At 47.4% G+C, this 288,358-nt stretch overlaps 4 protein-coding genes across 29 annotated transcripts in view; 2 read left to right on the plus strand and 2 right to left on the minus strand.

Moving 5' to 3' along the window:
* Positions 1–14,525: 14,525 nt before the first annotated feature.
* On the plus strand, positions 14,526–120,615 carry firrm (fignl1 interacting regulator of recombination and mitosis). Of its 3 annotated transcripts, none has more exons than XM_072511176.1 (24): positions 14,526–14,994; positions 16,307–16,347; positions 18,411–18,499; positions 19,278–19,382; positions 22,433–22,573; positions 25,242–25,407; positions 29,737–29,821; positions 30,132–30,288; positions 33,295–33,384; positions 50,743–50,807; positions 53,192–53,340; positions 54,962–55,091; positions 56,874–57,060; positions 58,528–58,610; positions 59,418–59,469; positions 60,049–60,138; positions 71,330–71,515; positions 98,689–98,811; positions 101,079–101,174; positions 115,165–115,278; positions 117,394–117,498; positions 118,117–118,197; positions 118,955–119,077; positions 119,474–120,615. In XM_072511176.1, the coding sequence occupies exons 1-24, from the start codon at positions 14,906–14,908 to the stop codon at positions 119,651–119,653; spliced, it is 2,727 nt and encodes a 908-aa protein (XP_072367277.1). In that variant the 5' UTR covers positions 14,526–14,905; the 3' UTR covers positions 119,654–120,615. The 3 variants fall into 3 exon arrangements, with proteins under 3 accessions (XP_072367277.1, XP_072367278.1, XP_072367280.1); XM_072511177.1 differs by having other exon boundaries at positions 30,150–30,288; XM_072511179.1 differs by lacking the exon at positions 115,165–115,278.
* A 1,547-nt stretch (positions 120,616–122,162) lies between these two features.
* scyl3 (SCY1-like, kinase-like 3) lies at positions 122,163–193,895 on the minus strand. Of its 3 annotated transcripts, none has more exons than XM_072511181.1 (13): positions 193,692–193,895; positions 189,469–189,654; positions 164,422–164,535; positions 164,225–164,281; positions 155,936–156,038; positions 153,014–153,125; positions 151,774–151,851; positions 149,903–150,042; positions 142,099–142,286; positions 133,655–133,823; positions 127,464–127,640; positions 125,743–126,500; positions 122,163–123,522 (listed from the first exon to the last, which is right to left on the minus strand). In XM_072511181.1, exons 1-13 carry the CDS (start codon positions 193,854–193,856, stop codon positions 123,469–123,471), a joined length of 2,301 nt encoding a protein of 766 aa, XP_072367282.1. In that variant the 5' UTR covers positions 193,857–193,895; the 3' UTR covers positions 122,163–123,468. The 3 variants fall into 3 exon arrangements, with proteins under 3 accessions (XP_072367282.1, XP_072367281.1, XP_072367283.1); XM_072511180.1 differs by having other exon boundaries at positions 151,774–151,854; XM_072511182.1 differs by having other exon boundaries at positions 151,774–151,854; positions 164,422–164,488; positions 193,692–193,850.
* Positions 193,896–196,022: 2,127 nt separating this feature from the next.
* LOC140426424 (5'-AMP-activated protein kinase subunit beta-2-like) lies at positions 196,023–280,955 on the plus strand. 4 transcript variants are annotated; one of them, XR_011948201.1, is made up of 9 exons: positions 211,579–211,721; positions 214,522–214,765; positions 230,076–230,242; positions 236,417–236,510; positions 238,322–238,436; positions 250,845–250,926; positions 263,005–263,138; positions 274,902–274,970; positions 278,621–280,955. XR_011948201.1 is itself a non-coding variant. In XM_072511185.1 (8 exons), the coding sequence occupies exons 2-8, from the start codon at positions 214,598–214,600 to the stop codon at positions 278,696–278,698; spliced, it is 825 nt and encodes a 274-aa protein (XP_072367286.1). In that variant the 5' UTR covers positions 196,023–196,042; positions 214,522–214,597; the 3' UTR covers positions 278,699–280,955. The 4 variants fall into 4 exon arrangements, 3 of the variants coding, with proteins under 3 accessions (XP_072367286.1, XP_072367284.1, XP_072367285.1); XM_072511185.1 differs by lacking the exons at positions 211,579–211,721; positions 250,845–250,926 and adding an exon at positions 196,023–196,042; XM_072511183.1 differs by lacking the exon at positions 250,845–250,926.
* Positions 280,956–282,177: 1,222 nt separating this feature from the next.
* pde4dip (phosphodiesterase 4D interacting protein) overlaps positions 282,178–288,358 on the minus strand; it is an 888,328-nt gene continuing 882,147 nt past the window's right edge. For 14 of the 19 annotated variants that reach the window (XM_072511203.1, XM_072511204.1, XM_072511190.1 and 11 more), the window contains 2 exons: positions 287,223–287,265; positions 282,178–284,065 (listed from right to left, as the gene is read on the minus strand). In XM_072511203.1, the coding sequence (XP_072367304.1) occupies positions 283,932–284,065; positions 287,223–287,265 (177 nt within the window). In that variant the 3' untranslated portion in view covers positions 282,178–283,931. The remainder of the gene's footprint in view (positions 284,066–287,222; positions 287,266–288,358) is intronic. The other 5 variants (XM_072511192.1, XM_072511191.1, XM_072511189.1 and 2 more) reach the window with 5 other exon arrangements.

Below are 288,358 nucleotides of genomic sequence, written 5' to 3' on the forward strand. Positions count from 1 at the left end.
CGGCTGGCTCCGCCCACGGAGAACTGTATAAATATGCATGACCTCGCAGGATTCCTGAGAAAATCAAGTTCGCTTTATGGGGGTCAGTAGAGGAGTTCATCCGGAGGTGGAAACCATTCATTGATTTATTCAAGGAGGATTGAGGGGTCATGGGGGGGGGGGGGGGGTAATAAGGGGGTAAAAATTGGGAAGGTAGGATATGTTGGGCCGTTGGTATCAGGAGAGGTTGGGGATATATGGTTGTTTGATTAGGTTCATGTGTTGTTCTTCTGATATTTGGTGTATAGATGTAAAAAGTCTTGAATAAAAGTATTTTTTAAAATTAGGAGGGTTTTGAATGTGGTTATGACCCCCTCAGGGAGCAGGTGCCTGAAGTGATTATATCGATTGATGTGGAGAAAGCCTTTGACTGGGTAGAGTAGTGGTACTTGTTTGATGTCCTTGGGAGGTTTGGGTTTGGGGCAAAGTTCGTGGCCTGGGTACAGCGACTGTACATGACCCCTACGGCGAGTGTGAGAATGAACGAGAAAAATTTGGGGCATTTTGGGCTGCATAGGGGGACAAGGCAGGATGCCCATTGCCACCAGTGTTGTTCGCGTTGGTGACTGAGCCCTTGGCGATTGCACTCCGAACTTCAAATGAGTGGCAGAGGATTATGAGGGGGGTGTAGAGAGCACAGGGTGTGCGGTGATGGTTTATTGTTGTATGTGATGAATCCACTAGAAAGTATGAGGAGAATTATGGACTAACTGGAGAAGTTTGGGGCCTTTCCTGGGTATAAATTTAATGTCGGGAAAAGTGAGATCTTCCCGTTTAATGCAAATTTGGGGGCCCTGCCGTTTAATGTGGCTAGGGTTAGATTCCGGTATTTAGGGATTCAGGTGGCACATGACTGGGCCGTCATGCATAAGCCGAACTTGACGGGTCTGATAGAGGGGTTAGGAGGATTTCAAAAGATGAGGCATCTCACAGTGGCAGGGAGGGTACAGGTAGTAAAGAGGAATGTGTTGCCAAGGTTCTTGTTTATTTTTCAACCCCCCCCCCAATTTTCCTTCCCCAGGCATTTGTTTGAAGGGTGGACAAACTGATTTCGGAGGGTTAGTAGGGCCCTATTGCAAAGAAGGAGGTGGGAGGAGGGGCTGGTGCACCCTAAACTGCTACATTATTGGGGGTGAATGCCATGAAGATGAGATGATGGTGGGGGGAAGGGAGGTCGGACTGAATCCTGTTGGAGACTGAATCCTGTTGGAATAGGAGTCCGGTTGGAGGAGAAGACTTGTAGGGGACGGGTTTGAGAGCTCTGGTGATGGCCCCGTTGTCAGCAGCCCAGTGATGGAATCTTCATTAAGAAGAGACACTTTAGGGCGGCAAGGTGGTGCAGTGGTTAGCACTGCTGCCTCACAACGCTGAAGACCCGGGTTCAATCCCGGGCCTGGGTCATTGTCCATGTGGAAATTGCGCATTCTCCCCGTGTCTGCATGGTCTCATCCCCACAACCCAAAGATGTGCAGGGCAGGTGAATTGGCCATGCTAAATTGCCTCTTAATTGGAAAAAAAAGAATTGGGCACTCCACATTTTTTTTTTTTAAAAAGAGACCTTTAAATTAGGACATATGTCGGTATTAACCCCATTATGTGGAAACCATGGGCGGAATTCCCCCCCCCCCACACCGGGTGGGAGAATCGCTGGGGCGCCGCGCGTATCCCGCCACGCCGCCCACACGCGATTCTCCCACCCCCCCCAAACCGGCGCGGCGAGAATCACGGCTGGCGCTGGGAGAATCGCCGCTCGCAATGGATGAGCGGCCATTCTCCGGCCCGGATGGGCCGAGCGGCCTGCCCAATACGACGGGTTCCCGCCGGCACCATCCACACCTGGTCGCTACCGGCGGGAACGCTGGGGGGGGGGGGGGCGGCCTGTGGGGGTGGGGAGGGGGGTTCCTGCACCTGGAGGGGGGGCTCAAATGAGGTCTGGCCCGCGATCGGTGCCCATCGATCGGCGGGCCAGCCTCGCTGAAGGAGGACCTCCTTTCCTCCGCCGCCCCGCAAGATCCATCCGACATCTTCCTGCGGGGCGGCCTTGCGGAGAACGGCAACCGCGACGCCGCTCCTAGCCCCCCGGGGGCGGGAGAATAGGGGGCCGGGATCGGGTTCCGACGCCGGTTTGCACGAATTGCGCCCCATACGTTTGCACCGGGGGGTGGATGGGGTGTACAGGAGATGGCGGGAGGAAAGGATAGAGTGGGTCAGGGACCTGTTTCCTGAGGGCAAGTTTGTAGGGTTGGAGGTAGTGCAAGAGGTTTGAGTTGCCGAGGCGGAATGAGTTTTGATATTGGCAGGTGAGGGGTTTTGCACGGAAGGATCTGCCCTCGTTTCCTCAGCTGCCAGACTATATGCTATTGGAGAAGTTGTTGGTTCAGATGAGTGGGGGGAAGGGAGGATGGGTGGTTCAGAGAGAAGGGGTCGACCCTAGTGGAAGGGATCAAGCGGAGCTGGGAGGAGAAGTTGGGGGTCGGAATGAGGTGGTGAATTTGGAGCAAGATAATGCATTAAATCAACTCAACCTCCTCCTGTGCAAGGATAAGCCTTATACAGTTTAAGGCAGTACATAGGGTTCATATGACTTGGGCTTGGATGAGTGGGATCATCCTAGGAGTAGAGGTGTGGGAGGGGCCCTGTGAACCATGTTAACATGTTCTGGGGGTGTGAAAATTTGGGTAGCTTCTGGGAGGAGGTGTTTGAGAGTCTGTTGGGGATTGTGGGGGTGAGGATGATGCTGGACCCTATGACTGCGAGGTTTGCGGTGTGGGAGGGACCAGGACTGCAGGAGGGGAAGCGAGCCAACGTGGTGGCCTTCACCTCCCTGATTGCCCAGCGACAGATACTATTGAGTTGGAGGTCAGCTGCGCCTCGGGGGATCACGGCATGATTGGGGGATCTCTATGAATTTCTTAGGCAGGGGAAGATGAAGTTTGCCCTTAGTTAGTCAGAGAAGGAGTTTTAAGTGCGTTGGAGGCCGTTTCTATCCATGTTTGAGGAATTGTTAATTGTGCAGGGGAGGGCGTGGGTGTTGGGGATTAAAATGGGGGAAAATTCAACAAACTTTGTTTGTACTTTGTTTATTTTGTACTTTAGTTTATTTTGTGCTACGTTGACGTGTTTGGAATATTTTTTTTTAAAATTAATATGGAAGGATAACAATACAGGAATGCATCCATAATCAGCCTATGCCAGTTGTGGATAGAAAGATATTTGTCACTAATCCAGGAGCATAGGATATTCTTACGAGTGACAACGGTCAGGAGATTATATCACCTTTTTTCATTAGATTCCGTGATTCTCCCATCAGCGAGACCCAGGAGCAGAAATACAGGATTAGACTCTAAGACTCTATCAAAAATCCTCTCCAGTTCTCTGATCAGACCTGACCAATAGGATTGAATCTTGACATAGGCCCATTGACAATGTATATAATTGCCCTCGACTGCAAGTACTCTAGGCACACTGGGATAAAGCAGGATCAAACCTGTGTCTAAGGCACATGTGGAGTTTGCACATTCTCCCCGTGTCTGCATGGGTCTAACCCCCACGATCCAAAATATTTGCAGGTAGGTGGACTAGCCATGCAAAATTGCCCCTTAATTGGAAAAATAAATTGTGTACTCTAAATTTTTTTTAAACCTGTGTCGAAGACTAGGTGTCATGTGACAGCAGTCTAGTATCTTGAATTGGATCTCCTTCATCTTATTGCAGGCTGAAATTTTACCAGCCATAGTCCCACATATACCACATGCCTCTTCATCAATCTTTTTTAAAAAAAAAAGTATTTTTTATTCTCCTTTTTCATATTTTCTCCCAAATTTACACCCACCAACAACACCTGACAATAATCAGCAACAAATATGTCAGTCCCCATATCAATAACAACGATCCCATCCTCCCACCAAACCCCAAACATTAATCCGCATGTTTACATAAACAAATGACAAAAAGGAATCAGGGATCACCCATAGTCACCCTTAATACACACAGCCCCCCTAGTCCAATCCCCAACCCTCCCACCCATCCCCCCCAACTAATGTTCGATGTTACCCAGTTCTTGAAAGTGCATAATGAATAATGCCCATGAATTGTAGAACCCTCCATCCTTCCCCTCAGTTCAAACTTAACCTTCTCAAGAGTCAAGAATTCCAACAGGTCCCCCCGCCACGCCAGGGCACAGGTGGAGAGGCTGCTCTCCATCCCAACAGGATTCCCCTTCGGGCGATCAACGATTCGAAGGCTACGATATCTGCCTCCGCACCTGGTTCCAACCCTGGCTGGTCCGACACCCCGAATATGGCCTCCCGGGGACCCGGGTCCAGTTTCACATGCACCACCTTGGAAATTACCCTAAAAACCTCCTTCCAGTAATCCTCTAGCTTTGGACAGGACCAAAACATATGAACGTGATTAGCAAACCCCCCCCCCCCCCCCCCCCCCCCGGGCAATGCTCACACACATCTTCTACTCCTTCAAAGAATCGGCTCATCTTCGCCCTCGCGAGGTGTGCTCTGTATACCACCTTCATCTGTATCAGCCCCAACCTCGCGCACGAGGTGGAGGCATTTACTCTCCGGAGCACCTTGTGATAAACCACGGTGTTCTGATATTAGAGGTTGTACGGTAGAACCTGCACTACAGGTTCGCCTGTGGCCCCTGCATGCTAGCTCCGCCCAGGAGGCGGGGTATGCGTGTCCTCCAGCTCGCAGCCATTTCGCCAGCTGCTGTGGGAGGCCACACATTTGATACTAATAAAGCCTCAGTTTGGATTCAACTTCGTCTCCAGTCAAATTGATCATGCCTCAATTTATTAGTATCAGATTCAGAAAATGGACCTCCGTATTAAACCAGATCGCCTGCAGCTGGACCCACACTCAAGTGACGCCTGAAAGGACTTCCAGCACTGGCTAGCTTGTTTTGAAGCGGATATCATCGCGGCGCCGACCCCTGTTCCAGAGGCTCAGAAGATCCAGATCTTATACTCCAGGCTCAGCTCCAAAGTGTTCCCGCTGATCCAGGATGCGCCAAACTACGCCGAAGCCATGACTCAACTCAAGGACAATTACGAGCAGAAGACAAACACGCTCTTCGCCAGGCACGCGCTCGCAACTCGTGCTCAACTACCTGGTGAGTCCATCGAAGACTTCTGGAGGGCCCTGATCCCACTGGTTTGGGACTGTGACTGCCAGGACGTTACAGCTAAGGAGCACTCAGATCTCCTTATGCGGGACGCTTTTGTGACTGGGATGGGTCCGATATTATCCGGCAGCGGCTCCTAGAAGGGGCCACACGCGCTCTCTATGACGGTCGCCCTGCGTGATGTCCAGTCCTACTCCCCCAGTCGTGGGGCCCACTCCTCCTACGCTTAATGGGCCCCACAGGCAGCCGCCCCAGCAGGGGCGCTACCCACCCAATACGCCTGAGCTACGCACCTGCCAGCAAACCCCGGGGGCCCCGATGCTACTTTTGCGGCCAGCAAAAACACCTCCGCCAACGCTGCCCGGCCCGCGCTGCCCTTTTGTGGTAGTATGTATTGGGGGTCATGTGGGACTGGAAGCCCTAATGTCTTTGGCTGACAGATCCCGGGTCCTGGTTGGCCGTTGACCTCAAGCTCCGCCCCGAAGGCGGAGTATAAGAAGCCGGTGTCTTCCCCCGCAGGCCAGTTTACTATTGAGCTGCTGGGGAACAGACACGCTTAATAAAGCCTCATCGACTTCACTATATTCGTCTCATGGAGTCTTTGTGCGCTACACCTTTCTAAGGCCTGCGGGAAGAAGGGCCACTTCGCTGCGGTGTGCCAGGCCCACTCAGCGGCCACGGTCGCCCCCACCCTCCCCAGTCACGGGCAATGGGCGCTACCATCCTCCCCAGGCCATGTGCGACCAGTGGGCGCCGCCACCTTCTCCGTCACACAACACGTGTGTTTTGTGGATGCCGCCATCTTGCTCCACCCCCGCAACGTGCGTTCCATGGGCGCCGCCATTTTTTACATAGAATTTACAGTGCAGAAGGAGGCCATTCAGCCCATCGAGTCTGCACCGGCTCTTGGAAAGAGCACCTTACCCAAGTCCACACCTCCACCCTATCCCCGTAACCCAGTAACCCCACCAAGCACTAAAGGCAATTTTAGACACTAAGGGCAATTTAGCTTGGCCAATCCACCTAACCTGCACATCTTTGGACTGTGGGAGGAAACCGGAGCACCCGGAGGAAACCCACGCAGAGACGGGGAGAACGTGCAGACTCCGCACAGACAGTGACCCAGCGGGGAATCGAACCTGGGGCCCTGGAGCTGTGAAGCAATTGTGCTAACCACCATGCTACCGTGCTGCCCTTACGTATTGGGTGGGTAGCGCGCCTGCTGGGGCGGCTGCCTGTGGGGCCCATTAAGCGTAGGAGGAGTGGGCCCCACGACTGGGGGAGTAGGACCGGACATCGCGCAGGGCGACCGTAATTTTGTAATCCCCAGGATCTCCGGGCGCCTCCATCTTGTCTACCCCTCAGCACATGGACACCAACGGCGTTCCAGGATCTGAACTCAACGGCCACCCCATTACCCGACGATCAACCAAGGCTCGTTCCATATCACTCGACCAGTCTCGACCACATAACCTGACCTACACATCCACCAGCGTGAAAATCGACGGCCATGTGACCTCCTGCCTACTGGACTCCGGGAGCACCGAGAGCTTTTACACCCGAATACGGTAAGGCGCTGCTCCCTTAAGGTCCACCCTGCCAATCAAAAAATCTCCCTGGCCTCTGGATCCCATCGCGTAGCGATCCGGGGGTACTGTACGGTCAAGCGCACGGTCCAGGGTGTAGAGTTCCATGGCTTCCGCCACTACATTCTCCCTAATCTCTGCCAATCCCTCTTTGCCAATCTAACTCCAGATTGCAAACCCGTCGCCACTAGGAGCAGACGGTACAGCACCCAGGATAAGGCCTTCATCAGGTCCGAGGTCCAGCGATTGCTTCGGGAAGGCATCATCGAGGCCAGCAACAGCCCCAGGAGAGCTCAAGTGGTAGTGATTAAATCTGAGGAGAAAAACCGAATGGTCGTGGACTACAGCCAGACCATCAACAGGTACACACAGCTCAACGCGTACCTCCTCCCACGCATATCTGATATGGTTAACCAGATTGCACAGTACCAGGTCTTCTCAATGGTGGACCTGAAGTCCGCCTACCACCAGCTCCCCATCCGTAAATCGGACCGGCCATACACCGCCTTCGAGGCAGACGGCCGTCTATATCACTTCCTTAGGGTCCCTTTCGGTGTCACTAACGGGGTCTCGGTCTTCCAAGGGGAGATGGACCGAATGGTCGACCAGTGCGGTTTGCGGGTCACGTTTCCGTACCTAGAAAATGTCAACATCTGCGGCCATGATCAGGAGGACCACGACGCCAACTTTGCTAAATTTCTCCGCACCGCCACTCTCCTCAACCTCACGTATAACAAGGAGAAGTGTGTGTTCCGCACAAACCGCTTAGTCATCCTCGGCTAAGAACGGAGTTCTGGGGCCCGATCCCGACCGCATGCGCCCGCTCATGGAGCTCCCCTTCCCCACTGCCCCAAGGCCCTCAAACGTTGCCTGGGGTTCTTTTCATATTACGCGCAGTGGGTCCCAAACTATGCGGTCAAGGCCCACCCACTCATACAGTCCACTCACTTCCCCCTGACGGCCGAGGCCCAACAGGCCTTCGCCCGGATCAGAGCTGATATTGCCAAAGCTGGGATGCACACTGTAGATGAAACACTGCCCTTCCAAGTAGAAAGCGATGCATCGGACGTCGCCCTTGCCGCCACCCTCAATCAGGCAGGCCCGTGGCATTCTTTTCCCGCACTCTCCATTCGGCACTTGTCCGTCGAAAAAGAGGCCTAGGCTATCGTTGAGGCTGTGCGGCATTGGAGGCATTACCTGGCTGGCAGGCGATTCACTCTCCTCACTGACCAACAGTCGGTAGCCTTCATGTTTAACAACACACAGTGGGGCAAGATCAAAAATGATAAAATCTTGCAGTGGAGAATCGAGCCCTCCACCTATAATTACGAGATTAAGTATCGCCCTGGCAAACTCAACCAGCCCCCAGACGCCCTATCCCGAGGTACATGTGCCAGCGCACAGGTAGACCAACTCCGGACCCTGCACGATAGCCTTCGTCACCCAGGGGTCACATGGTTGTACCATTTCATTAAGGCACAAAATTTGCCCTACTCCGTCGAGGAAGTAAGGACAATCACCAGGGACGTGCGGAGTGCAAGCTGCACTTTTACCGTCCGGACCGCGCGCGCCTGGTGAAGGCCTCCCGCCCCTTTGAATGCCTCAGCGTGGATTTCAAAGGCCCCCTCCCCTCCACCGATCAACACACATATTTCCTCAGTGTGATCGATGAATACTCCCAGTTCCCCTTCGCCATCCCTTGCCCTGACATGACGTCTGCCACTGTCATTAAAGCCCTTAATTCCATCTTCACACTGATCGGCTTCCCCGCCTACATCCACAGTGACAGGGGATCCCCATTCATGAGTGATGAGCTACGTCAGTTCCTTCCTACAGCAGAACGACAAGCTACAACCCCCGGGGAAACGGACAGGTAGAAAGGGAGAATGGGACGGTATGGAGCGCCGTACAGCTGGCCCTACGGTCCAGAAAACTCCCGGCCTCCCTCTGGCAAGAGGTCCTCCCTGATGCACTACATTCCATTCGCTCATTACTCTGCACTGCCACTAACAGTACACCGCATGAACGTCTTTTTTCCTTCCCCAGGAAGTCCACATCCGGGGTATCGCTCCCGACTTGGCTTACAGCTCCGGGAACCGTGCTTCTCCGTAAACATGTGCGGCTCCACAAGGCGGACCCGTTGCTCCACGCAAACCCACAGTACGCCTACGTGGCATTCCCCGATGGCCGCCAGGCTACCGTCTCCCTCAGAGACCTAGCACCAGCAGGTTCCACCCCCACACCACCCCCGTCACCCCCCTCCCCTGTCGCTCCCATCACCCCCCCCCCCCCCCCCCAGGACCGTCCGTCCTCCCCCTGCCCACGCCCGTCGATGAAGAGGATTTTGGCACGCTCGCGGAGTCAACTTCGACCACGTCTGCGCCAACATCGCCGTCACCACTTTGTCGATCTCAAAAGACCATCAAGGCACCGGACCGGTTGAACCTCTGACCGGCCCGCCGGATGCCAAGAGACATCATTTTTTTTGCTGCTCTGTAAATATTAAAATTTCTGATTGTATATAGTTATCCACCACCCCCGCCAGACTCAATTCTTAACAGGGGGTGAATGTGGTAAATCACTGTGGTCTGATATTAGAGGTTGTACGGTAGAACCTGCACTACAGGTTCGCCTGTGGCCCCTGCATGCTAGCTCTGCCCAGGAGGCGGGGTATAAATATGTGTGTCCTCCAGCTCGCAGCCATTTCGCCAGCTGCTGTGGGAGGCCACACATCTGATACTAATAAAGCCTCAGTTTGGATTCAACTTCGTCTGCAGTCAAATTGATCGTACCTCACACCAGAACCCCTCCTCCATAACCTCTCCCAATTCTTCCTCCCACTTTGCTTTGATCCCTTCCAGTGGTGCTTTCTCCTCTTCCAAAATTGCTCCGTAAACCGCTTACACTACCCCCTTCTCCAGTCCCCCTGTCGTCAGCACCTCCTCCAGCAATGTGGAGGCCGGCTCCACCGGGAAGCTCTGTATCTTCTTTCTGGCAAAATCTTGAACCTGCATGTATCTAAACACTTCCCCCCCGCTCCAGCCTATACTTCGTTTCCAGCTCCTTCAGTCCTGCAAACCGACCCCGAAGAAACAAATCTTAATCCCCTTCTCCTCCCATTTCCGAAAATTTCCATCCAACCTCCCTGGCTCAAATCTGTGGTTCCCCTGAATCGCCATTTCCCTCGACCCTGCTCCCAACCTGAAGTGCTGACGAAACTGCCTCCAAATTCTCAATGCAGATATTATTACCGGACTCCCCGAGTATTTCCCGGGAGCAGCGCTGCTGCTAGTGCTTTCAGTCCCGATCCCCTACACAAACTCTCTTCCATTCTGACCCACTGGGAATCAACCCCTCTGACAAGCTCCGCACCTTCTCCACATTCGCCGCCCAGTAGTAATACATCAGGTTCGGAAGAGCCAAACCCCCTGCCTGCCTTCCCCTCTGTAGGAGCACCTTTCTCACTCTGGCCACCTTCCCGCCCCATATTAACAACATAATCCTTCCCTCAAACTTTCTGAAAAAAGCCTTTGGCAGGAAAATCGGTAGGCATTGAAAAATAAACAGAAATCACGGCAACACGTTCTTTTTAACCGCCTGCACCCGACCCACCAATGACATAGGGAGACCATCCTACCTTGCCAGATCGGCTTTCACTCTCCCCACCAAACTAGAAATGTTGTACCTGCGAAGCCCCCCCCCCCCCCACTCCTAGGCAACCTGCACCCCCAGATACCTAAAGTGAGTCCCTGCCCTACGGAATGGCAGCCCCCCCCACCCCTGCCCCCACCCCCGGCCGTGACACCACAAAATACTCACTCTTGTCTAGATTCAGCTTGTACCCCGAGAAGACCCAAATACTCGAAGCAGCTCCAATATTCCCCCTATCGACACACTCGGTTCCGACACGTATAACAGCAAGTCGTCGGCATATAAGGACACCCTATGCTCTATCCCCCCCTGCACTATTCCTTTCCATGCTCCTGAACTTAATGCGATGGCCAATGGCTCAATCGCAAGTGCAAATTGCAGGGGGGACATAGGACATCCCTGCCTCGTCCCACGGTGGAGAGAAAAGTATCTCGAGCTAATGTTATTTGTGCGGACACTCGCCCTCGGCTCCTTATATAGTAGCTTTACCCAGTTCACAAATCTTGGTCCAATCCCAAACCACTCCAGAACTGCCATCAAGTACCCCCATTCTACCCGGTCAAATGCCTTCTCAGCGTCCAATGCCACAACGACCTGTTTCCTTCCCTTCCGCCGGTGCCATAACGACGTTCAATACCCTCCTAATGTTCGAATAGAGCTGCCTCCCTCTCACAAACCCCGTCTGATGCTCACCTTTCACCTTCGGGAGGCACTCCTCCAGCCTACCCGCCAGTACCTTCGCCAATACTTTTGCGTCCACATTCAGAAGTGATATGGGCCTATACGACCCACACTCCGTCGGATCCTTATCTTTTTTTAGCAACAATGAAATCGATGCCTGCCCCAAAGTTTGTCGCAACACCCCCTTCCCTATCACCTCTTCAAACATCCCCACCATCAGGGGCGCCAGCTTATCCTTGAAATTTTTATAATATTCCACCGGAAACCCATCTGGCTCTGTCACCTTCCCCGACTGCATCCTCCCAATCGCATCCTTTATCTCCTGCTCCACTATTGCTCCTTCTAATGTAGCCCTGTCTCCCTCCCCTAACCTCGGGTACTCCAACCCATCTAGAAATTCCTGCATCTCACGGTCTCCCCCAGGTGGCTCTGACCTGTACAACCTCTCATAAAACTCCTCAAAAACCTTGTTAATCAGATCCGGAGCCACCAACAACTTCCCTGCCCTGTCCCTCACCTGAAGAATTTGCCTTGCCACTGCTTCCCTCCGCCTCTTCATCAATCTAGCTAAGCCTGTCTAGGGGGTTAAGCCGGGCCCTCTGACTTTCCCTCTTTGCAGTGTCAGCTTGGGAATTCTCGGGTTCTTGCCCCCCCACACAAACGCCATGATTAGCCTGTCTATGTTTTGGAAAAAGGCCTTGGGGGTGAAGTTCTGTATGGATCTAAACAGGAAGAGGAACCTTGGCAGTACGTTCATCTTGATCGTCTGCACTCTTCCCGCCAGGGAGAGTGAGAGTGAGCCCCACCGCTGAAGGGCTTTCCTTACTTCCTCCACCAGGCTGGTCAGGTTCCACTTGTGGATCTGTGTCCAGTCTCTGGCTATTTGGATCCCCAGGTAACGGAATCTGTTCTGGGCCGTTTAAAACGGGAGCCCCTTCAGCTCTGTCCCTCCCCCTTTTGGGTTCACTGGGAATGTCTCGCTTTTGCCCAGGTTCCAAACTCTTTCAGTATTTGCAGTATTGCCTTCAGTCCCTCCTGTGGCTTTGAGACATAGAGGAGCAGGTCATCTGCATAGAGTGAGACTCTGTGCTCTCTGTCTCCTCTCCGGATTCCCTTCCAGCTTTTTGCACCCCGCAGGGCTGTAGCCAGGGGTTCGATCGCTAGCGCAAACAAGAGTGGGGACAGGGGGCAGGTGCCAACAGGTGATTAAGGCGGCAAATGGAGTTGTGTCCTTCATTGCTAGAGGGTTGGAGTTTAAGACTAGGAAGGTTATGCTGCAATTGTATAAGGTGTTAGTGAGGCCACACCTGGAGTATTGTGTTCAGTTTTGGTCTCCTTACCTGAGAAAGGACGTACTGGCGCTGGAGGGTGTGCAGAGGAGATTCACTAGGTTAATCCCAGAGCTGAAGGGGTTGGATTACGAGGAGAGGACGAGTAGACTGGGACTGTACTTGTTGGAATTTAGAAGGATGCGGGGGGGGGGGGGGGGGGGGGGGATCTTTTGGAAACATATAAAATTATGAAGGGAATAGATAGATAGATGCGGGCAGGTTGTTTCCACTGGCGGGTGAAAGCAGAACTAGGGGGCATAGCCTCAAAGTAAGGGGAAGTAGATTTAGGACTGAGTTTAGGAGGAACCTTTTCACCCAAAGGGTTGTGAATCTATGGAATTCCCAGTGAAGAAGGTGAGGCTCCTTCATTAAGTGTTAATAAGATAAAGATAGATAGTTTTTTGAAGAATAAAGGGATTAAGGGTTATGGTGTTCGGGCCGGAAAGTGGAGCTGAGTCCACAAAAGATCAGCCATGATCTCATTGAATGGCAGAGCAGGCTCGAGGGGCCAGATGGCCTACTCCTGCTCCTAGTTCTTATGTTATTTTAATTAAGGTGATCCTCTAAAGCATGAAATCGGGAGAGCAAACCATCAAGCAAGATCCCATCTAATAGCCGCAATCAACTGGGGGACATTGGCCCCATATGACTTTCTAAAGAAAGGAATAATTGAAACTCCTGATATTTAAATCTCATGCGGCACCATCTAAAGGGAAAATTAGCAAGGGGAGGAGGTTTACCCCTAAACTCCCCCCCCCCCCCCCCATCATAGTCTCAAACTTAGTAAAGTTAATCTTGTGACCAGAAAAGGCACTAAAACTACCCGCCACTCCAACAATAGCAGGAATTCAAAACACCAGGATTCAAAACAAAAAGCAGCATGTCATCCTCATAAAGCATGATCTTTTGTTACTTCATCCCAAATTCCAACCCCAATATCAAAGGGTCCGATCTAACAGATTCCGCCAGTGGCTCAATGACCAGTGCAAAGAAAAAGGACAGAGGGCACCCCTGCCTAGCCACTCTCTGAAGATCAAAGTTAGACGACCTTGAATTGAGTCCACTTTATATTATCCTCCCCCAACCCAAAGCCTCACAACGTATACACCAGATAATTCCACTCAACTCAGTCAAAAGATTTCTCTGCATCTAAGGCAATCACCAGCCCATCCAGTGCACTCCCCTGAAAAACCTGTATCACATTCAGCAGCCGTCTAATATTCATAGATTTCATAATATTTACAGTGCAGAAGGAGGCCATTTGGCCCATCGAGTCTGCACCGGCTCTTGGAAAGAGCACCCTACCGGGGCCCACACCTCCACCCTATCCCCATAACCCCTTAACCCAGTAACCACACCTAACACTAAGCGCAATTTTGGACACTAAGGACAATTTAACATGGCCAATCCACCTAACCTGCACATCTTTGGACTGTGGGAGGAAACCGGAGCACCCGGAGGAAACCCACGCAGACACGGGGAGGACGTGCAGACTCCGCACAGTGACCCAAGCCAGGAATCGAACCTGGGACCCTGGAGCTGTGAAGCAATTGTGCTATCCACTATGTTACCGTGCTGCCCAAATTATTACTCGAAAACCTTCCCCGAATAAACAGTCTGGTCTTCCAGCACGATTGTCACAAGGATGCCCTCCAAACCTTTTGGCCAGACCTCAGGCAACAATTTCAAATCGACATTCAGAAGAGGTATTGGCCTGTAGGAGGCACACACCTGGGAACACATAATGTTAACTGTTCTCAGAGCTGCAGAGTGCAAATGCAGTTTGAAGTAGTGTAGTGGGGTGAAAAGTCAGATGCCCAATCCAATGTTCATCATCTGTCTCAACGCAGTCCAGCGCTGAGTGCCTTTTTTAACAAAAATGTGAGCACGAGCTTTGCACATGCGCAATACAGAAGCATCCGTGGGCCGGCAGTCGGCGCACATGCGCAGTACTGAAGCGGCCGTGGGCCGGCTGTTGCACATGCGCAGTCCCGAAAAGGCCGTGGACCGGCAGTACACGCACATGCGCGGTACAGAAGCGACCGTGGGTCGGCAGTCCGGGCACATGCGCAGTAGGATCCGCTGGCGGCCGGCCGGCGGGAGGGAAGCCACTAGAGATATTGTCCCGCGCGGGATTGGGGAAACTGAGTCTATATCATTCGGCACAATACTGTACCTACATATTAACACCAACAGGCACAAGGCTGCTCTGAAATATTAGAATGAAAATAAAGTCGGGGCTGTGTTGGATTTGATTGCAGGTTTACTGGTTTCTATAGCAGCGACTGGCGCTGATGATAACCCCGCGGTGTCAGCCCCAGGAACAGGCCTCCCTCCATGTGGATTCCCAACTGTTACTGAAATGTCAGATAGTTGCAGACTTTATTTCTGACTTCTCCCGCCGAAGAGTACGTAGTATACCGCCTGCCTTTTCTTTAACCTGGAGTACCTTCAAAGTGACATAAACTTTTTAAGATGTCCCAGAATTGTTTATTGGAAGAGGTCTGCCAGTGGAATGAGGAGATGTGCAAGAGGAAGATGGGGCATGTTTTCCCTGAACTTATCATATCCTTTAACTGTTTTATTTGAGGTTGTGTTCCATTGATTTGTTATTGCCAATAATAAGTAGAAAGTTAGTAGCAAACATTCTGGCAAAGTTGACAAGTGAGTATCCGTGATCAGTTAAAAATGAGGTAATACACATTTAATAAATATGTGATAAGTAATAAATTATGGGATACAATTTATAAGTTATGGAAATCTTGACCAGGGCCATCTTTGGGCATGTCAAAGGAAATTCAACTGCAGATATAATGTGAAAGCAGCCAAAGTCTTGAGTTGGAATACAATCTGACAGTAGAGCAAAGAGGATTTATGTGCATTATGGAATCAGTTTGACACTTGAAGACTATTTGTCATTGATAACCACTGATTTCAGACATGGAGTTATAATGCAGTCTGTGTCTTGCTTTAAGTTGAAAGAAGGAAACACTTGCATTTATATACTGTAGTGCTTTTCACAACTACCAGATGTTTTGCAGTCAATGAAATACTTTGGAAGTAAAGATATTTGTAGCAAACCTGGTCATTAATGTGTGTCAGGGGTTAATTTTGCTCTCTGGGATTATCCTCTTAATTTGATCTTTAAATAGTATTGCAGTTAAGCTCTGTTTGATGGCAAGACCAAGGGGTGTGTCTTTAATTAGAGTAATAACAGTGGCAAAGAATCAATATGCATAAGTGCCCTTTTTAAGGGGATGCAACTAAAGAGTAATTTAATTGGGTCTAATTAAACTAATGAAAATTTCAACTACAATCAGCACCCTAAGCGGCGTTCACCGGTTGTAAAAAGCTCTGGTTACCAATGGAGTTGTTATTCTTCCTCGCCACGGCCACCTGGGTACAACAAGACTGTGGCAGAGGGGCAGGCAGCCAGAGCAATCAAGCCCATGGGTCACACTCATCTTCGACTTGTGAAGGGGCATTTGATACACCCTGAAGCGGTGTTTTGATCCAATGTAACTTAGATTTCACAATTAGTTCTTTGAAACTTGTGAAGTGTGTGACGTTGCCCCATCATGGCTCTTCTTTATTGAATGGCTGAAATGGATATTTAAGAGTTGTGCAATGGGAAGGGGTGGTGGAGAACAATGGTGGCAGGTACAAAAGGGCCACAATCTGATCAACCATGATCTGATTGAATGGTGAGCCAGGTTTGATGGGCCGAATCACCTACTCTGTTTCTATTACATGTGATCTTACATGTAACTAGTATCTATTTTGTTGCCAGATCCCAGCTATTGGTAATTTTACATATTTCATCTAAGTAATTACTCAGTGATGTTTTATTAGTGATATTCTCTTTAACAACAGTTACTGTATATATCAATGTAGTGAAAGGAGTAGTGAACAATTACGTAAGTACTAACTGTACATGCTAGCAGTCTGTTATCTTTCTGTGGAGCACAATTATTAATTACGTAGACAGAACCAAGAGCTGAAATAATGCCTATACATTACTTTCCATTTAAATGCTTAACAGCTATATTGTAGGGGACATTGTAGGGAAGACAGCTTTCAATGCAAATGTTCTCTCCCTTCATTTATCTTAATGTTAATTTACTTCACAATTCCCTGGGACTGATCTATTCTAGTTGTGAAATTTCAACCGATTTTAGAAGAACATGAGATAGGAGCAGGTGTAAGCCATATGGTGCTTCAAACCACTTTCTCCATTCAATGTATTCATGGATGATCTTGAGCTTCAACTCCACTTTACTGTTCAGATTCCTTGAAGAGGCTTTATGAATAAGCTGTTGTATAACAGTTCTGTAAAGGTGGATTTGCTCTTTGATTACAGACTGAGGGGTTCAGAGACTGGAAAATTAGTAGCAGTTGGCTACCGCAGTCTATGAATCTGCTATAGAATTATCCAGCATCTGGCACGTACGTTCCAGCTGACAAAATCATGCTGATCCATAATTAATAATCAATAAGCATGAGGACCCCTAATGAGACTAGTCACTGATGGAGACTAGAGTCACGGGTGATGGGCACAAATAAGCATAACCTATTTTTTGTGTGTATAAATAATATATAGTTTAACATGGACTTTGTTCATAAGCATCTGGTAGTTCTACACAGACTTAGGTTTCTATTTATATTGTTATTGGAAATAATTAGAACATCGACACATTTTACAGGAGTAAGCAAAATGAGTAGATGGTTTCCCATACTCTTACACCTCTCATATCTCTAGAGATCCTTTCTCTCTCCCACTGCTGATCTCATATCTCAAATCTTGCACAGTCTAATTACATCTCCTCCAGAAGATATACTAGCATAATTGTCACTGTCGATCAGTTGTTCCAGCCTGCTCCTGTCCCATCAAACTGACTTTAGAATTTCCTCTGACCCTCACCAAATCTCTTCAGCACAGGGCTAAATCGCTGGCTTTGAAATCAGACCAAGGCAGGCCAGAAGCACGGTTCAATTCCTGTACCAGCCTCCCCGAACAGGCGCCAGAATGTGGCGACTAGGGGCTTTTCACAGTAACTTCATTTGAATCCTACTTGTGACAACAAGCAATTTTCATTTCAATGTACTCTGACAATTTATCTGTCCCCATTTTCCTCCTTTTCATTCTGGACATCCCCCCCCGCCCGCCTGCCGCCTGCTTTACGTAGTCCAATTCTGATTCTTCCCGTTCTCCGCTTTTTTTTCAATCTTTGTTAATAGGATTTCACAGATATTTATTACAAGTGTGCATTATCATAACTGTCTGGATAATCTGGATAATACTTCCCACCCAGCTTTCTGTAAAGCCTTCATCGCCATCTGCATCATATCTGTTCTGATTAGCCTACTTTCATAAGAAACAGAGGCAGGAGTGAACCATATGGCCCCATAAGGCTGCTCCACCATTAGATAGAATCATGGCTGATTTACCTCAACTTCACTTGCCCAGATCAAAAATCAATTCTGACTCGACCTTAAATATACTTAACAATGTACAACCCTTGGGGCGGCACTATGGCGCAGTGGTTAGCACTGCTGCTTCCCGGCGCTGAGGACCTGGGTTCAACCCCGGCCCCAAGTCACTGTCCGTGTGGAGGTTACACATTCTCCCCGTGTCTGTGGTTCTCACCCCCACAACCCAAAGATGTGCAGGGTAGTTGGATTGGCCACGCTAAATTACCCCTTAATAGGAAAAATTATTTTAAAAAATCAATGTACAACCCTCTAGCGTAGATGATTCCAAATCTTCACAACCCTGGGAATGAAGAAATGTTTCCTCATCTCAGTCTGAAATGATTGACCCCTTATCCAGACACTGCCTCGTGATTTAGATTCCCCAGCTAAGGAAAACAACGCCTCGGTGCCATTCTGTTCAGAATCCTGTATATTTCAATGACATCATATCTCATTCTTCTTAATACCATAGAGTATTGACCTGATACCTCTTAATTTATTTTTCAAGGTGTGTTGAAGATTCTCACAGACAAGTTTCTGCCTCACATCAGCTTTGCTGAGAAAGAACAGACCTTTTTCTCTCAAACATTACCCAGGGTATGTGAATTTTCCATTTTGATTACATGTTTATTAATTGTAACTACTTTTAAAAACAATTCCAATAAACATGTCATCAGTTTTGTTTTATTCTGGTAATTTTCTTCACTGGTGGTGTTCACTCATTGCTCAAGTACAGCTCCATAGGGACCAAACAGCCATCAATTCATGCGTATTGATAGAATGTTCCTTCATTGGTCCTCATCTAACTTTTGCATTTTTCGTGGGGTCCACTGGCTGGTAACCTGTGGAGTGATCCCTGGTTGTTTTCTCCCCTCCCTGCATAAGGGTAGTGAGACCCCTTCACCACCATCCAGGCTGAAGTGAACTGGCTTAATATAGTCCAGGGATCAAGCCATGGCCTTTTCTTTACACTGTGCCCAAACTATTCATTGTACAACTACTGAAGATCTTAGATCCTAATATTTTACTTTCCTTTGTTACATGGTGTGTTATGTTGAAATGGCAGCAGGGCAAACTCCAGACATGTGTAATATTGTATCTGGCATCTTATTCACTGCTATATTATCTGAGTTCAACTGGCATATGAAGTTTGCTCCAGATGCAAAATAAGCCGTAAGAGTTAAAACAATTAAACAATGCTAAGCAACTGCTTTATATTTCACAAGTCAAGATATTCTTGACAAATTCAAGCTGTTAACCGTATTTATTTTTTGATCCATATTTGAAGTTATTTCCCCTCATTCTTTCGCTTCAGTAAACATAAAATCATTTCCCAGCCGAAGGATCATATTCATGATGGTTTTCTTCCTACTAGGTAATAACTTTGTTTGATGAGCTTGCAGATAAGTTATCCCAGCAGGCAGGAGGGTTGTCCAGTCAGAACACTGAACTGCAGGCAGCGCTGAGAAACACTATACAGGTAGGGTCTTTTTGAGTTCAAATGATTATTATTAGTCTTCATTTTGTATTTGAAAGTTTCTGTAAGTGACACTGGTGATGTGAGGCACTGAAGGATTGATTGAGTTTAAATACAGGCAACGACAGAGCCGTTGGTTTAGCTTATCTTCCTTGTAAAATAATATATTTGATTGTCAGGAGTAAACTTAAGTACAATAAAAGCTTATTAAACAATAGTCAGTGTGGATTCAGATTGACCGATTTAATTACCTCGTTTGAAGAAGTAACAACTTAAGTGGACTATGGTAACTATAATGTTGTGTACCTGTTCATTAAGAAAAAGCAATAGACCTGAGGCTTGGGAGCAGTTTAAAATTCAGCAAAGGCAGACCAAGGGATTGATTAAGAAGGGGAAAATACAATTTGAATGTAAACCACCGGGGAACATAAAAACTGACTGTAAATTTTTCTCTAGTTATGTAAAGAGAAAAAGATTAATAAAAACTAATGTAGGCTAAGATTAATAAAAACTAATGTTACAGTCAGAAACGGTGAAATTCATAACAGGAAACAAAGAAATGGCTGAGGAACTAAATTTGTACTTTGCTTCTGTCTTCACAAAGGAAGACATGAATAATACTGGAAGTTCTAAGAAGCACAAGTTTTAGTGAGGAGCTGAAGGAAATTAGTATTAGTAAAGAAATGGTTTTGGGGAAGTTAATGGGGTTGATGGCAGATAAATCTTCAGGGCCTGATAATCTTCAACCCAGAGTACTTAAGGAAGTGGCCATAGAAATAGTAGCTCCATTGGTGGTCATTTTCCAAAGTTCTTTGGATTTTGTAATGGTTCCTACAGATTGGAGGGCAGGGAATGTAACCTCGCTATTCAAAAAGGGAGGTACAGAGAAAACAGGGAATTATAGACCATTGAGCCTGACGTGGGTTGTAGGGAAGTTGCTGGAGTCAATTACCAAGGATTTGATAGCACAGCATTTGGAAAGCAGTGGTGTAATCAGACAAAGGGAGCATGGATTTACAAAAGGAAGATAGTGCTTGATAAATCTACTAGAAGCTTTGAAGATCTAACTATTAGAGTTGACCAGGGAGAACCAGTTGATGTGGTTTATTTAGACTTTCAGAAGGCTTTCGACAAAGTCTCACATAGCAGATTAATATGTAAAATTAAAGCGCATAGGATTACGGGTGTGTCTTGAGATAGATAGAAAGCTGGTTAGCAGACAGGAAGCAAAAAGTTGGAATAAATGGGTCTTTTCGTGATTGACAGGCAGTGACTAGTGGGGTACCGCAGGAATCTGTGCTAGGATCCCAACTGTTCACATTATATATTAATGATTTGGACAAGGGAACTAAATGTATTATCTCCAAATTTGCAGATGATAGAAAGTTGGGTTAGAGGATGAGCTGTGAGGTGGATGCAGAGATGCTTCACGGGATTTGGACAGGCTGAGTGAGTGGCATATGCATGGCAGATGCAGTATAATATGAATAAATGTGAGTTTATCTGTTATAGTAGCAAAAATAGGAATGCAGATTATTATTTGAATGGGTGTAAATTGAGAGAGGTGGATACTCAGCGAGACCTTGGTGTCCTCGTGCATCAGTCACTGACAGTAAGCGTGCAGGTACAGCAGGCAATGTTGGCCTTCATAGCGAGAGGATTTGAGTATCGGAATAGAGATGTTTTACTGCAATTGTATAGGGCTTTGGTGAGGCCACACCTGGTGTATTGTGTGCAGTTTTGGTGTCCTTATCTGAGGAAGAAAGTTCTTGCTATGGAGGGTGTGGAGTGAAGATTTACCAGGCTGATTCTTGGGATGGCGGGACTGTCATATGAGGAGAGACTAAATCAGTTAGGATTATATTCATTGGAGTTTAGAAGAGTGAGAAGGGATCTCTTGGAAACTTACAAAATTCTAACAGGATTCAACAGGGTAGATTCAGAAAGAATGTTCCCAATGGTTGGGGTGTCCCGAACTAGGGGTTATAGTTTGAGGATAAGTGGTAAACTTTTTAGGACTGAGGTGAGGAGAAATTTCTTCACCCGGAGAATGGTGAATGGAATTCGTTACTACAGAAAGTAGTTGAGGCCAAAATGTGTAATTTCAAGAAGGAATTAGACCTAGCTCTTGGGGCTAAAGGGAATATGGAGGGGGAGACAGGATCAGGGTATTGAACTTGATGATCAGCCATGATCATAATGAATGGCGGAGCAGGCTCGAAGGGCCAATGGCCTCTTCCTGCTTTTATTTTCTATGTTTCTAAAAGGCATTTGAAAAAGTTTCACACTAAATGCTATTGGTTAAACTCAAACTGTGGGGATTCTGGGTAAACCGTTAGAATGGAAAAAAATGGCTAGGGAATGGAAATATGTACTTGTTATGCCAGAGTGTGTGGAAATATTGAATGGTGTGCCCCATGGCTCGACGCTGGTACTATTACTGTTTCTAATTTATATAAATTATTTTGAATGAGAAACCCATGCAAGACAGTCACATTTGAAGATTATATCAAACTAGGAAAGGCAGTGAAATTGCAAGAGGCAGCTCACAGTACAGAATGAATTGGACAAAATATATAAAAGTATAATGGCAGATAAAATTGAATGGAGACAAATGTAGAGGATAAAAACACTTACAGTACCACATGTACTCCATGAATGCCTCTGAAATAGCTACGGTTCAAGTTGAAAGAGACCAGAGCTGACTTATATTTGAAACCTAACGTGCCCAAAAATCAGTGTAATGAGGAATCTGGAATGGAACCTTCAATGCCAAGGCTTGTTGCAATATTATTTTTATAAACTTTATTTTAATATAATTGCCCCCTGTAAAATGGTTTGAAATATTAAGATGAGATTAAGCGCAGTCTGGTATTATAAAATTGGATGGCTTATTTTTATTAATTCTATTAGGACTGCAATGACTGAGAGAAACTGCTTGAAATTAAATGCAGTTTGTCTTTAGTACTTGCAAAATAGTTTTCTGGACAAGGTTTGTGAACCACTTATATCTGTGAATTGCTAATATAATTTCTGTTGTTTTCTATATGCAGTCTCAGGTTCAGCTTTTGGAAGTTCTGGTGAACATTGTACATCATGTGTGCACACTTGAGGAGACTCTGACCTTGGCAAGCATCCATTCACTATCCTTGGCTGCCTTTCATGTCCTGAAGAATACCTTTAGTCACTGCAAGGTGAAATACACAAAATGTACTGCAGAAATGTTTAAATTTCTGTTCGGATCATTCACCATTCCCTATTTATGAGGGTGATATTTGGTGCTCTTGAACTGGCATTAGAAATATCATCCATTCTGAGCTGATTTTGGTCCCTTTTGCGCGGGGTGGGGGGGGGGGGGGGGGGGGAAGAGGGGGAGGGCATAGTGAACTAAATTATGTTTGTTTTACAAAAAGCAAAATATTGCAGCTGCTGAAATGTTCAAGTAAATACAGAAAATGTGAGAAAAGCTCAGCAATCTCCATTAAGACTGGCTAAAGAATTAACTTGCATTTATATACAGTAAAGTCACCATGGTCCCAGATAACCATAGGCTGCTTTCCCCTTTGAGGGGGAGAGCTGACTGGTGGTGATAGGAACATGAGAATTAGGAGCAGTAGTATGCAATTCAGCCCTTCGAGCCGGCTCCACCATTCAATCAGATCATGGCTGATCTCTTCCTGGTCTCAAATCCACCTCCCTACTTATTCCCCATGTCCTTTAACCCATTTTTAAAATCAGAAATATATCTATCTCATTCTTAAAACCATATAATGATTCTGACTCCACCGCACTATGGGGCAGAGAGTTCCATAAATTCTGTGAGAAGTAGTTCCTCTTTATCTCGGTTTTAAATCTACCGCCTCTCAACCTATATCTGTGACCTCTCGTTCTAGATTTAACCTGAGGATCACCACACCTCAGGCGAGAAGCAAGGTTGAGAAGGCGGACCTTCGTGAATAACCATTTATATAATTATGTCAAGACCACTGGATCTCCCAAAGCACTCCATAGACAAAAATTTGAAGTTTTGTCCCATTTGTGATAGAGGGAACTACATCAGTCAGTTTTCACGTAACTGGGACCCATAAACAGCCTTGAGATGAATGAGCAGATAATCTGTTTCTGTGATGATTGTTGAGTAAGCATTGGCCTGGACATGGGGAGAACTTGCCTACACAAACAAATTAACATATAAATTAGGAGCAGGAGTAGGCCATTCAGCCCCATGAGTCCACTCTGCCATTTGATAAGACCGTAACTGATCTAATCGTGGCCTCAACTCCACATTACTGTCTACTCCTTTTGATTCCTTTGTCAATCAAAAATCTATCCAACTCAGCCTTAGTAAAATTCTTGAACCAGACTTCATTCTTTCTCTCTATTGCGCTCTCCGCTTTTATTCATGTAGTGCTATGGGATTTTTATATCCATGTGAGAAAGCAGGTGGGGCCATAAATTAACCTTTCACCTGAAAGATGACACTTCTTGCTGCAACCTTCCTTCAGTACTGCTCTCAGGTATCAATCGAGAATACTTGAAATGAAATGAAATGAAATTTGAAATGAAAATCGCTTATTGTCACAAGTAGGCTTCAAATGAAGTTACTGTGAAAAGCCCCTAGTCGCCACATTCCGGCGCCTGTTCGGGGAGGCTGTTACTTGCTCAAGTGTCTGGAATTTCAATATTCAAAATTGTACCACTGAACCAAAGATGATGCTGACTACTAAACAAAGTATCAAAGGTTTTAGTTGTTTTCTAGGACTGCTACTTCCATTTTCTACATGTTCAATCTCTCCCCAGAATACCCATGCCTGAGCCCTGAACCTGGGTATTTTGCTCCTTTATTTCCTTTCCTCTATGTCCTCTTGGAGCGCTCTTTTTTCACATTACCCACCCGCATAATTATTTCTCAGGCTAGAATCAAAGGGAAGCTATAACTATAGAATAGTTCTGTAAGAGCTGGCATTTGGTCTTATTCTAATATTTTTTATTCCTATTGCTGTTCAGCGTAGTTTACTTAGCCTAGCAAACATCACATTTTAATTAAAACTAAAGATGTTATTCAATGGAGAAGATGGGGATCTTGCCTAGCAGCTGGAGAGCTGTAAAGAACTCTGCATTCTTATTTTGGAGAAGGTTCACTGAATTTAAGTGCCAATTCGGCAATTAACAGGGCAGGGAATGGATTTTCCTGGGACCCCAGAAGCGGAAGTCCAGCAGTATCTGCCAACTAATCAGCAGCTCTTCATTGTTTGGCAGCAGGAGGAAGATGCTGCTGCCTGTACCACATGCTCAAGAGGTCCAGGTTTGCCGATAGACCCAAGCACAGGTGCATGATTTTTGGAGGGGGATTGTGAGGTGGGTATTTCGGGGGAGCAATGCCGGCAGCAAGGATGGGACTGACTCTTAGCAGGTTCCCTTTTCCTGGTGCCAGGTCCCTTGATTAGGCACTCAGTGCATTTGAATGAGAGACTAGTAGAAACACACAAGCAATCCCGTCAGGGTTTACTGATCAGGCTTATCCCACCCACCACTGGGCAGTAGCAGGATGAGGCCATTAAGTGGGCATTCACTTAAGGGTTCAATTCTGGGTGGGTAGGCTGTCGACTGACTTTCCTGCCATGGACTTAATTGGGACAGAGGCCCCACCTTCTCACCCAATTAAATGCCTCCATTGCCACCAAACTTGCCATTGAGGAGGGCAATAAATCCCATCTTGAGTTTCCACTTTGGGCCAAGTACTCAAGTGTAAAACAAATTCTGAAACATTTGGGGTGAATTCAAGGCCATTATATTAATAGTGTCTTGTTTTGTGAATGTATTGGCCTTTTGCTGACAGCTCTTCTTTTAACCTATATTTAGGACAGCGAGACTTTGTACAGTGGCCACTTGCATTTGGTTGCGGATCTGTTACAATCTTTATTTAAGGAAGCATATTCCCTTCAAAAGAGCTTCATGGAACTCCTGGATCGGATAGTTCTGGAATCGGCCAATGCTACTGGTGATGATATTGCATGTATGGTGATAGGTGTGTTTGGAATATTCAATTTTTGAATTTTGTTTGTTATTTCTGGAAGTTGCTGTACTGTTGATACATGTTTATATTAATTAGAATTTCTGTTTGTGGTTTCAATAATATTTAAATACTTTAAATGCCCATAATGTTTAAAATTCTTTCTTGGCTTTTGGTGACCCCTCAATTTGCAAATTAGAGGTTTTTATTTCTAATAAAACATTTATTTCACAGCAATTGAGATCGCAGTAGACCTGAATGACAATGGGCCGGATTTTATTGTGAAAATGATGGCGAAGATAACCATCATTGGATATGTGTCCAATCCATTTCAATGTGATTGAGTCTCTTGCGTTGTTAATCACATGTCACTTTAGCAAGTGAGCAAAAATCAACTTTTTAATGGAATACACCAATGGTGACCGAGCCCTTTCATTCTGCTTCCTGCTGTGTTATTGAGTCTGAGGATGAAATTACCTCCTACTTCAATCAGAAGCTACAAAATGAATTTATTCCATTTTGTTATGAAGGCTTTGTGTATCCAGCCCATTTATAATGAACTGGATGTTAATATTATCAAATAGTGCATTTTCTTCTAAAGTGTAGTTTTCTGTGATTTTTACCTAAAACTCTTTGCTGAAATGCAGTTTAGTCACTGCAGTCAGGACCCAATGAGTGATCGTACATTTCAAAATATCATAGTCACAGAATGGTTACACAGAAGGAGGCCACTGTGTTTATACCAACCATTCGAAAGAACAACTCAGTTATTCCCAAATGCCTGCCCTTTTCCCATAAGCCTGCAATTATTTTCTCTTCAGGTGCTCATCAAATTTTCTTTTGAAATCTCCAATTCTATCTGCCTCCTCCACACTTCAGGTAATGCATTTATTGCATAAAAACCTTTTCCCTCATGTCGCCATTGATTCTTTTGTCATTCACCTTAAATTGATGTAGCCTGGTTCTTGACTTTTCTATCTACTTGATTTTGAGCTCCTATTTCAAATCTCCTCTTAATCTTCTATTTAAGGAGATCAGTGCCAACTTCTTCAACCTATCCATGTAACTGAATCCCTCATACCAGAATCCAGCCTGAAAAAGGTTTCTAGCACCCTCTCTACTGTCTTCACATCACATCTTTCCTGAAGTGTGGTGCTCAGAATTGAACACAATACTCCAGTTGAGGCTGAACTAGTGTTTTGTAAAGGTTTATCATAACCTCTTTGCTTTTGTACTTTATGCTTCTATTTAGAAAGCCCAGGATCTCATATATATGCCTTTTTAACTACTTTATCAATCTGCCTTTCCACCTCAACAACGAGTGCACATATACACCCCTCTCCTCTTCCTTTGTTCCTGCTATCTCCTTTAGAATTGTGCTCTTTTATTTCAAATTGCCTCTATTTATTCTTCCTCTAAAAATGCATCACTTCACAGTTTACTGCATTAATTTTGTCAGATTTTTTTGCAATGCTGCTTTTGAGAAATTGCCTTCATATGTGTCTGTTAAGATGATAGCAGTGCTTCTTGGATATTGACATTACTGACATAAATGTTTCCCATCGAATAATGTGAGCTCGGGATATTTTCAGTTGTACAGGGGAATGAGGCAGGGGTGCCACATGTCCCCCCCTCTGTCTGAGTTGGCAATTGAGCCATTGTCCATTACCCTAATGGGTGGAGAGGAATAGTAAGGGGGGTGGGGTGGTTGAACACAGGGTGTCCTTGTACACTGCTGATTTGCTTTTATATGTAACGGATCTGGGGCGGGATTCTCCACTCCCACGCCGGAGTGGCCGCGCCGTCGTGAACGCCGTCGAGGTTCACAACGGCGTGGAACGGCCCCGGTCCCGACCGATTCAGGCCCTGACAATGGGCCAGTATTGGGGCCGCGTCATCTACACGCGCCAGGCCTTGTCGCCTGCGCAAAAGCGGCACCGCATAGATGACGCGGCCGGCGCCGCATAACGGACGCCATCCGCGCATGCGCAGGTTGGCCGGCGCCAACCCGCGCATGCGTGGTTGCCGTCCTCTCTAAGTCCGCCCCGCAAGAAGATGGGGGACGGATCTTGCGGGGCCGCGGAAAGAAGGAGCTCCTCCTTCAGAGAGGACGGCCCAACGATCGGTGGGCACCGATCGCGGGCCACCCTACATTGCAGGTGAAGCCCGGTGTAGGATCCCCCCTTGCCCCCCCCACAGGCCGCCCCCCCCAGCGTTCACGCACTGCCCACGACTGCAGCGACCTGGTGTGGACGGCGCCGGGGGGAACCCGCCGTTTTGGCCTAGCCGCTCAGCCCATCCGGGCCTCAGAATAGCGGGGGTGCCAGAGAATCGCCATTTTCGGTGTCTCCGGCGATTCTCCAGCCTGCGGCCCACGAAACTCGACCGGGCCGATCCCGCCGCTTGGGAGAGGGCGTCGGACCGGCGTCCCCGGAAATTTTGGCGGCCCAGGCGATTCTCCCAACCGGCGTGGGAGTGGAGAATCGCGCCAATTATTTCCACAATGGGTGATATTATGGCACTCCTTAAGCGATTGGGGGCTTTTTCGGGGTATAAATTGAATTGGGAAAAAAGTGAGTGTTTCCCGGTAACTCAGTCGGGGAGGAGGGTCAATCTGGGGGTGTTGCCATTTTGTCTTACGGGTTCCCATTTTAGATATTTAGGGGTGCAGTGGCCCGCGATTGAGCCTGGCTTCGGAAACTGAATTTTACGAGCCTGGTGAACAGGCTGAAAGCAGACTTGCAGAGGTGTGGCAGCTTCCCTGTGTCCTTGGCTGGCAGAATACAGTCAGTAAAAATTAATGTCCTGTCGCATTTTCAGATTTTATTTTAATGTTTGTTGGTTTGTTTTACCTAACCAAAATCCTTTTTTGATGGAGTGGAGAGATTAATTTTGACGTTCGTTTGGGCGGGAGAAATAGCCAGGATTAGGAAGATTGTGCTTCAGACGGATCATCAGGCAGAGGGCTTGGCGCTGCCAAGTCTGATATATTACTATTGGGTGGCAAATGCTGAGAAGATGCTAGGTTGGTGTGGAGATCTGGAGCCTTTATGGGTGTGGGTGGAGTTGGGCTCGTGCAGCCGGTGGGGGCTAAGAGCGTTGGTTAGGGTGACGGCTTCTCTCCCTTTTTCTCCTTGGAAGTACTCAGGGAATCCAGTGGTGGCTTCCACGAAAGATATGGAGACAATTTCGGCAGTACCTCAAATTGGGGGCGGTAAGTTGGTGCCGGTTTGTGCAAATCATATGTTTGAGCCGGCGAGGTTGGGCGCTAGGTTTAGGGAATGGGGGGACAACGGGGTTGTTGTGATGAAGTATTTGTTTGTGGGGGCTGATTTGTGAGCTTTGAGGAGTTGGCGGAGGAATTTGGACTTTCATGGACTGATATATTTAGATATTTACAGGTGTGTGACTTCACGAAGAAGATCCTTCCGGCATTCTCGGTGGTGCCCCCTTCCTTGCTGTTGGAGAGTGTATTGTCACTGGCGGGGATGGAGGAGGGGAGTACCTTGGGGGTTTATGGGAGGCTTATAGCGGAGGAGTCAGTATCCTTGAAGGGGGTTAAGGCCAAGAGTGAGGAGGAGTTGAGGTCCGAGCTGGAGGAGGGGTGTGGTGTGAGACTCTGCGTAGAGTGAACGCAACGTCATCATGTGCGAGGTTAGGGCAGATACAGTTGAAGGTAGTGCATAGGGCCCATTTGACCAAATCTAGGATGAGCAGGCTATTTACGGGGGTGGAGGATTAGTGTGAGCGGTGTGGGAGGGGCCCGGCTAACCATGTACACATGTTCTGGTTGTGTCCTAAGCCGGTAGGGTTCTGGGTCTCCTTTGGCACCATGTCGGCGATCCTACAAATTGAGCCTTGACCTCTCGGGGCCATATTCGGAACTGCTGGAGCTGCAGACTGGGCTGATGTTCCAGCCTTCGCCTTGCTGATTGCTCAAAGGCAGGTGCTGGTGAATTGGAGGTCAGCTTCTCCAACCAGCGCCTTGGTATGGCTGGGGGATCTTATGGAATTTCTGTGTCTCGAGAAAGTTAAGTACTCCGTGAGGGACACAGTTGAACGGTACAATCGAAGCTGGCAGCTGTTTATTTTGTACTTTAAAGAGCTGGTCACTGTTAACTGTTGGGGGTGGTGTTGGGTGTTGGTAGGATTTTTATTTGGCTCACTGGGGGTTGCGGGGGGCAGATTTTGTGGTGGGGGATGGGAGTGTGTTATTACCTGTTACTATTTATGTTATGTATAAAGTTGAATAAAAATATTTTTAAAAAAAATATTTCTCATCTTTGGTGACATTTTGGCAATTTCTATATACTTGCATATTTCTAATTATCTCCCATTTTCCAGTGGTTCACAATGTTTTGAAGATTTGTCCAGTCATTTCCAAAATGGATCATGCCTTACATGCTAACACATGGAAGTTCCTTATTAAGTAAGTACAGACTACATTGGTAAAATATTTTCTTTGTCTTCTAAATTCCTAGTTCTCCAGAAGACTAGCACCATTTTACAATGACAATTTTTGTACTACCCAATTCTAAATGTACTTCTTCCTGAAGCAGATATTATTGGCAAACTATAATACTTGTCCATTAAATGTTGGCCATTTCTGACTATTGATGATGAGGGGAAAGGTGTGCAATTAACTACAGCGAATGTGATAAGAGTGTAGCTAAAATTGAGTTTCTTTTTCACTCGGTTAGCCAGAGAAAAATAAGCAGTTATGATGTTTTGTGTAACAGCTTGACATTCTGTTCCAGAATAAGTGTGAAGCATCGAAAATTAATCGAGACAAAGCTGCCACATAATGAACTTGTAGCTGGTCTTTGTGAGGTGATTCTCTATTCTTTCAACTCATGCCTGCAGTTAGCTGAACAAGTGAACCAACCTGCAGGAATGGTAATAATTAATTATTGTTTAAAAAAAAAAAAAAAAATGTTTATTCAAAGTTTTTCCAACAAAAATTTTCAACCAATTAACAGAAAAGAAAAAGAGAACAGAACAGAACATAAACATATCAATCAAACATAATACAGAACTTATACAATGGGTTTCTCCCGCACATATTAACCCTCCCATATGCTTTTTTTCCAAGTACCCATAGGAAAAACCCCTCCCCGCCCGCCCAAATAACCCCCCCGCCCCCCCGAAAGAGACCCACCCTCCCCTCCCTGGGTTGCTGCTGCTGCTGACCGACCTCATTCTAACGCTCCGCGAGATAGTCTAGGAACGGTTGCCACCGCCTGAAGAACCCCTGCGCAGACCCTCTCAAGGCAAACTTTATCCTCTCCAGCTTAATGAACCCTGCCATGTCATTTATCCAGGCTTCCACACTGGGGGGCTTCACGTCCTTCCACCTGAGCAAGATCCTCCGACGGGCTACCAGGGACGCAAAGGCCAGAATACCGACCTTTCACGCCTCCTGCACTCCCGGCTCGTCCGCCATCCAAATAATGCCAGCCCCCAACTTGGCTTGACCTGGACTTTCACCACCTTGGACATAGTCTTCGCGAAACCCCTCCAGAACCCATCCAGTGCCGGGCACGACCAGAACATGTGGGCGTGATTCGCTGGGCTTCCCGAGCACCTCCCGCAACTGTCCTCCATCCCAAAGAACCTACTCAGCCTCGCCCCTGTAATATGCGCTCTGTGAATAACCTTAAACTGTATCAGGCTGAGCCTGGCACATGAGGAAGAGGAATTAACCCTACTCAGGGCAACAGCCCACAGACCCTCTTCAATCTCCTCCCCCAACTCCTCCTCCCACTTACCCTTCAGCTCCTCTACCGAAGCCTCCTCCTCTTCTTTCATCTCCTGATATATCGCCGAAACCTTGCCTTCTCCGACCCATACACCCGAAATCGCCCTGTCCTGAATCCCCTGTGCCGGGAGCAGCGGGAATTCACCTGCCGCCTCACAAACGCCCTCACTTGCATATATCTGAACGCATTCCCCGGGGGTAACCCAAACTTCTCCTCCAGCGCCCCTAGGCTCGCAAACGTCCTGTCTATAAACAGGTCCCCCATCCTTCTGATCCCTGCCCGATGCCAGCTCCGAAACCCCCCATCCATCCTTCCTGGGACGAACCGATGGTTCTCCCGGATCGGGGACCACACCGAGGCTCCCATCTCACCCCTATGTCGTCTCCACTGCCCCCAGATCTTTAGCGTTGCCGCCACCACCGGACTCGTGGTGTTTAATTATTGGTTTTAAATTGACAACTTGTTTAATGTATGACATTTAGTAGACAGTGAAACTTTAGCACAACAGCACAGTCATTGTCAGCTGCAAGAGTATTTCTTGGTTATCCTTTTCGAAGTACGACAACTCAGCATCTACTTAATGCAGGTAGGATTGAGGGGTAAGGATATGGAGATATAAAGAGTTTATCAGTTGCTGTCTGAGCTGCCAGGTACAAAAACTTTTATGCCACCCGATAGCCCTGTCTGGCAAAACATAAAATAAGTTAATGATACTTCCACTGAAAAAATGGACAACCAATCACTTTCAGAGCAAGTTTTCCAAATGTCCCTGAACAACTGTACCACTGCTGGCAAATATAAACGGCTGAAATTGGTGGTGGTGGCAATCTGTATCATTTTTATGATCGAGGGCAGATTGAACACTGCTCTGCAGCCCAGGAATACAACTTTTACATATACGGATAATGCACAGACACGATACTCAGGCTTGTTGGAAAAACAAGTAGTAATGCAAAATGGAAGTGTGGCAAATGAGAGATGCATACAGACTAAAAGAAAAGATATCTATCCTAGAACTGATCCAGTCACACTGATTTGTTATATTCTGATGAATGGCATAGCAGAACAAGGAAGTCATTGGAAATTTTATTTTGGAGCGAAAGTGATACTTCTGCCTCCGACACCAGCCAGCCAATCAATATCAGGGAAATTGTCCTTAAAAATCTGGGGTTTGAATAACAATTCTATTTTAGTCATTTCCTCCCCACTACCTGCCTGTACAACTAGGCTGTGCTTAAAATATAATTGAAGACACTGTCTTATGTTAGGATAACAAAAAGCCTGTAATAAGTCACTTGTATGTGTGCTTAACTGCTTAAACATTGAGTGACCGCAGACTATTTGACTGTCAGGACAGCATTATATCAAAGTTAATCTTGCCTGTACAAGCACAATTGGCAACAGGTAGGGCGGCACGGTGGCACAGTGGTTAGCACGGCTGCCTCACGGCGCCGAGGACCTGGGTTTGATCCCGGCCCCGGGTCACTGTCCGTGTGGAGTTTGCACATTCTCCCTGTGCTTGCGTGGGTCTCAACCCCACAACCCAAAGATATGCAGGATAGGTGGATTGGTCACACTGAATTGTCCCTTAATTGGAAAAAGAAAGAATTGGGTACTCTAAATTATTTTTAAAAAACAATTTCCGACAGGCGTTGTCAGGTATTGATAAGCAGCAGGAACTATTTCTCTTTTCTCCCATCCCTCACATGATTTCTTGCTTTTCAACCAGTTAAGCTAAGATTTGTTAGAGAATGTTACTACTTTTACCCCTGATGCTATCCAAAAATCTGAAAAATACTTTTTACACATGTCAGCAGGTTCTCTTGTACCTCCCAAGTTGTAGCAATTTATTTCCTTGTGTTCTGCTTGCACCCTTTATCCTTATTATTTGTTATGTTGATCCATTGTGCTGTATCTTATTACTAACACATTCCCCATGTATCTAAACAGGAGATTTGAAATCCCTGGACATTTTAGACGTGCTGTTGAGATAAACTATGCTGTTTTTGTAAACTGTTTTAACCTGAGCCAATATACTCAAATCCTGACCTTTTGTAAGAGTTTGCTTTTCCACATGAGCTTTCATAGGTCAATGTAAAAATATTGAGGTTTATATTTTACTAAGCATCTGCACTTCATCCAGGGGAATGCAAACACTACAGATTGCAAACTCTTCCAGAAGACCATGAAGCTGTGCCGTTTTTTTGTCAACACACTGGTGCATTATGTAAAGGTAATACAAGTTGTTCTCAGGTGCTTATTTTTAAAATTGTGTTAGGGCAAAGAGGGTGGCCAAGAGCAGTGTGGGTACCTTGAAAACTGATAATTGCAATATTGTATATGAACAAAAGGGAATGGTGGCCATGTTGAATAATTACTTTGCCAGTATTTATATTAGGGGCACAGAATAGTATACCAGGCATCCCAAGGAAACCAGTATTGAATTCGGCACTGGAACTCAGTAAATTAATATAAGCAAATTAACTAATGAAGGACACTGTGATACTGAAGAGTGATAAATCTCCAGGACCAGATGGTTTCCATCTCAGGGTTTTAACAGAAGTAGCTGAGAACATTGCAGATTCACAAACTATAGTGTTCCAAAGAACACTCGATTCAGCAACTGTTCCCTTAGATTTGAAAATTGTGCACCTCCGCTGTTTACGAAAGTTGAGAGGGTGAAACCAGAGAATTATAGACCAGTTAACCGAGCATCTGTTGTCAAATAATTACTAGAATCTATAATTAAGGATAGAGCAACACATTGAAGATTTTCAGCTGATCAGAAAGAGCCAGCATGGATTTGTAATGACAAATCTGATTCAGTTTTTTTGATGACATGATTAAAGCAGTGGACAGAGGATTGTCTATCGATGTTAATTATATAGATTTCCAGAGGCATTTTATGAAGTCCCTCATGTGCATTGTTAACTAAAGTTGAAACTCATAGGATTGAAGGCAGACTATTGACCTGGTTTGGGAAATAAGCTAAGCCGCAGGAGACAGAGTACGGATATTGGGCAGATACTCTAATTGTAGTAACTGCCGGTGTCCCTCAACTATTCACTTAATTTATTAACAAAGCCACATATCCAAGCTTGATTAAACAAAGATAGGTGGCATTGTAAACAATGTAGATGGAAGCATAAAAATTACAAGAGATGGTGATAGATTAAGTGAGTGGCCAGAATTATGGCAAATAGATTTCTGTGTAGGCAAATGTGACTTACAAAGGACAGAACAGATATCTTCCGAGTGGTAGAAGAAATGCAGTTCCAAAGAGATTTGGGTGTCCATATACATAGATTATTAAAATATCATGAACAATGGGTGGCATGGTTAACACTGCTGCCTATGGCGCTGAGGACCCGGGTTTGATCCCGGACCCGGGTCACTGTATGTGTGGAGTTTGCACATTCTCCCCGTGTTTGCGTGGGCTTCACCCTCACAACCCAAAGATGTGCAGGGTAGGGGAATTGGCCACGCTAAATTGCCCCTTAATTGGAAAAAATGAATTGGTACTCTAAATTTTTTTATTTTTTTTTAAAGTTGGACAAGGATAAAAGCTAGTCACGGATTAAGATTCCAGATTGGAAAGGGCAGATATTAGGGTCTAAAAGTTGAAGCACAGCAGGTTGATTGAAATTGCAATTTGGTGGATAAAACAGTGGATGAGAAATGGGAGACTTTCAAAGGAGAGATGAATAGGTATGTACCCATGTGAAATAAATATGGGGTATCCAAAGCTAGAGTACCCTGGATGACTAAGGATATTGATGATAAAATAAGGAAGACAAAAGAGGCATGACGCATGCTGGAATCATAATAGCAATAGAAATCAAGAAGAGTATCTCAAATGCAGGAAAGAGGCTAAGGCTGGAATAAGGAAGGCTAAGAGGGAACATGAGGAAAGGGTGGCAGGCTGTGCTAAAACAAATTGCAAAATGTTCTTCAAACATTTTAATGATTAAAGATTAGTGAAGGAAATAGAGTGGGGTCCATAAGGGACAAGCAGAGTAAACTGCTCACTGAAGCGGAGGATATGGCAGTGGTGCTAAATGAGTACTTTGCTTCTGCCTTTATCAAATTAGAAGATGGTGACAATGGCCCAGTTGAAAAAGTGAGTGTTGAGCAACTAAGCCATATTGTGATAGATAAAAATGAGGTGCTAAAAAGGCCGGCAGCACTCCAGGTAGAGAAGTTGCCAGGCTCAGATGGGATGCATCCTAGATTGCTGAAGGAGGTAAGGGAGCATATTGCAGAGCCGTTGACAACATTTTCCAAGCCTTTCTGAACACATGTTTAGTCCCAGGGGATGGGAGGATTGCAAATTTGATGCCGTCGTTTAAGAAAGGGGCAAAGGATAACTCAGGAAACTACAGACCAGTCAGCTTGACATGTTTGGTGGGAAAACTGATGGAGGCCATGGGCGCGATTCTCCCAAAAGGAAACAAAGTCTCCTAGCGAACGCGTTTAGCCACGTGCTTCCCGGCGGTCGCAGTGCTGAGAAATACATGGCTATTCAACGCAACTCGTGCACAGCCAAGGCCACACATGGCCCCATTTTGTACAGTGGGGAGCTCTGCTCACCAGAACTCCCCATTGCAGTGCGAGATCGGGACACCATTTTCTCTGAGGCCCCCAAAATGATCCCCGATCTCCCCCAGACCGAACACAGTATAGGAGGGTCCCTGCCCCCCTGCACCCCACCGCCCCCGCACCCCACCGCCCCCACAACACTCCGCTGGGCAACTTCGGCCCGATCTCGGGCTTGCAAGAAATGCCAGCTTGGCACCCTGGCAGTGCCATCCTGGCAGTACACCTGTCAGCTGGCAGTGCCAGGCTGGCGCCAGGTGGCACTGCCAAGGTGCCCAGATGGCACCAGCAGTGACAGGGTACCACCCTACCCAAAGGGCATGCAGCTGGGGGCCTCTGATACCCTTGGAGACCCCCACGAGTGCCATTCCATCAGCTCCCCGTTTGTAAGGACCAGTGCTGAACGGCGCTTACCCGAGGTCTCTGATGCGAAGGGGTTGATCCCCAAAGCGTCAGGTACCTCGGGAATCTGCACATTAGAGTGAGGCTTACTGCCTTGCTCTAATGTGCAGATTTGCTAAAAAGTGATCCCGTGCATTGTGATAGTGCCGGGATTGTTGCATATTTGGATTTTCAGAAAGCATTTGATACGGTGCAATATGGCAGGTTGGTTAGCAAATTAAAAATGTTTGGGATTGATGGCTCCTTGGCAGCATGGATTAGAAGTTTGCTAAGAGATAGGAAACAGAGTAGGTAAGAAAAAGTGAGTAGCTATGGATGGGCATTTCTCAGACAGGAGACGAGTTGAAAGTAGTGTTTCCCAGGGCTCAGTGTTGGGTCCCTTGTTTTTTCTGATTTATATAAATGATTTAGAAGTGGATGTTGATGACAAAATCTCTAAATTTACAAATGATAGTGAGCTAGGGAAATAATGAATTGTGAGGATGACAGTAAGCGACTTCAGAGGGACAGTGACATGTTAGTCAAATGTGCAGACGAAGATGACTTCTGGTTGCGGCTATGCCTGGGTAAGTCGCACGTTCGGCAGCTCCCGCCAAGAACGGACTTTTGGGCCCTTTTGAGGTGCCCCAGCGGCACTTGGACGACGATTCCCGGTGTGGGAAGGCAGCAGTAAGCTTCCCCCAACATTGTATGGAGTGGACCAGGAGTGGAGCGATTTAAAAAAAAGTAGTTTGGGAGCAGAGAGGAGAGCGGGTGCGGAAAAGTAAGATGGCGGCGGGTGGAGACCAGGCAGTGTGGGCGCAATGGTCGCGGGACCAGCAGGAGTTCCTGAAAAGCTGCTTTGTGGAGCTGAAAGCAGAAATGCTGACCCCAATGAAGGGGTCAATAGAAAAGCTGGTGGAGACCCAGAAGGCCCAAGGGGCGGCAATTCGAGAGGTGCAGCAGAAAGCCTCTGAAAACGAGGTCGAGATTCTGGGCCTGGCGGTGAAAGTGGAGGCGCACGAGGCGCTGCACAAGAAGTGGCAGGAAAAGTTTGAAGACCTGGAGAATAGGTCGAGGAGGAAGAATCTCCGGATTCTGGGTCTCCCTGAAGGGGTGGAGGGGTCCGACATGGGGGGCATATGTAGCCACAATGCTGAATACGTTAATGGGCGCAGGAGCCTTCCTGCGGCACTTGGAGCTGGATGGGGCTCACAGAGTCCTGGCAAGGAGGCCTAAAGCCAATGAGCCGCCAAGGGCTGTAGTGGTGAGGTTTCACCGCTTTACGGACAGAGAGTGCGTCCTGAGATGGGCGAAGAAGGAACAGAGCAGCAGGTGGGAGAATACGAAGATCCGTATTTATCAAGACTGGAGTACAGAGCTGGCTTAGAAGAGGGCTGGATTCAACCGGGCCAAGGCGGTGCTCCACTGAAAGGGGGTGAAGTTCGGGCTGTTGCAGCCACCGCGACTGTGGGTCACTTTTCAAGATTGCCACCGTTATTTTGATACGCTGGATGAGGCGTGGACCTTTATACAAAATGAGAAGCTGGGCTCAAACTAAGGGTTTGATGTGGGATTGGGTTTGTTTTTTCGTTGTTGTGTGGGAAAGCTGGGGACTGGGAAGGGGTGAGTGGATGTGATATGTGGGTTTTGTAGGTTGGTGGGCATCGGTACTGTTTTGGGGGGGGGGCTGGAGGGGTGCTCACATCGGTCTCAAGGGGGGGATGGGATGGGGATTACACACGGGGGGCCGTTGGCATAGGCGGGAGTGGCCGGGGTCAGCAGGAATCAGCTGACTTACGGGAGTGCAATGTGGGGAGCAAGGGGGCTAGACAGTGGTCGAGCTGGGTGTGTGGGGGGGGGGGTTGCTGCTGTACTGACCGAAGGGGAGCTGGAGGTAAAAGGGAGAGTCGGGGCGGGGGTTCTGGTGAATGTGTATGCCCCGAATTGGGACGATGCAGGGTTTATGAAGCGCATGTTGAGTCGGATCCCGGATCTGGAAGCAGGGAGCTTGATAATGCGGGGGGGGGGGACTTTAATATGGTATTGGACCCAGCATTGGACCGATCCAGGTCAAGGACGGGTAAGAGGCCAGCTGCGGCCAAGGTGCTAAGGGGTTTTATGGACCAGATGGGGGGAGTGGATCCGTGGAGGTTTGCCAGGCCGGGGGCCAGAGAGTTCTCTTTTTTCTTTGTGATGAGTTGGGCACTGATCCCAAGAGTGGAGGGATATAGCAATTTCGGACCACGTCCCTCACTGGGTGGAGTTGGGGTTGGGGGAGGAGAGGGACCAGCGCCCGGATGTGGGACTGTTGGCGGATGAGGAGGTTTGTGGGCGGGTCCGGGAGTACATTCTGAGATACATAGAGGCCAATGATAATGGGAAGGTGCAGGTGGGTGTGGTTTGTGAGGCTCTGAAAGCGGTGGTTTGGGGAGAGCTAATTTCAATTAGGGCTCACAGGGAGAAGAGAGAGAGGATGGAGAGGGAGAGGTTGGTGGGGGAGATAGTAAGCGTGGACAGGAGCTATGCAGAGGCCCCCGAAAAGGGGCTGCTGAGGGAGCGACGGAACCTCCAAACGGAATTTGAATTATTGACCACGGGGAAGGCAGAGGCTCCATGGAGGAAAATGCAGGAGGCAGTGTATGAGTATGGAGAGAAGGCGAGTCGGATGCTGGCGCATCAGCTACGTAAGAGGGAGGCGGCGAGGGAGATTGGAGGAATCAGGGATAGGGGGGGAATACGATGTGGCGTGCGGTTAAAATAAATGAGGTATTTAGGGATTTCTATGGGGACCTGTACAAGTCAGACCCCCCGGAGGGGGGAGAGGGGATGCGGCGGTTCTTAGATCAACTGAGGTTCCTGAGGGTGGAGGAAGGGCAGATGGCTGGCCTGGGGGCCCTGATGGGACTGGAGGAGCTGGTTAAGGGATTGGGACAAGGCCCCAGAACCGGATGGGTTCCCGGTTGAATTTTATAGGAAGTATAGGAACAAACCATTACAAGGGGACATAAATTCAAGGTGAATGGTGGAAGATATAGGGGGGATGTCAGAGGTAGGTTCTTTACCCAGAGAGTAGTGGGGGCATGGAATGCACTGTCTGTGGAAGTAGTTGAGTCGGAAACATTAGGGATCTTCAAGCAGCTATTGGATAGGTACATGGATTACGGTAAAATGATATAGTGCAGATTTATTTATTCTTAAGGGCAGCACGGTAGCATTGTGGATAGCACAATTGCTTCACAGCCCCAGGGTCCCAGGTTCGATTCCGGCTTGGGTCACTGTCTGTGTGGAGTCTGCACATCCTCCCCTTGTCTGCGTGGGTTTCCTCCGGGTGCTCCAGTTTCCTCCCACAGTCCAAAGATGTGCAGGTTAGGTGGATAAATTGCCCTTAGTGTCCAAAATTGCCCTTAGTGTTGGGTGGAGGTGTTGACTATGGTAGGGTTCTCTTTCCAAGAGCCGGTGCAGACTCAATGGGCCGAATGGCCTCCTTCTGCACTGTAAATTCAATGATAATCTATGATTAACCTAGGACAAAGGTTCGGCACAACATCGTGGGCCGAAGGGCCTGTTCTGTGCTGTATTTTTCTATGTTCTATGTATGTGGATCTGTTGGGCCCGTTGCTGGTGAGAACCTTCAATGAGGCGAGGGAGGAAGGGACTCTGCCCCCGACAATGTCTCGGGCGCTGATCTCGCTGATTCGCAAGCAGGATAAGGACCCACTGCAGTGCGGTTCGTATAGGCCGATCTTGCTCCTTAACTTAGATGCCAAGTTGCTGGCGAAGGTCCTCGCTACGAGGATTGTGTCCCGGTGATGATACATGAGGACCAGGCGGGGTTCGTGAAGGGCAGGCAGTTAAATGCGAATGTGTGGAGGCTCCTGAACGTGATTATGATGCCCTCGGTGGGAGGGGAAGCGGAGGTGGTGGCGGCTATGGACGCGGAGAAGGCCTTTGATCGGGTGGAGTGGGAGTACCTATGGGAAGTGCTTAGCAGGTTTGGGTTCGGGGAAGGGTTCATAGGGTGGGTCAGGTTGTTATACAGGGCCCCGGTGGTGAACGTGCCTACGAACCGGCGGAGATCGGAATATTTCAGATTGTACCCTGTCCCCTGTCCCCTTTGCTGTTCGCGCTGGCAATTGAGCTGCTGGCCATGGCATTAAGGGAGTCTAGGAACTGGAGGGAGTTGGTCCATGGAGGGGAGGAACACCGGGTGTCGTTGTATGCTAATGACTTGTTATATATTGCAGATCCAGTGGAGGGGATGGCGGAGGTCATGCGGATCCTTAGGGAGTTTGGTGACTTCTCGGGCTACAAGCTCAACGTGGGGAAGAGTGAGCTCTTTGTAGTGCATGCGGGGGGCTAGGAAAGGGGGCTAGAGGAGCTGCCGTTGAAGAGGCCGGAGCTTTCGATACCTGGGTATCCAGGTAGCTAGGAGCTGGGGGGCCCTGCATAAGCTTAATTTGACAAGGTTGGTGGACCAGATGGGGGAAGACTTTAGGAGATGGGATGTGTTGCCACTTCCCCTGGCTGGTAGGGTGCAGTCGTTCAAGATGACGGTCCTCCCGAGGTTCTTGTTCGTGTTCCAGTGCCTGCCCATCCTAATCCCCAAAGCTTTTTTCAAGCGAGTAAGCAGGAGAATTATGGGGTTTGTATGGGCGAGCAAGACCCTGAGGATGAAGAGGGTGTTTCTGGAGCGCAGTCGGGACAGGGGCGGGCTGGCGCTGCCGAATCTGTGGTTATTATTGGGCAGCTAATGTGGTGATGATCTGTAAATGGGTAATGGAGGGAGAGGGGGCGGCATGGAAGAGGCTAGAGGCGGCATCTTGTGTGGGAACTAGCTTGGGGGCGCTGGTAACGGCACCGTTGCCGCTACCGCCGACATGGTACACCATGAGCCCGGTGGTGGCAGCGACATTGAAGATCTGGGGGCAGTGGAGGCACCATCGGGGTGAGGTGGGGCCTCAATTTGGTCCCCGATACGGGATAATCATAGGTTTGTGCTGGGCAGGTTGGATGGGGGGTTCCTAAGTTGGCATCGGGCAGGAATTAAAAGGATGGGGGACCTGTTTATAGATGGGACTTTTGCTAGCCTGGGGGCGCTGGAGGAGAAATTTGGGTTGCCTCCCGGAAACGCTTTTAGATATATGCAAGTGAGGGCGTTTGTGAGACGGCAGGTGAGGGAATTTCCGCTACATCCAGCACAAAGGATTCTGGACAGGGTGATTTCGGGTGTATGGGTTGGAGAAGGCAAGGTCTCGCCGATTTATCAGGAGCTGCAGGAAGCGGAGGAGGCCTCAGTGGAGAAGTTGAAGGGCAAGTGGGAGGAGGAGCTCGGGGAGGAGCTGGATGATGGTCTGTGGGCTGGTGCCCTGGGCAGGATCAATTCCTCCTCCTCATGCGCCAGGCTCAGTCTAATACAGTTCAAAGTAGTACATAGGGCGCATATGACGGGCGAGGATGAGTAGGTTTTTTGGGGTGGAGGACAGATGTGCGAGATGTTCAGGGAGCCCAGCGAATCACGCTCATATGTTCTGGACGTGCCCGGCGCTGGAGGAGTTTTGCGAGGGCTATGTCCAAAGTTGTGAACACCCGGGTCAAGCCGAGCTGGGGGATAGCACTATTTGGGGTATCGGACGAGCCGGGAGTGCAGGAGCCGAAAGAGGCCGGAGATCTGGCCTTTGCGTCCCTGGTAGCCCGGCGGAGGATCCTACTAATGTGGAGAGATGCAAAGCCCCCGAGCGTGGAAGCTTGGATCAATGACATGGCAGGGTTCATTAAGTTGGAGAGGATAAAGTTTGCCTTGCGAGGGTCTGTGCAGGGGTTCTCCAGGCGGTGGCAACCGTTCCTAGACTTTCTCGCGGAAAGCTAGGTGGAGGTCGAAACAGCAGCAACCCAGGGCTGGGGGGGGGGTTTGATTTATGTTTTTGTTAAAAGGGGGCGTTTTCCCCACTTTTGTATTTATTGGTTAAATGGGGTTAAATGTATCCTTGTTTGATTTCCTTTGTACAATTTTGTTTTTCTTTCTTTCTTTCTGGAGTGTTTGGTTAAAAATTGTTGAAAATTTTGAATAAACATATTTTTAAAAAAACCTCTGCAGACGAACTTCAATGTAGTGAAATGTGAAGTAATGTATTTTGGTAGAGGAAACATGGGGAGACAATATAGGCTCAATGGTACAACTTTGAGGGGAGTACAGGAGCAGAGGGACCTCTGGGTTCGTGCATAATTCTCTGAAGGTGGCCAGGCACGTTTTAACAGTTGTTAAGAATGCTTATAGGGACCTTTTAAGTCTAGAAATAGAGGCATAGCGTATAAAAGCAAAGAAGTGATACTACACCTCTACAAATCATTGGTCAGACCACATTTGGAGTATTGTGTTCAGTGCTGGGCACCTTACGTAAGGAAGGATGTTAAAGCCCTGGAGAGAGTGCAGCGATTTACTAGAATGATACCAGGAATGAGGAATTTTGAATACAAGGAAAGATGGGGAAAAATGGGCTTGTTTTCCTTGGAGCAGAGAAGATTAAGAGGCGATCTTATTGAGGTCAAAATTCTGAACAATTTTGACAGGGTAAAGAAGGATACTCTGTTTCCACTAGTTAGTATGTCAGTGACTAGGGATCACAATTTCAAGACGATCAGCAAGGGAGCTAGGAGTTAGATGATGAGAAACTTCTTTACTCAGAGAGTTGTTGGGATTTGGAATGCGCTGCCTGGGAGAGTGGTGGAGGCGGATTCCATCGGAGGCTTGAAAAGAAAGCTGAGGGCTACAGGGCTGGAGAATGGGACTAGCTCGGTAGATCTTTTGGGAGCTGGTGCAGACACTATGGGGCGAATGGCCTCCTTCTGTGCTGTAAATAATTGTTTTAAAAATCAGGCCTCCATTGGCTCATTGAAAGAACTAAAAATAGTAAAAGAACTGGGGTGCAAGCAAGGGAGTTTCAAAGGTTTTAAAGTACTCAAACAGTACTGGCAGAATTCCCCCCCCCCCCTCCCCCATGCCGGTGGGAGAATCGCCGGGGCGGTGCGTGTGTCCCGCCACGCCGCCCCGACACCCGCACGCGATTCTCTCTCTCTCTCCCCCCCCCAAACCGGCGCGGCGAGAATCATGGCTGGCCGCTCGGAGACCCGGATGGGCCGAGCGGCCTGCCCAACAGGACGGGTTCCCGCTGGCACCATCCACACCTGGTCGCTGCCAGCGGGAACAGCGCGGGAACATGGGGAGGGGGGGGGTCCTGCACCTGGGGGGGCCTCAAATGGGGTCTGGCCCGCGATCGGTGCCCACCGATCGGCGGGCCGGCCTCTCTGAAGGAGGACCTCCTTTCCTCCGCCGCCCCGCAAGATCCATCCAACATCTTGTGGGGTGGGCTCGGGGAGGACGGCAACCACGCATGCGCGGGTTGGCGCCGGCCAACCCGCGCATGCATGGGTGACGTCATTTACGCGTCGCCGGCCGCATCATTTACGCGGCGCCGCTTTTATGCGGCGCCAAGGCCCGGCGTGCGTAAATGACGCAACGCCGCTCCTAGCCCCCCGGGGGCGGGAGAATAGGGGTCTGAGGGCAGGCTCCGACGCCGGAGTGAAACACTCCGGTTTTCACACTGGCGTCGGCACTTAGACTCCCGATGGGAGAATTGCGCCCTACATTCCTGTTTGAAGTCTTCATTAGTGATTTAATTTTTAGTCCATTGGAAACCTTTGAAAGCATCACACTTGATGCAAGCACATTGTGAAATTGAATATACCAAAGGCAATAAATAGAAAAGTTGGAGAAGGATCATAATTCATAGTGCTTCAGATTCACCCCAGACAGACACCCCATTAATGAACGGCGCAGTTAAGACAATAATTTATGCTATAGTTATATAAATCCCTGGTTAGACCGCACCTAAAATAATGCAAGTCGTTTTGAACATATCACGTTGGAGGTAATGCAGCAGAATGATAATTGGGCTCGAAGGGTTAAAGTATTAGGAGAGTTTACACAAATGATGGCTGTATTCCCTGGAATTTAAAAGGTTTAGATGGTGATTTGATCAAGGAAGTGATTGGATAGATAGAGAGAAGCTATTTCCTCTAGTTGGGGAGTTTAGGACTGGGAAACGTAGACTAAAGATTACAGCCAGACCTTTCAGGTGGGAACTTTGGAAATACTATTATATGCAAAGGGTGGCAGAAGTTCAGAACCATCTTTTAAAAAAATATATATATATTTTATTGAAGTTTTTCGATCAAACAAAAATTTCCCATTTTACAACTTTGTAATAATATATACATTGATCGTTTTTTAAATAAATAATATGCTAACTAACGGCAACTGCCAACAACAAAATAAGAAACAACAGAAATAATAACTAAAATAGTAACTTTGTGAAATCAAATATAAATCACTAATATATAAACACACACATAAAACCCCTGAAGACCCAAATGAGCCCTCCCCCCTGGGCTGCTGCTGCTGCTACCTTTCCTATTTCCCCTTATCGCTCTGCGAGATAGTCGAGGAACGGTTGCCACCGCCCGGTGAACCCCTGAGCCGAACCTCTAAATGCATACTTTATCCGTTCCAGTTTTATAAACCCTGCCATGTCGTTGATCCAGGCCTCCACACCCGGGGGCTTAGCTCCTTTCCACATAAGTAGAATCCTTCGCCGGGCTACTAGGGACGCAAAGGCCAACACATCGGCCTCTCTCGCCTCCTGCACTCCCGGCTCATCTGCAACCCCAAATATAGCCAACCCCCAGCTTGGTTTGACCCGGACCCCCACCACCTTCGAGATCACTTTTGCCACACCCACCCGGAACCCATGCAATACCGGACATGACCAAAACATGTGGGTGTGGTTCGCCGGGCTTCCTGCACATCTCCCGCACCTATCTTCCACTCCAAAAAACCTACTCAGCCTTGCTCCCGTCATATGCGCCCTGTGTAGAACCTTGAATTGTATCAGGCTGAGCCTGGCACACGAGGACGAAGAGTTTACCCTACTTAGGGCATCTGCCCACAGCCCCTCCTCAATCTCTTCCCCCAGCTCCTCCTCCCATTTTCCCTTCAGCTCCTCTACCATCGTCTCCCCCTCGTCTCTCATTTCCCAATATATATCTTGACACCCTACCATCACCCACCCATGCCCCCGAAATCACCCTGTCCTGGATCTCTTGCGCCGGGAGCTGCGGAAATTCCCTCACCTGTTGCCTCACAAATGCCCTCACTTGCATATAGCGAAATGCATTCCCAGGTGGCAACCCATATTTTTCTGTCAGTGCTCCCAGACTCGCAAACGTCCCGTCTAAGAACAAGACCTGCAATTTCGCAATTCCTGCTCGCTGCAAAGATTTAAATCCCCCATCTATCCTTCCCGGGACAAACCTATGGTTGTTCCTTATCGGGGACCACACTGAGGCACCCGTCACTCCCTTATGTCGTCTCCACTGCCCCCAAATTTTCAGAGTTGCCACCACCACTGGGTTTGTGGTGTATTTTTTCGGGGAGAACGGTAACGGCGCCGTCGCCAGTGCTTTTAAGCTAGTTCCCCGACAGGACGCCATCTCCAGTCTTTTCCACGCCGCTCCTTCCCCTTCCCTCATCCACTTACATATCATTGACACGTTGGCGGCCCAATATTAATCACTTAGACTCGGCAGTGCCAGTCCCCCTCTGTCCCTACTGCGCTGCAGGAACCCCCTCTTTACTCTTGGGGTCTTTCCAGCCCACACAAAGCTCATAATACTCTTGTCCACCTTCTTAAAAAAGGCCTTTGTAATCAGTACAGGGAGGCACTGGAACACAAAAAGAAACCTCGGAAGGACCACCATTTTAACTGCCTGCACCCTGCCCGCCAATGTCAGGGGCGCCATGTCCCACCTCCTAAAGTCCTCTTCCATCTGCTCTACCAGTCGTGCCAAGTTAAGCTTATGCAAGGTTCCCCAGTTCCTGGCCACCTGGATCCCTAAATACCGGAAATCTTTTCTTACCCTCCTCAACGGTAAATCGTTGATTCCCCTGCCCTGTTCCCCGGGGTGCATCACAAACAGTTCACTCTTCCCCATATTCAATTTATATCCTGAAAATTCTCCAAACTCCCTGAGTGTCTGTATTATCTCAGGCATCCCCTCCACTGGATCCGCAACATACAACAACAAATCATCCGCGTATAATGACACCCGATGCTCTTCTCCTCCTCTAAGTACCCCCCTCCACTTCCTAGAGCCCCTCAGCGCTATGGCCAATGGCTCAATTGCCAACGCAAACAGTAACGGGGACAGGGGACATCCCTGTCTTGTACCCCTATATAGTCGGAAGTGGTCAGATCGTTGCCTATTTGTAATCACACTTGCCACCGGGGCCCTGTACAGGAGCTGAACCCATCTAATGAACCCCTCTCCAAATCCAAATCTCCTCAGTACTTCCCACAGGTAGTCCCACTCCACTCTATCAAATGCTTTCTCTGCATCCATCGCCACCACTATCTCCGCCTCCCCCTCCGGTGGGGGCATCATCATCACCCCCAACAGCCTCCATATGTTAGCATTCAATTGCCTCCCTTTAACAAACCCCGTTTGATCATCATGCACCACCCCAGGGACACAGTCCTCTATCCTCGTCGCCATCACCTTGGCTAAAAGCTTGGCATCTACGTTCAAGAGGGAAATAGGCCTGTATGACCCGCACTGCAGCGGGTCTTTGTCTCTTTTCAGGAGCGATATCGCCGCCTCCAACATCGTCCGGGGTAGTGTCCCCCTTTCTCTAGCCTCATTAAAGGTTCTCGTCAGAAGTGGGGCCAGCAGGTCCACGTATTTCCTATAGAACTCCACCGGGAACCCATCCGGTCCCGGGGCCTTCCCTGCCTGCATGTTCCCAATTCCTTTTACCACCTCCTCCACCTCAATCTGCGCTCCCAGTCCTGTCATCTCCTGTTCCTCAACCTTCAGGAACTCCAGCTGGTCTAGGAAACGCATCATTCCCTCTTTCCCTTCCGGGGGTTGAGCCTTATATAGCCTCTCGTAAAATACCTTAAACACCCCGTTCACCCTCTCCGCTCCCCGTTCCATCTTTCCCTCCGCGTCTCTAACCCCTCCGATCTCTCTCGCCGCCCCCCTCTTCCTAAGTTGTTGGGCCAGCAGCCGGCTCGCCTTCTCTCCATATTCATACTGCACTCCCTGTGCCTTCCTCCATTGTGCCTCCGCCTTACCCGTGGTCAACAAGTCAAAGTCCGTGTGCAATCTCCGTCTTTCCCTGTATAGCCCTTCATCTGGAGCCTCCACATATTGCCTATCCACCCTCAAAATCTCCCCCAACAATCTCTCCCTTTCTTTACCCTCTTGTTTCCCCTTATGGGCCCCTATGGAGATCAGCTCCCCTCTAAACACCGCCTTCAGTGCCTCCCAGACCACTCCCACCTGGACCTCTCCGTCATCATTGATCTCTAGGTACCTTTCAATACATCCCCTCACCCCTACACATACCCCCTCGTCCGCCAACAGTCCCACATCTAATCTCCAGAGTGGGCGCTGCTCCTTTTCCACTCCTACTTCCAAATTTACCCAATGTGGGGCATGATCTGAAATGGCTACAGCCGAATACTCCGTTCCTGCCACCTTCGGGATCAGCGCCCTTCCCAGGACAAAGAAGTCTATCCGGGAGTACACTTTGTGGACATGGGAGAAGAAGGAAAACTCTTTACTCCTTGGTCTAGTAAATCTCCAGGGATCCACTCCTCCCATCTGCTCCATAAAGCCCTTAAGCACCTTGGCTGCTGCCGGCCTCCTCCCGGTCCTAGATCTGGACCGGTCTAGCCCTGGGTCCAGCACCGTGTTGAAGTCCCCCCCCCCCCATTACCAACTTTCCCATCTCCAGGTCCGGGATGCGCCCCAACATACGCTTCATAAAGTTCGCATCATCCCAGTTCGGGGCATATACGTTCACCAACACCACCGCCTCACCTTGCAATCTGCCACTCACCATCACGTATCTACCCCCACTGTCCACCACTGTGGTCTTCGCCTCAAACAATACCCGTTTCCCCACCAGTATTGCCACCCCTCTATTTTTCGCATCCAAGCCCGAGTGGAATACCTGTCCCACCCATCCTTTTCTTAATCTGACCTGATCCGCCAGTTTCAGGTGCGTCTCCTGAAGCATGACCACATCTGCCTTTAGCTTCTTTAGGTGTGCAAATACCCTTGCCCTCTTAATCGGCCCATTCAGCCCTCTCACGTTCCACGTGATCAACCGGGTTGGGAGGCTCTTTACCCGCCCCCTCCACCCCCCTCCCCCCCCCCTCGTCGACTAGCCATCCCCTTTTTTAGACCAGCTCCTCACCCGGTTCCCACACACCCGCTTATCCCCTGGACGGTGCCCTCCCGTCCCGGCCATCCCATCCCGTAACAGCTCCCTTTAGCAGCAGCAACCCAGTTAACCCCCCCCCGGCTAGATCCCTCTCTAGCTTAGTTGCTCCCCCCCATATTGCTTCCGGAAGTCAGCAAACTCTGGCTGACCTCGGCTTCCCCCGTTTATCCTTAGCCTCCCATTATGTGAGGCCCCCTCCTTCCTGCGCCCCCTTTTCCCGCCACAATTTCCATAGAGCGGGAACAAAGCCCGCGCTTCCCTCTCATGCCCCGCCCCTGATGGCGCAGCTCCCTCTCTCCTTCCCCCTCCCCTTCCCCACCGGCGCCCACATTTCTTCGTGTGTCCCCCCCCCCTTCGAGGGGAAAGAAAATTTTCCCCCATCTGATTCACAGTCCCTTGTCACCACCTCGCTACTTCATTTCAAACACTCTTTCTCAAATCTAGTCCAACTTCTCTTCAATAAATGTCCACGCCTCCTCTGCCGTCTCGAAGTAGTGGTGTTTACCCTGGTGTGTAACCCACAGTCTTGCCGGCTGCAACATTCCGAATTTCACTTTCCTCTTGTGGAGCACCGCCTTGGCCCGATTAAAACTCGCCCTCCTTCTCGCCACCTCCGCACTCCAATCCTGATACATGCGGATCACCGCGTTCTCCCACCTGCTGCTCCGTGTCTTTTTCGCCCATCTCAGGACCATCTCCCTGTCCTTGTAGCGGTGGAACCTCACCACTATTGCTCGAGGTATTTCTCCTGCCTTTGGTCTTCTCACGAGGACTCGGTACGCTCCCTCCACTTCCAGGGGGCCCGTCAGGGCCTCAGCTCCCATTAAGGTATGGAGCATCGTGCTCACATACGCCCCAACGTCCGCTCCCTCTGCCCCTTCGGGAAGACCCAAGATTCTTAAGTTCTTCCTCCTCGAGCTATTTTCCAGGGCTTCCAGTTTCTCCATACACCTCTTATGCAGTGCCTTGTGCGTCTCCGTCTTCACCACCAAGCCCTGTATCTCGTCCTCGTTTTCGGCAGCTTTTGCCTTCACTCCACGGAGCTCCATCTCTTGGGTCTTCTGCGCCTCTTTTAACCCCTCAATCGCCTGCAGCATCGGCGCCAGAACCTCCTTCTTGAGCTCCTCCACACATCGTCGGAGGAACTCCTGCTGTTCCAGGCCCCATACCAACTGGCCGCCCTCCGCCGCCATCTTGCTTCTCACTTCCCTTCTTTGCCGCTGCTCCAGAGGATCCTCCACAATCTGGCCACTATTATCTCTTCTATCCATTCACATCCGGGGGGACTCCCTTCTATGTCGCCTCACAGTGGGTTTAGCCTTCGGAAATTGCCGTTGTGGCTCCCGATAAGAGCCCAAAAGTCCGTTAAAACAGGAGTTGCCGAAACGTGCGACTTAACTGGTCATCGCTGCACCCGGAAGGCGTTCGGAACCATCTTGATGCTAAGTTAGTCATTCATTTTAAATTTGAGATTGGTAGATATTTGTTCAAGCAAAGGTGTTGAGGAGTATGGGGAAAAAGTTGGTATATGAAATTATTTTGTGGATGAGCTATGATCTCATTGAAACTCTACAGACCTGAGTGGCTAAATGTCTTACATCCTGTTCTTATGTGCTGTAAAATCTTGTACATATATTCCCCAATGTGTGCCACTCTTTTCAAGGTTGTCATTTTAGTAAAAGTCTCAATGCACACTCTTATTGTTTACTTAAAGGATTATAATGTTCAGTTTGACTCTTGCATTTAATCATCTCGGGTATACTTTTATTTTAACATTATTTGAAAGTGAGAGATTGGATTTGTTACTTTGTACTGATTAGTCAGTCCTACTGCATTAAATGACACAAAATATAATTTCTACTTGTTACATTAAATAATTAGAGGCAAAATACTGCTGTTGCACCACTGTGTGGTTTAACACTTTCTGGCAATGACATGCACCTTTGTTGGCAAGTTAGTATGATAATGGAAGTGGTAGCTTTTATCTTTTTGAGAAATTATGCTGGAATGCACCAATGTCTGTATAAGGAAACTGTAAATTTAGAAACATAATGTTTGCCTTTCACTGCCATTTTCAGCAGGGAAAAAAATAATCTTGAGCTGTAATAATAAGTTACTGAATAGCAGAGAATGATGAAGTTAGTTGTGCAGTTAAAATGTTTTCTGATCGTTTTCATTAAAACCAGATGTAACTCATTTTAATTTCTAACCTGATTATAGCATCGATCTTCTAAATTCTGATATGTTTTGCACTCCCAATTTTAGGAATTCATTGATTTCCTTTCAAAGTCTTGTCACATCCTGCATCACCTTTACCTTCAAATGTACAGGTACGGCTACACATCAGCAGTTCTGTGTCTGATCATTAACCTGTAGAGGAACTTAGAAAAATATCAGTGAAGTATAATCTGACTTTGTCTGAAGGTCACAGTTTTGGAACCTCGTGGGTCATCTTCCAGTTTTCATTCAATAAAAGAATGGGTTGGTTTGGTTCTTTTTCCTCTGTTTTCTCCCTTTTCCTGAAGTTATTCTTGCTGGAAAATGGTTTGATGAATGCTGATAGCGCATGAGTAAACCTAGGGAGAGAGAATCAAAAGGCTATTTGCCAAAGAAGGACATCCCATTGAGTCTGAATCTGTTCTCTCTTTTAAAAAAAAATATTTATTAAAGTTTTTTAACACAATTTTTCACCCTTACAAACAATAACAAAATAACAAGAAATCGCACGAAGCAAGATATATACATGGTAAAATGATATGATACATAGCTTTGTACACTGGCTCTCTCCCGCACGTGTCAGTTTCCCCAATCCTTCATGTTATATCTTGCTCATCCACCCTCCCAGGCAAGCCCCCATTCCCCCCCCCCCCCCCCCCTCCCAGGACGTCCCGTCCCCCCTAGGTTGCTGCTGCTGCTGACCGCCCTTCCTCTAACGCTCCGCGAGATAGTCTAGGAATGGTTGCCACCGCCTGTAGAACTCCTGCGCAGACCCTCTCAAGGCAAACTTAATCCTCTCCAGCTTTATGAACCCAGCCATGTCGTTTATCCAGGCCTCCACGCTGGGGGGCTTCGCCTCCTTCCACATTAGCAAGATCCTTCGCCGGGCTACTAGGGACGCAAAGGCCAGAATGCCGGCCTCTTTCGCCTCCTATACTCCCGGCTCGACCACTACTCCAAATATTGCTAGCCCCCAGCTTGGCTTGACCCGGACTTTCACCGCCTGAGATATTGCTCCCGCCACTCCTCTTCAGAACCCCTCCAGTGCCGGGCATGACCAAAACATATTGACATGGTTCGCTGGGCTCCCTGAGCACCTTCCGCATCTGTCCTCTACCCCAAAGAACCTACTCAGCCTCGCCCCCGTCAAGTGCGCTCTGTGAACCACCTTAAATTGTATCAGGCTGAGCCTGGCACACGAGGAGGAGGAGTTAACCCTACCCAGGGCATCAGCCCACAGACCTTCCTCAATCTCCTCCCCCAGCTCCTCCCATTTACCCTTCAGCTCCTATACCAGCACTTCCCCCTCTTCTTTCATCTCCTGGTATATTGCCGACACCTTGCCCTCCCCGACCCATACACCCGAGATCACCCTGTCTTGAATTTCCTGTGCGGGAGCAACGGGAATTCCTTCACCTGTCGCCTCGCAAATGCCCTCACCTGCATATACCTAAAAGCATTTCCCGGGGGTATCTCAAACTTCTCCTCCAGTGCCCCTAGGCTCGGAAATGTCCCGTCAATGAACAGGTCCCCCATTCTTCTAATCCCCGCCCGATGCCAGCTCTGAAACCTCCCGTCCATCCTCCCCGGGACAAACCGGTGGTTACCCCTGATCGGGGACCACACTGAGGCTCCCATTGCACCCCTGTGCCGTCTCCACTGGCCCCAGATCCTTAGCGTTGCCGCCACCACCTGGCTTGTGGTATACTTTGACGGCGAGAGCGGCAGCGGTGCCGTCACCAACGCCCCCAGGCTCGTTCCTTTACAGGACGCCATCTCCACCCTCTTCCATGCCGCCCCCTCTCCCTCCATCACTCGCCTGCGGATCATTGCCACATTTGCTGCCCAGTAGTAGCTCCCTAGGTTTGGCAGCGCCAACCCTCCTCAGTCCCTACTGCATTCCAGAAACCCTCTCCTTACCCTCGGGGTCCTATTGAATCTGTTCTCTCTTGACGCACACATTTTCCAGGCTCTCTTATTAATTTAAATTGCATTGTCCTGCAGTATTTGACTTATAAAGATTTTTACCATCTCCTGTTATTCTGTTCATTTCTGTGATTCGCCTTACTGCAAGTTGCTGACATTGCCTCGGCAATTGAGAGATTACGCCATGTAGATATGTTTTTCTTGAGCGAGGAAAGGACAGTTGTGGGCAAGTCAACTGAAACATCTCTTGTGCACATTTATTAGTCTGTTTAATTGCATTGAAAGTGACCTGGGAGTGAACAGGTACTGCAAATGCTGAAAATCTGACAAAGAAACAGAAAATGTTGGAAATATTCAGCAGGCTAGACAGCATTTTTGGGGAGAGAAACAGAGTTAATGTTTCAAGTTGATAACCTTTCATCAGTTTTGCATTAACTTGCTTGCAGCCAGGTGCAACAAGAATGCAAGAAAATTACTTTTTTTAAAAAGGGGGCAAAAGTATAAATTTGATATGTGATAATTTTTTGACATATTGGAAAACACTAACTTTCCATTTTAATTCTTTGTGCAGTAAAATAGCTCCTAGTTTGTATGCACCAATTTTGTCTGATGGACCCTGTGATCAAATTGCTTCCGTTGTCCCAGTTGCTCTGGATGCTCTTGTTTCACAGCTACTGTTCTTCAGGCCCTTTGTGGAGATGGTGCTACAAGATAACCAGGGTGAGTTCATGGAATGTGGTCGAATATTGATTTAATCTCCTTTATAATAATTAATCTAGGTGAGGTTAAATTCTTTTTTTTAAAAATGTTTTTATTGGCATTTTCAATTTTTCATAGTGAAACATTTGTGTCCGATATTTACAATTTATACAATTTCTTATGTACATACATCTTTCTTGATATATCTTCTTCCTCCCTGTCCCCTCCTTGGTATCTCCACTTTTTTGCCGTGTGTGTGTGTGTGTGTGTGTGTGTGTGTGTGTGTGTGTGTGTGTGTGTGTGTGTGTGTGTGTGTGTGTGTGTGTGTGTGTGTGTGTGTGTGTGTGTGTGTGTGTGTGTGTGTGTGTGTGTGTGTGTGTGTGTGTCGCTTCCTGCCTTCTCTTCTCTCTCCCCCCCCCCCCCCCCCCTCCATGCTTCTCCCTGTGGTTCCCCTGAGTTTCCTCCTCATTTCCTCAGCCCTTCCCCTTTGACTTGATGGAACAGTTTTCAGCTAAGGTTGCCCTATAATAGCATTAATAAATATTAGACTTGCACAATTAATCATTTTGAGATCATAAAATGTCTGAAAAAGTAACTCGCATTAATGCTGTATATTTGGTATAAGATCATAAATATGCTTGCAATACACTACAAATAAAATCCTCAATCACAATCATACGAGCAAGCAGATAATAATCTTTACTTGTGTCACAAGTAGGCTTACATTAACAATGCAATGGGGTTACTGTGACTATTCTGGGAATCATTGGCTTTTCCAGCCAGCTGTAATTCTCTGCGTCAGAAAAAGCCATAATTGCGAAGGCAATGTAGTAAATATAGCCATATCTATGTGCAGTGTTATTCACAGTCGTTCGGCTAGAACTTGGTCCATTAGATCTAAAAATAAATAAGTTGCCTTCAAACACCGCGATTTTAATGAATTCGGGGAGAGAAATTAATTTGCATGGTACTGCTTTATGGGGCACTACATAGCCTTCCGCCAGTTCCCTGGGGACAGGAAGTGCTGAGGCTACCACCTGAATAGCCTATGTGTCTTTCTTCATTAATGTGAAGAAAGAACACCAAGCACGTAACAGCACGTGTGCTGCCTACCCTGAGGGAAACAACAGTCTGCAGCACTGTGCAAACTAATTTCTCCATACATTTTTGAAAGTAATCATGATAATGAGTAGTTAGACGTTTTAATTCAGTTAATCCAAACTTTCTTTGTAGCATTCCATAAATTAGAACTGAAAAGGGGAAAATATTGACGTTGATAAATAGTTCAGTTTCTTCCGAAATGTCCTTTTTGAAATGATTTTGGGGATTGAGTGCTTAGCTTCAACAATATGGAATAAGATAGAAACAATCTTCATTTCGATCCTCTACTAAGAAGCAGGTAGTCAAATTCCTAGATTATTGTGCAATCAATAGTGCGAATTAATCAAATGCCATTTAATAATAGTAACCTGATTACAAACAGCAGCAATTTTAGTTATGCAATTATACTTGTTGATTTAAGCTTTGGTATAACAGATTCCTAATGAATTTTTAGTGTCACATATAATAATTAAATGTTTGATTCAGCCAACTGATTTTGTTTATGGAATTTTGCTAAATGTCTGTTTCCATTCATGTTAAGATTTCAGTTTAGAGCTGACCTTTCCACAATGTTTGCTGCTGATGAATGTCATGGGCAAGCTTCCATCACAGTCCTGGGAGGTTCAAAGTCTTTGGTGTTCTGGCAGCCAGTTTTCAGAGGAAAGGCCAAGGTGAGGGCAATTACTGCATGAATAAAATCAAACAGGACCACGTTTAGCTGTTCAGTTACACTAGAAAATACAGATGATCTCTTATTAAAGCTCAGACAGACTCAGGCCTTTGTATAACATTTTATTAATATATATATAAAGATTCTCCCTGCACTCCACACATGTTCATTAATAAGTTAAACTTCAACTCAGTGGATAAGTGCACGATGTGGTATGGTACTGAGCTATGCATGTATTTGATCTACCACCCAAATCTGCTCTGCTTGCCAACAGTTTAATACAGACTCCAATATTACCACATGTCGCTGAATGAAATACATGTTTTTCAGAAATGTTTTTATTCTCCTCATTTTCAACATTTTCATCAAATAAACAGCAAAAGAAAAAACAAACAAAAACAAATACAATAGCAATCCCCCAAACAAAAACTGCACCCTGCTCACTGTACAGACCAAAACATTCACCCATACATTCCAGGTAAAAAACAAAAATTAATAGTAAATCAGTAAACAGTGTAATGAAAGACAACAATAACCCCAACCACCCTGCCCAATGTTCGATGGCAACCAATTCTCCAAAGTGCATATTAAACAGTCCCCATGAATTGTAGAACCTTTCCTTCATCCCCCTCAACTTAAATTTCACCTTCTCAAATGTCAAAAATTAAAGTAGATACCCCCCCCCCCAGCCAAGCCGAGGCGCAGGGCGGAGAAACACCTCCATCCTAACAGGACCCGCCTCCGGGTAATCAGTGAGGCGAAGGCTAAAACACCCGCCCCCGCACCTGCCTGCAGCCCGGACCAGCCCGACACCCCGAAAATGGCTTCTAGGGGCCCTGGTTCCAAGTTCACGTGCAATACTCCTGAGATGATACTGAAAACCTCCCTCCAATACTTCTCCAGCTTCGGACAGGACCAAAACAAATGAAATACATGTTAACTGTAAACCCAGCCTCTTGTTGTATTACCTGATAACTTGATCTGAATTTAGGATTTAGGAGTCTAGGTTCAAGGAAGGCCACTGGCACTTTGTATCCATGGCTGATTTAAAATTAAACTGAGGACCATATAGTCATTAATGTTTTGATGTTTTTTAATGGCTGGATTGATGCAATGTATGAATATTGCATAAGATGTTTTATTATGCACTTTTTAAATCATTTAAACTAACCTTGCCTGATGTACTGTGGATATTTTAAAAAGAATGTTGAAGAATTCCATTCTTTGTAGAAAATGCAATTACTAACTCCTTAAGATACAGAAATAAGCACTGACATCAGGGGAATGGAGCAGTACACAGATAAAAATATACAGAGCACAATATCCTTTCTTTACGCCTGATTTTGCAGATTTCACAATTTTAAGAGACTTTCACAGAGTAGCAGAAAGAAAATCAGTAAACAAATCTAGACTTTTAGATTTAGAAACTGCTTTGATGGTGCCCAACACTGGTGCAAGTGCTGTTGGCTGCATGTTTATGGGTCTCACCTACGACTTGCAAAGTTTTCTGCTAGGAGGACCCTGTTTTTAGTTTCTTGGAATCTGCTACAGAATAGCAGACATTGTTGAGCATTTCATCTCCCTGTCTTGGTTTCCGAGCAAGAAATGACACCCTTGCATGACAATAGTGGGAATAGCAAAGGATTACAAATTTTCTCCGCAAGAAGAAATAATTAGCACCTAATCGTTTTTATTTTTGGTTGTCCTAAAGTTATGTTTGTTCAATTTTCTTAGTGAGGGAAAAGAGCTTGCACCTAATCTTTATATTTTTGCTTGTCCTCAGGTTACCTTTGTTCAATGTACTATTTCATAACTTCCAGCGTTGCTATGCAGAGCTTTCTTTGCCAGTCCAATTGCCAGGAGTGATGAGTAAGGGACAGGCTCAGCAAAACATCAGTTTTTATGAATATGTATGTACCCAACTGTGCTCTTTTATCACATCCCTTCCAGCTTCTCTTTTTCCAGCGTTGGTAAGTGTGAACTTTGACTTAAAGTAAACATTCCATTCTTTGAGATCTTTAAAAAATATTTTTTCCCCTTGTGTTCCCTGAGATTACACAAAGAATAGTTCTCAAAATTATCCACAAAATGAAGATGATCATGCATGCTTTATTACTGCATTTCCACTAGATGCTCCTAGCGTTACAATTCGCAAAGCATGCCAGAGACTTTTGGTTCCCTAGATCTTGGTCCATTCATCGGAACAAACACTGTCTCAGGAACTACTTTATCAAATCTGATTCAGATTTTCATCACTTCAGTTCACTCAGCCCCTCAATTTTCTATACTCAGGGGAATATAAGCCAAGTTCAGTTAACCTTCTGAAGCTACCAAGATGCCAACATAGTTAACTGTGTTTTAAATATCAGTATATCCAATTCTTACCACATCTTGGACACATTGAATGTCAAAACTTAACCAATGCAAGAGTTTGGATCTTCTAATCGGCTTTAACCAGCTGGAAAATACTGGCCAGGAGCCCGAGGGATTTACTGGATGCAGTGAAAATACTAGAATGAGGGCATGGTGGTTAGTACACCTGCCCCACTGCGCCAGAGAACTGGGTTCGATCTTGGCCTTGGGTGATCACCTGTGTGAGAATTTGGCATTCTGTCCGGTTTGCATGGGTTTCCTCCCACAGTCCAAAAATGTGCATAAAGGGCAGCGTGGTGGCGCAGTAGTTAGCACAGCTGCCTCACAGCACCAAGGTCCCAGGTTCGATCCCGGCTCTAGGTCACTGTCCGTGTGGAGTTTGCACATTCTCCCCGTGTTTGTGTGGGTTTCAACCCCACAACCCAAAGATGTGCAGGCTAGGTGGATTGGCCACTCTAAATTGCCCCTAAATTGGAAAAAATGAATTGGGTACGCTAAGTTTATAAAAAGAAAATGTGCATAGGTGGATTGGCCACGCTTAATTGCCCCTTAGTGTCCAAAAGGTTAGGTGGGGTTGCGGGTTGGAGCGGGGGACCTGGCCTGGTAGGGTGCCCTTTCAGAGGGTCAGTGCATACCTGATAGGCCGAGTGGCCTCTGCACTGTAGGGATTCTTTGATTCATAGTGTTTAATATGCACTTCAGTATTCACTGATGTAAGTTGTTTTTAGTTGCAATCTCTTAAGGCTAGCTGACAGATTTTCAGATAATTTATGAATCTGCGGAGTTTGTATTAACAATTTAAAATAGTTTTCCTTCTTGCTCTTCACCTCTGCAAAAGCTGTTGTCAAAATGGTAAACTTATAACTGTAAAACAGCATACAAATCGGGCTGCATATTCAAGCCACTACAAACCAAAAGTATATTGACTTATTTTGAAGAATTGAGAACAGTTTAAAAATTGAAAATTTATTGTATTTTCAGCTAAATGTTTCAGTACAACATAATCATTAAATATTCTACTTACATTTGTGATTGTGATTACAAATATGTGCGATTTATTACAGGAATTCACCTTATTGGATGCTGTACTCAGTCCTCACATGTTAACTGCACTACTAGCTACAGATACATGGTGTTTCCTTGCTCGGTAGGTTATGAGTAGCTAAAGGAATTTTTATTTAATTTAGAATATCCAATTTCTTTTTCCAATTGAGGGGCAATTTAGTGTGGCCAATTCACCTATCCTGCACACCTTTTTGGTTGTGGGGGTGAGATTCACGCAAACGGGAGGAGAATGTGCAAACACCACACGAACAGTCACCCAGGGCCAAGATCGAACCCGGGTCCTCGGTGCCGTGAGGCAGCAGTGCTAACCACTGTGCCACCCCTCACAAGCAAAATGAAATATAATCAAGCTTGTAATCTGCACTGATCCTAAATTAACTTATTTCTGATAATGGTCAAAAAAATGGATCATAGAATCCCTACATAGAATCATAGAGTCCCTAAAGTGCAGGAGGCAGCCCTTCAGTCCATCGGGTCTGCACTGATCCACTCTGCCCTATACACGCAACCTAACCTGCACATCCCTGGACACGAAGGGGCAATTTATCATGGCCATTCCACCTAATTTGCACATCTTTGGACTGTGGGTAGAAACCGGAGCATCCGGAGGAAACCCACGCAGACATTGGGAAAATATCCAAACTCCACACAGACATTCACCCCAGGCCGGAATTGAACCCTGGTCTCTGGAACTGTGAGGTGGCAGTGATAACCATTGTGCTACCATGCCGCCCCTGGATGGTAAGCAAACGGCCTTAGATTTGAATCCTTGGACCGTAAGTAAATTGTAAATGGTGTTGCGCAACTCTTTTGGGGAACTAAAATTGTTTGTTGAAAGCTTAAATGCATCCTATTCTCTGTTTGTTTCATCATGTGTATTAATTTGCAGTTATGGAAGTGCGGAACTTTGTGCTCATCATATCTCTCTCATTGCTCAGCTGGTAAGCAACTTAAATTGATAATGTATACAGAAGTGATTGGCACCTGTGGGACACCAGAATCCTCTACCAACTACCCTGAAAACTACCTTTAACTCCAAATTGGTATTCCCCTTCTGAGTTTAATCAAGTTTGTTGCTCACCCCCTAATTTCATACCACTTGATCTTTAGTGATCTCACATGCCAAAGATTTTCCTAAAGTTCATGTGCCATACATGCACTGCATTTCGCCCACCTACTGAGATTTGTCATCACAATTGTCCCCTTTTAAATTTATGCTGATTACTTGTCACTATTTTCTTTTTATCTAGTTATATGTTGATCCTATTCTTTGATTGAAGACTCTTCAATTTTTTACTTCCATAGATAATGAACTTTTCTTTCTCTTTATCTAGTGCATGGTTATGGATTAATTCTGTATTCTGGCAGATTTATATCATGGACCCAAACCCATAAAGAGAGTGCTTGTGATTGTGTCATGATGTGTATTGTAAATAGGAAATAAATGACCACTTTAGGAGAACGTTTTTCAAATGTAGTGCATTTTTTGATTTACTGATGTATTGTGTTTCCATTTTCAGGTAAAATCTTGTTGTGGAGAGTGTTACCAGCTATCCCATTTATCCTTACTGCTCCGACGTATGCTTTTTCTCATGTCAGCAGACCATCAGGTTAGTCTCTAAGAGGACAGGGCTGAAAATTATGTGGACTAACCTGCCAAATTCAGATAACTCACCAGTTCCAGAATTTTGGCAATTATAGGGATTGTGGGTAAACCATGCTATCTTGCAAAGGACTTGGCAGAGTTTGACTGTGGAACTTTAAATATTGAGGATAATACTATCTCTGAACCTGACCACTTAAAATCTTTGAAGTAATTCATAGTTTCAGTACTGCATTTGTGGCATTAATTAAGCTGAATAGTTTACTCAGTTTATTAGTGGCATCTTGTGGCTGGAATAGATATTGCACTAGTATAAAGAAACTGGGAATCTGAAATTATGTTACAGGCTGAAAATCTTGCATTGGAGAAGGGGGTAAATCAGTAATTACAAGTTTAGCACTTTCTGAGATTCTTCTTTGGAAGCACTCTGGGCGGGATTCTCTGATCCTGAGGCTAAGTGTTGATGCCGTCGTAAACGCCGTTGCGTTTTACGACGGCGTCAACAGGCCCCCAGGAGCAGCGATCCTGAGCCCTACCCCGGGATGCCCCCCCGGGGTCGGATCCCCCTCCCTCCCCTCCCACCAGACCACCCCTCGCAGGATGGACGGCGAGGTACTCCGGGTAAGACCACATGTGAACAGCGCCGGTGGGACTCGGGCTTTCTTGGCGGCCACTCGGCCCATCCCGGGCGGAGAATCGCCTGTGGGGAGGTGCGTAGAGAGGCCCCGACCAGCGCCGTGCTGACCGCGCTGGTGCGAATGGCACCGATGCTTCGGTCACCGGAGAATCGGCAGACCGGCGTCGTCACGTGAATCGCGCCCGGCCCGGTGATTTTCCGACCCTCTATCTCCATAAATTGTGTTCTGCTTCAGGGCAGAGTGAAGAGCTGCACAGTTTCTGGGTGGCCGCTACATGTGGCAGAGTTGCCACAGAACGGTGTCATCTGCCAAAACATGTTGAAAGTTCTGTTCCTCCATCTGCACTATTTCAAAATTATAATTTGTAAGGAGCTGCTCATTTAGGTGGAGGTACTTTGTTAAGGAGAACTGCTGGCTGAAATTATTTGTGGGGCCTTTTTCATGTATCTTGGGGTTCATTGCAGGTTTAATAAAATAATGTCCACTGTTCTGCTCAGAAGCTCTTCTACATTCTGTCTTGCCCATGGAAATCATAGTAGTGAATCATTGATGTTGTATCTGAAAGCAGCACATTGTTATTCTTAATGGGAATTCCATTTTGATTTGGTGCAGAGGAGGTTCACCAGGATGTTGCCTGGTATGGAGGGTGCTAGCTATGAAGAAAGGTTGAGTAGATTAGGATTGTTTTCGTTGGAAAGACGGAGGTTGAGGGGGGACCTGATTGCGGTCAACAAAATTATGAGAGTTATGGACAGGGTGGATAGCAACTAGCTTTTACCAAGAGTGGGGGTGTCAATTACAAGGGGTCACGATTTCAAGGTGAGAGGGGGAAAGTTTAAGGGAGATGTGCGTGGAAAGTTTTTTACGCAGAGGGTGGTGGGTGCCTGGAACGCTTTGCCAGCCGAGGTGGTAGAGGTGGGCACGATAGCATCATTTAAGATGCATCAAGACAGATATATGAATGGGCGGGGAACAGAGGGAAGTAGATCCTTAGAAAATAGGCGACAGGTTTAGATAAAGGATCTCGATAGGCGCAGGCTGGGAGGGCCGAAGGGCCTGTTCATGTGCTGTAATTTTCTTTGTTCTTGTTCTACAGGGGGCCAGCATGGCACTGGAGCGACTCATGCGGCTCCATCTGCCGAGACCGGAGTCAAACAGGCGCCGCGGGTCTGCGATTGCGCGCTGAGACCGGCGTGAATTCACGCATGCGCACTAGCTTCCTTCTCCGCGCCGGCCCTGACACAACATGGCAGAGTGCTACAGGGGCCGGCGCGGAGTAAAAGAGGCCCCCACCAGGAGAGGCCAGCCCACCGATCGGTAGACCCCGATCGTGGGCCAGGCCATGGTGGGGAGACCCCCAACCCCCCCCACCCTCCCGGGGGGGGGGGGGCGGGAGGGAACCCCCTCTCCACCCACTAGACCGCCCCTCGCAGGATGGACGCTGAGGTCCTGCCGGGTAAGACCACATGTGAACGGCGCCGGTGGGACTCCGGCTTTCTTGGCGGCCACTCGGCCTATCCTGGGCAGAGAATCGCTGGGGGCGGGGGGGGGGGGGGCGCGTAGGTGCTGACCGTGCTGGCGCGAATGGCACCGATGCTCCGGTCACCGGAGAATCGGCAGACCGCCGTCATCGCGTGAATCGCGCCCGGCCCGGTGATTTTCCAACCCTCTATCTCCATAAATTGTGTTCTTCAGGGCAGAGTGAAGAGCTGCACAGTTTCTGGGTGGCCGCTACATGTGGCAGAGTTGCCACAGAATGGTGTCATCTGCCAAAACATGTTGAAAGGTCTGATTCTCCATCTGCACTATTTCAAAATTATAATTTGTAAGGAGCTGCTCATTTAGGTGGAGGTACTTTGTTTTTTTAAAAAAATAATTTTTATTAAAGGTTTTCATAAAATATCAATAACAAAATGAAAAAGAAACCCAACAGGGTTAAGTACAAAACACAGTCCAGAAAAACAACCCTCCATACCCCCCCCCCCCCCCCCCCCCGTACAGAAATAATAAAAGAACCCTTGTACCGACCCTCTCAAGGCGAATTTCACCCTCTCCAACTTAATAAACCCCGCCATATCGTTGATCCAGGATTCCACGCTTGGGGGCCTCGCATCCTTCCATTGAAGAAGAATCCTTCGCCGGGCTACCAGGGACGCAAAGGCCAGAATTCCGGCCTCTTTAGCCTCCTGCACTCCCGGCTCCTCTGCCACCCCAAATATTGTGAGCCCCCAGCCCGGCTTGACCCTGGATCCTACCACCCTCGACACTGTCCTCGCTACGTCCGTCCTCGCTACGCCCTTCTAGAATTCCTCCAGCGCTGGGCATGCCCAGAACATATGGGTGTGGTTTGCTGGGCTTCCTGAGCACCTAACACACCTGTCCTCACCCCCAAAAAACCGACTCATCCTTGTCCCGGTCATGTGTGCCCTGTGCAGCACCTTAAACTGTATGAGGCTGAGCCTCACGCACGATGAGGAAGAGTTCACCCTCCCCAGGGCATCTGCCCACGTCCCTTCCTCAATTTCCTCTCCCAACTCCTCCTCCCACCGCCCAGTCCATCACACGAACCTGCCTCCCATCCATTGACTCCATCTACACCTCCCGCTGCCTGGGGAAAGCGGGCAGTATAATCAAGGATCCCTCCCACCCGGCTTACTCACTCTTCCAACTTCTTCCATCGGGCAGGAGATACAGAAGTCTGAGAACACGCATGAACAGACTCAAAAACAGCTTCTTCCCCACTGTCACCAGCCTCCTAAATGACCCTCTTATGGACTGACTTCATTAACACTACACCCTGTATGCTTCATCCGATGCCAGTGCTTATGTAGTTATATTGTATATGTTGTGTTGCCCTATTATGTATTTTCTTTTATTCCCTTTTCTTCTCATGTACTTAATGATCTGTTGAGCTGCTCGCAGAAAAATACTTTTCACTGTACCTCGGTACACGTGGCAATAAACAAATCCAATCCAATCCAATCCTTTTACCTCCACCACCGAGGCCTCCTCCTCCTCCTGCCTCACCTGGTAAGTTTCCGAGATCTTCCCCACTCCCACCCACCCCCCCGAGAGCACCCTGTCCTGTACTGTGTGTGGCCGTAGCCGCGGGAATTCCACCACCTGCCGTCTGGCAAATGTCCTTACCTGTAAGTACCTGAAGGTGTTCCCCGGGGGGGGGGGCCCGTTATTCTCCTCCAGTTCACCCAGGCTCGCGAACTTCCCATCCACAAACAGGTCCCCCAACTTTCGTATCCCTGCCCTGTGCCACCCCGAAAACCCTCCACATGTTCTTCCTGGGGCGAACCGGTGGTTCCCCTGTAATGGGGTCCCCGCCGAGGCCCCAACTTCCCCCCTGTGCCGCCTCCACAATCCCCAAATTTTGAGGGCAGCCACCACCACCGGGCTCGTGGTATACCTCCTTGTAGGGAGCGGCAGCAGTGCCGTTGCCAGCGCCCCCAGACTCGTACCCACACAAGACGCCGTCTCCAGCCTCTTCCATGCAGCCCCTTCCCCCTCCATCACCCACTTACGCACCATTGTCGCATTGGCGGTCCAGTAGTATCCACAGAGGTTGGGCAACGGCAGTCCCACCCTGTCTCTACTCCGCACCAGGAACACCCTTCTCACCCTCGGAGTCCCTCGCGCCCACACAAACCCCATTATACTCCAGTTAACCCGCCTGAAAAAAGCCTTCGGGATAAACACGGGGAGGCACTGGAACAGGAACAAAAACCTTGGGAGCACCGTCATTTTAATTGACTGCACCCTACCCGCCAGGGACAGCGGCAACGCGTCCCACCTCTTGAACTCCTCCTCCATTTGCTCCACCAGCCTTGTAAAATTAAGCCTATGCAGGGCCCCCCAGCTCCTGGCCACATGGACTCCCAGATACCTGAAACTCCTCTCCGCTTTTTTTAGTGGGAGCTCGCCAATCCCCCTCTCCTGGTCCCCTCGATGAACTACGAACAGCTCACTCTTCCCCATGTTGAGCTTGTACCCCGAAAACTCCCCAAATTCTGTAAGAATCCTCATTACCTCCGGTATTCCTCCCACCGGGTCCGCCACATACAGCAGCAGGTCGTCCGCATAAAGTGACACCCTATGCTCCTCCCCACCATGCACCAACCCCCTCCAGTTCCTTGACTCCCTCAGTGCCATAGCCAGGGGCTCAATCGCCAGTGCGAAGAGCAGGAGGGATAAGGGACACCCCTGTCTCGTCCCTCGGTGCAACCTAAAGTACTCGGACCTCCTCCTGTTTGTGGCCACACTCGCCATCGGGACCTCATACAACAGCCTAACCCACCTGACAAACCCCTCCCCAAACCTGAACCTCTTCAGCACCTGCCACAGGTACCCCCACTCTACCCTATCGAAGGCTTTCTCAGCGTCCATCGCCACCACTATCTCCGCCTCCCCCTCCTTCGCCGGAATCATGATAACGTTCAAAAGCCTCCGCACATTTGCGTTCAACTGCCTCCCCTTCACAAACCCCGTCTGGTCTTCATGGATGATCTGCGGCACACAATCCTCAATCTTCGTGGCTAAGACCTTCGCCAGCACCTTGGCATCTACATTTAGCAAGGAAATCGGTCTGTAAGACCCACACTGCAGGGGATCCTTGTCCAGCTTCAGGATCAAGGAGATCAGTGCCCGGGACATCGTCGGGGGCAAAGCCCCCCCCTCCCTTGCCTCATTGAAGGTCCTAACTAACAGCCCAACAGGTCCATATATTTTTTATAGAATTCGACCGGGAAACCGTCCAGCCCCGGTGCCTTCCCCGCCTGCATGCTTCCTATCCCTTTGATCAGCTCCTCCAGCCCAATCGGGGCCCCCAATCCCGCCAACAGTCCCTCTTCCACCTTTGGAAATCTCAATTGGTCCAGGAAGCGGCCCATCCCTCCCTCCCCGTGGGGGCTCGGATCGGTACAATTTCTCGTAGAAGTACCTGAAGACCCCATTGATGCCAGCTCCACTCCGCACCACACTCCCTCCCCTGTCCTTAACCCCATGATCTCCCTAGCTGCGTCCCGCTTCCGATGCTGATGCGCCAGCATCCAGCTTGCCTTTTCCCCATACTCGTAAATCGCCCCCTGGGCCTTCCTCCACTGCACCTCCGCCTTCCTGGTGGTCACCAGGTCGAATTCGGCCTGGAGGCTACGCCTCTTCCTCAACAATCCTTCCTCGGGCTCCTCCGCATACCTCCTGTCTACCCTCACCATCTCCCCCACCAGCCTCTCCCTCTCCCCCCGCTCCCTCCGCTCCTTGTGGGCCCTAATGGAGATCAGCTCTCCCCTCACCACCGCCTTCAGTACCTCCCTTACCATCCCCACTCGGACCCCCCCATTATCGTTGGCCTCCAGGTACCTCTCTATACTTCCTCGGACCCGCACGCTCACCTCTTCGTCCGCCAACAGCCCCACCTCCAAGCGCCACAGCGGGCACTGGTCCCTCTCCTCCCCCATCTCCAAGTCCACCCAATGCGGGGCGTGGTCCAAAATGGCTATTGCCGAATACTCAGTATCCTCTACTCTCGCTATCAACGCCCTACTCAAGATGAAAAAGTCGATTCGGGAATAAGCCTTATGGACATGTGAGAAGAATGAAAATTCCCTAGCCCCCGGCCTTGCAAATCGCCAAGGGTCCACCCCTCCCACCTGGTCCATAAACGCCCTCAGCACTCTAGCCGCCGCCGGCTTCCTACCCGTCCTAGACCTAGAGCGATCCAGTGCTGGATCCAGCACCGTGTTAAAGTCTCCCCTCATTATCAGGCCCCCCACTTCCAAGTCTGGGATCCGACCCAACATACGCCGCATAAAACCCGTATCGTCCCAGTTCGGGGCATACACATTGACCAGTTCCAGCCTCTCTCCCTGCAACTTACCATTATGTACCTGCCGCCATTATCTGCCACAATGCTCGACGCCTCAAATGACACCTTTCCCACCAAGATCGCCACCCCTCGATTTTTGGCATCCAGCCCCGAGTGAAACACCTGACCTACCCACCCTTTCCTCAATCTTACCTGGTCTGCCACCTTCAGGTGTGTCCTGAAGCATAACCACATCCGCCTTGAGCCCCTTCAGCTGCGCGAACACGCGGGCCCGCTTAACCGGCCCATTCAGTCCCCTTACATTCCAGGTTATCAGCCGGATCAAGGGGCTACCCTCCCCCGCCGACTGGCCATGACCCCTCCTCGGCCAGCCACGCGCCCGCACCCCACACCCGGCCCGTTCCCCACAGCGGCATACCCCCATCTCGACCCCCCCCCCCCACCCACTCGCTCCAGCTCCTCTTTGACCATAGCAGCAGCAACTCGATTCCCCCCCCCCCCCCCCCCCCCCCCCCCCACTCGCTCCAGCTCCTCCGTGACCATAGCAGCAGCAACCCGATCCCCCGATCCCCCCCCAAGCTCGGACCCATCCTAGATGATTTACTCCCCCCATTGCACTTCCGCAAGTCAGCTCACTTCTGCTGACCCCGGCCACTCCTGCCTCCCCTTCGACTCCTCCCATTGTGTGGCACTCCCTCCTCTCCCATCCCCGTCCATAGGCTCTCCCCCTTCAGTTTTAAGCAACCCTCGCTTCCCCGACCCCTCCAGTCTTCAGCGTGGGAAAAAGCCCGCGCTTTCCACCTACCAGGCCCCGCCACCTCTGACGCAGCTCCTTTTACAGGCCCGGTCCCCTCACCCCTGACTCGGGTCTCCCCCTCCCCCGCGGAGCCCATCCCACCTCCAAGAGCCTCCCCGACCAACCCAACCAAAACAGTGCCCAACCCGCCCCAGCCACCCTCACCGCCCCAAAAGAGAAAAAACACCAAGAAAAAGAAACCCGGAGCAATACAAAGGCCCCCCCCCTCGAAACAAAAATAAACATAACATATCAACCGCAGTCCCGACCCTCAATCTGTGTCCAACCTCTCGGCCTGAACAAAGGCCCACGCCTCCTCCGGAGACTCAAAATAATGGTGCCGGTCCTTTGTAGGTAACCCACAGTCGGGCCGGCTGCAACTTGCCAAACTTCACCCCCTTCCTGTGTAGCACCGCCTTCGCTCGATTGTACCCGGCCCTCCTCTTCGCCACCTCCGCACTCCAGTCCTGATATATCCGAACCTCCGCGTTCTCCCACCTGCTGCTCCTCTCCTTCTTGGCCAACCTGAGGACACACTCCCGATCGACGAACCGATGGAACCTCACCAGCACCGCCCGCGGAGGTTTGTTAGCCTTGGGCCTCCTCGCCAGCACTCTATGGGCCCCTTCCAGCTCCAGGGGCCCCTGGAAGGACCCCGCTCCCATCAGCGAGTTCAACATGGTGACCACATAGGCCCCCATGTCCGGCCCCTCCGGGAGGCCCAGAATCTGCAGATTCTTCCGCCTTGACCGATTCTCCATCTCCTCGAACCGCTCCTCCCACTTGTTGTGGAGCACCTTTACCGCCAGGCCTAAGATCTCGTCCTCATTGTCAGAGATCGTTTGTCGAGCCTCGCGGATCGCCACTCCCTGGGCCGTATGTGTCTCCAGCAGCTTATCAATAGACGCCTTCATCAGCTCTAGCATGTCCATTTTAATCACTCTGAAGCAGCGCTGGATACATTCCTGCTGCTCTTCCGCCCACTGCATCAACGCTGCCTGGTCTCCGCCCGTTGCCATTTTGTCCTTCTTCCCTCGCACCTTCTTCGGCTCCACCACCACCTTTTTCTGTCGCCCCGCTCCTAGTTGAAGCCATATACTGACGGGGCGCTGTTGTAGACTCCTTCCCACACCGGGAAACGTCGAAAAAGTGTCGTTATGGGCCCTGAAAAGAGCCCAAAAGTCAGTTTTTGCGGGAGCCGCCGAATGTGCGACTTAGCTCCGCATAGCCGCAACCGGAAGTCAGGTGGAGGTACTTTGTTAAGGAGAACTGCTGGCTTAAATTATTTGTGGGGCCTTTTTCATGTATCTTGGGGTTCATTGCAGGTTTAATAAAATAATATCCACTGTTCTGCTCAGAAGCTCTTCTTCTACATTCTGTCTTGCCCATGGAAATCATTGTAGTGAATCATTGATGTTGTATCTGAAAGCAGCACATTGTTATTCTTAATGGGAATTCCATTTTGATTTGATGTACATGTGGCAAGAAGTGCTGAGGAGGCTGCAAAGGCAGCCATATTAATTAGGCAACAGCAGAACAGTGGCAGAACTTTGCATCATAACCCATCCAACAGGATGTTTAGACCCAAGTGCACTTTCAGAGAGATCCTACAAAAGCCTGTCTCAGAGGCTACACTTCAGTCATATAGCTTTGAAGGGGCTCTTTTCTTTTCTGCAGCAAGGCTCTAAGCTTGAATAGTTGTGACTGAGCCTTGGAGTATGTGCCATATACTGGAGATTGACCAGCAGACTAATCAACAGAGGATGTTGTGGACCTGTTACGGTCAATGTCATGACTTTCATGAACTTTCCTTTTTTTAAATAAATTTAGATTACCCAATAATTTTTCCCAATTAAGGGGCAACTTAGTGTGGCCAATTCACCTACCCTGCACATTATTTTGGGTCTGAGGGTGAGACCCATGCAGACATGGGGAGAATGTGCAACTCCACACGGACAGTCACCCCGGACCGGGATCAAACCTGGGTCCTTGGTGCCAAGAGGCAGCAGTGCTAACCGCTGCACCACCGTGCTGCCCTCATTGAACTTTCTTGATACTAAAGAAGGAACAAATTAGCTGGGTTTCGAAGGGTGCAGGATGTCATTGATGGCACCCATGTTGCCATCAGGCCTCCATATAACAACCTTTCCACGTTAATGAATGTATCATAGTTTAATTCTAACCACGTGAAAGTGGTTTGGAGCCATCAGGATTTGATTAATGCAGGTCAATGGAATGTACCCTGACAACGGCAATGATCTATGACAACAGATCGTTTCAAAAGTATTCATAGGTGGTTGATTGCTGAATGACCCGAGATATCGTTCCCTACCCTAGTTAACGATACCAAAATAGGATCTCTGCAAGACAGCAGTGAGCACAGGAGCATGAGACTGAGATGGAATGCTAGAAGAAGGGTGCATGGGAGCTGTTGTTTTTGGGACAGTGTGTGTAAGTTGGCTGCTATATTTCTTGTTGGAAGAGTGACTACATTTCAAAAGTACTTAGTTGGCTGAAAAATGCTTTGAGATATCCAGAGAACATGAAATGTGCTTTATAAATGCACTTTTTATTTTTGCCTGATGAATATATCGGGAATGGGCAACAAATTGCCAGTGACGCTCATATGCCATGAATGAATTAGAAAAATCAATGGGAATCACCTTCAGGACCTATATAGGGACAGGAGGAGGTCATTCAAAACATAGAATTCCTAGAATCTTTCTATGTAAATGAATGTATTGCGATTTAATTTTAACCACATGTAAGTGGTTTTGAACCATCGGGCCATTCGGCTCATGGAGTCTGCACCGTCCCCCTGAAAAAGCACCCTAACTAGGCCCAGTTTCCCTCCCTATCCTCGTAATCCCATAACCCCATCTAACTTGCACATCTTTGGACACCAAGGGGCAGTGTAGCATGGCCAATCCAATTAACCTGCACTTTTTGACTGTGGGGGGGAAACCCACAGAGACACGAGGAGAAAGTGCAAACTCCACAGACAGTCACCCAAGGCCCGAATTGAAACCGGGTCCCTGGAGCTGTGAGGCAGCAGTGCTAACCATTGTGCTACCAGTGCCACCTTGAGCCTGTTTTGCCATTCAGTTAAATCGTGGCTGATCTGTGTCTTAACTCTATTTTTGAACTCTTTGTTCCATATCCCTTGATCTTCTCACTAAACAATAATCTATTCATCTTATTATTCAAAATTTCAGTGTGTCTCACATGCAGAGTATTTTTGGAAATAATGTTCGAGTGTTCCACTGTCCACACAAGAGTGCTCCAGATCTCACTTGTGAAATGGTTCTAATTTTAAGATTGTGTCCTCCTATTCTGGATTCCCTTACCATCAACATCCAAAGAGTTATCCTTCACCAGAAACTGAACTGGATCAACCATATACTGTGGCTACAACAGCAGGTCAGAGGTTGGGAATTCTGCTGTAACTCGCATTCTGACTCACCAAAGCTTGATCACCACCTACAAGGTACAAGTAAGGAGTGTGATGGAATACACTCCACTTGTTTGGATAGGTGTAGCTCAAACAACACTCAAGAAACTCGACACCATCCAGGACAAAGCAAGCCTGCTTAATCAGCATCCCGTCCATTGCCTTAAACATTCACTTTCTCTACCACTAGTGAGTGCACCATCTACAAGTGCAATGCAGCAACTCGCTAAGACTCCTTCAAAGAAAATGAAAAGAATGTAGCAGGCAAACTGATTTTTTGTGCACTGTGTAGTATTTCCCTGATCGACTTTGGGATTGTAAAAATAAGAATTTGCCTCCCAGGCTGAAGGATTAAAGTCAATTACTGGTCAGAGATATTGATTTATTGTCCTGGGGCAGTAAGCATCACTCAGTAAGATATGTGAGGACTTGCCTGAAAGAATGTTTTGAGTCATCATATTCCTTTCATTGTGTATACAGGTTGTATTTGTGGAGAAGTTTTCTCCCAAGGAGATTAGCAACCTATTGCTATGGCGACAAGTTAGTGTTAAAGCTCTGACCCCTGAGCTTCAGAAACCTGTCACTTCTGACATCACCAGGACAGCAATTGATCAGTGCCTGAAATGGCAAAGTAGCAAATGTGCCTTGGGAGAACTAGAACAAGTGGTAAGACATAATGCACAATTTCATTAGCGTTCAAAAAAGATACAACAAATAGATTTCCTTGTTCGGCATTAAAGATGATGTATACATTGCACCTTTATCATAAATTCTGTGATGTTAATGTTTTTCTTTTTAAAAAAAAAAATATTTTATTAAAGTTTTCAAACACAATTTTTTCCCTAAATCAAAAAAAAAGGTAACATGATAACTGCAATATAACATTGTTTAACTAACATGGTAAACTAACCAAATAACACGAAGTAATACTCCCCCCGCCCCCTCTCCCCCTCCAAAAACCCAAACAATTTATCCCCCCTCTCCTCCCCCTGGGTTGCTACTGCTGGCCATCTATCTTCCCGCTAACGTTCCGCTAGGTAGTCGAGGAACGGTTGCCACCGTCTGGTGAACCCTTGAGCCGATCCTCTCAGCGCAAACTTCATCTGCTCTAGTTTTATGAACCCCGCAATATCGTTTATCCAGGCCTCCAGTCCGGGGGGTTTCGCCTCCCTCCACATGAGTAAAATCCTACACCGGGCTACTAGGGACGCAAAGGCCACGTCATCGGCCTCTTTCGCCTCCTGCACTCCCGGCTCATCCGCTACTCCAAATATAGCTAACCCCCAGCCTGGCTTGACCCGGACCTTCACCACCTTCGAGATCACTCCCGTCACTCCCCTCCAATACCCCTCCAGTGCCGGACACAACCAAAACATGTGTGTGGTTCGCCGGGCTTCCCCCGCACCTCCCACACTTGTCCTCCACTCCGAAGAACCTGCTCAACCTTGCTCCCGTTATGTGTGCTCTATGCAGCACCTTAAATTGGATCAGGCTAAGCCTGGCACACGAGGAAGAGGAATTTACCCTGCTTAGGGCATCAGCCCACAAACCCTCCTCAATCTCCTCCCCGAGCTCTTCTTCCCATTTTCCCTTCAGTTCGCCCACCAACTCCTCCCCCTCTTCTCCCGGTATATCTCTGACACTTTGCCCTCCCTGACCCACACCCCCGAAAGCACCCTGTCCTGGATCCCTTGTGTCGGGAGCAGCGGAAATTCCCTCACTGGTTGTTTCATGAACGCTCTCACCTGCATTTATCTAAAGAAATTTCCCCGGGGCAGCTCATACTTTTCCTCAAGCGCTCCCAAGCTCGCAAACGTCCCGTCTATAAATAAATCTTCCACTCTCCTGATTCCTACCCGGTGCCAGCTCTGGAATCCTCCGTCCAGCCTCCCTGGGGCAAACCTATGGTTGTTCCTGATCGGGGACCACACCGAGGCTCCCAGCACACCTCTCTGTCGCCTCCATTGCCCCCAGATACTTAATGTTGCCGCCACCACTGGGTTCGTGGTACATTTTTTTGGGGAGAGCGGTAGTGGCGCCGTCACCAGCGCTTTTAAACTCGTCCCTTTGCAGGACATTGCCCCCCAGATACTTAATATTGCCGCCACCACTGGGTTCGTGGTACATTTTTTTGGGGAGAGCGGTAGTGGCGCCGTCACCAGCGCTTTTTTTTTTACTAAATATTTTATTGAAAATTTTTGGTCAACCAACACAGTACATTGTGCATCCTTTACACAATATTATAACAACACAAATAACAATGACCTATTTTATAAACAAAAAAAATGAATAAATAATAAATAACAAAAATGAAAACTAGCCCTAATTGGCAACTGCCTTGTCACAAGTAACACTCTCCAAAAATATAATTTAACAGTCCAATATATAATTATCTGTAGCAACGACCTATACATACTATACAGTATATATTAACAACCCTGAGAGTCCTTCTGGTTCCTCCCCCCCCCCCCCCCCCCCCCCCCCGATCCTGGGCTGCTGCTGCTGCCTTCTTTTTCCCATTCCGTCTATCTTTCTGCGAGGTATTCGACGAACGGTTGCCACCGCCTGGTGAACCCTTGAGCCGACCCCCTTAGGACGAACTTAATCCGCTCTCGCGTTATAAACCCCGCCATGTCATTTATCCAGGTCTCCACCCCCGGGGGCTTGGCTTCTTTCCACATTAGCAATATCCTGCGCCGGGCTACTAGGGACGCAAAGGCCAAAACATCGGCCTCTCTCGCCTCCTGCACTCCCGGCTCTTGTGCAACCCCAAATATAGCCAACCCCCAGCTTGGTTCGACCCGGACTCCTACTACTTTTGAAAGCACCTTTGTCACCCCCATCCAAAACCTCTGTAGTGCCGGGCATGACCAAAACATATGGGTATGATTCGCTGGGCTTCTCGAGCACCTCGCACACCTATCCTCCACCCCAAAAAATTTACTGAGCCGTGCTCCAGTCATATGTGCCCTGTGTAATACCTTAAACTGAATCAGGCTTAGCCTGGCACACGAGGACGACGAGTTTACCCTGCTGAGGGCATCTGCCCACAGCCCCTCCTCGATCTCCTCCCCCAGCTCTTCTTCCCATTTCCCTTTTAGTTCATCTACCATAGTCTCCCCTTCGTCCCTCATTTCCCTATATATATCTGACACCTTACCATCCCCCACCCATGTCTTTGAGATCACTCTGTCCTGCACCTCTTGTGTCGGGAGCTGCGGGAATTCCCTCACCTGTTGCCTCGCAAAAGCCCTCAGTTGCATATACCTGAATGCATTCCCTTGGGGCAACCCATATTTCTCGGTCAGCGCTCCCAGACTCGCGAACTTCCCATCCACAAACAGATCTTTCAGTTGCGTTATTCCTGCTCTTTGCCACATTCCATATCCCCCATCCATTCCCCCCGGGGCAAACCTATGGTTGTTTCTTATCGGGGACCCCCCCAAGGCTCCAGTCTTTCCCCTATGCCGTCTCCACTGTCCCCAAATCTTCAGTGTAGCCACCACCACCGGGCTTGTGGTGTAGTTCCTCGGTGAGAACGGCAATGGGGCTGTCACCATAGCCTGTAGGCTAGTCCCCCTACAGGACGCCCTCTCTAATCTCTTCCACGCCGCTTCCTCCTCCTCTCCCATCCACTTACTCACCATTGAAATATTAGCGGCCCAATAATACTCACTTAGGCTCGGTAGTGCCAGCCCCCCCCCTATCCCTGCTACGCTGTAAGAATCCCTTCCTCACTCTCGGGGTCTTCCCGGCCCACACAAAACCCATGATGCTCTTTTCAATCCTTTTAAAAAAAGCCTTCGTGATCACCACCGGGAGGCACTGAAACACAAAGAGGAATCTCGGGAGGACCACCATCTTAACCGCCTGCACCCTCCCTGCCATTGACAGGGATACCATATCCCATCTCTTGAAATCCTCCTCCATCTGTTCCACCAACCGCGTTAAATTTAACCTATGCAATGTGCCCCAATTCTTAGCTATCTGGATCCCCAGGTAACGAAAGTCCCTTGTTACCTTCCTCAGCGGTAGGTCCTCTATTTCTCTACTCTGCTCCCCTGGATGCACCACAAACAACTCACTTTTCCCCATGTTCAATTTATACCCTGAAAAATCCCCAAACTCCCCAAGTATCCGCATTATTTCTGGCATCCCCACCGCCGGGTCCGCCACGTATAGTAGCAAATCGTCCGCATACAAAGATACCCGGTGCTCTTCTCCTCCCCTAAGTACTCCCCTCCACTTCTTGGAACCCCTCAACGCTATCGCCAGGGGCTCAATCGCCAGTGCAAACAATAATGGGGACAGAGGGCATCCCTGCCTTGTCCCTCTATGGAGCCGAAAATATGCAGATCCCCGTCCATTCGTGACCACGCTCGCCACTGGGGCCCTATACAACAGCTGCACCCATCTAACATACCCCTCTCCAAAACCAAATCTCCTCAACACCTCCCACAAATAATCCCACTCCACTCTATCAAATGCTTTCTCGGCATCCATCGCCACTACTATCTCCGTTTCTCCCTCTGGTGGGGCCATCATCATTACCCCTAACAACCTCCGTATATTCGTGTTCAGCTGTCTCCCCTTCACAAACCCAGTTTGGTCCTCGTGGACCACCCCCGGGACACATTCCTCTATTCTCATTGCCATTACCTTGGCCAGGACCTTGGCATCTACATTTAGGAGGGAAATAGGTCTATAGGACCCGCATTGTAGCGGGTCCTTTTCCTTCTTTAAGAGAAGCGATATCGTTGCTTCAGACATAGTCGGGGGCAGTTGTCCCCTTTCCTTTGCCTCATTAAAGGTCCTCGTCAGTACCGGGGCGAGCAAGTCCACATATTTTCTGTAGAATTCGACTGGGAATCCATCCGGTCCCGGGGCCTTTCCCGCCTGCATGCTCCTAATTCCTTTCACCACTTCTTCTACCTCGATCTGTGCTCCCAGTCCCACCCTTTCCTGCTCTTCCACCTTGGGAAATTCCAGCCGATCCAAGAAGCCCATCATTCTCTCCCTCCCATCCGGGGGTTGAGCTTCATATAATTTTTTATAAAATGTCTTGAACACTCCATTCACTCTCTCCGCTCCCCGCTCCATCTCTCCTTCCTCATCCCTCACTCCCCCTATTTCCCTCGCTGCTCCCCTTTTCCTCAATTGGTGTGCCAGCAACCTGCTCGCCTTCTCCCCATATTCGTACTATACACCCTGTGCCTTCCTCCATTGTGCCTCTGCAGTGCCTGTAGTCAGAAAGTCAAATTCTACATGTAGCCTTTGCCTTTCCCTGTACAGTCCCTCCTCCGGTGCTTCCGCATATTGTCTGTCCACCCTCAAAAGTTCTTGCAGCAACCGCTCCCGTTCCTTACTCTCCTGCTTCCCTTTATGTGCCCTTATTGATATCAGCTCCCCTCTAACCACTGCCTTCAACGCCTCCCAGACCACTCCCACCTGGACCTCCCCATTATCATTGAGTTCCAAGTACTTTTCAATGCACCCCCTCACCCTTAGACACACCCCCTCATCTGCCATTAGTCCCATATCCATTCTCCAGGGTGGGCGCCCTCCTGTTTCCTCCCCTATCTCCAAGTCCACCCAGTGTGGAGTGTGATCCGAAATGGCTATAGCCGTATACTCCGTTCCCCTCACCTTCGGGACCAATGCCCTACCCAGCACAAAAAAGTCTATTCGCGAGTAGACTTTATGGACATAGGAGAAAAACGAGAACTCCTTACTCCTAGGTCTGCGAAATCTCCACGGGTCTACACCTCCCATCTGCTCCATAAAATCTTTAAGCACCTTGGCTGCTGCCAGCCTCCTTCCAGTCCTGGACTTCGACCTATCCAGCCCTGGTTCCAACACCGTATTAAAATCTCCCCCCATTATCAGCTTTCCCATCTCTAGGTCCGGAATGCGTCCTAGCATCCGCCTCATAAAATTGGCATCATCCCAGTTCGGGGCATATACGTTTACCAAAACCACCGTCTCCCCCTGTAGTTTGCCACTCACCATCACGTATCTGCCCCCGTTATCCGCCACTATAGTCTTTGCCTCGAACATTACCCGCTTCCCCACTAATATAGCCACCCCCCTGTTTTTCGCATCTAGCCCCGAATGGAACACCTGCCCCACCCATCCTTTGCGTAGCCTAACCTGGTCTATCAGTTTCAGGTGCGTTTCCTGTAACATAACCACATCTGCCTTAAGTTTCTTAAGGTGTGCGAGTACCCGTGCCCTCTTTATCGGCCCGTTCAGCCCTCTCTCGTTCCACGTGATCAGCCGAGTTGGGGGGCTTCCTACCCCCCCCCCCCCCCCCCCCCCCCTTGTCGATTAGCCATCACTTTTTTCCAGCTCCTCACCCAGTTCCCACGCAGCTGTATCTCCCCCAGGCGGTGCCCCCCCGCCCATCCTCTCCCATACCAGCTCCCCCTCTCCCCAGCAGCAGCAACCCAGTAATTCCCCCCTCCCACCCCCCCCGCTAGATCCCCCGCTAGCGTAATTACTCCCCCCATGTTGCTCCCAGAAGTCAGCAAACTCTGGCTGACCTCGGCTTCCCCCCGTGACCTCGGCTCGCACCGTGCGACGCCCCCTCCTTCCTGCTTCTCTATTCCCGCCATGATTATCATAGCGCGGGAACCAAGCCCGCGCTTCTCCCTTGGCCCCGCCCCCAATGGCCAACGCCCCATCTCCTCCACCTCCCCTCCTCCCCCCATCACCACCTGTGGGAGAGAGAAAAGTTACCACATCGCAGGATTAGTACATAAAACCCCTCTTTGCCCCCCACATTCGCCCCACCACTTTGTTCGAACGTTCTTTTTAATAACCCGCTCATTCCAGTTTTTCTTCCACAATAAAAGTCCACGCTTCATCCGCCGTCTCAAAGTAGTGGTGCCTCCCTCGATATGTGACCCACAGTCTTGCCGGTTGCAGCATTCCAAATTTTATCTTCTTTTTATGAAGCACCGCCTTGGCCCGATTGAAGCTCGCCCTCCTTCTCGCCACCTCCGCACTCCAGTCTTGATAAACGCGGATCACCGCGTTCTCCCATTTACTGCTCCGAGTTTTCTTCGCCCATCTAAGGACCATTTCTCTATCCTTAAAACGGAGGAATCTCACCACTATGGCTCTGGGAATTTCTCCTGCTCTCGGTCCTCGCGCCATCACTCGGTATGCTCCCTCCACCTCCAACGGACCCGCCGGGGCCTCCGCTCCCATTAACGAGTGCAGCATCGTGCTCACATATGCCCCGACGTCCGCTCCCTCCACACCTTCAGGAAGACCAAGAATCCTCAGGTTGTTCCTCCTTGCGTTGTTTTCCAGTGCCTCCAACCTTTCCACACATCGTTTCTGATGTGCCTCCTGCGTCTCCGTCTTCACCACCAGGCCCTGTATATCGTCCTCATTCTCGGCTGCCTTTGCCTTCACGACCCGAAGCTCCCGCTCCTGGGTCTTTTGTTCCTCCTTTAGCCCTTCGATCGCCTGTAGTATCGGGGCCAACAGCTCTTTCTTCATTTCCTTTTTTATCTCTTCCACACAGCATTTCAAGAACTCTTGTTGTTCAGGGCCCCATGTTAAACTGCCACCTTCCGACGCCATCTTGGTTTTTGCTTGCCTTCCTTGCCGCTGTTCTAAAGGATCCACTGCAATCTGGCCACTCTCTCCTCCTTTTTCCATCCGTATCCAGGGGGGATTCCCTTCTGGTTTACCGCACAGTGTTTTTAGCCGTCAAAATTGCCGTTGGGGCTCCTATCAAGAGCCCAAAAGTCCGTTTCACAGGGAGCTGCCGAAACGTGCGACTCAGCTGGTCATCGCCGCACCCGGAAGTCCGTCACCAGCGCTTTTAAACTCGTCCCTTTGCAGGACTTCATCTCCAACACAAATAGGAACCTCGGGAGGACCATCATCTTAATTGCCTGCACTCTGCCCGCCAGTGACAGCGGTTGCATGTCCCACCTTTTGAAATCCTCTTCCATTTGTTCCACCAGCCGTGTCAGATTGAGTCTGTGTAAGGTTCCCCAGCTCCTGGCTATCTGAATCCCCAGGTATCGGAAGTTTCTTTCCACTCTCCTTAGCGGTAGGCCATCTATCCCTCTGCTCTGGTCCCCAGGGTGTATCACAAAAAGCTCACTCTTTCCCATGTTAAGCCTATATCCCGAGAAATCTCCAAACTCCCTCAATATCTGCATGACATCTGTCATCCCCCCCACTGGGTCCGTCACATACAGCAGTAGGTCATCCGCGTAGAGTGACACTCGGTGTTCCTCTCCCCCTCTAATCACCCCTCTCCATTTTCTGGAGCCTCTCAGCGCTATGGCCAGTGGTTCAATTGCCAGCGCGAACAGTAATGGGGACAACGGGCATCCCTGTCTTGTTCCCCTGTGTAGTTGAAAATACTCCGACCTTTGCCGACCTGTGACCACGCTTGCCGTTGGGGCCCCATAGAGGAGTTTAACCCAGCTGACAAACCCGTCCCCGAATCCGAACCTCCTCAGCACCTCCCATAGATACTCCCACTCCACCCTATCAAATGCCTTCTCTGCATCCATTGCCGCCACTATCTCTGCCTCCCCCTCTCCTGGGGGCATCATTATCACCCCTAATAGCCGTCGCACGTTGACATTTAGTTGTCTCCCCTTTACGAACCCTGTCTGGTCTTCGTGCACCACCCCCGGGACACAATCCTCTATCCTCGTTGCCAGCACCTTTGCTAGCAACTTGGCGTCCACATTTAGCAGTGAGATAGGCCTATAGGACCCGCACTGCAGCGGATCTTTATCCCGCTTCAAGATTAGCGATATCGTCGCCTCCGACATTGTCGGGGGTAGGGTCCCCCCTTCTCTGGCCTCGTTAAAGGCCCTTACCAGCAGCGGGGCCAACAAGTCCACATATTTTCTATAGAATTCCACCGGGAACCCATCTGGTCCCGGGGCCTTCCCTGCCTGCATGTTCCCCAGCCCCTTGGTAACCTCGTCCACCCCAATCGGCGCCCCCAGGCCTTCCACCTCCTGCTCCTCCACCCTCGGGAACCTTAATTGGTCCAAAAACTGCCGCATCTCCTCTTTTCCCTCCGGGGGTTGGGACCTATATAGTCTCTCGTAAAAGGTCTTAAAAACACCTCGTTTATCTTCCCTGCTCTCCGCACCGTAGCTCTCATTTCATCCCTAATTCCCCCTATCTCCCTCGCCTCTGTCCTCTTTCGCAGCTGATGGGCCAACAGACGACTCGCCTTTTCCCCATATTCATATCTCATCCCCTGTGCCTTCCTCCACTGTGCCTCCGCCCTCCTTGTGGTCAACAGGTCGAACTCCGTCTGGAGTCGTCGCCTCTCCCTGTATAGTCCTTCATCCGGGGCCTCCGCATATTCTTTATCTACCCTCAAAATCTCCCCCAGTAGTCTTTCCCTTTCCTTGGCCTCTATTTTCCCCTTGTGGGCCCTGATGGAGATCAGCTCTCCTCTGACCACCGCCTTTAATGCTTCCCATACTACTCCCACTCTGACCTCCCCGTCGTCATTGGCCTCCAGGTACCTTTCGATACATCCCCGCACCCTTCCGCAGACTCCCTCATCCGCCAGTAATCCCACATCAAGTCGCCAGAATGAATGCTGCTCCCTCTCCTCTCCTAGTTCCAGGTCCACCCAGTGTGGGGCATGATCTGAAACAGCTATGGCTGAGTACTCAGTTCCTTCCACCCTCGAGATCAGTGACCTTCCCAAAACAAAGAAATCTATCCGGGAGTACACCTTGTGAACATGGGAGAACTCTTTGGCCATCGGCCTAACAAATCGCCACGGATCCACTCCCCCCATTTGGTCCATAAACCCCCTAAGCACCTTGGCCGCTGCCGGCCTTCTTCCAGTCCTAGATCTAGATCTATCTAACCCTGGGTCCAACACGGTGTTGAAGTCCCCCCCCATTATCAGGTTTCCTACCTCCAGGTCCGGGATACGTCCCAGCATCCGCTTCATAAATCCCGCATCATCCCAATTCGGGGCAAATACGTTAACCAACACGACCTCCATTCCCTGCAGTCTGCCACTCACCATCACATATCTGCCTCCGCTGTCTGCTACAATGTTCCTAGCTTCGAATGACACCCGTTTTCCCACCAGTATGGCCACCCCTCTGTTCTTTGCATCCAGCCCTGAGTGGAACACCTGTCCCACCCATCCTTTCCTTAACCTAACTTGGTCCGCCACCTTCAGGTGCGTCTCCTGAAGCATGGCCACGTCTGCCCTCAGTCCTTTCAAGTGCGCGAACACGCGGGCCCTTTTAATCGGCCCATTTAGGCCCCTCACGTTCCACGTGATCAGCCGAACTGGGGGGCTGCCTGCCCCCCTCCCCTGTCGACTAGCCATCACCCTCTCTAGGCCAGTCCCACGTCCCGGTTCCGCGCACCCACCCGTTCCCCAGGCGACGCATTCCCGCCCCGACCACCTTTTCTTTTACCAGTTCCTCTTCGATCTCTGCAGCAGCAACCCAGTTATTCCCCCCCCCTCCCCGCTAGATCCCCATCTAGCTTGATTACTCCCCCCATATTGCTTCCGAAAGTCAGCTGACTTCAACTGACCCCGGCTTCTCCCGCTCTCTCCTTGACCCCCCCGTGTGGGGAACTCCCATCTACCTTGCGCCTATCTTCCCGCCATCATCTTTCTGGCGCGGGAACAAGAACAATAAGCCCCGTGTTCTCTAGAGCCGTCCCGCCCCTCGTGGTGCAGCTCCCTCTGCCGCCCCACTCCCATTCCCCATCCCCCGCCTATGTCTCTTCTTCCCCCCCCACCGGCACCCACATTTCTCAGTGTCCCGTCCCCCCCCCCCCCTCCCCAATTTACATCTCTATATACATCAGCATTGTCGTTTCCCCTCCAACATCAGTCCCTCAGTTCTGATCCAGTTTCTCGTTTTTAATGAAGGTCCATGCTTCTTCCGCCGTTTCAAAGTAGTGATGCCTCTCCTGGTGCGTGACCCACAGTCGCGCCGGCTGCAACATCCCAAACTTCACCTTCTTCTTGTGTAGCACCTCCTTGGCTCGATTAAAACTCGCCCTCCTTCTCGCCACCTCCGCACTCCAATCCTGGTACACCCGTACCACCGCATTCTCCCATCTACTACTTCGCTTCGTACCTTTTTGGCCCATCTCAGAACCACCTCTCTGTCATTGAAGCGATGAAATCGCACGATCGTCACCCTAGGTGGTTCTCCCGCCTTTGGTCTCCTCGCAGGGACCCGATGGGCCCCTTCCACTTCCAAGGGGCCCGAGGGGGCCTCAGCTCCCATTAGTGAGCGTAGCATCGTGCTCACGTAAGCCCCGCCGTCCGCTCCTTCCAATCCCTCGGGGAGACCCAGGATCCGAAGGTTCTTTCTCCGTGATCTGTTTTCTAGGACTTCAATCCTTTCAATGCACTTTTTGTGGAGCGCCTCGTGCGTCTGCATTTTGACCGCCAGGCCCAGGATCTCGTCCTCGTTGTCCGTCACCTTCTGCTCCACCACGCGGAGCTCCATCTCCTGGGTCTTTTGTGTCTCCTTAAGCCCCTCAATTGCTTGTAGCATCGGGGCCAGCACCTCCTTCTTAAGCAGCTCCACACACCGTCTCAAAATTTCGTCTTGGTCCGGCCCCCATGTCGCCTGGGCTCCCTCCGCCGCCATCTTGCTCCTTTTTCCTCCTGCCCCTGCCCTCGAGGATTCTTCGCGATCTGGCCGCCGCCGCCGATATTTTTCTTTTTCGTTGGGGGGGGACTCCCTGTTGTCTCACCCCACACCGGGTTTCGTCCCGAAAAGATTCCCCGTTGGGGCTCTTAAAAGAGCCCGAATGTCCGTTCGAGCTGGAGCTGCCGAAACGTGCGGCTTAGCTGGTCATCGCCGCAACCGGAAGTCTCGTTAATGTTTTTCAACCTGGAGGTGCACACTACTCTCCTAGAAACATGAATCTTCTGCTGCAGCAGACAATTTCAGGAGTGTGAATTGTCCATTCCAACCGTTGCCCTTCCAGCATCATGGATCTTGTGTTCCGCCATCTCCTTCAGCCCCCTTTCCCAGCCCACCCCCCAAAGACTGAGGTGTCTGCTTGTACTTCTGGTTATCAATCTCCAAAAAACCTGTGGTATGCGTTATTTCCAACTAACTAGTAGTGAGCTGCATGTTAAACTCATGCATGTTCTCTATTACTCTTTTAAAAAATATATATATTTCATTCAAGATTTTTGGCCAAACATAACAGTACGTAGTGTTTCTTTTACACAACAATAAAGCAATATAAATAACAGTGGCCAGTTTTAAACAAATAAATAAATAATATATAAACAAAAACAAAACTGAATGGCAACTGCCTTGTCCAAAATAAATACTCTCCAAAAATACAATCCAATATACAATTACCTATACATATTATACATATACAATAACATCTCTGAGAGTCCGTTCGATTCCTCCCCCCCCCCACCTTCCACCCCTCCCCCCTGGGTTGCTGCTGTTGTCTACTTCTTTTCCATTCCCTCTATCTTTCTGTGAGATAATCGACGAACGGGTGCCACCGCCTGGTGAACCCCTGAGCCGAACCCCTTAACACAAACTTAATCCGTTCTAACTTTATAAACCCTGCCATGTCGTTTATCCAGGTCTCCACACCCGGGGGTTTGGCTTCCTTCCACATTAACAATATCCTGCGCCGGGCTACTAGGAACGCAAAGGCCAACACGTCAGCCTCTCTCGCCTCCTGCACTCCCGGCTCTTCTGCAACCCCAAATATAGCCAACCCCCAGCTTGGTTCGACCCGGACCCCCACCACCTTCGAAAGCACCTTTGCCACCCCCACCCAGAACCCCTGTAGTGCCGGGCATGACCAGAACATGTGGGTGTGATTCGCTGGGCCTCTCGAGCATCTCGCACACCTATCCTCTACCCCAAAAAATTTACTAAGCCGTGCTCCAGTCATATGTGCCCTGTGTAACACGTTAAATTGTATCAGGCTTAGCCTGGCACACGAGGACGATGAGTTTACCCTACGTAGGGCATCAGCCCACAGCCCCTCCTCAATCTCCTCCGCCAGCTCTTCTTCCCATTTCCCTTTCAGCTCATCTACCATGATCCCCCCCCTCGTCCCTCATTTCCCTGTATATGTCCGACACCTTACCATCCCCCACCCATGTCTCTGAGATCACTATCCTGCACCTCCTGCGTCGGGAGCTGCGGGAATTCCCTCACCTGTTGCCTCGCAAAAGCCCTCAATTGCATGTACCGAAATGCATTCCCTTGGGGCAACCCATATTTTTCCGTCAGCGCTCCCAGACTCGCAAACGTCCCATCTACAAACAGATCTCTCAGTTGTACTACCCCAGCTCTTTGCCATGCTCCAAATCCCCCATCCATTCTCCCCGGAACGAACCTATGATTGTTTCTTATCGGGGACCGCACCGAAGCTCCCGTCCTCCCCCCATGCCGTCTCCACTGCCCCCAAATTTTCAATGTAGCCACCACCACCGGGCTTGTGGTGTATTTCTTTGGTGAGAACGGCAACGGTGCCGTCACCATTGCTTGTAGGCTAGTCACCCTGCAGGACGCCCTCTCCAATCTCTTCCACGCCGCTCCCTCCCCTTCTCCCCTCCACTTACACACCATTGAAACATTGGCGGCCCAGTAGTACTCACTTAGGCTCGGTAGTGCCAGCCCCCCCCTGTCCCTACTACACTCCTCACTCTCGGGGTCTTCCCAGCCCACACAAAACTCATAATACTCTTCTCGATTCTTTTGAAAAAAGCCTTCGTGATCACCACCGGGAGGCACTGAAACACAAAAAGGAATCTCGGGAGGACCACCATTTTAACCGCCTGCACCCTACCTGCCAATGACAGGGACACCATGTCCCATCTCTTAAAGTCCTCCTCCATCTGTTCCACCAACCGCGTTAAATTAAGCCTGTGTAATGTACCCCAATTCTTGGCTATCTGGATCCCCAAGTACCGGAGGTCCCTTGTTACCTTCCTCAACTGTAAATCCTCTGTCTCTCTGCTCTGCTCCCCTGATGCACCACAAACAACTCACTTTTCCCCCATGTTCAGTTTATACCCTGAAAAATCCCCAAACTCCTCAAGTATCCGCATTATCTCTGGCATCCCCTCCGCCGGGTCCGCCACATATAGCAACAAATCATCCACATGCAGAGATACCCGGTGTTCTTCTCCCACCCCTGAGTACTCTCCTCCACTTCCTGGAACCCCTCAATGCTATGGCCAGGGGTTCAATCGCCAGTGCATACAATAACGGGGACAGAGGACATCCCTGCCTCGTCCCTCTATTGAGCCGAAAATAGTCAGACCCCCGTCCATTCGTGACCACGCTCGCCATCGGGACCCTATACAGCAACTGTACCCACCTGATATACCCATCCCCAAAACCAAATCTCCTCAGCACCTCCCACAAATAATCCCACTCCACTCTATCAAATGCTTTCTCGGCATCCATCGCCACCACTATCTCCGCTTCCCCCTCTGGTGGGGGCATCATCATTACCCCTAGCAGCCTCCGATTTGTATTCGGCTGTCTCCCCTTCACAAACCCAGTTTGGTCCTCATGAACCACCCCCGGGACACAATCCTCTATCATCATTGCCATTACCTTGGCCAGAATCTTAGCGTCCACATTCAGGAGGGAAATGGGCCTGTAGGGCCCGCATTGCAGCGGGTCTTTTTCCTCCTTTAGGAGGAGCGATATCGTTGCCTCTGACATAGTCGGGGGCAACTGCCCCCTTTCCCTCGCCTCATTAAAGGTTCTCATCAGTAGCGGGGCCAGCAAGTCCATATATTTCCTATAGAATTCAACTGGGAATCCGTCTGGTCCCGGGGCCTTCCCCGCCTGCATGCTCCCAATCCCTTTCACCACTGCCTCCGTCTCAATCTGTGCTCCCAGTCCCACCCTCTCCTGCTCCTCCACCTTAGGAAATTCCAGCTGATCCAGAAAGCACATCATTCTCTCCTTCCCATCCGGGGGCTGAGCTTCATATAATCTTTCATAAAATGCCTTGAACACTCCATTCACTCTCTCCGCTCCCCGCTCCATCTCTCCCTCCTCATCTCTCACCCCCCCCTATCTCCCTCACTGCTCCCCTTTTCCTCAGTTGGTGGGCCAGCAACCTGCTCGCCATCTCCTCGTATTCGTACTGTACACCCTGTGCCTTCCTCCATTGCGCCTCTACATTACCCGTAGTCAACAAGTCAAATTCTACATGTAGCCTTTGCCTTTCCCTGTACAGTCTCTCCGGTGCCTCCGCATATTGTCTGTCCACCCTCAGAAGTTCTTTCAACAACCGCTCCCTTTCCCTACCCTCCTGCTTTCCTTTATGTGCCCTAATAGATATCAGCTCCCCTCTAACCACTGCCTTCAGCGCCTCCCAGACCACTCCCACCTGTACCTCCCCATTATCATTGAGTTCCAAGTACCTTTCAATACACCCCCTCACCCTTAAACACACCCCCTCATCTGCCAATAATCCCATGTCCATTCTCCAGGGTGGATGCTGTTGTTTTTCTTCCCCTATCTCCAGGTCCACCCAATGTGGAGCATGATCCGAAATGGCTATAGCCGTGTACTCCGTCCCCGTCGCCTTTGGGATCAGTGCCCTTCCCAAAACAAAAAAATCTATTCGTGAATAAACTTTGTGGACATAGGAGAAAAACGAAAACTCCTTACTCCTAGGTCTACTAAATCTCCAGGGGTCTACTCCTCCCATCTGCTCCATAAAGTCCTTAAGCACCCTATCTGCAGCCGGCCTCCTTCCGGTCCTGGACCTCGATCTGTCCAGCCCTGGGTCCAGCACCGTATTAAAATCTCCACCCATTACCAACTTCCCCACTTCTAGGTCCGGGATTCGTCCTAACATACGCCTCATAAAGTTGGCATCATCCCAGTTCGGGGCATACACGTTCACTAATACCACCGCCTCCCCTTGCAATTTGCCACTCACCATCACGTATCTGCCCCCACTATCCGCCACTATAGTCTTTGCCTCAAACATTACCCGCTTCCCCACTAGTATGGCCACCCCCCTGTTTTTTGCGTCTAGCCCCGAATGAAACACCTGCCCCACCCATCCTTTGCGTAGTCTGACCTGGTCTATCAGCTTCAGATGCGTCTCCTGAAGCATAACCACATCTGCCTTAAGTTTCTTTAGGTGTGCGAGTACTCTCTTAATCGGCCTCTTCAGCCCTCTCACATTCCACGTGATCAACCGGGTTGGGGGGCTCTTTACCACCCCCCCTTGATGACTAGCCATCTCCTTTTTCAATCCAGCTCCTCACCCGGTTTCCACGTAGCCGTATCTCCCCCAAGCAGCGCCCCCCCGCCCCGACCCCCCCCCCCCCATACCAGCTCCCCCTTCTCCCCAGCAGCAGCAATCCAGTTAACCCCCCCCCCCCTCTATTACTCTTTTTTAAAAAAAATTTTTTTTCCCAAACAACAAATTTTCCCCTCTTACAAAGCAAACGCAACAATAACAATACAGACATTTTTAACAATACACAAGTAACAAAACCCCTTTATCTTTGACCTAAACTAAACTAAACCCCCCCCTCTCCCCCTGGGTTGCTGCTGCTGGTCATCTGTCTTCCCTCTAACGTTCCCCTAGGTAGTCGAGAAATGGCTGCCACCGCCTGGTGAACCCTTGAGCCGATCCTCTCAGGGCAAACTTTATCTGCTCCAGTTTAATGAACCCCGCCATATCATTTACCCAGGCCTCTAGTCCGGGGGGTTTCGCCTCCTTCCACATGAGTAGGATCCTGCGCCGGGCTACTAGGGATGCAAAGGCCACAATGTCGGCCTCTTTCGCCTCCTGCACTCCCGGCTCTTCCGCAACTCCAAATAGAGCTAACCCCCAGCCTGGTTTGACCCGGGCCTTCACCACCCGCGAAATCACTCCCGTCACTCCCTTCCAATACCCTTCCAGTGCTGGGCACGCCCAAAACATATGTGCGTGGTTTGCCGGGCTCCCGCCACACCTCCCACATTTTGTCCTCCACTCCAAAGAACCTGCTCAATCATGCTCCCGTTATGTGTGCTCTATGTAGCACCTTAAATTGAATCAGGCTAAGCCTGGCACATGAGGAAGAGGAATTTACCCTGCTTAGGGCATCCGCCCACATACCCTCCTCTATCTCCTCCCCTAATTCTTCTTCCCACTTTCCCTTTAGCTCACCCACCGACTCCTCCCCCTCTTCCCTCATCTCTTTGTAAATCTCTGACACCTTGCCCTCTCCGACCCACACCACTGAAAGCACCCTGTCCTGTGTCCCCTGTGTCGGGAGCAACGGAAATTCCCTCACCTGTTGTCTAGTAACCGCCCTCACCTGCATATATCTCAAGAAATTTCCCCGGGGCAACTTATACTTTTCCTCCAATGCTCCCAAGCTCGCAAAAGTCCCATCTATAAATAAATCTCCCACCCTCCTAATTCCCAACTGGTACCAGCTCTGAAATCCTCCATCCATTCTTCCTGGGGCGAACCTATGGTTGTTCCTGATTGGGGACCCCACCAGGGCTCCCCGCACCCCTCTCTGTCGCCTCCACTGTCCCCAGATATTCAATGTTGCCGCCACCACCGGGTTCGTGGTAAACTTTTTAGGTGAGATCGGTAGCGGCGCCGTCACCAGCGCCTCTAAACTCGTCCCTTTACAGGACTTTCTCTCCAGTCTTTTCCACGCCGCTCCCTCACCCTCCACCATCCATTTACGTATCATTGCCACATTGGCGGCCCAATAGTAATCGCCCAAGTTCGATAGTGCCAATCCTCCTCTGTCCCTACTACGCTGAAGGAACCCCCTCCTTACTCTCGGAACTTTCCCTGCCCACACGAAGCTCGTGATGCTCCTGTCTATTTTATTAAAAAAGGTCTTGGTGATTAGTATAGGGAGACATTGAAATACAAATAAGAACCTCGGGAGGACCATCATCTTAATTGCTTGCACCCTGCCCACCAGCGATAGAGGCTGCATGTCCCACCTCTTGAAGTCCTCCTCCATTTGTTCTACCAACCGTGTCAGATTAAGTCTGTGCAAGGTTCCCCAGCTCCTAGCGATCTGAATCCCCATTTATCGGAAGTTTCTTTCCACTTTCCTTAGAGGCAAGCCTTCTATCTCTCTACTCTGGTCCCCTGGATGTATCACAAATAATTCACTCTTCCCCATGTTTAGCCTATACCCCGAGAAATCCCCGAACCCCCTCAAAATTCGCATAACCTCTATCATCCCCCCCGCTGGGTCCGACACGTATAACAATAGGTCATCCGCGTATAACGAGACTCGGTGTTATTCTCCCCCTCTAATCACCCTTCTCCATTTCCTGGAGTCTCTCAACGCCATGGCCAGAGGTTCAATTGCCAACGCGAACAACAATGGAGACAGCGGGCATCCCTGCCTTGTTCCCCTATATAGTCGGAAATACTCCGATCTATGTCAACCTGTAACTACACTTGCCGTTGGAGCCCCATAAAGAAGTCTAACCCAGCTAATAAACCAGTTCCCAAACCCAAACCTCCTTAACACTTCCCATAAATACTCCCACTCCACCCTATCAAATGCCTTCTCTGCGTCCATGGCCGCCACTATCTCTGCCTCCCCCTCCACTGGGGGCATCATTATCACCCCTAATAGTCGTCGCACGTTAACATTCAGTTGTCTCCCTTTTACGAACCCTGTCTGGTCTTCGTGCACCACCCCGGGACACAGTCCTCTATCCTCGATGCCAGTACCTTTGCCAACAATTTGGCGTCCACGTTCAATAATGAAATGGGTCTATAGGACCCGCACTGCAACGGATCTTTATCCCTCTTCAAAATTAACGATATCGTCGCCTCCGACATCGTCGGGGGTAGAGTCCCCCCTTTCCTGGCCTCATTGATCGTCCTCACCATCAACGGGGCCAACAAGTCCACATATTTTCTGTAATACTCCACCGGGAACCCGTCTGGTCCTGGGGCCTTCCCTGCTTGCATGCTTCCCAGTCCCTTAATAACCTCGTCCACCCCAGTCGGTGCCCCCAGGCCTACCACCCCCCACTCCTCCACTTTCGGGAACCTTAATTGGTCCAGGAACTGCCGCATCCCCCCCTCTCCCTCTGGGGGTTGAGACCTATACAGTTCCTCATAGAAGGTCTTGAACACCTCATTTATCTTTCCTGCCCTTCGCACCGTGTCTCCCCTTTCGTCTCTAATTCCTCCTATCTCCCTCGCTGCTGCCCTCTTTCGCAATTGATGAGCCAACAGGCGACTAGCCTTTTCCCCATATTCATACCTCCTCCCTTGTGCCTTCCTCCACAGTACCTCCGCCTTTCTGGTGGTCAGAAGGTCAAATTCCGTCTGGAGTCGTCTCCTCTCCCTGTACAATTCCTCCTCCGGGGTCTCTGCAAATTCCCTGTCCACCCTTAAAATCTCCCCCAGTAATCTTTCCCTTTCCTTGACCTCTGTTTTCCTTTTGTGGGCCCCAATTGAGATCAGCTCTCCTCTGACCACCGCTTTTAATGCTTCCCAGACCACTCCCACAGGGACCTCGCCGTCGTCATTGACCTCCAGGTATCTCTCAATACACCCCCGCACTCTTGCACACACTCCCTCATCCGCCATCAGTCCCACATCTAATCGCCAGAGTGTTCCCTGCTCCCTTTCCTCTCCTAATTCCAGGTCCACCCAATGTGGGGCATGATCCGAAACCGCTATGGCTGAGTACTCAGCTTCTTCCACCCTTGAGATCAACGACCTTCCCAAAACAAAAAAATCTATCCGGGAGTACACTTTATGGACATGGGAGAAGAAGGAAAACTCCCTAGCCCTAGGTCTAAGAAATCGCCATGGATCCACTCCCCCCATTTGGTCCATAAACCCCTTAAGTACCTTGGCCGCTGCCGGCCTTCTTCCGGTCCTTGAGCTGGATCTATCTAGCCCCGGGTCCAGCACCGTATTAAAGTCCCCTCCTAAAATCAAGTTTCCTACCTCCAGGTCCGGTATAAGCCCCAGCATCCGTCTCATAAATCCCGCATCGTCCCAGTTTGGGGCATACACATTAACCAACACGACCTCCATTCCCTCCAGCCTGCCACTCACCATTACATATCTACCTCCGCTATCTGCTACGATGTTCTTTGCTTCAAATGCTACCCATTTCCCCACCAAAATGGCCACCCCTCTATTCTTTGCGTCTAGTCCTGAGTGGAACACCTGTCCCACCCATCCTTTCCTTAGCCTAACTTGGTCCGCCACCTTTAGGTGCGTCTCTTGGAGCATAACCACGTCTGCCCTTAGTCCTTTCAAATGCGCGAGCACTCGGGCCCTTTTTATCGGTCCGTTCAGGCCTCTCACGTTCCACGTGATCAGCCTCACTAGGGGGCTACCTGCCCCCCTCCCGTGTCGACTAGCCATTACCTTCTCTAGGCCAGTCCCATATCCCGCCTCCGCGCTCCCGCTCGCTCCCCCAGCGTCGCACACCATCCCCGCCCACCCACTCTTTAGCCATTTCCTTTTGAATTTCCGCAGCAGCAACCCAGTTGTCCCCCCCCCCCCTCCCCCTCCCTCCCCCCCTCCCCGCTAGATCTCTTTCTAGCATGATTGCTCCCCCCATATTACTTCCGTAAGTCAGCTGACTTCAACTGCCCTCTATTACTCTTAATGTACAACCTCACATCGGCCATACTCGGCTTGCCAGACTCAACACTTAGGATTGGGGGGTGGGTGGGGGGGGGAGGCGCTCACCATCTAATTACTAAAGAAAAACCTGCAAAGCCAGCACTAACTCTCGTAACAGACTTGTAATTCCCAATTTGTGTAGCCATTTTGGTCAGCTTAAACCAGGATTTGCCTGAGACCACAACAAAATTGCAGACGTTGATTTCAACAGCATTTTAATCCACTGCCCCACACAGCAGTTCAGGATTCATTATAGGGTTGTGGAGCGAAAGGCCAGCAACTTTCCAAATGTGCAATATGAATGCATCCTTTTTCATTCTCAAATACCTTTACTGGTATAGTACTGGACCCCCTTAAGATGCAACCTTGTCTACCAAGCTTCAGAAGTAATGATCCAACACAAGAGGAAACAGGACCCACACACCCCTGCCACTGACCCCATCTCTTGTAGCAACACCCCTCACAAAACAAATCATTATATTTGCAAAAATGAAGCTAATTTTGTTATGGAAGACTTATAACTGTCTACGGCTTTCATAATGCCATGGATATTTAAAAAAATATATATATTTTATTGAAAATTTTTTCTAAACAACATTTTTCCCTCTTACAAAGCAAACAAAACAATAACAAAGCAGAAATTTTAAACAATACACAGGTAACAAAACCCCATTATCCATTGACCTAAACTAAACTAAACCCCCCCCCCCCCCCTTCCCCCTGGGCTGCTGCTGCTGGTCACCTATCTCCCCTCTAAAATTCCCCTAGGTAGTCGAGAAATGGCTGCCACCGCCTGGTGAACCCTTGAGCCGATCCTCTCAGGGCAAACTTTATCCGCTCCAGTTTAATAAACCCCGCCATATCATTTACCCAGGCCTCCAGTCCGGGGGGTTTCGTCTCCTTCCACATGAGTAGGATCCTGCGCCGGGCTACTAGGAACGCAAAGGCCACGACATCGGCCTCTTTCGCCTCCTGCACTCCCGGCTCTTCCGCAACTCCAAATAGAGCTAACCCCCAGCCTGGTTTGACCCGGGCCTTCACCACTTGCGAAATCACTCACGTCACTCCCTTCCAATACCCTTACAGTGCCGGGCACGCCCAAAACATATGTACGTGGTTTGCCGGGCTCCCGCCACACCTCCCGCATTTGTCCTCCACTCCAAAGAACCTGCTCAATCTTGCTCCCGTTATGTGTGCTCTATGTAGCACCTTAAATTGAATCAGGCTAAGCCTGGCACATGAGGAAGAGGAATTTACCCTGCTTAGGGCATCTGCCCACATACCCTCCTCTATCTCCTCCCCTAATTCTTCTTCCCACTTTCCCTTTAGCTCACCCACCTACTCCTCCTCCTCTTCCCTCATCTCTTTGTAAATCTCTGACACCTTGCCCTCTCCGACCCACACCACTGAAAGCACCCTGTCCTGTGTCCCCTGTGTCGGGAGCAACGGAAATTCCCTCACCTGTTGTCTAGTAAACGCCCTCACCTGCATATATCTCAAATAATTTCCCCGGGGCAACTTAGACTTTTCCTCCAATGCTCCCAAACTCGCAAAAGTCCCATCTATAAAAAAATCTCCCACCTTCCTAATTCCCGACTGGTACCAGCTCTAAAATCCTCCATCCATTCTTCCTGGGGCGAACCAATGGTTGTTCCTGATAGGGGACCCCACCAGGGCTCCCCGCACCCCTCTCTGTCGCCTCCACTGTCCCCATATGTTCAGTGTTGCCGCCACCACCGGGTTCGTGGTATACTTTTTAGGCGAGAACGGTAGCGGCGCCGTCACCAGCGCCTCTAAACTCGTCCCTTTACAGGACTTTCTCTCCAGTCTTTTCCACGCCGCTCCCTCACCCTCCATCATCCATCTACGTATCATTGCCACATTGGCGGCCCAATAGTAATCACCCAAGTTCGGTAGTGCCAGTCCTCCTCTGTCCCTACTATGCTGAAGGAACCCCCTCCTTACTCTCGGAACTTTCCCTGCCCACACGAAGCTCGTGATGCTCCTATCTATTTTATTATAAAAGTTCCTGGTGATTAATATAGGGAGACATTGAAATACAATTAAGAACCTCGGGAGGACCATCATCTTAATTGCCTGCACCCTGCCCACCAGCGACAGAGGCTGCATGTCCCACCTCTTGAAGACCTCCTCCATTTGTTCTACCAGCCGTGTCAGATTAAGTCTGTGCAAGGTTCCCCAGCTCCTAGCGATCTGAATCCCCAGGTATCGGAAGTTTCTTTCCACTTTCCTTAGCGGTAAGCCTTCTATCTCTCTACTCTGGTCCCCTGGATGTATCACAAATAATTCACTCTTCCCCATGTTTAGCCTATACCCCGAGAATTCCCCGAACCTCCTCAGAATTCTCATAACCTCTATCATCTCCCCCCGCTGGGTCCGACACGTATAACAATAGGTCATCTGCGTATAACGAGACTCGGTGTTCTTCTCCCCCTCTAATCACCCCTCTCCATTTCCTGGAGTCTCTCAACGCCATGGCCAGAGGTTCAATTGCCAACGCAAACAACAATGGAGACAGCGGGCATCCCTGCCTTGTTCCCCTATATAATCGGAAATACTCCGATCTATGTCGACCTGTAACTACGCTTGCCGTTGGTGCCCCATAAAGAAGTCTAACCCAGCTAATAAACCCGTTCCCAAACCCAAACCTCCTTAACACTTCCCATAAATACTCCCACTCCACCCTATCAAATGCCTTCTCTGCGTCCATTGCCGCCACTATCTCTGCTTCCCCCTCCACTGGGGGCATCATTATCACCCCTAATAGTCGTCGCACGTTAACATTCAGTTGTCTCCCTTTTACGAACCCTGTCTGGTCTTCGTGCACCACCCCCGAGACACAGTCCTCTATCCTCGATGCCAATACCTTTGCTAGCAGTTTGGCGTCCACGTTCAACAGTGAAATAGGTCTATAGGACCCGCACTGCAACGGATCTTTGTCCCTCTTCAAAATTAGCGATATCGTCGCCTCCGACATCGTCGGGGGTAGAGTCCCCCCTTCCCTGGCCTCATTGAACGTCCTCGCCATTAACGGGGCCAACAAGTCCACATATTTTCTGTAATATTCCACCGGGAACCCGTCTGGCCCCGGGGCCTTCCCTCCTTCCCAGTCCCTTAATAACCTCGTCCACCTCAATCGGTGCCCCCAGGCCTGCCACCTCCTGCTCCTCCACTTCCGGGAACCTCAATTGGTCCAGGAACTGCCTCATCCCCTCCTCTCCCTCTGGGGGTTGAGACCTATACAGTTCCTCATAGAAGGTCTTGAACACCTCATTTATCTTTCCTGCCCTTCGCACCGTGTCTCCCCTTTCGTCTCTAATTCCTCCTATCTCCCTCGCTGCTGCCCTCTTTCGCAATTGGTGCGCCAAAAGGCGACTAGCCTTTTCCCCATATTCATACCTCCTCCCCTGTGCCTTCCTCCACAGTACATCCGCCTTTCTGGTGGTCAGAAGGTCAAACTCCGTCTGGAGTCGTCTCCTCTCCCTGTACAACTCCTCCTCCGGGGTCTCTGCAAATTCCCTGTCCACCCTTAAAATCTCCCCCAGTAATCTTTCCCTTTCCTTGACCTCTGTTTTCCTTTTGTGGGCCCCAATTGAGATCAGCTCTCCTCTGACCACCGCTTTTAATGCTTCCCAGACCACTCCCACTGGGACCTCGCCGTCATCATTGACCTCCAGGTATCTCTCAATACACCCCCGCACTCTTGCACACACTCCCTCATCCGCCATCAGTCCCACATCTAATCGCCAGAGTGTTCTCTGTTCCCTGTCCTCACCTACTTCCAGGTCCACCCAATGTGGGGCATGATCCGAAACCGCTATGGCTGAGTACTCAGCCTCTTCCACCCTAGAGATCAGCGACCTTCCCAAAACAAAGAAAATCTATCCGGGAGTACACTTTATGGACATGGGAGAAGAAGGAAAACTCCCTAGCCCTAGGTCTAAGAAATCGCCATGGATCCACTCCCCGCATTTGGTCCATAAACCCCTTAAGTACCTTGGCCGCTGCCGGCCTTCTTCCGGTCCTTGAGCTGGATCTATCTAGCCCCGGGTCCAGCACCGTATTAAAGTCCCCTCCTAAAATCAAGTTTCCTGCCTCCAGGTCCGGAATACGCCCCAGCATCCGTCTCGTGAATCCCGCATCGTCCCAATTTGGGGCATACACATTAACCAACACGACCTCCATTCCCTCCAGCCTACCACTCACCATTACATATCTACCTCCGCTATCTGCTACGATGTTCTTTGCTTCCAATGCTATCCGTTTCCCCACCAAAATGGCCACCCCTCTGTTCTTTGCGTCCAGTCCTGAGTGGAACACCTGTCCCACCCATCCTTTCCTTAGCCTATCTTGGTCCGCCACCTTGAGGTGCGTTTCTTGGAGCATAGCCACGTCTGCCCTTAGTCCTTTCAAATGCGCGAGCGCTCGGGCCCTTTTTATCGGTCCGTTCAGGCCTCTCACGTTCCACGTGATCAGCCTCACTAGGGGGCTACCTGCCCCCCTCCCGTGTCGACTAGCCATTACCTTCTCTAGGCCAGGCCCATATCCCGCCTCCGCGCTCCTGCTCGCTCCCCCAGCGTCGCACACCATCCCCGCTCACCCCCTCTTTAGCCATTTCCTTTTGGATTTCCGCAGCAGCAACCCAGTTGTCCCCTTCTCCCCCCCCCCCCCCCCCCCCGCTAGATCCCTATCTAGCTTGATTGCTCCCCCCATATCACTTCCGTAAGTCAGCTGACTTCAACTGACCCCGGCTACTCCTGCTCACTCCTCGACCCCCCCCCCGTGTGGGGGAACTCCCATCCGCCTTGCGCCTGTTTTCCCGCCTTATTCTTTCTGGCGCGGGAACATCCCTTTACCTGACCCGCCTCTTATGGCGCAGCTCCCTTTCCCCTCCCCCTCCCATTCCCCATTCTCCAACTATGTCCCGCCTTTCCCCCCTCACCGGCACCCACATTTCCCCAATGTCTCCCCCCTTCCCTGTTTCAATTAACTTCCACCATAACATTAACAATAACAATAACAATTCCCTGCAGCATCAGTCCCTCAGTTCCGGTCCAATTTCTCTTCTTTGATGAAGGACCATGCTTCCTCCGCCGTCTCAAAATAATGGTGTCTCTCCTGATACGTGACCCATAGTCTTGCCGGCTGCAGCATCCCAAACTTCACCTTCCTTTTATGCAACACCTCTTTGGCTCGGTTGAAGCTCGCCCTCCTTCTCGCCACCTCCGCACTCCAATCCTGGTATATCCGTACCACAGCATTCTCCCATCTGCTACTCCGCACCTTTTTAGCCCATCTCAGGACCTCTTCTCTGACCTTAAGGCGGTAAAATCGCACGATTATCGCCCTCGGTGGTTCTCCCGCTTTTGGTCTTCTCGCCGGAATCCGATTTGCCCACTCCACCTCCATGGGGCCCGCAGGGGCCTCAGCACCCATCAGTGAGCTCAGCATCTTACTCGCGTACGCTCCACAGTCCACTCCTTCCACACCCTCAGGGAGACCTAGTATCCTAAGGTTCTTCCTTCGCGCTCCGTTTTCTAGGGCCTCGATCCTTTCCGCACACTTTTTATGAAGTGCCTCGTGCGTCTGAGTCTTAACCGCCAGGCCCAGGATCTCGTCCTCAACATCTGACACCTTCTGCTCCACCACGCGGAGCTCGGTCTCCTGGGTCTTTAATGTCTCCTTGAGCCCCTCAATTGCCTGTAGCATCGGGGTCAGCACCTCCCTCTTCAGCAGCTCCACGCACCGGCTCACGATTTCGTCCTGCTCAGGCCCCCATGCCGCCTGCGCTTTCTCCGCCGCCATTTTGTTTTTCTCTCCCTCTGACCTTTTGGTCGATGATTCCTCCGGCTGCAGCCGCCGCCGTCGATTTTTTCCTTCTTCGTTCGGGGGGGACTCCCTTCCCACACACCCCACACCGGGTCGCGTAGTTGAAAAATTCCCCGTTGGGGCTCTTAAAAGAGCCCGAAGGTCCGTCGGAGCTGGAGCCGCCGAAACTTGCGGCTAGCTCGGCATCACCGCAACTGGAAGTGCCGCCATGGATATTTTTTAAGTGACTAGTCGATGGTTTCCTCCGATACTTAATGTGACAAATGTCCACCCCCAAAATAATTAGATAGCAATTGCGCGTTCAATCCCGGCCCCAGGTCACTGTCTGTGTGGAATTTGCACCTTCTCCCCGTGTCTGTGGGTCTCACCCTCACAACCCAAAGATGTGCCCCTTAATTGGAAAAAAAAGAATTGGGCACATTAAATTTATTTTTAAAAATAGCAATTGGTTGGGGATTGTTTGACTGCATGCTGGTTATATTTTTGCATAATGGATGAACCCATACATTTTCAATGTCTTTAGAAAATATTAAATGTTTGCAAAATGTTATATTGCTTGGCGAATAATGTTTGCTGCTTTTGTCAAAACTTCTTAAATTAAAAAAAAAAAATCCAATGAAGGGCTAATTTTAGCATGGCCAATCTACCTACCCTACACATCTTTGGATTATGGGGGTGAGACTGACGCATACACAGGGAGAATGTGCAAACTCCACACGGACAGTGACTTGGGGCCGGGATCGAACTTGGGCCCTCGGCGCCTTGAGACAGCAGTGTTAATCACTGTGCCGCCCTGCTTTTGTCAAAACTCCCAACTCCGTATGATTGTTCCCATTAGATCAAGTGTTCAAATGCAAACAAAATGAATTTTGATCGGCATCGCACGCCTCTTTTGAGAAAGCATTTACTGCAGTTTTCAAACATTCCTTCTAGCAATCAATATTCTGTTTGCTAATTTTCCAGTGGGAGGGTGGTCTTCCAACCAACCAACCCAACATATCTGGAATTGCAGTAGATGACCTCGGGAAGCTAAACTATAATATCTCAGTCAATAGTCCAGGGAAGCTAAACTATATAATATATCAGTCAAGAGTCCAATGTGTACTGCTGCAACGAACAAGTCACAGCTCTCTTTTCTGGTAATGTTTGTTTCTTATAATGGGTATACATTTTATTTTCAGTTTCTTGCATGCCATTTACTAGTCTGGACCTCTTGAAGTTATTTTCTTTTTTAACTTAAACCAAAGATGACAACCAGATATTTTAACTAATTAATTAGAATTAATTTTGATACAGTGGAATTTATGACTCATAAGCTGTTTTGTCTTTATCAGAATGTTGCCCTTGCTGCTCTGGTAGCTGTGTGTCACGCCCATGGGGAAGCCTTAAATTTGGACTTGCAATTATCAATCACAGAAACACTCTGCCAAATATGGACTGCCCTCACTGTAGAACAGGTGAGCAGGACAGACAAGATGCAACTAATATTCTTTTATGCATATCAGTAAAATGTGTGTAATACTGTACTTCTTATATTTTATGATAATCTGACCAGGATAATGTAATACACCTATTGCTAAGTGGGAAGATCTTCCACAATATTCTACTTACCTGATCGACAATACAAACCAGCCCTGGTTCAGTTAGACTGGCTTAATACTATAATCATGCTGGTCGTATGTGCACTGATAAACCATTTAAAATACCACAAGTAATGCCAAAGTTGAAACCATAGTTACTTTCTTAAAACTAGAATAGGCTATCCTTTAACACAGCACATTCCTTCTACTCCATACAAATTTCATCAGTAACTCTTCTCCTATTTTATTTCTCCATAGTATATTCTTGCTCCTGTACACTCAGTCTTTCACAGGTGAACCTTTCCTCTAATACTTGTGGTTTACCCGGAGTGTGCTTTTATCATGTATCGCAGGCTTCTCCCAAATGGACTGCTACTTTAATATTTTGGGGATGCTGATGATATACAGTATGTCTTCATTTAACATTGCCCCATTTAACATCGGTAAGTTAATGGGGTAAGTTAATGGTAATCTTGTTGAAGGTCGCAGAATTAATTTTAACATTGTTTCCCACAAAATCCGATGGGTACCGTTTTGGAGTGGCTTCTCTTCTCTCCTTGATCTGAGTTGTGGCCTCCCCTGCTCCCCAAACCCCACTATGCCAACTTAGAAGTTTGGAGAGGGGGAGAGGCCACAACTTGGAGGTCAGGGAGGGATGAGGTCGCAACTCGGAGGGGGTGAGAATCTGCAGTGACAAAGAGGATCAGGGAGTGGGAGGCTTGGGAAGCAGGATCCATTGTAAGGAGGAGGTACAGAAGGTCAGTGCTTTTCAAACTTTTTATCCGGGGACCCATTTTTACCAACCAGCCAACCTTTGGGACCCACGCCGGCCAACCTTCGCAACCCACGCCAGCCAACCTTCGCGTCCCATGCCAGCCAATCTTCGCAACCCACGCCGGCCAACCTTCGCGTCCCATGCCAGCCAATCTTCGCAACCCACGCCGGCTGATCTTCGCGACCCATGCCAGCCAATCTTCGCAACCCACGCTGGCTGACCTTCGCGACCCACCATTTCTTTTTACATTTAATGCGAGAGATGAGCCTGCTTGCTCCTTACAGGTTCACATAGTTAGCATCCAAGTTTCATCAGCAAATGAACCAGCCAGAGAGGACAATTTCACGAGGAGGAAAACCTGGAATTTCGTACCTCAGTTCCGAAACTCTTGTGTAGCTCCCCTATTGACTGATCATTACAGTAACTCTTCAAGCGGATGAAGTCCGCCATCATTGGGATTGACTGGTCACTGTTTCGATTCAATGCTTTAATGTAGTCTAAAAGTCAGCAAAAAACCTATAGTCACCCTTCAGTACACAGATGGCGACGATGTGATGATTCCCCATGGCTTTCATTATATCCCTTGCCAAATGTTCACTACTGTCTATGATTAAACCATGAAGAATATATACTCTCTCCAGATTACTCCAGAGTAATGTCCAGGGATGCAAAACAGATCGAGGTCATAGCCTTGTTCATCATCGGTGACCACCACTCAGTCAGCCTCTGCCATGCCTCGATCGTATTTTGACCCCGCATTCAGGTCCCAACATGCCCGGGCCGCATGTGGACTGATGAGCAGGCATGCATGCGCGGTGCACCCGCATTTTTTTTAGCTGGTCCCGCCCGTCATTTTCAAAGCTGCTCACAGCCGGCATTGTCAAAAGCCGGCTGCTGTGGCTGTTGCACGTGAATTCCCACTATCGGGAATGCCGCGATGGCTGGCTCCGCGACCCACCTGGGGGTCACGACCCCCACTTCGAAAACGCCTGCTGTAGGTAGAAAGGTAAATTTTATTTTATATTTTTAAACTTATTTTGTTTTAAAAGTTATTTTGTTTACCAATGTAGGAATTTAGTATTTCAATTTGAGGTTCTAATGTTTTCATTTTTTTTTTCTGGTAAGGAAAGTTTTACAGAACCTAGACAGTTTTAACATTGATTTCTATGGAAACCATTGTTTAACCTAAAAGTTGTGATATTTCAGGAATGGAATGGACACTTACTGTATTTTTGTGTCAGCGTGATAAAAGCAAACACTGTATAGGAGTATGGAACAGAAATTAACAAACACAATTATTTTCTGTTGCACATACTGATGATCAATATTTTGTCTCCTTATGAATGTAGCTTTCCTTTCCTTCATACAGGTCCTGAGCCAGCATTGTCTTCAGCAAACAGCTGCTCTGCTCCTTTCTCTTGTTGCGCTGCTGATTCGAGTAGTCGGCCCAACATTGATAGCTCAGGTAAGGCTGATGTTGGGTGGATTTACTTTGATTCTAAAGAAAAATGGCCAAATATTGGAAGTTTGCAGTGTAGATTGTAGCTTTTAATAAGAATAGTAACCTTTATTGTCACAAGTAGGCTTACATTAACACTGCATGAAGTTACTGTGAAAAGCCCCTAGTCACCACATTCCAGCCCCTGTTCGGGTACACAAAGGGAGAATTCAGAATGTCCAATTCACCAATGTCAAATAATATGACTGCATGATCTAGGAGTTAATAGCTCCTGCATGCTGCTATAGAAAGCTGAAGGAGTACATGCAAATAGAAAAGAGGTGAGCCTGTGGAGATGCCGATGATATCTTAATTTGATTAATTGGCACAGGAAACCAATTGATCCTACGGAGTTTTGGGGCAATGGGGATATTGTCTCTTCAGGCCTGATTTTAACTCACGCAAAACTGTACTGACATAGAGTTGTGTGGGTGGCAACATAGGCCACGGCATTTCCTGTGACATAGTTTAGGAAGAGTGGAAGCAGGAGGCCACCAATGAGAATGGTCAAGAAGTCCAGGTAAGAACTGATAGAAGTTCAGGATTTCATGTTAATGTGGAAGCACAATTTTGCATAAGTCAAAGAAAATGACCTCGGATCAGATATTGTTAAGGAAGTCAAGTTCAGGGTTTGAACTGCCACCTCAGCTGTTGAGGCTGGTAGTGCATAAGTGTTTGGAAAAACCAAAGAAAATGCTTTATTTTTTCCAATATTATGTCAGGGATTATTTGGCTTATCCAGGTCTTACTATTGGGAAATAATGGCAACTGCCATGGGTTCAATGGAGGAAACGGTTATGCTAGTACACGGGTGTTATCAGAAAATGTGTGAAACTGGCCGCATTCTTCAGACTTCCACATCGAGAATGATGGGGAAGGCCAAGGATAGAATCCTGATATAGACTAGAGGTGGCCATGGAAGTAACAGAGGGGAAAGCATTGGAGTTATTGACAATGTGCAACAGGTGGAAACAGAACTAGGGGAGAACTGTAGTACAGAGGTAGAACATGGAGATGAGTTGTTTGAGGTGAGTTGTTTGAGGAGACTGAAATAACTAGTATTATCAGAGGAAAGATAGAGGAAGGTGAAGGGGTACAAACATGGCTGCAGTCACATAGAATATCACTTTGATCAGTGTCATAGATGCACAATTGCAGAGGGCCAGACAGGGCGTGGTAGAACAGGGAGGGCAGTTGTGAAGCAAGGATGTGCTTCAGTTCTTTAGAAATAATGGAAAAGTGGGAGTTGGATTGATAATTTGGGAGAATTGACTGTAAATCTTTTTGAGGGAGAATGAAAGCTTTAAGACGGGCTTGTCCACCGTTTACATGTGTGGAGTAACAGTTCAATTTTCTTTTCACTCAAATCTCGACAAGATGAGGTTTGATACAAAATTAAACTTTAATTTCAAAACAAAAAATTAATTTCCAAGCAATAAATTGCTTTTTATTGCAGCACGAGGCAGCACGGTAGCACAGTGTGTAGCACTGTTGCTTCACAGCTCCAGGTTCCCAAGTTCGATTCCTGGCTTGGGTCACTGTCTGTGTGGAGTTTGTACGTTCTCCCCGTGTCTGCGTGGGTTTCCTCCAGGTGCTCCGGTTTCCTCCCACAAGTCCCGAAAGACATGCTGGTAGGTAATTTGGACATTCTGAATTCTCCCTCTGTGTACCCGGAATGTGGCGACTAGGGGCTTTTCACAGTAACTTCATTGCAGTGTTAATGTATGCCTACTTGTGACAATAAATATTATTATTATTTAATTGATCACTTGAAATAAGAGTAATTATTAAGGTTGACAATGAAAAAGTTCCAAGCAACAATAAAGCCTTTTCGCTGAAGTAGAACTGGAGAGAAACAGACTAGGCCCCAAGTCCTGGTCACCAGGAAAGGGGTAGGACCAGGGCCAAGCTAAGAAGTTTGGTTCAACTAATACTGACCATGCAGTCACCTCTATGATGAGAAAACAAGGTTCAGTTGGGTCGTTTGAGGGTTACAAGGTAGCAAGGAATGAGCTAAAAAAAAAGGGCTTAGCAGAGCTATGAGGGGGCATGAGAAGTCCTTGGCGGGTCAGATCAAGGAAAACCCCAAGGCGTTTTACTCTTATGTGAGAACTAAAAGAACGACCAGGGTGAGGTTAGGGCCGGTCAAGGACAGTAATGGGAACTTGTGCATGGAGTCAGAAGAAATAGGAGAGGCATTGAATGAATACTTTTCTTCAGTGTTCACCAAAGAGAGGGGCCATATTTTTGAGGATGAGAGTGTGATACAGGCGAGTAGGCTGGAAGAGGTAGATGTTCTGAGAAAGGATGTATTAGCAATTTTGAAAAACCTTAGGGTCGACAAGTCCCCTGGGCCAGATGGGATATATCCGAGGATTCTTTGGGATGCAAGGGATGAGATTGCAGAGCCTTTGGCTTTGATCTTTGGGTCCTCACTGTCCACGGGGATAGTGCCAGAGGACTGGAGAGTGTCGAATGTTGTTCCTCTGTTCAAGAAAGGGATTAGGAATGACCCTGGTAATTATAGGCCGGTTAGTCTTACTTCGGTGATCGGTAAGTTAATGGAAAAGGTCCTGAAGGATAAGATTTATGACCATTTGGAAAGATGCAGCTTAATCCGGGATAGTCAGCACGGATTTGTGAAGGGTAAGTCTTGCCTCACAAATTTGATTGAATTCTTTGAGGAGGTAACTAAGTGTGTAGATTAAGGTAGAGCAGTTGATGTCATATACATGGATTTTAGTAAGGCGTTTGATAAGGTTCCCCATGGTCGGCTTATGAAGAAAGTAAGGAGGTGTGGGATAGAGGGAAATTTGGCCAATTGGATAAGTAACTGGCTATCACATAGAAGACAGAGGGTGGTGGTGGATGGAAAATTTTCAGACTGGAGACCAGTTACCAGCGGTGTACCACAGGGATCAGTGCTGGGTCCTCTGCTATTTGTGATTTTTATCAATGACTTGGAGGAGGGGGCTGAAGGGTGGGTCAGTAAATTTGTTGATGACACCAAGATTGGTGGAGTAGTGGATGAGGTGGAGGGCTGTTGTAGGCTGCAAAGAGACATTGATAGGATGCAGAGCTGGGCCGAAAAATGGCAGATGTAGTTAACCCTGATAAGTGCGAGGTGATTCATTTTGGGAGAAAAAATTTGAATGCGGATTACAGGGTCAATGGCAGGGTTCTGAGGAATGTGGAGGAACAGAGAGATCTTGGGATTCATGTCCACAGATCTCTGAAGGTTGCCATTCAAGTGGATAGAGCCTATAGTGTGTTAGCGTTTATTAACAGGGGGCTTGAGTTTAAGAGCCGCAGGGTTACGCTGCAACTACATGACCCTGGTGAGACTACATTTGGAGTAATGTGTGCAGTTCTGGTCACCTCACTATAGGAAGGATGTGGAAGCATTGGAAAAGGTGCAAAGGAGATTTACCAGGATGCTGCCTGGTTTGCAGGATAGGTCTTATGAGGAAAGGTTGAGGGAGCTAGGGCTTTTCTCTTTGGAGCGGAGGAGGATGAGAGGCAACTTAATAGAGGTTTATAAGATGATGAGGGGGGTAGATAGAGTGGACGTTCAGAGACTATTTCCTCGGGTAGATGTAGCTGTTACAAGGGGGCATAACTATAAAGTTCAGGGTGGGAGATATAGGAGGGATGTCCGAGGTAGGTTCTTTACTCAGAGAGTGGTTAGGGTGTGGAATGGACTGCCTGCTGTATAGTGGAGTCGGACACTTTAGAAACTTTCAAGCGGTTATTGGATAGGCACATGGAGCACACCAGAATGACAGGAAGTGGGATAGCTTGATCTTGGCTTCGGACAAAGCTCGGGACAACATCGAGGGCTGAAGGGCCTGTTCTGTGCTGTACTGTTCTATGTTCTAGTGGCACACTCTCCGTGCTGGCCTCAGCAGAATTTGTACGAATGTAGGAGTTGGAAGCGGTTTGTCCTTCAGCCTGGGCTTTCCTTTTCTCCTTTTTGAGGAAGAAGGAGAAGGGCAGAATGTGGGTGCCGGCTCACTTCCAGTCTCAGGATTCCCGCTCTCATCCACATGCTCACTCACAGACTACAAACAAAAAGAACAAAGAAAAGTACAGCACAGGAACAGGCCCTTCGGTCCTCCAAGCCTGTGCCGATCATGCTGCCCGTCTAAACTAAAATCTTGTACACTTCCAGGGTCCGTATCCCTCTATTCCCATCCTATTCATGTATTTGTCAAGATGCCCCTTAAACATCGCTATCGCCCTGCTTCCACCACCTCCTCCGGCAGCGAGTTCCAGGCACGCACTACCCTCTGTGTAAAAAACACTTGCCTCATACATCTCTAAACCTTGCCCCTCGCACCTTAAACCTATGCCCCCTAGTAATTGACCCCTCTACCCTGGGAAAAAGTCTCTGACTATCCACCCTGTCTAAACCCATCATAATTTTGTATACCTCCATCAGGTCGCCCCTTAACCTCCATCGTTCCAGTGAGAACAAACCAAGTTTATTCAACCTCTCCTTATAGCTAATGCCCTCCATACCAGGCAACATCCTGGTAAATCTCTTCTGCACCCTCTCTAAAGCCACCACATCCTTCTGGTAGTGTGGCGACCAGAATTGAACACTAGACTTCAAGTGTGGCCTAACTAAGATTCTATAAAGCTGCAACATGACTTGCCAATTTTTATACTCAATGCCCCGGCCAATGAAGGCAACCATGCCGCATGCCTTCTTCACTACCTTCTCCACCTGTGTTGCCCCTTTCAGTGACCTGTGGACCTGTGCACCTAGATCTCTCTGACTGTCAATACTCTTGAGGGTTCCACCATTCTCTGTATATTCCCTACCTGCATTAGACCTTCCAAAATGCATTACCTCACATTTGTCTGGATTAAACTCCATCTGCCATCTCTCCGCCCACGTCTCCAAACGATCTAAATCCAGCTGTATCCTCTGACAGTCCTCATCGCTATCCGCAATTCCACCAACCTTTGTGTTGTCTGCAAACTTACTAATGACATTTTCCTCCAAATCATTTATATATACTACGAACAGCAAAGATCCCAGCACTGATCCCTGCGGAACACGACTGGTCACAGCCCTCCAATCAGAAAAGCACTCTTCAGCAAAAAGGAGCTGCGCCAGAGGGGGCGGGACTGGCTCAGGAAAGCGCGGGCTTTTTTCCCGCGTTAGGGAAGGATGGGGGCGGGGCCGGGGGGGGGGGGGGGGGGGGTCGGTGCTGGAGAGGAGCGCACACTGACTGCCAAAGGGTGGGGGGATTCTCACACTGGGAGGTCGATGGAATGGCGGGAGAGGCCGGGGTCAGCAGGAGTCAGCTGACTTACGGGAGCAAAATGGCTTGATGCTGCTGCATTGGCCAAAGGGGAGTTGGAAGTAGGAGAGCTAGTCGGGGCGGGAGTCCGCCGCCTGGGGGACTGGAGTGTGCAGGAGGCGTGGGCACGTGGCTGGCCTAGAAAAGGAGCTAGTCGGCAATGGGGGGGGGGGGGGGAAGAGAGAGGGGAGTAGCCCCCCCCCCCCCCCCCCCCCCCCCCCGATCGGGCTGAGAACTTGGAATGTGAGGGGCCTGAACGGGCCGGTCAAGAGGGCCCGGGTGTTCACGCACTTAAAGGGACTGAAGGCAGACGTGGTTATGCTCCAGGAGACACATCTGAAGGTGGGAGATCAGGTTAGGCTGAGAAAGGGATGGGTAGGGCAGGTCTTTCATTCAGGGCTGGATGCGAAGAACAGAGGGGTTGCAATACTGGTGGGGAAGCGGGTGTCGTTCGAGGCACTGAATATGGCAGTGGATAATAGAGGTCGATATATAATGGAGAGTGGTAGGTTGCAGGGGGTGCGGGTGGTACTGGTGAACGTATATGCCCCGAATTGGGATGATGCCGGATTTATGAAACGCATGCTGGGTCGGATTCCGGATCTGGAGGTAAGAAGCTTGATAATGGGGGGGGCGGGGGGGGGACTTCAACACTGTGCTGGACCCAGCACTGGACCGTTCTAGGTCCAGGACAGGTAAGAGGCTGGCTGCGGCCAAGGTGCTCAGTGGTTTATGGACCAGATGGGGGGAGTGGATCCATGGAGGTTTGCCAGGCCGCTGGCCAGGGAATTTCCCTTCTTTTCCCACGTCCATAGAGCCTACTCCTGGATAGACGTTTTCATTTTGAGTAGGGCACTAAGGAGAGGGTCCACGCCCGCTGGGGCGCCTCGATGTGGGACTGTTGGCGGATGAGGGGGTGTGCGGGTGGGTGCGGGGGTGTATTGAAAGATACTTGGAGGCCAACGACAACGGGGAGGTGCAGGTGGGGGTAGTCTGGGAGGCGTTGAAGGTGGTGGTCAGGGGAGAGCTAATCTCCATTAGGGCCCACAGGGAGAAGACAGGGGAGGGAGAGGGAGAGGTTAGTGGGGGAGATTTTAAGGGTGGACAGGAGGTATGCAGAGGCCCCCCGAGGAGGGGCTACTTAGGGAGCGACGGAACCTCCAGACGGAATTCGACCTGTTGACCACTGGGAAAGCAGAGGCACTGTGGAGGAAAGCGCAGGGGGCGGAGTATGAGTATGGGGAGAAGGCGAGTCGGATGCAGGCACATCAGCTTCATAAGAGGGTGGCAGCGCGGGAGATTGGTGGAGTCAAGGATAGAGGGGGGAATACGATGCGGAGTGCGGTGAGAATAAACAAGGTATTTAGGGACTTCTATGGGGATCTGTACAGGTCTGAGCCCCAGTGGGGGAGGAGGGGATGCGACGATTCCTGGATCAGCTGAGGTTCCCGAGGGTGGAGGAGGAGGAGGTGGCTGGTTTGGGGGCGCCGATTGGGCTGGAGGAGCTGGTTAAAGGATTGGGGAGCATGCTGGCGGGGAAGGCCCCGGGGCCGGATGGGTTCCCGGTTGAATTTTACAGGAAATACGTGGACCTGCTGGGCCCGTTGCTAGTGAGGACTTTTAATAAGGCGAGGGATGGGAGGACCTTGCCCCTGACAATGTCCAGGGCGCTGATTTCTTTGATCTTGAAGCAGGACAAGGATCCATTGCAATGTGGGTCGTATAGACCGATCTCGCTCCTCAATGTTGATGCTAAGTTGCTGGCGAAGGTGCTGGCTACGAGAATTGAGGACTGTGTCCCGGGGGTGATTCATGAGGACCAGACGGGATTTGTGAAGGGTAGGCAGCTAAATAAAAATGTGCGGAGGCTCCTCAATGTGATTATGATGCCCTCGGTGGAGGGGGAAGCGGAGGTAATGGCAGCTATGGACGCGGAGAAGGCCTTTGATCGGGTGGAGTGGGAGTATCTTTGGGAAGTGTTGCGGAGGTTTGGGTTCAGGGCGGGGTTCATCAGTTGGGCCAGGCTGCTATATAGAGCCCCCGGAGAGGAACACCGGGTGTCGTTGTATGCCGATGATCTGTTGTTGTATGTTGCGGATCCAGTGGAGGGGATGGCGGAGGTCATGCGGATCCTTGGGGACTTTTCAGGGAAGGGAACACTGACAAAGGAGAGTATTTGCAGGCACGGAGATGGGTTGAAGTGTGTATACTTCAACGCAAGAAGCATCAGGAATAAGATGGGTGAACTTAAGGCATGGATCGGTACTTGGGACTACGATGTGGTGGCCATCACGGAAACTTGGATAGAAGAGGGGCAGAAATGGTTGTTGGAGGTCCCTGGTTATAGATGTTTCAATAAGATTAGGGAGGGTGGTAAAAGAGGTGGGGGGGGTGGCATTATTAATTAGAGATAGTATAACAGCTGCAGAAAGGCAGTTCGGGGAGTATCACCCTATTGAGGTAGTATGGGTTGAAGTCAGAAATAGGAAAGGAGCAGTCACCTTGTTAGGGGTTTTCTATAGGCCCCCCAATAGTAGCAGAGATGTGGAGGAACAGATTGGGAAACAGATTTTGGAAAGGTGCAGAAGTCATAGGGTAATAGTCATGGGCGACTTTAACTTCCCAAATATTGAGTGGAAACTCTTTAGATCAAATAGTTTGGATGGGGTGGTGTTTGTGCAGTGTGTCCAGGAAGCTTTTCTAACACAGTATGTAGATTGTCCAACCAGAGGAGGGGCAATATTGGATTTAGTACTGGGTAATGAACCAGGGCAAGTGATAGATTTGTTAGTGGGGGAGCATTTTGGAGATAGTGACCACAATGTGTACAAAACTTTGGTAAGGCCACATTTGGAGTACTGTGTACAGTTCTGGTCGCCTCATTTTAGGAAGGATGTGGAAGCTCTGGAAAAGGTGCAAAGAAGATTTACCAGGATGTTGCCTGGAATGGAGAGTAGGTCTTACGAGGAAAGGTTGAGGGTGCTAGGCCTTTTCTCATTAGAGCGGAGAAGGATGAGGGGCGACTTGATAGAGGTTTATAAGATGATCAGGGGAATAGATAGAGTAGACAGTCAGAGACTTTTTCCCCAGGTGGAACACACCATTACAAGGGGACATAAATTTAAGGTGAAAGGTGGAAGATATAGGAGGGATATCAGAGGTAGGTTCTATACCCAGAGAGTAGTGGGGGCATGGAATGCACTGCCTGTGGAAGTAGTTGAGTCGGAAACATTAGGGACCTTCAAGCAGCTGTTGGATAGGTACATGGATTACGGGAAAATGATATAGTGTAGATTTATTTGTTCTTAAGGGCAGCACGGTAGCATTGTGGATAGCACAATTGCTTCACAGATCCATGGTCCCAGGTTCGATTCCGGCTTGGGTCGTTGTCTGTGCGGAGTCTGCACGTCCTCCCTGTGTCTGCGTGGGTTTCCTCCGGGTGCTCCGGTTTCCTCCCACAGTCCAAAGATGTGCAGGTTAGGTGAATTGGCCAATGATAAATTGCCCTTAATGTCCAAATTGCCCTTGGTGTTGGGTGGAGGTGTTGAGTTTGGGTAGGGTGCTCTTTCCAAGAGCTGGTGCGGACTCGAGGGGCCGAATGGCCTCCTTCTGCACTGTAAATTCAATGATAATCTATGATTAATCTAGGACAAAGGTTCGGCACAACATCGTGGGCCGAAGGGCCTGTTCTGTGCTGTATTTTCTATGTTCTATGTTCTATGTTTGTGTGGGCAAATAAGACCCCGAGGGTGAAGAGGGTGTTTCTGGAGCGTAGCAGGGACAGGGGGGGGCTCGCGCTGCCGAATTTGTGCGGCTATTATTGGGCAGCCAATGTGGCGATGATCCGTAAGTGGATAATGGAGGGAGAGGGGGCGGCGTGGAAGAGGCTAGAGATGGCGCCCTGTGTGGGCACGAGCCTGAGGGTGCTGGTGACGGCACCGTTGCCGCTCTAGCCGACAAGTACACCACGAATCCGGTGGTGACGGCGACGCTGAAGATCATGGGGCAGTGGAGGCGACACAGGGGCGAGGTGGGGGCCTCGGTTTGGTCCCCGATTCGGGAGAACCCATTGGTTCGTCCCGGGAAGGATGGATGGGGGGTTTCGGAGCTGCCATCGGACAGGGATTAGAAGAATGGGGGACCTGTTCATCGATGGGACGTTTGCGAGCCTAGGGGCGCTGGAGGAGAAGTTTGGGCTACCCCCGGGAAACGCTTTCAGGGAGATGCAAGTGAGGGCGTTTGTGAGGCGGCAGGTGACGGAATTCCCGCTGCTTCCGGCACGTGGGATTCAGGACAGGGTTATTTCGGGTGTATGAGTTGGAGAAGGCAAGGTTTCGGCGATTTTACCAGGAGCTGAAGGAAGAGGAGGAGGCCTCGGTGGAGGAGTTAAAGGGCAAATGGGAGGAGGAGCTTGGGGAGGAGATAGATGAGGGTCTGTGGGCTGATGCCCTGAGTAGGGTTAATTCTTCCTCCTCTTGCGCCAGTCTCCACCTAATACAGTTCAAGGTTACTCACAGAGCGCATATGACAGGGGCGAGGTTGAGTAGGTTCTTTGGGGTGGAGGACAGATGTGGGAGGTGCTCGGGGAGACCGGCAAATCGCGTCCATATGTTCTGGTCGTGCCCGGCGCTGGATGGGTTTTGGAGGGGTTTTGCGAGGACTATGTCCAAGGTGGTAAACGCCCGGGTCAAGCCGAGCTGGGGTTGGCATTATTTGGGGTAAAGGATGAGCTGGGAGTGCAGGAGGCGAAAGAGGCCGGTATTCTGGCCTTTGCGTCCCTGATAGCCCGGCGGAGGATTTTGTTACTGTGGAAAGATGCGACGCCCCCTAGTGTGGAAGCTTGGATCAATGACATGGCAGGGTTCATCAAGCTGGAGAGGATAAAGTTTGCCTTGCGAGGGTCTGTGCAAGGGTTCTCCAGGCGGTGGCAACCGTTCCTAGACTATCTCGCGGAGCGTTAGGAGGAGGTCAGCAGCAGCAGCAGCCCGGGGGGGGGGGGGTTCTTTTGGGGTGGCGTTTGGATGAAGGGGGGGGGGGTTCCCCTATTTGTGCTTTTAAATGTTATGTGGGGGGTTATTGTATATGGGGGAAATCCATTGTATAATTTCTGATTGTTGTGTTTCTTTTTTCTTGTTGGGGGGGGGGGGGGTTTGTTGAAAATTTGTTGGAAAATTTGAATAAATATATTTTTTTTAAAAAAGAGAAGCACTCTTCCATTGCTACTCTCTGCCTTTTATGACCTAGCCAGTTCTGTGTCCATCTTGCCAGCTCACCTCTGATCATGTGTAACTTCACTTTTTGTACCAGTCTGCCATGAGGGACCTTGTCAAAGGCCTTACTGAAGTGCATATGGACAACATCCACTGCCCTACCTGCATCAATCATCTTTGTGACCTCTTCGAAAAACTCTTATCAAGTTAGTGAGACACGACCTCCCCATCAGAAAACCGTGCTGCCTCTCGCTAATACGTCCATTTGCTTCCAAATGGGAGTAGATCCTGTCTTGAAGAATTCTCTCCAGTAATTTCCCTACCACTGACGTAAGGCTCACCGACCTGTAGTTCCCTGAATTATCCTTGCACGTAAGGCTCACCAGCTTGTAGTTCCCTTGATTATCCTTGCTGCCCTGGATGAGCAGACAAGATGGGCACTGTTGCTGCAACTCTGCTTCTCCTTGTGTCTCCCCTGCCTGCTCCATCTTTTGTGATCCTTTTCGGGACCCTGCCTGCACAGGAGAGAGTGATAAGAGTGCACGCTGTGAGAAAAGAGAAGCCACTCATCCTCCTATTGCTCTCTGCTCCTCCAATCAGAGACTGTTTATCTCCTGAATTTTCTGCTGATAGGCTGTCTGGTAAACTTATCAACAGCAAACACAGGAGAAAACAGCCTGCGATTGGAGGAGCAGTTCCTTGCAGAATCTTGCACTGAATTTACCCGTGGTTTGAACACCGGGTCTATGGGCCCTCTGAGGCTAATACACAATTTTGGGACTTTTCTATCTTTGTACCGCCTTGAGCACTGTAACCCCATCCCAAACTTTCAGTTTCTTTCACACTGGTTTCCTGTGCATGCCCCTCTTCACCCTACTTTTGGCAACCATACCTTTGACTGTGAAGGCGCCATGCTCTAAATTCCCTTCCTTAAACTCCATTGTTTTACTTTCACCATCTCCTTAAGACCCTGCACTTTGATCAAGCTCTTGGTTACTCCTCCTAATCTCTTTTCCCCTTGTGCTTGTGTGAAATGTCTGAAGGTGTTTTACGAAAGTAAGTTGATCAGGAGGAGGTTACATGGCCAGTGTTTGGCATGGAGGTCAGTGGAGCACGTGGTAGATTTCAATGTTGAAATAAGGCTAGTGATGTGGGGGGAGTGGGGAGGGGTAGATGAAAGAAAGACAACTGAATAAAGTGGAACGGTATCTGAAGGGAGAGGGGTTGGAGAACAGGGCTGGTTGTGGAAGAGCTCTGAAGCCACAAAGTGGATAGTGTGGATTTTAAGCATGAGAATATTCATGAGTTCTTCACATATTGTTACGCGGTGAGGATGGTGATGATTTCTGATGGAAAAATGTTTGGAGTTCTTTTCATCTGGGTCATAAAGTGGTGAGAGAACACATCCCGAAAGATGTGCTGTTAGGTAATTTGGACATTCTGAATTCTCCCTCAGGCGCCGGAATGTGGCGACGCGGGGTTTTTCACAGTAACGTCATTGCAATGTTAATGTAAGCCTACTTGTGACAATAAAGATTATTATATATGGACCTTGGGGTGACAAAACCTTTTTAGTGATGAATACTTGAGGTAATTTGCTCATCAGGTGTTTTTCCAGTTGCAGATAACCAAATGGTTGTTGCTGGTGGTTATTGTGAAGGGAGGAGTGGGATCTGTTTAGAATCTAATGGGGACATGAGCATTGGTGAACATGAGGCAGGTTTGCAATAATCAGAATCAGCGGTGATATCCAGCTGGAAGGCCAGAGCATGGGAAAAATATGTAAGTGTTGGATGATGGGGTTAGCTTTTTCCAGTGGCGTAAGATGACGGTAAAATATTAGGTACTGAAAGGTGTATGTGGGGAAGGACATTGTTACAATCTGCATACTGCTGACTTTTTAAAAGTAATTTTCACTTTGTGAATGGCTGAAAAGATCTCACGACAAGATTAAGTTTTAAAACTTTTACTGTATACACAAACTGAAAGCAACATTGACTAAACACAGGGTAGCACGGTGGCGCAGTGGTTAGCGCTGCTGCCTCACGGCGCGAGGACCCAGGTTCGATACAGGTCCCGGGTCAATGTCCGTGTGGAGTTTGCACATTCTCCCTGTGTCTGCATGGGTCTCATCCCCACAACCCAAAATGATGTGCAGGGTAGATGAATTGGCCACGCTAAATTGCCCCTTAGTTGGAAAAATAGAATTAGGTGCTCTTAAGTTTATTTTAAAGAAACATTGACTAAACACTATTTCAACAGGCAATTTAAGATTCTAAACTATAGAGATGACCCATTTTTAACATTTAAAATGATCGAAAATCTCTCTCCATGGTTATACTTTAACTCTGTCCCTGAAGTAGATGTTCTTTTCTCCTGGAACCAGTTCAAGGTGATTCTTGCCTCTCGGTTCTTTTCCTTTTACAGCCTAATCCCTGAACTGGCTTTTACGGTGAGGGTTACCCTGGAGATCCCTCCCTCTAGCCAAAACTAGGCGAATCTTCCAGTTTTGTTTAAATCCTCATGAATTCAGGCTCTCAAATCTGAGTATGAAAAAAATAAAAATAAAAAAATAAATAAAACTCCCACCTGAATTCTTGTATGGTGAACCACAGAGACTTGCTGCATCTAACTCACGGCTCTCTCGGATTCTTGCAAATGACTCGGTTTGTGAGGTTCAGTGGTACTTTTAGTAAAACATCCTGTAAGGCAATCCTACAATAGCTTCCTATGTACTCTCCCTCTCCAAGCCTCTCTCCATTTTACCCTAAATTAAAGAGACAGTCCCAAAACATACAATCTTATAAAATTTCTTATTTGTAACAACTGGGATGGAGAGATCTTGAGGCCACTTAATGATAAGATATGTGAAGGTGTGACTGTATGGTGTGTATGAATGATGTATGTGAGGGCAGCACGGTGGCGCAGTGGTAGCACTGCAGTCTCACGGCGCCGAAGTCCCCGGTTCGATCTCGTCTCTGGGTCACTGTCCGTGTGGAGTTTGCACATTCTCCCCGTGTTTGCGTGGGTTTCGCCCCCACAACCCAAAGATGTGTAAGGTAGGTGGATTGGCCACGCTAAATTGCCCCTTAATTGGAAAAAACTAATTGGGTACTCTAAATTTAAAAAAAATAAAATAATTATGAATGTGAATGAGAGAGAAATTGTCAGATGTTCAATAGGATATTAGTTGGCTAATTAACTAGCTGTAGGAAACAACTTAGTTACTGCAGATCCACAAAATTCCATGAGTTGTTTGTGAAAAATGGTGCAAAATAGGACTTTAGTGGTTAAAGATATGGAGGTAGCTCTTAATCAGAAGCCAGATCCTCTGATTTTCTAATGTGCTTAGCAAAATGTCACTTTCTTGCAATGAAGGTCCTATCCTGTTGGATTTCCTTACTGTACTGATTAATCATCCTATTTGTGGAATAGGTGGTATTATTTCTCAGTTCCCTTCTTCCCTTGAATCCCCCTGATCATGTTCGTCTTGCTGCGTTGGACTTCTTGGGTTCCCTAGGAAAGATAGTCATACCACCAGATGTTCAGGTACTTTGTTTTATTGTACTTTTAAAATAAAATTCAATTCCAGTGTGTTTGAATAAAGCATTATATGTGTATAAAAAACCATGGGACTTTCTTTAATCCTGCTGGCTAATGTCTTTTCGTGACCCCTTTCCCCCTCCTGACTCCTTGCTTAAGTTTCTTTCTACTTTCCTTGTACTCCACACTTACTTTGTGTGTTCCCAGCTTCCTGGCCTTGACAAATGCTTATTTTTTCATTTGGACTAGGCTCACAATATCTCTCGTAATCCAAGGTTCCTGAAACTTGCCATACTTATTCTTCATCCTTACAGGAACGTGCCAGTCGTGAATTCCTATCAACTTACACTTGAAAGCCTTCCACATGCCAGATATTGATTTGCCCTCAAACATCTGCCCCAAATCTACATTCTTCAGTTCCTGCCTAATATTGTTGTAATTAGCCTTCCCCCAATTTAGCACCTTCACTCAAGGACTACACTTATCAGTATCCATCAGTACCTTAAAGCTTACTGAATTGTGGTCACTGTTCCCGAACTCCTCCCCTACTGAAACGTCGACCACCTAGCCGAGCTCATTCCCCATTACCAGGTCCAGCACGGCCCCTTCCCTAGTTGGACCATCTACATATTGTTTCAAGAAGCCTTCCCGTATGCTCCTTACAAACTCTGCTCCATCCACGCCTCTAGCACTAAATGAGTCCCAGTCAATATAGGGGAAGTTAAAATCACCCACCACAACAACCCTGTTACTTTTGCACCGCGCCAGAATCTGTCTACATATCTGTTCCACGATCTCCCACTGGCTGTTGGGAGGCCTATAGTAAACCTCCAACATTGTGACCACACCCTTCCTATTCCTGAGCTCTACCCATATTACCTCACTATAATAATATTTTTTGTCACAGTAGGCTTACATTAACACTGCAGTGAAGTTACTGTGAAAAGCCCCAAGTTACCACATCCTGACGCCTGTTCGGGTACTGAGGGAGAATTCAGAATGTCCATATTACCAAACAGCACGTCTTTCGGTACGCGTGGGAGGAAACTGGAGCACCCGGAGGAAACCCACGCAATCACAGGGAGAACTTGCAAACCCCGCAAGACAGTGACCCAAGCCGGGAATCGAACCTGGGACTAGTGCTAACCACTATGCTACCGTGCCACCATCCGAGGTGTCCTCCCGCAGTACAGCTGTGATATTCTCCTTAACTAGCAGTGCAACTCCCCAATCCCATTTACATCCCCATCTATCCTGCCTGAAACATATGTGTCCTGGAACATTAAGCTGTCAATCCTGTCCTTCCCTTAACCAAGTCTCTGTAATGGCAACATTACAGATAGTTCCAAGTACTAATCAAAGCTCTTTTAAAAAAAAAAAAAATTTAGAGTACCCAATTCATTTTTTCCAATTAAGGGCAATTTAGCATGGCCAATCCACCTATCCTGCACATCTTTGGATTGTGGGGGCGAAACCCATGTAAACATGGGAAAAATGTGCAAACTCCACACGGAAGTGACCCAGAGCCGGAATCGAACCTGGGACCTCGGTGCCTTGAGGCAGCAATGCTAACCACTGTGCCACCGTGCTGCCCTCTAATCCAAGCTGGAAGTGCATTTCCCTTACCTGTTACACTTTTCGCATTGAAACAAATGCACTTCAGTCCAGACCCTCTTTGATCAGCAACCACACCCTGCCTGCTCTTCCTCGGAGTCCTCATGGCCCTACTCTCTAGTTCCCCTTCAGTTAATTCACCTTTGCTTTAGTTCCCACCCCCTTGCCAAACTAGTTTAAATCCTCCCATGTGACACGAGCAAACCTCCCGGCCAAAATATTTATGCCCTTCCAGTTTAGATGCAACCCATCCTTCTGGTACAGGTCCCACCTACCCCGGAAGAGATCCCAATGGTCCAGATATCTGAAACCCTCTCTCCTACACCAGCTGATTAGCCACGTGTTGAGCTGTACTATCTTCCTATTTCTAGCCTCACTGGCACGTGGCACAGGGAGTAATCCTGAGATTACAACCCTAGTCGAATAAACCATTGTTTACTCCAGGAAATTTTTTTGTAATTGTTAATTTATACCGTAAATAAGAATGAATGTTTCAATTTCTTGCAGGGCACAGTCCTTCCAAAGCTGCCTTGTCTCTTTGCATCCCTTCTGGCTGACAAGTCCTGGCTAATACTTCAACATGCCCTGCAGGGATTTACACTGTTTGCTGAGGTGACAATTGAGACTGATCTAGTTATAGTGTTCAGTAGTTTGTCTGATAGTACAGGTAATTTACTAAATTTAGGTTATAATACATTTCCAGGTATGTCAATGGCTACCCCAGGGACAGTATATGTTTATAGACGCATAACAGCCTTCAACCTGTTATTTTTCCTAGTGAGAAAATGCAAAACTTGTTGGATCTGCTCTATAGTGAATTGGGAGCTCTATCAAGATAGAACAAACTCAATAGGTTCCATAGATTTTGCTAGTCATTTGAATTAATTTACTACTGACTGGGCATAGCCTAGCTAATTGGAGTTGAGGATGGCACGGTGGTGCAGTGGTTTTCACTGCTGCCTCACGGCGCCAAGAACCTGGGTTTGATCCCGGCCCCGGATCACTGTCCTTGTGGAGTTTGCACATTCTCCCAGTGTTTGCGTGGGTCTCACCCTCGCGACCCAAAGATGTGCAGGGTAGGTGGATTGGCCACGCTAAATTGTTCCTTAATTGGAAAAAAAATGAGAGTTTAGAAATTATTGAATGCATGGTATATTTTGCACTAGTTTGTTGCCTGTCTTTAACCCTTTAGACTCAGTGGACAATAAGTAATAAAACTCCTTGTTTCAGGAGACCTGCCATGAGGCAGTCGTTCCTCACAGCCTAGAGTCGGGAGGGATCAAGAACAAAGTTGTAAGCTTCTTAAACAAGGTACATAATCTGAGTGGGTTCCAGTGAACATGTATCTCCTGTCTTAATTTTCACAGTTGTTTCATGGTAAAACTCACTTTTTATGCTCTGAAATGTGGGTGTCACTTCTCTCTATTTTATTGGTGGAGGCACCATGAGAAAAATAATTAGCTAAACTTCTCAAAGGATAACATGTTTAATATTTAAACCCATTCATTGTTTTGGGTTGCATGTAAGAATATAATAATTGCTTATTGTCGCAAGTAAACTTCAATGAAGTTACTGTGAAAAGCCCCTAGTCGCCACATTCCAGCACCTGTTCGGGGAGGGTGGTACGGGAATTGAAACCGCGCTGCTGGCCCTGTTATGCATTACAAGCCAACTGTTTGGCCCACTGTGCTAAACCAGCCCCATCTCTATGTATTTCTGGAATTTCAGTTTGATCTTCCAAAGATGTGGAGGTTAGGTGGATTGGCTATGCTGGAATTGCGCCTTGTGTCCAAAAGGTTCAGTGGGGTTAAGGGGATGGGGTGGGGGCCGAGGTAGGGCACTGTTTGAGGGTTGGTGCAGTCTTGATGAGCCGAATGGCTTCATTCTGCACTGTAGTAATTCTATGGTTCCACAAATATATACACCCTCCTAAAATTTCAGGTTAGCTGGTGTTTTCTATATTCACCTTTCTGTAGAAATCATTTAATATCTGCTTCTCCCATGAAGAAATAGTGTATCATTGGTAAGGACCCTTTCCAGTAATACATATTTTGTTTCATTTTTGCAGGTGATCACAACAGTTGAGTGCAAGGAGTTGCAAGTGGAGAGGTTAAAACAAGAAAATAATATTCTGGATGCACATTTTACTAGCCTAAACATATGTGCAGTGAATGACCCTGTTGTAATGGAGGTATATATTAAAATAATTTCCCACCTTCTTCTGAACAGGTTTATTATTGCAGGTTCACCACTTAATTATGGTAATGCTCAAGGTCTGGTATCAACTCAGGTGTTATTTTGCTGTTGTAATGACCTGTTACTAGCTAATGCAAGTGCCAGTGGCTTCTGCTAGGCCAGGGTGAAGACTGAATGAATGCCTGGAAGGAGAGTAATGTGACTCCTGGAAAAAATTCATGGAAAGGCAGAGGGGCTAAATCCCTTAATTACCTAACGGCATCCACTGCCTACAAATCACACCAGGGTTCACTTCCCTACCTTACAAAAGCATTGAGAACTGTCACAGGAACTCTGCCAATAGTTGAAGAATTTGTTGCTAGCATGAATCTTCTACCGGTTTATTTTTCAGCCATCTGCTAAGCGTGCCCGATTGGAACATTGTGAAGAGTACGAGTCAGCATTGCAAACAGCAGAGAATGCTTTTAAAACATTGCAGACCTTGATACAACAAGGACCAGTACCAGAAAGGGTAATGGTCCGTTTACAAGCTCTACAGACAATAATCATTGCTTTGAACAATGGAAGATAACACATGTCATATAACAATCTGACGAAATTACATCTTCCTTCAGACAAGGAATAAGTCATTGCTGTATAATGGAAATGACCAGCAATAATACTCAACAACTTTTTATCTTTGGAATAGTCGAGGAATGCACGTAGTTATTGGACTATATATGTTCCAGAGTTGATTTGCATCAAATTGACCAAATGTAAATGTACTTGCTGCTCACCAATACTATTTAAATGTTCAACTTGTTTCAAGATAGATTTTTAAATAGTTTTTGAAGTGTCGACTTCCTGCAGCAGTATCCACCTTGAACTGGTCAGCTAGAAAAGTGGGCAACTGACGTTAAAATGTGGTGCTCAGATTGGTTGTGCTCAATCAATGTAAAGGTAACAATTAACAATGACTGCAGTGCTCAATTTTCAACCCAGTTTGATAGCTGACAGTTAAGATTATTACCCAAGTGAGCGTTTCACATCAATGCAAGTTTTAACAACATTTTGCACCTGCAGTTCCCCACATGCATTGTTCTTGCAAATATGACACTTTCCCAAAAGTGGGGGGAAGGAGTTCCAGTAGAATACAATTCTGTTTCATTATTTTTTTCTTAATGGACAGTATTGACTCTCCGCTCTGTCAACATTACACCACTGAGTGGGTGTCTGTTGACACATGCAGTTCAGGCTTATTGAGGATCATCCACGAAGCTACATGTGCCACTTTAGATTCTCATCTTGTGCATGCTTTCTTGGTGGGTCAGCCAACAAGAAGCAGGAGGGTTGATCATCATTTCTCCTGCAACAAAGGATTGCTTAAATCTGGGTTAAGAATGATTTTCAAGTTAAATATCACAATTGTTGTAATTAAGTACAAACCACTTGTTAGAATGTTAAGTGTAACCATGGTTTTTTTTTTCAAATAGATCTTTATTAATTGTATAAAGATTTAATACATTTGAACCCAATAAATTATTTTACAAGTTATTTTATAATGGCAGTTTGATTACTCTGAATCCACTATCAAAATAAATCAGTTGGCGGAATAACCTGAACTTAGTCTAACTCAGTAGTAGTAGTAGCTCTCCAAATAATGTAAATTACAAAATTAGAGATGACCTCAAATTGCATCAAATGCCACAGCACATAAAATTGTCACTTTAAAGGCCTTTTTGACCCGAGAAATTCTCCGCTCAGCACTGGCACCAGCATCCAGATTATCCTGGAAAAAAAATCCTGCTGGATACTGCTCAAAGCATGAGAAGCGTTTGCTGTTTCAATCTATGTAACGGAGCTGTATCATGTACAGATTTTGTGTTTTTGACTTTTGTGAGTAAGCCAGAAATATGTATATTCTGTTGATTGTAGTTTTATCATCACGCTAGTGCATAGCTTGCTGTAGCATAAGTTCTACACTTACAAAAATCAAATTCCTGGTTTGGAATATGTAAATACACTTAAGCTTTCATAAATGATTTTGTAAAATTGCAATTTAAACAAGTTAAAACTATCTCTCAGTTCTTTTATCAATGAACCAGAGTATTCACGGTAATTTACTCCTGGAGTTTCAGTCCCAAGTCTTCAATATTTGATAGCGGTCTAGTTGAATCCTGCAGTTACCAAACCAACTAGAGATGAATAGTTTCACTTCAGGTGGTGTTTGCATAACTCAAATGTAGGGAGATTGTTGTTTGAACTGTTTATTGGGAAAGCAAGGTTCATCTTCAGTAATTCTACATAGAATAGGAAATTGTAAAAGCAAAGGTCCTTAAAGTCTAATCTGCTGAAAGATTAAGGGGAAAAAAAATCTGATTTTTGTCCTCAGTGATATTAGTATTATTAATTTCAAGTACCCAATAGCAGCATCAAACACAGCATCATTTTATAGAGTGAAGCTTTGCTTCGAATATCATGTGCTTTACCTCCCATTGGCAATTTAGTGTGGCCAATCCACCTAACCTGTACATCTTTGGGTTGTGGGGGTGAACTCTACACAGACAGTGACCCGGGGCCAGGATCAAACCTGGGTCCTCAGCGCTGTAGGAAGCCGTGCTAACCACTGCGCCACTTGCCACCCTAAAAGGTAAAGATGGATAAGTGCAACATTTGTTTTACCAAATATCTTGTGGTCTTCAAATGATTTCACCACCATTGAATTTTGAGCTAGTTTGCAACATGTAGACATTCACAGTAAGAACTAGTTTAAGTATCCAAATTGATATCCATACAATAGGGAGCATTTAATCCAGAGTGGATCCTTCGACGCAGAAGTGGAAAACTTTATTGTTCCAATAGGATTTAGTTAGTTCCACACTATCTACCCCATATACAGCTAAATACTCATTTAAAATTAGTTTATTTGCTGCTGGATACTAAAAACTAGGTTGGCTCATGCACCTGTAAAAGCAGACCTCTAGGAGCTTAAAATCTCTTACCAACTAAGTGCACATGTTTCCATGGGAAAACTTTCCCCACTACTCAAAATCATACATTTGTCCATTCACCATCCATATTCAGGAAATACAATCAAATGCTTATTTATAACTATTTATTTGCTGTGTAGTTCCCAAAATCAAAAATAAGTAGTTGCAATTAAGAAACAAAGTATTTTCATCAATATTTCAGCACTCGGTTATGAAAATTGCAAAATGTATCAAGCCTCCAAATTAAGCCCTTGATTTAAATATTCTATTTGGTATTTTGAGTCAAAGCATCTACATGGGCCTGAAGCATATTTTAAAATCTTTACTGATCTGGTGGTTTCCTGATGCTTGCGTCAACAGTATTCTTACAAGGGTACAGTTGCACCCAGATGTGCATGACACTAAAATTGGACACAATGTAGCAGATGTTTGCAGGGTGGGAAATGTTGGCCCTGCTACACAGGATCTAAAAGTAAAAATGTTTCTTCCACTTTGTGTATCCCTATTGCATCATGACAGAGTTGATATGCTGCAACTCAAAACACCAATTGCTATTTTACAGGAAAAAGCAACTATAATTCAAACCACGGACTACCTCCATTAAAGAGAATCCTTACATTTACCAACAGATAATATGGAGTTCCTAAGGCAAGGCTGTGCTCCAAGTTAATATACATGTCATGTGTTTGAGAAACATTTGACATTCCATGATAGACTCATTCCAAGTTTGATGTCTGCATGGTGACTTTAACTTCACATTAACTATAAAGCTGAACAGCATGTGCCAGGTGTTTAATCCTTGACTTCTAAACAAGATTAACTCCTCCAGGGAGTCTCATTCTACCCAATATTAGGTGGGATTGGGCTCAGGCTGTACTTCCATGTTGAAGCGCAAGCAAAATTGCTTTGCTACAGTTTGTAGAAATGTACACAACTAGTAATAATCCTGAATCTTTACACCTGAATCTGAAGAACCTTGGATTCAATGCAAGCAACAGAGGAACCACCACCAATACACTTTTCCTCCAGATAATATTTAAGATCTTCATTTAAAAAAAGTCAATTTCTAAATAAAGCATTTCTGGTACAGTACAGTAAACATCACTAAGATGACTGTTATCACAGTAAACACCAACAAGAAAAGAAACAGCTGATGGTGCTGTGTAGTTCCTAGTATATCCTTCTGTGGATATTCTTTAAAAACTGTTCTTTCAGATATTAAAATACCACCATCTTTATTATTCTTTATTCCAGCCAGCTATTCTTGATGTCCAGAACAAAAGCCAAATTGGTTAGCAATGGTCTTGAAAAGATGTAGTCAAAGGATGGTGAGCAAGGTGTTTTGGGGGGTTGCATTTGGAACAGGTATTTAAATCAAAGATGTTGATGAAATTGTTTTGGGACAATTTCTTCCACACTACCAACTATTGTCCTCCCAGTTCAGATCTTCCCCCCAGCCTTCAGTTTCCATCTGAAAAAGACAAAGTCAGTAAATATTTATGATAACCACTTTCTACAATCTCTTACACTGCTCAAAGAGAACTTTGTTTATAATAGAGATTAGAGGAGTTGAGAAATCAATGTACAGGGCAGTGATGCAGTGCTCCTGTTTCCATTTTTGCATTTGCAGCATTGGAGAAAGTTTTGCCTCGGTTGCTCCTACCCTTCCGGCCAGCTGTGTTCACTGCCATCAGCAGTGCATATTCACAAGTCTCGATAGGGCCTTTCCTGTCAGAGATGCATGACACAGTTCTCCATTCTAGGTATGTGCTTCTCCCCACTTAACCACCCGTAAGGATATCCCACCTCAAGGTAACTAATAAACCAAAAGGTGGATGTGGTTCATTTTTATGTAAAGCCGACCCCAACCCAACTATTTCCATTGTATCTCTACTGAGCATAGCAGTCCTGAAACAGTGACATCTGAACAGAGTGGCTTAATTGGGAATTTGGAGACATTGGGAAGTTCTGATAAGTATTGGTAAATGGAATCTAAAAACAAGTCTAGTTTAGCAGCTTCAACTTAGATTTTTAGGCATTCTGGTATCAGAACGTGCCTGCCATTGACAGTTAACAATTAGCTGTTTTTTTGAACAGTTGCTAATAACCAGGTGTAGGGCAGTTGCGTAATCACTGGGAATTGTATAAAAGCAAGGGGGCCTGAGCAGCGCAGTTCTGAAACATCAGCATCTGAACAAAGCAGCTTAATTGGGAATTTGGAGAGAGTGCGAATTTGGATAAAGGGTGGGGGGGGGGGGGGGGGGAAGAGAAAGAGAATTAGTATATAAAATCAAGATAATAAAGATTATATGGATAATAAAAGTTACAGCTACAGGAACACGCACAGGGCCAACATGTCCTTGTAAAAAAAATAAGTGTGGGAGCAACAAGTTCAGAGAACCCTGGAAGCTGCAGAAATTCTGCACATGGAGGCTTTGTGATCTTGATTCCATTTTAGAAATGCAGCAGAGCACAATCAAACCAATTGTACTTCCCTCAACACACCATAGCACACATCTATGGGGCAGCACGGTACGGTAGCACAAGTGGATAGCACCGTGGCTTCACAGCGCCAGGGTCCCAGTTTTGATTCCCCGCTGGGTCACGGTCTATGCAGAGTCTGCACGTTCCCCGTGTCTGCGTGGGTTTCCTCCCACAGTCTAAAGACATGCAGGTTCGGTAGATTGGCCATGATAAATTGCCCTCAGTAAGCAAAAACGTTAAGAGGAGTTACTGGGATAGGGTGGAAGGGAGGGCTTAAGTGGGTCGGTGCAGACCCGATGGGCCGAATGGTCTCCTTCTGCACTGTATGTTCTATCTATGAAGTTCAATGTGACTACATTCCCTAATTTTATAATAGATTTTAAGATACTGAAGAAACTCAATTTGTTCAAAACCCTTAAATCAGAATAGATTATGTAGATATCACAAGGTTACAAAAATAGAGTGAAACAGCAATGCTCACATTTTTATGCTGGTATGGAAATACCGTACAGTTTTCTGGATGTGCTTCATAAATCTAGCACTACAAAAGAAGTTAATACAGTAATTTCACAAGGAATGTCCCGTTGCTATTAAGGTGCATATATCTCAAACTCTGGATGCCACCTCTTCATGTCATGACTTAGAATTTATCTGTAAGCCAATCATGCTTAAAAACAGCCCAGGTCCACAAAATTAACATGACAAACAGTAAATGATTGAAAATAGGGCCAGTGCAAGTTAAGAAGTATATATTCCGAGTGCTTTGGTATTCTCACTTTAAATCTATGCAGACCTTATTTAACTAACTTTACTCATAGAATGGAGATGTCTGTGTGGAGATGTTTGTGTTTAAATGTCAAGTATAATTCACTTAATCTTTATTTGAAAACTTTAGGCAATTGCAAAAACGCATTTGCAGTCCTTGGTCTCTAACTATTGAAGTGCAGTTTGAAAGCTTGGCTTAACCATTATAACCAACAGATTGGGCAGAGTAGTTTAAGGTGCTCAAGAAATACAAGGAACAGTTCCTAGTTTTCTATTAAATACTAGTGGGTGAGCACTCTCGATAGAATTCTGCATAAATGAAATGTGTATTATGCAGGGTACAAGAGCAAGCCCACATTTCTTCTACAAACAAAACTCGAAGATAGTGGATCCTACTATTATGCACCAAAGTAAAAACTAGGAATTAATGTTTCCAACTCACCTCAACAATGTCTGCTGCAGCAAACTTTGATGTAAGTGCTAAGGTTTGTGAATTATCTCCCGGCATCTTCTCTGTACATTTTGATGCTGCTTCAGTTGCTTTGGCAATATCAGCTGATTGTGTTCTTTGTGTTGGCACTAACAAGCTTGTGGAAGACACTTTAATGTCTGGTATCATATCAGCAAAGAGATCCAGTTCAGGGTCTCTCTCTGGCCTTTTCTTGACACTTATGGTGAACTCCTCCCCCAGCCCAAAGTTCAAGGATTTTTTTTGCACTGTTTTCTGCCTGAAGGACGTTTGTCCAATTGAATCTGCTCTTTTACTTTCCGTTACAGACAAGTTCTGATGGTTCCAGTCATCATTCCTCCAATTCTCACATGATGTTACAGAATGAGTTTTTAGTGCTAAAGAAAGATTCATGGCTTTGGACTGGGCCTTACTCCCAGTGCTGGATAAGACAGAAGCCTTTTGTTTAATTGGCTGTTCTTGTTTTATTGTGCTAGGATGATCATCTGCTGCAGGTTCAAAGTCATCCCATGGTTCATCATCTACAGTAATGTTCTCAGATAGATTTCCTGTACTGATGCAATCTTTTTTAGGCACATTCTGAATTCCTGTATTTCTTTCATTTTCCTCTGACTTGCTCCAATCTGGCCAATCCTCAGCAGATTCATGGGTCAGCACTGTGTTCTGTGTACTGTCAGCACCAGAAATGCCATTCCCACGAATACCATTCATTGACATTATGGATGTTGGTGCTGTGTTCATAAGAAAAAGGCTTCAGTTACTAACTACACCAAACATATTGGTTCAAGTAGGTTTTATCAATCTGACAATAGCTTAATATGGTTCTTTCAGAAACAGTTAAACATATCAACTGAAAGGTATGCATGAATTAGGCAAGTATGGAGATTTATATAATATATCTATCAGAAAAAGCACTTACATATGCAAAGGCCGTTAATTCAACCATTGATTCAGCCATCATTTTCTCTTACAACCCAATGTTTTGGACTGATGGGGGGGGAATGGAAATACGTTTTTCTTAAAACAAGCATCCATCCTGGCCACTTAGCAGGGGAGGCAGTGGCATAGTGGTATTGTCAATGGACTAGTAATCCAGAGACCCAGGGTAATAATCTGGGATCCCGGGTTCGAATCCCACCAAGATGGTGAAATTTGAATTCAGTAAGAAATCTGGAATTAAAAGTCTAATGATGACCATGAATAACCTAGCTGGTTCATTTGTCCAGGGAAGGAACAATCTGCCGGCCTTACCTGGTCTGGCTCCAGACCCCCACACCCACTGAAATGACCTAGCGAGGTCAAGGGCAATTAGGGATGGGTAACGAATGCTGGCCCAGCCAGTGACACTCACACCCCAAGAACGAATAAAACAAAATGGGAATTAGTAAAAGATGTATACCATAATATTATACTAAATATTTTAACTCCAAGATTAGTGACCTATAAGCTACCTATCGAGAAAAATCATGCAGCATTTTATACCAATGAAATTTCATTATTTGTTTCTTAATGCAGCAGTTAGAACATATTAACAGATGACTTAATAGTGAAATTGACAACTTGATATAAAATAAAATAAAGACACACTGAATAAAGATACCCTCAATTGAGTCACGTTCACATGCATTCCATACGTCGCAGAAGATCCGCTTCAGTATAATAGTCTCAGCTTGTGCTGCCTTTCAAACGTTTACCTGTTTTTGACAATATCTGAAATGTTGAAGGGTGCAGGTTTTGAGTGAGATTTGTTCGCCTTTTCTCCTTCCCATCCATGGGATTCTTCTTCGGCTCAGAGATCTTGGAAAACAGTTTGAATGAATTGCTGTTTAAGGCCAGAGAACTGCGACTATTGCTGACATGCGCAGGAGAACCTTCAGAAAAAATGCAAGATTCCAAATCAAAGTTGAGCTTTAGCTATTATTGCAACTTTACAACAGCAGAATAATGGCCCAAAAACAGATTTCTATTAACGTAATCTTAATCCCTCAAAGTATAATCCTAAAATCGCAACTCCATGTTTACTGCACCCTTAGCACATATAAAATCTTTTTTTTTTTTTTTTATAAATTGAAAGTAATTATTTTCCAATTATGGAGCAATTTAGTGTGGCCAATTCACCTACCCTGCACATCTTTTTGGGTTGTGGGGGTGAGACCCACACTGACATGGGGAGAATGTGCAAACTCCACACGGGCAGTGACCTGGGACCGGGAATCGAACCGTGTCCTCGGTGCCGTGAGGCAGCAGTGCTAACCACTGCGTCACCATGCTGCCATAACAAATAGAATCTGAAGTGGACATTTCAATTGACGTTTAGTGATTAAGCAAATGTTTGCATGTGTCTTCACTGTAGGTAACACAAAAAAAATCTGACAAATAATGGGAAACCAAGGGTCTAATGAAAGTGAGCAATTTTTAACAAAAAGCTGGATAAGTAAAGAAATAGCATTGCAGTAATGTGACTTAAGTAGTGACAAATTGCCTGGGCCTGATGACCTGTATCCTCAGGTTTTAAAAGACCTAATTGCGGTGGATGAATGTGTTTAAATTTGCCAGAATTCCTATAGTTCCCAAGGATTGCAAAGTAGCAAACATGTCCTCTCTTTTTAAAAATAGGGTTAAGAGAAGTGGACTGCCTTCCGAATTGCTTGCTGTATATGCATGCTAACATTGTGTTCCTTGTACAAGTACATTCAGTTACACTGAAGATTTACGAATTTCACACCTTTAAAAAATATTCTGCTTTGCCATTCTTACTAACAAAGTGAATAACCTCCGCATTATACTCAATCTGTGACCTTGTTCGCCACTCCCTTAACCGGTCTATATCACTTTCCAGCCTGTGTCCTCCTCACAGCTTACATTTCCATTTAGATTTGTATCAGTAGCAAACGTAGATACTTCACTCAGTCTCTTTGTACTGATCCTTGTAGCACTCCTAGTTACAATCTGCCAATTTGAAAATGCCCCAATTATCTCTTTCTGCTGCCTGTCTGTTAACCAATCCTCTATTCATGCTAAATGCATTACTATGGACCCTTATCTTGCAAATTAGCTTTTACATGGCCAACTTAAATATATTTTTGAAATCCACATATACAGCTCTCTCTTAGCTGGCCCCTCAGGATCGAGGATGATGTGTTTCTAATCTGGTCCGATGTGTAGTGAAATGGCTGATAAATCCACTGTCCGATTGCCAGATTCTGCCACATCTGGTGCTTCAAGGGACAGATGGGATGTTTGGAGGCTTGTGCGCTCTTTGATGCCTCGACTGTCTGCTGCACATTACCGACATGTCTCTATGTGTTCAGTGCCTTTCTGAATGAACCTTCTCTGCTTTGGTCTGCAAGAAGCCAATATCTCCTGTGAGTCGACAGGTATGTTTGACCCCTTCGATTTGGGGGTCATCCTTAAAGTGTTTCCGCTGTCCTCCTTAGAATGTCCTGCCAGAACAGATATCCGACTAGAGCAGTTGATTAGGTTCCACTGATTTTAACTGAATGCGTTTTCATCCAAATTTCAAGTTAACTGTTCGTGGGCGGCATGGTAGCACTGTTGCTTCACAGCACCAGGGTTCCAGGTTCGATTCCTGGCTTGGGTCACTGTCTGTGCGGAGTCTGCACATTCTCCCCGTGTCTGCGTGGGCTTCCTCCGGGTGCTCCGGTTTCCTCCGACAAGTCCCGAAAGACGTGCTGTTAGGTAATTTGGACATTCTTAATTCTCCCTCAGTATACCCAAACAGGCGCCGGAGTGTGGCGACTTTGGGATTTTCACAGTAACTTCATTGCAGTGTAAATGTAAACCTACTTGTGACAATAATAAAGATTATTATTATTATTATTATTATTATTATTATTATTAAACAGCCTCTCTGATGTTTCAAAGCTCATTCCCTGACCTACCTTCTTAGCTCAAGGCCTGGAAATGCCCTGGTTGTGGGTTCTCTCTCAATCTGGCTTCAAATTCCTGGACTTCACTGAAAATCTGGACGACTTTTCTTTTTTTTTAAATCTACAATTTTTTAATACAAGTACCACCCAATTAAGGGGCACTTTAGTGTGGCCGATCCATCTATCCTGCGTATCGTTTGTGTTGTGGGGTTAAAGCCCGTGCAGACACGGGGAGAATGCACAAACTCCACATGGACAGTGACCCAGGGCTGGGATCGAACCCGGGACCTCGGCGCAGTGAGGCAGCAATGCTAACCACTGCCCCACCGTGCTGCCCCTGGACCACATTTCTAGGTCAGACTACAGAGGAAAGTTGTAAAATTTGGCTTCCAGAATCTGCTATTTTTTTCCTTTTCTTTCCGGATCTGAAACCTGTAGAAAAATCTTTTAAAAAAAAAAAAAATAATTTAGAGTACCCAAGAGTGAAAAATTAATTTATGGGATGTGGGCATCACTGGTTAGGCCAGCATTTATTGCCCATCCCTAGTTGCCCTTCAGAAGGTGGTGGTGAGTTGCCTTCTTGAACCACTGCAGTCCTTGAGGTGTAGGTGCACCCACTTTGCTGTTAGGGAGGGAGTTCCGGGATGTTGCCTCAGTGCCATTGAAGAGCTACTATATATTTCCAAGTCAGGGTGGTGAGTGACTTGGAGAGGAACCTCCAGGTGGTGGGGTTCCCAGGTATCTGCTGCTCTTGTCCTTCTAGATGGTAATGGTCGTTGATTTGGAAGGTATTGTCGAAGGAACCTTGGTGAGTTATTTCAGTGCATCATGTAGATGGTACACATGGCTGCCACTGTTAGTCAGTGCTGGAGGGTTTTAATGTTTGTGGAATGGGGAGTAATCAAGCGGGCTTTGTCCTGGATGGTGTCGAGCTTCTTGAGTGTTTTTGGAGTGGCACTCATCTAGGCAAGTGGAGAGTATTCCATTACACTCCTGACTTGTGCCTTGGATGGTGAACAGGCTTTGGGGTGTCAGGAGGTGAGTTACTCGCCATAGGATTCCTAGTCTTTGACCTGCCCTGGTAGCCACAGCATTAATGTGACTAGTCCAGTTATGTTTCTGATCAATGGTAACCCCCAAGATGTTGATTGTGGGGGATTCAGCAATGGTAATGCCATTGATTATCAAGGGCGGTGGTTAAATCCTCTCTAGTAGCCCAAGCCTGAATATTGTCTAGGTCTTGCTGCAATTGGACGTGGACTGCTTCATTATCTGAGGAGTCAAGAATGGTGCTGAACACTGCGCACAGTCATCCACAAACATCCCTACTTCTGACCTTATGATGGAAGGGAGGTCATTGATGAAGCAGCTGAAGATGGTTGGGCCTCAGGCACTAACCTGAGGAACTTCTGCAGTGATGTCCTGGAGTTGATATGATTGACCTCCAACCACCACAACCATCTTCCTGAGCCAGGTATGACTCCAGCCAGCGGAGCTTTCCCCCTGATCCCCATTGACTCCAGTTTAGCTAGGGCACCTTGATGCCATACTCAGTCAAATGCTGCCTTGATGTCAAGGACAGTCACTCCCACCTCACCTCTGGCATTCAGCTCTTTTGTCCACGTTTGAACCAAGGCTGTAATGCGCCAGGAGCTGAGTGACCCTTGCGGAACCCAAACTGAGCATGCGTGAGCAGGTCATTGCTGAGTAAGTGCCGCTTGATAGCACTTTGCTGATGATGGAGTAGATGGTTAGGGCGGTAATTGGCTGGGTTGCATTTGTCCTGTTTCTTGTGTACAGATACACCTGGGCAACTTTCCACATTGCCGTATAGATTCCACTGTTGTAGCTGTACTGGAACAGCTTGGCTAAGGGTACAGCAAGTTCTGGAGCACAGGTCTTCAGTACTATTGCCGGGATATTGTCAGGGCCCATAGCCTTTGCAGTATCCAGTGCCTTCAGCCGTTTCTTGATATCACGTGGAGTGAATCGTATTGGCTGAAGATTGACATCTGTGATGCTGGGGTTCTCCGGAGACCGAGATGGATCGGCACTTCTGGCTGAAGATTGTTGCGAATGCCTCAGCCTTGTCTTTTGCTACTTTAGCTACTCTACTAATTACATCCTCAATAAATTCACAAATCTGTAAAACATAATTTCCCTTTCATAAAACCATGTGAAGTTTGACCATACTATGATTTAGGCACATTAATACTTCCTTAATACGGCATTTCCGCATTTTCTTAACTGATCATAGGTTAATTGGCCTGTAATTCTCCATTTTCTCTCCCACTACTTCTTGAATAGTTGAGTTATATTTGCCAACTTCAAATCCCCCAACGGCTGTTCTAGAATTCACAGAATTTGGGAAAATCAAAACCAGCGCGTCCACCGTCTCTACCGCTACCTCTTTTAAAATCCTAGGATACAGCTCTTGGAGAATGTCAGATTTAGTTGGATTTTAAGCTCCTCTGTATTTCTTCTCTATTGTCTCTAGATGCATGGCATTAAGGGGAAAGTAGTAGCATGGATAGAGGATTGGTTAATTAATAGAAAGCAAAGAGTGGGGATTAATGGGTGTTTCTCTGGTTGGCAATCAGTAGCTAGTGGTGTCCCTCAGGGATCAGTGTTGGGCCCACAACTGTTCACAATTTACATAGATGATTTGGAGTTGGGGACCAAGGGCAATGTGTCCAAGTTTGCAGACGACACTAAGATAAGTGGTAAAGCAAAAAGTGCAGAGGATACTGGAAGTCTGCAGAGGGATTTGGATAGGCTAAGTGAATGGGCTAGGGTCTGGCAGATGGAATACAATGTTGACAAATGTGAGGTTATCCATTTTGGTAGGAATAACAGCAAAAGGGATTATTATTTAAATGACAAAATATTAAAACATGCTGCTGTGCAGAGAGACCTGGGTGTGCTAGTGCATGAGTCACAAAACGTTGGTTTACAGGTGCAACAGGTGATTAAGAAGGCAAATGGAATTTTGTCCTTCATTGCTAGAGGGATGGAGTTTAAGACTAGGGAGGTTCTGCTGCAATTGTATAAGGTGTTAGTGAGGCCACACCTGGAGTATTGTGTTCAGTTTTGGTCTCCTTACTTGAGAAAGGACGTACTGGTGCTGGAGGGTGTGCAGGAGATTCATTAGGTTAATCCCAGAGCTGAAGGGGTTGGATTACGAGGAGAGGTTGAGTAGACTGGGACTGTACTCGTTGGAATTTAGAAGGATGAGGGGGGATCTTATAGAAACATATAAGATTATGAAGGGAATAGATAGGATAGATGCGGGCAGGTTGTTTCCACTGGCGGGTGAAAGCAGAACTAAGGGGCATAGCCTCAAAATAAGGGGAAGTAGATTTAGGACTGAGCTTAGTAGGAACTTCTTCACCCAAAGAGTTGTGAATCTATGGAATTCCTTGCCCAGTGAAGCAGTAGAGGCTCCTTCATTAAATGTTTTTAAGATAAAGATAGATAGTTTTTGAAGAATAAAGGGATTAAGGGTTATGGTGTTCGGGCCGGAAAGTGGAGCTGAGTCCACAAAAGATCAGCCATGATCTCATTGAATGGTGGAGCAGGCTCGAGGGGCCAGATGGCCTACTCCTGCTCCTAGTTCTTATGTTCTTTATGTTCTTATCTCGGAATAAGGAGCCAGACATTTAGGACTAAGATGAGGACACATTTCTTCAGTGAGAGGATTGTGAATTTTAAAATTCTCTGTCCAAGAGGGATGTAAATTCTCAGTCGTTCAGTATATTCAAGACATAAACTGATAGAATTTGGGGTATAAAGGGACAAGTGGGAAAGTGCAGGAGATGGCGTTTAAGTGGAAGATGAGCCACGATCTTGTTGAATGAGCAGGCTGGTAGGCCAAATGAACAAGAGCTCACATTATACTCTTGCGTACTTTCTTACAAACTAAAACTTCAAAACACTGACATCCAGGTTAAGTGACCATGGAATGGGAAGAAAATGTCAGCAACATCATGACCTACCTTCAGGGGTGATCTCAGCTGATTTGAAGTTGGGTGCTGTACGTTTGAAGATCTTTGCTCTCTCACCTCCAACAACTACATCAGCTCCAAGAAGTGGCACTAAAACTGCTAGGCTGCAGAGTGTTTTTGATACGAGTGTGTTACTGGTATCTCTTAGTCCTAATAACACCTAAACAGAAAACACGAGTTTATTATTTTTCCATGGAATTCAAAAGTAAATGCTGATTGATGGAAAGATGCAGTTACTGAAATAAAGCACTTATGATATACTACGAGCTTTGTATTAACTGCATTCCCAGCTAGTAGTATTTCACTGTCAGGTGACTGCAAGTTACTAATGCTGTCCAAAGTTAAGACTGCCATCGTCAGATATTGCTCATTCATAGTACTCATATCTTTGGAGTCAAAAGGTTGTGGGTGCATGTCTTTTTCCAGAGACTGAAGCACAAAATCTAGACTTAATCTCCAATGTAGTACTGATTTATTTCTGCGCCATTAGAAGTGTCATCTTTAAAATGAGTCATTTGGTCAAGGCCCCAATTGCCCTCTCAGCTGGGTGTACAAGATCCTAGAGGACAAATCTGAAGAGCAAGGGTGTTCTCGCAAGTGCCCTGACAGTATTTGTCCTTCAACCAACTCCATTAAACTTGCACCTGCTCCAGGTACCTATTTAAAAAAAAATTTAATTAAAAAAAAAAAATGTTTTTCCATTAAGGGGCAATTTGGTGTGGCCAATCCACCTAACCTGCACATCTTAAGTTGTGGAGGTGAGACTCATGCAGACATGGGGAGAATGTACAAACTCTACATAGACAGTGACCTGGGGCCAGGATTGAACCCGTGTCCTTGGCATCGTGCGGCGGCAGTGCTAACCACTGCGCCGATCCCCTGCCCCCAACACACAAGCTCCAGGTACCCTACAGGGTTTTATATAGCAATTTGCTGTCAGCAGCATACTGAAAAATACAGCATTCTCTACGAAATGTCTGGGACCTGTGTGAACAGGGCAAGGAACTGGATCTGCTTAACCAGATTTAATAATTCCCTATTACCTGATAAATTTGTCTACTTTTGTTACATGTTTGTATGTCTTTCAATCTGATCACTTAGCCGATGAATATGAATTGTCCATGTAAGTTGCACTGCAATTCAGCCTTCAGGCGGTGAACATTTTTCTTGAATAAAATACCATTATTATTATGAAGCATTAAATGAGCAGCAAAAATTCTGAACCAGGAGTTGGGATATAAGTTCAATGTCAAATCAGTTAGAGAAAACAAAATAAAAAGGGGAGGTAGGATTGAGAGAAATACAAGAAACAGAAAAAAGTTTTTTAAAAAACAACATTTTTAAAATATCTTAATTCTAAAATTTAAAGGAATGAGATGACCCACTTATAAAAGTTAGCTACTCGGCAGTATTTAACACGTAAATCTCATTAAGATGATACTTAGACTGAATGACCTGACTTCACATTTTGTGATGAGGTTTGTCTACATCTAAGATATTAGTACAGGAATATCTCAAGTGTTCAATACGTTTGAATGGGGAACCAGCCTGTGAGATGCTGTTTGCGTGCAGCTTACAAAGCACCAGTTAATCTCTCTCAGCAAATACTGGATTTTGCGTTTAACTGTTTATGTACACTCGCCAGAAATTGCTGTCCAATTTGTACGAATGCCAATCCTCCCAGATATTTTCATAACATTAACGCATTGCTGTTTGTGGAACTGTGCTGTGTCCAGATTGGCTGCTATGTTTCCCATATTACAACAGTGATGGCGGTTGCAAAATATTTTGAGGCATCAAGGTTACGAACACCACCACATAAATGCAAGTCTTTTTTTCTTACATTGCAATCAAGGGAACTGCTGTGGGTTGTAAGACACTCCTATCTGTCAGTGACATCACTTGAGCAGCTAGAAAGTAATGAAACCAGACATGGTAAATTTTTCTTAAAAACTTTAAAAAGTGGACAAGTGGGAGTAATTTGAACAAAGTGTACTCCTAAACTTTTTCCCCTCCCTAAGATGGAAATGTTATGTTCCAACCATGGTCACAAAATAACTAAAGGGACATTAAAAACCATCAGTTGCCTCAGGCTCAAGAGAAAAATGCAAGAATGTAAAGCAGTCTCAAAAACCCCATTCACAAAGGTGTTTAAGTATACCAGCTGCAGCGTGAATATTGCTCAATTTATAGATGCAATAAACTGAGTTCAAGTATAACAATGCATTCAAAAGACAAAATGAGAATTCCATGAATCATTAAATATTTGATATAGAATCTGTTTAGGTAAATCCAAAGGGATAATATTGTCTTGGTGTATCAGCATTGGCTCAATGCCAATACTCTCACCAAAGTCAAGCAGTCGCAGGTTCACTCAGAGACTCTTTCGAAAAACATTTTATTGAAGGCATTTTCAATATATACATAACCAAGTAGTACAAAAGCCAACTGTGGCAACAGGAAACAAACCCCTCCCTCCCTGTACCTCTTCCCTAACAAACACCCCCACTCCTCCAATTTTTCACCCCAGAACCCCCCGCTGTAGCCACCTGGGTTGACCAACTCCCGACGTAAAATGGAGAACAGCAAAGGCTGCAGGGAAATTCAGCCAACAGAGGCAGAAACTAGCAGGTGCAAGTTTACTTTTAAACTCTGCAAAAGCCCAGACAGCATCGATACACGCAGCCATCTGCATAATAATGTAGCAGCCATCTACATACTAATGAGCGATCCTCGGGAACAATCAAAACATTTGGGATAAACAAGGCCAAGCCAGACTCCTCGGCGCAGCAGGAGCCAACACAAATGAGGTTAACGGACACCTCAAGACCGCCCATCGATCAGGGAACTGCTCCAGTATTGGAGAAATCGAACCAAGCAATTGGAACAAAGTCCAATCACTTGGAACCAGGTACAGGGTCCGCCCCGAAAGGCGGGAAGCCCCTGGGGACTATAAAGTTAAGCCCCCAAGTTCAAATCGTTCTTCTTGACCGGGTCACTCAGCAACGCGAACCAACCCTTGACAGTGACCGGTTCAGCTACCGCCAAGAGCCCATAGGTCTTAAGTCAACGCTCACTACGAGATAGGTGCTCCTAGCTACCAGTCCGTACCAACCTTTGAATCCTGCAGACTCAGAACCCGAACAAAAGGCTATTTGTTCCCCTGGCCTGGTGGGCCAGTCCGAAGCCAAGTATAGGCCTGTTAGTTGTAGAAGTAGCTTAGAAGTAGAATTTATGCATGAGTAGTGATTACGGTGTATAATAAATGTGCTTTGATTTGACTCTTACTAATTGGTGTATTGAGTTATTGATCATTACTTGAACTTGAACCTCGTGGCGGTATCATAAAGATACCTGGCGACTTGAGAGCAAAGGTTATCAGAGCCAATTGAACCAACCAAAAGTTAGCAACACCGCCCCTCCAACCCTCCGGAGAGCTTCATTCCATACTTGACCCTCAAAGCCCCACACCCAACTCCTTTTCCACAGAAGCACTCTCCCTCTTCAACAGCTCTCCATATATATCCACAACCTTGCCCTCCCCTATCTCACCTCGGACAGAAGCTTATCCTGCAGCACTGGGAGCGGCAGCATCAGAAACAATGACACCTCGTTTGCCATGAAGTTCCTAACTAGCAGATATCTGAACTCATTCCCTTAAGCAACTGATATATCCCCTCCAACTCCTCCAGGCATGCAAACTTCCCTCCCACAACCAAATCCCTAAAATATTCTAACCCCACCTACCACCACCCTCGGAATCGCGCATCCAACCCGCTGGAGCCAGCCTTTAATTATCCCAAAATCGGCACCCGCAAAGAAATGCCTTCCAACCCACCGTGATGCCAACACTGGTTCCAAAGCCACTGGGCTTGTGGAATATCTGACTGGCAAGAATGGAAAACAGTGTCCTCAAGCTGGTCCCCCTTACACAAGGCCGCCTCCCACGCCTCCAAACAAACCGCTCCTCCACCACCCATTTCCTAACCATTGCAATATTAGTTGCAATGTAGTTCAACAAGCTTGGCAACGCTTTAAACCCCAACCCCCTCTTGACCCCTTTCCAAAAACACCCTCCTTCACTGCCCACGCAAACCTCAAAATCATCCCATTAACCTTCCTAAAAAAGGACTGAGGCACAAAAATTGGGAAATTTTGGAACACAAACAAAAACTTCCAAGTCATTTTTACCATCTGGACCCGATCCACCAACACAATGGCAACACATCCCACCTCTCAAAGTCTGCCTTCATTCCCTCCACCAGCCATGCCTAGTTCAACTTATACAGCTGAACCCAAGTCCATGCCACCTGTATCCCAAGGTAGCGAAAACTCGCCCCACTAACTGAAGCAAACAGTTCTCCCAACCTCCTCTCCTATCCCGTGCGTTAATTGGGAATACCTCGCTTTTCCCCATATTAAGTTTATACCCGAAAAGCTCACCCAAAATCCTATTAAAGCTCCCCACCAATATGAGATATACAGCAAGAGATCAATCGCAAACAAAGAAACTTGATGCTCAAACCCCACCCCCCCCCCCCCTCGCCCCAGCTCAATACCCCTCCCCCCAGCTCAATACCCCTCCACTCCCTCGAGCCCCGAGGGCCATTGCCAGCGACTCAATCGGCAGGGCAAAGAGCAGTGGAGAGAATGGACATCCATGCCTTGTCCCCTGGTGCAACTTAAAATAATCTGAACTGATCTTGTTCATCTGAACACTGGCCTTAGGCGTCTTATACAACAAACAAACCCAATCCACAAACCCCTGCTGAAACTGGAACCGCTCCAACACCTCAACAAATACGGCCATTCGAAAACCTTCTTCTCCATATCCATTGCCAGAACCACTTCCACTTCTCGGCCCTCCGAGAGCATCATAACAACATTAAGCAACCTCGGTACATTCGCCGGAAACTCTTCCCCTTCACAAACCCAGTCTAATCCTCACCTAGCACCCCTGGTACACAATCCTCTATCTGTGTCGCCAGCACCTCCACGAACAACTTCAAATCTATATTGAATAGCAAGATAGGGCAGTATGTTCCACACTGCTCCTGGTCCTTGTCCTTCTTTAGAATGAGCGATATCGAGCCTGAGACTGCGTTGGGGGGCGGTGAAGTTCCCTCCTTACCATCAACTCATTATACATCTCCACTACCAGGGGCCCCGAGTTCCAACTCAACTGGGAAGCCATCTGGACTTGTGGCCTTCCATGCCTGCATCAATCCCACGCAATCCATTACCTCCCTCAACCCAATCAGGGCCTCCAGACCTGCACCTTCGCCTCAACCCTCAGAAATTCTAATACGTCCAAAAACTGCCTCATCCCTTCATTCCCCACCCGGAGCCTCTGAATTATACAATCTCCGATAAAAAGCTTCAAAACCCTGTTCACCACCTTCGGCTCTGATACCACTGTGCCCCATACCTTCCCTCACCCTCCCAATTTCCCTCGTCGCCTGCATCAACATCTGCACAAGCATCCTTCTAGCTTTCTCCTCACACTCATGTACCACTTCACTGGCTCTATGCATTTGCCCCACCATCTTTCCCGTGGACACCAACCCAAACTCCATCTGGAGCCTCTGCCTCTCCTTTAGCAATGCCTGCTCCAGCACCACTGAATATCTCTGATCCAACCCCAATGTCCCCCACCAACCCTTAAGCTCTCCGCCCGCTCCACCCACTCCCTGTGCGCCCAAAATCAATATTAATTCCCCCCTTATAACCACCTTCTGCGCATCCCACAACGTGGAGGCAGAGACATCCCCCATCTTATTCTGCTCCACATAATTCCGAATGGCCACCTTCACCCTTTCGCAAAACCCCTTATCCGGCAACAATCTAACATCCAACCCCCACTGCGGCCACTGAGGCTCACCCTTCGCCATCTGCAAGTCCACCCAATGTGGCAATTGGTCAGCGACCACAATCGCCGAATACTCCGATTCAACCACCCCACCAACAGCTCCTTATCCAAGACAATGAAATCAACCCAGGAGTACACCCGGTGCCCCCCCCCCACCCCATACATTCCATAAACCCCCAAAACCCCAATAGCTCCTTTGCCAAAGCCGAAACCTTCTAGGGCACGACCGGTCCAACAACTCCCCATGATCAGCTGGTGGGTGTCCAGATCTGGAATCTTTGCTAAACCCTGCCTCAGGAAATCCATACCATCCCAATTTGGGGCATATACATTCACCAGCACCACCAGCATCCCCTTCAGCTTCCCACTCACCATCTCCAACCTACCCCCAGGGTCATTTACAATACTTCCCACCTCAAAAGCCAATCTCTTATTGATTAGCACCGCCAACTCCCTTCAAATCCAACCCCAAATAGGACACTTGCCCCACAGGCCCAAACTGAGCCTAGCCTTGTCCTCCAATTTCAGATGTATCTCCTGAAGAAATACCCCGTCCACCTTCAATCCCCTTAAATGCGCAAAACACGGCACCTTTTACCCGGGCCATTCAAAGCCCGAATATCCCATGTAATCAACCGGGCTGGCACCCCCCCCCGTCTTCGCCGATCAGCCATTGCCCCTCTGTAACAGCACCCCTCAATCCACGCCTTGTTCACCCTCGGGCCTGCCCAAGAAGTCCGCCATCTCCCCATAACCAATTGCGCCACACCAACTCCACCCACATCAGAGTCCCTCCTCACTCTCCCCACATGAACAAAGAAAGAGAACACCCAACCACCCCCCCTGCCCCAATAGATCGACCTCCCCCGCACTTCACTCCTGTTAACTAGCCAACCAGTAACATAGTGGCCCCCACTCGAGACCACTTCCTGTCCCTTTCCCTCCAGCTGCCCTTCACCCGCAAATTTCCCCAAAACAGTAAAACACACTTGCCCACTCTGCACCGCGAGACAATAAACATCCGGTATACAAACCCAAATTTCCCAACTTAACATCTCCAAAGTTCAATGTCCCCACACCTCCCAGTCCACAGTCTCAAATTAACTTGCCTCCTTTGGCGTGTCAAAAATCTGGATACAACAGCCCGCACTTCACTCCTTTCTTGTAGAGGGCAGCCTTGATACGATTGAAACCAGCGTGCAGCTTGGCCAACTCCATACCCAAGTCCTGGTAGATCCTCTGCACGTTTCCTTCCAAGGTGCACTTCTCGTTTCCTTCACCTACCTCAGTGTCTTCTTGTCGAGAAAACGATGCAGCCGCACCACCATCACCCTCGCGGCTCCCCTGTCTTCGGCTCCGGGGAGGGGTCGGGTCAAACACCCCTCCTCCCGCACCAACTTCTCGAACATATTCGCCACATACTCGGTGACCTGCGTACCCTCAATCCCTTCAGACCAGTCCCACGATCCAGAGATTGTGCCTCCTGGAATGAGTCTCCAGGTTCTTCACAGTCACCTGCCAGCTCTTCTGGCTCTCTGCCACAAACACCATCTCTGCCTTCAATGAGGAGAGAGATCCTCATGCTCACCCACTGCCTCCTCCACCTTCTGGATTGCCAGACTCTGCACCGCCTGCCTCTGCTCCACTCTCTTGATAGCTGCCCTAAGCAGCTCCACCACCTTCACCGGGTCCTCTGAGGCCTCCTGCCTCTGCTGCTGGAACTTTGTATTCAGAAACTCCATCAGTTGCTCAGTAGACCACGGCAGGCAGCGCCACCCAGAACCCTCAGCCACCTTTTCCTCGATCACATCTCGAATAACCTCTCGGCCAGGCTGTTGCCTTCTACTCGTTACGTTCCTCATACAGTACTCCATAAACCTGTCCCATCAATGCAGCATGACTATTCCTTAGTTCTCATGCATCTCACTAGTAAAAACCCCTTAAATCGGATGAAAAGGGGTGGCACGGTGGCGCAGTGGTTAGCACTCCTGCCTCACGGCGCCGAGGACCCGAGTTTGATCCCCGTCCGTGTGGAGTTTGCACATTCTCCCCGTGTCTGCGTGGATCTCACAACACAAAAATGTGCAGGGTTCATCGATTGGCCACACTAAATTGCCCCTTAATTGGAATTTGTTTCAATAAAATAGAGTGAAAAAGGACCAAGGAATTCCACCTAGAGTGGGAGCCACCAAATATGCGACTACTCACTCCATGGCCACCACCATAAGTCCACTCCAGAGATTTGAGCACATATGGACTGGCATGTCAGTGCAGTACAGATGGAATGTTGCACTTTCAGCAGCGACATCTTTCAGATGAAATATTAAATCCTGGAAGATCATTCGTGAGGAAGTGAAAGGGATTTAATAACTGCAAGCATTTTCATAAAAGTGTAGATTATAATTTAGATAACTGTTCACAGATTCACTGAATTATGCAGAGGGAATTAAAATCAACTCGAAAAATGTGTAACTGATGATCCAAAATTTACTAGTACAAGGCATCGCAACGAATTTACTTGCATTTCGCTTGTGCTGTAAATTAAAACTCGCAATCTTTCACCGACCTGTGGAAGAATTATTTCCTGTAGGTCTTCCAGTTGAAAAAGATCTGCATAAGTGTCCAGGTGAGATAGTAATACCATTCGCACATGTTCCTCTCGCACACTATAAAGTTTCAACAGAATCGGGATCACATGTTCACGAAAGGCATTGGGTGACAGGAGGCAACTGAATTCATCATCATTCGGTGAGCCTAGAGTAATATAATTCAAACAGCTTAATTGTTGCACATCTGTGCAGCAGTAAATATTTTACAGCATTTAATATTTTATTTTCCTTACAGTACATTTAAAAAATATATAAATTTAGAGTGCCCAATTCATTTTTTCCAATTAAGAGGGAATTTAGCGTGGCCAATTCGCCTACTCTGCAAACTCCACACGGGCAGTGATCCAGAGCGGGCTAGCCCACTGTGCCACCGTGCTGCCAGTACACTTATTTTTGATTGATGTCGGTGTTCATTGAGATACAGAGGGAGAGAGGCAGAGCTCTTTTTCACTTTGGACATCTAGTGTCAGCATCAAACGGCAAGTTCAATTTAAAGCAACCAAATACCAATGCTCCAAAATTATGCCCAAACCCTAACCTCAAACTCCAGCCATTTTATGGACAGGGCATGTAAATTTATTGCTCAGAAATCATTCAAGGTTTGATACTTTTAAAAAATAAATTTTAGAGTACCCAATTCATTTTTTCCAATGAAGGAGCAATTTAACGTGGCCAATCCACCTACTCTGCACACCTTTGGGTTATGGAGGTGAAACCCACGCAAACGCAGGGAGAATGTGAAAACTCCACACGGACAGTGATCCAGGGCTGGTATTGAACCTGGGACGCCAGCGCCGTGAGGCAGCAGTGCTAGCCACTGCAGCACCGTGCTGCCCGACAGTTTGAGACTTTTAACACATTTCCAATATTTGCACAGTAAATCGTACCACATGCAGCAAGTGTACAAATTGACATTATATCAGCCACAAGAACTTGTGTTACTTATGGCTTCTCAAGATTGACAATTTTTAGAAACCTAATTAACATGGACTGAACTCCCTTGAGTTGACAGAAAGCAGATTCCTTCATCCATCAGTCTAGAAGTGAATTTAAACTGGCAAAACTGCAGTCCGTGCCAAATCCCATCAGTACTAATTTAATGCTGGCTGCGCTACAAAATATTTCTCTTATCAAATTAAGTATAAAAATAGTCACTGTTGCTGGTTAACAGAAAACATCACTGTTTAAACTTTGGGATGGGGAGGGGCGGATACAGCTTGAAAGGTTAACCTGCAAGGGACAGAATCATCAAGGGACGGCACGTTGGCAGTGGTTAGCACTGCTGCCTCACAGCGCCAGTGACCTGGGTTCGATTCCGACCTTGGGTGACCGTTTGTGTGGAGTCTGCACGTTCTCCCGGTGTCTGCGTGGGTTTCCTCCAGGTGCTCCGGTTTCCTCCCACTGTCCAAAGATGTACAGGTTAGGTGGATTGGCCATGATAAATTGTCCCAGAGTGTCCAAAGATTAGGTGGGGATACAGGGCTAAGGCAGGGATTGGGCCTAGGTAGGTGGATCTTTTGAAGGATCGACGCATAGAAAGGATTCTGTGATCAAGAAAAATTGCAGTGCTGGAAATATACCGCAGTCAGCTAAGCTACGGAGAGAAAATAACAGTCATCGTTATCTGTCACTTAATTCTAGGATGCCATTTACTCTGGGTTGCAAATTGCTGCCAGGGTCTTCATGCTGATTTTAAACCCATAGATCTCAAACAGGTCGTTCAAACCCATAATCACATGTGGGCTCATGTGGACCACGAGTGAACAACTTACTTTTTCTTTCATTCTCTGCCACAGCTCTGCCTCATTATCAGTGTTTGGACTCAAAATTAGTCCCAGTTTGATGGAATGTTGTAAACATTTTGAATAATTGTTGTGTGGCATCAAAGTGCTAATTGAGATAGATTTGGAACAAATCTAGCAACTCAAAACTGAGCATCAATGAGGCGCATCAGCAACAGAACTGTACTTGACCACAATCTGTAACCTCAAGGCCCAGCATATCCCCCACTCTACCATTACCACCACCAAGCCAGGGGATCAATGTTGGTTCAATAAAGAGTGCAGGAGGGCACTTCAGGAGCGGCATCAGGCAAACATAAAAATGATGCATCAGCCTGAAGCTACAACACAGGGTTACTTGCGTGCCAACAGCACAAGCAGCAAGTGATAGACAACATTTAAAAAAATTTAGAGTACCCAATTAGGGGTCAATTTAGCGTAATCAACTGACCTTCACTGCACATCTTGGGGGTGAGACCCACAGCAATACAGGGTGAATGTGCAAACCGAACATGGACAGTGACCCGGGGCCAGGATTGAACCCAAGTCCTCGGCGCTATGAGACAGCGGTGCTGACCACTGTGCCACCATGTCACCCTAAGTGATAGACAAAGTAATTCCACAACACACAGATCAGATCCAAGCTTTATAGTCCCGTCACATCTAGTCATAATGGTGGTGGACAATTAAACAACTCACTGGAGGAGGCGGCTCCACAAGTATTCCCATCCTCAATGATGAGGAGTCAAGCAGTTACAACAATCTTCAGCCAGAAGTGCCGAATAGATGACCCACCTCGGCCTCCCCCATAGGTCCTCAGCGTCACTGGTGCCAAATCTTCAGCCAATTCAATTCACTCCACACAATATTAAGAGACTGCTGAAGATACTGGATACTGCAAAAACTATGGGCGCTTACAATATTCTGGCAATGGTACTGAAGACTTCTGATCCAAGACTTGCTGCAACCATAATAAAGCTGTTTCAGTACAGGTACAACACCATCATCTATCCAGCAATGTAGGAAATTGTCTAGGTGTGTCCTGTCCACAAAACGTAGGACAAATCCAACCCAGTCGATTCCCGTCCCATCAGTCTACTCGCAATCATCAGTAGGGGTCATCAACAGTGCTATCAAAAGACACTTGCTTCGCAGTAGCCTACTCACTAGTGCTCAGATTGTGTTCCACCAGGGTCACTCAGATCCTGATCTCATTATAGCCTTGGTTCAAACATGGACAAAACAGCTGAACTCCAGAGGGGAGGTGAGAGTAACTGCCGTTGACATCAAGGCAGCATTTGACAGTGTGCTGTATCGAGGAACCGTAACAAGACTACAGTCAATGAGAATCAGGGAGGGAAACTTCCCACTGGTCGGAGTCATTACAAGCACAAACAAAGATGGTTATGGTTGTTGGAGGTCAATCCCCGCAGTTCCAGGACATCAAGGAATCCCCCAGGCTTGTGTCCAGGGTTCAATCATCTTCAGCTGCTTCATCAATGACCTTCCTTCCATCATAAGGTCAGAAGTGGGGATGTTCGCTGATGATGGCACAATATTCAGTACCTCCTCAGCTACTGAAGCAGTCCATGCCCAAATGCAACAAGATCTGGACAATATCCAGGCTTGGGCTGACAAGTGGCAAACAAGTGCCAGGCAATGACTACCTCCAACAAGATATTCTAATTATCATCCCTTGACATTCAGTGTCCCACAAAGATCCTGAATGTTACCATTGTCCAGAAACTGAACAATCTAATCTAATGCATATGAATACGATGCTACTAAGAGCAGATAAGAGGGTAGGAATCCACGACAGGTAACTCACCTCCCAAGTCCCCAAAGTCTATACCGGATGGGTGCAACTCCAGCAACTCACAAGAAGCTTGACACTTAAAACAACCACTTGTTTGGCACCCCATCCACATACATTCACTCCCTACACCACTGAAACACAGTGACAGCAGTATCTATCTACAAAATGCACTGCAGGAACTCACCGAGGCTCCTTAGAGAACCTTTCAAGCCCATGATTGCTACCATTTAAAAGGCAGTGATAGTTTTCATGGCCTGATTTATCTCCCTTCTTGCAGATAGTTACAATTGTCACATCCCTGCAGAGAGAGGGTTGGGAGAGATTGAGGGTTGTCCCCCGAAATCTGAGAGATGAGTGTATGGAGTGTTGACGCGAGCATAATTCCACCGGCTTTGAAGACCTAGCTAGACTATCATCAGCGTTGCAGGCTTGTTGCAGCTCTCCTATTGATGCTGGTTCATCCATGGACTTCTATAACGGGGACTGGGGACTGCGTAGTGAAGTGTTTTTTCAACTTTCTTTCCGGTGACCCATTTTTACAAAATGGCCGCCTCTGACAACCCACGCCACATTCACAGTAGATTCTCCATAGTTACTTCTTAAAACATCACATTCATTGTTGGCACTTCTGTATTATTAAATGTAAAAAAATGTATGAAAATATATTTTCTATTTTTTGCTGTTATTTGGAGATCTAAATAACTTGTAATAAAAATCTCTGCACAGATTAGCATGCAAGACTTGATCGCAGACTCCGGAGGTGTTTGAAGGGGAAATGAGAAAATTCTTGGAAACATGCCTGGATTTTGGGCTGATAGGGAAGGAACGAGACTCACCATTGATCGTAAAGTCAGTCTCACTGATAGAGCGACTGATCTCAGAAAGTGAGTGGAAAGCAGCTCCCCATTTTAAATATACATCAAACCCCTTTTGCACACACAGCTCAACTTTAAACGTAGATCTGATCGACAAGGTTAAGAGCAACTGAAACTCGTGGGCGGCATGGTGGCACAGTGGTTAGCACTGCTGCCTCACAGCGCTGAGGTCCCAGGTTCGATCTCGGCCCTGGGTTACTGTCTGTGTGGAGTTTGCACATTCTCCCCGTGTCTGCATGGGTCTCACCCCCACAACCCAAAAGATGTGCAGGGTAGGTGGATTGGCCACGCTAAATTGTCCCTTAATTGGGAAAAAATAATTTCTACTCAATTTTTTTTTTTCTTTTTAAAAGAGTAACTGAAACTTAACACTCAACAAGATTAACTGTCACACAAATTGAACCAACACTGACAACGTTAATGGTACAGAAATTCAAGATTAACTGACAACGGTAACAGCAGCAGACATTAAACATGCATCTGATTCAGAACTTTAACCCTGAAGTCGGTTTCTTTGTGGGATCATTGACTCTGTGCTTCCTATGAGCTGTACTTGAACAGATGCATTCCCCCCACCCCCGACTGGAATGAATGGAGTTCCCAAACCCACACCCGTCGCCCCAGAGCAGAGTTCAGAATGGGGCAACAATAAATCAGCTTTGTGACAATGGACCAATTGAAAGGTGGGGAGATCCCCACAGGATACACCGGAATTATCTGCTAGATCCTGTATAAGGGAGTACTCCGGCTAGGAGTTACTGGCTGGGGTACTTATGAAAACATATTCCAGTCAGCAATCACTTGCTTTTGGGTGGCAGATGCAGGCTTGGAAAAGAAGAGCACGAAGCACTGCTGGAAACTAACTTTGTGCAGAAGGAGTATCTGCAGGAAATAAATTTAAAGATAATTGATTTTTGTTCTTTTAAACTCTTCATTTGTAGGTGCAGGTGCTGATCAACCTGGCTCATCAGCTGTTGCAGAAACAGGAGTGGCAACTGGAGGCTGTGTCAGTGGCGGTGACTGTAACAGTGATCCAGGGGGACAGAAAATCCACAGCACCGGCCTATACATCAGCCTCATGTGGTCACACAGTGTACTGCAGCGAGAATTTACACGGAGAAAATGGGAAACAAGGTCAGGCAATCCTCAGGAATCAATTTTGCAGACCTTTTGGTGCTCCATTTTAATTCATCCCGAGACCCACCTGAGGGTCGCGACCCCCCACTTTGAAAAAAAACTGGCCTAGTGAGTATCAGTACCACTGGGATTTTAGGGTTGAGAAATTATTCCAAATGTTCCTTTCAATGTTGACAGATGGTATTGGCATCCTCAAGAGACCACCTTCCTTTGTGCAAAGGGGATATTGCCCATTTGCCTTTGGTCTATAGGTGGCCTGATGGTCAGCATATTGTTGGACCTCTTGGGTTCACTTCCCACTTGTTCTTTACCTTTCAGATTTGTCTTTGGGTGTTAGCCTCGAGTGCTTGGAATGCAGCCTCGACAGCATTGGGTTGTTCTGCCAAGCAATACAGGCTCCTCGGTTTTGTTCTAGGTTATCACCTATTTCAGCATGGTTTTCACTGAACCAGTGCGGATGACGACAGTGCTGAAACTCACTTGTTTGGCATAGGAATCTAGTATAACTAACTTTATTTTACCCCACTGTCCTGAAATGGAGTTGGATGAGTCAGGATTTTCCAGGTGGGTCATGAACTGCACTTGGAATTCTTCCCATTAGTCAGGCTGCTTTGGGGCTGAGGCACTGATTTATCTTGCTCTTGGACTTTCGGGGTCTTGCGTTTTCTTGGCGCTAGGTGAAGGTTGCTGACCGACTGAACATAGAAACACAGAAGTTACAGTGCAGTAGACTAGTCGGCCCATCGAATCCACACCGGACTCCGGAAAGAACACCCCACCTCAGCCCACGCCGCCAACCCATCCTGTAAACCCAGTAACCCAACCTAACCTTTTAGACACTAAGGGGCAATTTAAAATGGCCAATCCACCTAACCTGCACATATTTAGGCTGTTGGAGGAAACCCACGCAGACACGGGGAGAAAGTGCAACTCTACAGAGACAGTCACCCGAGGTGGAATTGAACCTGGGTCCCTGGAGCTGGGAGGCTGCAGTGCTAACCACTGTGCCGCACGTCCCAAAGTCTGTTCAGCATGCATCAGTCCTCCACATAGATTGAGTGGTACAGACATCACTTAGAACTTTGACCTGGACAATGACATAATCAAAACATTGGCACCTCCTGGATTATGATGCTTCATATGGTATTGTATTTGTCCTTCTGGTACAATGGGGTTTTGTCATATTGAGGCTAAACACACTGTCTGCAGGAGGTCACCATTTGCATTGGCTTTTCCCATCTCATTTTTCCCAACGGTTCCTCTCCAGAGATTGGAGTCACCACCAACCCTGGCACTGAAATACCCCAAGTGGGTTATCGTTTCTTCGTTTGGGATGGCAATGAGAACTTCATTAGGGTTGGAATGCAACTTTTCCTTAACATCTTCAGCGGAGCCAAGGGTCGGGGCACGAGTACTAATGGCTGAGCTGGAGGTGAATCATAGAATTTACAGTGCAGAAGGAGGCCATTCGGCCCATCGAGTCTGCACCAGCTCTTGGAAAGAGCATCATACTTGAGCCCATGCCGCCACCCTATCCCCGTAATCCCACTGAACCTTTGGACACTCAGGGCAATTTATCATGGCCACAACTTTGGACTGTGGGAGGAAACCGGAGCACCCGGAGGAAACCCGGTGTCAAGAGCATTTCATTTCTACAATTGGAAAGTTGTCAGTGCATCTAAAATCCTACTGCTGATGGGAAAACCAACACCATGCATACAGGAGTCAGTGTCAGGCTTTCTTTAGCAGGACAAGATATATACTCCGGCTAGTTCTTTCAGCTGCTCCTCCCTAGGAAGGCAGGTGGGAAACAGTGCAATTTCCTAGAGGGATGAAAGTTCAAGCTCCAAAAAGAATGATCGAGGTTTCTCTTTCAGATGTCAACCAACCATTGTGACATATCACCTTAGTCCTTCAACAAGATACTCATTCCCCAACCACGTATGTGAATAACACAATACAGACGATTAGATTGATTTTAGGATGGCTGACACAATGACCTTGCCGTCACATCTAAAACTGGAAAATAAAGATGCTCACGTAGATGAAGTTCATGAAAGCCGGTCTTCAAATTGATGTATATAAGTTTGCCAGGTACATGCTATGCAAGGTACATGCTATTAGTCTTTGAGGACCCATGTGCTGAACATACCGTTCTTTGGTCTGAGAAGGTGAGGAAGGAAGTTTTTGATCGCTACTGGTTCTGCAAATACCAACGGAGTTAGCAGCTGTGGCACCAGACGGGAGGCCATAAGATCTTCAGGTAAGGCTTGAACTCTATCTAATAGGAATCTGTATGAAACAAAAGAGTGTCAAACACCACTCCCTACATGCATAAACAGTACTTTAGGAAGCGCTTACAAATGGTGGCAAAAATATTTCAATGGCAAGATTGAATGTTGCAAAAAAAAACCCACAGCAAGTCTGAAGGAATTAAATCCCCTCTGACTATGAGAATTTTATGCAAGTTGTTGCAAAAAAAAACCCACAGCAAGTCTGAAGGAATTAAATCCCCTCTGACTATGAGAATTTTATGCAAGTTTGGGCTGTCTCAACCTAATGCACAAAATAATAGATCCCTCTGGGAATAGTAAAAAAAACTCCTCTCCTATATTCCACATTAATTGCAATAATTTGGAAAACTCAAAGAGACCACAATATTGAAAATGTCACACTGGTGTAGTACTACTTGCATTCCTGTTTAATGCAAGGAAATGTGTTATGACGCAAGACCAGGCCCCCAAGTTGTAGTAAGATTTGGCCAAGTTCTCTCAAAGTCGCTCCAACTCAGACAGCATAAACAATAGCTCATCTCACAGTGTTTGAATTTCATCTCCTCTGATTTCATCTCCCTGGATTTCTGAGTAGGCCAGCAGACTCATCTCGCAAGCACAATTTCCGATATTTGGCTGTGTTGAGCAGAATTGTACTGCTCCAAAGGGCACCGTTGCCCTAATGGACTACAGCACAAGTCACCAACCTTCACCGCCTTCTTGAATCTTCAGGGCTTCTTCTGAGCCCTATTCGATTACTAGGGCTTCCGTCAAGACCTCTGCTTCACATAGCCCTTTTATTATTTGGAGCCATTCATCTCGGTTCCTTTTTTTAAAAAATTGAACTGGGATCACTCCTCTTCTCCCTTTGGGACCCTCTTTGTCCCCTCTCCTTATCCCTGCCTGGTCACTTGAACCAGATGATTTTTGTGCTGTTTTGCTTCACGCACTTTATTCACAGGAACAATTTCAGAAGCATGGCACCCCAACCCAGATTGTGGACAAACTCTACGACTCGCCATCTCATTGCCCAATATAAAGTATGTAGAACTCCAACTACACAAGGCACCTTCATCAGAGTATGATTTAGATCTACTCAATGCACACCCTTCCAATCAACATCCCGCATTGCATTCTGATTCAGCAAACATTTTGAAGGTGCAGACACTTTGCTAGCAATGAGCTGAGTTGAACCAGTATGCCTCTGGATAACAATTTTTCTAGGCTCTTTTCTCCTTCCCCTTCCAATAGAAACCCCTTATAATCTTTTTTAGTTCTATCTCTTCCTGCTGTAAAAACATTATTAGCAATGGGGCTTTCACAAGTTTGACTTTCTGGTGCAGTTTTCTCTGTGGAAATTTTTGTCACGGTGGTGCAGTGGTTAGCACTGCTGCCTCAATGTGCCGAGGTCCCGTGTTCGATCCCGTCCCCGGGTCACTGTCCGTATGGAGTTTGCACATTCTCCCTGTTTCTGCGTGGGTCTCACCCCCACAAAACCCAAAGATGTGCAGGGTGGATGGATTGTCCCTTAATTGTAAAAAGGAGAATTGGGTAATTTAAATTAAAAAAAAAAAAGAAATTCCTGTCACTTGCACCAGTGCCACTGTTTTAACATCTGTTCCTTTTACTGTTACTGTCTGCCCTTTGGTTGCTCAACATATTTAAAACGCAATAGTTAGGATCTGATCATTTTGTAGCTGTTGTGTGCGCTTTTCAACAATAGAATTCATAACAGAAACAGAATACCTACTTGAAAAACTCATTCTTTTCTTCCTCTGTTTTTAGTGTCAAGCTTTTTAAAAAATTGACAACTTCCAAGAACTCGTTCCTGCTGTTGAGAGACAGCATTTATTAACCGACTGTTACAACCACAAGTACCAAATATCAACTAAATGTTTCATCCATAAAATCAATTTGATCAGAGACAGGTTTTTCTCATCTACAATCACTAATACTGTGAAGCTACCCAAGGTGCAGTGGCCCTGGGTCTATCAAATTCCCCCAAATGACAGTGTATTACAAATAAAACACTAATTTTAAAAATATTCTGGACACAAGCAAGTAGTTTAGTATTTTAGAAATATAATTCTAGAATTACAGAAAACAATTCAGGGCAGGTGTACACTCATTAGAAAGATATCCGCAAATATGGTTTTCAATGTTTGTAGACCAATTCAAGCGTGTATTATATTCAGGAACTATTGAGCATTAAGCATATATACATAGTGGATGGGTGAGCCAAGTGAAATCAGTTTGACGTTTCTTTCTTGTTACCTACACGAAGTTGAATTTGAGTTGCAGATTCACCACTGCGCTACTCTGCATGCAAGCATTTCATGAAAATCACTTACCTCTTAAGGGGATAGGAACCAGAAATCTAAATATTCATTAGCATAATGATTACATTTACTGACACTGAATACCTTTGCCAGATACATGTTGACTTGTTTAGACAAACCTTTTATCATGCTAGCCTGCGTATGGTGCACAAAAGATCATTGTATATTCTGCAATACATTGTTACTTATGGATATATTTTTGATAGTATGAGAAGTACTGTAGACTATACAGCTTTGATATTTTGATCACTTCTAAATTTAGCAGCCAAAAATACACGCTCTCTAGTTAACTCAAGCAATCTCATTTTACTATTTTCCAATACAGGTACTTCAGTAGTATTTCAATGCACAAACCCAATACATTGGAGTGTATTTACTCTCTAGTTTCTTTGCCACACTGAAGATGGATGTTTGCATTGGCAGACTGAAGATTTGATAGCATCACTAGCCAATCAGGTACACAAAATACCCAGATTCACAGGTACATATATACTTAAAGTTTTCAATTGGATCTCGAGACAATAGCACAAACTATTTTCTAATTACTTGCTGTTTTATATTGTTAAGTAGCAATAGTTCTAAACTTCAATTCACATCCCTTATACTATACTGATCTTTACTAAGGTGGAACCTAGAGATGTCTTCACTTACCTAAAGAACTCATGAGATAGCAAGCTCTGTAAAGATGACCGTTGCACAGGATCGGAGTTTAAGAGGGCAACTTTTAAGGTTTCATGAAAACTTGTCAGCAAAGGCTCTGCAACTAGAGGATAGGCACATTAACGTTGAACCTTCACTCACTGCAACAATTTAACACACAAACATGGCTCTGCACACTGATGCACAGAAGTCAGTGCGAATAGCTTCTGAAGAACCAAACAGCAGATTTTCACAATAAATACTTTACACACATTACCATTTATGGAGTAAGGTTCTTTCAATCAAGCAACCATACAAATATCTTATTTTTGCAGCTCAAGTTTTTTTCAAGCACATAGTGGTCAATAAACCTGATTAAAAGAATAATTAGAAAAAATTTTTGATGTGTCTTGGGACAAAATGTCAACTGCTGTTATCTGACTCCATACAATGTCAGTGTTCATTACGTTGCCATCAGTATCCTGTTCAACATTCATCCGACTCATACAGTCCCCTATAAAAGGCCTCAAATGCCCCATACACTCCCTCCGGATTCCCCCCTAACTACTACCTTGAGTGCCTCTCACAGTGTGGCAGCTGCAACCTCCCCCATGTCGTTCAACTCCACATAGTCCCAAATGGCAGCCTTCACCCGCTCACACCCCCCTTATCTACCAACAGCCCCACATCCATCCTCCATTGCAGCCACCTGCAAATCCACCCAATGCGGCGCGTGGTCAGAAGCCACAATCGGCGGGTACGCTGAGTCGGCCACCCCGCCAGCAGCATCGCAAAAAATCGATCCAGGAGTACACCCGATGCACATGGGAGAAGTATGAAAACTCCTTCGCCCTCAGCCTCCCAAACCTCCACGGGTCCACGCCAAGCCCCCCCCCCCCCCATCCCCCAACCATGTGGCTCCATGAACCTGCACCCCCCCCCCCCCCTCATTACCTACTCCCCAGATCGGCCACAATGTGCCCCACCTCAAAAGCCATCCTATTACCCAACACCGCCCCCCCCTCCCCCCCCATCTTCATATTCAGCCCAGAGTGGATCACCTGCCCTACCCAACCCTTCTTCAGCCATGTCTGAACTCCTAGCTTCAGGTGCATCCCCTGGAATAACACAATGTCCGCCTTCAGACTCCTCGGATGCGCGAAAACATGCAGCCATTTAACCGGCCCATTCAGCCTCCTCCCAGTCCATGGTCCCTACTGGCTCCTCTGGTGAGTCAAAATTAACTACCTGCTTTTGATGCATCACCACAAGCAGGCAGGGTACAAAATCCAAAACTTCACCCCCTTCTTAAAAAGCCTTTTTCCCCGCTGTGTCTGGCCTTCCTCTTCGCCAGCTCCACACCCAGGTCCTGGTAAAACCTCTGCTCACTCCCTTTCCAGGTGCATTTCTTGGTCAGCTTCACCCACTTCAGAATTTTTCTTTGTACAAAAATCATTCAGCCGCATCACCATCGCCCTCAGCAGTTCCCCCACCTGGGGCCTCCTCCTCAGCGCCGTGTACCTGATCCACCTCGAGGGGCCGGTCAAAGGTCCCCTCCCCCATCAACTTCTCCAGCATGTTCAGCACATGCTTGGCAGTCTCCACTCCCTCAATGCCCTCGGGTATCCTGACAATCCTCAAATTCTGCCTCCTGGAGAGGTTCTGGAGGTCCTCCAATTTCTGTTTTAACCTCTTCTGGCTGCTCAACATCAATCCAGCTCCGCCTCCAGCAAGGTCAGCCGACCCTCCTGCTCCACCACCGACTCCTCCACCTTCTGGATCGCCAGGGCCTGAGCCTCCTGCCTCTGCTCCACCCGCTTGATCGCCACCCTGAGTGGCTCCACCACCGTGACCAAATTCTCCAAAGCCTCTTGCCTCTGCTGCCGGAATGTATTATTCAAAAACGCCACCAGCTGCTCAGCTGACCACTGGTGGGCAATGCTGCCCCCTTGCCCTCCGCCATCTTCAACTGTGGCACACCATGAAAACTTTCCTGCTCCAGCTGCTCTCTCTCTCTCATGGCACCTCTCGTCCACTGATCCATACACCAGCCTCACCAGAGGAATATTACTTTCCCTGGGCACTCATGTACCTTTTGCCCTCAAATACCACAGCATTCGGTGGGAAAGGACCAAAAAAATCCACCGTGAGTGGGAGCCATCAAATGTACAACCGCTCCCTCCATGGTCGCCACCAGAAGTCTGGTTCTGAGGGGGCTTGACAGGATAAATGCTTCTCCTAGTAGTACCTAGTACTGGGGCACAATTTTAAAATGAGTGGTTTTGTGGTTAAGATTGGAATGAGGGGCAGCACGGTGGCGCAGTGGGTTAGCACTGCTGCCTCACGGCGCCGAGGTCCCAGGTTCGATCCCAGCTCTGGGTTACTGTCCATGTGGAGTTTGCACATTCTCCCCGTGTTTGCGTGGGTTTCGTCCCCACAATCCAAAGATGTGCAGGATAAGTGGATTGGCCACGCTACATTGCCCCGAAATTGGAAAAAATTAATTGAGCACTCTAAATTTATATTAAAAAATGATTTGAAATCAGAAGGAATTTATTTCCTCAGTCAATGGATGCTGGGTTATTGAACATATTCAAGGCTAGGTTAGACAGATTTTTGACCTACATGGGAGTTGAAGATTATGGGATGGTATGCAGGAAAGTGAAGACCACAATCAGATCCAGTTATTATCTGGCAATGTCAGGACAGCCACAATGGGCTGAATGGCGTATTCCTGCTCCTAGGAATTTCTTACGATATTATAAAAATAAGCTATATCTAATATAGCAGTGAAACATCTAAACGCAAAAACTCAAGAAAAATAATTACTTGAATTGACCAGAGTGTTTCCCTGGTAGTAAGTTGACAATCATCAGCTATATAATTGTAAATATCGTGTATGGTCACAGAAACTTGCAGCATGAAAACTCTTACCCACATCATTAAGCAATGGAAGGAGTTTCTCAACCATCATCCCAAATGAGTAAGCATCTCGAGCATGTCCATGCATATCAGGAAGAATCTGAAAACCTGCAGACTAAATTGGACAAAATAAGTTTGCAACAACCGTTTGCTTTTATTAGTACATGCTGCTCCCCTCAGTTATATCCGATGCCCAATCTCCTGAGTGACACTGAAATCTGATACCCGAGACAACGCAATTACTTTACTATATGAGCAATGTTCAATAACAGCACACATTACATTCCTAACAGCCTAACAACACACACTGGGGATATACTAAATATCTGTTACAAGATCTAAGCATTTATTTTGTGATATATTAGACAACAACCCAACTTCTGAGTTTTAACAAAGGGGTTACATTCAAATATTAACTGCTCAGTTCTCTCGACACGTGTTGCTTGACTTCCTGAGTGATTTCAGAATTTTCTGCATTGGGATTCAGAATTCCAGGATCTCCAGATTTGTGCTTTTTTTAATGTTAGAAGATTGATACACTAATCAAACGAAAAGCAACCGCACTACACCACAGATGTTAAAACTCAAAGTATGCACTTTGTGCCTTATATTATCTTGTTTTGGTTACACAAATTAGCTTAATCTTAGTCTCAGTGCCATAATTTAATTCATTCAATCTTTTTCCTGGATCTTCTGACATTGCTTCCTGTGGAACTGTACTCAAGTAGCTTCCTTTGTCTTCTGTTTTCCCAGTACATTTCTTTGGGAACACTGTCTTGAAGACAGTGGGACTTGTTTAGTTGCAGTGTTATATTGTTTTTTTTAAATTAGCAATTAAGAGGCAATTTAGCCTGGCCTGTCCACCTGCCCTGCACATCTTTTGGGTTGTGGGGGTGAGACCCGGGGCCAGGATCGAACGCGGGCCCTTGGCACCGTGAGGCAGCAATGCTAACCACTGTGCCACCATGCTGCCCATGGAGCGTTATATTGTTAGTAAAGAAGTGCAATGTCTAGTGACATACTGAACAGATCAGGAAAATCCACGGGGAATTCCTTATTTCTGTCGAGTAAGTGTTTTCAACTGAGATATATGGATGATACGTCTGGCCTCAGCATCTTCAGGATCAGGAGGGCAATACGAGAGGATGGGAGTGGTGAGAGGAGAGTGTGCAGGGCACAGAATGGTAAATGCATCCATTTGTGGATGTCCAAACTGAGTTTGGCTTCGTTGTGATAGTCAGTCAAACCATCAACTGACAATTACCATGTAGGCTCATTCTTTACAGATCACTACTTGGGCAGGAGGGTTGGGAGAAGGTGGGGAGAGGAACTGATGGTTGAAAGGGGCTAATGGAAAGAAAAGAAAAGGAAGGGGACGAACCAAAAAACATAAACTAAACAAAACCGGCAAGAAAAAGAAAATATTTTTTAAAAATTAAAATCTGAAGCCTGAGGAAGACCTGAGCTGGCGAGAACATGAGAGCAGAAGAGCGGGGGAAGAGAGAGTAACCGCAGAGTAAGGAACAGCAGCATGGAGAGAGAGAGAGAGAAATGGCTGGAGGAAAGAAAAACACCAAAGTGATACATAGATGATTTGGAGTTGGGGACCAAGTGCAATGTGTCCAAGTTCGCAGATGACACTAAGATGAGTGGTTAAGCAAAAAGTGCAGAGGATACTGGAAGTCTGCAGAGGGATTTGGATAGGCTAAGTGAATGGGCTAGGGTCTGGCAGATGAAATACAATGTTGACAAATGTGAGGTTATCCATTTTGGTAGGAATAACAGCAAAAGGGATTATTTAAATAATAAAACATTAAAACATGCTGCTGTGCAGAGAGACCTGGGTGTGCTAGAGCATGAGTCGCAAAAAGTTGGTTTACAGGTGCAACAGGTGATTAAGAAGGCAAATGGGAGTTTTGTCTTTCATTACTAGAGGGATGGAGTTTAAGACTAGGGAGGTTATGCTGCAATTGTATAAGGTGTTAGTGAGGCCACACCTGGAGTATTGTGTTCAGTTTTGGTCTCCTTACCTGAGAAAGGACGTACTGGCACTGGAGGGAGTGCAGAGGAGATTCACTAGGTTAATCCCAGAGCTGAAGGGGTTGGATTACGAGGAGAAATTGAGTAGACTGGGACTGTACTCATTGGAATTTAGAGGGATGCGGGGGGATCTTAGAGAAACATATAAAATTATGAAGGGAATAGATAGGATAGATGCGGGCAGGTTGTTTCCACTGGCGGGTGAAAGCAGAACTAAGGTGCATAGCCTCAAAATAAGGGGAAGTAGATTTAGGACTGAGCTTAGTAGGAACTTCTTCACCCAAAGGGTTGTGAATCTATGGAATTCCTTGCCCAGTGAAGCAGTTGAGGCTCCTTCATTAAATGTTAATAAGATAAAGATAGATCGTTTTTTGAAGAATAAAGGGATTAAGGGTTATGGTGTTCTGACCGGAAAGTGGAGCTGAGTCCACAAAAGATCAGCCGTGATCTCATTGAATGGTGGAGCAGGCTCGAGGGGCCAGATGGCCTACTCCTGCTCCTAGTTCTTATGTTCTTACGTTCTTATGAAGGGACGGCGAGACACAAGGAGCAGCAGCAGTGAGGGAACAGCGCAGGAGCGGCGGACACGCAGGCAGATGGCCCCACGGGACGAGATGGATGTTCGGGCAAGCCTGGGAGGGGAAAGGATGGTGGACCAATCAGCGGAGCGGGAGCAGGACGCAGCGACCAGCATCCCCCCCCCCCTCACAGGGGGAAGAGTGGAGAAACGTGATAAAAGAGGAACTAAGCACCAGAAAGGAGGCGCTTAGGTCGGAGCTCCACGCAATGATGAAGGAGGTGCTGGCGGAGACAACGCACAAAATGCAGCAGACCATCGAAGGCCTGGGAAGGAAAGTGGAGGCGCAAGAGAGAACGATTCTGAAGTTGGAGAGGGCCGCCTCAGACCAGAGTGACAGGGTGATAGCCTTGGAAGCTGAGGTGAAAAGGTTGGTAACGTCCCAGGGGAGCCTAAGAGAGAAAGTGGAGGACCAGGAAAATAGGTCTAGAACATTAGAATAGTGGGTCTGCCAGAGGGGACAGAGGGCAGAGACCCAACAGGCTATATCACCAAAATGCTGGGCAAGCTAGTGGGAAGGAAGGAATTTCGTAACCCTCCAGAAATAGACAGGGCGCACCGGTGGCTCTGACCCGAGCCCAAAGCCAGGGAGCAGCCCAGAGCGACTGTTGCAAGCCTGCACCGGTTCCAAGACTGGGAGAAAATCCGAGTGGGCCCGGCAAACGAGATCAAGCACGTGGGAAGGGAAGAACATAAGGGTGTATCAGGACATTGGGGTGGACCTGGCCAACAGAAGAGCCAAATTCAACAAGGCCAAAATCAGCACTCTATAAAAGCAAGGTGAAATTTGGGATGTTATTCCTGGCCAAACTCTGGGTAACATTTAAGGTGGAGAGAGCTGTATTTTAACACCCCAGAGGCGACTGATGAGTTTGTTAGATCGAACAAACTAGGGAGAAGCCGCAACCGCGATGAAAGTCATGGGGACAAAAATTAAAGGGAAAATCGGAACAAAGAGCGGAGGACAGACCGCAAACAAGGACAATAAGATCATGAACTGTGCACGTGTTTTATGTAACCCTGAAGTGCAGGGGCGCGTCCACCAGGTAAGTATGGGTGACCCCACAGGACTGGGGGCTCAGAAGCCCCCACCAGGATTGTTACCTGGAATTTAAGGGGGCACAATGGCCCAATGAAAAGATCCAGAGTCTTCGCCCACTTAAGAAGTCTAAAAGTGGAGGATTTTAAAAGATGGGATGTGCTGCCACTCTCGCTGGCGGGCAGGGTGCAGTCGGTTAAAATGGTGGTCCTCCCGAGGTTTCTATTTGTGTTCCAGTGCCTTCCCATTATGATTCCCAAGGCCTTTTTCAAACGGGTAAGCAGGAGCATTATGGGTTTTGTGTGGGCAAATAAGACCCCGAGAGAAAAGAGGGTGTTTCTGGAGCGGGGTAGGGAGGGGGGGGGGGGGGGGGGGGGGGGGGAAGCCCGAGGGCGCTGGTGACGGCACCGCTGCCGCTCTCGCCGACAATTTACACCACGAGTCCGGTGGTAGCGGCAACGCTGAAGATCTGGGGGCAGTGGAGGCGACACAGGGGTGAGGTGGGAGCCTCGGTTGGGTCCCCGATTCGGGAGAATCATCGGTTCGTCCCGGGAAGGATGGATGGGGGATTTGGGAGCTGGCATCGGGCAGGGATTAGGAGAATAGGGGACCTGTTCATAGATGGGACGTTTGCGAGCCTAAGGGCGCTGGAGGAGAAGTTTGGGTTACCCCCGGGAAATGCTTTCAGGTATATGCAAGTGAGGGCGTTTGTGAGACGGCAGGTGAGGGAATTCCCTCTGCTCCTGGCACAGGGGACCCAGGACAGGGTGATTTTGGGTGTATGGGTTGGAGGGGGCAGGGTCTCGGCGATCTACCAGGAGCTGAAAGAAGAGGAGGCCGCAGTCGAGGAGCTAAAGGGCAAGTGGGAGGAGGAGCTTAATTCTTCCTCCTCTTGCGCCAGGCTTAGCCTAATACAATTCAAGGTTGTTCACAGAGCGCATATGACAGGGGCGAGGATGAGTAGGTTCTTTGGGGTGGAGGACAGGTGTGGGAGGTGCTCGGGAAGTCCGGCAAATCACGTCCACATGTTTTGGTCGTGCCCGGCACTGGAGGGGTTTTGGAGGGGTCTTGCGAGGACTATGTCCAAGGTGGTGAAAGTCCAGGTCAAGCCGAGTTGGGGGTTGGCATTATTTGGGGTAACGGACGAGCCGGGAGTGCAGGAGGCGAAAGAGGCCGGTATCCTGGCCTTTGCGTCCCTGGTAGCCCGGCGGAGGATCTTGTTATTATGGAAGGACGCGAAGCCCCCCAGTGTGGAAGCCTGGATAAATGTTATGGCAGGGTTTATTAAGCTGGAGAGGATAAAGTTTGCCTTACGAGGGTCTGTGCAAGGGTTCTTCAGGCGGTGGCAACCGTTCCTAGACTATCTCGCGGAGCTTTAGAAGGAGGTCAGCAGTAGCAGCAACTCTAGGGTCAGGGGTACTGTTGGGGGGGGGGGGGGGGCTTCCCTACGAGTACCTTTAAATGTCATATGGGGAGGATATTGTACATGGGGAAACCCAATGTGAATGTTTTGTACAAAGTTTAATTGCTGTGTTGGCGTTTCTTTTATCTTCTGTTATTGGGGGGGGGGGGGGGGGAGAAATCGGGATCAAAACTTTTGTTGGAAAACTTGAATAAACATATATTTTTTTAAAAAGTCTAAAAGCAGACATTATCTACCTACAAGAGACGCACCTGAGGGAGAAGGACCGACTGCTGGTAAGGAAGGGCTAGGTGGGACAGACATACCATTATGCTACGGACGAGGGCTGGGGAGTAGCAATATTAATTAACAAGAGGACGAGGTTTACGGAAACCAAGACAGTTACGGACCCAGGGGGATGGTACGTCATGGTCAGCGGTGTCCTGGAAGGGGCACCGGTTGTACTGGCAAATTTGTACGCTCCCAACTGGGACGACACAGAATTCATAAAGAAGACCATGGTGGAAATCCCCAACCTTGACACACACCGACTGATTACGGGAGGCAACTTTAACTGCGCGCTGGACCCTCTGACCAACCGATCAAACCCCAGAACGGGGGGGGAAATCTGGCATGGCTAGGGAGCTAGCAGCCTTCATGGAACAGATGGGGGCGGTGGACTCATGGAGTTTCCTACCTCCGGGAGAAAAGGAGTTAGTGTTCTTTTCGAAGGTGCGCAAGGTATACGCCTGTATCGACTTCTTTGCAGTGGGGAAACCGGTGCTTCCAGGGATCACAGGAACGGAATACTCCGCGATCGTTCTCTCCGACCACGCTCCACACTATATGGATGTGAGGTTGGAGACAGGCCGGGCCCAGCGCCCCAAGTGGAGGCTGGACACAGACCACCTGGCCGACAAGGCCTCTGCCAAAAAATATCATGGGCCATAGGCGACTACGTTAGTAACAACCAAAACGGGGAGGTCTCACCCTCTACGTTTCGGGAGGCACTGAAGGCTATAATTAGAGGAAAGATCATAGCCTACAAGGCAAGCAGAGATAGGGAAGAGAGGGTGGCGAGGCAACAGCTAGTGGACGCCATTCTCGAAGTCCCCGACCTTGGGCTGCTAGCGGAGAGGAAAAAGCTGCAAATGGACTTTAACCTGCTAACCACTAGGGAAGCAGTGTACCACTCCGCCAGACACGGGGGACCTTCTACGAACACGGAAACAAGGCTGGCCGCCTATTGGCTCACCAGCTGAGAAAGCGGGCAGCCACGTGGGAAATAGGGCAGGTTAAGGATAACAGGGGCAGACTGGTAACAGAGCCAAAGGAGGTCAATCTGGCATTTGAGACCTTCTACCGGGGACTGTACACATCCGAGCCCCCCAATGGGGATGCGGGGATGAAGCAGTTCCTAGACAGACTGGAACTACCAGTTGTGGGGGAAGACAGACGGGTGGAGCTGGAAGCACCAATAGACCTGGGGGAAATCATGGAGAGCATCAGCTCCATTCAGGCGGGGAAGGCACCGGGACCTGACGGGTTCCCGGCGAACATCTGCAAAAATTCCGCACCAGTCCTGGCCCCACACCTAAGGGACATATTTGCGGACTCACTGGCAAGGGGCACCCTGCCCCCACACTAGCGTAGGCCACAATCTCACTGATACCCAAAAGAGCCAAAGACCTGTCGGAATGTGGATCTTATAGACCCATTTCACTGCTGAACATGGATGTCAAAATACTCGCAAAGGTCCTGGCCAAAAGGCTGGAGGGCTGCGTACCAGAGGGCGAGAACACCAGAGGTGATCGTCTCCCTGGACGCAGAAAAGGCCTTCGACAAAGTTGAATGGAACTACCTCCTCGAGGTACTGGAACGGGTTGGGCTAGGAGCAGGGTTCGCCACCTGGGTGAGGCTTCTGTACAACGCTCCCACAGCGAGTGTACGAACTAACACCACCAGCTCTGAATACTTCCAGCTACTGAGAGGAACAAGACAGGGCGATAGCCCTGCGGGCGTGAAAAGCTGGAAGAGAATCTGGAGAGGAGACAGAGGGCACAGAGTTTCACTCTATGCAGATGATCTGCTCCTCTATGTCTCAAAGCCACAAGAGGGATTGAAGGCAATATTGCAAATACTGAAGGCGTTTGGAACCTTCTCGGGCTACAAATTTAACCTGGGCAAAAGCGAGACATTCCCAGTGAACCCAAACGGGGGAGGGACAGAGCTGGATGGGCTCCCGTTCAAAACGGCCCAGAACAGATTCCGCTACCTGGGGATCCAAATAGCCAGAGACTGGACACAGATCCTCAAGTGGAACCTGACCAGCCTGGTGGAGGAAGTAAGAAAAGACCTTCAACGGTGGGGCTCATACCCACTCTCCCTGGCGGGGGGGAATGCAGACCATCAAGATGAACGTACTGCCAAGGTTCCTCTTCCTGTTTAGATCCATTCCGATCTTCATCCCCAAGGTAAGAACCCGAGAATCCACAAACCGACACTGCAAAGAAGAAAAATCAAAGGGGGCCTGGCCTTACCAAACCTACAATACTACCACTGGGCAGCAATGGCAGAAAGAGTGAGGGGGTGGGTATGAACCCAACACTGATTGGGTACAAATGGAAGAGGTGTCCTGTAAAGGAACGACCGTCCAGGCCCTGGCTACAGCAGAACTCCCATCCTCCTCAACAAGATACACAACGAGCCCAGTGGTAGCGGCCACGCTGAGAACGTGGACCCAGTTGAGACAGCACTTCGGGATAACCAAAATGTCCCCCATGGCGGAAGGAAGGTGAGAAAACCACACGAGGAGAGAGAGAGAGGGGGGGGGGGGGGAAGAATAATTATAGACCGACCTACAGGGCAACGAGATGTACCTGGAGTTAGTTAAATGAAGGATAAAATAAACCTCTCTGTACAGTAAAGTAAATTAGCGTGGACAAGAATGTAATGTATACACACAACAAAAGAGAAAAGTCAATAAAAAAGATTTTTTTAAAAGAAAGGGGCTAATGGTACTGTGAAACAATAGCTCAGGAGGGGTAAGAGCAGAAAAGGGGGATAAATGGGGGCAGGACGTGAAAAGCACTTTTTCTTTTCTCCTCTGCTAATTGTCTTGTCAAGCAGGTCCATGCTTAAAAACAAGCTGCATTGAGTGCAGTGCTAACACACTTTGTTCTTTACCCGTGTAAATTCGGTGCCAGAATTGTTCAGTGCTTGCATTCATAATTATGGACATACCTGCTCCTCAGGAGCAATACCACTCAAATCTCTCAATGACATGATGCTGGATAGGAACTGCAAGAAAAAAACAGCATATATAAAAACATTAAAATATTTTGAAGGAACTTTCAGGAACTGTACAAGTCAGGTTTCATTCAGGAACATTAAAAAGTCATATTGTCTAAATGGAAGTGACCAAAATAAAAAATTCTCACCTCAGCTGATGCTTGAGAGAACTGACACATGGACTCCATTCCTCCCAGCTTCCAGTGGCCATCCTCGCTTACAAACACAGACGAAATGCATATGTTATTGTGGCTCAGTTTACCCTGTGATACAAGAGACCAAATAATGTCCTTGGTAACATTTTAATTTGACTAATAAACATGATTTTCTACAGTATGCTTCTATGCATGGATCTCTGTTTCTTGCAAAACGATTCCACTGATTAAACAGCAAAACCATGCCATAAATGTCTGTGCAGAGTCTGCACGTTCTCCCCATGTCTGCGTGGGTTTCCTCCGGGTGCTCCAGTTTCCTCCCACAGTCCAAAGATGAGCAGGTTAGGTGGATTGGCCATGCTAAATTGCCCTTCGTGTCCAAAAAAAATGTTAAGTGGGGTTACTGGGTTACGGGGATAGGGTAGATACGTGGGCTTCAGTAGGGTGCTCTTTGTAAGGGCCGGTGCAGGCTCGATGGGCCAAATGGCCTCATTCTGTACTGTAAATTCTATGATAAATGATGCCATCTACCACTCTGACCTCTTTTCTATGCACCTTGTGTTCTTCCCATATCCACTACCAAACTATCTGGTGCAATATTAGACAAGTCGCAACCTAGAAGCATTTTCCATATCAACTTAGAACACAGGACTCAAAACAGAGGCCAGTCACAATGAAAGGAATATTACCAAAGAATGGATTCTATTAAAGGCTGGAGAGTATAAAATAGATGGGGGGAACTAAATGTTCTAATGCAAAAGATTTCAAGTTCTACATTCGTTTTAATTTGAGGTCTAAAAAAAGTTATTCCCATGAAGGCTTCCAATCCCATCATGTAAAGTTAACTTGCTACAGTAACCAAAGATAAAGTATCTGACCCATTTCGAAGGAGTTTAATCCTTCCTTTGCCATTTTCTCTCCTTTATTACCTGACTCGAATGTATTTTCTGCACATAAGAAGAGTTTTCCAAACATCGAAGATGCAAGTTAGAAAGCTATTAAGCACCACAGATCCGAGCTGGATGTTGATTTAAACTACATATACACAAGTCCTTTACTCAATAAATGATCAGGTGCAGAAACATTGGATTTTCTGCTTTGGGATAATGAGGCCAGCTGAATCACAACCCAAGATGAGCAAATTGAGCACATTGGGGAGGCTAACAGACCCCTTGGTTTGTGCAATCTAGTACCATACCAGGGGATATTCATTGACCAAGGATCTAGAAACACATGTATGTGAAAACACCTTTAACTGTCAGATTGCAGCAAGAGTTTAATTGCATGAAACTGCAATGAACAGTAACAACAGTGGATGTGTCAGCCATATAAAGGTAGAGCCATTTGCACTGGGAACAAAAGCACAGAAATATGGGAGCCAATAGACTGAAACTGGTCAGATCATAGAATTTACAGTGCAGAAGGAGGCCATTCGGCCCATCAAGTCTGCACCGGCTCTTGGAAAGAGCACCCCATTTAAGCCCACACTTCTAACCCAGTAACCCCATCTAACCTTTTTGGACTCGCAAGGGCAATTTAGCATGGCCAATCCACTTAACCTGCACATCTTTGGACTGTGGGAGGAAACAGGAGCACCGAGGAAACCCACACAGACATGGGAAGAACGTGCAGACTCCGCACACAGTGACCCAAGCCAGAAATCGAACGTGGGACCCTGGAGCTGTGAAGCAACAGTGCTACCCACTGTGCTACCGTGCTGCCCTAGATCATTTGACATGGGACTGATCAGATTCCAAGTCATACAAACATATGAATTAGGAGGTGTAGGCCACTCATCCCCTCAAGCCTGTTCCACCATTCAGTAAGATCATGGCTGATCGGATTCTAACCTCAACTCCACATTCTGGCCTACCCCGATAACCTTACACCCTCTAGCTCATCAAGAATCTATCGACCTCTGCCTTTATTCAAAGACGCTGTTTCCACTGCCTTTTGAGGAGGAGTTCTAATGACTCAGGACACTCAGAAGAAATTTTCCTCATCTCTGCCTTAAATGGACAACTCTTTAATTTTAAAAAGTGACCCCTAGTTCTAGGTTCACCCACAAGAGAAACATTCCTTTCCACATCCACTGTCAAGATTCCTCAGGATCTACATTATACTCCATTTGACAGATCCTTTCCCACTCATGTAACCTATCTATATCTGTTTGCAACCTCATGTCTTCTTCACAACTTAATCTCTTACCTATCTTTGTCATCAGCAAATGTGGCAATCACCCCTTCAATTCATTTATCCAAGTCACTTACATAAAATGTGGACAATTGAAGTCCCATCACTGATCCATCTGGCAAACCACTCATTACGTCTTGCCAACCTAAAAAAGACCCATTTATGCTTACTTTCTGCTTCCTGTCAGCCAGCCAATCTCCTACGTATGTCAATACTCTTGAGTTTTTATTTCCTGCAATAATCTTTGCTGTGGCAACTTTATCATAGATTATCATAGAAGATTATCATAGAATTTACAGTGCAGAAAGAGGCCATTCGGCCCATCGAGGCTGCACCGGCTCTTGGAAAGAGCACCCTACCCAAGGTCAATAGCGCCAGACTATCCCCATAACCCAGGAACCCCACCCAGCACTAAGGGGAATTTTGGACACTAAGGGCAATTTATCACGGCCAATCCACCTAACGTGCACATCTTTGGACCGTGGGAGGAAACCGGAGCACCCGGAGGAAACCCACGCACACACGGGGAGGACGTGCAGACTCAGCACAGACAGTGACCCAAGCCGGAACTGAACCTGGGACCCTGGAGCTGTGAAGCAATTGTGCTATCCACAATGCTACCGTGCTGCCCCTTATCAAATGCCTTCTGTAAATCTAAGTGCGGTATAGCCACCGGTTCCCCTTTATCCACAGTACATGTTACTTCCTCAAGTTGGTTAAGCATGATTTCTCTTTCACAAAGCCATGTTGACTCTGCCTGATCACCTTAAATTTATCGAAGTGTCCAGGTATAAACATCTTCAACAGCTAACATTCCTATGACAACCAACCAGCCTGTTGGTTCCTGCTTTCCGTCTCTCCTGTTTTGAATAAGGGAGCTATATTCATTATCCAATCTAATGGAGCCGTCCCCAAATCTAAGGAATTTTGGAAAATTAAAACCAACACTTGGGAGTCAAACTGCTTTAAAACAAGGATGTGTGAAGAATACAAACATTGCCCAAGTGCCCAGGGAAACATGTTAAGCACTCCCTTGACACCAAAGCTTCATTCAACTGAGGCAACATCAAGGCACTGAATCTAGCAAAACAGAACAGAAGGAAAAACTGTTCATTGGCTGTAGCCATATATCATACGAAGGGTAACACTTGTAGTTGTCGTTAGCCAATCTCTATCCAATTTCAATCAATAATTGAAAGTATTCTTCCGGCGAAAATCCTTTTGATATATTCAAGAGGCGGCTGGATATAGCACTTGGGGAGAATGGAATCAAAGGCTATGGGGAGAAAGCAGGATTAGGCTATTGAGTTGGATGATCAGCCATGATCGTGATGAATGGCGGAGCAGGCTCGAAGGGCCAAAAGGCCTCCTCCTGCTCCTATCTTCTATGTATCTATGTAGGTCAGGAGTGTGTTTGTCACTTACTACTCCACAGTCTTCAGGCCCACTCAGCCAAAAGATTGGGTTGATACGTGGCAAGTAACAATTTCACCACACAAACACCAGTAACAACCAACAAGAAAAAAAACTCAGCCAGTCCGGTGACCTTCAACGAGACAATCATAGCTCAGTTCTCCATCATCAACACCAGAAACTTAAATGGACCAGCCATGCCAACACCATGGTTACAAGAGATCAGAAGCTAGTCTGCAACAAGGTGATCCCAACTGACTTGTCAGAAGCCCTTTTACCATCTGCAAAGCTCAAGTCATCAACAGAGTTTAATACCCACCACAATACTCACCTTGACAGAAAGCCATGCTTGATTGGTAGCCTACCATTTGACTCAGTACCACCTTCACAATTACCAGTACATTGTAGTTGCAGCATAATTTATAATATGCACCACGATTCATTTGCAACATCATGTCTTTCCTTTACAACTACTACCATTGAGAAAAGAAACAGCAGTAATGCCATGCTAATACCTTCACTTTCCTCAAAATCATATATCATCTGGACTTGAATCGACATCACCATTCCTTCCCTATTGGAGGGATTGCACGAAAAAATAGGGATATGGCATTTTAAAACAAACTTTATTACTAACACAGTATTAAAATCTTTAATATCACACTAAAAAATAGCTTACAATTACCCCTTAAACATTACTACTTAATATAATGATTTTAACATCTTTATTCCCACTTAAGAAATAAACCATCTCAGCTCTCAATCCACTTTAACTACCAATGGCACTGGCACATAGGAATACTTGCTTTGCAGAGATATTCTTTAAAGGAGATATCTTGATACTGCTTTAAAGAAAAGATCTGATTCCTGTCAAACCCATGCAGAAACCCTGGCTGTATGTCTTCAGAAGATGCTTCTCAGCTTGTTTCAGCTCCCCCTTGTTCTCAGACAAGTCTGTACTGCTTAACAGACTGTTAATCTCTTTTAACTGAACAGCATTGAGAGGAAACCGTTTGACTTCTGGACACAGCTTCATTCAGATCAAAACGGAGCTTTTTTCTGAAAAAACGACTGATGCCTTAATCCCACCAGCAAAGACATCACCGTACCAAGCTGGAATCTAATTAAATCCACAGGGAATCCTCTAAATCAAACCAAAATTCCATTAATCCCAGCCTTTTACAATATTTAATATACTTGCTTTTCAAACTAGGATTTATTTTAAAACATGATTGCAGCAGTCACACATACACTAACCCAGGCTTTTAACCCTTACTGCACCAAATAAACAAAGAAACACAGAGGTGCTTTCAGCGAGTAAATCTTCAGTGAGTGGTCTTCCCCTGCTGCAGCAATTGAGGCTACACAGGAGAGAGCTGATTGGTAAGTAATGGTTAAGGTCAGTAAGTCTTTACTACTTTTATCACTCATCACAGAGATTTTAAAAGAGCGGGAACTGAGAGTGACATCTCTAGGCAGTGGGCTGAGTTTGAAAAACAATTGTTTGGCTGGTAAGTAACTGCTGATTTGCATTACCTCCTCTATATTGCTACAGATTAAAGATAAAAAGAGAAATATTTTACAGATTAAAAAATCTAAAAGCCAGCTGAACATTTTAAAAAACAAATTAAAATTAATTCAATAAAATAGAGATGCAGGACCAGATGATGTGTTGTATCTGCATAATGTGGGAGCCCATTGTGGTTTCTAGTGAACACATTTGTAGCAAATGTTGGTTCCTTGAGGAACTTTAGCTCAGAGTTGATGAGCTGGAGTCTGAACTTCGAACGTTGTGATACATCAGGGAAGGGGAGAGTTACCTGAACGCTGTGTTTCAAGAGGCAGTCACACTCCTTAGAATAACTACCTTGAATTCAGCCCGTGGTCAGGGACAGGAGGGTGTGACTATGAGTGCGGTAGGTAAAGGAACCCAGGAGGTAGTGTTGCAGGAGCCTCAGCCCTAGTCCTTGTCCAACAGGTTCAGATTCTTGCTCCCTGTCTGGAAGAGATTAGGGCCTGTGGGGAGGATGAGCAAACTGACCACAGCACCGTGGTACAGGGAGCCATTCAAGTGGGGGAGAAATAAGAAACGTAGTCATAATCGGGGATAGTATAGTAAGGGGCATAGACATTGTTCTCTACGACCAGGATCTAGAATCCTGAAGGTTGTGTTGCCTACCTGTTGCTCAGGTTTGGGATATCTCATCTGGGCTGCAGACTAACTTGGGAGTGCGAGTGTAAAGGTCCAGTTGTCGTGGTCCACACTGGTACCAATGACATAGGTAGAACAAGGATAAAGGTTCTGCTGAAGGAATATGAGCAGCTAGGGGCCAAATTAAAAAGCAGAACCAAAATGGTAATAATCTCCATATTACTACCTGAGCCACAAGCTAATTGGCACAGGGTCAATAAGTTTAAAGAGGCGAATGCGTGGCTCAAAATTCATGTGCGAGAAATGGGTTTGAATTCATGAGACATTAACACCAGTAATGGGGCAGGAGGGAGCTTTTTGATGGATGCTCTTCACCTGAATCATGCTGGGAGCAGATTCCTGGTGAATTGCATAGCCGGATGGGGGTTTAAACTAAATTGTTGGAGGGGGGGGGGATATACTAAGACAGAGTATGGAAAGCCGCAGGAATCTAACTTCAGGCATAGCAGATAAGGGTGACAACTATAAGGGGGGTGGTCAATGCAGGACGGATGGTGTTATACCTAAATGCGCGCAGTATACGAACCACGGTAAAAGAGCTTGTAGCGCACATTGAAATTAGTGGGTACAGTGTTATGGAGATCACGGAGAGGTGGCTGCAAGGGGATCAGGGATGGGATCTCGAGACTTCCGGGAGCGGCTATGCAGAGCGAGGTCGCATGTTCGGTAGCTCCCGCTTGGAACGGACTTTTGGGCTCTTCACAGGTCCCCCGCGGCATTTGTTTGACATTTCCCGGTGTGGGAAGAAGACTGCAACATTCCCGGTGTGGGAAGAAGACATGCATGCAAGCGGGGGAAGGGCAAGCTTAGAGGCTGCAAGCTGACGTGAGGGCCTTTATTAAAGGTGAATTCTGGCAGCAGAGGGAACAACTGTGAAAAGATCTACCAAGGCCATTGAAGAAGCGGGGACGAGGCTTCCGGTGGTGGCCATGGAGGAGTAGGTCACGCATCCGGCAGCTCCCGTCTGGAACGGACTCTCAGACCTTTTTCAGGAGTTTCCACACTCTTTTTGGGGCAGATTGGTGAAGCGAACACTGCCGAAAGGATTCCCTCTCAAGACTTCCGGTTGCGGCTATGCGGAGCTAAGTCGCACATTCGGCGGCTCCCGCAAAAACTGACTTTTGGGCTCTTTTCAGGGCCCCCAAGGGCACCTTTTCAACGTTTCCCGGTGTGGGAAGGCATCTACAACAGCTCCCTGTCAGTATATGGCTTCAACTAGGAGCGGGGCGACAAAAAAAGGTGGTGGTAGACCAGAAGGTCTGCCACCTTCAGGTGTGTCTCCTGGAGCATAACCAGCTGGGGAGATCGGGGGATTTAAGGACAGGGGAGGGAGTGTGGTGCGGAGTGGGGTTGGCATCAATGGGGTCTTCAGGGACTTCTACGAGGAATTGTACCGATCTGAGCCCCCACGCGAGGAGGGAGGGATGGACCGTTTCCTGGACCAATTGAAGTTTCCAAAGGTGGAAGAGGGACTGGTGACGGGACTGGGGGCCCCGACTGGGCTGGAGGAGCTGGCCAAAGGGATAGGAAGCATGCAGGTGGGGAAGGCACCAGGGCCAGACGGTTTCCCGGTTGAGTTCTATAATATATGGACCTATTGGGCCTGCTGTTAGTTAGGACCTTTAATGAGGCAAGGGAGGGGGGGCTTTACCCCCGACGATGTCCCGGGCACTGATCTCCTTGATCCTGAAGCGGGACAAGGATCCCCTGCAATTTGGGTCTTACAGACCGATTTCCTTGCTAAATGTAGATGCCAAGGTGCGAAGATCTTAGCCACGAGGATTGAGGATTGTGTGCCGCAGATCATCCATGAAGACCAGACGGGGTTTGTGAAGGGGAGACAGTTGAACGCGAATGTGCGGAGGCTTTTGAACGTTATCATGATGCCGGCGAGGGAGGGGGAGGCGGAGATAGTGGTGGCGATGGACGCTGAGAAAGCCTTCGATAGGGTAGAGTGGGGGTACCTGTGGGAGGTGCTGAAGAGGTTCGGGTTTGGGGAGGGGTTTGTCAGGTGGGCTAGGCTGTTGTATGAGCTCCCGATGGCGAGTGTGGCCACAAATAGGAGGAGGTCCGAGTACTTTCGGTTGCACCAAGGGACGAGACAGGGGTCCCCCCTGCTCTTTGCACTGGCGAACCCCTGGCTATGGCAGAGAGAGAGTCAAGGAACTGGAGGGGGTTGGTGCGGGGTGGGGAGGAGCATAGGGTGTCGCTTTATGCGGACAACCTGCTGCTGTATGTGGTGGACCTGGTGGGAGGAATGCCAGAGGTAATGAGTATCCTTAGGGAATTCGGGGACTTTTCGGGGTACAAGCTCAATATGGGGAAGAGCGAGCTGTTCGTAGTTCAGCTAGGGGACCAGGAGAGGGGGATTGGCGAGCTCCCACTAAAAAGGGCGGAGAGGAGCTTCAGATATTTGGGGGTCCAGGTGGCCAGGAGCTAGGGGCCCTGCATAGGCTTAACTTTACAAGGCAGGTGGAGCAAATGGAGGAGGAGTTCAAGAGGTGGGACGCGTTGCCGCTGTCCTTGAAGGGTAGGGTGCAGTCAATCAAGATGACGATGCTCCCAAGGTTTTTGTTCCTGTTCCAGTGCCTCCCCGTGTTTATCCCGAAGGCCTTCTTTAGGCGGGTCAACAGGAGTATAATGGGGTTTGTGTGGGCGCGAGGGACTCCGAGGGTGAGAAGGGTGTTCCTGGAGCGGAGTAGAGATAGGGGGGGGGGCTGGCGCTGTCCAACCTCTGTGGGTACTACTGGGCCGCCAATGCGACGATGGTGCGCAAGTGGGTGATTGAGGGGGAGGGGGCTGCATGGAAGAGGCTGGAGACGGCGTCCTGTGTGGGTACGAGTCTGGGGGCGCTGGCAATGGCGTCGCTGCCGCTCCCTCCAAGGAGGTATACCACGAGCCCGGTGGTGGTGGCGGCCCTCAAAATTTGGGGGCAGTGGAGGCGGCATAGGGGGGAAGTTGGGGCCTCGGCGTGGACCCCATTACGGGGGAACCACCGGTTCGCCCCAGGAAGAACAGGTGGAGGGTTTTCGGGGTTGCACCACAGGGCAGGGATACGAAAGTTGGGGGACCTGTTTGTGAACGGGAAGTTCGCGAGCTTGGGTGAGCTGGAGAAGTACGGGATCCCCCCCAGGGAACACCTTCAGGTACTTACAGGTAAGAGCGTTTGCCAGACAGCACGTGGTGGAATTCCCGCGGCTACTGCCACACACAGTACAGGACAGGGTGCTCTCGGGGGGGTGGGTGGGAGTGGGGAAGATCTCGGAAACTTACCAGGTGATGGAGGAGGAGGAGGAGGCCTCGGTGGTGGAGTTGAAAGGTAAGTGGGAGGAGGAGTTGGGAGAGGAGATCGAAGAGGGGACGTGGGCAGATGCCCTAGGGAGGGTGAATTCGTCCTCTTCGTGCGCGAGGCTCAGCCTCATCCAGTTTAAGGTGCTGCACAGGGCTCACATGACCGGGACAAGGATGAGCCGGTTCTTTGGGGGCGAGGACAGGTGTGTTAGGTGCTCAGGGAGCCCAGCAAATCACACCCGTGTGTTCTGGGCCCAGCGCTGGAGGAATATTGGAAGGGCGTAGCGAGGACAGTGTCGAGGGTGGTAGGATCCAGGGTCAAACCGGGCTGGGGGCTCGCAATATTTGGGGTGGCAGAGGAGCCGGGAGTGCAGGAGGCGAAAGAGGTCGGAATTCTGGCCTTTGCGTCCCTGGTAGCCCGGCGAAGGATTCTCCTTCAGTGAAAGATGGGAGGCCCCCAAGCGTGGAATCCTGGATCAGCGATATGGCAGGATTCATTAAATTGGAGAGGGTGAAATTTGCCTTGAGGGTCGGTAGAAGGGTTCTTTAGGCATTGGCAATCGTTCTTAGACTTTCTGGCAGAACGATAGACATTGGTCAATGGCAGCAGCAGCTCGGGGGGGGGGGTGGTGTTACTTTATTTTTGTTTATGTTATTTACACTGGAGGGTCTGAGGGGGTGTATACACCTGTTGTGTTAAGTCGGGGTGTTAATGTTAATTTACTATTTATGTACCCGGGGGGGGGGGTTGCTTTTTTAGATTGTGTTTTGTACTTAATCCTGTCGGGTTATTTTTTCTTTCTCATTTTGTTATTGATATTTTATGAAAACCTTTAATAAAAGTTATTATTATTATTTTAAAAAAGGGATGGGATCTCAATATCCAAGTATATGCGTCCTCGCGAAAGGACAGGCAGGTGGACAGAGATGGCAGCGTTGTCTTGTTTGTATGAAATTAAATTAATAGCAAGAAGCGATATAGGATCAGAAGGCATAGAATCTGTGTGGGTAGAGTTGAGAAATCGCAAAGGAAAAATACCCAGATGGGAGTTATGTACAGGCTCTCTAGCAGCAGTCATGACGTAGGGCAGAAAATCAATCATAAGAGAGAAAAGGCATACAAGAAAGGCTATATTACAATAATCATGGGGACTTTAATATGCAGGTGGACTGGGAAAAATTCCTTTTCCCAAGAAAATGAATTTGTGGAACGTCTATGAGATGTTTTTTTGGGAGCAGCTTGTGGTACAGCCCACTAGGTATTGCACAATTCTGGATTTGGTGATGTGTAATGATGCAGATTTGATTAGGGAACTAAGGTCAAGGAACCCTTGGGGGTAGTGACCACAATATGATAACCTCCTGCAGGTTGACGGGGAGAAGCTGGAAACAGATGTAGTGGTATTACAATTGAATAAAGGAAAGACATGAGGGAGTGTGGAATATCTACAGGTACGGGACTTTGTCAGGAGGCAGGTTCCAAGTTTTCCCCGCCTCCCCTGAGGGAACTACAGGATCCGGGCAGCACGGTAGCATTGTGGATAGCACAATTGCTTCACAGCTCCAGGGTCCCAGGTTCGATTCCGGCTTGGGTCACTGTCTGTGCGGAGTCTGCACATCCTCCCCGTGTGTGCGTGGGTTTCCTCCGGGTGCTCCGGTTTCCTCCCACAGTCCAAAGATGTGCAGGTTAGGTGGATTGGCCATGATAAATTGCCCTTAGTGTCCAAAATTGCCCTTAGTGTTGGGTGGGGTTACTGGGTTATGGGGATAGGGTGGAGGTGTTAACCTTGGGTAGGGTGCTCTTTCCAAGAGCTGGTGCAGACTCGATGGGCCGAATGGCCTCCTTCTGCACTGTAAATTCTATGGTATTCTATGATAAGGTAATGTCAAAAACAGGGGTTGGGGAGGGGAAGTTCTCGGAAATATATATGGAATTGATGGAGTGGGAAGGGGTCCCAATCAGGGAAGTGAAGAGGAAGTGGGAGGAAGAGTTGGGAGGGGAGCTGGAAGTCGGACTATGGGAAAAGGCACTGAAGAGAGTCAATTCATCCTAGTCGTGTGCCAGGTTTAACCCGATCCAGTTCAAGGTGGTTCATAGGGCCCACATGACAGTAGCCCGGATGAGTAGGCTTTTCAACGAAGTGGGGGACAGGGGTGTGTGTGTGTGTGTGTGTGTGTGTGTGTGTGTGTGTGTGTTCGATGTTCCGACCTTCTCCTCCCTGGTGGCCCGATGACAGATTTTGCTGGGGGGGGGATGATTCGGAGCCTCCAAAGTTGGGAGTGCGGGTTAGTGACATGGCAGGGTTTCTCAGGCTGGAAAAGATTAAGTTCGCCTTGAGAGGTTCAACTCAGGGGTTTGCTCAGAGGTGGCAGCCGTTCATCGACTTCTTTAAGGAAAACTGAACGTCAGCAGAAAGGGGAGGGGGAAAGTGTGGGGGGGGGGGGGGGGGGGGGGGGAAGAGAGAGAGAGAGAAAATGCGAAGCATGGCAGTGTAAAGTAAGGACAGGGAATCTAATATATGGGTAGTTAGGAGCTAAGGCGGTAGGCTAGTTGGTTATGTTATTGTGATGTGGTTGCATGCGTCGGGCCGCTAGGTTGTTTCGAATGTTAATTTCTTAAATTTGTTAAACTGTGAAAATTACAAATGCTTCAATAAAATATTTTCTAAAAAAAGAGAGCTTAATCCCCAAGGAGAGGAAACATGCCAAGAGGAGGACAAGGCAACCATGACTGACTAGGGAAGTCAGGGACAGCATAAAGCAAAAGAAAAAGCATACAATGTGGTGACAAGAAGATGAAATAGGACTGTAAGCTAGTTAGTGATATAAAAGAAGATTGCAAGAGTTTTTTGATATATAAAAGGTAAGAGAGAGGCTAGAATGGACATTGGACCACTGGAAAATGAAGCTCTAGTAATAGGGAACCAAGAAATGGCAAATGATACAAAGATATGTGTTGAGGAAGCGGGAGGCTGCAGAAGGACTTGGGGCATTTGAGTCGAGAGGGCTAGAATACAAGAGCAGGGATGTATTTGCTGAGGCTGTACAAGGCTCTGGTCAGATCCCATTTGGAACATTATAAGTAGTTTTGGGCCCCGTATCAAAGAAAGGATGTGCTAGCCTTGGAGGGCATCCAGAGAGGGTTCACAAGAATGATCCCGAAATGAAGGGCTTGTCACACGAGGCGCTGTTTAGGACTCTGGGTCTGTACTCGATGAAGTTTAGTAGGATGACGGGGGATCTCATTGAAACTTTCAGAATACAGGAGGCCCAGATAGAGGAGACAAAGAACAAAGAAATGTACAGCACAGGAACAGGCCCTTCGGCCCTCCAAGTCCGTGCCGACCATGCTGCCCGACTAAACTACAATCTTCTACACTTCCTGGGTCCGTATCCCTCTATTCCCATCCTATTCATGTATTTGTCAAGATGCCCCTTAAATGTCACTATCGTCCCTGCTTCCACCACCTCCTCCGGTAGCGAGTTCCAGGCACCCACTACCCTCTGCGTAAAAAACTTGCCTCGTACATCTACTCTAAACCTTGCCCCTCTCACCTTAAACCTATGCCCCCTAGTAATTGACCCCTCTACCCCGGGGAAAAGCCTCTGACTATCCACTCTGTCTATGCCCCTCATAATTTTGTAGACCTCTATCAGGTCGCCCCTCAACCTCCTTCGTTCCAGTGAGAACAAACCGAGTTTATTCAACCGCTCCTCATAGCTACTGCCCTCCATACCAGGCAACATTCTGGTAAATCTCTTCTGCACCCTCTCTAAAGCCTCCACATCCTTCTGGTAGTGTGGCGACCAGAATTGAACACTATACTCCAAGTGTGGCCTAACTAAGGTTCTATACAGCTGCAACATGACTTGCCAATTCTTATACTCAATGCCTCGGCCAATGAAGGCAAGCATGCCGTATGCCTTCTTGACTACCTTCTCCACCTGTGTTGCCCCTTTCAGTGACCTGTGGACCTGTACTCCTAGATCTCTTTGACTTTCAATACTCTTGAGGGTTCTACCATTCACTGTATATTCCCTACCTGCATTAGACCTTCCAAAATGCATTACCTCACATTTGTCCGGATTAAACTCCATCTGCCATCTCTCCGTCCAAGTCTCCAAACAATCTAAATCCTGCTGTATCCTCTGACAGTCCTCATCGCTATCCGCAATTCCACCAACCTTGGTGTCGTCTGCAAACTTACAAATCAGACCAGTTACATTTTCCTCCAAATCATTTATATACTACAAACAGCAAAGGTCCCAGCACTGATCCCTGTGGAACACCACTGGTCACAGCCCTCCAATTAGAAAAGCATCCTTCCATTGCTACTCTCTGCCTTCTATGACCTAGCCAGTTCTGTATCCACCTTGCCAGCTCACCCCTGATCTCGTGTGACTTCACCTTTTGTACTAGTCTACCATGAGGGACCTTATCAAAGGCCTTACTGAAGTCCATATAGCCAACATCCACTGCCCCACCTGCATCAATCATCTTAGTGACCTCCTCGAAAAACTCTATCAAGTTAGTGAGACACGACCTCCCCTTCACAAAACCATGCTGCCTCTTACTAATACGTCCATTTGCTTCTAAATGGGAGTAGATCCTGCCTCGAAGAATTCTCTCCAGTAATTTCCCTACCACTAAAGTAAGGCTCACCGGCCTGTAGTTCCGGGGATTATCCTTGCTACCCTTCTTAAAGAGGAACAACATTGGCTATTCTCAAGTCCTCCAGGACATCACCTGAAGACAGTGAGGATCCAAAGATTTCTGTCAAGGCCTCAGCAATTTCCTCTCCAGCCTCCTTCAGTATTCTGGGGTAGATCTCATCAGGCCCTGGGGACTTATCTACCTTAATATTTTTTAAGACGCCCAACACCTCGTCTTTTTGGATCTCAATGTGACCCAGGCTATTTACACACCCTTCTCCAGACTCAACTTCTACCAATTTCTTCTCTTTGGTGAATACTGATGCAAAGTATTCATTTAGTACCTCACCCATTTCCTCTGGCTCCACACATAGATTCCCTTGCCTATCCTTCAGTGGGCCAACCCTTTCCCTGGCTAGCCTCTTGCTTTTTATGTTCGTGTAAAAAGCCTTGGGATTTTCCTTAACCCTATTTGCCAATGACTTTTCGTGACCCCTTCTAGCCCTCATGACTCCTTGCTTAAGTTCCTTCCTACTTTCCTTATATTCCACACAGGCTTCGTCTGTTCCCAGCCTTTTAGCCCCGACAAATGCCTCCTTTTTCTTTTTGACGAGGCCTACAATATCTCTCGTTATCCAAGGTTCCCGAAAATTGCCGTATTTATCCTTCTTCCTCACAGGAACATGCCGGTCCTGAATTCCTTTCAACTGACACTTGAAAGCCTCCCACATGTCAGATGTTGATTTGCCCTCAAACATCCGCCCCCAATCTATGTTCTTCAGTTCCCACCTAATATTGTTATAATTAGCCTTCCCCCAATTTAGCACATTCATCCTAGGACCACTCTTATCCTTGTCCACCAGCACTTTAAAACTTACTGAATTGTGGTCACTGTTCCCAAAATGCTCCCCTACTGAACCATCTACCACCTGGCCGGGCTCATTCCCCAATACCAGGTCCAGTACCGCCCCTTCTCTAGTTGGACTGTCCACATATTGTTTTAAGAAGCCCTCCTGGATGCTTCTTACGAACTCCGCCCCGTCTAAGCCCCTGGCACTAAGTGAGTCCCAGTCAATATTGGGGACGTTGAAGTCTCCCATCACCACAACCCTGTTGTTTTTACTCTTTTCCAAAATCTGTCTACCTATCTGCTCCTCTATCTCCTGCTGGCTGTTGGGAGGCCTGTAGTAAACCCCCAACATTATGACTGCACCCTTCTCATTCCTGATCTCTACCCATATAGCCTGACTGCCCTCTGAGGTGTCCTCCCGTAGTACAGCTGTGAGTTTCTCCCTAACCAGTAGCGCAACTCCGCCACCCCTTTTACATCCCGCCTGAAACATCTAAATCCTGGAACGTTTAGCTGTCAATCCTGCCCTTCCCTCAACCAGGTCTCTGTAATGGCAACAACATCATAGTTCCAAGTACTAATCCAAGCTCTAAGTTCATCTGCCTTACCCGTAATATTTCTTGCATTAAAACATATGCACTTCAGGCCACCAGACCCGCTGTGTTCAGCAACTTCTCCCTGTCTGCTCTGCCTCAGAGCCCCACTGTCCCTATTCCCTAGTTCTCCCTCAATGCTCTCACCTTCTGACCTATTGCTCCCGTGCCCACCCCCCTGCCATACTAGTTTAAACCCTCCCGTGTGACACTAGCAAACCTCGCGGCCAGGATATTTATGCCTCTCCAGTTTAGATGCAACCCGTCCTTCTTATATAGGTCACACCTGCCCCAGAAGAGCTCCCAGTGGTCCAGATAACGGAAACCCTCCCTCCTACACCAGCTGTTTAGACACGTGTTTAGCTGCTCTATCTTCCTATTTCTAGCCCCACTGGCACGTGGCACAGGGAGTAATCCCGAGATTACAACCCTAGAGGTCCTGTCTTTTAACTTTCTGCCTAGCTCCCTGAACTCCTGCTGCAGGAACTCATGCCCCTTCCTGCCTATGTCGTTAGTACCAATATGTACAACGACCTCTGCCTGTTTGCCCTTCCGCTTCAGGATGCCCTCTACCCGTTCGGAGACATCCTGGACCCTGGCACCAGGGAGGCAACATACCATCCTGGAGTCTCTTTCACGTCCACAGAAGCGCCTATCTGTGCCCCTGACTATAGAGTCCCCTATTACTATTGCTCTTCTACGCTTTGACCCTCCCTTCTGGACATCAGAGCCAGCCGTGGTGCCCCTGCTCTGGCTGCTGCTGTTTTCCCGATAGGCTATCCCCCCCGACAGTATCCAAAGGGGTATACCTGTTCGAGAGGGGGACAACCACAGGGGATTCCTGCACTGACTGCCTGCCCTTTCTGGTGGTCACCCATTTCTCTGCCTGCACCTTGGGTGTGACCACATTTATATAACTGCGATCTATGACGCTTTCCGCCACCTGCATACTCCTAAGTGCATCCAATTGCTGCTCCAACCGAACCATGCGGTCTGTGAGGGGCTCCAGTTGGGTGCACTTTCTGCAGATGAAGCCACCTGGGACGCTGGAAGCCTCCCGGACCTGCCACATCTCACAGTCAGAGCACTGCACCCCTCTAACTGACATTGCGTCAATTAATTAAAATTAAAAGTTAACATTTAAAAAAAAAAATATATATATATATTTTTAAAGTTACTGTTAACTATCTGTTTCCTAGCACTAGATTTCTAATATAAATGCGAAAGCTAAATATAGTACTCTCCGATCTCTGGCTTAGATACCCCTCTAAATTATAATTAAGTAATTATGTTTAATTAGTTACCAATGCTTAATTTTTTTAATTTAGTGTAGATTCCCAACCAGCCACTCAGGTCACAGCTTTTCTGTGATGTCACTTCAGTTCCCCCTCCCCGACACACACAATTTGAAAAAGGTATAAAAGTAAAAATCACTTACTTACGTTGAGTGTTTTAGATGTTCTCAGGTTCTCTCCCTGACAGAGACTGCTTCTTCTCCTCCTCCGAACGGCTCCCGAAACTAGGCCGCGATCTTTTAAAATCTCCGCTCTGACTCACAGCTCCTGCGCTTTTTAAATCTCCTGCGCTTTTTAAATCTCCCGGCTCCCTTTCCTCTCGCGCTGTTTTCAATGTCCCGGCTCTCTTTCCTCCCGCGCTTTTTAAATCTCCCGCGCTTTTAAAATCTCCCGGCTCTCTCTCCTCCCGCGTTTTTAAATCTCCCGGCTCTCTTTCCTCCACGCTTTTTAAATCTCCCGCGCTTTTAAAATCTCCCGCTCTCTCTCCTCTCGCGCTGTTTTCAATGTCCCGGCTCACTCTCCACTCGCGCTGTTTTCAATGAAAACATGGACATGGAGAAGATGTTCCCACCAGTAGGAGAGACTAGAACTCGAGGGTGCAGACTCAGACTGAAGGGATGATCCTTTAAAACGGAGATGAGGAGGAATTCATTCAGCCTATGGTGGTGAATCTGTGGAACTCATTGCCACAGAAGGCAGCGGAGGCCTTGCGGGAGTGGAGGCCTTTAGGTCAGAGATAACATAGGAACATAGGCATGAGGAGCAGAAATAGGCAATTCAGCCCATCGAGCCTGCTCTGCCATTAATCAGATCTCTTCCTGGTCTCAAATCCATCTCCCTCCTGTTCCACATATTCCTTTAACCTGTTTTCTATCAGAAATATATCTATCTCCTTCTTGAAAATATTTCAAGACTCAGACCCCACTGCACTATGGGGCAGCAAGTTCCACAAATTCACCACTCTCTGCGAGTAGTTCCTCTTCGTCTCAGTTCCAAATCTACCGCCCCTCAACCCGGATTTGGATTTGTTTATTGCACTTGTACCGAGGTACAGTGAAAAGTTGAAAAGTATTTTTCTGCGAGCAGCTCAAACAGATCATTTAGTACACAAAAAGAAAAAGAAAATACATAAAAGGTCAACACAAGGTCCACAATATAAATACATAGACACCGGCATAGAGTAAAGCATACAGGAACTTAGTATTAATCAGGTCAGTCCATAAGAGGGTCGTTTAAGAGTCTGGTAACAGCGGGGTAGAAGCTGTTTCTAAATCTGTTAGTGCGTGTTCTCAGACTTTTGTATGTCCTGTCCGATGGAAGAAGTTGGAAAAAGTAAGCCGGGTAGGAGGGGTCTTTGATTATGCTGCCCGCTTTCCCCAGGCAGTGGGAGGTGCAGATAGAGCCAATGGATGGGAGGCGAGTTTGTGTGATGGACTGGGCTGTGTTCATAACTCTAAAGTTTGGGGGGGAGGGGGGGGGGGGGGTGAAAAAGGGGGGAAAAAAAATCGGTAGATTGTATAGTTGATTGCTGGGAAGTATGTTTCCCTTGGTGTTTATTTACTGCAACCTGTTTTGATACATGCTTGTAATAAAATACATTAAAAAAATAATCTCATCTCATAGGCAACTGTTTCATCCCCAGAATACATCTGGTGAACCTCCTCTGAACTGCCTCCAATGCCACCACATCCTTCTTCAAATAAGGAGAACAAGACTGGACACAATACCCCAGATGTGTCCTCACCAATACCTTATACAATTGCAACAACACTACTCTACTTTTATACACCAGCCCTTTTGCAATAAACGTTAACATTCTATTTGCTTTTTTAATTACATGCTGTACCTGCATACCGACTTTCTGCAATTCATGAACAAAGACACCCAGGTCCCTCTGCACACACACATTTGGATCTGCTTTCCATTTATATTATCCGACTTTTTAAAATAAATTTCCAAATAAGGGGCAACTTAGCGTGGCCAATCCATCTACTCTGAACATCTTTCGGTTGTGGTGGTGAGACCTATACGGACATGGGAAGAATGTGCAAACTCCACAGTGAACCGGGCCCGGATGAACCCAGGTCCCCAGCGCCATGAGACAGCAGTGCTAACCACTGCGCCACCGTGTCGCCCATCAGCTTTCTATTTAGATAATAATTTGCCTATTTTTTCAGCCAAAATGGATAACCTTGCATTTATCCATATTAAACTTCATCTGCCAACTTTTGGCCCAATCTTTTAGCCTATTTATATCTGTAAAATCTTGATCTCCTCTTCATTGCCTGCTTTCCCACCTATTTTACTATCATCCACAAATTTTGCTATGCTATACTCTGTCCCTGCTTGCAGATCATTTATATAGATTGTGAACAGTGCAGATATCGATAGGTTCTGACTTCCGGGTGCGGCGATGACCAGCTGAGTCGCACGTTTCGGCAGCTCCCGGTGAAACGGACTTTTGGGCTCTTGATAGGAGCCCCAACGGCAATTTTGACGGCTAAAAACACTGTGCGGTAAACCAGAAGGGAATCCCCCCTGGATACGGATGAAAAAAGGAGGAGAAAGTGGCCAGATTGCAGTGGATCCTTTAGAACAGCGGCAAGGAAGGCAAGCAAAAACCAAGATGGCGTCGGAAGGTGGCAGTTTAACATGGGGCCCTGAACAACAAGAGTTCTTGAAATGCTGTGTGGAAGAGCTCAAAAAGGAAAAGAAGAAAGAGCTGTTGGCCCCGATACTACAGGCGATCGAAGGGCTAAAGGAGGAACAAAAGACCCAGGAGCGGGAGCTTCGGGTCGTGAAGGCAAAGGCAGCCGAGAATGAGGACGACATACAGGGCCTGGTGGTGAAGACGGAGACGCATGAGGCACATCAGAAACGATGTGTGGAAAGGCTGGAGGCACTGGAGAACAACGCAAGGAGGAACAACCTGAGGATTCTTGGTCTTCCTGAAGGTGCGGAGGGAGCGGACGTCGGGGCATATGTGGGCATGATGCTGCACTCGTTAATGGGAGCGGAGGCCCCGGCAGGTCCGTTGGAGGTGGAGGGAGCATACCGAGTGATGGCGCGAGGACCAAGAGCAGGAGAAATTCCCAGAGCCATAGTGGTGAGATTCCTCCGTTTTAAGGATAGAGAAATGGTCCTTAGATGGGCAAAGAAAACTCGGAGCAGTAAATGGGAGAACGCGGTGATCCGCGTTTATCAAGACTGGAGTGCGGAGGTGGCGAGAAGGAGGGCGAGCTTTAATCGGGCCAAGGCGGTGCTTCATAAAAAGAAGATAAAATTTGGAATGCTGCAACCGGCAAGACTGTGGGTCACATATCGAGGGAGGCACCACTACTTTGAGACGGCGGATGAAGCGTGGACTTTATTGTGGAAGAAAAACTGGAATGAGCGGGTTATTAAAAAGAACTTTTGAACAAAGTGGTGGGGCGAATGTGGGGGGCGAAGAGGGGGGTTAAAAAGGGGGGAAAAGAGGAGTTTTATGTACTAATCCTGCGATGTGGTAACTTTTCTCTCTTCCACAGGTGGTGATGGGGGGAGGAGGGGAGGTGGAGGAGATGGGGCGTTGGCCATTGGGGGCGGGGCCAAGGGAGAAGCGCGGGTTTGGTTCCCGCGCTATGATAATCATGGCGGGAATAGAGAAGCAGGAAGGAGGGGGCTTTGCACGGTGCGAGCCGAGGTCACGGGGGGAAGCAGAGGTCGGCCAGAGTTTGCTGACTTCTGGGAGCAACATGGGGGGAGTAATTACGCTAGCGGGGGATCTAGCGGGGGGGGTGGGAGGGGGGAATTACTGGGCTGCTGCTGCTGGGGAGAGGGGGGAGCTGGTATGGGAGGGGATGGGCGGGGGGGCACCGCCTGGGGGAGATACAGCTGCGTGGGAACCGGGTGAGGAGCTGGAAAAAGGGGATGGCTAATCGACAAGGGGGGCGGGTAGGAAGCCCCCCAACCCGGCTGATCACGTGGAACGTGAGAGGGCTGAACGGGCCGATAAAGAGGGCACGGGTACTCGCACACCTTAAGAAACTTAAGGCAGATGTGGTTATGTTACAGGAAACGCACCTGAAACTGATAGACCAGGTTAGGCTATGCAAAGGATGGGTGGGGCAGGTGTTCCATTCGGGGCTAGATGCGAAAAACAGGGGGGTGGCTATAATAGTGGGGAAGCGGGTAATGTTCGAGGCAAAGACTATAGTGGCGGATAACAGGGGCAGATACGTGATGGTGAGTGGCAAACTACAGGGGGAGACGGTGGTTTTGGTAAACGTATATGCCCCGAACTGGGATGATGCCAATTTTATGAGGCGGATGCTAGGACGCATTCCGGACCTAGAGATGGGAAAGCTGATAATGGGGGGAGATTTTAATACGGTGTTGGAACCAGGGCTGGATAGGTCGAAGTCCAGGACTGGAAGGAGGCCGGCAGCAGCCAAGGTACTTAAAGATTTTATGGAGCAGATGGGAGGTGTAGACCCGTGGAGATTTAGCATACCTAGGAGTAAGGAGTTCTCGTTTTTCTCCTATGTCCATAAAGTCTACTCGCGAATAGACTTTTTTGTGCTGGGAAAGGCGTTGATCCCGAAGGTGAGGGGAACGGAGTATACGGCTATAGCCATTTCGGATCACGCTCCACACTGGGTAGACTTGGAGATGGGGAGGAAACAGGAGGGCGCCCACCCTGGAGAATGGACATGGGACTAATGGCAGATGAGGGGGTGTGTCTAAGGGTGAGAGGGTGCATTGAAAAGTACTTGGAACTCAATGATAATGGGGAGGTCCAGGTGGGAGTGGTCTGGGAGGCGTTGAAGGCGGTGGTTAGAGGGGAGCTGATATCAATAAGGGCACATAAAGGTAAGCAGGAGAGTAAGGAACGGGAGCGGTTGCTGCAAGAACTTTTGAGGGTGGACAGACAATATGCGGAAGCACCGGAGGAGGGACTGTACAGGGAAAGGCAAAGGCTACATGTAGAATTTGACTTGCTGACTACGGGCACTGCAGAGGCACAATGGAGGAAGGCACAGGGTGCACAGTACGAATATGGGGAGAAGGCGAGCAGGTTGCTGGCACACCAATTGAGGAAAAGGGGAGCAGCGAGGGAAATAGGGGGAGTGAGGGATGAGGAAGGAGAGATGGAGCGGGGAGCGGAGAGAGTGAATGGAGTGTTCAAGACATTTTATAAAAAATTATATGAAGCGCAACCCCCGGATGGGAGGGAGAGAATGATGGGCTTTTTGGATCGGCTGGAATTACCCAAGGTGGAAGAGCAGGAAAGGGTGGGACTGGGAGCACAGATCGAGGTAGAAGAAGTGGTGAAAGGAATTAGGAGCATGCAGGCGGGAAAGGCCCCGGGACCGGATGGATTCCCAGTCGAATTCTATAGAAAATATGTGGCCTTGCTCGCCCCGGTACTGACGAGGACCTTTAATGAGGCAAAGGAAAGGGGACAACTGCCCCCGACTATGTCTGAAGCAACGATATCGCTTCTCTTAAAGAAGGAAAAGGACCCGCTACAATGCGGGTCCTATAGACCTATTTCCCTCCTAAATGTAGATGCCAAGGTCCTGGCCAAGGTAATGGCAATGAGAATAGAGGAATGTGTCCCGGGGGTGGTCCACGAGGACCAAACTGGGTTTGTGAAGGGGAGACAGCTGAACACGAATATACGGAGGCTGTTAGGGGTAATGATGATGGCCCCACCAGAGGGGGAAACGGAGATAGTAGTGGCGATGGATGCCGAGAAAGCATTTGATAGAGTGGAGTGGGATTATTTGTGGGAGGTGTTGAGGAGATTTGGTTTTGGAGAGGGGTATGTTAGATGGGTGCAGCTGTTGTATAGGGCCCCGATGGCGAGCGTAGTCACGAATGGACGGGGATCTGCATATTTTCGGCTCCATAGAGGGACAAGGCAGGGATGCCCTCTGTCCCCATTATTGTTTGCACTGGCGATTGAGCCCCTGGCGATAGCGTTGAGGGGTTCCAAGAAGTGGAGGGGAGTACTTAGAGGAGGAGAAGAACACCGGGTATCTTTGTATGCGGACGATTTGCTACTATACGTGGCAGACCCGGCGGAGGGGATGCCAGAAATAATGTGGTACTTGGGGAGTTTGGGGATTTTTCAGGGTATAAATTGAACATGGGGAAAAGTGAGTTGTTTGTGGTGCATCCAGGGGAGCAGAGTCGAGAAATAGAGGACCTACCGTTGAGGAAGGTAACAAGGGACTTTCGTTACCTGGGGATCCAGATAGCCAAGAATTGGGGCACATTGCATAGGTTAAATTTAACGCGGTTGGTGGAACAAATGGAGGAGGATTTCAAGAGTTGGGATATGGTATCCCTGTCACTGGCAGGGAGGGTGCAGGCGGTTAAGATGGTGGTCCTCCCGAGATTCCTCTTTGTGTTTCAGTGCCTCCCGGTGGTGATCACGAAGGCTTTTTTTAAAAGGATTGAAAAGAGCATCATGGGTTTTGTGTGGGCCGGGAAGACCCCGAGAGTGAGGAAGGGATTCTTACAGCGTAGCAGGGATAGGGGGGGGGCTGGCACTACCGAGCCTAAGTGAGTATTATTGGGCCGCTAATATTTCAATGGTGAGTAAGTGGATGGGAGAGGAGGAGGGAGCGGCGTGGAAGAGATTAGAGAGGGCGTCCTGTAGGGGGACTAGCCTACAGACTATGGTGACAGCCCCATTGCCGTTCTCACCGAGGAACTACACCACAAGTCCGGTGGTGGTGGCTACACTGAAGATTTGGGGACAGTGGAGACGGCATAGCGGAAAGACTGGAGCCTTGGGGGGGTCCCCGATAAGAAACAACCATAGGTTTGCCCCGGGGGGAATGGATGGGGGATATGGAATGTGGCAAAGAGCAGGAATAACGCAACTGAAAGATCGGTTTGTGGATGGGAAGTTCGCGAGTCTGGGAGCGCTGACCGAGAAATATGGGTTGCCCCAAGAGAATGCATTCAGGTATATGCAACTGAGGGCTTTTGCGAGGCAACAGGTGAGGGAATTCCCGCAGCTCCCGACACAAGAGGTGCAGGACAGAGTGATCTCAAAGACATGGGTGTCGGATATGTATAGGGAAATGAGGGACGAAGGGGAGACTATGGTAGATGAACTAAAAGGGAAATGGGAAGAAGAGCTGGGGGAGGAGATCGAGGAGGGGCTGTGGGCAGATGCCCTAAGCAGGGTAAACTCGTCGTCCTCGTGTGCCAGGCTAAGCCTGATTCAGTTTAAGGTATTACACAGGGCGCATATGACTGGAGCACGGCTCAGTAAATTTTTTGGGGTGGAGGATAGGTGTGCGAGGTGCTCGAGAAGCCCAGCGAATCATACCCATATGTTTTGGCCATGCCCGGCACTACAGGGGTTTTGGATGGGGGTGACAAAGGTGCTTTCAAAATTAGTGGGGGTCCGGGTCGAACCAAGCTGGGGGTTGGCTATATTTGGGGTTGCACAAGAGCCAGGAGTGCAGGAGGCGAGAGAGGCCGATGTTTTGGCCTTTGCGTCCCTAGTAGCCCGGCGCAGGATATTGTTAATGTGGAAAGAAGCCAAGCCCCCGGGGGTGGAGACCTGGATAAATGACATGGCAGGGTTTATAAAGCTAGAGCGGATTAAGTTCGTTCTAAGGGGGTCGGCTCAAGGGTTCACCAGGCGGTGGCAACCGTTCGTCGAATACCTCGCAGAAAGATAGATGGAATGGAAAAAAGAAGGCAGCAGCAGCAGCCCGATCGGGGGGGGGGGGGGGGGGGAGGAACCAGAAGGACTCTCAGGGTTGTTAATTATATACTGTATAATATGTATAGGTCGTTGCTACAGATAATTATATATTGGACTGTTAAATTATATTTTTGGAGAGTGTTACTTGTGATAAGGCAGTTGCCAATTAGGGTTAGTTTTCATTTTTGTTATTTATTATTTATTTAATTTTTTTTTTGTTTATAAAATAGGTCATTGTTATTTGTGTTGTTATAATATTGTGTAAAGAATGCACAATGTACTGTGTTGGTTGACCAAAAATTTTCAATAAAATATTTGTAAAAAAAAAAGATATCGATAGGTTCTTCTTGACTAATAGGGGGATTAGGGTGAGAAGGCAGGAGAATGGAGATGAGGAACATATCAGCCATGATCAAATGGGGGAGTAGGCTCTTAGATCTTATGGTCTTAAACACCTATAATAGAATACATCCGAAATTCCCACAATACATCCAAAATTCCTACAATCATCACAATTAGAATATAGCTTTCCAACAAATGAGGCAATGATACTAACTGCTGTGGGCAGCACGGTGGCGCAGTGAGTAGCGCTGCTGTCGCAGGGTGCCGAGGTCCCAGGTTCGACCCCGGCTCTGGGTCATATTCGTGTGGAGTTTGCACATTCTCCCCGTGTTTGCGTGGGTTTCGCCACCACAACCCAAAGATGTGCAGAGTAGGTGGATTGGCCATGCTAAATTGCCCCTTAATTGGAAAAAATGAATTGGGCACTCTAAAACATTTTTTAAAATTGATACTAACTGCTAACCTTCAATTCTTTTCATACTTACTCGGTCATGCAGGAAGATGAGTGCTTGCAGGATGTCAAAGATTCCCGCACATATCTCATCTGCAGAGACATCTTCAAGGACCATATGAAGCGGCTGCACACGCTCAGTAACCAGGTGGATTCCATCGACTTCAACTGTGCTTGATAAGAACCTCAATAGGCAGGGGTGGCGCAAGGTTTTCAGATGCTGAATTACACAATGATGATACTTTTTAAAACCACAAAACAACTACAGCAGATATCAGTTCAAGAGCAATAGGTACTTCAAGTGTCACAAAAACAGTTTTGCTCCAACCGCACAGAGCTCACAGGTTTCTCAATGTGGGTTAATTTTACTGTGAATAAAAGAGGAAATGATACAGTTAATTACCTGCTAACTTTATAAAAAAGTTTTTTAAAATTTCCTGCGCACAAAGAAACTACGATATACTTCTCCAAGTCTTCTGACGCCATTTATCTAAATTTGATTCTGACACCTCCATAGCTAAGTTACACTATGCAGCTTGCAACAAGGCAATTAACAATATTCAAAAGACTGATCATCTCAAAACTTACCAACACTGCTCCAACGAAAACGCATCAACCTAAAACACTACCTCACCCTCTCCACAGATGCTGCCAGACCTGCTGAGCATTTCCATAATTTTCAGTTTATATTTCAGAATTCCACCATCCACAAAAAGATTTTGTTTTTCTATGGTCACTTCAGTAAACTGTGCCAACAATAGGCCATTGATTTACAGTCATGATTTGGAATAGATTTTAATTGGACTAAATATTATGTTTCTAATGACTCAATAATAATCTTTTCCATGTTTTCTCTAACCAAACCGGTGACAGCTTGTCACAAAAAAATTCCTTCCCTTATACCCAACTTGAAATCTTCCACTGTATGACCCAAGTTGTGATGGGAGTTAAATTCCACCCCAAGTTGTTGCTGACGCATCCATTCATATACCTCGGCCCATATAGACTTTTGAGTCAAGTATCATTCCTTGCAGAACTTCCGGTGACGGCGGGCAGGAGACAGCCGCACAATGGAGGGCTCCCATTCGGGAACGGCATTTTTGGGGCTTGAAGCCCGGTCCCAGGGTCCACGGAGGCGATAAAAGCAGGAAGCAGGCACAGAGGAGGCATAGTAAAGGAAAATGTCGAGGGTAAGCAAAAAAAACGGCTGTAAAAAACAGCTGAAGGTCCGTCGGGGAGTGGAAAGGTCACCGCGGGGTCACCAAGGAAAATGGAGGCTGGAGCACCCAGGGGAGGCCGCATTGCTTATGGCAGAAGAAATAACTAAGGTGATGGCTGCGGAATTCGAAAGGCAGTTTACAAAATACATGGAGACAATGAGGAAGGAGACGAGGGAGGTTTTGAGTGTGCTGGTGGAGGAGGCGATTTCCCCGGTGACGACGGCGGTAGCGAGCGCAGTGGCGGAGGTGTGAGAGCAAGGGGAGGCGCTGAAGAAAGTGGAGGAGACATTATTGCAGCACGGTGATCAACTTACCTCGATGTGGAAGGAGATGCGGAAGGTGATGGACATTAACAAGGATCTGCGAGGAAAAATGGAAGACCTAGAAAACAGATCCAGGCGACAGAATTTGAGGATTGTGGGGCTGCCCGAAGGAGTTGAAGGACCGAGGCCGACTTGAGTATTTTGCCGCGATGCTGGCGAAACTATTGGGGAGGGGGAGGATCCCTCCCGATGTGAACTGGACCGGGCTCATCGGTCGTGGAGGCCTGTACCAAAGGTGAGTGAGCCGCCAAGGATAGTGACTCTGTGCTTCCGTAGGTACAGTGTGAAGGAGTGGTCTAGCCGGGGTGGAAAGTTGGGGGGGAAGGAACCGAGGTTGGGGGGGGGGGGAGGAGTTTTACAAGAGGCAGTGGATAGGAGGAGTTTTGGGGGGGGGGGGTGTTTACAACTCTTGGGTATCATGTACGGTACTCTTTCAGAGGTTGAATGGCGTTGAGTGTGTGTGTGGGTGTGTGGTGGGGGGGTTTGATGACTCTATAGGTTAATGGTGACCATGGGCGGTGCCAGACTCCTTTTCTTTTCTCCTTTGTTTTTTGTTTCCACCGTGGGAGGGTTTGTTTTCTTGGATGCATATATTGACAGGTGGGCCGTTGTTTGGGGTGGTGGGAGGATGGGATCGTTGTTATTGTTAAGGGTACTGATTTTGTATTTGTTACCGTTTACTGTTTGTGGGTGGGGTGTAAATTTTGAAGGAAAATGTGAAAATGGAGAATAAAAACATTTTTTTTTTTTTTTAAGTATCATTCCTTGCAGCTTAAATGGGGCAAACAGCAATGATGGAGCCAAATCTTGGTTGCAAAGATAAAGTTATCAGAAAATATTACTGCAAAGTTCATCATGATTTTTTTCCCCCACAGCGCCGAGGTCCCAGGTTCGATCCCGGCCCCGGGTCACTGCCCGTGTGGAGTTTGCACATTCTCCCCGTGTCTGCGTGGCTCTCATCCCCACAACCCAAAAGATGTGCAGAGTAGGTGGATTGGCCATGCTGAATTGCCCCTTAATTGGACAACAAAATAATTGGATACTGTAAAAAAAAAAAAAAAAAAATTTTTGTAATGAATTCTCCCCCCTAAATCTTGGCTAGAGATCTTTCATCACAGTACAACTTGTTTTTGGCTCGGAAGATCAAGTACAAATTTGCGCCTATGACTTGCAATACTTCCACGTACATTTTTGAAAATATACGTGGAAGTGATTTGGGATGACTGACGTTCAGTTTTCTTTCATCCCCATCCCTGGAAACACTAAGGCTCTGCCTATCGTCTCACCAGAATGGATCTGAGATTTAAAAAATTTAATGGAAATGGGGGATATAAACTCCAGCCCTATCACTCCATGGACAAGCGCATTGGAAGCCCAGCGTTGTCCAAGGGTGGCACGGTAGCACAGTGGTTAGCACTGTTGCATCACAGCTCCAGGATCCCAGGTTCGATTCCCATCTTGAGTCACTGTCTGTGCGGAGTCTGCACGTTCTCCCCATGGGTTTCCTCCGGGTGCTCCGGTTTCCTCCCACAAGAGTAGGGTGCTCTTTACAAGGGCTGGTGCAGACTCGATGTGCCGAATGGCCTCCTTCTGTACTGTAAATTCTATGATTCTAAGATACAGGAAGTTTTTATTATATTGCTTCGTATTAATAAGGAAAAATTTTAAATTGGCTGTAAATATCTCTGGTAAAATGGCACAAAAATAACTTTGGATAATTACATTTTAGGCTGTTCTGAAGTAGTATAATTCATAGAGTAGCCACATTCTGGTGTCAGGCAGACTAATTGGTTTCCAGCAGAAGATTGAGGGTGACACAGTGGTTAGCACTACTGCCTCACAGCATCAGGAACCCAGGTTCAATTTTGGCATTGGGTCACTGTCTGTGTGGAGTTTGCACTTTCTCCCTGTCTGCTTGGTCCTCCGGGTGCTCCGGTTTCCTCCCAGTCCATAGATGTGCAGGTTGGGTGGATTGGCAATGATAAATTACCCTTTAGTGTCCAAAAGGTTAGGTGGGGAAAAGGTGTGGGCCTCGATAGGGTGCTCACTTGATAGGCAGAGTGGTCGCCTTCTGCACTGTAAGGATTCTAAGGCACAATCAGACATTTTGAATTGGTGTAAAAGTTTATCTAATTCCTGAATTTCCTCTATCTTCAGCATAGAAATCCACGTTACACCATTCTTAACGTCTTAGCACAATTATGTTTTGTTTAATGGCATCCCTTCATCTGGAATGTTAACCTCACTCCTTGCAAATCCTGCAAGGCTTTTATTGTTCCAGCATCTACACTTTTCACTTTAGGACCTGATGTTTACAGTTTCATTTTAATTGTATGTTGATGGTCCAGCAGGTGGTTGTTTCAATAAGAGAATTCCCCAAATGCCCTGGCCTATATCTATCCCTCAACAAACAACACTAAAATAGATCATCTCATCATTATCTCGCTGTTGATGGAATCTTGCTGTTTGCAAATTTATTGCCCCCTCTCCTCTCCTCACCCATGCCCCCTCTCCCCACCCATGCCCCCTCTCCCCACCCATGCCCCCTCTCTCCCCACCCATGCCCCCTCTCTCCCCACCCATGCCCCCTCTCTCCCCACCCATGCCCCCTCTCTCCCTCCCCCTTGCCCACTCTCTCCCTCCTCCCCCTGCCCCCTCTCCCTCCCCCTGCCCCCTCTCCCTCCCCCTGCCCCCATTCAACGCTCCCTCCTCACCTTGGCTGCCTTCTTGACCGCCTCCTCGTTCCCCCGCTGATACACGAACACGGATACCGGTTGTACTTCCTCCAGCGCCGCCCGGTACACGCTGAGACCAGCGGGCAGAGTTACCGACGTCTCTTCCAGCCGGCAGCTCCGGGCCGCGCTGCTCTCCGCCCCCATGAGTGCCCGTGTTCAGTGAGGGGCGGATTGGGGGGGGGGGGGGGGGGGGGGGGGGGGGGGCAAATTCACCGGGCAATCTTCAAACCCCAACCCTCCCAACAAAACCTGACCCCGAACTTCCGCCTAACCCGGAAGGACAGGTAGCTCCTCAGCGGCCAATCACGGCACTGAGAGAAGACATGCGCAGTGTCCGAAGTGCTGCCTTGTCACCCTGCACTGTTAGCCTGCTTCAGGAAAACTGCTCGGATTGACAGTGACCTTTCTCTCCAGAAAGATCAAGGTCCCAACTGATGGTTTCTCGTCACCCTCACCCCTGTGACTGTTCCTTTATTCTCCCTTGCTTTCTTCCCTATTGAGAAAGTGGAAAACGTAATATATGTTCAATGCCCAACTGCCAAGGGTCAAAAGAACAGGGGAGAAGCAAAAATAGATAATTTATCACAATTGATTCATGCAGCGCATAGGTGTAGAAGCCTCTAGGCAGTAGAAAGAAGAAAAGACTGTATTCAATAGTTTGAATTTCTTGGAAAGCACGACAAATAATGCAGCAAAACAGGAAAGACTAGAAGCTGGAACAGAAGACTGCCATCTGTCGAGTCTCCAATTCTTCATTGTATGTCAACAGTGTTTTGGACCTGGTTTCCATTTGTCAGTATTTGGCAATAAAAGTTAGTTCATCTTAGTCACTTTAACAAAAGTATTTTTGCATATCCACTTACAGTTCTATGAATAGTAAGAAGTCTTACAACACCAGGTTAACGTCCAACAGGTTTGTTTCGAATCACTAGCTTTCAGTGTGCAGGTCCTTCCTCAGGTGAATCCTCCTGCGCTCCGAAAGCTAGTGATTCAAAACAAACCTGTTGGACTTACCCTGGTGTTGTAAGACTTCTTACTGTGCCCACCCCTGTCCAACACCGGCATCTCACATCAAGTTCTATGCATGTCAAGGGACACCAATGTTTTGCAGGACAGTTTGTAATCATCTAAGAGCCAGGGGGAAAAAAGATATTGCATTTTTTTAAAAATCAAGGATGTGGGTGTCCCTGGCTGAGCCATCATTTATTGCTCATCACTAACCGTCCTTCATTTCAGAACAAATGTAAGAGTTAACCCACATTGCTGTGCGTCTGGAGTCACATGTTGGCCAGACCAGGGAAGGATGGCAGATTTCCTTCCCTAAAGAGCATTAGTGAACAAGATGTGTTTTACAACAATCGACAATTCATCATTAGACTTTTAATTCCAGATTGTTATTGAATTCAAATTGCACCATCTGGCAGATCTTGCCCTGGGTCTCTGGATTACTAGTCCAGTGACAATATCACTACACCACCTCAGCATATTGTGGCAGATCAAATCCTAACATCATTTAAGACGGTGTCAAAAGCACTAGTGGGAAGATGTAATTGCAGTGTTACAGATTTACACAGGATGTTCCCATTATTACTGTAGACATTGGCATTTAAAGTGAAAAAAATATTTTTTTAAAACACATATTTATCTTTAAAATGATTCTGAAGTGTATCTATGTGCCCTGAATCAATAACTCCAGGTAGGTAGGTCTGCTTCACCTGAAGAATACCCTTTCTCTTGACTCTCCATTTGCAATAATAACAGCAAATTTGGTAATACAGAACTTGAATATTGCTGGAAAAGGCATTTTGTCAAAGCTCTTTGTCTTGCACTATCAAGACAATAGCAAGAATACCAACGTGGGCTTGCAGTGTGGTGCATTTGCATGTACTGGAAGTTACATACATTAATACACAGGGCCCTGTTATTTGTAGACAGAAAGAACATGTTTATACATTGCACCTGTTTCACCTAAACAAAATAAGTGATGGGCATTCACTGGTTCTGTTATATATGTGGGTTAGTGTAGTTGTGTGTGATCTCTCTTTAAGGAGGGAGTCACGTGACATGGTGACATCATTGACTACTTTGCAGGCTTTTGCCTTAGTCTAGTACTAACTCTTGTACATGAAGACCTATCTAATAAACTTCTGTTGATATTTCATTCAACTCAAATGCACAGCAATCTATTTCTTTTGTCCTGTTGGTCCAAAGATACAACAGTTTACAAAAAGAAAACCAGCAATGAAGAACAGATCGGAAAACCTTGAATGAAGTAGGAACTCTCTTTCTCTCTCTGCTGAAGTAAAGGACCGCTTTCCTACTTTAAACCCGTGAGTGCCTTGTACACCTTTACTATATAGTTGAAATGACCTTGAAACTGCAAAAAAAAAAAAAATAGCCTTGCTAGAGGAAACCCTCTCAAACATTGAAGGATGATGCATCTAAATGAAAGCTTGAACTCCTAAAAGACTTTAACTGAAAGCCATCTTGTGCATCGGAGATCTTTTATCCTTTTTACATTATCATCACTTTTTCCTTCCTCTCCAACACCCTTTCCTTCCATGTTATCTGTGTGTATGTAGAATGGGGAAAGTCGGAAAGGTAGGGTGGAAAAGGGGTATTACGTAGTCAGTTACATTTTTGTCAGTTTAATTATTTTACTGTTAAATAATAAAAGGTTATTTGTGTTAAATTTAGACACCTGGTGACTGCAATTTATTGGGCTCAGCCAAGGTCTTCAGGTATTTTAAAAATAACATCTAATTTCACTTGTGTTGTGATGTACCATCAATGACGACAGACGAGAGTCAGAAGAGTAAACTGTGGCTTTAATCAGCTAAAAGACACCTGCTGGCAGCCGGTCCCAGAATGAGGGCAGGGCTGGAGGTTAGCTACCTTTATACTTGAGCCCGAGGGGCGAAGCTAGCAGGGACAAACCCAGACATGTAACAAACAGTAAGAACAGTAAGTACAATAAGTAAGAACAGTATGTACAATATAATACAGTGGTTCACCACATTCACCCCCTGTTAAAAAAGAGTCCGGCGGGGATGAAGTGGATGGGTTGAATTAGAGATCGAGTCTGTCGGGGGCTCTGACCTTCCGCTGTGATCGCCTCAGTCCCGGCTGTGGTGAGGACACTGGTGTCGGATGTTGAAGCCTGCGTATCCAGGAGCGTGTCGTCTTCCGGATAAATAGCAACGGAGGGAGACGGTGTAGAGTCATGAGTAGCAACAAAGGGAGACAGTGTAGAGTCGGGGGTAGTGGTGATGGTCGCTGGGGAACCTGGGGGTGCCAATTCCCGAAGGGAGACTGTGTCCTCCCGTCCGTCATGGTGTGCCACGTAGGCATATTGGGGGTTAGCATGGAGGAGAAGGACCCGTTCAACCAGGGGATCCGACTTGTGACTCCTCGCATGCTTCCGGAGGAGGACGGGCCCTGGAACCGTCAGCCAGGACGGGAGCGAGACCCCTGAGGTGGATTTCCTGGGGAAGACAAACATTCTCTCGTGAGGGGTCTCATTGGTGGCAGTGCACAGGAGCGACCGGATGGAGTGGAGCGCATCGGAGAGGACCTCCTGCCAGCGGGAGACTGGGAGACTTCTAGACCATAGGGCCAGGAAGACGGCCTTCCAGATCGTTGTGTTCTCCTTTTCCACCTGTCCGTTTCCCCGGGGGTTGTAGCTGGTAGTCCTGTTTGAGTTGATGCCCTTGCTAAGCAGGAACTGATGCAGCTCATCACTCATGAAGGAGGAACCCCGATCGCTATGGATGTAAGTGGGGAAACCAAACAAGGTGAAGAGGCCGTGCAGGGCCTTGATGACTGTGGCAGAGGTCATGTCAGGGCACGGGATGGCGAAAGGGAAACGTGAGTACTCATCAATGATGTTGAGAAAGTACACATTACGCAGTGGAGGGGAGGGGAGGGGCCCTTTGAAATCGATGCTGAGGCGCTCAAAGGGGCGGGAGGCCTTTACCAGGTGTGTTCTATCCGGCCGATAGAAGTGCGGTTTGCACTCCGCGCAGACCTGGCAGTCCCTAGTCATGGTCCTGACCTCCTCAATGGAGTAAGGCAGGTTGCAAGCCTTGATAAAATGAAAAAAACGTGTGACCCCCGGGTAACAGAGGTCATTGTGGAGGGCCCGAAGTTGGTCTACTTGTGCGCTGGCACATGTACCGCGGGATAGGGCATCTGGGGGCTCATTGAGCTTCCCAGGTCGATACAAGATATCATAATTATAGGTGGAGAGTTCGATCCTCCACCTGAGGATCTTGTCATTCTTGATCTTGCCCCGTGTGGTAAACCAATGTTGCATTTATATTAGGTGATGTATGGTAGGACCTGTACTACAGGTACGACGGTAGTCTCTGCCTGCTGGCTCCACCCAGTAGGCGGAGTATAAATATGTGTGTCCTCCGTGCAGCAGCCATTTCGGCAGCTGCTGTGGGGGGCCACACATCTTAGAGCAATAAAGCCTCAGTTGTAATCAACTCTCGTCTTTGTGCAATTGATCGTGCCTCAATTTATTGCTCTAAGATTTTCAGAAGATGGACCTCCGTATCAAGCCGATTCGCCTGCAGCTGGATCCGCAATCAAGCGATGCCAAAAAGGACTTTCAGCACTGGCTAGCTTGTTTCGAGGCGTACATCAACTCGGTGCCAAGCCCTGTTCCGGAGGCTCAGAAAATACAGATACTGTACTCGAGGTTGAACTCCAACGTCTTTCCGCTGATCCAAGACGCGCCAAACTATGCCGAAGCCATGACGCTACTCAAAGAAAATTATGCCCAGAAGACGAACACGCTCTTCGCCAGGCACGTACTCGCCACTCGCTCTCAACTCCCTGGTGAGTCCATAGAAAACTTCTGGCGGGCCCTAATACCACTAGTCCGGGACTGTGACTGTCAGGCCGTTACGGCCATGGAACATTCAAACCTCCTTATGCGGGAAGCTTTTGTTACGGGGATTGGGTCGGACCTCATACGCCAGCGACTTCTAGAGGGGGCCACGCTCGATCTCACAGAGACAAAGAAGCTAGCACTCTCTATGACAGTCGCCTCGCGCAATATCCAGGCCTACACCTCCAGCCGCGCGGCCCACCCCTCCTACGCATCGTGGACCCCACAGACGGCCACCCCAGCGGGGGCCTTACCCAGTCAATACGCCTGCGCCATGCGCCAGCCAGCGAACCCCGGGGGTCCCCGATGTTACTTTTGCGGCCAGCAAAGACACCCCCGCCAACGCTGCCCGGCCCGCGCTGCTCTTTGTAAGGCTTGCGGTAAGAAGGGGCACTTTGCTGCGGTGTGCCAGGCCCGCGCAGCCGCCGCTATCGCCCCCACCCCCCTCGATAACAGACAATAGGCGCCGCCATCTTCACCTCCCCGGACCACATGCGGCCAGTGGGCACCGCCATCTTCTCCCCCTCAGACCACGCGTGGCCAGTGGGCGCCGCCATCTTCTTCCCCTCAGACCAAGCGTGGCCAGTGGGCGCCACCATCTTCCCCTCCGCGCAACAGTGCGGCCCATGGGCGCCGCCATCTTTTTCAACCCCCAACACGTGCGGCCCATGGGCGCCGCCATTTTGTCCGCCACCACTGCGTCACCGCCACCACTGCGTCGCTCCCAGCGGCACATCAAGGCCCCGGACCGGTTGAATCTCTAACTGGTTCACTGGACTTCAAAAGACATTTTTTTTCTCACAAAAATTGTACATGTAAAATTCAGTTGTTGTATATAATTCGCCACCACCCCCGCCGGACTTAATTTTAACAGGGGGTGAATGTGGGAAACCACTGTTGCACCTATATTAGGTGATGTATGGTAGGACCTGTACTACAGGTATGACGGTAGTCCCTGCCTGCTGGCTCTGCCCAGTAGGCGGAGTATAAATATGCGTATCTTCCGTGCAGTAGCCATTTCGCCAGCTGCTGTGGGAGACCACACATCTTAGAGCAATAAAGCCTCAGTTGTATTGAACTCTCGTCTTTGTGCAATTGATTGTGCATCACCCCGCTGCGTATTGTTAAACATGAAGGCAACCGACCGTTGGTCAGTGAGGAGAGTGAATCGCCTGCCGGCCAGGTAATCCCTTCAATGTCGCACAGCTTCCACAATGGTCGGGGCTTCCTTATCGACGGAGGAGTGTCGAATTCCGGAGCCCTGGAGGGTACGGGAGAAGAAAGCCACGGGCCTGCCCGCTTGGTTGAGGATGGCTGCCAGAGCAAAGTCAGATGCATCGCTCTCCTCCTGGAACGGGATGGACTCGTCTACTGCGTGCATCTTGGCTTTGGCAATGTCTGTTTTGATGTGGTTGAAGACCAGGCGGGCCTCAGCCGTCAGGGGAAAAATGGTGGATTTAATGAGTGTGCGGGCCTGTCCGCATAATTGGGTCCCTTTGGGCATTATAGGAAAAGAACGCCAGGCATCTCTTCAGGGCCTTGGGGCAGTGGGGGAGTGGAAGTTCCAGGAGGGGGCGCATGTGGTCGGGATCGGGCCCGAGGACTCCGTTACCCATGAACTTCCACGGAATGTGATTCGGAAGCCAGGGAGATTTTCTGGGTTGCGGGTAAAATTGTGCGGGAGCAGCGCCGTGCTCCCGGAGTCGAAGAGGCAGGTCGTCTCGTGGCCGTTGATCCGGACGGCCATCATGGATTTAGTGAGGTGACGAGGTCGAGATTGGTCGAGGGTGATGGAGGCGAGCTTTGGAAGGTGGGTGAGCTGATCAAGGGTAGCGGAGGCCAGCGTACAATCTGTGAGCAGGGGTTCCGGGAGGCGGCGGGGTGATTCCAAGATGGCGGCCCCCACGGGTCGCAAGTGGCGGGTGTCGTCGAAGATGGCGGCCCCCACGTGTCGCACGTGGCGGGTGGCGTCAAAGAGGGCAGCCAAGATGGCGCCCCCCACGGGTCGCACGTGGCGGATGACGTGGAAGATGGGGGCGGTCCCCACGGGCTACACGCAGCGCTGCTGGGTTTAGAAACAGGTCGGGCCTGGCAGACTTAGAGAAGTGGCCCTTCTTTCCGCACCCGTTGCAGATTGCGCTCTTCACTGGGCAGCGTTGTCGGGGTGCTTACCCTGGCCACAGAAGTAACATTTCGGGCCTCCGGAGTTGGCGGGTCGCGGCACAGGCTTGCGGCGCCCCTGGGTTGGGTAATGGCGGCGCCCACGACGTCCACGAGGGTGCCGCGTGGTTGGAGGTGTAGGCATCCATGTTATGGAAGGCCACTTCAAACGAGTCCGAGAGTTGTACTGTGTGTTGGAGGTCGAGTGTACCCCCTTCTAGTAGGCGCTGGCAGATGTAATTAGATTTTATGCCTGCGACATAGGCGTCCCGGATCAGCAGTTCGGTGTGCTTGACAGCCGATACCACCTTACAACTGCAGTTCCAGCCGAGTACCCGCAAGGCGCGAAGAAATTCAGCTTGCAATTCTCCGGGGCGCTGTCGCCTCGTGGCAAGGAGATACCTAGCGTACACCTCGTTGACATCCTTAACATACTGCCCCTTTAACAGCGTTATCGCATCCTCGTACGAGGTAGTGTCCCTGATAAGAAGGAAAACTTGTGGGCTCACCCGGGAGTTGAGGACTCACAGCTTGTGGGTCTCAGCGACGGCGGTGGCGGAGGAATAAATGTAAGATTCAAAACACCTTAGCCAGTGTTCAAACGTGGCAGTGGCGTCGGCTGCTTGCGGGTCCAGCTCCAGGCGATCAGGCTTGAGCGATGGATCCATCTTAAAATTTTAGCTGATTAAATTGATGTACCATCAATGATGACAGACGAGAGTCGGAAGAGTAAACTGTGGCTTTAATCAGCTAAAAGTTACCTGCTGGCAGCCAGTCCCAGAATGAGGGCAGGGCTGGAGGTTAGCTACCTTTCTACTTGAGCCTGAGGGGCAGAGCCAGCAGGGACAAACCCAGACATGTAACAAACAGTAAGAACAGTAAGTACAATAAGTAAGAACAGAATGTACAATATAATACAGTGGTTCACCACATGTTGTGACTTCGGGTCAAATGGGGCTGGAATTGACTACACACAAGCGTGACAAAGAGCCCTGCATTCCGAAGTATAATCGGAAGCAAAATTTTCAATTTGTTAAGAAGCTTGGTTCAGCCAAAAAACCTGGGGATGTGACTTATAAGGAATTGGTTAAAATATTAGAAGACCATTCTGTACCAACGCCATTAACTATTGCGGAGAGATTTTGATTTCATCGAAGGAATCAGTTCGAAGGGGAAAAATGCACAGTTCATTGTAACCCTCAAGCGACTTACAGAGTTTTGTGAATTTGGCAACTCATTAGATGACACAATTATTGATTGTTTGGTGTGTGGTTTGAAAAATGAGGCCATTCTGATAAGATTATTAATGGAACGAAGTCTGAAGTCTGCATTAGATATTGTCATTTTAAGTGTGGCTCAGTGGTTAGCACTGCTGCCTCACAGCGTCGAGGACTTGGATTCGATCCCGGCCCCGGGTCTCTGTCCGTGTGGAGTTTGCACATTCTCCCTGTGTCTTTTTAAAAAAAAATTTTTAACATAAATTTCGAGTACCCAATTCATTTTTTTCCAATTAAGAGGAATTTAGCGTGGCCAATCTACCTACCCTACACATCTTTGGGTTTGTGGGGGTGATACCCACGCAGACACGGAGAATGTGCAAACACCACACTGACAGTGACCCAGTGCAGGGATCGAACCTGGGTCCTCAGCACTGTGAGGCAGCGGTGCTAATCACTGCACCACCGTGCAGTCCATTTCTCTCCGTCTCTACTTGGGTCTCACTTGCTGGAGTAAAATAATTCTCTAGAGAAGAATGCGGCAGCACGGTAGCGCACGTGGCTAGCACTGTGGCTTAACAGTGGCAGGGTCCCATGTTCGATTCCCTATTGGGTCACTGTCTGTGCGGAGTCTGCACGTTCTCCCCGTGTCTGCGTGGGTTTCCTCCGGGTGCTCCAGTTTCCTCCCACAGTCCAAAGACATGCAGGTTAGGTGGATTAGCCATGCTAAATTGTCCTTAGTGTCCAAAATGGTTAGGAGGGATTATTGGGTTATGGGGATAGGGTGGAAGTGAGGGCTTAAGTGGGTCGGTGCAGACTTGATGGGCCGAATGGCCTCCGTCTGCACTGTATGTTCTATGTTCTAATGCTCAAAGGAAGACACAGAACTCAATTCAAAGGAAGAAGCAAAATAAATTCAACTAAGAAAATTTGCAATGTGGACGGAAAGAACACCAACCACAGTGAAGCTAGAGCACTTCATTCTGATGAAGAATTGAAGCTGAATGTACTCTGAGTCCAGGGTGGTTCACAAAAGTTTTTGCCAAAACTGAATGGACAATCTATCAAAATGGAGGTTGATATGGAAGCTGCTGTTTTCCTGATTCCTGAGACCACCTACAAACAGAAAGTTAATCACCTTCTTTTGAAGCCAACAGATGTGATTTTGAGAACCTATACTGTGGAAATAGTGCCTCTGAGGTTATATCACAGTCAAGGTTGAGCTAAGTGGACAAACTGCAGAGCTACCACTCCATGTGGTCCAAGGATGTTTCCCAGCTCTCTTTGGCCACTCTTGGCTGGAAAGAATTAAACTGAACTGGAGTGCTGCAAACAGCTTAGTTGATTCAAAGTCAGACTTACAGACCCCAATGGAAAAAAATGGCAGTGTTTTTGAAGACACACTGGGGTCCATGAAAGTAATACAAGTATCCTTGAATATTAAGGAAAATAGCCAGCCAAAATGTCTCAAGGCTAGAGCAGTGCCCTCTGCTATATGTCCAAAGGTAGAATCTGAATCAAAGGTAGTTTTTCAAATTATATTTTTCAGATGATCTATTCTATACAATATATAAATTCCCCTGCTCTTTGAAGCCAAAAATATTACTAACACAGGCTCTTAGTAATAAAAATTATATTTTAACTATTCAATTTATAAATATGACACCAATACACAATATGCAATATCACATTAACAGCATTTTCATTAATTCAACTTAAACTGTGGCTGCTGGCACAATTTTTAAATTCATTCTTGGCTCATGACCATCACTGGCTAGACCAGCATTTATTGCTCACCCATCCCTAATTGCCCTTGATAAGGTGGTGATGAACTGCCTTCTTGAACTGTTAGGGAGGATGCTCCAGGATTTTGACCCAGTGACAGTGAAGGAATGGCGATATAGTTCCAAGTCAGGATGGTGAGTGACTTCATAGAATCATAGAATTTACAGTGCTGAAGGAGGCCATTCGGCCCATCGGGTCTGCACCGGCTCTTGGAAAGAGCACCCTAACCAAGGTCAACACCTCCACCCTATCCCCATAACCCAGTGACCCCACCCAACATTAAGGGCAATTGTGGTTACTAAGGGCAATTTATCATGGCCAATCCACCTAACCTGCACATCTTTGGACTGTGGGAGGAAACCGGAGCACCCGGAGGAAACCCACGCACACACGGGGAGGATGTGCAGACTCCTCACAGACAGTGACCCAAGCCGGGAATCGAACCTGGGACCCTGGAGCTGTGAAGCAATTGTGCTATCCACAATGCTACCGTGCTGCCCCTTGGAGGGGAACTACCAGGTGGTGATGTTCCCATGTATTTGCAGCCCTTGCCTTTCTAAATGGTAGTGGTAGTTGGTTTGGAAGATGCCATTTTGGTGAGTTCCTGCAATGCACCTTGTAGATGGTACACACTGCTGCTACTGTACGTTGGTGGAGGAGGGAGTGAATGTTGAAGGTGGTGGATGGGGTGCCAATAAAGTGGGATACTTTGTCCTGGATGGTATCAAGCTTCTTGAATGTTGTTGGAGCTTCACTCATCCAGGCAAGTGGATAGCATTCCATCACACTCCTGATTTGTGGCTTGTACAATGTGGACAGGTTTTGGGGAGTCAGGAGGTATTTTATTGCCTGCAGAATTCCCAGAATCTGACCTGCTCTTGCAGCCACAGTGATTATACGGCTAGTCAATGGCAACCTCCAGGATGTTGATAGTGGGGGAACTCAGCGATGGTAATGCCAGGACGATGGTTAGATTTTCTCTTGCTGGAAATGTTCAGCAAACATCCCCACTTCTAACCTTATGATGGAAGAATGTCACTGATAAAGCAGCTAAAGATGGTTGGGCCTCAACTCCTATCCTGGAAACTTGTGCAGTGATGTTCTGAGCTGAGATGATTGACTTCCAACAAGGATAATCATCTTCCTTTGTGTCATGTATGACTCAAACCAGCCAAGGTTTTCCCCATTACTCCAATTGTGCTCGGGTTTCTTGATGCCATGCTCGGTCAAATGCTATGTTGTTGGCAAGGGCAGTCACTCTCACCTCACCCCTGAAGTTATTTTGTCCAAGTTTGAACCCAGGCTGTAATGAGATCAGGAACTGAGTGGAACTGGCAGGTCCTGAATGGCTCTGAGCAGGGTGCTTTAAGTAAGTGCCACTTGATGGCAACTTCCATCACTTTACTGATGATTTAGAGTAGGTTGATGGGGCGATAATAGGCCAGTTTGGATTTGTCCTGTGTTTTGGTGTACAGACCATACCAGAGCAATCTTCCAGATTGCCAGGCAGAAACCATTGTTGTAGCTGTACAGGAACAGCTTGGCTAGGGGCGGGGCAAGTTCTGGAGTACAAGTTTTCAGTACTATTGCTGGAATATTGTCAAGACCGTAGCCTTTTCAGTAACTATTACAATTCCAGACCAGACCCCAATAGTGTCTAGGATACTGGACTGAAACCCCAATATTTTCATTTATTTGTAAGACTGTGGAAAAAATGATTCACTCCTGGAATGATTGCTTGAAGAAATAGAGCTTTGGTATTTTGTAAACAAGATTTCATTATGAATATATTAAACTTTTTAACTTCACACCCAAAAATAACAGCTTACAATTACCCCTTAAACACTACTACTCAATTTCCCATTAAACAGCATAAAATAAACATATAGCTCTCAATCTATCTTACTGTTGCTCTTTCTAGCTTTAGTCTATTTGCTCTGTTTAGGTCACCTTTGCTCATGAGTCGCCAGGTATCTTTATGATACCGCCACGTGGTTCAAGTTCAGGTTATGATTAATAACACAGCACACCGCTTAGTAAGGATTAAAACAACGGTCATTTATTATATACAACAAGCAATATTAATACCCTAATACTACTATTTATATAATAAACCTATCACTACTGGCCAATACTTAACTTAGGAAGAGCCCACCAGGTCAGGGAAACGAATGGCTTGTCCAATCAAATCTGGCCCGCGGGATTCAAAAGGCTGCTACAGGTCGGTGGCTAGATGTCTCTACTGGGTAGCGATCGTTGGATTTAAACTTACGGTACCGGTGGCTGGTCTTGCGAAGGTCTCGAGCAGGCAAAGATGAGAGAGAGAGAGAGATCTGAACTTGGACCCTTACTTTAAAAGGGCCCAGGGGCTTCCCGCCTCCCGGGGCGGCCCTTGACCCTGAGTCCCAAGTGATTGGATTCTGTCCCCAGTCTCTGGGGTCGATGTGTCCAATGGTGAGGCGATTCCTCGATCGGGGGGTGGTCGCTCACCTGTCTTTGTTTCGGCCACTGCAGGCGCCGACAGGCCTGACCCGGTATTCAATTGCTAATATGTTGCAATTGTTCCCGGGGATAGCCGATTTAACTGTGGATGTCTGAGTTGATTAGGTGTAAACAGTCCTGAATGAAACTGCGGATACCTGGATTGATGGGCTGTTGATAGCCCTGAGTATCGATCTGGGCTACATTCCGAGAGCTGAAGCTGCAAACCTGTCTGCAGCTGCCTGCTTGTGTCTTCTTGGCTGCTTTTCCCAGCAGTCTTTCGGTTTAACCATTTTAAACTGGGTTTTGGCCAGATTAATCGGAACGCAGCCATTTTTACATGGCTACATTACAATTTAGCATCAGGCAGATCAGAAATAACTTCTCTCTCCAAAGATTTCTCCAAAATCTGCCTCTCTGTAGCTTTACCAAAATGTCTCTCTGCATTCCTTGGCTCCACCCTGCAATGACCTCATCTCCCCAAGCTGTAAAACAAATTATCTCTGCAGGCTGCAAAACGCATTAACTCCCCAGGAACTTTCGCAGTCAAACCACAGTCCATTAGTCCAGACTGAAAAACACATTCCTTCACCTTCTGGCTACTAAAAGCACCCAGGCTCTGCAAAACAAAATTATTTTAAAAACAAATGACCACGGCAGTCAAACACACTCTAACCCCAGGCTTTTAACCCTTAAATTGCCCAATACTTAGAATCCAATATTCCTAAAGCCATACAGTCGTCACAATAACCAATCAGCCATTTCTTAATACCTGTATCACATGAAGTGAAACAAGTTGGCTGATGACCGACATTTGTGGTGCAAGGACCTCTGGAAGAGATTAAATGGATCATCAATAGCACTGCTGCGCTACGGCGCTGAGGATCCGGGTTCGATCACGGCTCCGGGTCACTGTCCATGTGGAGTTTGTACATTTTCCCTGTGTTTGCGTCGGTCTCACCCCCATAACCCAAAGATATGCAGGCTAGGTGCATTGGCCAGGCAAAATCGCCCTTAATTGGAAAAAAAAAGAATTGGGTACTTTAAATTAAACAAAAATGGTCATCCACTTGGCACTTCTGGGTGAAGATTTTGCAATTGCTTCAGCTTTATCTTTTCCACTGTTCCACAGCTCCATAAACAGTGAGGATGAGCTTCCTCCTTCAGTGAGTTATTTAATTGTCAACCACCATTCACAACTGTACGTGGCAGGACTGCAGAGTTTTGATCTGATCCATTGGGTGTGGAATCGCTTAGCTTTATCACTGACTGCTTATGCTGCTTGACACACAACACGAGTCCTGTGTTGAAGCTTCACAAGGTTGACACCTCATTTTTATGTATGGCTGGTGCTGTTCCTGGCATGCCCTCCGGCACTCTTCATTGAACCACGGTTGATCCCCTGGCTTGGTGGTAATGGTAGAGTTGGGTATATGCCAGGTCATGAAGTTACAGATTGTGGTTGAGTACAGATCTACTGCTGATGATGGCCCTAAGCACCTCATGGTTGCCCAGTCTTGAGTTGCTAGATCGGTTTAAAATCTATCCCATTTCAGTGGTAGTGCCACGCAACACAATAGAGGGTATCCTCAATGTGAAAACAGGACTTTGTCTTCACAAGGACTGTGCAACGGTCACTTCTATCAATACTGCAGTTGTAGTGGACCGATGGTTCTGTGGCAGGCAGATTGGTGAGGATATGGTCAAGTATATCTTTCCCATTGTTGGTTTACTGATCACCTGGTGTCTGGGGAATTATCTGTAAGGTTTGATTCCATGAGTATGACTATGTCAGGCTGTTGCTTGACTAGCCTGTGAGACAGCTCTCCCAATTTTGGCAAAGCCCCCAGAGGATTTTCCATGGTCGACAGGGCTAAGTTTGCCGTTGTCATTTACAGTGCATAGGTCGATGCCAGTGGTCCACTTTTAGACTTTTTAGTGGCTTGATATAACTGAGAGGCTTGGTAGGCCATTTCACAATGCATTTAAGAGTCAACACACATTGCGGTCTTACATATACTAACATTCACACTTCAAATAACTTGTTACGGATGCAAACAAATCTTGAAAAATGAAAATAATTGGCAGTCTGCCAGAATATCAATGCTGGGCTGGAGTAAGATTTGTTTCACAAGTGTTGCAATTAAATGAATTTTTCTATTGAGACTGTTTTTTCACATCGGGTACTTTGTTTCAGCAGTGGGCTTAAGGGGGGGTCATAGCAGGTTACATATCTAATTGTTGCAACCATGCTCCAGAAGACAGGTCACCCATGAACAATGTGATGAGAGGTTGATTAGTTCAAAGTTGTTATCATCCAGCTGCGCATCTATTCAGGTAGTCCTTCTGCAACAAGATTATTTGTTATAGGGAGATTTTATAGAAAGCAACTTGTTAGAAAGTAAACTCAATGCTGTTCTTTATATTGGAGATTGAAACAGGATGTAAACCCAGTGAATAAATGCTGCCCTTTGTGCAGTGAGACATTTATTTACTTAGTTTCCACTCACCCTTTTATTAAATGACTCATCTTGGAGCTGTCAACTTTGCTTATTTGGAGACTCATTCTATTTTGTTGCAGTGGTTTTGTTAAGTATTTTTTAAAAGTTCCACATCAAAGGATTGCAGCCGCAGAACATAGAATATCAGTATTTTTACAGCTCACGAGACCATTCGGCCCATAGTGTCTGTACCAGTTCTCCAAATGAGCGTTATTATTTAGTGCCATTTTCCCGCCAGTTTCCTGTGCCCTTGCACATTGTTTCCATTCAAATAATCATCCAATTATTTGGAACATACCTCCACACTTCCAGGCAGTGCATTTCAGACCTGAATTACTCACTGCGTGAATTTTTTTTTCTCTTATCTCATTTGATTCTTTTGCAAATCACTTTAAATCTGTGCCCTCATGTTCTCAATCTTTCGTGGCAGCACGGTGGCACAGTGTGCTAGCCCTGTTGCGTCACGGCGCCGAGGTCCCAGGTTCGATCCCGGTTCTGGGTCACTGTCCGTGTGGAGTTTGCACATTCTCCCAGTGTTTGCGTGGGTTTCGCCCCCACAACCCAAAGATGTGCAGGCTAGGTGGATTGGCCACGCTAAAAATTGCCTCTTAATTGGAAAAAATGATTTGGGTACTCTAAATTAAAAAAAAATGTTCTCAATCTTTTTACGAATAGGAAGTTTCTCCCTGTAATGTTATGTGGTCACGTAGGAATGAAGACAGGTGTGAGATTTGAATGTGTGCTCACAATCACTGACACTGAGGACAAAAATACTAGAAGCAAGTTCGTGTTTTATTTATCCTTATACAAGTCTGCAGAGTTGGGTGCCTCCTAGACAGGAGCACACCAAATAGCTTGTTTCATCTGTTTATATACACTTTGTTCATTTATCATTCTTCTGCCCTCTCCCCCTGATTGGATCAGGTTTCACTGAGGTTCACATTCTTCTTTATACGCCTTCATCATACATTATATGTCAGTATTCACGCTTCATCATACATTATACGTTCACGTTTACGTACTCCTTCTGTCCAGTGGGTGGTCCCCCTAGACATTTGCGCAGCCTCAGTGGCTTGTTTATGTCTTTAAGACTGTCCACTCATCTATTTTACTAAGCCTTTCCCAATCTATCTTGCTCAATATTCAGACCTATTATTATCTCTTCTGTTAATGCACTACTTCTTCATTATCTACACTTCCTCATGTGCATCTGTTTCCTTGTCCAAGCAGTACTTTCCCACAAGCTTGTGTTAGTTTCTTTAGTCTGTTATTCATTTAATACATTTAATAATCCAAATATTCTCTTTCTCTCACAGGTGATAACTTAAACAGTTTATTACAGAAGTACTGATTGTCCTTACACATCATGCCTGCAGCCATGATTTCCATGCCCCCCCCCCCCCCCCCCCACATCACCTAAGATGCATAGCTCAGTAGGGAAATAAATACACATGCTACATCCCCTATCTACTCTGTCCAGCCGCCTCATGATTTATTTTTTTAAAGTATTTTTATGAAGGTTTTGCAGAATTTTTCATAATAAAACAGTAGTAACAATAATAACAAAACAAACTAGAGTGAACATTAACATAGTGCAAAAAGAGAATATACAATAACAATTAAATAGACATTACCCCACGCGACTCAGTCTTCCCACACCATCCCAATGAAGCACTCACCCGCGCCCCCCCCCGGATTGCTGCTGCTGCTGACATTTTAATTTTCCCCGAGAAAGTCAACGAACAGCCGAGAGAACCCTAGCGTAGACCCTCTTAAGGCAAACTTTATTTTCTCGAGGCTGAGAAACCCAGCCATGTCATTAACCCAAGTCTGTACACTCGGAGGCTTCGAGTCCCCCAACATTAATAAAATCCGTCTCCGGGCTACTAGGGAGGCAAAGGCCAAGACATCGGCCTCTTTCGCCCTCTGAACTCCCAGGTCTCCTGACACTCTAAAGATCGCTATCTCTGTACATGGCACCACCCGTGTGTTAAGCACCTTGGACATTGCCCTCGCGAATCCTTGCCAGAACTCTCTAAGCTCCGGGCATGCCCAAAACATGTGGACATGGTTTGCAGGGCTGCCCTTGCACCTCATACAACTTGTCTTCTACCCCAAAAAACTTGCTCATTCTCGCTGCCATTATGTGTGCCCGGTGGACCACCTTAAATTGAATTAGACTGAGCCTGGCACATGATGAGGACGAATTAACCCTGCCCAGGACCTCTGCCCACACTCACCTAGCTCCTCCTCCCATTTGCCCTTGAGCTCCTCCACCGCTGTTTCCTCCGCCTCCTGTAGTTCCTGGTAGATATCCAACACGTTCTCCTCCCCCACCCAGGTGTCGGAGACCGCCCTGAAGCTGCCTCATGATTTTGACCGCCACTATCAAATCTCCACCCTGCCTTCTATTCTCCAAGGAGAATAGTCCCAACCTCGCTGGAGATGTGGTGTGGGCAGGTTCAATCAAGGCATCCAAAAGGGCATCTGATGACCACTTGAATAGAAACAATGAGCAGGGGTACGGCAACAGGCGGGGGAATGGCACTAAGTCATGATGCTCGTTTGGAGGACTGGTGCGGACACGATGGGCCAAATGGTCTGCTTCTCTCCGTTACAATTCTGTGGTTCTCTCCTCATTACTGAAGTTTGGCCTCCAGCCGAGAAGAAAACTTTCGGGAGGATGAAGACGAGAGGACAGAACGCAACCGTTTCTCGGGGGAAGAGGAGGGAATGAGTGTGGGGTGGGAGAGGTGTTTTGAGTGTGGGGTGGGAGAGGTGTTTTGCACCGAGGTGTTGGGTCATTATCCTCGAGCGGGCACCACGCGGCGGAGCGCGAGAGGCGCGCGCCCGCCCGTGCCTGACGGTGGGTGCACGAAGCTCGCGCGAGCCGGAGCTGGAGCCGTTACGCTTGGGGGCGGGGAGGGGCGGAGAATCGCGGAGCAACAGGTCCGCCGCTTTACTCAAGGTAATAACGTCCTCCACCCCAGTCACTGAACTGGAGAGATGGGCCGTGGGTAAGCTGTTGTTGCCGTCTTCAATGTGCCATTTTCTATTCTAGTCTTCCCCATCCCCCACCCAACAAAAGTAAATAGCGGGTGGGTTATTGGAGCTAAATTTAGCCGTGGCTCTAGGGAGGCCTCGTATCTCCTGTTCAGATATGGTTGTCGATGTTTGCAGCATTTTAACAGTAGTGCCGAGTCAGTGACCTTTTGCTGTACTTGCAGGAGAAGCCAGGCCGCACTTGCAAGGAAAATTGTATTTGGCTGCTGCAGCACATTTTTTGTTGTTGTTTCATTGTATTTGTACGTGTATGTTTTATAAATATAGATTATTCACGTATTTGGTATATTGCAACCACCCAAATGTAACGATTTGAACTTCTACAGTTAACGCTGTCGCGCGTTCTGTAAATGTGAACTTTATTAGGGAGCAATTTAAAGCACCTTCTCTCCTCTGCACGTTTTATATAAATGGGGGCGGAATTTGTCACGTCCTCTGTGCTTTATTTTTTAAGGACACTGCGTAATCTAGTAATTGCAATCGTCCAAACACCAGGATGGGGATGGGATGTCAATTGCCCTTTGACTTCAAGCAATCAACACTAAAATCATTGTTTTGGGGACAAAAGACGGGATTTATACAAGAGATAGTTGTGATGTGAATTGGGCATGTTATCGATAAACGGATGACCCTAGATCAGTGCCAAATATTCTGTGTTTTAAAGCATATAGAATGTTACTTTATAAACTTCAGCCAAGCTCTCCATATTCACTGTTGACAGAAAACTCTTCTGCCCCACCGAAAGCCATATTGTAATTAGCCGCTCTCCCACCAGATACACGTGCATGTCCCTCTTCTTCACACCTCTACTCTCTCCCCGCCCCCCCCCCCCCCCCCCCAGCCCTTCATGTGAAATCCCCTCTCCTCACTCAGCAGCCCACCTTTCCAACCCCTTCTGCCGTCTCCCCTCTCCCCAACCCCCCTTTTTGCTGATGTCTGCAAAATAGTCACTATCACAGGGTAAGGACATACGTAGACACATACATAGAAAATAGAAGCAAGAGGAGGACATTTGAGCCTGTTCTGCCATTCATTATGATCATGGCTGATCATCAAGTTCAATACCCTGATCCAGCATCCCCCATATCCATTGATCCCTTTAGCCTAAGAGCTATACCTAATTCCTTCTTGAAATTACACAATGTTTTGCCTCAACTACTTTTTGTGGTAGTGAATTCCACAGATTCACCACTCTGGGTGAAGAAATTTCTTCTCACTCCAGTCCTAAAAGGTTTGTCCCTTATCCTTAAAATATGAGCTCCTAGTTCTGGACTCCCCACCATTGGGAACATTCTTTCTGAATCTATCCTGTCTAATCCTGTTAGAATTTTATAAGTTTTTATGAGATCTCCCTCACTCTTCCAAACTCCAATCACTATACTCCTAACCGACTTAGTCTCTCCTCATATGACAGTCCCGCCATCCCAGGAATCAGCCTGGTAAATCTTTGTTGCACTTTCTCCATGGCAAGAACATTCTTCCTCAGATAAGGACACCAAAACTGCACACAATACTCCAGGTGTGGCCTCACTAATGTCCTATACAATTGCAGTAAACCATCCCTATTCCTTTACTCAAATCCTCTAGCTGTGAAGGCCAACATACCATTTGCCTTCTTTACCGCCTGCTATACCTGCGCGCTTACGTTCAGCGACTAATGCATGAGGACACCAAGATCTCTCTCAATTTACACCCCATTCAAATAATAATTTGCCTTCCTATTTTTGCTACCGAAGTGGGTAACCTTGTGTTTATCCACATTATACTGCATCTGCCATGCATGTGCCCACTACTACGCCTGTCCAAATCCCGCTGAAGCATCTCTGCATCCTCCTCACAGCTCACCCTTCCACCCAACACCACCACCGGATTGTTAATATACGTCCCTGGAGAAAACCGGAACGGAGCAGTCGCCAAGGCCCTCAAATCTGTGCTCCTGTAAGAGGCCTCCTCTACCTGCACCCGTTCTGACGGTCCCCCTCTACCAACCATTGTCTCACCTCCGCATTTGCCGTTCAATAGTTATGTAACAGGTTTGGGAATGCCAGCCCACCCCCTCACCTCCCCCTCTGCAAAAAGACCCACTAATCCTTGGTGTCTTGCCAGCCCACACAACTTATCCACCCTCCGGAAAAATGCCTTGGGAAGAAATATTGGGTGAGATTGAAAAATTAATTTAAATCTTGGCAACACATTCATTTTCACGGTCTTGCACTCCCCGCCAGTGATAGCGGCAGGTCATCTCTCCAGATATCCTTTGACCCTCTCTACCAGACCGGCCAGATTCCACTTATGTATAGTATCCCAGTCATGAGCCATCTGAATCCCCAAATACCCAAACTGTACCGTGGCCACCTTGAATGGCAAGGCCCCAAAGTCCACACTTCTACCCTGGGCATTCACCGGGAAAACCTCACTTTCCCCTCATTTAATTTATACCCCAAAAATGCCCCAAATTTCCCTAACGGATCCATAATTCTCCCCATACTTTCTAGTGGATTCGCAATAGGCAACAATAGATCGTTTGCGTACAACGACACCATATTATTGTTGTCATCTTATTGTTGCCTAACATTTTTGCTGCTCAAACAATACTTGTCATTTAACGACACCAGCCTGAATGTTATCCAGATATTTGGTGTTCTTTTCTTATATGGTAAAAGCTTTTTCCTAGTTTGATAAAATATAACTTTTTTAAATTTCAGTCACCCAAGCAAGAGATTGTGGAACTATCTTTTTCAAAACATTTGTCAGTAGTATAGTAGCAATACTCCGAGGAGAATGGGGAACACCAGCAGTGACCGCATGGGAGCAGATCGCCATGGAGGGCAGAAGTCCCACCGTAATGAGAGTATGGGATCTTCTCAGTCATCAAAAGAGAATGAACGTCCTAAAATTATGGTGGACAGTACTGATGACCCCAACATTTTTCACACACAAGATTCAAAGGTACAGTATAAAGCTATGCTTCTGATTTCTAGCCTAGTGGCTATATAAATGCCTTAATTTAAGAAGAAAACGGTTGTAAATGGTCTTATTGAAATGGTGGCTTCTGAGCCAAGTGTCTTTTAACCACCAAAGTTCAAGTGACCATTCGTGACATCAAAAGATGAAAGCGTTGCCTTAGTGGTAGTCTCCTCTGTTTAAAAAGATCATAGATCTAAGCCCTACTCCAGAGACTCGAGCACATAATCTAACCTGACATTTCATGGGGTGCCATCTTTCAGTTGAAATGTTAAACAGAGGCGTTGATTGCCTCCTTCGATGTGGCATGCAGTGGAGTGGCCGCACATAGAGGAGCTCCCGCTTGGGATCACGATTTTGTTCCCTTTTTTGCTGGGAACCTGCACCCAAAACCCATAAATCTATTTGTTTAAGCCCCTCACAGCAAGGGGATGTGGAATAGGTCTCAAATCAGACACCAAAAGAAGAAAGAAACAACTTAAACATCAGAGACCTCAAGGGCATCAAAAGAAAGCAAAATGGCAGCGAGGCAAACTCCACTAACCATGAAGCTTTTGGCGGCTGAGTTGCAGGAGCTCCGTCGAGAGGTTTCAGAGGATCATGAGAAGGCAATCGCGGTGGCGATTTCCTAGATCTGAAGGGCCCTGGCCAAGGTGGACATGGTAGTGAAGCAGCGGGTGGTAGGGGTTGCCCTGTCAAGTCAGAGAGACCAGACCGATAATAAGGGTCTGAAGGCTAGGATAGACAACCTTGATAGGCGACTTCAAGAAGACAGAATTTGAGAGTGGTTGGATTGCCCAAACCTGACAAACTTAATGGCGCAGGTGCTCTAGAAAATGGTGAGGGAGGAGATAATGGTGGCCTTTCCTGAGTTGGATCATGCCCATTGGTCACTGAGGCAGAAACTTTGTGCTGGAGAGCCACCTCGGGCATTTGTGGTCCGGTATTGTATCCGAACTGAAGGAAACTGGTTTGGAAAAGGACAAGGGTTGTTTGGAGTTTTTTTATATTTGTCCGTTCGTTTTTTATTTTAAAAAAAATTTAGTGTGGCCATTCCACCTACCCTGTACATCTTTGGGTTGTGGGAGTGAGACTCGCGCAGACACAGGGAGAATGTGCAAACTCCACACGGACAGCGACCCGGGGCGAGATCGAACCCAGGTCCTCGGTGCCGTGAGGCAGCAGTGCTAACCACTGTGCCACTATGGAATATTTGAGCTTTAATAGGAGTGAGAAGATTTTCCCTTCAACGCTATGGTAGGCACTGAAGGTGGTCATTCGAGAAGAAATTATTTCTTTAAGGTGCATAAGGAAAAAAACTAAAGGGCAGAGAGGCAAAGGTTGGCGATGCCATCTTAGAGTGGACCGTCAATACTTGATCCATCAGGCACCAGAATTACTGGCTAGCAGGAAAAAGCTACAGTTGGGAGTTTGGTCTTCTATCCACAGACAGGGTGGTGTGCTTGCTGTGACGTTAGCTCTTTATGAACACTGGGAGAAGGCTAGTCGCCTGCTGGCACATCAGCTGTGATGGCAGGCGGCCTCTCGGGAAATTGTACAAATCAGGGATGTGATGGTAGACTGGTCGCCACCCCAACCAAGGTTAATGGAGCGTTCGAAGCATTCTATTGGAACTTGTACGAGTCCCTGGAGGATGAGTCCTCGATGTCCGGGTTTTTAGACGTCCGGCTGTCCTGGTAGTGAATCAGGAGGAGAGGGAGGAATTCGAAGCTCCTCCGACATGTCCGGAGTTTGCTCAACATGGTCCTGTCCACCTCTCCATCCCCTGAAACAGAGGAGGTTATTTCTCTGGATGCAGAGAAGACGTTCGATAAGGTGGAATGGAGCTATTTATTTGAGGTCTTGGGCAGTCTTGGCTTTGGACCTAAGTTTATACTCTGGATCCGATTTTGTGTAGAGCCCCCACTGCCAGTGTCCATACAAATGATTTTAAACTGGAATACTTCCAATTGGGAAGAGGCAAGAGACAGGGATGTCCATTGTATCCTCTACTGTTTGCCCTGGCTATTAATAATAATAATAATAATAATAATATTTATTAGTGTCACAAGTAGGCTTACATTAACACTACAATGAAGTTACCATTGTTATTGCACTCGCTCATCCACAAAGTGGAGGAGAATAGATAGAGGGGGCAGGGAGCATAGGGTGCCCTTGTATGCGGACGACCTGTTACTGTATTTGACGGACTCTTTCTCCAGTGCAGAGGAGATAATGAAACTGCTCTAGAGTTTTGGCTCCTTTTCAGGGTGCAGATTGAACCTGGGTAAAAGTGAATGTTTTCCAGTGAATTCCCAGGCAAGGGAACCAACAGAGGAAGTTGCCTTTTCGCCAGGCCAGGTCCAACGTTCGTTGTCTGAGAGTCCAGGTGGCCCAATCCCCCAGGAAGGGGGGTGCACGTTAGCACAGTGGTTAGCACTGTTGCTTCACAGCTTCAGGGTCCCGGTTCGATTCCCGGCTTGGGCCACTATCTGTGCGGAGTCTGAACGTTCGCCCCGTGTCTGCGTGGGTTTTCATCCGGGTGTTCCTGTTTCCTCCCACAGTCCAAAGATGTGCAGGTTAGGTGGATTGGCCATGCTAAATTGCCCATGGTGTCCAAAAAGGTTAGGTGGGGTTATGGGGATAGGATAGGATGGAGGTGTGGGCTTAAGTAGGGTGCTCTTTCCAAGGGATAGTGCAGACTCGATGGGCCAAATGGCCTCCTTCTGCACTGTAAATTCTATGACCTGAGGAGGTTGGCTTTTTGCCTCGTCTGGGTGGCCCAAGACTGGATAATGTTACAGAAGCTAAATTTTGGGGTCATTCTTGGGTCGGTGAAGGGGGACCTGTAGAGATGGGATAGCCTCCCGCTGACTTTGACTGGAAGGATTCAATCGATTAAAACAGATATCCTCCCAAGGTTTCTGCTTTTGTTTTGGCTGAGACAATTTTGGACCCATTACAGGCAGTCAGGACAATTCGTAATGGGAAATAGAGAAATGGCAGAGAAGTTAAATTACTTTGTCTATCTTATGCCTGTGTTCACCGAGGAAGATACAAGAACCCCCAGAATTAGGATACAAGAGATGAGGGTAAATGAGGAATTGAAGGAAATTAGTATTCGTAAGAAGGCTGTATTGGCGAAATTAATGAGATTGAAGGTTGATGGGTCACTGGAACCTAATATTCTACATCACGAGTGTTGAAAGAGGTAGCTATGGAGCTAGCATTTGGTAATTGTCTTTCAAAATTCTTTAGATTCTGGAATGGTTCCTGCAGATTGGAAGGCAACACATTTCACCTCACTATTTAAGAAGGGAGGGAGAATGAACTGCAGACCTGTTAGTCCTACATCAGTAGTACAGAAAATGTTAGTGTCTGTTAATAAAGGATATGATAAATGGACACTTGGATAATTATGATCTGATTGGACGTAGTTGACATGGATTTATGAGCGCTAAATCATGTTTGACAAACGTTGGAGTTTTCTGAGGTTGTTACGAACAGAATTGATAAAGAGGAGTTGGTGGACGAAGCTTGTGGGCGGCACAGTGGTTCGCACTGCTGCCTCACAGCTCAGGGACCCGGGTTCAATTCCAGCCTTGGGTGACTGTGTGGACTTTGCACTTTCTCCCCGTGTCTGCATGGGTTTCGTCCGGGTGCTCCAGTTTCCTCCCACAGACCAAAGATGTGCAGGTTAGGTGGATTGGCCATGCTAAATTGTTCCTTAGTGTCCATAAAGGTTTGGTGGGGTTACTGGGTTACAGGGATAGGGTGGAAGCGTGGGCTTAAGCTTAAGTCGGCTGCTCGTTCCAATTGGTGGGCCGATTGACCTCCTCCTGCAAGCAGGGATTCTGTGATTAACTTCTATGATAATACTTGGATTTTCAGAAAGCTTTTCCCCATGGAGGTTGGTTAACAAAATTAAAGCACATAAGATAAGAGGTAATGAATTAAGGATTGGCTAATGGGCAGAAAACAGAGAGTAGGAACAAAGGGGTCATGGGTGGCACAGTGGTTAGCACTGCTGTCTCACAGCGTTAGGGACCCGGGTTCGATTCCGACCTTGGGCGACTATCTCTGTGGAGTTTGCACATAATAATAATCTTTATTAGTGTCACAAGTAGGCTTACATTAACACTGCAATGAAGTTACTGAAAATCCTAGTCGCCACCTGTTCGGGTACACTGAGGGAGAATTCAGAATGTCCAATTCACCAAACAAGCATATCTTTCAGGACTAGTGGGAGGCAACCCAAGCACCCGGAAGAAACCCACGCAGACACTGAAAGAACACGTAAACTCTGCACAGACAGTGACTCAAGCCGGGTATCAAATCCATGTCCCTGACGCTGTGAAACAACTGAGCTAACCACTGTGCTACCGGATTCTCCCCCTTGTCTGTGCGTGTTTCCTCCACAATCCAAAGATGTACAGATTAGGCCAATCTAAATTGCCCCTTACTGTCTAAAGGTTAGGTGGGGTCATGAGGATGGGGTCGGTGCAGACTCATGGGCCAAATGGCCACCTGCTGCACTATAGGGATTCTATTCTATGATTTCTCACCTTGGCGGGCTGTGACAAATGGGATACCGCAAAGATTTTGGTGCCCCAGCTGTTCAGAATATATTTACAATATATATCAATGATTTGGATGTGGGGACCAATGTACTATTTACAAGTTCATGGATGACAAAATGCTAAGTGGACATGTGTCTTGTGAGGAAGATGCAAAGCAGCTTCAAGAGGATTTGGCCAGACTTGGTGAGTGGACAAGAACGTGGCAGATGGAAAATAATATGGCAAAATGTAAGGTTGGACTTTGGTTGGAGGAGCACATGTGCAGAATATTTCTTAAATGGTAAGAGATTAAGAAGTACAGATGTACAAAGGGACCTGGGTATCCTCATAAATAAGTCACTGAAAGCTCACATGCAGGTGCAGCAAGCAGTTAGGAAGCCTAATGCTATGTTGGCCTTTATCGCAAGAAGATTTAAATATATGAGTAGCAAAGTCTTGCTTCAATTATATAAATCTTGTTGTACTGCATCTGGAATAGTGTGTGAAGTTTTAGTCCTGTTTCATCGAGGTTTACAGCATGAAAACGGGTCCTTTGGCCCAACTTGTCCATGCTGCCCAGTTTTTACCACTAAGCTAGTCTGAATTGCCCATGTTTGGCCCGCTTTCCCAAATAACTGTCTAAATGCTTTTTAAAAGACAAAAGTTGTACCTACCTTTACTACTGCCTCTGGCAACTCGTTCCAGACACTCACCACCCTCTGTGTGGAAAAAGCTGCCCCTCTGGACCCTTTTGTATCTCTCACCATAAACCTATGCCCTCTAGTTTTAGACTCTCCTACTTTTTGGAAAAGATGTTGACTATCTACCTCCTCTATGCCCCTCATTGTTTTATATACCTCTAAGATCCCCCTAAGTCTCCTATGCTCCAGGGAAAAAAGTCCTAGTCTATCCAGCCTCTCCTTATAACTCAAACCATCAAGTCCCAGTAGCATCCTAGTAAATCTTTCTAGTTTAATAATATCCTTTCTATAATAGGGTGACCAGAACTGTACACAGTATTCCAAGTGTGGCCTTACTAATGTTTTATACAACTGAGTAGTTTCTGCCCCGATTCGATCTACCAAAATGCATCATCTCACATTTACCTAAATTAAGCTCCCATCTGCCATTCATTGGTCCACTGGCCCAGTTGATCAAGATCCCGTTGCAATCCTAGATGATCTTCTTCACTGTCCACTATGCCACCAATCACCATCTACAAACTTACTAACCATGCCTCCTAAATTCTCATCCAAATCCTTAATATAAATAACAGTGGACCCAGCACCGATCCCTGAGGCACACCTGGTTACAGGACTCCAGTTTGAAAAACAACCCTCGACAACCACCCTTTCTCTTCTGTCGTCACGCCTGTTTTGTATCCAATTGGCTACCTCACCCTGGATCCCGTGAGATTTAATCTTATGCAACAACCTACCACGCGGTACCTTGTCAAAGGCCTTGCTAAAGTCCATGTAGACAGTGTCAATTGCACTGCCCTCATCTACCTTCTTGGTTACCCCTTCAAAAAACTCAATCAAATTTGTGAGACATGATTTTCCACTCACAAAGCCATGCTGACTGTACTTAATCAGACTTGCCTCTCTAAATACGTGCAGTCTTGTCTCTCAGAATACCTTTTAACAACTTACCCAGCGCAGATGATAGGCTCACCTCTCTGTAGTTCCCAGGCTTTTCCCTGTGGCCCTTCTTAAACAAAGGCACAACATTTACTACCCTCCAATCTTCAGGCACCTCACCTGTGGTTGTCGACGATTCAAATATCTCTGCGAAGGGACCCGTAATTCCCTCCCTAGGCGCCCACATCGTCCTGGGATACATTTCATCAGGTTCTGGGGATTTATCTACCTTGATGCGCTTTAAGACTTCAAGCACCTCCTTCTGTGTAATATGTGCACTCCTCAAGACATCATTATTTATTTCCCAAGTTCCCTAACATCCATGCCTTTCTCAGCAATAAATACCGATGAGAAATATTCATTTAGGAACTCACCCATCTCTTGTGGATCCACACATAGATGACCTTGTAGATCCTTAAGAGGTCCTACTCCCTCGTTACTCTTTTGCCCGTTAAATATTTGGAGTATCTCTTTGGATTCTCCTTTGCCTTATCTGTCAAAGCAATCTCATGTCCCCTTTTTGCCCTCCTGATTTCTCTCTCAACTTTACTCCGACAACCTCTATACTCTTCAAAGGATCCACTTGATCCCAGCTGCCTACACATGTCCAATGCCTCCTTCCTTTTGACCAGGGCCTCAATATCCCAAGTCATCCAGGGTTCTCAATTTCTACCAGCCTGGTCCTTCACTCTAAAAGGAATGGCTTACCCTGAACCCTGGTTAACAACACCTTTTGAAAGCCTCCCACTTACCAATCGTCCCTTTGCCTGCTAACAGACACCCCCAATCAACTTTTGAAAGTCTAATGCCATCAAAATTGGCCTTGCCCCAATTTAGAATTTTAACTTTTGGGCCAGACCTATCATTCTCCATAGCTATCTTAAAACTAATGGAATTATGTTCACTGGTCCCAAAGTGATCCCTCACTAACACTTCTGTCAACTGCACTTCCTTATTTCCCAAGCGGAGGTCACGTTTTCCCCCCCTCTCTAGTCGGGCCATCCGCATATTGAATAAGAAATTCCTCCTCAACACATTTCTCTCCATCCGAGCCCTAATGCTATGGCTGTCCCAGTCAATGTTGGGAAAGTCCCCAACTATTACCACCCTATTTTTCTTGCAGCTACCTGTAATCTCCTTACATATTTGCTCCTCACTTTCCCGCAGACTATTTGGGGGCCTGTAGTACAATCCTATCAAAGTGATCTCTCCCTTCTTGGGAGGGATTCTCCAATAATGGGGCTATGTCCCCATGCTGGCGTGAAAACCAGCGCCAACCAAAAAGCGGGGGGGGTTCTGCGACGCGGCAGGGGGTGAGAGATGACATGGTCAAGGGCAAAGAAAGGGGCCATCTGAGATGGGTTAGGTACAGAGTGGAATTAAAGGGGCAGGAGTTAAGTGGGGAAGATGACGGACAGTAGAGGGAATTAGAGGCCAAGCCTCCGATAAGGTTGGTAACGTGGAATGTCCGGGGACTGAATGGGCCGGTTAAAAGGTCGCAGGTGTTCGTGCACCTCGAGCTTGAAAGCGGGGGTTATCTTTTCGCAGGAGACACACCTCCATGTGAAGGACCAGGTTAGGTTAAGGAAGGGGTGTGTCGAGCAGGTTTTTCACTCGGGGTTTGATTTGAAATCGAGGGGTGCGGCGATTTTAATGAGCAATAAAATGGGATTCGTGAGTGCGAAGGAGATGAGGGATTCAGGTGGGAGATATGTGATTGTGAGTGGGGTATTGGAAGGGGCACCGGTAGTGTTGGTAAATGAGTTTGCCCCAAATTGGGATGATGTGGGTTTTATGAGGGGGTTGCTGGCAGCAATCCCGGATTTTGCCATGTACCAGTTGATCATGGGAGGAACATAGAACATAGAAAATACAGCACAGAACAGGCCCTTCGGCCCACGATGTTGTGCCGAACCTTTGTCCTAGATTAATCATAGATTATCATTGAATCTACAGTGCAGAAGGAGGCCATTCGGCCCCACTGAGTCTGCACCAGCTCTTGGAAAGAGCACCCTACCCAAACTCAACACCTCCACCCAACACCAAGGGCAATTTGGACATTAAGGGCAATTTATCATTGGCCAATTCACCTAACCCGCACATCTTTGGACTGTGGGAGGAAACCGGAGCACCCGGAGGAAACCCACGCAGACACGGGGAGGACGTGCAGACTCCGCACAGACAATGACCCAAGCCGAAATCGAACCTGGGACCATGGATCTGTGAAGCAATTGTGCTATCCACAATGCTACCGTGCTGCCCTTAAGAACAAATAAATCTACACTATATCATTTTCCCGTAATCCATGTACCTATCCAACAGCTGCTTGAAGGTCACTAATGTTTCCGACTCAACTACTTCCACAGGCAGTGCATTCCATGCCCCCACTACTCTCTGGGTAAAGAACCTACCTCTGATATCCCTCCTATATCTTACACCTTTCACCTTAAATTTATGTCCCCTTGTAATGGTGTGTTCCACCTGTGGAAAAAGTCTCTGACTGTCTACTCTATCTATTCCCCTGATCATCTTATAAACCTCTATCAAGTCGCCCCTCATCCTTCTCCGCTCTAATGAGAAAAGGCCGAGCACCCTCAACCTTTCCTCGTAAGACCTACTCTCCATTCCAGGCAACATCCTGGTAAATCTTCTTTGCACCTTTTCCAGAGCTTCCACATCCTTCCTAAAATGAGGCGACCAGAACTGTACACAGTACTCCAAATGTGGCCTTACCAAAGTTTTGTACAGCTGCATCGTCACCTCACGGCTCTTAAATTCAATCCCTCTGTTAATGAACGCGAGCACACCATAGGCCTTCTTAACAGCTCTATCCACTTGAGTGGCAACTTTCAAAGATGTATGAACATAGACCCCAAGGTCTCTCTGCTCCTCCACAATGCCAAGAACTCTACCGTTAACCCTGTATTCCGCATTCATATTTGTCCTTCCAAAATGGACAACCTCACACTTTTCAGGGTTAAACTCCATCTGCCACTTCTCAGCCCAGCTCTGCATCCTATCTATGTCTCTTTGCAGCCGACAACAGCCCTCCTTACTATCCACAACTCCACCAATCTTCGTATCGTCTGCAAATTTACTGACCCACCCTTCAACTCCCTCATCCAAGTCATTAATGAAAATCACAAACAGCAGAGGACCCAGAACTGATCCCTGCGGTACACCACTGGTAACTGGGATCCAGGCTGAATATTTGCCATCCACCACCACTCTCTGACTTCTATCGGTTAGCCAGTTCGTTATCCAACTGGCCAAATTTCCCACTATCCCATGCCTCCTTACTTTGTGCATAAGCCTACCATGGGGAACTTTATCAAATGCCTTACTAAAATCCATGTACACTACATCCACTGCTTTACCTTCATCCACATGCTTGGTCACCTCCTCAAAGAATTCAATAAGATTTGTAAGGCAAGACCTACCCCTCACAAATCCGTGCTGACTATCCCTAATCAAGCAGTGTCTTTCCAGATGCTCAGAAATCCTATCCTTCAGTACCCTTTCCATTACTTTGCCTACCACCGAAGTAAGACTAACTGGCCTGTAATTCCCAGGGTTATCCCTAGTTCCTTTTTTGAACAGGGGCACGACATTCGCCACTCTCCAATCCCCTGATACCACCCCTGTTGACAGTGAGGACGAAAAGATTTTAACTGTGTCCTGGAGCCGAGGGTGGATAGATCGAGCCCCAGGACGATGGGTAGGGTACGAATGGCAAGGGAGCTGGGGGGGGTTATGGAGAGGATGGGTATGGTGGATCCATGGCGCTTTCAGAATCCAGGGGGAAGGGAGTATTCCTTCTTTTCACACGTCTATAAGTTGTATTTGAGGATTGATTACTTTGTTGTGAGTCGGAGATTTTGGTTGGGGTGGAGGGGGCAGAGAATGCGGGGATAGTTATCTCGGACCATGCACCCCACTGGCTGGATTATTGGTTCAGTATGGGACGAGAGCAGAGGCCGGGGTGGAGGTTTGACTCGGGGTTGTTGGCGGATGGAGGTTTTTGTGATAACGTGCGGTTGGCGATTGGGGATTATGTGGCGTTCAATCAGAATGGGGAGGTGTCGGGCATTTTTTGGGAAGCACTGAAGGCAGTGGTCCGGGGAGAAATTATCTAATTTACGGTTCGTGCGAATAAGGAAACATGACCGTCTAGTGAGCGAGATAGTGGAGGTGGACAGGGAATATTCGAGGGTGCCCACCGTGGAGGGATTGGCGAGGAGGAAAATGTTGCAGGGGCAATTTTACAGGCTGACAATGGGGAGGGCGGTAGGGCAACTGTGTAGGGCAAGAGGGGTGCAATACGAGTATGGGGAAAAGGCGAGTCGCATGCTGGCGCACTAGCTACGGAGGCAGGCTGCGTCCAGGGAAATATTGAAAATCCGGACTGGGGCTCGGGATGTGGTGTCAGAGCCAGGGAAGATAAATGAGGCATTTAGAGAGTATTACCAGGGACTTTATGAGGCAGACCCAGGAGGAGAGGAGGGGGACATGGGGTGGTTTCTGGACAAGCTGGAATTTCCCCAGGTGGAGGAAGCAAAGATGCAGGTGTTGGATGAGCCCCTGGGGCTGAGGGAGGTGCTGGATAGTATCAGGGGTATGAAGTCGGGGAACGTCCCTGGGCTGGATGGGTACCCAGCAGAATTTTATAAGGAATTTGCGGCGGACCTTGCACCACATCTGTTGGGGGCGTTTAATGAAGCACCGGAGAAGGGGGAGTTGCCGGAGACGTTGAAGCAGGCGCTAATCACACTAATCCCGAAAAAGGGAAGGATCTGGTGGAATGTGAGTCATATAGACCCATATCACTATTGAACACGGATGTGAAAGTGTTGGCTAAGTTGTTGGCGGGGAGGATGGAGGATTGTGTCCCGGGAGTGGCTGCGGAAGATCAAACAGGCTTCGTGAAGGGCAGGCAGCTCGCGAGTACACAAGACGGCTGTTGAATGTGGTGATGAATCCGTTGAGAGCTCTGGTACCGGAGGTGGTGGTGTCCATGGACGCGGAGAAAGCATTTGACCGGGTGGAGTGGCGGTGCTTGTTTGAAGTTTTGGGAAGGTTTGGGTTTGGGCTGAGATTTGTGTCATGGGTGCGGTCGCTGTATGTGGCGCCAAGAGCGAGGTTGAGGACGAATGATATGAACTCACAAAGCTTTGACTTACACGGGTACGAGGCAGGGGTGCCCGCTGTCGCCGCTGCTGTTTGCGCTAGCCATAGAGCCATTGGCGATAGCTCTTAGGGGGTCGGCAGAGTGGCAGGGGATAATGAGGGGACAGAGGGAGCATCGGGTGTCGCTCTATGCCGATGACCTCTTGCTGTATGTTTCGGATCCGTTGGAGAGTATGGGAAGGATTATGGGCCAGTTGGGGAGGTTTGGAGGGTTCTCGGGATACAAGCTGAATGTAGGGAAAAGCGAGGTATTCCCGGTGAATGAGCTGGCACAACGGGCTAATTTAGGGGGGGGATGTCATTTACGGTAGCGGGGGATAGGTTTATGTACTTGGGGATTCAGGTAGCGAGGGAATGGACGGGACTCCATAAGTGGAACTTAACAAAGCTGGTGGAGGAGGCCAGGGAGGATCTTAAGAGGTGGGATACACTGCACTTAACGTTGGCGGGGAGGGTCCAAGTGGTGGAAATGAATATTCTGCCGAGGTTCTTGTTTATCTTTCAGGCTCTCTCGATCTTTATACCAAAGGCCTTTTTTCAGAAAGTGGACACAATCATCTCTGACTTTGTATGGGTGGGGAAGGTGCCGAGGGTGGGGAGGACCCTGCTACAGAGGCAGAGGCAGCAGGGGGGCTTGGCGTTGCCAAACGTGCTTCATTATTATTGGGTGGCGAATGAAAATGAAATGAAATGAAAATCACTTATTGTCACAAGTAGGCTTCAAATGAAGTTACTGTGAAAAGCCCCTAGTCGCCACATTCTGGCGCCTGTTCGGGGAGGTTGGTACGGGAATTGAACCGTGCTGCTGGCCTGCCTTGGTCTGCTTTAAAAGCCAGCTATTTAGCCCAGTGTGCTAAACCAGCCCCTTGGACAAGGTCCGGCGGTGGTGGGAAGGAGAAGGGGTTGAGTGGGTTAGGATGGAGGAGGAATCTTGTAAGGGGGCTAGTTTGAGGGCTATGGTGACGGCAGCATTGCCAATGGCTCCGAGTAGGTATTCAGGGAACCCAGTGGTGCAGTCCACGGTGAAGATATCGAATCAGCTGAGGAGGCATTTTAGGGTGAAAGGGATGTCGGTGCTAATGCCGCTGTGCGAGAATCATGGGTTTGAGCAAGGGGGGCGGGATGGATAGCGTATACAGGAGGTGGAGCGAAGTGGGCTGGTCAAGGTGAGGGATTTGTATTTGGAGGTTGGGTTCGCCAGTCTGGAGGAGCTAAGGGAGAGGGTAGAGCTGCCAAGGGTAGTGAGTTCAGGTATCTACAGGTTAGGGACTTTGCACGAAAGGTCTGGAAGGGGTTCCCTAGATTGCCGGAATACACCCTGCTGGAGCGACTGCTGCTTCCGGATGTGGAAGGGGAGGGAAGAATTGGGGATATATATAAGTGGCTGGGGGAGCAGGGAGGCGAGTGGGTGGTGAAGATCAAGGAGAAATGGGAAGCGGAGTTGGGAATGGAGATCAATTGGGGAGTATGGAGTGCGGCACTGTGAAGGGTAAACAGGACCTCCTCTTGTGCAAGGATGAGCCTGATACAGTTTAAGGTGGTGCACAGGGTGCATATGACTCGGGCGAGAATGAGTGGGTTCTTTCAGGGGGTAGCAGATGAGTATGAGAGGCGGAGGTGGGGGCCAGCGAATCACGCGCACATGTTTTGAGGTTTGTGAAAATTGGGAAGATTCTGGGAGGGAGTGTTCGCGGTCTTAGCCAGGATAGTGGAGGAGGGAGTTGACCCGGACCCTTTGGTGGCGATATTTGGGGTTTCAGAGAAGTTGGAGCTCATGGGGAGGAGGAAGGCTGATGTCTTGGCCTTCGCCTCTCTGATTGCACGGCGACGGATTTTGCTGGAGTGGCGGTCGGCATCGCCACCAGGGTAGCAGCATGGTTGGGTGAACTGTATGGCTTCCTGTGGTTAGAGAAGAATTAGAGAAGATAAAGTTAAGGGGCTCAGCAGGGGAGTTTGAGAAACGGTGGGGAATGTTTATGACCGTGTTTGAGGAGCTGTTGGTCGGAGGGGGGGGGGGGGGGGGGGTGATGGGGAGAGGGTGTGTGTGAAAAAGGAGAAAAATCTGTACAAACTGTATAATTGATTGTTGGGAAGAATGCTTCCCGGGGTGTTCATTTGCTGTAACCTACTTTGATACAAGTTTGAATAAAATGCATTAAAAAAAAAAAAAACCAGCGGCAACCACTCCGGCATCAATGGCCCCCGAGAGTGAGGAATTCTCCACTTTCTAGGGGGCTAGGTTGACGCTGGAGTGGTTCCCGCAGCTGCAGCCGGCGCCGAAGGGCCAGCGCGAGTTCGCACATGCGCAAAACGTGCGGCGTAATTCCGTGCATGAGCGGAACGGGCGGCCCCGCGCGGAGGAAACAAGGCCTCCACGGAACCGGCCCGCCCGCCGATCGGCAGTCCCCGATCGCGGGCCAGGCCACTGTGGTCCCCCACCCAGGAAGGCCACCGCACACTTACCTGCCAGGTCCCACCGTGGGTGAGGTGAGTAATTCACGTCGGCGGGACTGGTCAAAACTTGTCAGCCACTCGGACCATCGGAGCCCGGAGAATCGCTGGGAGGGGCCGCTGTCAACGGCCCCCTGACCAGCGTGGCGGGAATCCCGCCGGCGCCTGAAAAACGGCGCCGGAGAACAGGGAAGCCGGCGTCGGGATCCGACGCAGGGTCGGAGGATCCGAGCCCTTATTTTTCACTTCTACCCATATAGACTCAGTGGGCAAACCCTCTGATTTATCGCCTCTCCGTACTGCTGTAATATTCTCCCTAATCAAAAATGCAACTCCCCCCTCCTCTCACCACCTGTTCTATCTTTCCTATAGCATCTGTACCCTGGAGCATTAAGCTGCCAGTCCTGCCCCTCCCTTAGCCATGTTTCAGCAATAGCTATAATATCCCAGTCCCATATACCTATCCATGCCCCGAGTTCATTTGCCTTGCCCATCAGGCCTTTTGCATTGCAATAAATGCAGTTAAATCTGGACTTCCCTTGCTCTCTACCCTGCTTTCTCAGACCATCTGTCCGGTCATGTTTTGTGTACACTCCGTGTTTTATTTCTCTTAGCCTGACTGGACCCATTCATGGAGTTCTCCGCAGTCTCTGTTCTCTGTACTGTGACCCTTTTTGATTTTTGACTTTGATTTCTCTGTCTTTCACTTTTCCCCTTGCTGCCTTTTGTTTCTGTCCCCACTTTTATTCCCTCCGACTTCGTGCATCGGTTCCCACCATCCTGCCACATTAGTTTAATTGGGCCTGTATTCTCTAAAGTTTTGAAGAATGAGAGATTACCTCATTGAAACTTACAAAATCATTGAAGGGATTGATGGGTAGATGCAGGCGAGATGTTTCCCCTGGATGGGGAGTCTAGAACCAGGGAACAAAATTTCAAAATAAGGGACAAGCTACTTAGAACCAAGATGAGGAGAATTTGTTTACTCACGAGGATTGTGAATCTTTGGAATTCTTTCCCCCAGAGGGCTGTGGAAGTTCAGTCATTGTGTATGTTTAAAGCAGAGATTGACAGATTTGGGCTAAATGGCCTGTTTCTGTGCTGTACCTTCTAAGTCAAAACAGTCTCAGACAGTCACTTGTTCAAATGTGGATTAGTTCAGGAAGGCCAGCACAAATTTATTATGGGTGAATCGTGTTTCGCTCTTGAGTTTTTTGATGCAGTCACAAAAAGGCTTGTTGAGGGCCTGGATGTGCTGGGCACACTTACACTGGTATTCTTATGACGTGTCCTGATGAGTGCAAGACAAAAAGTTTCAACGTGTCTTTTTTTTCAGTAGTGTTCAAATTCTGTACTGCCAAATGACTGATTATATAGAAATTATATTTTTATGTGCTATATACTTTTATGTACAACTTCTTTCCATATTACCGTCTCAACTTGTTTTTGATATTTTAGGCTCTCACTGATAAGGAATTTGTATCATGGCAACCTGACATGGAAGAATCTGTTAAATTATCTAAGCAAGCTCGTCCTACTGTCATTCGCTGGGTAGGTGGAGGAAAAGAAGTGTTCATATCTGGATCCTTCAATAACTGGCATGCCAAAATCCCACTTACTAAAAGGTAAGTAGGTATAGTCTAAAACTGGCTCAGAATCCATCAAGTAGTAGAAAAACATATTTTCAGATCCTTGTGTAGGAGGGAAGGTTTTAATTTCAAAGCTCTATTGATTTTACCTTTAATTTTAGTTGGTCAGATCTCTGGCTTGCTTGGCAATCCATCCAAAGTTTTGAGTCTCCAAACTAAATTATTGAGGAAACCCATATAAATAGCATTTTCATTCGCAAGTTCCCATATCTGATCTGCAAACAACTCCTTTCCAGCCTACCATCCGAAATCTTTGGGTTTCTTCCTAAGGCTTTTGGACAGGTATCTGCACAGAAAAATTTGTATTATGCCAGCTACTTTGGACTTTGTAATCTAGAATTTAACACTGGGTGTGATTTTTCAAAGACCTACCCAGTTTGAATTGATGATGTTTTTTTCTTTATATAAATGTGTCGGTTGATCAACGAGTGCAGAAATGTAACAAATTGGGTTTTTGTTAGCAATCTATCTGTGTAGGTAGAACTGAGTGTGCTGTCCATTTGAATGTAGGATGATGTGCATTGCTCTATTAATTGTGTGTATATAATCGTCTGGGGGAGAAAAGTAGGTTGTTTCCTCAGACAACGGATGCAAGTTTCCTATCTCAATAACAGACTTAATCTGCAATAACAATCTTATCACCCTAACAAGATGTGTCCCACCAGCAAAGCTTTTCTGTATTGATGCACCTTTGCTTTGTCCTAGGGTTGTAATGGCTGTGTGAAATCAATTATATAAAGAACCGCTCTTGCATGTTTGATCTCTGATTTAATTGACAGTCGGTCTCCAGAGGCAGCACAGGCTGGGAATATAGCTAGGAGCTACTGACAATTGTATTATTTGACATAAGTTAACCACTTGCTCCATGTTACACAAGGATGAGACAGAATTCTACGGTGTGTATTGTAATAGCACCTCGCATAATAATGCAGGGGAAAAGGAGTTTAAAGAATCTGATTTATAATGGTTTGATTGATTTAATATCAGTCAGAATTGAGGACTTGTTTTATAGACTGACTTTTTTATTCTCTGCAATTTTATTTATTATAAACTGAATGGGGTTTTAGCTTTAGCCAAAGGGTCGGTTCATTAATGTGGAACGGCCGAGGGGTCACGTTGGGCAGGCTGTGCTATTTTGGTGCATGCTCCAATGGTAAGTGTGTATTATCCGTTTGGTGGCACTAATACATTTCTTCATCAGATCAAGTTTAATCCTTAGAAAGTGTGGCCTTTCATATGGAAGCTTGCATTTTCCATTCAGCATGAGTTAAATGTATTTCAAGGAACATGTAGTAACAATGTGCTCTAGAGATTCTTATTACTCACTGCTTAATCCACAATTTTGGCTTTGAGGCTGCCTTCCCCTTCAAGGTGTAGTCTGGAAGTAAAACATGAAAATTGTCCACCATGTGCTACAGAGACCAGTGTTGACAAACTGAATGCTGATTGATTGATTGATTTAATTTATTGTCACATTTACCGAAGTACAGTGAAAAGTATTTTTCTGCGGCTGAGGAACGTACACTGTACGTATACAATAGACACAAGAATAATCAACAGGGAACATTGACAAATGGTACATCGACAAAACAGTGATTGGTTACAGTGTGGAACAAGGGGCCAAACAAAGCAAATAAAGCAAATACATGAGCAAGAGCAGCATAGGGCGTCGTGAATAGTGTTCTTACAGGGAAAAGATCAGTCTGAGGGGGAGTCGTTGAGGAGTCTTGTAGCTGTGGGGAAGAAGCAGTTCCTATGTCTAGATGTGCGAGTCTTCAGATTTCTGTATCTTCTGCCTGATGGAAGGGTCTGGAAGAAGGCAATACCTGGGTGGGAGGGGTCTCTGATAATGCTGCCTGCCTTCCTGAGGCAGCGAGAGGTGCATACAGAATCAATGTGGGGATGGCAGGTTTGTGTGATGTGTTGGGCTGAGTTCACCACAGTCTGCAGTTTCTTGCGATCTTGGACTGAGCAGTTGCCATACTAGGCTGTGATGCAGCCTGATAGGATGCTAACTATCGCACATCTCTAGAAGTTTGTGAGAGTCGATGCAGACATGCCAAATTTCTTTAGCTTTCGCAGGAAGTAGAGACGTTGTTGGGATTTCTTGACTGTTGCATCAACGTTAGTGGACCAGGACAGACTGTTGGTGATGGTGACCCCCAGGAACTTAAAGCTATCGACCATCTCCACTTCGGAGCCATTGATGCAGATGGGAGTGTGTGTCGTGCTGCGCTTCCTGAAGTCGATGATCAGTTCTTTGGTCTTTCCAACATTTAGAGAGAGGTTGTTTTCGGTGCACCATGCAACCAAGTGATTTATCTCCCTCCTGTAGTCTGATTCGTCGTTGTTTGAGATGTGGCCCACCACAGTCGTATCATCCACAAACTTATAGATTGAGTTGGAGTTAAATGTTGCCACACAGTCATTGGTGTATAGGGAGTACAGTAGAGGACTGAGCACACATCCTTGCGGGGCTCCGGTGTTGAGGAATATTGTGGAGGAGGTGCTGTTGTCTATCCTGACAGATTGCGGTCTGTTGGTGAAGAAGTCGAGGATCCAGCTGCACAAGGAGGGGTCCAGTCCAAGATTGCGGAGTTTGTTTATTAGTTTTGTTGGGATAATGGTGTTGAAGGCGGAACTGTAGTCTATGAACAGCAGTCTTACATAGCTGTCTTTGTTGTCAAGGTGTTCAAGTGTTGATTGCAGAGCTCGTGAGATAGCATCTGTTGTGGACCAGTTGCGGTGATAGGCAAACTGCAGTGGATCGACGTCGTCTGGGAGTTTGGGTAACTTTGCCTTAGTTCAATTGCTCTGTTTTATTACCTTTGCTCTTGAGTCGCCAGGTATCTTTATGATAACGCCATGAGGTTCAAGTCCGAGTAATGATCAATAGTCCAATACACCGATAGTAAGATTTAAATCAAAGCACATTTATTATACACCGTAATCGCTACTCATGCACAAATTCTACGTCTAAGCTACTTCTACAACTAACAGGCCTATACGTAACTTTGAACTGGCCCACCAGGTCAGGGAAACAAATGACCTTTCGTTCGGGTTCTGAGCCTGCGGGATTCGAAGTTGGTACAGATTGGTAGCTAGGAGCGCCTATCTCGTAGCGAGCGTTGAATTAAGACTTACGATTTCGATCTTCACTGCTCCGGTCACGGTCAATGTTGGTTCGTTGTTGCTGGGTGACCCGGGCAGGAAGAAGAGCGTGAAGAGAGCGAAGAGGTGGAGAAGAAGAGAGCGATTTGAACTTGGGGCTCAATTCTTATAGTCCCCAGGGGCTTCCCGCCTTTCAGGGCGGACCCTGTACCTGGTCCCAAGTGATTGGACTTTGTCCCAATCGCTTGGTTCGATTTTCTCCAATGCTGGAGCGGTTCCCTGATCGATGGGCGGTCTTGAGGTGCTCGTTCACCTCCTTTTGTGTAGGCTTCTGCTGGCGCCGAAAGAGTCTGGTTTTGCTTTGTGTGTCTAAATGTTGCTTATTGTTCCTGGGGATTGCTCATTAATATGCAGATGGCTGTTGTTTTGTTATGCTGATGGTTGCTGGTATCGATATTGTCTTGCCTTTCCAGAGGTAAATACACAGCCAACCTGCAGCTTCTGGTTTTTATCTTGTTGGCTGACTTTCCCATCAGCCTTTGTCGTTCGCCATTTTGAATCGGGAGTTGGCCATTTTAAGTGGCTACAGGAGGCTGGCAGTGATCCATCTCATGACTAGCCGCTCAAAGCATTTCATGATAACAGACGTTGAGACAGGCTACCTTGTTCTTCTTTGGTACAGGTATTATGGTGGCCTTCGTGAAGGAGGTGGGGACCTCAGAGCGGAAGAGTGAGGTGGTGAAGATATCTGCGAATACACTCGGCAGCTAGTCTGCACACGCTTCGAGTGCTCGCCCAGGGACTCCGTCGGGGCCCGTCGCTTTCTGCAGATTCACTTTCAAGAAGGCAGCTCTTACCTCTGAGGCTGTAATAGTGTGTATGGGTGTGTCCAGGGCCGTTGGGGCGGGTGGCACTGATACATTGGCTGACTGCTCAAAGTGGGCATAGAACTTGTTCAGATCATCGGATAGGGATGCTCCAGCCCCAGATATTCCGCCTGGCTTTGCTTTATAGCCTGTGATCTTGTGTAGGCCCTGCCGTAGTTGTCGTGGATTAGTGTCGTTGGCCTGGGACTCTAGTTTGATGCGGTATTGTCTTTTTGCATCCCTGATGGCTTTCCGTACGTCGTACCTGGATATTTTATATAGGTCAGGGTCGTCAGACTTGAACGCCTCCAACCGGTTCTTCAGCAGGGAGTGAACCTTTTAGTTGAGCCAGGGTTTCCGATTGGGGAATACCCGTACTATCTTCTTCGGTACACAGTCCTCGACACACTTACTGATGAAGTCTGTGACGGTGGTTCCGTACTCGTCCAGGTTAGCTGCCGCGCGGCCTTGAATATGAACAAATCCACAGTCTCCAAGCAGTCGCGGAGGATGTCCTCAGATTCCTCGGACTAGCATTGCACGGTTTTCTTGACTGGCTCAGCATGCTTGAGTTGCTGTTTGTAAGCCGGAAGTAAGAATACCGACTTGTGGTCGGATTTGCCAAAGTAAGGGCGCTGTAACTCTATAGGTGGGTTTTTCAAAGGTTGGGTCGCGGGCGGGTGTCGTGTAGGTCACAGAGCGGTCGGTCATGCTGTTCCTGTGGTGGTCCCAATCATGCAGGAAGTGCCCAATAGTCGCTACCCGCTTTTAGATCGAGAATTGCGGCCACTGCCGCCTTTTAAATGGAAATAAATGAGGCTGTGTCGAGTCTTCTGGCCAGAAGCGGCAGCAGAGAGCAGGCCACGCATCCTGCACGCACACTTGACGACAAACGTTCTCCAGGTACATGCTTTTGGTGCCAAATCTCGGAGCAGTCTTCCATTTGCCAGCTGCTGGCAAGCAAGGCAAAAGATTAATGGTTTTGTTAAATATAAGAGACTCAAATAAGTAGTTTACCTATTGGACAGGATCTTGCAACAGAATCTGCTGGAGAGAGCTGTTCAGGAGAGTCCAGGGCACGACTAAGCAGTGCTACGGTTAACTCTGTACAGAGCTCCAGGTCCTCTGGTTAACAGCTTACTAAGAAGAAACTTAACTCAGGAACAAAGCAGAATGAAGATGATTTCTTGAGGTATGGTTTTGTCAATTGCCACTGCAAATAAGGATGTAAAGCCCGTGTGTGTTATATGCAGGGAAGTACTGGCAAATTGAGAGAAGTTTCAGACTTTGAAGAGAAGTGACAATTTATTTTTGGGTGGCATGGTGGTTAACACTGCTGCCTCACAGTGCCAGGGACCCGGGTTCAATTCTGGCCTTGGGTGACTGTGTGGAGTTTGCACTTCATGTCTGCATGCGTTTCCTCTAGGTGCTCCGGTTTCCTCCTACATGTTGGGTGGATTGGCCATGTTAAATTGTCCCTTCGTGTCCAAAGGTTGGATGGGGTTACAGGGTTAGGATGGGGGAATGGGCCTAGGTAGGGTACTCTTTTGGAGGGTCGGTGTAGACTCGATGGGCCAAATGGCCTCCTCCTTCACTGTAGGGACTCTATGATGAAGTGATGGGTGAAAAATTCCTTTTTGTGGTTGAGACCCCAGAGTCAGTTATTGATTTAGAGCTGACTCCAAATTAAAAGACTACGCTGCTGTACCTGACCTGTGATACCACAGTAAACATGCCAAAATCCCATGAGGCTGTCAGCATTCTGGTGTAGCATCTCCAGAAGTATCCAGTGCTGAGTAAAACACGCATTTTGTTGCTATTGCCCTTCATGACGACCTAGATGTACGAGGTTGGATTTTCAGTTCACATAAAGATGGAGACAGCACAAAGGATCTAGCTGATGCCTGCACCTGATGCATTGACCACCCCCCCTTTGAACCTGATTGAAATGAGATTGGAAGAACCAAGCAGGCTCCTCTTTAGCATTAAAGGTAAACAAATGTTGTGTGGGTGGCGAAGGTTTTGTAGGCATGGGTGCTGGGGAAAAAGAAAAAAACACTGCTCTCTAGGAGAGTTGATGTTTTCATGAGCTGAGAGAAGAAAATAAATAAAGGGTAACTGTTTTAATAATCATTCACCAGATAGTAAACCTAATATTTTTATCTTTTTACAGCCATAATGATTTTGTTGCTATTCTTGAACTACCAGAAGGAGAACACCAATACAAGTTCTTTGTCGATGGGCAGTGGGCTCATGATCCTTCAGAAGTAAGTACAGAAACTTTTTTTAAGCACGTAACTTATAAAACTTATATTTGTAATAGGCGGTATAATAAAGGGGGAAAGAGCAAAAGAGTGACATGTGTTCATATTATGTATATATTGTGGATTAGGCACTTTCTTGCCAAATCTCTGCAAATTAAAAAAAAAAAAAAAAATGTTTTTCTTAAATTTTTCATTTTTACAATGTACAAAAGATGGATGAAGCAGTTATTATTTACACGTTCGTTTTTGGCACCCCCTCTCCAACCTCCCGCCTCTCCCCCCCCCCCCCCCCCCCCCCCTCCCCGTTTCTACATTACATATGTCAGTCACCATCACTTCTCCAAGTGGGCGGCACAGTAGCATAGTAGTTAGCACTGTTGCTTCACAGCATCAGGGTCTCGGGTTCGATTCTGGCTTGGGTCACTGTCTGTGCGGAGTCTGCACGTTCTCCCTGTGGCGGCGTAGGTTTCCTCCGGGTGCTCCAGTTTCCTCCCACAGTCCAAAGGTGGATTGGCCATGCTAAATTGCAACTTAGTGTCGAAAAAAGTTAGGTGGGGTTACTGGATTACAGGGATAGGGTGGAGGTGTGGGCTTAAATAGGGTGTTCTTTCCAAGGGCCAGTGCAGACTCAATGGGCCAAATGGCCTTCTGTACTGTTGATTCTATGATTCTGTTGTTTTATCTGGTTATATAGATATTTACTCGTCTAACTCCCTCTATTTAGGGGTCAATAATACAGTCCTAGTGTCGTGGCTGTCCCTTTTTTTATTTCTGAGCTCAACCCATATGTCCTCATTTGATGCTTCATTTATTATATCATCCCTACTCATAGCTGTAATTGATTCTTTAATCAATATTGCTACACCCCACCTTCTTATTGCCCTTCCTATCCTGCCTGACAACTCTATATCCAGGGATGCTGAACCACCATTTTTGCTCCTCCTTAAGCTACCTTTCTGTTATAGTGAAATCATGCTATCATCTGTCTAAATGTGCCCTCAGCTCATCAGCTTTATTTACTGTTGTTACCATTGGTTGATGAATTTGTAAAAGGGGTGTATTTTAAGATTATTACTAGAAGAATGAAGAGGCAGAAACCCCCCCAAATAGAAATAGAATACTTTTATTACAAGTAACAATTGAGGCAAAGACTATACCATTTAAAAAAAGATTTGATAAATATTTCAAAATATTTCAAGCTGGTTTAGCTCAGTGGGCTAGACTGATTTGTGATTCAGAACAAGGCCAGCAGCTTACCCGAACAGGTGGCAGAATGTGGCGACTAGGGGCTTTTCACAGTAATTTAATACTTGTGACAATAAACGGTTATTATTATTAAAATGATGAACGTGAAAGGATGTGGTAAATGCTAGCACAGGCATGAAAGGCCAGCTGACCTCATCCTGTGCTGTAAATCATATAATCTTTATTTTTAAAAATAAATTTAGAGTCCCCAATTGTGGGGTTGTTTTTTTTCCAATTAAGGGGCAATTTAGCGTGGCCAATCCACCTAACCAGCACATCTTTGGGTTGTGGCGGTGAAACCCATGCAGGCAAGGGGATAATGTGCAAACCCCACATGGACAGTGACCCAGGGGCCGGGATTCGAACCCGGGTCCTCAGTGCCGTAGTCCCAGTGCTAACCACTGTGCCACCGTGCTATGTGATCTTTACTTAAGGAGTATTATATATATTTTGGGAAATAGGGAAGAGGAATTTGCCATAAAATAATCTCCTGCAAAAACCACTAGAAAAAGGCAAAATACGTTAAAGGAACCATAAAGGAATCCAGTATTGTCTCTTTTTCTTTTCAGCCAGTGACAACCAGTCAGCTTGGGACGATCAATAATGTCATTCAGGTGAAGAAATCTGACTTTGAAGTGTTTGATGCTCTAAAACTGGACTCGCTGGAGTGTTCAGATACCTCGGGTGAGGAATGTACAGTTGTGGATAATATCTGTCAAATGAAAATTGCAGTTGGTTAAAATAAATTTATTGAAATAAAAGAGAATCTAGACAAAAACATATATATTTGGTGGTAGGTGTATGAAATTGATCTTGTAATAGACTAAAGAGCCGAATCTTTCAATTCATTTTTGCGCTAAGATGAAGCTCTGCATTTCTGGCCTGGACTTCTAAACTGGGCCTTTTCAGAAACGCAGAGTGTACCTGTCCTCGCAGGATTATCAGGGGATGCCAGCCACACTCACTTATGCCACTAACTGCCGTATTTTGGTATTTTTACACAATTTGTGAGATTTATTTTATGAAGAAAAGCCAGAGCTATCTCTGCGGTATTGCATACCTGTTAAACATTTGATTTGTCAGTGGCTAATATTTTGACGGACTCAGGGGAGATATGTGACAGTGAGTGGGGTGTTGGTGGGCGATCCCGTGGTCTTAGTGACTGTATATGCACCAAACTGGGACGAAATGGGCTTCATTAAGAAGGTGCTGGCGACTATCCCCGAGCTTGACTCGCATCAGTTGATTTTGGGGTGGGACTTTAATTGTGTGTTGGATCCTAGGCTGGACAGGTTGAGCCCCAAATGCTGCTAGCATTCATGGAACAGATTGGGGGGGGTGGACATGTGGAGATTTAGACACCCGAGGAAGAAGGAGTTTTCCTTATTTTTGCATGTGCATTGGGTCTACTTCTTTATTGATTTATTTGTGGTGGGGAAGTCATTACTCCCTGGGGTTGTGGGATGGGGTATTCATCGATTGTAATATCAGATCACACCCGCACTGGTTGGATACATCAGTGACCCCTGCGGAGATTGGAGACGGCATCGCTTGGACACGGGGGGTTTTGTGAGAGGATCGCTTTTGCTATTGGAAATGATGTGGATTTTATAAGAACAAGGAGGTCTCACCTTCTGGGAAGCACTGATGGCAGTCATCAGGGTTGAGAAATTTCATTTAAAGCTCACAAGAGATAAGTCTGGTAGGACGGAGACACCGAAGTTGGTGGATTCCATCCTGAAGGTGGACCATTAATACTCTGCGGCCCCAATGGCGGAGCTGTTGGCGTACAGGAAGAGGCTTCAGGTGGAGTTTGAGTTGGTGTCGATGGGGAAAGCGGTGAGCCAGATTTGTCGTGCGGGAGGGATACTTTACGAGTATGGGGAGAAGGCTAGCCGTTTATTGGCTCACCGACTGAGGACGACAGGCGGCCTCTCATGAGATAGTCCAGGTTTAGGACTCTTTTTTGGGGGGGGGGGGTTGATTTCTGCTCCAGAGAAGATGAATGTGGTTTTTGAGACCTTTTACCGGGGGCTTTACAAATCTGAGCATTCGGAGGAAGACTTGACTATGGTACCAGTTTCTAGATGGGCTGATTTCCCAGTGGTGGAATGGAAAGAGGACAAGAGCTGGAAGCACCGCTCGAGCTGGAAGAAATTATGAACTGTATTCGTTCAATGCAGTCAGGGAAGACACCGGACCCGGATGGATTCCCTGTGGAATTTTATAAACAGTTTGCGACTAGGTTGGGGCCACACCTGTTGGACATATTTAATGATTCTCTATGTCGGGGGATGTTACTGGCCACACTGGTCCAGGCACACTGAGAGGTCATTCTCCTCAACAGTATCCAAAGCGGTATATTTGTTTTGCAGGGGAATGCCTGCCTAGCTGTCTTGCTCTGCCTTGTGGTCACCCATTACCTTCCTGCCTGTGGAGTCTGAGCCTGAGGCGTCACCACCACTCCATACGTGCTATCCATACGACACTCTCCACCTCGCGTATATAGTACAAAACAGGATTCAAAACAGTATTGGGAAGATATAAGTATTGCATTAAATTTATAGCGTCACTCGTTCATAGATCATAGAATTTACAGTGCAGAAGGAGTCCGTTCGGCCCATCGGGTCTGCACCGGCTCTTGGAAAGAGCATCCCACTTAAGCCCTCATCTCCACCCTATCTCCGTAAACCAGTAACCCCACCTAACCTAAGGGCAATTTAACATGGCCAATCCACCTAACCTGCATATCTTTTGACTGTGGGAGGAAACCATGTTCTCCGCAGACATGGGGAGAACGTACAGACTCCGTGCGGACAGTGACCTAAGCTGGGAATTGAACCTGGGACCCTGGAGCTGTGAAGCAACTGTGCTATCCACTCTGCTACTGTGCTGCCCAAGTGTTAAACTACTTAGTAGAACTACAGACCATAGTTGAGTCACATTTTTCAACTTGAAACCTAATTACTTCAATTAAACACCAATAAAGATGGAAGGGCAGATGATGTGTTGCAGTGGGAGCTGGTGGACATAAGTGTGACCCATGGCAACCACATTTGCAATAAGTGGCTGTACCTTGAGGAACTTCAGCTCTGAGTTGATGAGCTGGAGTCTGAACTCCTGTAATGTGCGAGGAGGAAGTTACCAGAAACTTTGTTTCAAGAGGTAGTTAGGTACTTCACATTTGGTACATGATCAGGGACCGGAGGGTGTGACTATGAGTGAGGCAGGTATAGGGATCGAGAAGGTAACAATTGAGGGGCCTCAGCCCTTGTAATTGCTAACAGCTTTGAGGTTCTTGTGTGAACGATATCAGCGTCTACAGGGAGGATGAGCAAATTGACCACGACATCATGATGCAGGGAGCCATTCAAGTGTGTGGAGTAAAAATTAATGTAGTTGTATCAGGGACAGTATAGTTAGGGAAGCAATGCTGTTCTCTTCAGCCAGTTGCGTGAGTCCTGAAGGCAGTGTGGCCTGTCCAGTGCCAATGTTACTGACATCATCTCAAGGTTGGCGAGGAACTCTGCATGGGAGTAAAAGGATCCAATTGTCACGGCCCCATGCGGGTACCAATGATTAAGAAATAGGTAGTATGAGCAGGGCGTATGAGCAGCTTGGAACATGTTTAAAAATGAGACCCGCAAAGTTAAGACTGTAGAGAAGCAGTTGCAGACGTTTAGAGATATTTGTCAACTCTCAATAAAAATATATTCCATTGAGAAAGAAGGATCCTTTCAGAATGCACCATCCATGTAAGTTAAGGTTGGCATCAAATTTAAAGAAAAGATGGACAATGCTGCAAGGATTAGTGGCCCAAAAGATTGGAAAAAGTTTAGAAACCAGCAAAGATAACTTTTTAAAAAAAAAAGAGGGAGTAATTGGAGTATGTGAAGAAACTAGCAAGAAATATGAAAACAAGTAGTAAAAGCTTCGACAAATAGCTGAAAAGAAAAGGAGTAGCTAAAGTAAGCATTGGTTCCTTGGAGGATGAAACTGGGGAATTAATAGTGAGAAACAAGGAAATGGCAGAGACTTTAAACAGTATTTTGTATCTCTGTTCACAGTAGAAGACACTGAAAGCATCCCAAGAGCAGTAGAAAATCCAGATAAAAAGGAAGGGAGGAACCTAAAACAATGACCATCACGAGAGAAAATCTACTAGGAAAACTATTGAGACTAAAGGCTGACCAGTCCCTTGGACTTGATCCTAGGGCCTTAAAGGAGATAATGGCTGCATTGGCTGTGATCTTCCAAATTTCCCAAGATTTTGGAAAAGTCCCAGTGGATTGGAATGCTGCAAATCTAATGCCACTATTTAAGAAAGAAAGGAGACCGGAAACTATAGGCCACTTAGTCTAACATCTGTCATTGGGAAAATGCACAAATCCATTATTAAGGAGGTAATGGCAGGTTATGCAGAAAATCATCATGATACAAGCAAGCACAGCAAATGTGGTTTGTGAAAGATAAATCATACTTAACTTTTACTCAAGCTATTTGAAGATGTAGCAAGCAGAATATATAAAGGGTTGTGTGTAGGTGTAGTGTATTTGGATTTATAAAAAGCAGTCAATAAGATGCCACATAAATGGTTAGAGCTCATGGCATTGGGGTGATATATTAGCATGGATAGAGGACTGGCTAACAGGAAACGAAGTTTGAATTAATGAACAATTTTCAGGAGAGAAAACCTAACCTGTGGAATTCCACAGTATCAGTCCTGGGGTCGCAATCATTTGCAATCTATATTAATGCTTCGACGAAGGAATCGACTGTAATGTAGCCAAATTTATAATAACAAGATGGGTAGGAAAGCAAGTTGTAGGGCGGCACGGTGGGACAGTGGTTAGCACTGCTGCCTCAAGGCGCTGAAGACTCTAGTACGATCCCAGCCCCAGGTCACTGTCCGTGTGGAGTATACATGTTCTACATGTGTTTGCGTGGGGTTAACCCCCGCAATCCAAAGATGTGCAGGGTAGGTGAATTGGCCATGCTAAATTCCTCCTTAATTTGAAAAAAAGAAATGGGTACTTTACATTTTTTTTAAAAAGGAAAACAAGTTTTGAGAAGGATACAGAGTGCAGAGGGATATAGGTAGGTTCCTTAATGGGCAAAAAATTGACAGGTAAGAGTATATTGTGGTAAAATATGAGGTTTCAGGAGAAATAGAAAAGCAGAGTATCTTTTAAATGGAAAGAGACTGCAGAATGCTGAAGCACAGACTGATCTAGGTGTCCTTGTACATGAATCACAAAAGACAGCAAATAATTAGGAAGGCAAATGAAATGCTGGCCTTTCTTACAAGAGGGATGGAATAAAAGTAGGAAGTCCTTCCACCACTGTACAGGGCATTGTCGAGACTGCACCTAAATGTGCATAGTTCTGACCTCCTTACTTGAGGAAGGATATACTTGCATTAGAAGTAGTTCAGCGTGCAAGTTATTAAGGAAGCCTTTGCTAAGCAGAAACTGGTTGGGACTGATCCTAGGGCCTTAAAGGAGATAATGGCTGCATTGGCTGTGATCTTCCAAATTTCCCAAGATTTTGGAAAAGTCCCAGTGGATTGGAATGCTGCTAATCTAATGCCACTATTTAAGAAAGAAAGGAGACCGGAAACTATAGGCCACTTAGTCTAACATCTGTCATTGGGAAAATGCACAAATCCATTACTGCTTGAGACTGCTTGGACCTGATAAAAGAGTCGATTGAGCGGCTGGAGCTTAGATTGGACGCCCGATTGGACGCCCAAGATCGTGCGATCCAGAAGGTGGAGAAGGTGCTGGCTGACCAGGAGGAACATCAAACTGCAGTGGAGTTGGAGGTGGGGGTGCTGAGAGACCAGCAGAAGAAGCTCCTGGAGAAGGTGGAGGACCTAGAGAATAGGTCCCGCCGGCAGAACTTGAGAATTGTTGGGCTCCCGGAGGGGTCCGAAGGAACGGACGCTGGGGCATACATCGCAGATATGTTTGAGAAGCTGCTGTGGGATGGTGTATTCTCCCGACCCTTGGAGGTGGACAGGGCTCACAGAGCACTCGCGAGGCAGCCATGAACGGGAGACCCCCCCCCCCGAGGGCAATGGTGGTGAGATTCCACAGGTACTTGGATAAGGAGCGCATTCTGCAGTGGGCCAAGGGGACACGGAGCTGTAAGTGGGATAATAGTATCCTGCGAGTCTACCAAGACCTGAGTGTGGAGGTGGACAGGAGAAGAGCAGGCTTCAACCAAATTAGGTCAACCCTTTTTGAGAAAAAGGTGAAGTTCGGACTTTTGTATCCAGCCCGTCTCTGGGTCACGTACGAGGAACAGCACTTTTATTTCGAGTCGCCTGAGGACGCGCTGGACTTCGTGAAAAGGAAAGGACTGGTGGTGGACTGAGAACTTTTGAACTTTGCTGCAGCGTTCATGTTTTTTTTTCTTTTTGTTTCTCTGTTCTTCAAAAAAAGTTTCTCATTTTTTGTTTTGTGGAAGCTGTTTGTAATGCCTTCTGTATTGATTTGGGACCAGTGGCAGAGCTCAGTGAGTTAAGGTTTTCATTTGGGGGATGGAGGTGTGCTTGTTTAGATTTTGGGTGTCTTTCTGTCGGGCAATTGTGTGGGGATTGTTTGATGTTGGAGTATGTTTGTATGAGCTGGGGAGGGAACAATAGGTGGGAGACTATCCAAGCTAGCTGGGCGGGCTAGCTCACGGAAGCGCAGTGGGGGGGGGGTGCATATGTTCGGTTTCAAAGGGGTTGGGTTACAGAGTGTTGTTACGTGGAGGGGGAAAATGTTCTGCTGACGAGAGAGGGACTTGGGCCAAGGGACAGAGAGGAGGCTGGAGGCGGAGGCTGCCTGGAGGGGTGCCGGTGGAGGCGCGGAGCATGGGCTGGAGGCGGGCCCAAAAAGGGGGATGGCTGATCGGCGAAGTGGGGGGGGGGCAATGAGCCCCCCAACTAGGCTGATCACCTGGAATGTTCAAGGGCTAAATGGGCCGGTCAAGAGGACACATGTGTTCGCACATCTTAGGGAACTGAAGGCGGACGTGGTAATGTTACAGGAGATGCACCTTGACGCAGATTAGATTGAGGAAAGGCTGGGTCAGTCAGGTCTTTCACTCAGGACTGGATTCGAAGACTAGAGGGGTCGCGATCCTGATCAAGAAGCGGGTGATGGACTTCCGGTTGCGGCTATGCGGAGCTAAGTCGCACATTCGGCGGCTCCTGCAAAAACAAACTTTTGGGCTCTTTTCAGGGCCCCCAACGGCACTTTTTCGACGTTTCCCAGTGTGGGAAGGCGATTACAACAATTCCCCGACAGTGTATGTCTTTTACCAGGAGCGGGGCGACTAAAAAGGTGGTGGTGGACCCGAAGAAGGTGCGAGGGAAGAACAAAATGGCGACGGGCGGAGACCAGGCAGCGTGGATGCAGTGGGCGCAGGAGCAACAGGAGGGTATCCAGCGCTGCTTCAGAGAGATTAAAACGGACCTGCTAGAGCCGATGAAGGCTTCTATTGATAAGCTGCTGCAGACACAGACGGCCCAGGGGGTGGCAATCCGCGAGGCCCGACAAAAGATCTCCGACAACGAGGACGAGATCTTAGGCCTGGCGGTAAAGGTGGAGGCGCACAAGGTGCTCCAGAAGAAATGGCAGGAGCGGTTCGAGGAGATGGAGAATCGGTTGAGGCGGAAGAATCTGCGGATTCTGGGCCTCCCGGAGGGGCTGGAGGGGCCGGACGTAGGGGCCTATGTGGTCACCATGTTGAACTCGCTGATGGGAGCGGGGTCCTTCCAGGGGACCCTGGAGCTGTAAGGGGCCCATACAGTGCTGGCGAGGAGGCCCAAGGCTAATGAGCCTCCACAGGTGGCGCTGGTGCGGTTTCATCGGTTCGCTGATTGGGAGTGTGTGCTCAGGTGGGCCAAGAAGGAGAGGAGCAGCAGGTGGGAGAACGCGGAGGTTCGAATATACCAGGACTGGAGTGCGGAGGCGGCGAAGAGGAGGGCCGGGTACAATCGAGCGAAGGCGGTGCTGCACAGGAAGGAGGTGAAGTTTGGTATATTGCAGCCGGTGCGACTGTGGGTCACCTACAAGGACCACACCATTATTTTGAGTCTCCGGCGGAGACGTGGGCCTTTGTTCAGGCCGAGAAGTTGGACACAGATTGAGGGTCGGGATGGGCGTTTGGGGATTGCGGTTGATATGTTACTTTTTGAGGGGGGGTCCTTTGCTCTTGGTTTCTTTTTCTTTGTGTTTTTCTCTTTCTAGTTGGTGAGGGTGGTTAGGGCAGGTTGGGCACTGTTTTGGTCGGGGGGGCTCTTGGAGGGGGGGGGTAAGCAAATGGAATAGGTGTGGATGGCCGGCGGTGAGATGGGGCCCTGCGGGGGAGGGGGGAGGCCCGAGTCGGGGGTTAGGGGACTGGGCCTGTAAAAGGAGCTGCGTCAGAGGTGGCGGGACCGGGTAGGTGGAAAGCGCGGGCTTTTTCCCGTGCTGAAGACTGGAGGGGGCGGGGCCAGGGCGGGGAAGTGAGGGTTGTTTCCCACGCTTAGGATGGAAGGGGGAGGGGGAGAGCCTGTGGATGGGGAACGGAAGAGGAGGGTGTGTCACACAATGTGAGGAGTCGAAGGAGAGGCGGGAGTGGCCGGGGTCAGCAGGAGTCAGCTGACTTGAGGAAGTGCAATGGGGGGAGTAAAACAGCTAGGATGGATCTGGCTGATAACCTGGAATGTAAGGGGACTGAATGGGCCGGTCAAGCGGGCCCCATGTGTTCGCGCACCTGAAGGGGCTGAAGGCGGATGCGGTTATGCTCCAGGAGACACACCTAAAGGTGGCAGACCAGGTAAGATTGAGGAAAGGGTGGGTAGGTCAGGTGTTTCATTCGGGGCTGGTTACCAAAAATCGAGGGGTGGCGATTTTGGTGGGAAAGAAGGTGTCATTCGTGGCGTCGAGCATTGTGGCAGACAATGGTAGTAGGTACGTAATGGTAAGTGGTAAGCTGCAGGGAGAGAGGGTGGTACTGGTCAATGTGTATGCCCCGAATTGGGACGATGCGGGTTTTATGCGGCGCATGTTGGGTCGGATCCCAGACTTGAAAGTGGGGGGCCTGATAATGGGGGGAGACTTTAACACGGTGCTGGATCCGGCACTGGATCACTCCAGGTCTAGGACGGGTAGGAAGCCGGCGGCGGCTAGAGTGCTGAGGGGGTCTATGGACCAGATGGGAGGGGTGGACCCTTGGAGATTTGCAAGGCTAGGGGCTAGGGAATTTTCATTCTTCTCACGTGTCCATAAGGCTTATTCCCGAATCGACTTTTTTATTTTGAGCAGGGCGAGAGTAGAGGATGCCGAGTATTCGGCGATAGCCATTTCGGACCATGCCCCGCATTGGTTGGATTTAGAGCTGGGGGAGGAGAGGGACCAGCGCCCGTTGTGGCGCTTGGAGGTGGGGCTGTTGGCGACGAGGAGGTGAGCGAGCGGGTCCGAGGAAGTATAGAGAGGTACCTGGAGGCCAACGATAATGGGGAGGTCCGAGTGGGGATGGTATGGGAGGCGCTGAAGGCGGTGGTTAGGGGAGAGCTGATCTCAATTAGGGCCCACAAGGAGAGGAGGGAGCGGGGGGGGGAGAGGGAGAGATGGTGAGGGTAGACGGGAGGTAGGCGAAGGTGCCCGTGGAAGGGTTGTTGAGGAAGAGGCGCAGCCTCCAGGCCGAATTCGACCTGGTGACCACCAAGAAGGCGGAAGTGCAGTGGAGGAAGGCCCAGGGGGCGATTTACGAGTATGGGGAAAAGGCAAGCCGGATGCTGGCGCATCAGCTTCGGAAGCGGGACGCAGCTAGGGAGATCGAGGGAGTTAAGGACAGGGGAGGGAGTGTGGTGCGGAGTGGGGTTGGCATCAATGGGGTCTTCAGAGACTTTTATGAGGAATTGTACTGGTCCGAGCCCCCACGGGAGGAGGGAGCGATGGATCGCTTCCTGGACCAATTGAGGTTTCCGAAGGTGGAGGAGGGACTGGTGGCAGGATTGGGGCCCCCGATTGGGCTGGAGGAGCGGACCAAAGGGATAGGAAGCATGCAGGCGGGGAAGGCACCGGGGCCGGACGGTTTCCCAGTCGAATACAATAAAAAATATATGGACCTGTTGGGCCCGTTGCTAGTTAGGACCTTCAATGAGGCAAGGGAGGGGGGGGGGGGCATTGCCCCCGACGATGTCCCGGGCACTGATCTCCTTGATCCTGAAGCGGGACAAGGATCCCCTGCACTGTGGGTCTTACAGACCGATTTCATTGCTAAATGTAGATGCCAAGGTGCTGGCGAAGGTCTTAGCCTTGAGGATTGTGTGCCGCGATCATCCACGAAGACCAGACGGGGTTCGTGAAGGGGAGGCAGTTGAACGCGAATGTGCGGAGGCTTTTGAACGTTATCATGATGCCGGCGAAGGAGGGGGAGGCGGAGATAGTGGTGGCGATGGACGCTGAGAAAGCCTTCGATAGGGTAGAGTGGGGGTACCTGTGGGAGGTGCTGAAGAGGTTTGGGTTTGGGGAGGGGTTTGTCAGGTGGGTTAGGCTGTTATATGAGGTCCCGATGGCAAGTATGGCCACAAACAGGAGGAGGTCCGAGTACTTTCGGTTGCATCGCGGGACGAGGCAGGGGTGTCCCCTGTCCCCCCTGCTCTTCGCACTGGCGATTGAACCCCTGGCTATGGCACTGAGGGAGTCGAGGAACTGGAGGGGATTGGTGCGGGGTGGGGAGGAGCATAGGGTGTCGCCCTATGCAGACGACTTGCTGCTATATGTGGCGGACCCGGTGGGGGGAATGCCGGAGGTAATGAGGATCCTTAGGGAATTCGGGGATTTTTCGGGGTACAAGCTCAACATGGGGAAGAGCGAGCTGTTCGTTGTTCACCCAGGGGACCAGGAGAAGGGGATTGGCAAGCTTCCACTAAAAAGGGCAGAGAGGAGCTTCAGGTATTTGGGGGTCCAGGTGGCCAGGAGCTGGGGGGCCCTGCATAGGCTTAATTTCACAAGGCTGGAGGAGGAGTTCAAGAGTTGGGACGCGTTGCCGCTGTCCTTGGCGGGTAGGGTGCAGTCAGTCAAAATGACGGTGCTCCCAAGGTTTTTGTTCCTGTTCCAGTGCCTCCCCGTGTTTATCCTGAAGGCCTTCTTTAGGCGGGTCAACAGGAGTACAATGGGGTTTGTGTGGGCGCGAGGGACTCCGAGGGTGAGAAGGGTGTTCCTGGAGCAGAGTAGAGATAGGGGGGGGGCCTGGCGCTGTCCAACCTCTGTGGGTACTACTGGGCCGCCAATGCGACGATGGTGCGCAAGTGGGTGATGGAGGGGGAGGGGCTGCATGGAAGAGGCTGGAGACGGCGTCCTGTGTGGGTACGAGTCTGGGGGTGCTGGCAACGGTGCCGCTGCCGTTCCCTCCAAGGAGGTATACCACGAGCCCGGTGGTGGTGGCTGCCCTCAAAATCTGGGGGCAGTGGAGGCGGCACATGGGGGAAGTTGGGGCCTCGGTGTGGACCCCAATACGGGGGTTCCACCGGTTCGTCCCAGGGAGAACAGATGGAGGGTTTTCGGGGTGGCACAGGACAGGGATACGAAGGTTGGGGGACCTGTTTGTGGACGGGAAGTTCGCGAGCCTGGGTGAGCTGGGGGAGAAGTACGGGCTCCCCCCCGGGGAATGCCTTCAGGTACTTACAGGTAAGGGCGTTTGGCAGGTGGTGGAATTCCGGCAGCTGCTGCCACACACAGTACAGGATAGGGTTCTCTCCGGGGGGGGGGGGGGGGGGGGGAGGAATCTTGGAAACGTAACAGGTGATGCAGGAGGAGGAGGAGGCCTCGGTGGTGGAGGTGAAAGGCAAGTGGGAGGAGGAGTTGGGAGACGAGATTGAGGAAGGGACGTGGGGCGATGCCCTAGGGAGGGTGAACTCTTCCTCATCATGCGTGAGGCTCAGCCTCATACAGTTTAAGGTGCTGCACAGGGCACACATGACCGGGACAAGGATGAGACGGTTTTTTGGGGGTGAGGACAGGTGTGTTAGGTGCTCAGGGAGCCCAGCAAATCACACCCATATGTTCTGGGCGTGCCCAGCGCTGGAGGAATTTTGGAAGGGCGTAGCGAGGACGGTGTCGAGGGTGGTTGGATCCAGGGTCAAACCGGGCTGGGGGCTCGCAATATTTGGGGTCACAGAGGAGCTGGGAGGGCAGGAGGCGAAAGAGGCTGGTATTCTGGCCTTTGCGTCCCTGGTAGCCCGGCGAACGATTCTTGTTCAGTGGAAGGATACGAGGCCCCCAAGTGTGGAATCCTGGATCAACGATATGGCGGGGTTCATTAAATTGTTCATTAAATTGGAGAGGGTGAAATTCGCCTTGAGAGGGTCGGTGCAAGGGTTCTTTAGGCAGTCGCAACCGTTCTTAGACTTCCTGGCAGAACGATAGACATTGGTCAATGGCAGCAGCAACTCTGCCGGGGGGGGGTTACTTTATTTTTGTTTATGTTATTTACACTGGAGGGTCTGAGGGGGTGCATATACCTGTTGTGTTAAGTCAGGGTGTTAATGTTAATTTATTATTTATGTACAGGGTGGAGGGGGGTATGGAGGGTTGCTTTTCTAGACTGTGTTTTGTACTTAACCCTGTTGGGTTTCTTTTTCATTTTGTTATTGATATTTTATGAAAACCTTAATAAAAATTATTTAAAAAAAATAAATAAATAAGCGGATGGTGTTTGAGGCGGGTAGAATAGTTTCGGATGTGGGAGGTCGGTACATTATGGCCAGTGGGACGCTAGAGGGGTGCAGGTGGTATTAGTAAACGTGTATGCGCCAAATTGGGATGATGTGGAGTTTATAAAGAGGATGCTAGGGAAGATACCGGACCTGGACTTGCACAGGTTGGTTATGGGAGGGGACTTCCGCACAGTTATTGACCCTGGCTTGGACCGGTCAAGCTCAAAAACGGGCAGGGTGCCAGCAATGGCAAAGGAACTAAAAGGGTTCATGGAGCCGGGGGGGGAGGGGGGGGGGGAATGATGGGGATTTGGGCAGATGAGGGTGAACGAGTTCTCCTTCTCACACGTGCATAAAGTATACTCCCAGATCGATTTCTTCATTTTGAGCAGGGCCTTACTGGCAGCTGTGGTGGACACGGGGTACTCGGCGATCACACTCTCAGACAATGCTCCACACTGGGTCCACCTGCAGGTTAGTAAGGACAGTAACCAGCGCCCGCACTGGATGTTAGATGTGGAACTTTAAAAAAAAATATATATATTTTCATTAAGAATTTTTCAATAACAATATTTTCCACCTTACAAACAACCCCCCCCGTAACAAAGAAAAGAAAAAGAACTCGCGTGGCAAGACATGAACATGGCAAGTCAATAAAATACAGTACATTGGATTCTTCCCGTACATGTCAGTTTCCGGATCATTCATGTGCTTTCTTTTCTTGCTCACATGCCCCCCACAGGAACCCCCCCCGGGTTGCTGTTGCTGCTGTCCGACCTTCATCTAACGCTCTCCGCGAGATGATCTAGGAACGGTTGCCACCGCCTGTAGAACCCCTGCGCAGACCCTCTCGAGGCAAACTTTATCCTCTCTAACTTGATAAACCCTGCCATATCATTTATCGAGGCCTCCACACTGGGGGGCTTCGCCTCCTTCCACATTAGCAAGATCCTTCGCTGGGCTACTAGGGACGCAAAGGCCAGAATACCGGCCTCTTTCGCCTCCTGCACTCCCGGCTCGTCCACTACTCCAAATAGTGCTAGCCCCCAGCTTGGCTTGACCCGCACATTCATCACCTTAGATATTGTTCCCGCCATTCCCCTCCAGAACCCCTCCAGTGCTGGGCATGACCAAAACATATGGACATGGTTCGCCGGACTTCCTGAGCACCTCCCACATCTGTCCTCCACCCCAAAGAACCTACTCAGCCTCGCCCCCGTCATATGCGCTCTATGAACCACCTTAAATTGTATCAGGCTAAGCCTGGCACACGAGGAAGAGGAATTAACCCTACTTAGGGCATCAGCCCATAGCCCCTCCTCAATCTCCTCCCCCAACTCCTCCTCCCATTTACCCTTCAGCTCCTCTACCAAAGTCTCCCCCTCATCTTTCATCTCCTGGTATATCGCCGACACCTTGCCCCCCCCGACCCATACGCCTGAGATCACCCTATCTTGAATCCCCTGTGCCGGGAATAGCGGAAATTCCCTCACCTGCCGCCTCACAAACGCCCTCACTTGCATGTACCTGAAAGCGTTTCCCGGGGTTAGCCCAAACTTTTCCTCCAGCGCCCCTAAGCTCGCAAACGTCCCGTCAATGAACAGGTCCCCCATTCTTCTAATCCCTACCCGATGCCAGCTCTGAAACCCCCGTCCGTCCTTCCTGGGACAAACCGATGGTTGTCTCTGATCGGGGACCACACCGAGGCTCCCGTCACACCCCTGTGTCGTCTCCACTGACCCAGATCTTTAGCGTTGCCGCAACCACCGGGCTTGTGGTATACCTTGTCGGCGAGAGCGGCAGCGGTGCCGTCACCAGCGCCCCCAGGCTCGTTACTTTGCAGGACGCCATCTCCAACCTCTTCCACGCCGCCCCCTCTCCCTCCATCACCCACTTACGGATCATTGCCACGTTGGCTGCCCAATAATAACCACCCAGATTCGGCAATGCCAACCCTCTATCTCTGCTACGCTCCAAGAACCCCCTCCTTACCCGCGGGGTCTTGCTCGCCCACACAAATCCTGTAATGCTCCTGCTTACCCTCTTAAAAAAGGCCTTAGTAATCACAATTGGGAGGCATTGGAATACAAAACGAAATCTCGGGAGGACCACCATTTTAACCGACTGTACCCTACCCGCCAGCGAGAGTGGGCACCTTTTAAAATCCTCCTCCATCTGTTTCACTAATCGCATCAAATTGAGTTTATGCAGTGCCCCCCAACTCCTAGCTACCTGAATCCCCAAATATCGAAAGCTCCTTTCCGCCCTCCTCAACGGTAGTTCCTCTATCCCTCTTCCCTGGTCCCCCGGATGGATCACAAAGAGCTCACTCTTTCCCACATTGAGCTTATAGCCCGAAAAGTCTCCAAACCTCCCGTAGGATCTGCATTACCTCAACCATCCCCTCCACTGGATCCGTCACATACAGCAACAGGCCGTCTGCTTACAGCGACACTCTATGTTCCTCTCCCCCTCGAACCACCCCCTTCCATTTCCCCGACTCCTGTAACGCCATGGCCAAAGGTTCAATTGCTAATGCGAACAGCAGAGGGGACGGGGGCACCCCTGCCTCGTCCCTCGATACAGCCGGAAATACTCTGACCTCCGCCGGTTCGTGACCACACTCGCCACCGGGGCTTTATACAGGAGCTTAACCCAACTAATAAACCCTCCCATGAACCCAAACCTCCTCGACACTTTCCAGAGATACTCCCACTCTACCCTTTCAAAGGCTTTCTCCGCGTCCATGGCTGTCACTATCTCCGCTTCTCCCTCCACCGATGGCATCATTATCACATTTAAGAGCCTTCGCACATTAGTGTTTAACTGCCTACCCTTTACGAATCCCGTCTGGTCCTCGTGAATCACCCCCGGAACTCAGTTCTCAATCCTCATGGCCAACATTTTTGTCAGCAACTTAGCATCTACATTAAAGAGCGAGATCGGTCTATATGATCCACATTGCAGTGGGTCCTTATCCCGCTTTAAGATCAAAGAGATCGTCGCCTCTGACATTGTCGGGGGCAGGGTCCTCCCCTCCCTTGATTCATTGAAGGTCCTTACCAGCAACGGGGCTAACAGGTCTACATACTTCCTGTAGAACTCCACTGGGAACCCATCCGGCCCCGGGGCCTTCCCTGTCTGCATGCTCCCCAGTCCTTTCACCAGCTCCTCCACCCCAATTGGCGCCCCCAGACCAGCCACCTCCTGCACCTCCACCCTTGGGAACCTCAACTGATCCAAGAATCGCCGCATCCCCTCTTTTCCCCCTAGAGGCTGGGACCTATACAGTTCCTTGTAAAAGGCCTTAAAAGCCTCATTCACTTTTCCAGCACTCCGCACCGTAGTTCCCCTGCCATCTTTGACTCCACCTATTTCCCTTGCTGCCATCCTCTTACGGAGCTGGTGTGCCAGCATCCGGCTCGCCTTCTCCCCATATTCATACATCGCCCCCTGTGCCTTCCTCCACTGTGCCTCTGCCTTCCCTGTGGTCAACAGGTCTCACTCCGTCTGGAGACTTCGTCTCTCCGTGAGTAGTCCCTCATCCGGAGCCTCTGCATAGCTACTGTCCACTCTTAAAATCTCCCCCACTAACCTCTCCCTCTCCCTGCCCTCGCTCTTCACCCTGTGAGCCCTGATGGAGATTAACTCTCCCCTGACCACCGCCTTCAGCGCCTCCCACCTGCACCTCCCCGTTGTCATTGGCCTCCAGATATCTTTCAATACACCCCCGCACCCTCCCGCACACTTCCTCGTCTGCCAGCAGTCCCACATCCAACCTCCACAACGGGCGTTGGTCCCTCTCCTCCCCCAGCTCCAGCTCCACCCAGTGCGGGACATGGTCTGAAATGGCTATGACTGAATACTCCGTTCCCTCCACTTTCGGGATCAGTGCCCTGCCCAAAACAAGAAAGATCTATCCGGGAGTAGGCCTTATGTACGTGGGAGAAAAAAGAAAATTCTTTGGCCAAAGGTCTGGCAAATCTCCACGGATCTACTCCCCCCATCTGATCCATTAAACCCCTTACGCCCCTTGGCTGCAGCTGCCCCCCCCCCCGTCCTAGATCTGGAACGATCTAATGCTGGGTCCAGCACCGTACAATCTCCCTACCTCCAGGTCCGGAATATGCACCAACATCCGTTTCATGAATCCAGCATCGTCCCAGTTTGGGGCATATACATTCACCAGTACCACCTCCGTCCCCTGCAACCTACCAGTCACCATCACGTATCGGCCTCCCTTGTCTGCTACTACGTTCTTGGGCTCAAATGACACCCGCTTTCCCACCAGTATTGCCACCCCTCTATTCTTCGCATCCAGCCCTGAATGGAACACCTGTCCCACCCATCCCGTCCTTAACCTGACCTGATCTGCCACCTTCAGATGTGTCTCCTGAAGCATGGCCACGTCTGCCTTCAGTCCCTTTAGGTGCGCGAACACTCGGGCCCTCTTAACCAGCCCATTTAGGCCCCTCACATTCCACGTGATCAGCCGGATTGGGGGGTTACCCACCCCCCTCCCCCGCCGACTAACCATCTCCTATCCTAGGCCAGTCCCGTGCTCGCGCCTCCCACTCCCTCCAGTCCCCCAGGCGGGGAACCCCCGCCCCGACCACCTCTTCCATTTTCAGTTCCCCCTCGGACAGTGCAGCAGCAACCCCAGAATCCCCCCCCCCCCCCCCCCCCCCCCTGCTAGATCCACATCTAGCACTTTTGCTCCCCCCATATTACTTCCGTGAGTCAGCTGACCTCTGCTGACCCCGGCTTCCCCCGCCTTCCCGTTGATCTCCCCGTGTGGGAGTCTCTCCTCCTCCTTACCTTCCTCCATCTCTCTTTTTTCCCCCCCCCCCCCCCCTTTTGGCACGGGAAAAAAAGCCCGCGCTTTCGTGAACCAGCCCCGCCCCCTGTGGCGCAGCTCCTGTTGCGGCCATCATCCCAGTTCCCTCATCCCAGAGTCTCACCTCCCTCCAGCACCGACGCCCACATTCCCCATCATCATCATTTTGTCTACAGACAGGAAAAAAGGAAATTTTAGGAATTTTAACCAGAACTCTACCCACATCCCCATCCATCATCCCACCCACAAAATATTCTTTACCCATATTTACACCATGTACAACCACATCCCCTCAGTTCGAGTCCAGTTTTTCCGTCTGTATAAAGGTCCAAGCCTCTTCTGGCGTTTCAAAATAATAGTGTCTGTCCTGATAAGTGACCCACAGTCGCGCAGGCTGCAGCATGCCGAACCTGACTCTTTTTCTATGCAGCACCGCCTTGGCCCGGTTGAAGCCAGCTCTCCTCTTTGCCACCTCCACGCTCCAATCCTGGTATACTCGGATCACCGTGTTCTCCCATCTGCTGCTCCGCACCTTCTTGGCCCATCTCAGCACATTTTCTTTATCCACGAAGCGATGGAACCTTGTCACTTGGCGGCTCATCTGCCTTGGGTCTCCTCGCCGGACCCGGTGAGCCCCTTCCAGCTCCAGGGGGGTTGGAGAGGCCTCCGCACCCATCAGCAAATGGAGCATCGTGCTCACGTACGCCCCAGCATCAGCTCCTTCCACTCCTTCGGGAAGACCCAGAATCTGGAGGTTCTTCCTCCTCGACCTGTTCTCCAGGACCTCAATTCTCTCGGCCCACCTCCTGTGCACCGCCTCGTGCGCCTCCATTTTTACCGCCAGGCCCTGGATATCGTCCTCGTTGATGTTCACCTTATTGTTCACCTCACGAAGCTCCACCGCCTGGGTCGTCTGGGTCTCCTTCAGCCCCTCGATCGCCAACAGCATCGGCGCCAGCACCTCCTTTTTCAGCACCTCCACACATCTCATGAAGAACTCCTGCTGGGCTGGCCCCCACGCTGCTTGCACTCCGCCCTCCGCCATCTTGCCTTCTTCTCCCCGTTTTGTTCTCTGCTCCATGGCCTCTTTCCTCGTTGCTCCACCGCTGCTCCCTGCCAAATTTTGTGGGGGGGGGGGGACCTCACTGCTCCTTCCCACACGGGATCAGTCAAAAGAAAACTCCGTTGGGGCTCCTCTGGTGAGCCCGAAAGTCAATTTTCGCGGGAGCTGCCGAAACGCGCGGCTTAGCTCCGCATCGCCGCAACCGGAAGTCAGATGTGGGACTTTTGACTGACGAAGGGGTGTGCGAGCGGCTGAGGAAATTTATTCAGAACTACCTGTAGGTCAACGACAGGGGGGAAATTTCAGCAGCGATGGTCTGGGAAGCACTGAAGGCGGTGGTCAGAGGAGAGCTTATCTCGATACGGGCATATAGGGAGAAGATGGACAGGACAGAGACGGACCGACTGTTGAGGAGATACTACAAATCGATAGGAGGTATGCGGAGACCCCAGAGGCAGGGCTTTTAAGGGAACGGCGGAGGCTACAGGCGGAGTTTGGCTTGTTAACCACAGGGAGGGCGATGGAGCAGCTGAGAAAGGTGAGGGGGGGTTGATCTATGAGTATGGAGAGAAGGCCAGCAGAATGTTTGCACAGCAGCTTAGAAAGAGGGAGGCAGCCAGGGAGATAGGGAAAGTAAATGACGGAGATGGGAACCTGGTTGGAGATTCAGCAGGGGTGAATAAGGCGTTTAGGGATTTCTACAGTAGGCTGTATAGGTTGGAATCCCTTACGGGGCCGGAGGGGATGAGGCACTTCTTGGGGGGGCTGAATTTCCCAAAGGTGGACGTGGAGCTGGTAGAGGGACTGGGGACCCCGATCGGGTTGGAAGAGATAGTGGAGGGTCTGAAGGCCATACAGTCGGGTAAAGCCCTGGGCCGGATAGGTACCCAGTGGAGTTTTATAAAAAGTTCTCTGGGATATTGGGGCCGGTGTTGATGAGGATGTTCAATGAGGCAAGGGAAAGAGGGGTGCTGCCCCCGACGATGGCACAGGCCACGATTTCGCTGATTCTGAAGCGGGACAAGAACCCGGAGCTGTGTGGGTCCTACAGGCCGATATCCCTGTTGAATGTGGACGCCAAACTGCTGGCCAAAATTTTGTCCCTCCAGGATTGAGGATTGTGTTCCGGACATTATTGGGGAGGACCAGACGGGGTTTATTAAGGGTAGGCAGTTGGTGGCCAATGTAAGAAGGCTGTTAAATGTGATCATGATGCCCGTGGAAGGTAGGGAGGTGGAGGTAGTGATCACAATGGATGGAGAAAAGGCTTTTGATCGGGTAGAATGGGATTATCTGTGGAAGGTACTGGAAGGTTCGGATATGGGCGGGGCTTTATTGACTGGGTCAGGTTGCTGCATCAGGCTCCTGTGGCAAGTGTACGGATGAATAGGACAGCATCGGACTATTTTAGACTGCACCGGGGGACGAGACAGGGATGCCCCCTCTCCTCACTGTTGTTCGCGCTAGCTATAGAGCCGTTGGCAATTGCTCTGAGAGCCTCGAGGGGCTGGACTGGGGGGGGGGGGGGAGCACAGAGTCTCGCTCTATGCAGACGACCTGCTTCTGTATGTATCGGACCCATTAGAGGGGATGGAAGAAATCATGAGGATTCATGGGGAATTTGGCCGGTTTTCGGGGTATAAGCTAAATATGGGGAAAAGTGAGATGTTTGCGATCCAGGCGAGGGGACAGGAGAGGCGATTGGGGGAGCTGCCGTTTAGATTAGTAGGGGGATGCTTTATGTACCTAGGCATTCAAGTGGCGCGGGAATGGGACCGGCTGCATAAATTAAATCTGACCCGGCTAGTAGACCAAGTGAAGGACTATTTTAGGAGATGGGACGCGCTCCCGTTGTCATTAGCTGGGAGGGTGCAGACGGTGAAGATGACGGTCCTCCCGAGATTCCTGTTTGTGTTTCAATGTATCCCCATCTTTATTCCGCGGTCCTTTTTTAAACGGGTCAACAAAGTGACCTCTGACTTTGTTTGGGCGGGCAAGACCCTGCGGGTAAGGAAGGTAATACTTGAGCGGAGTAGGGGAGAGGGCGGGCTGGCGCTGCCAAATTTTAGTAACTATTACTGGGCGGCAAATATAGCCATGATCAGGAAGTGGGTGGTGGGAGCGGCTTCATGCAAGGGCACCAGTTTGGGGCGTTGGTAACTGCGCCTGTGCCGTTCCCGCCGGCACGGTACTCAACCAGCCCCGTGGTGGTGGTGGCCCTGAGAGTCTGGGGGCAATGGAGGAGACATGTGGGAGCAGAGGGAGCATTGGTCTGGTTCCTAATCTGTAATATTCACTGGTTTGCCCCGGGAAGTATGGATGGGGGATTCCGGATATGGCGAAGAGCAGAGATTGAGAGGATGGGGGATATGTTTATCGAGGGGAGCTTTCTGAGTATGAGGGTGCTGGAGGAGATGTTTGGGTTGGCGAGGGGAAACTAATTCCAGTATCTGTAGGTGCTGGACTTCTACGTAAACGGGTGTCAACCTTCCTGCTCCTACCGTGAAGGGGGATTCAGGACAAGATAGTTTCCAGAGGGTGGGTAGGAGAAGGGAGCGTCTCAGACATTTGCAAGGAACTTATGGGGTCAGAGGAGACGCAGACCGAGGAGCTGAAGCGCAAGTGGGAGGAGGAGCTGGAGGAGAGATAGAGGATGGTCTATGGGCGGATGCGTTGAGTAGAGGCAACGCGTTCACAATATGTGTCAGGCTCAGCCTGATACAATTTAAGGTCGTTCACCGGGCTCACATGACAGTGGCCCGGATGAGCAGATTCTTTGGGGTGGAAGACGGGTGTGCAAAATGTGTGGGAGGACCAGCGAACCATGTCCACATGTTCTGGGCATGTCCGAAGCTTAGGGGATTTTGGCAGGGGTTTGCAGATGTCATGTCCACGGTGTTAAAAACAAGGGTGGGGCTGAGTCCAGAGGTGGCGATTTTCGGGGTGTCGGAAGACCCAGGAATCCAGGAGGAGAAAGAGGCAGACGTTCTGGCCTTTGCCTCCCTGGTAGCCCTGAGACGGATGCTATTAGCTTGGAGGGACTCAAAGCCCCCGAAGTCGGAGACGTGGCTATCGGACATGGCTAGCTTTCTCTGTTTGGAGAAAATCAAGTTCACCTTGAGAGGGTCACTGTTAGGGTTCGGCCAGAGGTGGCAACCGTTTGTCTACTTCTTCGCGGAAAATCAATTGTCAGCAGAGGGGGGAGGTTAGTTTAGCTTACAGTTGGGGGGTTAATAAAGGTGGGACCTGTAAGGGACGGAGACGGCTTTTGCACTGTTTATAGTTTCATGTACATTGTTTATTGTGTTGTTGTTATAATACCAAACAATACCTCAATAAAATGTTTATTTTAAAAAAAAAAGGAAGTAGTTCACCGAAGTTTCACTAGACTGATTCCAGGGATGAAGGGATCATCTTATGAGGTAAGGTCGAGCAGGTTAGGCCTGTACTCACTGGCGTTTGGAAGAATGGGAGGTGATCTTATGCAACATATGAATGGACTTGACTGGATAAATGCCGTGAGGATATTTCCCTTTGTGGACAAATCTACACTTTGGGGTGCAGTTTCAAAATAAGAAGTGTCTCATTTAAGGCATGAGGAGGAATTTCTTCTCTCAGCTGGTTGTTAGTCTTTGGAATTCTCTTGCATAGAGAGCAGTGGAGGCTGGGCCATTGAATAATAAAAGACTGAATTAGACAGATTTTTTTATGGACAAGGGTATTAAGGATTATGAGGGACAGGCAAGAAACAATCAGATCAGATCTTATTGAACAGCAAATGGCCTACTCTTGTTCCAATACTTATAGAACATAGAACATTACAGCGCAGTACAGGCCCTTCGGCCCTCGATGTTGCGTCGACCTGTGAAACCACTCTAAAGCCCATCTACACTATTCCCTTATCGTCCATATGTCTATCCAATGACCATTAGAATGCCCTTAGTGTTGGCGAGTGCACTACTGTTGCAGGCAGGGCATTCCATGCCCTTACTACTCTCTGAGTAAAGAACCTACCTCTGACATCTGTCCTTTTTCTCCCCTCAATTTAAAGCTATGTCCCCTCGTGCTAGACATCACCATCCGAGGAAAAAGGCTCTCACTGTCCACCCTATCCAATCCTCTGATCATCATGTATGCCTCAATTAAATCACCTCTTAACCTTCTTCTCTCTAATGAAAACAGCCTCAAGTCCCTCAGCCTTTCCTCATAAGATCTTCCCTCCATACCAGGCAACATTCTGGTAAATCACCTCTGCACCCTTTCCAATGCTTCCACATCCTTCCTATAATGCGGCGACCAGAATTGCACGCAATACTCCAAATGCGGCCGCACCAGAGTTTTGTACAGCTGCAACATGACCTCATGGCTCCGAAACTCAATCCCTCTACCAATAAATGCTAACACACCGTACGCCTTCTTAACAACCCTCTCAACCTTGTGGTGGCAACTTTCAGGGATCTATGTGCATGGACACTGAGATCTCTCTGCTCATCCACACTGCCAAGAATCTTGCCATTAGCCCAGTACTCTGTCTTCCTGTTATTCCTTCCAAAATGAATCACCTCACACTTTTCTGCATTAAACTCCATTTGTCACCTCTCAGCTCAGCGCTGCAGCTTATCTGAAAAATGAAAGTCGCTTATTGTCACAATTAGGCTTCAAATTAAGTTACTGTGAAAAGCCCCTAGTCGCCACATTCCGGCACCTGTTCGGGGAGGCTGTTACAGGAATTGAACCATGCTGCTGGCCTGCCCTGGTCTGCTTTCAAAGCCAGTGATTTAGTCCTGAGCTAAACTCCTCTGCACCCTTTATCTATGTCCCTTTTGTAACTTGTAACATCCTTCCGCACTGTCCACAACTCCACCGACTTTAGTGTCATATGCAAATTTACTCACCCATCCTTCTACGCCCTCCTCCAGGTCATTTATAAAAATGACAAACAGCAGTGGCCCCAAAACAGATCCTTGTGGTACACCACTAGTAACTGAACACTTCCCATCACCCACCACCCTTTGTCTTCCAGCTAGCCAATTTCTGATCCAAACTGCTAAATCTCCCTGAATCCGATGCCTCCGTATTTTCTGCAGTAGCCTACTGTGGGGAACTTTATCAAACGCTTTACTGAAATTCATTTACACCACATCAATTGCTTTACCCTCATCCACCTGTTTGGTCATCTTCTCAAAGAACTCAATAAGGTTTGTGAGGCACGACCTACCCTTCACAAAACCGTGTTGACTATCTTTAATCAAATTATTCCTTTCCAGATCATTATACACCCTGGGCGTGATTCTCCACTCCCACGCCGGTTGGGAGAATCGCCTGGGCTGCCAAAATTTCTTGGGCCGAAAGTCCGACGCCCTCCCACGATTCTCCCAAGCGGCGGGAACGGCCGGATCGTGTTTCGCGGGCCGGAGAATCGCCTGAGACATCGAAAATGACGATTCTCCGGCACCCCCGCTATTCTGAGACCCGGATGGGCCGAGCGGCCAGGCCAAAACGGCGGGTTCCCCCCAGCGCCGTCCACACCTGGTCGCTGCAGTCGTGAGCGGTGCGTGAACGCTGGGGGGGGCGGCCTGCGGGGGGGGCGAGGGGGAATCCTGCACCGGGGGGTACCTCAGATATGGGGTGGCCCGTGATCAGTGCCCACCGATCGTCGGGCCGTCCTCTCTGAAGGAGGACCTCCTTCCTTCCGCGGCCCCGCAAGATCCGTCCGCCATCTTCTTGCGGGGCGGACTTAGAGAGGACGGCAACCACGCATGCGCGGATGACGCCCGTTATGCGGCACCGGCCGCGTCATCTATGCGGCGCCACTTTTACGCGGGGGACAAGGCCTGGCGCGTGTAGATGACGCGGCCCCGATCCTGGCCCATTGTCAGGGCCTGAATCGGTCGGGACCGGGGCCGTTTCGCGCCGTCGTGAACCTCGACGGCGCGGCCACTTCGCATGGGAGTGGAGAATCCCGCCCCCTATCTCTTATAAACCTTTCCAAAATTTTGCCCACAACAGAAGTAAGGCTCACTGGTCTATAGTTACTAGGGTTATCTCTAATCCCCTTCTTGAACAAGGGGACATTTGCTATTCTGCAGTCTTCTGGCACTATTCCTGTAGACGAAGATGACTTAAAGATCAAAGCCAAAGGCTCAGCAATCTCCTCCCTAGCTTCCCAGAGAATCTAGGATAAATCCCATCCGGCCCAGGGGACTTATCTATTTTCACACTTCCCAGAATTGCTAACACCTCCTCCTTATGAACCTCAAGCCCTTCTAGTCTCGTAGCCTGAATCTCAGTATTCTCCTCGACAACATTGTCTTTTTCGTGTGTGAATACTGACAAAGAATATTCATTTAGCACCTCTCCTATCTCCTCTGACTCCAAGCACAACTTCCCACTACTGCCCTTGACTGGCCCTACTCTTACCCTAGTCATTCTTTTATTCCTGACATATCTATAGAAGCTTTAGGGTTATCCTTGATCCTACCTGCCAAAGAGTTCTTAGGACCTTCCTAGGACCTAAATGATCTTGGATCTTAAATTGAGTGGAGTGTATTAAATGATGCCACACTCTGATCCGAGAGATCAGCTGTGCACCTAGCTTGTTTTTTAGTGAAGTGTATATACATTTTTCTATTGAAGTAATATTCTGTTTTAGATTTGTCAAGCTCCCCTCCAGGACCATACCATCAGGAGATGTATGTGTTGAAGCCTGAAGAGCGGTATAAGGCACCTCCCATTTTACCTCCTCATCTGCTCCAGGTCATTCTCAACAAGGACACTCACATTTCAGTAAGTTCATTAAAATAGCTATGCTGCTGACATAGCTGAAACCAAATCTGTCATTTCAATTAAGCATTGAGGCCCCTGTATTTATGTATAATTTCAAATCTTCAGAATCCTGGAGTAGTATATACAAGGCTGAGGCAGGAATGCAAACTGTTTTAAATGCATTTGTCAAGTGCTTATAATGGAAGAACAAAAACATTGTTTTTTCCAGAAATAAACTCCAACTTTAAATTCTCTCAATGAATTATTAAAGGTACGTTCTAACATGATTTTTTTTAAAAACAAACAGATTATCTGGTAATTATCTCATTGCTGCTGTCTTTGGGACCTTTGTACGCAAATTGGATCTGTGTTTCACTACAAGAGTGACTACAATTGAAAAACACTTAAGACAGCCTGAAGTTGTGAAAGGCACTACATAAATCCTAATTCTTCCTTTACTAATGTTGTTAATTTTTTGCCTTTCAACATTCAATTTGAATATTCAATTTCAGTTGTCTGCTCAATTGAATAACCAGACTAAATCCTTTTACAAGCTGTTATCTTTAGTCCTTATTGCTCTCTCTACTTTAGTCCTCTGCTAATTTAATAAGCTTTGGGGTGAATTCTGCATCCAAGCAATTCAGCTGTGAAACCACATGAGTCTAAATACTGAGGTCACAGTACTGCACTTGATATCAGCTCCCCCAAAGTACACTGCCTACCACCAGTATGCACTTTTTTATCTTTAAAAATAAATCCTATCCCACCTTCATTTGGATTTCCTTTGACTTTTAGTTTTACTAAATATTCTCTGTGGTAAATTGTCAAAGCCATTCCAAAAGTTTAAAAAGCTTCTCAACAAGGCTTATCCTAGGGGACTTGAAGGTGTCAGGATTATAAGAGGAATACGTGCATGAGGTGGCTCCCGCTGAAGAACTCATCTTTTTGCCCTTTTTTAGCGCCATGGGTTGTTTTTCCTTGGAAACTCATGAAAGTTATCAGGGTAGAGTTCTCTCCTTGTTGAGATGCCCAAAAAAACAAGATGTGGAGATGCCGGCGTTGGACTGGGGTGAGCACAGTACGAAGTCTTACAACACCAGGTTAAAGTCCAACAGGTTTGTTTCGATGTCACTAGCTTTCGGAGCGCTGCTCCTTCCTCAGGTGAATTCACCTGAGGAAGGAGCAGCGCTCCGAAAGCTAGTGACATCGAAACAAACCTGTTGGACTTTAACCTGGTGTTGTAAGACTTCGTACAAAAAAACAAGGTTAAGGAAGTTTTGAGTAGAAACTGGTCAGTGGAGTCTGATGCCTCTCGGGGCTCAAAGAGAGGTAAGATGCTGGAGTTGTTTTTTTTCCTCTCTGTCCACTCCACTAACAACTGAGGCTCTCACTGGTATTTTGGCAAAAGAGAAACACCGACAGATCGTGTCAGAGGATCTTAAAAAAAAAAATCAATCGAAGAGCTCTTGGCCCCCATTCATGTGGTTCTGGAAAAAACTAGTAAATCACTGAATAATACAGCATAGAAGAGGCCCTTTGGCCCATCTAGTCTGCACCAATGCATGAAAATCGCTTGACGTACGTACCTAATCCCATTTGCCAGCACTTGGCCCATAGCCTTGAATGTTATGATATGCAAGTGCTCATCCAGGTACTTTTTAAAGATTGTAAGGCAGTCCGTCTTTACCACCCTTCCAGGCAGCGCATTCCAGACCGTTACTACCCTCTGGGTAAAAAGGTTTCCCCTCAAATCCCCCTTAAACCTGCTGCCCCTGATCTTGAACTTGTGTCCCCTCGTAACTGACCCTTCGACTAAGTGGAGCTGCTGCTCCCTTCCCATGCCCCTCATACTCTTGTACACCTTGATCATGTCTCCCCTCAATCTTCTCTGCTCCAGCGAAAAGAACCCAAGCCTATCCAACCTCTCTTCATAACTTAAATGTACATCCCAGGCAATATCCGGTGAATCGCCTCTGCACCCCCTCCAGTGCAATCACATTCTTCCTATAATGTGGCAACCAGAATTGCACACAGTACTCCAGCTGTGACCGTACCAAAGTTCTATACAACTGCAACATGACCTCCCTGCTTTTATAAACTATGTCTCGATTGATATAGGCAAGTGTCCCATATGCCTTTTTCACCAGCCAATAAGCTGCCCTTCTGCCTTCAGAGATCCACGGACAAACACGCCACAGTCCCTTTGTTCCTTGGAACTTCCCAGTTTCATGCCAGTCATTGAATACTTCCTTGTCACATTACTCCTTCCAAAGTGTATCACCTCACACTTTTCAGGGTTAAATTTCATTAGCCAGATTTTTGCCCATTTGACCAGCCCATCTATATCTTCCTGTAACCCAAGTCACTCAACCTCACCGTTGACCACCTGGCCAATCTTTATGTCATCCGCAAACTTACTGATCCTACCCCCACACGTCGTCATCTATGCCATTTATATAAATGACAAACAATAGGGGACCCAGCACAGATCCCTGTGGTATAGACACTGACTTCCAGTCACTAAAGTTTGTCATCACCCTCTATCTCCTACAGCTAAGCCAACTTTGAATCCACCTTAACAAGTTACCCTTTATCCCATGTACATTTACCATCTTTTTTAAAGTTTCCCATGTGGGACCTTGTCAAAGTCCATTGCGTCACGATTAAGAGCATGGAGACAGTTTTGTCAGACCATGGTCATTGGATTGCTGCGCTGAAGTTGTTGGCAGCCGAGCTGAATGACCTGGAAAACAGGTCTAAGAGGCAGAACACCCGGATTGTGGGATTCCAGAGGGGACCGAGGGTCATACCGCAGAATATTTCTCGGACATGTTCCTCAAATTGGTGGGAGAGGGTGGATTTGCATCCCCGCCTGAATTCGACCGGGCTCATCGCTCACTTCAACCAAAGTCTCGCTCTGAAGATCCACCACATGCCAGTAGAATTCTCCTCCTTCCAGTGGTGGTGGCTGAGTGCTCAGCAGTTGTTATTTCGGACCAAGCGCTGCACTTTATTGATTTATTGCTAGAGTCTGGCCCCACCCAACGTCCACCCATGTGTTTGGATACTACATTGTTAGCTGATGAAGGATTTTGTGAGCATGTCTACCTCCATAGACAACTAAAGAAAATCTAACCGGTCCCATTCTATCTCACCTTCCACAGTGTGGTAAGCTCTTAAGGCAGTCCTTGGGGGTGAAGATATCCCTTAGGGCATACATGTTGAAGACAGCAAAGTTGGAGCAGCAGAAGCTGGTGGATTCCATTCTAGAGGTGGACCACCAGTACTCGCTTAATCCTACTCTGGAGCTATTGGCAAGTAGGAAAAGAATTATTGACCCAGTTTGAGCTATTGTCTACTCGTCCGTCTACAACGCTCCAGGGGAACTTTCCATAAGTACGGGGAAAAGGCCAGTTGTTTTCTGGCTCACCAACTCAAATGTCAAGCGGCCTCCTATGAGATCACTTAATAATAATAATCTTTGTCACTTCATTAACACTGCAATGAAGTTACTGTGAAAAGCCCCTAGTCGCCACATTCTGGCACCTTTTCGGTACACAGAGGGAGAATTCAGAATATCTAATTTTACCTAACAGCACGTCTTTTGGGACTTGTGGGAAGAAACCGGAGCACCCAGAGGAAACCCAAACTTAGATACTAATTCGGGCAGCGATCCTGTTTCTGCCCCTCCCTGGGTCAATGCGGCCGTTCATACCTTTTACTGTGATCTTTATAGATCAGAGCGACCGACAGATAAATCTGTCATGTCCAACTTTCTGGACAGTCTACCCGTCCCAACGGTCGAGGTGGCTAAGAGCAGTGAATTGGACTCCCTGTTACACCCCAATGAGATTTTAAAATATATTGGGCTGATACAGTCTGGCAATACCCCTGGTCCAGATGGCTTTTGATTTAATTTTACAAGACATTCTCGGAGCAGCTTGTACCATTATTATTAGACATGTTCAATGATTCACTATCCTGGGGGCCGTTGTCTACGACCCTCACTCACGCTTCTATTTCCTTGCTTCTTGAGGGACACGGGGCCCAACAAAGTGTGGTTCGTATTGTCCTATCTTGCTTTTGAATGTGATGTCAAGCTGCTTGCTAAGGTGTTGGCGCTCCAGTTGGAGCATTGCCTCCCGAATAAAGGCTTACAGTTGTCGGCTAATAAACGGCACCTGTTAAATGTCATCCTTTCCCACTCCCCAGTATCTGAACCTGAAGTGATAGTATCTCTTGATGCTGAAAGGACATTTGACAGAATCGAATGGGAGTATTTATTTGAGATTTTTTTGGATTTGGTCATATTTGCTTCTTGCCCCTATAACCAGTGTTCGTGCAAACACTTTGTACTCTGTTTATTTTCCCTTGAATAGGGGCACAAGGCAGGGCTGCCCTTTCTCCACCCTTGTTCGCCCTGGCAATAGAGCTGCTCTCTGTAGCGTCAGGTCCTCTAGTCAATGGAGGGGTATCAACCGAGAGGGGGTGGAGCATCAGGTTTCTCTCTATGCGGATGACGTACTTCTTTATATTACAGACCCAGCCCCTTCCATCGACAGCATAATGAAGTTGCTTAACACCTGCGGCTCCTTCTCTGGGTATAAACTGAATTTAGGTAAGAGTGAATATTTTCCGGTAAACCCCCCTGGGAGGCGAGCCCAATTTGGGACGTTACTTTTTCACCTCTCTAATACAAGCTTTCGTTATCTGGTGATCTGGGTGGCCCACAGCCCGACCTCACTTCATAAGTTGAATTACACAAGCCTGATTAATAGTGCAAAATGGATATGCAGAGGTGGAACATCTTTTCTCTATCTTTGGCGGGGAGGGTTCAACTATTATAAATGGCTTGCACTCTTAAGATTTTTCTTTTTCTTTCGATTCTTCCCATTTTTCTCCCCAAATTCTTTTTTTATCAAGGTTAACAAATTGATATCTTCTATATTGAAGGGTAGGAACGCCAGAATCCATAGCATTCTGCTCCAAAGGGATAGATAGTCAGGGGACTTGGCCCTCCCAAATTTATTGTTTTATCACAGGTATTATACCCAACAGTGGCTAGGATACTGGTTCGAAACCCCCATATTTTAGAATATTTTGTAAGACTATGCGGAAAGAATACTTTGCTCCAGGAATGATTGCATGAAAAAGAAGGATTAGGTGCCTTTAAAACAAAACTTTATTATTACACAATATTAAAAATGTTAACCTCATGCCTGAAAATAGATTACAATTACCCCATAAACAATACTAATAAATACAGTAAATACAATACCCTTAATTACTATCTCTCTTCACAATTAAACACAAAAAAGGAAAACATACAGTTGTCAATCCTTCCTATATTACAGAGTAATGTTTGGTTTCCAGAACAGATTTAGCTCCTGTTAGAACGTATGCAGACTCTGGCTGGCTGTCTTCAAAAAGCTGTTTCATCTGTTTGTTTCAGCTTCCCCCATTTCCACTGACAAGTCTGCACTGCTTTAAATACTATTACTCTTTTGAAAGTCCCTACAAGGGGAGCAAAAGATCTACTTGTGGATTCAATGTTAGATCAGAACCCAACTCAAAAGTCTTTCTCAAAAGGTCTGAATACCTTAGCTCCAACCAGCAATTACATAATCTCCCCAGGCTGAAAAGATATGGACTCCCCTAGTCAAACAGCAGTGCATTAGCCCAGGCTTTTACGATGGTCAATTTCACATCTGGCTCCCCAAAGCTTTCTGATCTTGCGAAACAAGATTCTTTTAAAAACATGACTACTGCAGTCAAACACATGTTGGGACCCAGACTTTTAACCCTAAATTGCCAAATGTTTATAATCCAATATATCTAAGCTCCTGTCATCGTCATACTGGACCGTTAACATTCGAAAGGTTTTGTTGTGGATCAGTGACCCCAATTCTATTTGGGGACAAATGGAGCCTCGCTCCTGCACTACCTCTACTCTTCTTGCCATAGTCACTGCGCCATTGCCCTTTTCCCCCCGCTAGTGTTTCCTCAAACCCAGTGGTGGTCTCCTCTTTTAGAATTTGGAAAATTTAGACAGAATTTGAAGCTCCTTTCCCTTCACTAGCCCTTTTCTGCAAACCTTTAGGTTTGGACCTAACATTTAAATCTTGGGAGGTGAAAGGTCTGGAACGTTTTGGGAACCTTTTGTGGAGGGGAGGTTTGCTAGTTTTGGAGAGTTAGCTACCCAACTCCAAACTTTTTTGGTATTTTCATGTTTGCAACTTCCTTCCTTTCCTTTGGTGCCACCTTCTTCCTTGAGAAGAGGATTCTGTCCCTGGCTCAATCTGGAGAGAGGTCTATTTCGGACCTATACGGTCATATTCTTACGTCAGACTCCGCTCCACTAAGCGGTGTGAGGGCAAAATGGGAAAGTGAATTAGACCCTATTCTTATCAGTGAGGCTGGAGTGAGGCCCTTCAAAGGGTCAACTCCATGTCCGCATGTACCCTGTTGAGCCTAATTCAGTTTAAGGGCACACTTAACAAGGGCAAAGATGATTAGATTTTTTTCCAAATGTTGAAGATAGGTATGATCACTGTTTTCTTGGCCCGACTTGCCACATGCATATGTTCTGGTCCTGCTCCAAACTTATAGGTTTCCGGGCTTCCTTCTTTAATACCATGTCGGACATACTCCTCGTGAATTTAGATCCATGTCCGCTGGTGGCCATATTTGGGATATCAGATTCGCCAGTGATTCAGTCTGGGGAAGAGGGGGATGTTGTCACCTTTGCCTCGCTGATAGCCCGGAGTATCTAGTTTGGTTGACGACTTACTCTACCCACTGCCTCTGCTTGGTTGGGCAACTTAATGTCATTCAGGGTGTCGGTGGTGAGGTTCTGCCTAGGATGACAACCATTTATTTCCTTTTTTAAGGAGGGAGATTTGAGTGGGTCCAAGACTAGTCTTTTAAACTTAAATAAGGGCAATTATGAGGGCATGAAATAATAGCTCTCTATAGTGAACTGGCAAATTTGGTTAAGAGATAAGTCAATAGAGATGAGGTGGTAGGCATTTAAGATAATATGCCAGAATAGATACCACTCGAGAAAAAACATTTCAAGGCGAAATCCCTGGATAACTTACAATAAAGGTAGTATAATTACCCAAAAATGGGTGGCAGGACAGAAGATTGGACCGAATAAAAAAAACGCAAAGGACCAAAAGGTTGATGAGGAAGGAAAAATTAAAGTGCAAGAGAAAACTAGCTAGAAATATGAAGACAGACAGTAAGAGTTCCTATGGATATTTTAAAAAGAAATGAATTGACAAAATAAGCATTGGTCCTATAAAAGGGAGTCTGGAGAATTTTAATGAAAAATAAGGAGATGAATTGAACCGGTATTTGGCTTCGGTCTTAAACATTGAGGATAGAAGTACCTCCCAGAAATAGCTATAAATCAGGAGATGGAACGGAAGGAAGAAATTGGGAAAATTACAATCGGCCGGCAAGTGATACTGAGAAAATTGTTAGCACTGTGTTCTGTCAAGGAGCCGGGTCCTGATGGATTGCATCCTAGGATCTTAAAAATAATGGTTCGTGAGAGCTGATGTGTTGGTCTTAACTTTCCAAAATTCATTGGTTTTGTAGAATGTTCCATTTGAATGGAAAATACAAATGTAATTTGTTTATTCAAAAAGGGAGGGAGACAGAAAGCAGGAAGCTACAGATCTGCGATAGGGAAACTGTTAGAAGCTATTATTAAAGACATTATAACAGGATTTCTGATGGCGATCATGAGCTGATCGGAGCAGGGTGGCTCCCACTTGGAGACTTATGTTTCAGCCCTTGCTACCCGGTTAACAGGCATTTTAGTGGGAAATAGAACAAAGCAATTGAAGCTTGTTGGTTTCTCCACCAATGTGGGATGTTGACAGGTTATTATACTAGGTTTAGATCACTCAAGAGTTGGAGGAACCTGGTGGCGCAGCAAAAAAAGTATGGCAGACCTCATTGTGCCGTCGTCGCCCTCCCCACTGCCAGCGGAGTAGTTAATGGAGTTTATTGCTGGTGAATTTAAGAAACACCGGTAGGAGATGCGGGAGGACCTGTCCAGGGCGATTGAGGCAGCAGTAGCTCCATTTCATGGGACGTTGAAAAGGGTAGAGCAGCAAATGAAGTCGACGATGCGGCAATACGAGAGTTGGAGAAGGTGGACTGAGATCACAGCGACCGGATCGTGTCTCTGGAGGCAGAGGTAACTATGCTGGTGGAGGCCCACTAAGTGTTAACGGGCTGAGTGGGCGGCCAGGAGAATCAATTCAGGCATCAAAATCTGCTGATAATTGGACTGCCTGAGGGGGTCAAAGGTACGAGTGCCATCAAATACGTGGTGAAGATGTTTGGGAAGCTTGTTGGGGAAGGGGGTTTTGAGAAGACCCCAGAGGTGGATAGGGCCCACCTGCTACTGTGTCAGAGGCCTGGAGGTGGAGAACTGCCACAGGCGGTAATCCTCTGGTTGCATACGTAGGAGTGGATTTTGAGGTGGACGAAGTCCATGCGAGACGGCAAGTGGGAGGGTCATCCTGCATGCACATACCAGGGCATTGGGGCCGATCTGGCCAAATGTGAAGCGGCGCTCTTTGGGAGCAAGGTTCGATTCAGGATGCTGTATCCGCCAAAACTATGGGTCACGTGAAAAAATAAAGAACATTACTTTAATATGCCGGAGGAGGTGAACGACTTTTGTGAGAAAGAATGGTTTGGGGAGGATTAATGTTGAGAATGCAGTTTTGATGTTGTAATTTGAATATTTGGAGGTGTTATGTGTTCATGTGTTGGTTCTTCACCATGGTCAATGCAGAGATTGTTCTGAGTCCTGTATTTTTCTCTTGCTGGGAGATTAGGGAATGGGGCTTCTTCAAGAGTAGGTTTGGGTTTGTTCTTCCCGGTTTGCACTAGCTTGGGTGGGGGAGTTGGGGGTGAAAGGTTGTGTGGCTGTGAGGGTGAAGGATCAGACAAAGCCAAAGAAGGGATAGGTGGGGCAGGCGTTCCACTCCGGTTTGGATTCAAGGATAAGAGAGGTTGCAATCCTATTCAATAATCCTGGGCAGCACGGTAGCACAAGTGGATAGCACTGTGGCTTCACAGCACCAGGGTCCCAGGTTCGCAATCACTTATTGTCGCAAGTAGGCTTCATTGAAGTTACTGTGAAAAGCCCCTAGTCGCCACATTCCGGCGCCTGTTCGGGGAGGCCGGTACGGGAACTGAACCCGTGCTGCTGGCCTTGTTCTGCATGAATTAAAGTGCAGACCTGGGAACCATGTCATTCAAGCTGGCCAAAACAAAATTCATATATCTTGGTATTTAGGTGGCTCATGAGTGGATCATGATGCACAAATTGAATTTGGTGGCGGGGTGAGAGGGGACCTGAAGAGGTGGGATGCTCTCCCTCTTTCCGTGGCAGGTACAGTCGATAAAAATGAACATCCTCCCGAGATTCCTATTTGTGTTCCAGCCTCTCCCGACCTTCTTCCCCAAAGTTTTTTTTGTTAGGGTGGATAAGCTAATTTTGGCCTTTGTGTGGGCAAATAAGACACCTATAATTCAGAGAGCCTTTATGCAGAGGGGACAGCATTAGTTTTCACCGGCCAGGTATACAATGAGTCTGGTAGTGGTGGCACCCCTTAAAATTTGTAATTAGCTTAAGCGGCATTTCGGATTGGGGGGCATGGCGGTATTGTCGCTCATCTGCGCTAACCATAGATTTGCACTGTCATGGATAGACGTAACTTATAGGATCTGGAAAAGGGAAGGGACCGAGAGGATCAGGGATCTGTAGGGTAGGTTTGCGGGGCTGGAGGAGTTGAAGGAGAAATACCAGCTCCCGAGTCGTAGGTTGAGGATAGATTGTTATCATGCCTTGAGCTGGGGAAGGGAAGATCTCCGATATATATGGGTGGTTGCAGGAGATGGGGAAGGCGCTGTTAGGAGCGATAGGAAGTGCGAGGAGCTGGGATTGACACAGGGGAGGGACCTGAAGTGAGATACTGAATCGGGTGAACTCGACTTCCTCTTGTGCCAGGTTGCGCCTGATAGTTTAAAGTTGTTCATGGGGACCATGTGACTGTAGCGCGTATGAGCGGGTTCTTCCCAGATGTGGAGAACAGCTTTGAGAGGTGCTTAAAGGGGCTAGTGAATCACGTGCATATGTTTTAGCCCAGCCCAAAACTGGTTGAGTTCTGAGCATTGGTGTTTGAGACTATGTTGGTGATCATGGTGGTGTGGCTGGAGCCATGCCCAATGTTGGCAGTTTTTGGCGCGTTGGAGGTGCTGGAGCAGCTAGAGGGGAAGGGAGCCGAGGTCTTGACCTTTGCCTCTCTGATTTCCTGGTGACGAATCCTATTTGGTTGGAGGTTGGAGGTGCGAACATGGTTGGGGATGTGGCAGAGAACCTGCAACTAAAAAAAAATCAAGTATGCCCATAGGGGGTCAGAGGAATGGTTCCATTTGGGGGTGAGGGCGCTGGAGGATTTATTTGGGGTTATAATTGGTTTACAAAGATAGAAACTTTGCAATACGTCTTTGTGTGTTTTACATGAGGCCTCAACGTACAACCTATATAAATGACTTGGATGAAGGGACTGAAGATATGGTTATTAAATTTGCTGATGGCAAAGATAGGTAGGATAGTAAGATGTGAAGAGGACTCAAGGAGGCTACAAAGGGATATAGATAGGTTATGTGAATGGACAAAGACCTAACAAAAAGAGTATAATGTGGAAAAATGTGAAATTGTCCAGTTTGGCTGGAAGAATAAAAAAATAAACATATTATCTAAATGGTGAGAGATTGCAGAGCTCAGATGTGGAGTGATCTAAGTGTCTTAGTGCATGAATCAGCAAATGCTATGTGCAGCTACAGCAAGTAATTAGGAAAGTTAATGGACTGTTATCATTTATCATTGCTGAGACCATGTCTGGAGTACTTTGCACATACAGTATTGGACACTTTATTTAAGGAAGGATGTAAATGCATTGGAAGCAGTTCAGAGAAGGTTTACTAAACTAATACGTGGATTGAAGGGTTGTCTTATAACAATCTTTATTAAGTAGGCTTACATGGGGTTGTGTGTGTGGGGGGGGTGAAAAAGGGAGAAAAATATGTACAGACTGTATCGTTGATTGCTGGGAAGTATGTTTCCCGGGATGTTTATTTGCTGTAACCTGATACATGTTTGTAATAAAATACATTTTTTTAAAAACAAGTAGGCTTACATTAACACTGCAATGAAGTTACTGTGAAAATGAGGTGAATCACCTGAGGAAGGAACAGTGCTCCGAAAGTTAGTGTTTGAAACAAACCTGTTGGACTTTAACCTGGTGTTGTAAGACTTCTTACTGTGCTCACCCCAGTCCAACACTGGCATCGCCACATCACACTATTTTTAGACTACCCTGGATGGTTTAATATGCGGTAATTGGATGGCAAGTTAATATTTCCCCCTCAAGTTCCAATTTTCTACTCTGTATTTTATTGATGTATCCTTTGAACTTTTCATCTCAATTCTATTTTCTATTTCCTTTCCAACGTTCTCTAATTTTTCCTGAAGTTTACCTTTTCCCTTCTTACTCCAACTTCAGTATTTGATAATGGGGAATTAGTGTGGGTTGAGTGGATACAAATCGTTCAGATTGGAGTGTTATTTTTTTATTCAAAAGCAGTCCTTGGAGATCTGTGAGATTCAACTAAAGGTTACTCTTTATTCTATAATCTTATGTAAGCAATTAAGACTCACATTAATCAGCATATCTGTCCTGCTCATTCTAGTGTGATCCTGCTTTACTACCTGAACCAAACCATGTGATGCTGAATCATCTCTATGCACTTTCTATAAAAGTAAGTTTGTCATCATATTCAATGTATCAGTGTGGAAATAGTGAAAGAAATGTGCAGTTTTTCCATTTCCTTTTTATCAGCTTTTTGAAGCACATTAAATCCTTCAGTTAATTATTCACTGCCAACACTGCAGAGAGCCCATATTAGGTGCAGAGTATACAGAAGTCCTTAAAGTGCTCAAGCCTCGATACTTAGTCAGAATTATTCAAAACTATAAACACCATCTTCATAAGGTTAACTAATATACTTGTGGAAATACAATGCTGATCGCCTACAACATACAATGAAGTGTTTTCAAATTATGCTGTCTTGTGCATAGTGCCATTCGGTGTGGAAACCTATAGTGGGCTTTTTTAAGTCTTGTATGATTGTGGTTCCAAGTTATTCTTGCTCAGCCTCAAGATCTATACCTGACCAGGCAATATTTTCAAACATTTGCAGTGGTCACAGACAGATGATTTTGAAGGCTACAGGTTTGCTGTGCACCTTCCATGAATGACAGGAGACTGTCTGTTTTTGAGTTTCTTCATAAGCACTAGTACACGCAAGGTAATTGGTGGATTCCAGTTGATGGTGCAATGTGGTATGACTCCCTCTGCTGTTTCTTGCAGAACCTCAGAGATGCTCTTTGGGGTTCCGTAGGACTTCAAACCAGCTCTATTTTTTAACTTTTGCTGTGAGGTTTGACAGTAGCTGACCATTACCATTGTCACCCGGACAAAGTATTAATTTATAATACTCACAAAGAATCTTAATGTTGTGTCAGCTACTTTACCTCATTTGTTTTCTGAAGGGAAGAGTTTGAACAATCTCAATAAAATCAATTTGCCTACATGCTTCCAAAGAGTGAAGTCTGTTCCTTGTCTCCTTCATGCGATCCATTCCCCTTTTTTCCATGATGCCAATTGCTTTGTGGCTTATCCAGAGGAATGTTTGGGATGATTGCATGTGCTTAATGTCATCTACACGGTCGTCAGTCTCTAAGGCCTCTCCTCTCTTCCACTGATAATCCTGCAGATAACAATGCCCCTTTAATTTGCCAATGTCCAAATATGCCAAACAAACGTGCTGATTTCTGGCAATCATTTGGTGATATCAGCAGTTAGGAAATGATGGTCAGACTTGCACATTATGTTGTGGTTAAGTGTATAATTCATTATGAACGTCCATTTTTGATTAACCAGTATTTCGTTCATCTCTTTCTTTGATAGCTATTTCTAAGAGTGTCTTGTCCATTGATCAATGTCGTTTCTTCTGCACCTGGAGGTGATATTTGGAGCAGAAGTAAAGAAAGTATACTATGTTCCCACTGGCACATGGTTTGAATGTTCCTTAAGAGCAAGAAGGAACAGGTTGCATACTATTACCTTAGAGCACTAAATTAGACTGGTGCCATAACTCAACTGGTGTGAGAGCTCTCTCTATTGGCTGAAAACTGCAACTGAAGTGCAGGAAGTGCAATTTCTGAGAGCTTTGGAGATGCAACTTCTGGTTCAGAGAAGATGACCAGCATCAAAGGCAGTAGGCTAGTAGCAGGGAGTAGGTGATCTGTATGTCAAGGATTCCGTGTTTTTCTCGTGCCCCCTTGCGTCATTACCATGGATGCCATAGTATCTCAGTGGCATATGCTCCTACCAACACTGCAGATTTGGTGGTCAAGAAGAATTTTCATGTAGCAGTCAACACGGTGTACAGATTCAGCAAAGATAATGATGCAGCCATTTGCCAAAGAGATTTTGGTGCCTTGATAGAAAGTATGAGAACCAACCTAATTGAAAAGAAAACCAGGAGTACTCTTTCATGCTTCATATATCCAGTTTGGGCTGCTGCAGCTCTGGAATTTCTTCACCCCTCCCTGAAAACTTTTACGCCCTCATCAGATGCTACTCCACTTCACACTTCAGAGGACAGCTGGGCTGATTTGAATGTCTGCAGCTTGGGCTGCTGCCTGGAGAAAAGTCACCCCATTTCAAAGCTGACTGGAGAGCTGAAAGTTTATTCTCCATTCTATCTCAATTCTTTGTGCTTTGACTGTACCTCCCTTAGCAAAGTAAGAACAAAGTACAGCACAGGAACAGGCCCTTCAGCCCACCAAGTCTGCGCCGACCATGCTGCCCGTATAACCTAAAACCTTCTACACTTCCGGGGTCCATAACCCTTTTTTGCCATCCTATTCATGTATTTGTTAAGATGCCCGTTACACGTTACTATCGTAACTGCTTCCACCACCACCTCCGGCAGCAAATTCCAGGCACCCGCTACCCCTCTGTGTAAAAAAAAAAAAAAAAAAAAAAATAAAAAATCCTCCATCGCACATCTCCTCTAAACTATGGTTAGGCTATTTAATAAAAATAGTAGAAGCAAAACACTATGGGTACTGGAAATCTGAAATAAAAACAGAAAATGCTGGAAAAACTCAGCAGATCTGGCAGCATCTGTAGAGAGAGAAACAGATTGAATGTTTCTAGTCCGTATGACTCATCAGAAGAAGAATTAACTGTACAGTAAAACTTACATGATATTGGCCAGTGAAGTGGCTATGAAGCAAAATGCAATGTAAATATTTGTGTTTCCTTTTCATTCCATTGTGTAAGATTGCCCATCATTGACATTGCCGCCTTAGAGACTGCAATTGTTTGGTTCTCTTCCTGCACCTAGTGATGCACAAGGCAGACTTTCTTCTGATTCCACAGTGAGTTTTTACCTGGAACAGGTGGCCAACCTGTCACCAGAGTGTTATAACCTGTGGGGCACCACTTCACATACAGCATGGCTGACCAAGAGTGTCTCCCAATTTTACTGCCTGCCATTGGTGTGTTGGACATATTTTACAGTTTGATATTCAACTGACCTTCCCTGGCCATCAGATCCTGGGACTGAACCAAACCCCGGAGCTATTGGTCCAGAGGTAGGTATGCTAAGACCTCCCATAGAGAGTGCATTTGACCATACTATAATTATATTCTCAACCTTCCAATGATAACTGCTGGAGTATGGTCTACATGTGCTGAAAAAATACTGGTACCTTGTCCGAGTACCCATTTTCTAATTTGTGGCCCAGGCCAACAAGTCAGTGACCAATTCAACTGTGGGAATCAAAACCACACCTGATTCTGCCCCTTTTGATATCCACACATGTGCAGAATCTAGGAAATGGTGATTGAGAGGATCTATGGCATTTGTATTCCTCTTTCCATAAACCACAGGCACTCAGACTAATTCTAGTGTCCTGACTGCTACTCGGGTAATATCAGGAGAGATGGTATGTGAAACTTTCCTGTTTGTGGGACTCAATTGTGCAATATATAATTGATTTATAAATCGCAATACTGGGGGGCACACTTTCCAGAAGCATATTGATTGCATTTCAGTGAGCTGACTTATTGGTTAGTGCCACTTGTGAGCTATTGGGCTTTAACAGGTCATAATAAAGAAAGATTGTTACAATTGTTTGTGATGTCAGCAAATTGGAGTCCAGGACGATATAATGAGAAGATTTTTAAAAATTATATTTTAACTGAAGTATTCACTATTTGGTACGTTTTGTTACCTCACTTGACCTTAATTTGAACAATCTGGTTAGCTATTCTAAGATCAGTTCAAAGTTAATGCTGCTTTTTAATGTTTTAATAAATACTTTTTTGTCCTAGGATGGTGTGATGGTTCTTAGTGCCACCCATCGTTACAAGAAGAAATATGTTACTACTTTACTCTATAAGCCAATTTGATCTGCCATCTCTGTAACCAGTATGTCCAAATGTTAATTGAATGCCTCTGTTGGTTGGCTGCTCAGTGATGGAGTTCATTAGGATTTTAGTAGTTGTGTTGGTTGCCTTCTACATAGTCGCTACAGCACTTTACTGGATCGAGGTACAAGTCAGACACTGGATACCTATAGCATGGGCAATGTAGATTGTTCACTTGTGAATTTGCATTTTGGGAAACTTGAAATGCATCTGAAATCAAGGGACTATCTTTGTCAAGATGAACTGTTATAATAAGGAAAAGTTTATAATTGCAACTCAAAAGATATAATTAAATACCAGAAAAGCTTGCTTAGTATTTAATAAATATTGCATTTTAATTTTGGGGTGCGGCTTTACCTTTTCTGTTTTAATGAAGTGAACTTTGTTTTTGATTGAAACCTCCTAATGTTTTCTGTGTGGAAAGAAATCTTACTTTCAACAGTGTGCTGTCTTTAAGTCCTGGACTGTATTTTATATTGGCACACTGTTTACTTTGTTGTGGATGTACTGATGTGGCTATTTCCCAATAGAACATGTTGTCCAGAATATTCGTTTGCAAGATGTGACGTAATGGATCTCACCTGATCTGACAAATGTATTTACACTGCTGTTAAAAGATTCACAAAAATAAAATTTTCAGTCCATGAGGTTAGAGTTATCTAGAAACGGAAGTGTGAAGTGATACATTTTGGTAGATGAATGAGAAGAGGCAATATAAAGAAAATTGTACAATTTTAAAGGGGATACAAGGACAGACCATAAATCTTTACAGGATAAAGGACAAGTTATGAAGCTGTTTGTTCTTAGAAAAAAAATGTACGGCATTCTTGGCTCAGCAATTGAAAAGAAAAAAATTATGTGAAACCTCTAAGATACTGGTTAGGCATCAGCTAGAATGTTGTATTCGATTTACCATATTGAAAGAAGGATATAGAGGCTAGGGTGCAGAAGAGATTTACTCAGATGGTATCAAAGGCGAGGGATTTCAGTTATGTGAAGAGAATGAAAAAGCTGAGGTTCTCTTTAGAGCGATGAAGGTTAAGAGGACATTTGATGGAGGTGTTCAAAATCATGAATGATGTTGATTTAAAGTAAGGAAAAATAATTTGAGGTGGCAAATGGGTAAGTAACCAGAGGGCAGAGATTTAAGATGATGGGGGGAAAAAGAGTGAGGTGCAACATTTTTAGACAAGAAGTTGTGACCTAGACTTCATTGCTTGAAAGGAAGCAGGTTCAATAGTAACTTTCAAAAGGGAATTTCATAAATACTTTAAGGGAAAATATTTTACAGGAGAGTGGGATAATATGAAAGAACCAACACAGGTACAATAGCTGAATGACCTCCTTCAGTCGTGTTTCATTCTGTGATTCTATGAAATGCCATTTTGTTACCACAGTGGTATTACACATCCCATTCTGAGATCTGTGAAGTGACAGCTGGAAGGATAGGAGAGCATTATGGGTTCCCAAGCACTAATTCCTCTAACGTTCTTCAGGCCAAGTTGATCTCACCTGGTGTTTCAGCCAGCAAAACGAAACAGGAGGGCAATGTAAAAGGTTGAGAGGCTTCATTACATTTCAGTTTATTTTAAAATGCAGATTCTGCTTTGATGTTTATTTTTTTAATCAGCATACAGGAAACTAATCAAAAAGTGCAAATTACAAGTAGAGTGATGTGAATATTTGAAATAACTTACTTTGCTTGACTATCCCAAAGTCTGGGGTTAGTGCTCATCTGCAGAAACTATATGATAAATTGGGAAATAATAATTGACACATTCTAGACTTCTATCTGATGGCAATGATTGCTGGATCATTTGCTAGCAGAGTCTAGTAGCAAAAATGGAGTACTGCAACGGTGAAGTAAAAGGCCAATTTGTACATTTTATACTTTCAGGGTACATTTTGCTCAAAAATTATCCCACTGTGTCTATTTCCCTTTGAAGCAAATAGGAAATTGAGAGTTGTGTCAGTTTTCCTGATATTACAGTTTCATGCCAGGGAAGAGAATGACAATCTAAAATATCCTTAGGGCAGTGTGAATGGTTTGAGGAATTACAGAGACTTATGGTGTTAGTGATCTGAATGGTGGTTTCTGCTGGAGTACAAATGGCCTTGATTTACTTGCATATGAAATGGCATGAATGCGAGAGAAAACTGGAGTGCTCTTTTTAATGTATAAATAGATGTGTATACTTTAAGATTGTAACAAAAATAAAGTAATAACTCATTAAAAGAATGTGTATTGTGCTATCTTCACCTGATTCTCTCTCTCTCCCCCCCCCCCCCCCCCCACACACACCATTGAGTTAAAAGTATTCACAGTTTACATAAGTCTACAAGGATGTTAAGTTCTTCCCATCATGAGCTTAAAGGCAAAGGTGAATTTGATAGATATAGGACTTGGGGTATGCTAGAAATATTCACTCAAAACATTTGGTGCAATTGTTTTCCTCTGCACCCGTCAGTGTTGCCATAATAGTTGCCACTTTGAGTGCCTAGTAATACAACAATATAGTGCCGTTATTTTCAATGCAAAGAAATGTTATTTAAAAGATTCATATAATTTTATGGGACAGAAGTTCAGTTACGAGAAAACATGAAAATATTGTTTTTGATTAAATTGGAGAAAGGATGACTATTTCCTGGCCGCATCAGTCCTTAACACAAATTTAAATGTATTAAAAAATGTACATTTGTGTTTTGTTTTCATGTTTAGAGTTTTCAGCTCATTCTCATCAATAATTCTTCATTCCAACTTTAGAAGAGCATTCTAAATTAACTTAGGTCAGTCGCTGCAATTCTGTGTTTAGAGCATGTGGGTTTAAGACATTTATGAGCTTGAACTCAAACTAAGTTGAGTTTCAACAGAAGCCTCAGCTAGTATTTCGTTTGGAGCAGGTGTGTATTAAAGATCTTATTCTGGCCAAATTTCACACATAAAAGAACACTGAGTAGTAGATACCAATGATTGGCAGAATTGCTGTGTCCTATTTATTCCAAATGCTTTGTATCCAAATGCTTTGTAATCTCAGTTGGCTGGGCAGCTGGTTTGTGATGCAGAATGAGGCCAGCAGCACAGGTTCAATTCCTGTACTGGCTGAGGTTAATACATAAAGGCCCCGGCTTCTCAACCTTGTCCTTCACCAGAGGTGTGGTGATCCTCAGATAAAATCACCACCAGTCAGCTCACCACCTCAAGTGGAAAGCAGCCGATGGTCATCTGGGACTATAGTAACAGTCAGTGTGTAACCTGAGAAATATGGATTGGCAAGACAACCAACCAGATGTCAAAGCAAGGAATCCAGTATAATCAGGTAAGAATGTCAAAAGATTGACTGAGACTAACTAATCAGACTGGAGGCCTTCCTATTTACCTAACAAGCTACAAGTGTTAGTTAAAAAAAATCTTAAGAGCACGACAAAATCTATCTAATCAGTGGAGGCAGACGTCAAACAGGCACCGAGCATTTAATGTTTTTATTATTTGGACCATGAAATGAAAACAAACTATTGTTTCACACATTAAAATGCATATCTTTACATTTTCACAGAATAGGTTTCCCAAAACAATCCAGGAAACACACCACTATTTCCCAGAACTGTGTCATACACGCATTGCTACACTATTATACAAATGAATGTATATACATGGGGAAAATATATACAGCCTGAAAGAGGAACACTGTATAATGATCAGTATATACGCTTTATACAGTATACAGCTGTGCTTTGGGTTCACCTGTTGCATCATTAGTCTTTTGTAACCTATAATGTTTTAAAATAAACTGTTTACAGGCTACTAAATGCAGGAGCCCTATGGTTAATATCAAACATCAGTGATCAATCATAATTTATTTAGACAATGGAAAAGGATTTCTGCCCTTTTCTCTGAATTTCCTGACGAGCAACCCCAGTCCTAATTGATCCCTGGCTTATTTTAACTTAATTAGTCAATCACCATGCAAAACAGAAATGAAAAACACATGCAACACAAAGCTTCGGCACCACATCTGATTTACTGAAGAGACTGTTCTCCAAAAAATGCAGATTAACAGTTTTATGAACTTGTATGGAGAAAGTTCTTTACTTTTAAGCAGGAAACTATAATGAACTTTTCAGTAATTAGAAAAATGGCACCATAAATTGCACTATAATATGTCTTAAATTATACATATTATAAAGACAGCTAACCTAAATATCCATGTTTGTATACATTACACAGAATAACCTTGCACACGCATTTATTATATATAATGAATTGCAGCAATTCTTTAAGCCCATTCACGTGTACGTGTGTGTGTGTGCGTGCGCGCGTGTGCAAGATACACAGTACATATCTGCTGGCAAGGTGTATATATACAGGTCGGGCAAAAACCATACCAGTGCTAAATTTAGCTATTTCTAATAGTGTACAATAATAAATACAAAGTAATCCAGCCCCGTTTTAACTGTACCATACTCTTACCCACCATGCTACATTATTAAATCCGAAATCTGTAAAATAACAATGTTCACAATGCTAGATACTGTTGTGACAAATATAATTTTGTCTTATTCCTGTGTTTAATAAAGTTAATATTGTGCAAATGGCGAACTTATTGCACATACCTTTTTTATGACTGCTTGGTGAACATTCTAATCAGTAGCAAGCCTTGTTGGGATGTATTTTTTCAGTCTTTACCAAGGTATATTTTTCTGTTTAAATTGTACAAGGTCAAATACAAGGACAATATTCACCAAAGCTGTCATTAGGCTCAATGTTTCTTGTTCTCGCGATCTGCCATATATTATATTTTAATGTCTTCACAATAAATGCATTCGTATTAATATATTAACTTAATGTAGCTCTTTTGTCCAGGATTTTTTGGGGGTATTGAGACAGCCAAAATATATTACTTTTAACCTTTAATTAGCTTTAAGATAGCATTTTAAATGAGTCTGCAAGATTCATAACCTTTGTGGGGACAAAAGATGACGAATAACTCTACCCACAAGTAAACGTTCATTGTTTTATATATGATCATCAGGAAGTCACTGTTGGGTTAAGATTATGTAAAATAGTTTTTTCTGGAAACACAAAAGATGTAATTTACTTTTGTTTTCAAATGCTGTTGTACTAAATTACTTTTGTAGGATAGGATTCCAATATTTTTGTGTTTCTTTTTAAAAGGGCAAAGAATTAACTGCTTCAGTAGTTTGCTGCATTTCCTAATTAAACCAGGTTGGGACCATGTCTTTCATCTTTCCCAGACAGTGAACTTTGACCCAGTTGTCTTGCTTCAGGATATATGGGATTCATGAAGTTCCAGCTTCTGGGACAGCTGTAACCAAGTTTTGAGATTTCTGCTAAAAAAGCAATTGGAAAGGAAAAAATATTACCATCAATATGCAAGGCAAGGTAAAACATAAAAACACAAAATAATATAGTAATAGTTAAACCAAACACATTTGATAAAAGAAACATTTTCAACATGAACACAAATGGTGCTGGTGCAATGAGTGATTATGCTAAACACAGCTTCTGAAACTATTTGCCCAGTCGTTCCCTTGCAAAATTTATGTAACTTGCACTCTGTAAATTTGAAAAATACAACCAAATGCAATATCGGACAATACAGCCTGTTACAAGTTTTAATTGGTAAAATACCATGTCCAAAAGATCCATTCCAAATTCACTTTAAAGTCATTGTTTACTGGTTAGGCACACAATATACCTCTACTCACATAGTAGAATCAAATAACTGAATGACAATCTATACTTATATTTGAGTAAGAGATTTTCCAAATTAACATTTTAAATTCTTGCTGCCAAACTTTGTTGTAAATTCTACTGTTTGCTAAAGTATTCCAATTCCAGCAAAAACATTTTAATCGTTACAGCACAGGAAGAGGCCATTTAGCCCATCATGTCCTAAGAATAACTCATCTAGTCTCAAATGACCTCCCCACACTTTTTCTCTTCAGATAATTTACAATTCCTTTTGAATCCCACAGTTGAATCTGCCTCGTCCATACTTTCAGGCTATGGAATTGGAAAATTATCTATGCCCCTATTTATAAGGTTCAGGATCCTGTATGCTTTATTAACTTCTTTCTCAACCTGCCCTCAAATTTGTGCAAATGTACCCCAGATCCCTCTGCTTCTCCTTTAGAATTGTACCCTTTATTGTCTCTCTTTATTCTTCCAACCAAAATGTATCACTTCACACTTCTCCACCATCTGCCACATGGCTGCCCATTGCTTGACTATGTCCTCTTAAAAGTTTATCACTATCTTCCATAGTTTACAATACTTCCAAGTTTTGTGTTATCTGCAAATGTTGAATTTGTGCCGCCTATGCCCACGCCTGATCATTAATATAGATGGAGGAAAACAGCGGTCCTAACACGGGAACTCCCACTATATACCTCCTCCAGTATGAAAAATAACTGTTCAGCACTTTTACTTTCCCCCTCAAATTTTGTATTTTCGTATTAGCAAATTTCATATCCTGGTTGCTACTGTTCTTTATTCCATGGGCTCTAGCCTTGTTGGTAAGTCTGTTATGTGACTGAACAAAATGTCTTTTGTACACCACATCAAGCACATTTATCCTATTAACCCTCTTTGATACCTCATTAAATCACCCAAGCAAGTTAGATAAACTGGATCTGCCCTGGGCAAATCTCTGCTGGCTTTCCTTTATTAATCCATAATCCATATTAGGGCAGGTCGTGCCTAACTAATTTAGTGGAATTTTTTGAGGACATTAACAGTGCGGTAGATAACGGGGAGCCAATGGATGTGGTATATCCGGATTTCCAGAAAGCCTTTGACAAGGTGCCACACAAAAGGTTGCTGCATAAGATAAAGATGCATGGCATTAAGGAGAAAGTAGTAGCATGGATAGAGGATTGGTTAATTAATAGAAAGCAAAGAGTGGGGATTAATGGGTGTTACTCTGGTTGGCAATCAGTAGCTAGTGGTGTCCCTCAGGGATCAGTGTTGGGCCCACAACTGTTCACAATTTACATCGATGATTTGGAGTTGGGGACCAAGGGCAATGTGTCCAAGTTTGCAGACGACACTAAGATAAGTGGTAAAGCAAAAAGTGCAGAGGATACTGGAAGTCTGCAGAGGGATTTGGATAGGCTAAGTGAATGGGCTAGGGTCTGGCAGATGGAATACAATGTTGACAAATGCGAGATTATCCATTTTGGTAGGAATAACAGCAAAAGGGATTATTATTTAAATGATAAAATATTAAAACATGCTGCTGTGCAGAGAGACCTGGGTGTGCTAGTGCATGAGTCGCAAAAAGTTGGTTTACAGGTGCAACAGGTGATTAAGAAGGCAAATGGAATGTTGTCCTTCATTGCTAGAGGGATGGAGTTTAAGACTAGGGAGGTTCTGCTGCAATTGTATAAGGTGTTAGTGAGGCGACACCTGGAGTATTGTGTTCAGTTTTGGTCTCCTTACTTGAGAAAGGACGTACTGGCACTGGAGGGTGTGCAGAGGAGATTCACTAGGTTAATCCCAGAGCTGAAGGGGTTGGATTAAGAGGAGAGGTTGAGTAGACTGGGACTGTACTCGTTGGAATTTAGAAGGATGAGGGGGGATCTTCTAGAAACATATAAGATTATGAAGGGAATAGATAGGATAGATGCGTGCAGGTTGTTTCCACTGGCGGGTGAAAGCAGAACTAGGGGGCATAGCCTCAAAATAAGGGGAAGTAGATTTAGGACTGAGTTTAGGAGGAACTTCTTAACCCAAAGGGTTGTGAATCTCTGGAATTCCTTGCCCAGTGAAGCAGTAGAGGCTCCTTCATTAAATGTTTTTATGATAAAGATAGATAGTTTTTTGAAGAATAAAGGGATTAAGGGTTATGGTGTTCGGGCTGGAAAGTGGAGCTGAGTCCACAAAAGATCAGCCATGATCTCATTGAATAGTGGAGCAGGCTCAAGGGGCCAGATGGCCTACTCCTGCTCCTAGTTCTTATGTTATATTTGTCCCAAAATATTGATTGCTCCAAATGATGGATATTGTGAGCATATATGTCTGGATAGTCTTCTCACTACTTTGTATTTTCAGTACTTAGGCTGAAGCCAAATCTTTAGGCTTTGGTGATATTTAAGAACAGCTTAACTTGCACTATAGCCATTGGTACAGTCTACTTCTGGGTTAGTGATGTCTGGGACATTGGAATTATAACCAATAATAAAATGCTGGTGTGTAAATCCAGCATCACCTGAACAGTTACTTTATAATCATTCCCAAATATTTGGTGTGTCCATCAAAAACGTTTTCAGATGTTAATGCAGATTTTACATTTAAAAGCACTTTTTGTGAATGGATGAGTATGAGAACCGTTGGATGTAAATGAGACATAGTGTGATGTGAATGGCAGAAAATAGAGGTGTTTCATGCAGTGGTTTTGCAAGCAGCAGTGTTGACACTAAGCGAAGAGACAAAAGCAGTCTGACCTTCAATGGCACATGCTTATACTAATACATTATTACCAACCTTTGCTGTCATTCAGGGAGGTGCAATCATTCACCTGAACAGACTCACAAAAGAGATAAAGGACACAGGGAAGAGAAAATCAGAAAGGAGAAACAACAGGTTCTGGCTAGGAAAGTAAACCTCCTGGAAGTTCAACACAATCAATTTCCACAAACTACCCGTTCTCAAATATATGCAATGATGGTTTTTTGAGCAGCACCACACTTTATTTTCTATGAGCAACACAGGCTTACTTTCACTTAGCTCAAGGAACCATATGGTTCATATGTTCTTCGTATGTTCTACTCCTCCTATTTCTTATGTTCAGGTTCCTTTCCAAATGGGGAATACAGTCCTCTGCTTGAACCTCACCAGTAGTATGGCCATGACTCTCAATTGTAATGATAAAATCATATTTCCTTCTGTAATCAACAAGATGCTGATTCATGTTGAGGTCTATTTCTTAGGTGAAATGCCAGAGGATCTCTGGTCCTCAAAATGTTCAATCATCAAAAGCAAGTCTAGGCAGTGTACATGGGCAGATTCTTAGACCCAGGTTGTAGGGGAGTTCATGAAAGCCAACCCAAGCTTGTCCTCCCCTAATGTCAGTTGGCTGCAATGCATGAGAAAGGTGGCTAAGATTCCTCTTCTTGATCCAAAGGTTCAAGGACAATTGTGACACTCTACTCTCCAACCTAGTGGTGGTCAGATAAGTGCGCAGACCAGCGACTGATCCTCAGAGTTTCCTGGCTTGAACGAACACAATTTATAAACTATATTGGGGAGGAGAGCAACCCAGGTTAGTAGCTGCTAATCCTTTTTCTTTATTAGGCCCCACAGACAAAAAGATCTGAATTGAGGCATTTTGTGATTATCATCAAACTATCATTCTGCTGAAAGCTGTCCAAATATACCTTTCTAATGATTAAAACCCGAAAGCTCAGTTCTTCACTTTAAACAGATAAAACCATACATTGTGTAATTGGTGCATGAAAAACTTGCTCGATTTTCTGTTCTGATGTGGAAGGCAGATAAATGCAAGGTGATTATTTGGCTGGGGAAAGGCAATTCAAATCACTGCTAGCCACTATTGTCACCCCTGGATAGATAATTAATAGGTTACAACCCACCTTTCCTTAGCCAGGGAATAATGGCTG

Source organism: Scyliorhinus torazame, chromosome 7 (assembly GCF_047496885.1).
Source record: "Scyliorhinus torazame isolate Kashiwa2021f chromosome 7, sScyTor2.1, whole genome shotgun sequence".
NCBI classification, from domain to species: Eukaryota; Metazoa; Chordata; class Chondrichthyes; order Carcharhiniformes; family Scyliorhinidae; genus Scyliorhinus; species Scyliorhinus torazame.

Excerpts from the sequence above, each read along its gene's own strand:
- scyl3 (XM_072511180.1), bottom strand. The coding sequence starts at position 193,856 with ATGGGGGCGGAGAGCAGCGCGGCCCGGAGCTGCCGGCTGGAAGAGACG. Across the intron at positions 156,039-164,224 it reads GTATTGCTCCTGAGGAGCAG|TCTGCAGGTTTTCAGATTCT; the intron begins GTATGTCCATAA and ends TGTCCAATTTAG. Across the intron at positions 126,501-127,463 it reads TCAGATATTGTCAAAAACAG|CACCAACATCCATAATGTCA; the intron begins GTAAACGTTTGA and ends TTATGAACACAG.
- LOC140426424 (XM_072511185.1), top strand. The coding sequence starts at position 214,598 with ATGGGGAACACCAGCAGTGACCGCATGGGAGCAGATCGCCATGGAGGG. Across the intron at positions 236,511-238,321 it reads GGGCTCATGATCCTTCAGAA|CCAGTGACAACCAGTCAGCT; the intron begins GTAAGTACAGAA and ends TTTTCTTTTCAG. Across the intron at positions 238,437-263,004 it reads GGAGTGTTCAGATACCTCGG|ATTTGTCAAGCTCCCCTCCA; the intron begins GTGAGGAATGTA and ends ATTCTGTTTTAG.
- firrm (XM_072511176.1), top strand. The coding sequence starts at position 14,906 with ATGTCCCAGAATTGTTTATTGGAAGAGGTCTGCCAGTGGAATGAGGAG. Across the intron at positions 22,574-25,241 it reads ATACCTTTAGTCACTGCAAG|GACAGCGAGACTTTGTACAG; the intron begins GTGAAATACACA and ends ACCTATATTTAG. Across the intron at positions 117,499-118,116 it reads GATTTACACTGTTTGCTGAG|GAGACCTGCCATGAGGCAGT; the intron begins GTGACAATTGAG and ends TCCTTGTTTCAG.